The sequence below is a fragment of the Dendrobates tinctorius genome, unplaced genomic scaffold, assembly GCF_039654945.1.
Source record: "Dendrobates tinctorius isolate UK_male_01 unplaced genomic scaffold, ASM3965494v1 ptg000376l, whole genome shotgun sequence".
Lineage (NCBI taxonomy): Eukaryota > Metazoa > Chordata > Amphibia > Anura > Dendrobatidae > Dendrobates > Dendrobates tinctorius.
The window spans coordinates 1,942,985-2,231,342 of NW_027362042.1; the positions used below are offsets into that span (position 1 = coordinate 1,942,985).

A 288,358-nucleotide genomic window follows, 5' to 3' on the forward strand; every position below is an offset into this window, starting at 1 on the left:
GGAGCGGAGGAAGGGGGAGGGGACCTGATGATGACTGCGGCTGCCGATCGCTGCCGTCAGTCGTTGGCGGCAGCCGATCGGCGCCATCAGTCGGTGGGTGGGGGATCTGATTGCCATCTCTAGCCATGGCCGATGCTATTGCAGCATCGGCCATGGATGTATTGTAATATTTCACCAAATTTAATTGGTGAAATGTTGCAATCGTACTGCGCATGCGCCCGCCATTTTCAAAGATGGCGGCGCCCATGCAGGAGGGACGGCGGGACACCGGGAGCCGGAGTGGGACATGACAAGTACCGGGGAGGGTGAGGGGGGGATCCGACATCGGGGGGGAGCAGAAGGAAGGGGAAAGGGGGCAGGTCGTGACAGCAGCAGCCCCATCGCTGCTGTCAGTCCGTGGCGGGGGCCGATCGCCCCTGCCAGCCGGTGTGGGGGGGGTTAAATTAGTGTCTCCAGCCATGTCCGATGCTACTGCAGCATCGGCCATGGCTGGATTGTAATATTTCATCAAATTTCATTGATGAAATATTACTATCGTTCTGATTGGCTGTTTCACTTTTAACAGCCAATCAGAGCGATCGTAGCCACGTGGGGGCTAAGCCACCCCCCTGTGGTGAAGCATAAAGGGTCCTTTGTGTGCGGGTCGGGTGACCTTTCATTAACCCCGGTCACCCGACCCGCAGGGGGGCTATTTATAGCATGACACCTACGGGGGTGTCATGGGTCGTTTGGGCACAGCTTTTCATGACGCCTACCTAGGCATCATGGGTCGTGAAGGGGTTAAGGTGGCCACTTGCAAGTAGTTCTCCTATTTGATTCTCCTATGAAGAGTGGCATCATGGGCTCCTCAAAACAACTCTCAAATGATCTGAAAACAAAGATTATTCAACATAGCTTTACAGGGGAAGGATACAAAAAGTTGTCTCAGAGATTTAACCTGTCAGTTTCCACTGTGAGGAGCATAGTAAGGAAATGGAAGAACACAGGTACAGTTCTTGTTAAGCCCAGAAGTGGCAGGCCAAGAAAAATATCAGAAAGGCAGAGAAGAAGAGTGGTGAGAACAGTCAAGGACAATCCACAGACCACCTCCAAAGACCTGCAGCATCATCTTGCTGCAGATGGTGTCACTGTGCATCGGTCAACAATACAGCACACTTTGCACAAGGAGAAGCTGTATGGGAGAGTGATGCGAAAGAAGCCGTTTCTGCAAGCACACCACAAACAGAGTCGCCTGAGGTATGCAAAAGCACATTTGGACAAGCCAGTTACATTTTGGAAGAAGGTCCTGTGGACTGATGAAACATAGATTGAGTTGTTTGGTCATACAAAAAGGAGTTATGCATGGAGGCTAAAAAACACAGCATTCCAAGAAAAACACTTGCTACCCACAGTAAAATTTGGTGGAGGTTCCATCATGCTTTGGGGCTGTGTGGCCAATGCCGGCACCGGGAATCTTGTTAAAGTTGAGGGTCGCATGGATTCAACTCAGTATCAGCAGATTCTTGACAATAATGTGCAAGAATCAGTGACGAAGTTGAAGTTACGCAGGGGATGGATATTTCAGCAAGACAATGATCCAAAACACCGCTCCAAATCTACTCAGGCATTCATGCAGAGGAACAATTACAATGTTCTGGAATGGCCATCCCAGTCCCCAGACCTGAATATCATTGAACATCTGTGGGATGATTTGAAGCGGGCTGTCCATGCTCGGCGACCATCAAACTTAACTGAACTGGAATTGTTTTGTAAACAGGAATGGTCACAAATACCTTCATCCAGGATCCAGGAACTCATTAATAGCTACAGGAAGTGACTAGAGGCACTAGAAAATGGTTTGAGAGAAAGCACTGAAGACTTCTAAGGTGGCCAGCAATGGGTCCAGACCTGAATCCCATAGAACACCTGTGGAGAGATCTAAAATTGGCAGTTTGGAGAAGGCACCCTTCAAATATCAGGGACCTGGAGCAGTTTGCCAAAGAAGAATGGTCTAAAATTCCAGCAGAGCATTGTAAGAAACTCATTGATGGTTACCGGAAGCGGTTGGTCGCAGTTATTTTGGCTAAAGGTTGTGCAACCAAGTATTATACTTTTGTCTGGCCCATTTTTGGAGTTTTGTGTGAAATGATCAATGTTTTGCTTTTTGCTTAAGACAAATTAAATGAAGATAATAATACCAAAGAATTTGTGTTTGCAATCATTTTCAGGAAGAAACTGAGTATTATCTGACAGAATTGCAGGGGTGTCAATACTTTTGTGTGGCTGCAAGGAGGATATAAGTTTGTTTTCTCTCTGTAGCTGCTGCTCCAGTAAGGCAGTCTAAGAACTGATTCAAGGCAAGAGAGGTTCACCACATACTCTGAATTGTTCAGTGATGAAACGTTTTTATTATTCGTGATGAACAAAATTGCTGTAAAATGTGCGACAAAGTTAGACTTTGCGACCCTGCCAGAGATTTTCTCACTAAGTCGTTTGGCTTCCAAACAGCAGCAAAGGCATGGGAGCGCCAAGTGATGCCATGACAGCACAGCATCTTGCTACCAATACCTTATGAAGTATTTCCTCCCTGAGAAATAATATTCCCTTGCTCACAACAACCAAACGACTTAAGCCGGTTTCACATTAGCATTTAACTGAGCGGCAGAGGGCTGTGTACTTCCTCTGTTAAGCTCCGCCTACCTCTGCAATTCTTCCATTTAGCTCCGCCTACTTCTGCATGCATCCTGTGTAACCATGTTGCATTTCTGTGCGTTTGGTGGGCACGTCAAAACTACGCATCGGCATACATCCGCAACATACATCCGCATGTCCTGCGTACCCAATGTTAAAGGTAGGTATGCAGGATGCATGCAGAACTAGGCAGAGCTAAACGGAAGAAGTGCAGAAGTAGGCAGAGCTTAACAGAGGAAATACCCTGCCCTCCGCAGCTTAGGCGAGCGCTAATATGAACCTTGCCTTAATGAGAAAGGCCCTGGCAGGCTCGAAACATTTGACTTTGTCGCACATTTCACAGCAAATTTGTTTATGTTTGCCTTCACTAATAATACAAATTCAATAATACAATTCAGAGTGTGCAGTGAATCTCTCTTGCCTTGGTCGTGGGGTTATGTACCCCATTCCACCAGCACCTCAAAACACGACCGAGTGCACGCTAATCTTCTAAATATCTAAGGGTTTATTCAGACTCCTTGAATCTCAGTCTGATCACAGACTGCAAACCACCAAACTGCCGCAGGTCTCCCAACCTGAAAATAACAACTTCGTATATTTCTATGAAGACGTCGCACACAGGTCAGATCAGACTGAGATCCACAGACATCTGTATGAACCACATGATTTTAATGCTATTACCTTGAGATTAATCTTATATCTAAAGGTCAATAGTGTTTCTAGATATGATACCTACCCATTTAGTAAAGAAAGCCTAACTGGACAACCCTTTTAAAAATACCATAAAAACGTTATTCAAGTCATTCACCCAGGACAAACTTTTTCTACACATAGGCTGAGTTTTCAGCCTATGTTTACCCAAGTTTATTGTGAAGGAAAGCTGGAGAGTCACCACTGCTTCTAATGAAGGGAGGTCATGAGTAGAGGACTATCACTTTATGAAGCACAAATAGGACTTTTATTTAATTGGATAATCAATTTAGGTCCAAATAATCAAAAGCTAAGAAAATTGAAAATGTCATAAAAAGAGTCATTTAGACTTTTGATGAAGATACTGACCAACAGTAATAATCTTGGAATTTGGGGTATTATGATATTCATAAATTCATAGTAAATTCATCAAATCAAATCCACTAAAGAGCGAATTGTTCTTTTCACTTTTTGCTTGATCCTTACTAGGGATGAGTAGTGATGGTCGAACTCCGTGATGACTGCGTGTGGCGGGTAAGACCAAATATTTAGAAAAGGTCGATCCAGGCACCAGAACAGTACATGAACCTGAGCCCTCATCCCATTCAGATGAATGGGGCGTCCAAACATCCATTGTTTGCCACGCTGTCGTCATCTGCATGAGCACAGCTATGAACTCTGGTGAACTTTCTCACTGGAGCTCAGCACTAGACACTGACAGGAGTGATTATGCTACTGTCAGTGTAAGCCAGATGGTGAGGAGAACAATTACCGATGTGACTGCTCTTCAAATCTTTCGAATCATCGTAGAACATTCTGGATTATCTTCACTTCGGACAGGTGAAAGATGAGGTTCTTTATTATTTTTCTGTTTTTACAATGGACATGGGCTTGAATGGAATGGGCGTAAGGTGAGTATAATGCTTGTTTATTATTTTCAGTTTTTTTTCAGGTGACAAGGGCTTCAATGGAATGGGAGTAATGGGAGTATAACTTTGTTGGTTATTTTTAAAAACATTTGTAAAACAGAGTGTTGTTTTTCATTTACAACATGACTATGGGGTTAGTAACAGAGAGGCGTCTGTAAGATGTCCTATAGATGCCTCTCCAGTACTAACCAATCCATTACTAAAGGTGACATCAACCACTCATATATTACCCCACTTGCCACCACCAAAGGGCAAGTGGGAAGAGACTGTCAAAGTGATAAAATTGGTGCATCTAATCCATAACCTCTTACCAGCCTGAGAATACCAGCCACCAGCTGTTTGCTTTAGCTTGGCTGGTTGTGAAAATTTAGTGAGACCCCATGCTGTTTTTTAAAATTATTTATATAAATTTAAAGAAACATGTGGGGACCCCGATATTCTTAGTAACCAGCCATGATAAAGCTGACAGCTGAGGGTTGCTGTGAGCTTTGCGATGCCGGGTATTAAAAATAGATCAGATCCACGGACATGTTTTAATATTATTTATTTATAGAGCAGGTGCCACTGTTATCAGTGACAGCAGGCGTAGGCTGATTGGAGTAGTATTCGCATAAGCCGACGCCTTTCGTCCAGTGGTACACATGCCTATGAAATTACACAGAACACCTGTATGTACCAGAGGAAGGTGTTTCATTTGGGAATGTAGCAGGCAAGACTGTGGAGTCAGTAAGCCAAACCTGCGACTTCTAAATTTTTCTGACTCGGACTCCACAGCTCTGGTCATTACTAAGCATGTACATAAAGTGCAGCACAGATCTATCTCAACTAAATGCTCAGATCCTTAGATCCGGAACAGAACAGACATTTATAAAACATTTCATAACGTTCCCAAATTCTTATGAAAAAATTTACAGCACATCCTGCGTTGTACTGTGAGGGGAGCCAGGGCCGTAGTCGTGGCTGACATAGATTGCTCAAACATGCCCTGGTCTCCCACCACATACATACAATGTGTAATGACACGGGTGACTGGATACTCCGCCTCCAGCAGGGGCGAATTTCTATGACACCTGTGACCCTGGATACACCGCCTCCAGCAGGGCGAATTTAAACAATGAAACGTGCAGCCGGATACACCGCCTTCAGCAGGCGAATTTCAATAGTTACAGGTGTATCTGGATACACCGCCTCCAGCAGGGCGAATTTACAGAGATAAGGGAAACACCAGGGAAACCGATACAATGAAGGGCCCTGCAATAGGAAATGGGGATGTGGAGACCTCCTGCACTCCCCTGAGTCAGTGTCTCTACACTCCTGACGGTCCCTAGGCAGGTTCTGCACCTGGTGACAAACAGGATGCCTAAAAACCCTAGCTCGCCCTGCACCTATCCCTTTCTAATGAATTGGACGGTGCAGAAATTAATCCCACCACTGCACTAAAACACTCATAAGGAAAGTTACAAACAGGGAAAAACCACTTAGCTTTGCTCTGTTGCTATTGCTCCCAGCAACAGAGTCCAGCACCTGAATGCAGCTTTCCTCCTGAATAGCTGCTACTTCACCAAAGCTCTGTCAGAGCTGCAGGGAACTCTTCTCTAGCTCCTTCCTCCACCAAGGATGGTTGGAAATGACCAATATCACCAACAGTGAGTGAGACCACCTGACTCTCCTTTATAGGCAAGAGCCAGAGCCATCACACCTGTTAGTGATTCCCATGTAATAATACTAGCCACCACCGGGGGCAAAACTAGAACTAAAGACACCACTGTGTAATGACCCTAATGGCCACCGGGGGCAAAACTAACTTTAAGCAAACAGCTTAAAGGAAAAAAAAAGTTACATGTGCTTTTATCTGTATCAATCCATCATGGATCGTGACACAATGTCCCCTTTGCAGCGGACCTTTCGTAATGTCTTCTGTACCATCAGGGTCCCATCTGGTCTGCTGTGGGCTCACTCCTACTGGTTTCACACAAAAGGGAGATGGAGCCCAGTTTCAACTTGCAACAGACAACTTTACTTGTATCCTTTCGCAGTACGTCCAGTTCAGTTACAGCAACTTCACAGGGAACATTCCAGTATGCATCCTTGTCTATTCCTGTGCTTTTCCCTATTTCTTCTAGAATGCTCTCGGGTCGTACCGTTTAGTCCAGTACCGCAGTGTTCCTTTGACTGTCCAGCTTTTCTATCTTCAGGAGTTCTCCTGTCCATTTCACCCCAGACATAAGGACATCTGCAAGTAGTAAGCTGCCACATGTTGGTGCTGCCCTGCATTCCACTGTTGCTGAATCCTCAAGTACCCAAGCCCTGGATGACTGGACTCCTATCTTTTAAACATTGTGGGGACACTGTGCTGTCCCAGGCTCTAAGCCCTACAGGACTGTCTGGGCTCTCTGGCCCTACTAACTATAATCAGGAAATGCTCCTGGCTTACAGACAGTAGGTCCCTCCTAAATTAACTATTGGTTATCCTAGATGTCTATTTCTACTCTACGATACAATACCCCCCAGTGGCTAATTCTATAAGCTGCACTGTCCCTATCTACACAATATATATATATACAGTATATATATATATGTATATATACTGTATATACAAAGCAGCATCAGGTAATTATATACAAACAATCAACATGTGGAAAGGGAGTGGAGCATCATGTGAACCTGACACACCCTTACAGTACTACTGTACCCAATTTATTATATATTTTAGGAGTCAGAGTCGGTCCATTATAAACCAACTCCGACTCCAACAAAAAGGACTCTGACTCCAACTCCACAGCCCTGGAAGCAGGCACAGATGGACCAAGTTCTCTCTCTTCCTCCAGCACGTACACAACCACCAACAGCAACACAGCCACATCCCCTATTTGATGATTTCTTCATTGTTTTCAACTCAAAAAACAGTATTACACAGCCTGTATACAGCAAGACAAAGGAGAACAGAATATTACACTGACTGCTTTCAGAGTACCCACCTCCCCCCAAAAAAAAAAAAACACAAAACCAGTGTCCTCCACATGGACCTCTGCCGCCTGGTTCTAGACTGTTATTTTATTTTTTTATTCTACTTTCTTTTAAGTCAGTTCCCTAACAAAAAAAGCAGTGTTGAATACCTCCCCCCTGCCTTTTCCACCTATACCATCACATCCACCTCTTCCACTTGGACCTCCGCCTCCTGCTTCAAAACTATTTTTTTTTATTCTATGTTATTTCTAATCATTTCCCTATCCACATTTGCTTCCAGGGAAATTGTCCTGCTCTTACCCCCATTTAGTTTTCTTTTGCAGTCCCCTAGCCCTGACTATGACCTTTTAACAGACACTTCAAAGCACCTAAGTTCGGGTCCACATTGACTTCTACTGGGTTCTGATCCGGGGTCAAGATCAAGTTCGGACATGAACCAAGCTTTTACTGTATGTTCGTCGAACCTGGAGAACATGAACATCCACGGATTCGCTCATCTCTAATCCTTACCCATTATTACAGAGCATATAAAATGAATTGACTTTTCTCAGATGTCTCCCATTATTGTACATTGGATTTTTTTCTGATCTTTCAGCAAGACCTAACACAATATACAGGTTCCATAATATCTGGTCACAAGATGATACAACATTCCACAGTGAGAAGAATCAGACATGATGAAGGTGGTGGTTGTAAATATGATGGTGGAGGCTTTGTTATTTCTAATTCTGGACAAGTTCTTGTTATATGAGGAGCCATTACTGTAATATAAAATTAACGCTAAGAATATTGAAGTTGTAATTAACATAAAACTGAATCTGTCAGTAGGATCGTCCCTCCTAAGCTGTCTATATGGGCATGTAGTTCATAGGAATCTAAATAAAATGATACCTTAATATCTGCAATCCAATGTCTTATTACTAGAGTTGAGCGACTTTTGGTTTTTTAGGGTCGCGTTTCGTTTCGTGAAACCCGACTTTTCCAAAAGTCGGGTCGAGCAAGATCGTCCGATTATAGGGAAAAGTCGGGGTCGTCCCGAAACACGAAACCCAATGTAAGTCAATGGGGAATAAAAGTCGGCAGTGAGAGGAGGACAGGAAACACACCAACAGTGCCCATTGGAATGCCAAAAGCATCAATTCTTCTTACTTAAGCTTGTCAACCTTAATTAACTTCATAATACAAGTTACGCACTGAAAAATGGGGGTTATTTGGCTAAAGTTGTGGGGGGGGAGGGCTGGCTGCAGGTTTTCATGTGCCCTGGGCGAAAGAGCGCCCCTTTAACACATACCACAACTCATCATGCTCCGATACGGCAGATAAATAGCGGTATAGTACAATGAAAAATACCTCACTTTTTACATCTCATGACGAGGCCCATCTATTTCTCCATACAGAATCATTGGTCCCATATAATGTTTGAAACAGTATATGATGAGCTCCACATAATGCTACAGTATATGTTGGTCCCCATGGATGAAGCTCCACTGTCTTATGGGCCCAAATAATGCTCCAAACATAATGGGCCCCATTTCTAATGCTCTAGTGTATAATGGGCCCTGTAAATGCTGCTCCAGTGTCTGATGTCCACCTTTGGAATGTTGCAGTGTATGGTGGGCCCCATCTATCATTCTCCAGAGTATAGTGCTCCCCAAAAATTGCTGTCCCAACATTGAAAACAATCAAATAAGTCTCCTCGCTAGGGAATCCCTGTACTTGTCTGGACAGGTGCTGTAGCTTGCTTAACAGCTCGCCAGCCGTTCTCACGCCCAGTATGGATTGCACGTGATTGCACAAAGGTTAGAAAGGGTACCGTATCCCTGGATAACATGTATGGATAGCGTACACATTCAAAATATATGTCTATACAGCATGAGGCAGGCTCAGACGGTGTTAGGCCCAGTATGGATTGCACGTCATTGCACAAAGGTTAGAAAGGGTACCGTATCCCTGGATAACATGTATGGATAGCGTACACATTCAAAATATATGTCTATACAGCATGAGGCAGGCTCAGACGGTGTTAAGCCCAGTATGGATTGCACGTCATTGCACAAAGGTTAGAAAGGGTACCGTATCCCCCGGATAACATGTATGGATAGCGTACACATTCAAAATATATGTCTATACAGCATGAGGCAGGCTCAGACGGTGTTAGGCCCAGTATGGATTGCACGTCATTGCACAAAGGTTAGAAAGGGTACCGTATCCCTGGATAACATGTATGGATAGCGTACACATTCAAAATATATGTCTATACAGCATGAGGCAGGCTCAGACGGTGTTAGGCCCAGTATGGATTGCACGTCATTGCACAAAGGTTAGAAAGGGTACCGTATCCCCAGATAACATGTATGGATAGCGTACACATTCAAAATATATGTCTATACAGCATGAGGCAGGCTCAGACGGTGTTAGGCCCAGTATGGATTGCACGTGATTGCACAAAGGTTAGAAAGGGTAACGTATCCCCGGATAACATGTATGGATAGCGTACACATTCAAAATATATGTCTATACAGCATGAGGCAGGCTCAGACGGTGTTAGGCCCAGTATGGATTGCACGTCATTGCACAAAGGTTAGAAAGGGTACCGTATCCCCGGATAACATGTATGGATAGCGTACACATTCAAAATATATGTCTATACAGCATGAGGCAGGCTCAGACGGTGTTAGGCCCAGTATGGATTGTACGTCATTGCACAAAGGTTAGAAAGGGTACCGTATCCCCGGATAACATGTATGGATAGCGTACACATTCAAAATATATGTCTATACAGCATGAGGCAGGCTCAGACGGTGTTAGGCCCAGTATGGATTGCACGTCATTGCACAAAGGTTAGAAAGGGTACCGTATCCCTGGATAACATGTATGGATAGCGTACACATTCAAAATATATGTCTCAGGAGGCAGGCTCAGACGGTGTCAGGCACAGTATGGATTTGACGGCCCAGATTACACAGCGGAGGAGCAGGGAGAGGTAAAGATTGCAAATGCTGGGGCCCTGCCCAAGCAAGGGGGGCCCACTCTTGGGCGTCGGTACTGGCACTGGGCCCCTCATAGTACAGCGGTGTGTCTGACGGCGGGTGTGCACCACCACCGTCAGAGACACTTGATTGCACTATAAGGGACCCTGTGCCAGTGCCCGTGCCCAAGAGTCGGCCTACCCACCTGTCCAGGGCAACGGCACTCGCACGGTGTCGTGCGCTAGGTGGTTACCCCGGCCATGGGGGGGGAGGCAGCACAGTTAGGGAGTTTTAGAAAGTGGCATATGTTGATGCTGGACATTCAGCTGATGCAAAAGGCGAAATAGGTGAAGTACCAGGAAGAGGTGGACCAAAGCAAGCCATTTTTCTGTCACCCTATGTGTCATCAGGGGAAGGTGGGACAAAATCCTTGGAAACCCATGCGTGGTTCATTTTAATGAAGGTTAGATCATCCACATTTTGGGTTGACAGACGGGTCCTTCAAAACTTTTTCCTGATGCTCTGCCTTTAAAAGCGGTTTGCCAACTCCTAGAAAACTAAGCGTTCGAGGCCTTATGTAGCCAGACGATGACGCAGGGTCAGCACCTCCTGCATTCGGTCCTATTTTGCTCTTGCCACTACCATCAGATCCACCACCAACACCATCATTACCAGCTGCCAACCCCCGCCCAATTCCACGGCCTCTTCCACCAGCCTTCCTCATTTTTGGTAGAAATGTAGACAAAATCCAACAAACTATATAGTAATGTAAAACAAGGTACAAGGTGTCTATAGGACAGGGGAGATTTAGAATTTCTGCACACACTTGTGGACAGTGGACACTTTTGGATTGTGTGAGGCCCACTGATATCTGAGCGCTATGTGACACGCTCGATGGCACAGCTGCCTGTGACCAAAGTGACGAGAGGATAATGGAGATTTTGAATCTCTGCGTACACTTTTGGACACTGGACACTTGTGGATTGTGTGAGGCCCACTGATATCTGAGCGCTATGTGACACGCTCGATGGCACAGCTGCCTGTGACCAAAGTGACGAGAGGATAATGGAGATTTTGAATCTCTGCGTACACTTTTGGACACTGGACACTTGTGGATTGTGTGAGGCCCACTGATATCTGAGCGCTATGTGACACGCTCGATGGCACAGCTGCCTGTGACCAAAGTGACGAGAGGATAATGGAGATTTTGAATCTCTGCGTACACTTTTGGACACTGGACACTTGTAGATTGTGTGAGGCCCACTGATATCTGAGCGCTATGTGACACGCTCGATGGCACAGCTGCCTGTGACCAAAGTGACGAGAGGATAATGGAGATTTTGAATCTCTGCGTACACTTTTGGACACTGGACACTTGTGGATTGTGTGAGGCCCACTGATATCTGAGCGCTATGTGACACGCTCGATGGCACAGCTGCCTGTGACCAAAGTGACGAGAGGATAATGGAGATTTTGAATCTCTGCGTACACTTTTGGACACTGGACACTTGTAGATTGTGTGAGGCCCACTGATATCTGAGCGCTATGTGACACGCTCGATGGCACAGCTGCCTGTGACCAAAGTGACGAGAGGATAATGGAGATTTTGAATCTCTGCATACACTTTTGGACACTGGACACTTGTGGATTGTGTGAGGCCCACTGATATCTGAGCGCTATGTGACACGCTCGATGGCACAGCTGCCTGTGACCAAAGTGACGAGAGGATAATGGAGATTTTGAATCTCTGCGTACACTTTTGGACACTGGACACTTGTAGATTGTGTGAGGCCCACTGATATCTGAGCGCTATGTGACACGCTCGATGGCACAGCTGCCTGTGACCAAAGTGACGAGAGGATAATGGAGATTTTGAATCTCTGCGTACACTTTTGGACACTGGACACTTGTGGATTGTGTGAGGCCCACTGATATCTGAGCGCTATGTGACACGCTCGATGGCACAGCTGCCTGTGACCAAAGTGACGAGAGGATAATGGAGATTTTGAATCTCTGCGTACACTTTTGGACACTGGACACTTGTGGATTGTGTGAGACCCACTGATATCTGAGCGCTATGTGACACGCTCGATGGCACAGCTGCCTGTGACCAAAGTGACGAGAGGATAATGGAGATTTTGAATCTCTGCGTACACTTTTGGACACTGGACACTTGTGGATTGTGTGAGGCCCACTGATATCTGAGCGCTATGTGACACGCTCGATGGCACAGCTGCCTGTGACCAAAGTGACGAGAGGATAATGGAGATTTTGAATCTCTGCGCACACTTTTGGACACTGGACACTTGTGGATTGTGTGAGGCCCACTGATATCTGAGCGCTATGTGACACGCTCGATGGCACAGCTGCCTGTGACCAAAGTGACGAGAGGATAATGGAGATTTTGAATCTCTGCGTACACTTTTGGACACTGGACACTTGTGGATTGTGTGAGGCCCACTGATATCTGAGCGCTATGTGACACGCTCGATGGCACAGCTGCCTGTGACCAAAGTGACGAGAGGATAATGGAGATTTTGAATCTCTGCGTACACTTTTGGACACTGGACACTTGTGGATTGTGTGAGGCCCACTGATATCTGAGCGCTATGTGACACGCTCGATGGCACAGCTGTGACAAAAGTGACTAGAGGATAAGGGAGATTGGATTGCTTTTAAAAAAGCAGTTTGCGGAGCAGTGGGTAAACAGCAATGCCAGCGTGTCAGGAAGCCTTAAAAGGCAGCCCAACAACCAACACCACTGATACACCACAATATAGCCTCCCCTTGCACTGCACACACAGTGACTTGTGTGTTGTGCAGGCCAAATCGCTAGCAGCAGAAGCAGTTTTTTTGTCTTCTTCCCTGCCTAACGCTCTCCCTACAGAATCAGCAGCAACCTCTCCCTATACTAAGATCGGCAGAAGTAAGATGGCGGTCGGCGTGCACGCCCTTTTATACCCCCTGTGATGCCCACCAAAGCAAGCCAATCACTTGCATGCCCTTCTGAAAGATGGTGGTGACCCGTGCCTAGGTCATCACGTTGCCCACAGTGTCCGTGGATCCTGATTGGCTGAAAAAGAGCGCAAAACAAACTTTTGAAACGCGACTTTGGCGCGTAAGTCGCTGACCTCGTGGCCGACCTCATCCTAGGGTCGGGTTTCGTTTCATGAAACCCGACTTTGCCAAAAGTCGGCGACTTTTGAATTTTTCGACCCGTTTCACTCAACTCTACTTATTACAAAGAAATCCACATTTTTCTTAATATATAAATGAGCTGTTAGACCTATGGGTTGGACATAGAACTCCTCAAGAATCTGCCTCCAGAGCAGCCTGTCAGTCGTTACATGTCTCCCACTTGTCATATTCCCTTTGAGATTCAGATTGGCACTAGACTCTAATTCCGCCTGACTCCTGGAAGTACTGAGAAGGATTTAAAAGAAGTTGAAGAAATTCAGGGAATGGCGGTCAGGTACGCGATATGCATACTTCAGGGCAGAACCTGTCTAGTAAGTGCGGCCTTGCTCAATACACTTGTGTGGCATAACATTTTTAAAGACTGCCTAGTCTAAGGGTCCTTCGGAAACTACGCAATGAACTGCGTTAAACAACTACCAGTTAGTAGTGATTTAAAAGTCTGCATACACCAACAGATTCCACTTCAGATGCACATAGAATGGTCAGTCAAAGGCTAGGTGCAGATGACCATGTATTCTCTCATCCGAGAGATCGGGTACATTATGCAAATCACATTCTGGTCAAACTCTGATCAGAGATTGATCAGAATGTGATCTGATTCTCTCGGTTGAGAAGAAAGAGCAAAAAATGTCTCCATCTTCTCCATTCTGTCAGTCTGTGGAAATTGATACTCAGTTGTCATCTGAGTGCAGACCAATGATTTTCAAGGGCTCATTAACTTGCATGTCCGAGTGCGATCCAAATATCGGATCCAACTTGGGCATGCAGCCATTTTTTTTACCTCTGACCGGTTCTGTCTGAGGAGAAAATCTGAGATGTGTAGAATAACATGGGAAGATGTGCTACCAATCAAAACGACAGATAGCACTCCTCTGGGTATTATGGTCATCTGCACCTGCCCATAGATTCTTAAATGCACATAGGCTGTCATTGTTCTTGGCAGCAAGAGTTCTGTTTAATCAGGACGATGTGCTGCCAAGAATGATGAACCACTATGCAAACCAAAAAATCATTTCACCTGACGAACAAGCATTTTGCTAGTTCATCAAGTGATTGTCAATCGGGCAATTATCATAAAACAAGCTTTACTAAGATTATGATAATTGCACAGTGGAAGTTCACCTTAAGATTGCCATGGTCATGAGAAGGTACTCGCTGGAGATTGTAAGTAAGGTTGTGTTAGGGTATACTATTCATTTAATTTCCCAACTTTTCATAATATGCTGTAGGGCACTGATGAGAATTACAGAATCGCGTCTTAAGAGAACATTTTTCTTTATTCTCTTGTCCCTAGTCACGATTTTGTGTACATAGATCACTAAGGAACAAAAGCTACACTATGAAATCATTGAAGGAGTGAACCTCGGGAGAAGTATAGTCAGCGTTCACGTGAACATATTATATAATCACATAGTCCTGAGGAACAAATAAAAACATAACATGTCATGTGAATAATAAAACATTCATGTAGGAAAACAACAAGCCAGTTATACTATGTGCTCTGGGTTATGTTCAAGCCATTCCCCGAAGATCTGTCACTTCCTTCTAGCTGTCGGTGAAGTCAGCTTAAAAGGATGATGCGGCACATGGAGAATGTGAGGGATAATGGCATATCTCCATAAACATCAACTCTACACGCAAGGTGGTAACGGACAAATGAGTGATGCTTGCTAATTTTATTTTATTTTTTATTTAGATCAGATAACTCTGTAACTTGTTTATCAGCTCCAGTCTACGCCTACAAATATCAATCAAATGTAAAATTAATGCAAATAAAAATATTGATTGATCCAGAATGCAACACTTTCATTAAATTCATTTTAAAAGCTGCACTCCTCCTCCCACCAAAGTTTTTATCCTCTTAATATACCGCAATTGTCATATTATATAGCACTATAAAAACTTCATGGAACCCACACTGATAAATAAATAATATTTAAATAAATATCTAGTATATATATATGCAGTGGGGTAGACTATGCTGGACAGAACAAGGGGTTAATCGCTACATTTAGCGATACAAACAGAAGATCAAAACACGGTAAAAAAAAACCAAAGAAGGTTGTTTAACAAAATGCAAACATGATTTATTTAAAAAAAATGAAAGGGTACATGGAAACAAGGGAAGGGACAAACAACACATGCAATTGCGAGCAAAGGGGCGCACATGCTGACAGAGTATATCATGTATCACAGTAATGGCACATAGCCAGTGCAAATGAAAAAACATGGTTAGCCATAAATATAATACCTTGTCAAGTGACTGGGAATGTGCCGCAGTGCGCCCTCCCTAACGTGCGTTTCGGCTGACAGAAGCCTTTTTCACCTTGCCGTGGTGGGACAGCTTTATACTTTTTTAATCAAAACAGTGTTTACTAAGTACACTATGTTAATTATTTAATGCACTTGCTTTTTTACTTATTTATTTTCATTAGGGTATATGCACACATTGTTTTTTCCTTTGGTTTTGCTTGCTTTTATGGCCAGTGTGAACATGTGAACATGCTTTTACATCATGCATGTTATTCAAGTTAACTTCAGTTCAGTTTTTTTGTTTTTCTCTAGTATTTTTGTATTCAGTACAAATAGGGTGTTACCTCCTTTCTACTGAGCTGTGTAGTTCACATATAGTCCCACTTAAGCTGAGTGTCCGTTTGGGACCCAGAGACTCTCTGCCACTATTCACACTAGGTAGGTTTTAATGTTTGAGAGTGTAGATACTGTCCCAAATGGATACACCTTGCCGTCGTGGAACAGCTTTATACTTTCTTGATCAAAACAGTGTTTGCTAAGTACCCTATGTTAATTATTTAATGCACTTGCTTTTTTACTTATTTACTTTCATTAGGGTATATGCCCACATTGTTTTTTCCTTTGGTTTTGTTTGTTTTTCCAGGATAACCTTGTATGCAGCTTGATTCATACGTCCTTCACAAAGATTAACCTGCCCAATTCCAGCCTTGCTGAAGCATCCCCAGATCATCACCAATCCTTCACCAAATTTCACAGTGGGTGCAAGACATTGTGGCTTGTACGCCTCTCCAGGTCTCCGTCTAACCATTAGACGACCAGGTGTTGGGCAAAGCTGAAAATTAGACACATCAGAAAAAATTACCTTATGGTCTTTGGCAAACTTCAACCTGGTTCTCCTTTGCTTCTCATTGATGAAAGGTTTTTTTCTACCTTTACATGACTTGAGCCCTGCCTCTAGGAGCCTGTTATGAACTGCTCTTGCCCTGCACTTCACCCCAGCGGCCATTTTCCATTCCTTTTGTAGGTCACTTAATGTCATCCTGAGGTTGCTAAGTGACATTCGAATAAGATAATGGTCATCCCGGTCACTGGAGAGTCGTTTTTGCCCTGTGCCATTCTGTAGCTTTGTTGTCCCGAATGACACTGCTTGACCTTGTTGTAATGGACTGCCGTCTTCGAAATTTTAAGGATGGAGGAAAAGTGATGCTCACGGTATCCCTCTGCTAGTAGAGCAAGAATTGAGCCTTTCTTTTCCTCACTCAAGTGTTTTCAACTCCTTTGGCATGGTTAAAAGTTATTTTTTCATACCTACTACTTTTGGGATATTACAAGCAGTTGTTTTGTCATCCAGCTTTTCCTATTGAAATAGGATTGTGAACACCACAGCAGGGTTTTTTTATACTTTCCTTCATTAAATAAGATTTGGTTCAGGTGATCACCTAATCAGAAGCAAATTAAGTAGAATGAGGTGTACTCTGGTTGGAATTCAACTGACAGTGGAATGGAATTGCTGTCAGACATGTAAAGAAGCTGATTTTTATAAAACTGTGCAGTGGTCTCTTAATTTTTGCCTGTGCTGTATATATATGTGTGTGTGTGTGTGTGTGTGTGTGTGTGTGTGTGTGTGTATGTATCCAGTGTTCAGCATAAATCAGTATACCCCAACAGATTTATCAAAAAACCTTTAGTTTTCTTTCAGAATCAGCATTTTCTATGGGATACCAAACTACAAGATAGTCCATCAAATGATTGCAAAGAAGGTTTGTTATTTTGTACACACATAAAAGGTAATTTTCCTAACAAATTCATTGAAGATCATGTGGGAAAACTGAGTATACCCCAATGAAAGTGTTAGCAGCAAAGCGAAAGTTTAAAATAAAATTCAACCACAGATATGTCTAATTATTCATTAAACAGGTGTCCAGCAAACAGTTGACTATGAAAAGGCGTTACTTGACAAAGAAAATCCCTTACCATTTCAAGCTGTCAGAAATGGCACCATATGGAAGAGAAATGTTACAAGACTGAAAAGAAAATAATTTCTTTACACAAGACAGATGAAGGCTACAAAAAGATCAGCAAAGCTTTACTTATCAGTCAGAACACTGTAGCAAAAGTGATACAAAAATTTAACAAAGATAGAATTGCAACCAACTCACAGAGATATCCAGGACAACTATGGACACTTAAACAGGAGCATTTTCTTATTAGAAGGGTTGAAGAAAATCAACATGCAAGTTCATTGCAGTTAGCTAATGAAGTAGAAAGCCAAACTGTGGTGTGTGTTTCCCATGACACAATGTCGTGCACAACAGATGAATGGCATGCATGGGTGTTGTCCCCACAATGAAAGCATCTCCTGAATCCCATGCACAAAGGCAGCCTACAATTTGCCAGAGCTCATTCTGAAAATTATGAAGACTTCTGAGACTATTATCTAGAGTGATGAGACCAAGATAAATGTTTTTGGAATTGATAACTTCAAGCTGCATCGAGTTGCAAAGGTAGGGAGTACAAAGAAAAACACATGGTGCCTACAGTGTAACATGCTAGAGGCAGTGTCCTTATGAAGGGCTGCATAAATGCTGGTGGCGTCGATGAACTACATTTCATTCATATTATCATGAATTCACAGATATACTGCTCTATTTTGAAAGAGAAAATGCTACCATCACTCTGAGCTCTTGGTAGATGTGCATTTTCCAACATGACAGTGATACAAAACACATCTGTTGTATTTCTGAAGGAGAACAGGGTGAAAGTGAATCAGTGACCAAGTGTCTCCTGATCTGAACCAACCGAACAGCTATGGGGATTTCTGAAGAGACATGTTGAACATCACTTTCCAATGAGCATCCAGACTCTAAAAGAGGTCGTTCTAGAAGAATGGAAAAGACAGATGTTGCATTAGGTCACCTACATGCTCATTCGATGCTTAGAAGACTTGGTGCTGTCTTTAAATATCATGGAGGTCATACAAAATACTAGATGTATTAGTTTTTGATGTGGGGTGTATTCATTTTTGCATCAACTAATTTGAGCAAAACTAAATATTTTGTAATGAAAGCTATAATATTATAACTTTCACATTATGGGTTAAAAATATTCCAGGAAACTCAGTCTTGTCAAAATTTTACAAATTGTTTCTGTGTTCAGAGAAATATTGATTAAATGGGCATTCCCATCTCCAAGATCCTATCACAATATTTAGTAGGTGTAGTAATAATAATAGCAAATACCCCAATTAGAAATGTAGTATAGATTTTCTGATTCGCTATGGTTCTTTCCTTATATGAAGGCATTGCAGGACCTAATGTATCCATGGTTATGACCACTAGCAACTAGGTAACTAACTGTCATTATAACAGTGGTTGTAACCATGGATACACAAGGTCCTGCAGTGCCTGCACATGAGAAAAGAGACATAGCAAATCAGAAAAACTCCACTATCTTTCTAATTGGAGGTATTTGCTGATATTATTATTATTACACCTACTACATATTGGGATAGCATCTTGGAGATTGGAATACCCCTTTAAGTTCTTACTTTTAACATGTTGTGTACTCATTTATATATACACAGTAAGTAAGACACAGTTTCATAGAACATTTTTTAAATCCTAACATAACCCCTTCATGACCTTGGGATTTTTTGTTTTAGTTTTTTGCTCTCCTTCTTCTGAGAGCCATAACTTTTTTATTTTACCTCAATATGGCCATGTGAAGGCTTGTTTTTTGTGGCAAAAGTTGTATTCTGTGCAGCAGAAATAATCAACTCTTATGAGCACCGGCCATGGAGATCTGCAATGACAAGCACAGGGGTCTTCTGCAGACCCTGGGCTGTCATGCCAACCAGAAGCACATCACAAACCATCGGCACCCTTGTCACATTATCACGGGGAGCCGATGGCCGGGGTTTGTGATGTGCATCTGGTATGTGCGAGTTAAATGCTGCTTTCAGAGATTGACAGCAACATTTCACATGTTAACAGCCGTGGGTGAATCGCGATTCCACCAGCGACTGTTAGGGGCACAAGACAGCTAATCAATCAGTTGTCATGTGCCAGGAAGGAAAAGATGTGGGCTCAGCACTGAAGCCCTCAAAGGGAGGGACACGACCTATGACACACCTATACATCATAGGTCGTGAAGGGGCTAAAGTAAGAATAAATAGGAACAAGAATACCGCACAGTACATGAACTAATTGTTTCTACTCTCTATATGCTTCCTAAAGCATGCAATAATCTTGTGGATCCACCATATAGGTCCATTACGGCAGGGATAGGAAGTCTGTGTGAAAAGTCACGTGCATATATTTTTTACAACAACCTCTGGTTATTCTTCACCAGCATGGGGTCCAAGCAGTTACCCATTTTTTTTTTTTTTACCTACAAACAGATGGAAACCACATGCATGACTCATTCATCATAAATTTGTTGGATTTTCCTTCAGCATAATAAGTTCACTTTTGTTAAGTCCTCTTACAGAAAAGTCTCTGGCACTGCAATGGGTGCACATTGTGCCCCCTGCAATGTAAACCTATTTTCTGTGTTGAGGGGAAGACACATGTACCCTTCAGGGGTGTTTCTTAAGCAGACAGTGAAGTTATTGCTTTTTTTTTTGATAATTTGGTTTCATTTTGAATAGTTATCAAACAAGAATATGTCCAAGTTATCAAATTTCTGAATAATCTCCTTAGTCACCTTACCACATTTCAGAAAATTGAACTGACATTTTGGAGTTGTGATTAATTATATAAGGCCAAAGGATCACCATGATGCGCTTTTGAAAAACAAAGGCCCCCAATAGCCTCCTATATTTTTTCAAGCTTTCATCCTACACACTTGAAAAAGGGTGTTCCTTCAGGTCATTACCTTTGACTTAGATAAAACTGCTCTGAATTTCCTAAGTTTAGATACAATGCTTGCGATCTAACCCAATGATTTCAGGTTCGAGGTTATCCCCATATAGTTTTATCTCTGGCATTCATACAAGCTAGGGATACAAACCAGAAAGATTTATAAATACCAAACATAGGGATGGCTGATGGGTTGCTTACATTTTATTACAATCTACAGCAACTAAAGGGGCAAATTACATGCCAATCTGAATGTTCATTGAAGTATCCAACAATGGGTCAAAATAACTTGAGCAGAAAGTTCAGAAGTCCCTCTTTTGTGTTCTGTTCTCATGCAGGTGAACTCTGAAGGGGGTTTGTTAATCCCAGGCCAAATAGGATACAAATGATTGGCATGAAATTATATCTCCAATATTATTCACACCTACCCAATATGAAAGAATTTGTAAATCCTTTTGATGGCCATAGATTTTTTTTTTTTTATCAAGGATAGGATTAATTGCAAATCATGAGGAGTAGTATATGCAGCTATGTGCCCATGTTCCAAATTATATACAGGGAAGGGAGTTCAAGAACTAAGGAGAGGCATCTCGAAGCATGAGAGGACGATAAACCTTGGAGCGAATACACCTCATTTGCTGCATAAGAGAACCACGCATACTTCGGATCCTCTGAGCCTCCATCTCTGGGGTATCAGACTCCTGAGTTTGGATCCAAGGAGAGAAGATTTAAACAAGCATCTTTTGCAAGAAGAATCATGATAGATTTTGAGGCTTAGCCCTATTGGATTGAATGAGGGTTTTACATATACAGTGTTTTTATGAGAAGGACGAACTGTGTACCTAAGGGAATATAAAAATGTAAATTTATATTCATACTTACCTGCCCTTGTTAAAATGTTAAATATTAAATATTCTTTGGTTTAAGGAGTAATAAGTGCAATATTATTGACCTTATGGTCTTGCTTTCCCTTTTAAAGGGTAATTTTTCATGATAATTGCCTCTTGTAACAGGCAAAGAGATCAGTGAATGATCAATATAAAGGTTTACTCAATATTTGATTAATGTTATTCCTTTTGTCAGATGTTGTAATTAGTATTTATGAATAATTATAGTGTAATCTAACTGTTATTGAGCTAGACAATCTGTATCTCTAATAAATGTATTGCGCGTGAGTGATTTAAGGATAAAATAGAGTCTTGAATTAATACCGTTATAGATATATTCATTAGACATGCACAATTTTATTATTTGATTATACAGATCGCAGTCAGTGACATGCAAAGTAATGCTTTAATGCTGAGGGTACTGGACATGCGCAATGACGTCTATATGACACCAGCAGATCCTGCTATTGAGCTTTGCCTTTGCATGCGCACATGTCCTTTCGGAAGAATTATTTATGCGCATGCGTCAAGATGGAACACATGGCTCCCTAGCTCCTTTCAGTTCGAATGGTATTATCATTTCGTCTCTTTTCATGCAGGTGTTGTCATACACTTCGCCCACATGAGGACCTGGTAGCACCTTCTGATTAACCCCCTAGTAGCGTCATTAATTTCAATTGGACAGATGTCAGAACCTTGAATGAATGAGCCAGAAGGACCTTATGATTAGTGTTCTGAGTGGCATAAGGACTTTCAATTGGATAGGTAAGGTTGTGTGCTTTGAACACTGGTACCTATGAGATTTCTTGGGTTTTTTTTCCGACCTATCAATAAGACTCTCTGATATAATTTTCCCAGTGATTGCCATACTAATGCATGTCCGGGTGCTGTGCACACATAGCTACTAACAGGACAATGTTCATAGGTGTGTTAATGACTTTTGCTCCCTTGCGCTACTTTATATGTGTATGTATAGGGGACAAAGTTACCAGTATTCTATTTACCCATGAAGAAGCTGCATTGCAGCAGTGTAACATGTGGGGTCTCTCCTACCACACCTGGGCCTTTTGGTCCTCCCTGTTTTTACATTAGTATATTTTTTACATTACTTATTTTGTATTGGACCCTCATGTCCATTTACGTCTAGTGTTTCCATTCTCCTACTGGGACATATTGCCCTTTATCAGCTGGTTGGTTTGTATTTTCACGTAGGACATTAAATTGCTTTTCTGTATTTGTGTTGGTTATTCACACACTATGTCTGTGTAGAAGAAAAAAAAATTGTATATCCTATTATTGGTATTTCATCTCATAGCTTTCAGGACCCTGCATAAGGTAGGACCCATAGACATTTTTCACTCATTCCCCTTATCTTTGGGAAGTGTGGATACAGGACACCATTACTTATTTGCACTTTTGTGTTTGTCCTTGTATCTGCATTATTTTACCAACTGAAGTCAACATATTTGGGGGTGTGCGTGGCTGTTTGATGTATCTATAGCTTTTTGGTATCATGCATGCTGTGATGCATCTTTGCTTCTACCCTATTGAATATTCGTGGATGATGCCTGTCCATATCCCTTTGACAACAGACAAATGGGAATTCACTAGTTTTTTTTGTAGTTATACTGAAAAAATATATATACATTTCTTACTCCTTATAAATCTAAAATTCTGTTTTTGGATTCAGTGGTATCAAAAGTAATGATAAGAGACTGTATATGTATAATTATTTGGTATCATGCTAAAATTTGCCTACCCTTAAAATTATAGACTGTTCATGTTTTTGTCAGTGGGCAAACTTACAAAATCAGCAAGGGATCAAATAATTATTTCCTTCACTGTATATTGATACTATAATTATCCTTTTCAACATCAATATCGGTGTTAGTATACTACAAACCCAAAATATAGAGGTATAGGCAGGATGTCCTGATATCAAGATCTATTATTGCACATTTTTTCAAAAACAATAGATAGAATGTCTAAGTTTATACATCAAATAATGATGTCATATTCACACTAGATATCTGTGCATATAAGCAGCCAAGTAAGGTAGCACCAACAAATAAAAGAGAAGAATACTTATATATTAGTAATGGCCACAAAATGATGTCCTCCACTCATCTCTTAAATAAAAATAAAGTGGACAATTCCTTTAAGATCTTTTGGTGGCTGAAAAATGTGCCAGACTATCTAGTCACTTAAATATAATTAATCAGTAAAAAATAGGGCAATAAATGTAACTTTATTTTTGCTATTTCAGTGCTTGGGTATGATAAAGTCCGGATTTGGACAAATCTCAAACCTGGAAGATTATATCGCATTATATCATCTGTTTGTTGCTGATACTTACGTATATATACATATCGCTCTTTTGTGTTATGTCATTCATTGAGAGAGGGTTGGTCCATGTACTTCTCTGAGCTCTAAGTATCCCTTAGTCACCTGAAAGCCCAGTGAGTAATATATATGATGTGATCCGTATCTGTGCATTAGAAGATTAGTCGCATAGTCACTTACACAAATAGAAGCTTAAATGAAGCGCATCAATAAAGAAAACAGCCAACATCAATCATGCTCTGATGGTTTTTTAAAAACTCTAAAAAAAATACACGCCCACCCATGAAATTCTCAAATATGGCGATATTTCTTATGCCGGAAATGCCTGGGAGACTGTGTGGATGACGTAGGTAAGCCTCATCCACATGAAGCAAAAAAGTGGACTGCATCACAAGAAGAAATTAGGCGCCAGACTAAGACCAGCGACACCCCCCAGACCAAATCGCTCCACGGGTGAGTTTATTAAATGATCTTTTTCTTCTCTTGCAGGTCGGGTTGAGTAATACACATCATCTCCTGACATCACCCCTGCATAACTACAAAATACCAGTGATTGCCTTTCCGCTGTCGCTAGCATTATGTCTTCCCTCTATCTAAAACCAAATCTGTCAGAAACTGATCTTGTGTTTCCTCCCTCCACTAACCTACCTATGCCTGATATTGTCATTTCCATGTGTGGTTCCACTATTACTGCCCAGCAACATGCCCGCTGTCTTGGGGTCATATTTGATTCAGATCTTTCCGTTACTACCAACATCTGAGCATTTGCTCACTTGCTCTTGCCACCTACACCTCAAAACGTCTCTAGAATTCGACCTTTTCTTATGATTGACTTGGCAGAAAATGCTACCATCACTCTGTGCTCTTGGAAGATGTGCATTTTTCCAACATGACAGTGATACAAAACACATCTGTTGTATTTCTGAAGGAGAACAGGGTGAAAGTGAATCAGTGACCAAGTGTCTCCTGATCTGAACCAACCGAACAGCTATGGGGATTTCTGAAGAGACATGTTGAACATCACTTTCCAATGAGCATCCAGACTCTAAAAGAGGTCGTTCTAGAAGAATGGAAAAGACAGATGTTGCATTAGGTCACCTACATGTTCATTCGATGCTTAGAAGACTTGGTGCTGTCTTTAAATATCATGGAGGTCATACAAAATACTAGATGTATTAGTTTTTGATGTGGGGTGTATTCATTTTTGCATCAACTAATTTGAGCAAAATTGAATATTTTGTAATGAAAGCTATAATATTTTAACTTTCACATTATGGTTTAAAAATATTCCAGGAAACTCAGTCTTGTCAAAATTTTACAAATTGTTCCTATGTTCAGAGAAATATTGATTAAATGGGCATTCCCATCTCCAAGATCCTATCACAATATTTAGTAGGTGTTGTAATAATAATAGCAAATAAAACACCCCAATTAGAAATGTAGTATAGATTTTCTGATTCGCTATGGTTCTTTCCTTATGTGAGGGCATTGCAGAACCTAATGTATCCATGGTTATGACCACTAGCAACTAGGTAACTAACTGTCATTATAACAGTGGTTGTAACCATGGATACACAAGGTCCTGCAGTGCCTGCACATGAGAAAAGAGACATAGCAAATCAGAAAAACTCCTCTATCTTTCTAATTGGAGGTATTTGCTGATATTATTATTATTACACCTACTACATATTGGGATAGCATCTTGGAGATTGGAATACCCCTTTAAGTTCTTACTTTTAAAATGTCGTGTACTCATTTATATATACACAGTAAGAAAGACACAGTTTCATAGAACATTTTTTAAGTCCTAACATTAACCCCTTCATGACCTTGGGATTTTCTGCTTTTGTTTTTTGCTCCCCTTCTTCTCAGAGCCATAACTTTTTTATTTTACCTCAATATGGCCATGTGAAGGCTTGTTTTTTGTGGCAAAAGTTGTATTTTGTGTAGCAGAAATAATCAACTCCTATGAACACCGGTCATGGAGATCTGCAATGACAAGCACGAGGGTCTTCTGCAGACCCCTGGCTGTCATGCCAACAAGAAGCACATCACAAACCCCGGCCATCGGCACCCTTGTCACATTATCATGGGGAGCCAATGGCCGGGGTTGGTGATGTGCATCTGGTATGTGCGAGTTAAATGCTGCTGTCAGAGATTGACAGCAACATTTCACATGTTAACAGCCGTGGGTGAATCGCGATTCCACCAGCGACTGTTAGGGGCACAAGACAGCTAATCAATCAGTTGTCATGTGCCAGGAAAGAAAAGATGTGGGCTCATCACTGGAGCCCTCAACAAAGGGAGGGACACGACCTATGACACACCTATACATCATAGGTCGTGAAGGGGTTAAAATAAGAATAAATGGGAACAAGAATACCTCACAGTACATGAACTAATTGTTTCTACTCTCTATATGCTTCCTAAAGCATGCAATAATCTTGTGGATCCACGATATAGGCCCTTTATGGCAGGGATAGGAAGTCTGTGTGAAAAGTCATATACATTTATTTTTTACAACAATCTCTGGTTATTCTTCACCAGCATGGGGTCCAAGCAGTTACCCATTTTTTTTTTTTTACCTACAAATAGATGAAAACCACATGCATGACTCATTCATCATAAATTTGTTGGACTTTCCGTCAGCATAATAAGTTCACTTTTCTTAAGTCCTTTTACAGAAAAGTCTCTGGCACTGCGATGGGTGCACATTGTGCCCCCTGCAATGTAAACCTATTTTCTGTGTGGAGGGGAAGACACATGTACCCTTCAGGGGTGCTTCTTAAGAAAACAGTGAAGTTATTGCTTTTTTATTGATAACTTTGTTTCATTTTGAACAGTTATCAAACAAGAATATGTCCAAGTTATCAAATTTCTGAATGATCTCCTTAGTCACCTTACCACATTTCAGAAAATAGAATTGACATTTTGGAGTTGTGATTATTTATATAAGGCCAAAGGATCACCATGATGCTCTTTTGAAAAACAAAGGCCCCCAATAGCCTCCTATATGTTTTCAAGCTTTCATCCTACACACTTGAAAAAGGGTGTTCCTTCAGGTCATTACCTTTGACTTAGATAAAACTGCTCTGAATTTCCTAAGTTTAGATACAATGCTTGCGATCTAACCCAAAGATTTCAGGTTCGAGGTTATCCCCATATAGTTTTATCTCTGGCATTCAAACAAGCTAGGGATACAACCAGAAAGATTTATAAATACCAAACATAGGGATGGCTGATGGGTTGCTTACATTTTATTACAATGTACAGCAACTAAAGGGGCAAAATACATGCCAATCTGAATGTTCATTGAAATATCCAACAATAAGTTCAGAAGTCCCTCTTTTGTGTTCTGTTCTCATGCAGGTGAACTCTGAAGGGGGTTTGTTAATCCCAGGCCAAATATAACCTAAGGGAATAAAAAAATGTAAATTTATATTCATACTTACCTGCCCTTGATAAAATGTTAAATAGTGTTTGATTTAAGGAGTAATAAGTGCAATATTATTGACCTTATGGTCTTGCTTTCCCTTTTAAAGGGTAATTTTTCATGATAATTGCCTCTAGTAAAAGGCAAAGAGATCAGTGAATGATCAATTTAAAGATTTACTCAATATGTGTGGTTCCACCATTACTGCCCAGCAACATGTCCGCTGTCTTGGGGTCATATTTGATTCAGATCTTTCCTTTACTACCCACATCTGACCATTTGCTCACTTGCTCTTGTCACCTACACCTCAAAACGTCTCTAGAATTCGACCTTTTCTTACAATTGACTTGGCAAAAAATCTCACTGGAGCTCGTCTGGACTATTGCAACTCTACAAATCTGTCTCCCTCTTACCAAAATCTCCCCTCTCCACTCTGCCCTGAATGCAGCAGCCAGGATCCTATCACTTTCCAACCAGTACACTGATGCCTCTACCCAGTGCCAGAGATTGCTTTGGTTGCCCATCCAATACAGAGTTCAATAAAAACTTATTCTCACCCACAAAGCACTTCACAGTTCAGCACCACCCTACATCTCCTCCATCGCCACAGTCTACCATCCTACCTGTTCCCTCCATTCAGATAATAACTTAAAACTAAAATTCTCAATAATCCGAATCTCCCATTCCCGTCTCCAAGACTTCTCTCGTTTTGCGCCAATTTTTTGGATTGCACTACTTCGGAGAATTCAATTAATTCCCAATATCCACAGTTTTAAGTGTGGCTTAAAAAGGCATTTCTTTAGACTAGCCTATCGCCTTACCTCACTTATCTAACTAACTATCCCCATTTTGTCCACACAAAACGTTCTTCAAAATCATGACCCTTGTAGCATCTGGTCACACCCTCCATGCACTTAATATCCTCCTGTGTCTGTACTGTACATATACTGGCTGGTGACCGGTTCATGCATATCCTATTTACTATATTATGGCTGCATACATTTTATCTTTTACCTTTTGTGTCTCCCCTATTTTCTCATGGATTGTAAGCTTGTGAGCAGGGCCCTCACTCCTTTTGGTATCTGAGCCATGTGTTACTCTGTAATGTCTTCTACTATTTGTACAAGTCCCCTCCAACATATATCCAGGGGGAAAACATGCAAATTAACTCACTCTGTAAGGAAATAAAATGATCTCTCTTGTTTAATCTATTGGATGTTGCTGCCCTGTCAGTCAATGATTGACCCTTTAATGAACCTTTCCACATAACTGTGTATATTAGACAACTATTTAGACATGGAGAACATGTTCCTCCATAAAGTTCCTCAAATTTATTTCCCATAATTGAAATACTGGTCCGGGAAAACAAGCAATAATGGATATTGTTGGGTCATACTCTCCTCCCAATCCTCGGGGAAGCCTTATTACTGCATTGATGTAAAACATGGCCTATTTTTGCTTTGATCCCTTACCAATATTTGCCCCGAGGTTTATTTGCAATTCATAAGGGTTAAATGAGGCTCCAACAAGGCTTTGAGATGAAAAAGTATGTCATTCCTCAACCACACTTTCTGATCTTCATGACACAAAAACAGAGAGTTTTCTTACTAAATGTGTCAGCAGAGATATATTCCATATGCTCGAGACCATCTGACCAAGTTATAAATCAGGGCAGGGACGACTGCAAACAACATTAGGAATGGAAGAAACGTCCAAATTTCAGCTAATGGTAATGCACGCAGTGTACTATGAGAACTTCTATAAATCTACACTGCTCAATATGGAAATTGTAACACAAAGAAAATACACTGTTCAAAAAAATAAAGGGAACACATAAACAACAGAATGTAACTCCAAGTAAATCAAACTTCTGTGAAATCAAACTGTCCACTTAGTTAGCAACACTGATTGACAATCAATTTCACATGCTGTTGTGCAAATGGAATAGACAACAGATGGAAATTATTGGCAATTATTAAGACACCCTCAATAAAGGAGTGGTTCTGCAGGTGGGGACCACAGACCACATCTCAGTACCAATGCTTTCTGGCTGATGTTTTGGTCACTTTTGAATGTTAGTTGTGCTTTCACACTCATGGTAGCATGAGACGGACTCTACTACCCACACTAGTGGCTCAGGTAGTGCAGCTCATCCAGGATGGCACATCAATGCGAGCTGTGGCAAGAAGGTTTGCTGTGTGTCAGCGTAGTGTCCAGAGGCTGGAAGCGCTACCAGGAGACAGGCCAGTGCACCAAGAGTCGTGGAGGGGGTCGTAGCAGGGCCGCTTCCTCAGCCTTTGTGCAAGGAGAAACAGAAGGAGCACTGCCAGAGCCCTGCAAAATGACCTTCAGAAGGCCACAAATGTGCATGTGTCTGCACAAACGGTTAGAAACCGACTCCATGAGGATGGTCTGAGTCCCGACATCCACAGATGGGGGTTGTGCTCATCTAAGTGTTCCCTTTATTTTTTTGAGCAGTGTAAATGTCGTGGATTTTACAGACATGTTAATGATATGCAAATGATGAAAAATGGAAACAACATATCAAACATCTAAATTTATCTGTATCAAGTATGAGCAAAAATACACATATCGTATTTTTCAGACTAAAAGACGCCCTTTTTTCCTGCAAAAAATTTGGAGGAAGATGGGGGTGTGTCTTATAGTCCGGATGTACCTGCTATGGCTGTGGATTGGGAGATGAGGGAGCAGCAGCGACAGAGCAGTGAGTCACAGGAGACAGGAGCTGGCTCCTTCGGTTAACCCCTGTGCCCACTTTTATAGAGAAATGAATATTCACTTCTCTTCACGATCATAGCCCTTCCACCTCTTTGCACTTAAGTTGGAGCTGAGAGGTGGGAGGGACTGGGGCGTGAGAGGCAGTGAATATTCCTAAATAGCAGGCACAGAGGTTGCCACAGCCGCTGTATTCCTGCAATGGCTGGGCTACCAAGTGTGCCATAGGCATAGGGATCAGTGAATATTCATTTCTATTTAATAGCAGGCACAGTAGCAGCAGCCGACGGCTTCCTGCAGCCGCTGGGTGATTACTTGTGATAGAGATGAGGGGGATCACAGTCAGGCAGTGGGGCTGGGGAATCACAGACATGGTGAAGACCCCGTGTGCAGTCTGGCCCCTGTGCACCAAAATCTGATTAGCAGAAAACTTCAAATGGTCTTTACATTACAAAATCATGCTGACAGGTGATTTTGATTTGCATCCCAAGGTACTGCACATCTCTGAGTGGAGCGCCAACATACCACACAACCCTGGACAGAGATTGTAATCATGCAAATTAGCTGCTGTCTGCAAAGTTCACAGAGATATTGAAAACTGTGAGGAAAGTACACAGAAAGTGCATTGGTATATTGTATAATTTCTTTAGCTCTGTTTTAATTAATTGAAACCATATGCCACTTCTCAAAGACCTGGTTAAAGTGAACAAGGGAAAATCCATGTAGAGCTACATTGAGACAGACATAACTCTTAAGCTAAATTCTTATGCAAAACCATGTAAAGGTTTTGGGTGGAGGGACAGTCTCCAAAAATATTCATCAAATAAAATATAGCATAAAAAAGGAAGAAAAATCCTTGAGAATATTGGCTTAAAAAGAGCAGCACACTGAAAATATTATCAGTTTATTCTTATTTTCATTTTTCACTTCACTTCTTAACTAATAATAATAAATTTTATTTCTACAGTGCCGACATATTCCGCAGGACTTTACATTTCAGAGGAGACTTGTACAGATGATAGACATTACAGTATAACAATAATCACATAGATCATAACAGATACCAAGAGGAATGAGGGCCCTGCTTGCAAGCTTACAATCTATGAGGAAAAAGGTAGATACGAAAGGTGGGTGGTAACAATTGCCTTCATTGTTCAGACCAGCCATAATGTTAAGTGTGTAACAGTACAGTCACAGAGGGCTAATAGATGCATAATGCATGTGGGAACATGATACGGGGAACCTGGTTATGGTAAAGCTTTTGACTGTGCCACACAGGGATAGTTAGGTTAATGTGTTGAGGTGGTAGGCCAATTTGAATAAATGCGTTTTCAGGGCACGCTTAAAATTGTAGGGATTGAGGGCTAATCATATTGACCTGGGAAGTGCATTCCAAAGAATTGGCGCAGCACATGTAACGTCTTGGAGACGGGAATGGGAGGTTCTGATTATTTAGGATGCTAACCTCAGGTTATCAGCAGAACGGAGGGCACGGGTAGGGTGGTAGACTGAAACGAGGGAGGAGATGTAGGGTGGTGCTGAGTCATGGAGGGCTTTGTGGGTGAGGGTAATAAGTTTGTACTGGATTCTGGAGTGGATGGGTAGCCAGTGTAAGGACTGGCACAAGGTAGAGGCATCAGTGTAATGATTGTCGAGGAATATGATTGTGGCTGCAGCATTCAAGACAAATTGGAGGGGGGAAAGTCTGATGAGGGAGAACGATTAGAAGAGAGTTACAATAGTCCAGACGAGAATGAATAAGAGAAACAGTAAGAGTATTTGCAGAGTCAAAGGTAAGAAAAGGTCGAATTCTAGAAATGTTTTTGAGATGTAGATAACAAGAGCGAGCCAGTTATCGCATGTGGGGGCAAAGGAAAGTTCAGAGTCAAATATGACCCCAAGACAACGAGCATGTTGCTGGGGAGTAATAATGGAACCACACACGGAAATGGAAATGTCGGGTATAGGTACATTAGTAGCGGGAGGAAACACAAGGAGTTCAGTCTTTGACAGGTTCAGTTTCAGATATAGTGAGGACATGATGTTAGACACAACGTTTAGACAATCGCTGGTGTTATCTAAAAAGGCAGGCGTGATGTCAGGAAAGGAAGCATATAATTGGGTGTCATCAGCATAGAGATGGTACTGGAAACCAAATCTACTGATTGTTTGACCAATAGGGCCAGTGTACAAAGAGAAGAGGACGGGACCTAGAACCGATCCTTGAGGAAGCCCAACAGTAAGTGGAAGATGAGAGGAGGAAGAGCCAGCAAAAGATACAGTAAAGGAGTGGTCAAAGAGATAGGAGGAGAACCAGGAGAGAACGGTATCCTTGATGCCGATGGAACAATTCACAGCTGTCTCATATACCACTTTAAAATTTATCAAATCTTTATTAAACAGATAAACAAAAAATTACACTAAAATTAGTACTGCATCATACACAAAAGAATGAACACCATATGGAGGTGCCTGTCCCTACACTGACCTGTGAATCCCAACCTAGCAGCGGAGGTTGGAGCCCTAGGTCCTGCGCATTGGCCCCTCCACTCCTCGACGGCTCTCCCCTGTGGTGGTAGGCGTGTGATAAGGTGTTAAATAGGTAGGTGAGAAAGAGGAGAAATGTTTGAATGAAATATACTTGGGTTATCTTCACAGGTGATCTTTATGGAGCTGTTTCGGATAATGTCAGCTTAAATGGTTAATCCTTTTCTCTAGGGAAGAAATGTCTTCTTATCAAACCCTATCTCTTGGCTAATCTAGTGTAACTATATTTTAAAACTGATTGTATGTATAAGAGAGGCGCCCCCCCGGGACCAACAGAATTAGAGGAACCTACTCAGTTGATGAGTATGTGAAGTACACCAAGAGATATTAAATGTTGTCTAATCAATACAAATCCTCTCACATTTAATTACTAAATACACAGGTCACTAATACATAACAAAAAATTTTTGACCCAAAAAAAAAAATCCCCCAAACAAACATGAGGACACCGCATGAAAAACAAAACAAAAAAAGTGTGCACACCATACCATCGGTAATAAAAATATATGTAAAGGTTGCACACGGCTGGAAAGATCACGATATGCGAGGGTTAAATAACCCAATAAGATATACTCAAAAAATAGGAGCATGGTTTCAATATAACCAATCCATATAGTCTTGAATATTACACCATACCGGGAAAAAATAGCCCAGTTATCTATGAACCGTATGGTAAAAAAAAAACAGCAGATATATATGAACTCTGTTGTGAAATTACCAATATGCGGGAACTCAATAGCCCATTCAATCATGGACTATAAAGTCAGGAGATATACAAACAGGCTTACAGTATGACCTGTCCACATGATCATACATTACATACAGGCCATATATTAACAAAACCAACAGATATAACTCCAGTACAGACTCTTTGCGTTTCCCCTCTACCGCGGTTCTTCAGGAGTGTAATGGAAAAAGCGGAGTACTTACCTTGAGCATAAGATGTTCAGGGTACAGCTTGATGGTCAGGGACGATCCCCTCTAATGGTATGATGCATGGAGTTTGTGACCGCTATCCGCTGTTATATAGAGCACATGAAGGCAGCAGGTGCTGTGGCGTGCGTGTCAGCTGATTGCATGTCAGGTTACCACTTCCAGCCTTAAGGTGTCACTCACAGAGAATAACAGCGCCGCTGTATATAAATCTCAGACGATAGTAAGCGTCATGGCAAGTCACGCAATACTTTAATAAGAATACAAATGCCCAGACAGTGAGGGTTTGACTGCGCAAACACGGAAGCAATCCCTGCTTCCGATTTCCAAATGTCACTTATAGGATGTAGTAGCAATGTTGTTTACATATCCAGGCCGGAAGTACGTAACCTCCCACGTCACGCAGACGCAAGGGTGCAGATCACCAAGTACTAAGGGCTTAATTACGCATGACCGGAATTGTCAAACACCACGCTGTCCTGCCATCCAGAAATGCGCAGGACCGGATAAGTCTCCACCAGTATCCAGGGCCGGCCCTCATAGGGACTCAATTTACAAATTGCACATGCCCATTACTCATAACGTCGCAAAGCACAGATAACTTGAAAAAATATACAGTGTATAGATAGAGTAAAATTGCCACATAACATATTAGATGTATAATATTACAAAAAAGAAAAGAGAATCGGCTCTGATGTATATCTTATAAAGTATCAGTATTCCTCAATGTACCATATCGTTGCGACCATGCTATTTTAGAATTTTGGATAACTAGAGGAGGAAGACCTGTGAAGACTCAGACGTCAAGGTTAGATTTCAGAAAGGCAGATTTTAAGGGACTCAGAAAGAGAATTGGAGGGATCCAATGGCTGGATATCCTTAAGGACAAAAATGTCCAGGAAGGATGGGAAATCTTGAAAAATGAAATTCTCAAAGCACAATTGTTAACAATTCTGAAAAGAGGGAAGAATAGGAAGCATTTAAGGAAACCAGGATGGATGAACACAGAACTTAAGCACATGCTAAAAAGGAAGAAAGAAATGCTTCTAAAATGGAAAGAGGGAGGCATATCTAAAGAATATAATGCTGTCTGCAGAACCTGCAGGGCACAAATCAGATTATCTAAAGCTGAAAATGAATTGAGGCTTGCAAGAGACATCAAAAGCAATAATAAAGGATTCTGGGGATATGTCAAAAGTCAAAGATGCTATAGGATTTTTACAGAATGAAAATGATGAAATGGTAAGATAGGATGTTGAGAAGGCCGAACTTTTAAATTCCTATTTTGCATCTGTTTTCTCTCAGAAAGGAAATGCAACATCAACTGTTCTTCACTGTCCTATTAAGGGAATAGAAGAATCCAGGATATCTATAAACAGAAAGATAGTGAGGAAACATTTAGCTAACCTAAATGAATTCAAGTCTCCACATCCAGATGAATTACACCCCAGAGTATTGAAGGAGATAGCAGAAGAAATTTTTGAACCCCTCTCCGTAATCTTTGAAAATTCTTGGAGAACAGGAGAAGTCCCAGAAGACTGGAGAAGAGCAAATGTTGTTCCTATCTTCAAAAAGGGGAAGAAGGTGGACCCAGGCAACTATAGGCCGGTGAGTCTGACTTCTATACCAGGAAAGATCTTTGAACAAATTATTCAAATTATTAAACAACATGTATGTAAGTACCTAGATAAGAATTAAGTGATTAAACAGAGTTAGCATGGGTTTGTAACTAATAAGTCATGTCAGACTAACTTAATTTCCTTCTATGACAGAATCACTGATTGGGTGGATCAGGGAAATGCTGTAGATATAGTATATCTTGACTTCAGCAAAGCATTTGAGAAAGTATCTCACACAATCCTTATTGAAAAAATGACTAAGTATAGAATGGACAAGGCAACTGTTAGATTCATAACTGGCTTAGTGATCGGACCCAAAGAGTGGTCGTACATGGCTGCACATCCAGTTGGAAGAATGTCTCAAGTGGGGTACCACAGGGCTCTGTCCTGGGCTCTGTATTGCTCAACATCTTTATCAACGATTTAGATGAAGGAATTGAGGGCAAACTGATTATATTTGCTGATGACACAAAGCTAGGAGGGATAGCTAATACTAGAGAAGAGAGAGAGGATTCAAAAAGATATAAATAAACTGGAGCAGTGGGCAGCAACTAACAGAATGGATTTTTAACAGGGAAAAATGCAAAGTACTTCATCTGGGCAATAAAAATGAAAAAAGCATGTACAGAATGGGAGGAATAGGGCTAAGCAACAGCACATGTGAAATAGACTTGGGTATACTAATAGATCACAGACTGAATATGAGTCAACAGTGTGATGCAGCAGCAAAAAAGGCAAAAGCAATTCTAGGGTGTATTAACAGAAGCATACAGTCTAGATCACGTGAAGTCATTATTGCCCTCTACTCCTCTTTGGTCAGACCTCATCTGGAATACTGTGTCCAGTTTTGGGCACCACATTTTAAAAAAGACATCAACAAACTGGAGCAAGCTCAGAAAAGAGCGACCAGAATGGTGACCGGTCTGCAAACCATGTCTTATGAGGAAAGGTTGCAGGATTTGGGAATGATTAGCTTGCAAAAGAGAAGACTGAGAGGAGACTTAATAGCTGTCTACAAATATCTCAAGGGCTGTCACATTGTAGAAGGATCATCTTTATTCTCATTTGCACAAGGAAAGACAAGAAGCAATGGGATGAAACTGAATGGGAGGAGACACAGATTAGATATTAAAAAAAACTTGAGAAGAGAAGAAAAAGAACCACTGCAAATAGCGCACACTGACCCAGTACAAAAACAATGTTTTATTGATGCAGCAATACAATTAAAAACATAATAAAAACATATGAAGCATCCCACAATATATAACAGTGAAGTATGGCATATCACAATTATAGATTATGCTGTAATAACCTGTATATCAACCATGTGGTCCAACCTCACTGCAATTAATCACAACAACCACCCCATAAACCTGCTCATGGAGACCAAGGGCCCTAATATTGCACAATCACTGCATGAAATAATTCCATGCATGTGTCCCTAAATATTCACTGGTTAGGGCACACAGGCCATAATAAGCCAACAGCAATATGGCCAATGCCCACAATCCAATATTCAATTGTACCACACAAAAATTACTCCAGAGCAACCAATAATAAGGTCGCAGTGAAAATACAGCTATAACCAAGTGGGTGCTACACCCAGGATCATACCCCACGCGTATCGCCGCAACCCATGCGGCTTCATCAGGGGAAGTACACTGATCATGATCCAACAGCCTTATATACCTTACTAAGACTCAAATGACCCGCACATGCACCACAGGTGAACTGCCCCCATCCAAAAGTTCCAATCACTACAAAAAGACCGGCGTCCCGGTCAATGAAGGAACATGGCCGCCGCGCATGCGCAATGAACTGTGTGAGGAGTGTTGATAAAACAGGGGAGGAAAAAAAAAAAAACCCTTCAAAAAATTTTTCTTTAAAAAAAAAAAAAAAAATTATAATTTTTCTCTTTTTCTTTCTTTTTCGCACCTGCGTCCAGTGAGACGCATGGAGTTCTCCCCTGGAACGCAAGCCTCACGCCCCCACATGCTGGCCAAAGAAGTCAATCAAGGTCAGCACCGAGCGGTAACCCACACCCGGGCGCGAGGCTGCAGCTCCAACGACACACAGTGCTCACAAGAGCATGAAACATGAAGAACAGACACAACAATGAGACAGACAGAAACACATAGGGAGGGGGTCACAACATGAAAAGGAGCCATAAGCTAATTAGGGTTAATGTGAAGCATGAACACCGGTACATGTCATAAAAGACATTAAAAATATAACAGTGGCTACCTATCCCCAGGTCCAACCCAATGGTCCCCATGAGCTCAAACCTAGGGATCCACCATATTATTCCAAGGTCACAATATACAATAGAACTAGATAGAAAATCCATAAAGGGATTAATGTCCCAAGCAATGTATAAGGTAAAACCTCACAGCCAAAAATGATAATATGATGATAAAACCCCCCTCACATCAGACTCCTACTATACAGAAAACAGAAGATAATGATAAGGAATATCTCAAAGAGACTACAGAGACATCGTGTAAACCTATCAATTAGAACCATATGAATCAGTACAGTACAACTTTATTCAGATTTTAGTTACATATAAGAGGACGAAGACCTAACACAATATATCCAGACTGAGATTCCAATGAGGTAAGGGGTAACCATCTTCCCCATGAGAAGTGATGTCCAATAGGATAACTGCATGAGGGGAGAAAAGAGAACATCATAAATATTCATCCCAGAAATCCAGTAAATAAGAGCTCCTCATTTAGACCCCTTGGGCTCAGTGAGTCCAAATTAAAAATCCATCTGGACTCTGTTTGTAATAATAGCTTTCTGGGTGAACCCCCCCTATTGGATAATGATATTTTCTCCAATGCGACCACCATAGTACCAGCAATCTTACCAGCATGGTGGTTCAAGAAATGGGCTGCCACAGATGTCAACACCTTGCCCTTGGTTTGATCAATACGTGCCAGGTTGATTGTTGAGAAATGCTTCTGGATCCTCCGGCGTAATTCCTGAGAAGTTTGATCAGCGTAAACCTGATGACATGGACAGATTAATGCATAAACCACACAAGTAGTTTTGCAGTTCATATATGACCTTAACCTATGTCTAGTGCCATCTCTTGGGTTCACAAAATAATCCCTGATGGAATGCATATGGGGGCATATGGTACAATTGCCACATGCAAATGAGCCCCTAAGCATTATTCCCCTTTCCAACCCAATTACTGGTCTCATATAGTGACTTTTTGTTAAAATATCCTTAAAGTTTGGAGCCCTCCTTGCTGTTATACAGGGCCGTTCCGGCACCAGAGCAGACGTCTGCAAGTCCGTCGTAAGTATACCCCAATGTCTCCCAATCACTTCTCTCACCTGTGACCACTGACTATTATAATGAATCGGGGCATCACACTCCGAATCTTGTCACGAGTAACCAGGAGAGAGTCCTGCGTAGTACCATTCGCTCGCTGATAAGCTCGTGAAATGCTACCCCGAGGATATAATTGTGATATGCCATACTTCACTGTTATATATTGTGGGATGCTTCATATGTTTTTATTATGTTTTTAATTGTATTGCTGCATCAATAAAACATTGTTTTTGTACTGGTTCAGTGTGCGCTATTTGCAGTGGTTCTTTTTCTTCTCTTCTCATATTCATTATTCCACTGTTGCTGCACCTAAACCTTCATTTATATATTTGTGATTGGTACAGTTGGTGCGCCCCATTTTTGTTATATATTAAAGAAAACTTTTTGACAGTTGGAGTGATCAATTAGTGGAACAGGCTGCCACGAGAGGTGGTGAGTTCTCCTTCCATAGAAGTCTTCAAACAGAGGCTGGACAGACATCTGTCTGGGATGATTTAGCGAATCCTGCTTTGAGCAGGGAGTTGGACCAGATGGCCCAGGAGGTCCCTTCCAACTCTACGATTCTGTGATCTACATAGTCAATATTACAATGTTGATAGTGTGCACAGATATGGCACCAATATATTTTTGATATTAGCTTAGCAATATTTTTTGTCTTCAGTAAACTAGTATATATATCCATATGCGGTACCAATATATTTATTATATTAACCTAATAACATTTGTTGTCTTCAACAGACTAATCTATACATTCATAACAGAAAAGGTCTCAAAAGCAGGACACCAAAAGTCACTTAATGTACTCCATAATCTCAATATATTCCCCAATGGTATCAAGGGAAAGAAGATAATATATGTCTTTGCTCTTCAAATAGGAACAGATAAAGCCATGAGGACCCATTTGGACCGATAAACATGGGGCAGCAATCGATATCCTCAGGTCCATTCGGACAAGGGGACTAGACAGTATGTATCAGGCAGCTTGTTTAGAGAAAGCAATTAAAATGCATTTGTTCGCTTAAACCCCTTGGAGAGACAGTCTCCAACCTGTGGATCCATCTCAATTCTTTTTGTAGAATTTTCTTATTCCAGTCTCCCCGACGTATAGATGGTGAAACCACCTCAATGACACAAAAAGAAAAGAAATCCAAACTCCCCTCATGTACATCTCTGACATATCTGGAAATTGGCATGTCTCTGGCATGACGAATGTCACCCAGATGACCCCAATATGTCTCCTTAGTTCCCTCTTAGTTTTACCAACATAGTGTTATGGGCAGGAACATTTAAAAAGGTAGATCACTCCACTTGTTTTGCAGTTGGCAAAGTGTCTGTTCTGATAAATTCGACCCGTAGATGTACTGGAAAGTTCTTTCCCAACCTCAATATACCAACAGAAGGAGCAGCTCCCACATTTAAAGGTACCCACAGCCCTCCTGTCTAGCCAGGTACCTTTCCTTGGCACTGGTGTGTAAAGACTGTGCACTAGTTGATCCCCAATGGATCTGCCTCTCCTGTAGGTAATGGCAGGCACATCCGGTAATAGATCACAAATTGATGCCGATGGAGCGGAGCATAGTGAGGAGGAGCTGATGATCCACCGTGTCAAATGCTGCAGGAAGATCCAAGAGAATTAGCATGGAATAGTGACTGACCACTAGATTTAGCTGTTAATAGATCATTAGAGACTATAGTAAGGGCAGTTTCAGTAGAGTGTAAAGAGCGGAAACCAGATTGTAGAGGGTCGAGAAGAGAGTTATCAGAGTGATAGCGGATCAGACGGGAGTGGACCAGGCATTCCAGGAGTTTAGAGATGAAGGGAAGATTAGAGACAGGTCTATAGTTAGCGGCAGAGTTTTGGTCGAGGGATGGTTTTTTAAGTAGTGGATGTATGATGGCATTCTTAAATGAGGAGGGAAAGATACCAGAAGAGAGAGAGAGGTTGAATGTTTTAGTTAGGTGAGTGCAAGGAAGATAACTCACCAGGGTAGGCGGCTTAGGCTGGTCAAACACACTAGATGGCTGTCGGCCAAATGATGCTTTGGCTGATCGTTCAGCCGTAGACACCTTAGCCGACTCTCCCATACAGAAGGGCTTGCACGGCCAAGCGCTTCTGTGTTCTCTACGAGAGAGCTTATCTCAGGGAAAACAATGCAATCAGCAGTCCAAAATCAGGCATGTGCAATCAATATCTTTCCCTACCATGCGGCGGCTGGAGCCCCATACACATTAGACCATGGGCCGAATCCATCGATATGGGCAGGTTCATCCGACCTTAGTCTAATGTCCGTGGGGTCAATAGTAATAAAGATAAATCATTAAATGTCGTTTTACTAATTCAGGTAGAAGTCAAGCAATATTTCAGCATGGCCATACACATTAGACATCTATCTCTGCTGACATTCCATGTACGTGTATGATTGATTTAGTTGATCATGCATGTGTTGTCAAATCAAGCAGTAGATTAAGTTGTTAGTCAATTCTTCTTTTGGTGACATAAGGCCCCGTCACACACTAGCACACTAGCGAGATCGCTGATTTTGTGACGCCACAGCAATCTCGCCAGCGAGATCGCTGTGTGTGACGGGGATCAGCGACCGGCCCCCCTGCCCCTGCCGGGTATCGCTCATTGTGATCGATCGGCCTGGGCCATTTTTTGATCGCTGGTCTCCCGCTGGCCAGCACACATCGCTGCGTGTGGCAGCGGGAGCCAATGATCAGCGAGGCTCCCAGCGCTCTAAGCAGGCGCTGGGAGCTGGTCTCTAAGGTAAATATCGGGTTACTAAGCGGCGCGCGTCACTTAGTTACCCGATGTATACCTTAGAAACCTGCGTGCTGGCAACTCCCGGCGCGAGCAAGCGGGTTCTAAGGTACACATCGAGTAACTAAGTGATGCGCGCCGTTTAGTAACCCGATATTTACCTTAGAGACCAGCGTCCTCACTGGTGCTGATTGCTGGTGAAGCTGCCTGTTTGGCAGCTCACCAGCGATCATGTAGTGATGCACCAGCGATCCTGACAAGGTCGTATCTTTGTCGGGATCGCTGGTGCATCTTTATGTGTGACAGGGCCTTTATTTTTCAAAAAAATGAGTTGACAATTGAAATCCAACTGCTTGATCTTTATCTCCCCCGAAATCTACTCGTAAGGGAGGAATAGCATAGCCACTATATACATTAAGGTCCATTTAGATGTGTTGATATGCGCAGGTTAATCCCTTTACCCCCAAGGGTGGTTTGCATATTAATGACCAAGCCAATTTTTACAATTCTGACCACTGTCCCTTTATGAGGTATTACCTCTGGAACGCTTCCATGGATCCTGGTGATTCTGACATTGTTTTCTCGCGACATATTGTACTTCTTGTCAGTGGTAAAATTTCTTTGATATGACTTTTATTTGTGAAAAAAAATGGAAATTTGGTGAAAATTGTGAAAATTTTGCTATTTTCCATCTTTGAAGCTTGATGCCCTTAAATCACAGAGATACGTATGTCACACAAAATACATAATAAGTAACATTTCCCACACGTGTACTTTACATCAGCACAATTTTGGAACCAATTTTTTTTTGTTAGGAAGTTATAAGGGTTAAAAGTTGACCAGCCATTTCTCATTTTTACAACAGCATTTTTTTTAGGGACCACATCACATTTGAAGTCACTTTGAGGGGTCTATATAATGGAAAATACCCAAAAGTGGCACATTGTAAAAACTGCACCCCTCAAGGTGCTCAAAACCACATTCAAGAAGTTTATTAACCATTCAGGTGCTTCACAGGAATTTTTGGAATCTTAAAAAAAAGGAACATTTAACTTTTTTTCACAAAAAATTTACTTCGGATCCAATTTGTTTTATTTTACCAAGAGTAACAGGGGAAATTGGACTGCAAAAGTTGTTGTACAATTTGTCCTGAGTATGCTATTACCCCATATATGCAGGTAAACCACTGTTTGTGCGCATAGCAGAGCTCGGAAGTGAAGGAGCGCTGTTTGACTTTTCAATGCAAAATTGGCTGGAATTGAGATCCGATGCCATGTCGCATTTGGAGAGCCCCTGATGTGCCTAAACAGTGGAAACCCCGCAATTCTAACTCCAACCCTAACCCCAAGACACCGCTAAGCCTAATCCCAACCCTAACCATAACCCTAACCACAAACCTAATCCTAACACATCCCTAACCCTAATTCCAACCTTAACCCTAATCCCAACCCTAACCCTTATCCCAACCATAACCGTAATCCTAACTTTAGCCCCAACCTTAACCCTAACTTTAGCCCCAACCCCAGCCCTAACTTTAGCTCTTACCCTAATGGGAAAATGGAAATAAATACCTTTTTTTTCCCCTAACTAAGGGGGTCATAAAGGGGGGTTTGATTTACAATTTATAGCGGGTTTTTATAGCGGGTTTTTATGTTTGGCAGCTGTCACACAACAAAAGATGCTTTTTATTGCAAAAATAGTTTTTGCATTACCACAATTTGAGAGCTATAATATTTCCATATTTTGGCCCACAGAGTCATGTGAGGTCTTGTTTCTTGTGGGAAGAGTTGACGTTTTTAATTGGTACCACTTTCGGGCACATGACATTTTTGGACCCCTTTCTAATCCGATTTATGGGAGGCAGAATGAACAAAAACCAGCATTCATGATTTCTTTGGGGGGGTGTTTATACCGTTCCGTGTGTGGTAAAATTGATAAAGCGGTTTTATTCTTCGGGTCAGTACGATAACAGCAATACCTCATTTATATTTTTTTATGCTTTGGTATTTTTATACATAAAAACTATTTTATCTAAAAAATAATTATTTTTGCATCTCTTTATTCTGAGAGCTATAACTTTTTTATTTTTCCTGTGATGGAGCTGTATGGCGACTTGTTTTTTTGCAAGACAAGATGACGTTTACAGTTGTACCACGTTTATTTATATACTAGATTATGGCCCGATGCTATCGCATCGGGAGGATGCGATAGCATCACACCTCTTGCCATGTTAACCCTCAACACACACACTCCTCAACACACACTCCTCTCACCTTTCACCATCTCCACTCACTCTTTCACTCCACATACGACCCCTTCTCTCACTCCGTCTCTCATACTCTCGCCATCATCGCCGCTGCTCCACGATCCCCGACATCTTCTTCCGCCGGCGCCATCCTGGATCCAGACGTTGTCCACGCCGGCGACATGTTCTTGCGGCGACGCCATCTTGAGTATCGTGAAATCCCGCGATAGTCAAGATAGAGTCGCCGGAAGAATATGTCGCCGGCGTGGACGACGTCGGGATCCAAAATGGCGTCGGCGAAATCTTGCGAGTTTTCGCCGACGCCATCTTTTTGGATCCCAAGTCATCCACGCCAGCGACATGTTCTTGCAGCGACGCCATCTTGAATCTCGCGGGATTTCACGAAATCCAAGATGGCGTCGCCGCAAGAACATGTCGGCGGCCTGGAGAACGTCTGGATCCAGGATCGTGGCGGCGGAGGAAGATGTCGGGGCAGCGACGATGACAGTGTGAGTATGAGAAACGGAGTGAGAGAAAGGAACGTATGTGGAGTGAAAGAGTGAGTGGACGTGAGTGGAGATGAAAGGTGAGAGGAGTGTGTGTTGAGGCGGTGTGGTGTGTTGAGGGTTAACATGTGCGTGTGTGTGGTGACGTCACCGGTTACAACTGGACGGAAGTTGTTACAACCGGAAGCTGGTTAGGGCATTTATTATTATAGATGATGAGGAAGAAGCCGTCTGTTGTTGGCGGTGATGGCGTGTAGAGGCTTCTTCAGCCAATGTAATAGATTTAGAGTTAGGGGATTTGTGTGTGAGACGACGGCGTTTATAAGCCTTAATCTTGTCAAGTCGATGCTGTTTTTCCTCAGGAGTCTCATTAGCTCGGCGTTGTTTTTGTCGTAGTGCTAAAGCTGCTTTCCTTTCACTGGCATTGGCATACTGTGCATCAGTATTGAATGGTGGTATTGATAGGGCAGAAACAGATTGCTGATTAGTTATGTCAGTGAACGGCATATGGGATGAAGTGTAGCAGTAAATTGTTCCACATGCTGATGTGGAAGCATCCTGTTGTGAGTCTAATAATAATGATGAGGAAGAGGCCGTCTGTTGTCGGCGGTGACGGCGTGCAGAGGCTTCTTCAGCCAATCTTATGGATTTAGAGTTAGGGGATTCGTGTGTGAGGCGACGGCGTTTATAAGCCTTAATCTTCTGAAGGCGATGGTGTTTTTCCTCAGGAGTCTCATTAGCACGGCGTTGTTTTTGTCATAGTGCTAAAGCTGCTTTCCTTTCACTGGCATTGGCATACTTTTTGTTATGACTCATGTTGGCACAGGTAAAGGAGTCTATTTGGCAGTTATCTGGCAGTGAAGAAGGCGTCCTGGAGTATTGTAGAGTAAACAGATACTAATTGACCCTGTAATTGCCCAGCAGTAGTTATGAAGTGGTAATGGCAAATTGGCCCTGTAGTTAGACACTGGCAGAGGAGCAAGTCAGCAGTAGTTATGGCGGTAGAGGCAAATTGGCCCTGTAATTAGACACCGGCAGAGGAGCAAGGCAGCAGTAGTTATGGCGGTAGAGGCAAATTGGCCCTGTAATTAGACACCGGCAGAGGAGCAAGGCAGCAGTAGTTATGGCGGTAGAGGCAAATTGGCCCTGTAATTAGACACCGGCAGAGGAGCAAGGCAGCAGTAGTTATGGCGGTAGAGGCAAATTAGCCCTGTAATTAGACACCGGCAGAGGAGCAAGGCAGCAGTAGTTATGGTGGTAGAGACAAATTGATCCTGTAATTAGACACCGGCAGAGGAGCAATGCAGCAGTAGTTATGGCGATAGAGGCAAATTAGCCCTGTAATTAGACACCGGCAGAGGAGCAAGGCAGCAGTAGTTATGGCGGTAGAGGCAAATTAGCCCTGTAATTAGACACCGGCAGAGGAGCAAGGCAGCAGTAGTTATGGCGGTATTGGCAAATTGGCCCTGTAATTAGACACCAGCAGAGGAGCAAGGCAGCAGTAGTTATGGTGGTAGAGGCAAATTGATCCTGTAATTAGACACTGGCAGAGGAGCAAGGCAGCAGTAGTTATGGCGGTAGAGGCAAATTGGCCCTGTAATTAGACACCGGCAGAGGAGCAAGGCAGCAGTAGTTATGGCGGTAGAGGCAAATTGATCCTGTAATTAGACACCGGCAGAGGAGCAATGCAGCAGTAGTTATGGCGGTAGAGGCAAATTGGCCCTGTAATTAGACACCGGCAGAGGAGCAATGCAGCAGTAGTTATGGCGGTAGAGGCAAATTAGCCCTGTAATTAGACACCGGCAGAGGAGCAAGGCAGCAGTAGTTATGGCGGTATAGGCAAATTAGCCCTGTAATTAGACACCGGCAGAGGAGCAATGCAGCAGTAGTTATGGCGGTATAGGCAAATTGGCCCTGTAATTAGACACCGGCAGAGGAGCAAGGCAGCAGTAGTTATGGCGGTAGAGGCAAATTAGCCCTGTAATTAGACACCGGCAGAGGAGCAAGGCAGCAGTAGTTATGGCGGTAGAGGCAAATTAGCCCTGTAATTAGACACCGGCAGAGTAGCAAGGTAGCAATAGTTATGGCAGTATAGGCAAATTGGCCCTGTAATTAGACACCGGCAGTAAACAGGCATAGGACCAAGGCAGCAGTAGTTATGGTGGTACAGGCAATGCCAAGCGTCCGCACAGCAAGTCGGCGTGAGGTAAATGACGCAATTTCACGAATGCAAGATGGCGTCGGCGAAATCTCGCGAGATTTCGCCGACGTCGTTAAGGCTGTGTGCACACGCTGCGGATTAGGTGCGGATTCATCCGCGCGGATTTTGTAAAATCCGCAGGTGAAACCGCAGGTCAAAAGACCTGCGGTTTTACCTGCGGATTGCTCTGCGGTTTTGCCCTGCGGTTTTTCATCTCCTCAATAGAGGAGATGGCAAACCGCAGGAGAATCCGCAGAAAGAATTGACATGTCAATTCTTTCTGCGGATTGAAAACCGCAGATAATCCGCGCGGAAAATTCCGCACCGTCTGCACAGCGGTTTTTGATTCCCATAGGGAATCATGGTACTGTACACCGTAGCAAAAACTGCTACGGGTCCGCAGCGGCCAAAACCGCTGCGGAACCGCAGCAAAATCCGCAGCGTGTGCACACAGCCTCACACCTCTTGCCATGTTAACCCTCAACACACCACACCGCCTCAACACACACTCCTCTCACCTTTCACCTCCACTCATGTCCACTCACTCTTTCACTCCACATACGTTCCTTTCTCTCACTCCGTTTCTCATACTCACACCGTCATCGTCGCTGCCCCGACATCTTCCTCTGCCGCCGCGATCCAGGATCCAGATGTTCTCCAGGCCGCCGACATGTTCTTGCGGGACGCCATCTTGGATTTCGTGAAGTCCCGCGATATTCAAGATGGCGTCGCCGCAACAACATGTCGCTGGCATGGGCGACATCGGGATCCAAAATGGCATCGGCGTAATCTCGCGAGATTTCGCCGACGCCATCTTTTTGGATCCTGATGTCGGCGGCCTGGAGAACGTCTGGATCCTGGATCGCGGCGGCGGAGGAAGATGTCGGGGCAGCGACGATGACGGTGTGAGTATGAGAAATGGAGTGAGAGAAAGGAACGTATGTGGAGTGAAAGAGTGAGTGGACATGAGTGGAGGTGAAAGGTGAGAGGAGTGTGTGTTGAGGCGGTGTGGTGTGTTGAGGGTTAACGTGCGTGTGTGTGTGGTGACGTCACCGGTTACAACTGGACGGAAGTTGTTACAACCGGAAGCTGGTTAGGGCATTTATTATTATAGATGTATTTTTGATTGCGTGTTATTCCACTTTTTGCTCGGCGGTATGATGACAAAGCATTTTTTTTGTCTTGTTTTTTTCTAATGGTGTTCATTAAAGGGGTTAACTAGTGGGACAGTTTTAAGTCTGGTCGTTACAGACGCGACTATAGTGAATATGTGTACTTTGATTTAGATTTTTTAATTCAAGTATTTATTTATTGATGGAATAAATATTGATTTTTTTATTAATATTTTTTAAAATATTTTTACAATTATTTAAAATAAAAGTAATTTAATTCTTACTTTTACACTTTATCCCACTATGGGAGACTTATTTTGTGCAGGCTGATCACTTCTATAGCATGCAGATCTACATGCTATGGAAGCTGTCAGCGCTGCAATTTCTAATACATTGACCTGAGAGACTTCATTGTCATCACTGCGCTTGACAGGAAGTCTCTCTGGTCTGGAGACCCGGATGTCATTATGACGACATCGGGTCTCCATGTCAGCGATCGGGACCCCACGTCATGCCATGGGGTCTGCGATCCAAAGGCACAGGGACTGTAAGCCCCTCTGCCGGCTCTGGAACGGTGCGATCATGTTTGATCGCAGTTTTTTTTCTGGTGGCTAAAGTGCCAGGTGTCAACTGTGAGAATCAACTGACACCCGGCCACGATCAGCCGCGCTTCCACCGTGAGCGTAGCTGATCACCCATGAAGTACTATCCCGTCCATGGTCAGTAAGTCCCAGGGCACATGGATGGGATAGTACGTCCCATGGCAGAAAGGGATTAAGTCATCGGTTACAGTGTACCTGATGGAAACAGAACGATTATAAAGGCCCCGTCACACATAGCAATCTCGCTAGCGAGATCGCTGCTGAGTCACAACTTTTGTGACACAACAGCGATCTCACCAGCGAGATCGCTGTGTGTGACAGCGATCAGCGACCGCCCCCCTGCCGGTATCGCTGATCGCTGCAAGAAACCTCTGGACATATTTTTCGTCGCTGATCTCCCGCTGGCCAGCACGCATCGCTGCGTGTGACTGGCGGGAGACCAGCGATCAGCTCTAAAATAATTTAAAAAAAATAAATAAATATTGTTATTCTCACCTTCCGGCGTCCCGTGCAGTCTTCCCGCCTCTCTCCACGCTCCTTTGCAAGAATGACCGTGAGACTTCATGATCCCGCGAGAACGGACGTCATCGCGGTAATTCTCGCAAAGGATTACTGGGACCGGAGTGTGGAGAGAGGCGGGAATGCTGTGCGGGACGTCGGAAGGTGAGAATAACAATATTTTTTATTTTAATTCTATTTTTGACATGAATATGGCATCAGCGCTAACGAACACAGTGACGCCGCGCGCTCAGTGTCGCTGTGCTGATTGCTGGTGAAGCTGTCTGTGTGACAGCTCACCAGCGATCACATAGCGACTTACCAGCGATCCTGACACGTTGATATCGTTGTCGGGATCGCTGGTAAGTTGCTATGTTGCTATGTGTAACTCCAGCTTTACAGTGTCATGGGCAGCACACCTTTCTGTTTACTAGGCTAGTGTTCTGCCCATAACAATTATTTTTATACTATCATAAGCGATCCAATCACCAGATCAACGGTTGCATTACTCATTCATTGGCTGATTGCTCACATAGCAAGTAGCAGTATGGGGTGCTTGCATAGGCTGGAAACAGGTGGGAAGATATTTCTTAAAAACTCTGCAAATGAGTTATCACTGGGAGAAGTTGTCGTGTGGGTCTGGGATAGATGGAAAAAAGAGAAAAGTGTGCCCTGAAGGTTGATATACTGTATTTAACTCTACTGTAATTGCTATAAAGAGACTGTTTTTAGTTGGTCACTTTTGTAAGTAACCCCTTACAGAAAGGCAGGTCTGGATGCACATATATAATCAGAGAGGGAGGGGGATTATAAAAATGAAAAGTTGAAGATAAGATGATACGATACTGCCAGTAAGAAGGGTGCTTGAAACTGAATGCAATAGTGTAGAGAGTGTTTGATGCAAGAATACACAGAAAGTGGAGAAGAAAGGTGCTGGACATGGCTCGTGACCATCTCTCAGGGGTGAATGTGGCTCCCAGGTTAGGAAAGGTTGTGAACAACTGCTTTATATGATTGGAGGGACTGGTATCTAACACTATATGGCCACTGTTTAGTGAGATCAGTGTTTTTTAATTGTGTTTTTTTATTTAGTAACAGTCTGGGGTGCAATTCTGCCATTTTGCAGTGCTAGATTGTGTTTAGCGGTATTATTGGTGATATTAGTCTTTGTATAGTGTGGTTTAGTAAGGAGGTAATATTTAGTCCTATTCTATCAGCTACAGCAGTATATGATAATTAGTGGAAGGAGGTATATGTAAAGACATATACTTTAGGGCTTGGGCCCTTCATCTTTTAAGACCCTAGGATCAACCCTCCTAAGTCGTCTATATGGGCACACAGGTCATAGGAAGCTGAATAAAATAATACCTTTATACTGTATCTGAAAACCGATGTTTTATTCTAGAGAAATCTATGTTTTTCTTATATGTGAGTGGTAGTATCTATAAGAATATCCCTGAGAGCTTTAAACTAGAACAACATGGGAAGGGAAGCAAAAGACCAGAAAAAGCCATACACCTGACAAATGCTATTGAGAACTCTGCTATTAGAAGTGGAAAGGAAGAACAAAGACGAAAGAATCTAATTAATAAAAATATTGGAGAAAGAGAAACCAATCACAAACTAAAATGTTTCTATACTAATGCACAAAGCATGGGCAACAAACAAGGAGAATTGGAACTACTAACACAGGAAAAGAAATATGATGTCATTGGAATCACTGAAACTTGGTGGGACAATACACATGATTGGAATACAAGACTAGAAGGATACAACTTATTTGCAAGAAACAGACTTGATAAACGAGGAGGGGGTGTCGCATTGTATGTTAGAAACGCGTATATCTGCACAGAGATTGAAGCTTCAGAGACTGGGAGTTCTGTGGAAACTGTTTGGGTAAGAATACAAGGACAGAACACTGGAAAGGACACCATTGTAGGCATTTACTACAGGCCGCCTGTGCAAGCTGAAGCCATGGATGAACTCTTTATGCATCAAATGGCCAAGTTCTCCAAAAAATATGACATAGTTGTCATGGGAGATTTCAACTATCCAGACATTTGTTGGGAATCTCTCTCAGGCAAAACTAACAGGTCAAGGAAATTCTTATCCTCTCTTGCTGACAACTTTATCTTCCAAAAGGTAAGGGAGAAAACAAGGGGAACTGCTACCTTGGATCTAATCCTTTTAAACAGGGAGGAAATGGTTGAGGAGGTAAAAGTGGCTGGGACCCTAGGAGGTAGCGACCATGCTATTTTAGAATTTTGGATAACTAGAGGCGGAAGACCTGTGAAGACTCAGACGTCAAGGTTAGATTTCAGAAAGGCAGATTTTAAGGGATTCAGAAAGAGAATTGGAGGGATCCAATGGCTGGATATCCTTAAAGACAAAAATGTCCAGGAAGGATGGGAAATCTTGAAAAATGAAATTCTCAAAGCACAGTTGTTAACAATTCCGAAAAGAGGGAAGAATAGGAAGCAGTTAAGGAAACCAGGATGGATGAACACAGAACTTAAGCACATGCTAAAAAGGAAGAAAAAAATGTTTATAAAATGGAAAGAGGGAGGCATATCTAAAGAAGAATATAATGCTGTCTGCAGAACCTGCAGGGCACAAATCAGATTATCTAAAGCTGAAAATGAATTGAGACTTGCAAGAGATGTCAAAAGCAATAATAAAGGATTTTGGGGATATGTCAAAAGTAAAAGAAAAGTCAAAGATGCTATAGGATTTTTACAGGATGAAAATGATGAAATGGTAAGACAGGATGTTGAGAAGGCTGAACTTTTAAATTCCTATTTTGCATCTGTTTTCTCTCAGAAAGGAAATGTAACATCAACTGTTATTCACTGTCCTACTAAGGGAATAGAAGAATCCAGGATATCTATAAACAGAAAGATAGTGAGGAAACACTTAGCTAGCCTAAATGAATTCAAGTCTCCAGGTCCAGATGAATTACACCCCAGAGTACTGAAGGAGATAGCAGAAGAAATTTTTGAACCCCTCTCTATAATCTTTGAAAATTCTTGGAGAACAGGAGAAGTGCCAGAAGACTGGAGAAGAGCAAATGTTGTTCCTATCTTCAAAAAGGGGAAGAAGGTGGACCCAGGTAACTATAGGCCGGTGAGTCTGACTTCTATACCAGGAAAGATCTTTGAACAAATTATTAAACAACATGTATGTCAATACCTGGATAAGAATGAAGTGATTAAACAGAGTCAGCATGGGTTTGTAACTAATAAGTCATGTCAGACTAACTTAATTTCCTTCTATGACGGTATCACTGATTGGGTGGATCAAGGAAATGCTGTAGATATAGTATATCTTGACTTCAGCAAAGCATTTGACAAAGTCTCTCATACAATCCTTATTGAAAAAATGACTAAGTATGGTATGGACAAGGCAACTGTTAGGTGGATTCATAACTGGCTTAGTGATCGGACCCAAAGAGTGGTCGTAAATGGCTGCACATCCAGTTGGAAGAATGTCTCAAGTGGGGTACCACAGGGCTCTGTCCTGGGCCCTGTATTGTTCAACATCTTTATCAACGATTTAGATGAAGGCATTGAGGGTAAACTGATTAAATTTGCTGATGACACAAAGCTAGGAGGGATAGCAAATACTAGAGAAGAGAGAGAGAGGATTCAAAAAGATTTAAATAAACTGGAGAAGTGGGCAGCAACAAACAGAATGGTTTTTAACAGGGAGAAATGCAAAGTACTACATCTGGGCAATAAAAATGGAAAAAGCATATATAGAATGGGAGGAATAGGGCTAAGTGACAGCACATGTGAAAAAGACTTGGGTATACTAATAGATCACAGACTGAATATGAGTCAACAGTGTGATGCAGCAGCAAAAAAGGCAAATGCAATTCTAGGATGTATTAACAGAAGCATACAGTCTAGATCACGTGAAGTCATTATTTCCCTCTACTCCTCTTTGGTCAGACCTCATCTTGAATATTGTGTCCAGTTTTGGGCACCACATTTTAAAAAAGACATCAACAAACTGGAGCAAGTTCAGAAAAGAGCGACCAGAATGGTGACCGGTCTGCAAACCCTGTCTTATGAGGAAAGGTTGCAGGATTTGGGAATGTTTAGTTTGCAAAAGAGAAGACTGAGAGGAGACTTAATAGCTGTCTACAAATATCTAAAGGGCTGTCACATTGTAGAAGGATCAACTTTATTCTCATTTGCACAAGGAAAGACTAGAAGCAATGGGATGAAACTGAATGGGAGGAGACACAGATTAGATATTAGAAAAAACTTTTTGACAGTTAGAGTGATCAATGAGTGGAACAGGCTGCCACGAGAAGTGGTGAGTTCTCCTTCAATGGAAGTCTTCAAACAGAGGCTGGACAGACATCTGACTGGGATGATTTAGCGAATCCTGCTTTGAGCAGGGGGTTGGACCAGATGGCCCAGGAGGTCCCTTCCAACTCTACGATTCTATGATTCTATGATTCTATGATTCTATGAGAGTCTGCCTCCAGAGATTATTGTAAATAATTGGTGAAGTTATCAGTTTGATATGATACCCTCTCCTAGTGTATCCTCATCCATCCCCTGTAGACTGTGAGCCCTTGCGGGCAGGGTCCTCTCTCCTTTTGTACTTGTGCGTGCCTTGTATTGCTCATGTTTATTGTGCTTGTCTTTGTATGTCCCTTTTTCACATGTAAAGCGTCATAGAATAAATGGTGCTATAAAAATGAATAATAATAATATGTAATGGCCGCTCTCTGCTCCCCTGATCTCACTGCAGAGCTGTGTGTGATTATACCTAACACATTTGCAGGTTCCTCTCAGGTTCATCTTCCATCTCACAGGCAGACAGTGTTCCAGTACAGCAGAGCTGTGAGAGCTGCAGCTGCTAACCTGTTTGTATGGACACAAAGTTCAGTTCTCCTGTTCTGTGTTAGCTACATGTCTCACATTAATAATGTCACTTTTTATTTAAAATAATCTCTGGAGTAAGATTCTCATACAGATAAGTATCCTAAAGAGCTCATTTGCATTACCTGCATACCATATAGATGGCTTAGGAGGGTTGATGCTACTGACAAGACCCTCTATAAAAAGGAGTAAACTTCCTAGTTTTAGTCTAAATATATTGACCTTAAAAAAGGCAAAACATAAACAGGACTGAATACTCTCCAGACAATACATTGATTTGTAAAAGGAGGGGCCTTAGGACTTAATGGTAAACTGTTTTAGTGACTCTCATGAGTAGACATTAAGCAGAAAGCTACAATATCCCCCAAGTTACAAGTCATACTTTTATATCTATGCACGTAATTTAGGCATTGGAAATTAATTAGCTTGGACCTCAATATATTAATTATACATATTAAACAGCACACAATGTTGAACCTATTTAGAGTAATTATATAGCAGACAATAACGTTATGACTATTTTTTTCAAAAGCTCCTGTGGGTCTCCCACCAGGACAGTGTTCCCAATTGAATAAACAACAGGATAATGTTAAGCAGGCCATTAAATATGAAAAGAGGCTAGTTTCATTGTAGAAACATGGTGTGACAACTACTTAAGCTGTCCAGGAGACAACAGGAACAATTGCATGGAGGTATTGTCTGAAGATCTGCACTTCCTGAGGGCTTCCACATGGATTAGACAGGTTGGATATTGCTTGTTTTTTGTAAGGTTGTCTGGAAGGTCTTTATCTATACCAATATATTGCTTGATCAGAACATGCACATCTGATAATGGCTGCTAACCAAACTATGGGTCACCCTGAGTGAATTGTCTCAAAATAGGCAAATCTGGCATAAATAACATACAGTATGTAAGACAGCACTTACTGCTTGCCTTGGGGGACACTCTCTTGGCAACAGGATAAACGTAGACAGGCATGGTTTTTCACATAAACAGTCTATTTTGGATTATTCAAGCATCATAAACTGCTGTAGGCCATGTTACTCATCACAGACCTCATAGTTTAAGGCTTTGAAACTCAGTCACTAAACACGCTGGACCTCTTTGTTCTGTTACCGTGGGTGACCGCAAGCCGAACAGTTCATTAATGTCCATGGAACACAACAAGCACCAACACATGACATTAGGTTGCAGTCTCTAAACATGCTGGACCTTACTCCGTCCAATTACCATGGGTGACCTCACAGTTCATTAACTGACTCCCTGTCAGTGCACAGTACTCTGGGTTACCTTCCAGGAGCTCCTGCTCCACACGCTGACTCTTGTCAGTACTCTCTCTCCCAGGGAAGCTGCCGAACTGGGATCACCGTCCTGGACAATGCCTTGCTCACAAGGCCACCTGACAGTTCCAGATCCTCAGATGGATGATAGCTCCCCCCAGTGATGTCACAGACTCTGCATACATGGCCTCCAAATAAGCTATTCAGGACATCCGTCCATCTCTGGGATCGTCCAACACACAGGCCTCCAGGTCCAAGGCCTCACCATGTGCTATTCAGGAAGTCCGTCCCAACCTGGGACCTTCCAACACATAAACCTTCCAGGATCTTACACTGTCTGACCATTCAGGTCAATACACTCTGACCATGTGACCAGACCTCAGTCACATTATATAGTTGAAACCACCCCCATAGGTGGACGGTGTATGTGTGGTTAGTCATTCCCGCCCAGCTTTCCAACTAACCCTATAAGCCTCCCTAGCAAACTAAGCAAAATTCATGGAACTACAAGTCCCAACACTACTACATTATTTCGGGCTTACAGCGCAGAGGACCTCTGTGACACATACCGGCCATTTTCAATCATGCCAGTCACTATCTCACCATCATAATCATAGATGCGCCTGTGACTGCCACGCCGTCCCATGGCCCCAACATGCCTCCGTGCGCACACACAGTGCTCCCTAACTGCAACAGGAGTCACTGCCCCACATACCCTCCTCTGTTCAAACTTGTGGGGTTGAACACTTGTCAAACACCAGGGGTCTCGAGGCAGGTCACGCACTTTACCTAGCCCTACCCGTCGAGAGAACCATCTCAGTCGGTTTGGAGCGTCATTCAGTGTCATACCCTTGTTAGGCTTTTCCCACCCCCAGCGGTCAGTATGTAGACCTTGAGCTTTGGCCCTTGAGTCACAGTCTGACTGTATCACCACACCCTTTCCAGTCAGCACACTTTCAAAATGCGCCCCTTCACACGACCTCTCTCTCCTTGACTGCCTCCCACACTTAGTGCGGTTATACGTCCCACTGACAGTCGAGCCTATTGTCTGATCTGAGTCTGACCCATCTAATACATGTCCCTTAGCTTTGTACTGAGAGAACTGCCACTTTCAGATTCTCTGCATCCCAGGCGTCTTCTTGCTGGCTGTTTTTGGCTAACAGCAATTCCATTATTTGGAAGGTCAATTCTGTTCCCTTTTGTGGAGAAACAGGACTCGTTCCTCCCACGTCACCAATGTGACGTAACTACACCGGCACAGCTCTCCGGCGCCCCTTTTAGCTCCTTGCAGAACTTATTCCCAATATCTAAGGGAGTAACTTTCAACAGCATGATCGGATCAGGACATGAGAGGTACCAGTGAATGCAGTTTGTTTTGCCTGTCGTGTGGAGAGCAAATATGGCCCCATTGGGTCACTGTGGAGGGCCAATCTCTATATCTCAGGTCCCAGAGCCCTCACCGACTCAGGAGTCACACTGCCAGATGCACGATTTCCTCAGGGTCACGCGGATATTTTTCATGAGTCCATAACTCGAAAGATGTGCTCATAATCCATGATCCTAGGATGGAGTTGGGGTGGCTGGGAGAGACAATGGATGTGTATTTAGGGTGTCTAGCTGACAGGTATATTCTAATTGAAGCGCCCAGGCCCCTTCCTACCCCATGCTGGCGTGGCTCCTACTCAAGCTTTGAAGTTCTGTTTTGGGCCTTATCTCATTATCATACTAAAAGGCCTTGCTATTCAACATTGGAACACTAAATCCTGTTTTCTTCAATATGCTTACAGGCCCTGGGGGGGTAGGAGCAGTTAACTCCTTCATCACACCTTTATCTTGGGTTGAAGGCGGCTGCCATCTTATACTCTGCAGCTGTTTATTAGTCTGCAGACAGTCCAGTCTTAGCTGCTCTATCTCCCTCAGGTAAGTCACCTGATATTCAAGGAGCATTAGGATGTTCCTAAGGCTTTCCACTGAGCCAACAATGACAAATGGAACCATCCCATCTTCACCAGCTACCTGGACTTCACCATCAGCTGGAATTCTCACTCTCGCCACACTGGATCTATTCACTAGTTCTTGCATCACTTTTCCAAGCCTTCCAATGACTTTCCCCACCAGATTTCTGGGTACTTGAAAGATACCTTCCACAAAGCCCAGCTGACTTTGAACTTTCCTGGTATGCTCCAAACGTCGAGCGGCTTCCTTATTCCTCAAAAGGATCATCTGTTTCATGTGACAGCATTGTAGGTGCATATCCCTCAGGATAGCCACCCGCTTCACTGTGACTTCCCTAGTCGACAGTATCACCATCTTTTTCGTCTCTGGTGCCCAGTTCACACTACACGCTTCTACAGCCTTTTTAAAGGCCTCATACACACCCTCACTGGTATATGCTTGTCGCACGTCTTTGAGTACCTCTATCACACACCTGAAGAGTGAGGTCTCATTCTCTTCATGGACGGATGGCTCACGTTTTGCCTCAGACATTTCCATCAAGACATCTGCCATGACCGGGTGACTGTCTTGCTCAGCTCTTAACGCCAACTCTTCCTCTGCTTTACAATCTACCAGACCCCTTGCCAAGATAGGCATTTGCAGCTCCGGCACTGCCGCTGAAAGTCTGCAACCACCACCTCTTTCTCTTGTAGAGGACCTTCTCTGAGCAATTCCACATCCTCCCTTAAGGCCTTGGTCACGGTTTGCCATGTTGACAGATGACCTCTGAGCTCAGAGACTTCCTTCTCCAGCTCATCCACTCTGTGCTCAACCGCTTGTATCAGTACCTTTTCTCGTTCAACATGCTCTTGCACTGATTCTTTAATCCGCTCTATTTTGTGATCCTGTTCTCTTTTGGCCAGCACGTGTCGCACCATCACTTCTTTAAATATATTTTCTGATGGGCCAACTTCCATACTGTCACGCTCATGCCCTGACTGGTGGGTGTGAGCCAGGGGGTTGTGGCCCCACTGTGCCACAAACCAGACTACCCTGGAAGGGGCGTGACTAAAACAGCTGCCTTGGCTTTCACTGGAGCCTCTGATGATGAGGTCAGGCTTGTGCGGCAGGCAGCTGCCATGTGCCACTCCAGGGTGGTGTCTGGCTGTGGCTGCTAATCCCACTTGGAGAGTCTGTGGCATGGCTGAGACACTGGCATGCGGGTACAGCAGAGACATGGGCAGGCAGGCATGGCTTGAGACACTGGCAGGTGGGCACGGCTGAGACACTGGCAGGCAGGCATGGCTGAGACACAGGGCAGGCAGGCATGGCTGAGACACAGGTCATCCAGGCACGGCTAAGACACAGGGCAGGCAGGCACGGCTGGGACACAGGGCTGGCAGGTACAGCTAAGACACGGAGCACGCAGGTACAGCTGAGAAACAGGGCAGGCACGGCTGAGACACAGGGCAGGCAGGTGTGGTGTATAAAGGAACAGGTAGAGACCTGTTCACATGGCGGGTGCTAGTACTAGTACAGGCAGGAAGGAGTGGAGTATGATGGAATAGGTTTGGACCTGTTCACACAGGAGGAGCAGGTACGGGTACTGACAGGAAAGAGTGGAGTATGACGGAACAGGTTTGGGCCTGATCACACAGGAGGAGCAAGTACAGGTACAGACAGGAAAGATTGGAGTATGACAGAACAGGTTTGGACCTGTTCACACAGGAGGAGCAGGTACAGGTACAGACAGGAAAGAGTGGAGTATGAAGGAACAGGTTTGGACCTGTTCACACAGGAGGAGCAGGTACAGGTATAGACAGGAAAAAGTGGAGTATGAAGGAACAGGTTTGGACCTGTTCACACAGGAGGAGAACCGCAAGGCTGCAGAGAAGAGTTGGAGAGCAGCAAGAGGTTCTGCAGCAACAGACGAAGGACAAAGCAACACCGCAAGATTATGGAGTACAGGCAGGGCCTAAAGAGTACAGAGCAGGCAGAGTTGCAAGAGAGCGGAGTACAAGCAGACAAGGAGGACACAATGAAAGACACAGCAGGGAAAGAAGCCAAAGACAAGGAGACTGACAGACAAAGGTAGGACAGAGTTCAGACAAGGTAACAGTGCGACACTAGGTACAGGACCAAGGACACAGGGACCAGAGTATACACAGGTACAAAGCAAGGCTAGCAGCAATAGCACAGAGACCAGGCTAGCCTGCCTCCAGGAGGGCAGCAAGACAGGTACAAGACAAGGCTAGAACAAAGACACAGAGACCAGGATATTCTGCCTCCAGGAGGGCAGACAGACAAGTACCAAGCAAAGCTAGGAGTAAAGCCTCCAGAGAAGGAGAAACACAGAGCAAGACCTGGCAGCTCAGTAGCAAGACACTAACTGAGTTAACACATTGCACAGGCAAGATCCACTGGGAGGAGCTGCCCTAAATACTAGAGGACTCTTGTTAATTGGTCAGGGACACATTAGACGGGTGTACCCTGACTCCATAAAAACCAGAGAGTTCTGGCGTCTCCCCCCATGCACACAGCCAGGAAACACAAGATGCACAGAGCATGGAGCTGGCAGCAGACAGAAGTCACAGCAAGGCCTGGAGCAGTGAGTAAGTTGGTGTGTGGGGGATGGGAGGCCATGCAGTGATGCCAGCAGGGTTGTTACACATACTTAACACCTTCAATCTCTCTTGAGGCTCTGCCCGGTCACCCTTTGGTACCTCATATTTCTCTGCAGCTTCAGAGAACTCCACCCTAGTGGTTGCTATGGGCAATGACCCATAATCTTCCATCCTGACCTCTTTAGTGTCTAGAAGAGTACTAACACCTTGATTTAAAGTATAAGTCACTGTTTTTCCTTTACTGGTATCCTCAAAGGGTGCAATTTATTCCGCCTCTTTTCACCCTTTACGTCTCCTGCGAAGGGAGGAAAACTTGCCATTTGTACTCGAGCCAGCCTTACTGCCCTCTTTTCTGCTTGCGTCACCGTCTGAATGGGAGTCACCCCCACCCAACCGGTCATCCTGGAACCCGCAGTCCCCACTTCTAATGGTCATACTTTCTGGTATGGCTGCCACCATCATGTTGCTAAGCTGGGCCTGTCCGCCATTTTCCTTGGTCATGCCTAACTTAGGATTGTCAACTCTATGGGGCGCATTCTCCATATTATTGCTGCCTATACATATTACCTCTACAGACACTTTTCCTTTTATCGACCAGTCCCAGAGGACTTCCAAGTCCCGACCTATTACCAATGTATACAGCAAGTTTGGGACTACCGTCATTTCGTGGTACGTGGACCTCTCAGTCACGTCAATGTAGAGATTGACTGTCAACGGTCCTTTATCGTCCCCACCGGAGCCATTCACTCTCGGCTCCTTCCCAGGCGACACAGAATGTTCAGGAGGGGACCTCAGCACAGACTCCCGACTCCCCGGGTCTATTAATCTCATCACCCATTCTCCATCCAGCCAGAAGGGGCACTGTAGTGTCAGTTCACCAACTGAGCTATCAACTGAATAGCATGGACCTGCAGGAACTTCGCTGCTCCTGGCTACAGTCCAATGGTGCATTCGCCGCCTCTTTTTTTGCCACCACCTCAATTTGGGTTACCGCCCCCTTTTGGGACTCCACCTCCTTTTGGACAACCATTACTGTTTGGGTCACCGCTCCCTTTTGGGACACCACCCCTTTTTGGGACACCACCCCCACACTGGGGTACACCCCGTGGACTCATCCACGGCACTCTCAGGCCCCAGTTCGCACAGTACACTAAAATGTCTCTGGGCTTGCACTGGCCCTTTAAGAGTTTGCACGACCTGGACCACTAATGTCCTTATGACACCTCACCAGCTCCGGCTGACACTGCTACAGCCCCTGCTGCAGCCACAAACCGCCGGCACCTCCGGCTGCTGATCACAAGCTGCTGCTGCTACTGCAGCTCCTGCTGCTGCAGAACCTCTTGCGATGACTGCTGAAACTGCACCTCCTGCTGCTGCAGAATCTCTCCGCAAGACTCTGCAAGGCTCCACACCGCAGACTTTGTGGACCCACCAATCCACAGCAAATGTTCGCAACCCCGCAGAGTTACAGCCAGACGCTTGTAATCTTCGTGCCCCCGCTGAGCCACAGCAAGCTGTCCTGAAAAAATGTTCATGCTTCCTGGACTGTGCCCACAGTCTAGCACCATATGTAAGACAGCGCTTACTGCTTGTGTTGGGTACACTCCCTTGGCAAAAGGATAAACGTAGACAGGCACGATTTTTCACTTAAACAGTGTTGTGAATTCTCTCTCTGGCTTCCCTCTGGTGATTACTGAAGGTAGTGGAGCTGGTCAGATTGACAGAGGGGTTGCGAGTTCTCTTTCTGGGCTCCCTCTGGTGGTTACTGGAGGTAGTGGCGCTGATCTGATTGACAGAGGCTTGCCACCTGATAACCTGATAATGAGGAAGACGATTGGAGATCTGGGGTTTCAGACTGGGATTTAAGACAGCCGACTCCCTCTATCCCTGCTGGTGATTTTCTTCCTGTGCCTCCTGAGGTCTGATGTCTCCTGCTCTGTCCCTGCATGTTTAGCTAAGTGGTTCATTTGCTACTCTGTTTGCATTTGATCTGGTTTTGTCTGTCTCGGCTTTGTGCGGGTCAGCCCGCTCCGGCTCGGGCTGTGCTGAATCACCGCCCATGTGTTACTGCTTGTGCCAGTTTGTTTTGTCCCCTGTTATATTAGTCTCTTTTTGCTTTGCTTTCAGAATATACCAGAGTGCTGATATAGTGGGGGCGAAGTCATGCAACTTCAGTGTTTTTGTGCGTTTTGGACTTTTGCAGGGTTTTTTGCGTGATTGCAGACAGTGTTTTCCTTTCCTGTTCTGTCTAGTCAAGGTGGACCCCATCATTTGCTCAGTCTATTTTTCTGCCTGCGTTTGTGTTTTCATCTTGTCTCACCGACAATATAGGTTTGGGGGCTATCTATTCCTTTGGGGTCTGCTCCGGGGCAGTTTAGATTTCCCCCTTTTTTCTTTAGGCTTAGTTAGCACTCCGGCTGTGCCGAGGCATCTAGGATCATCATAGGTACGCTCCACGGCTGCTGCTAGTTGTGTGGACAGGATCAGGGGTCTGCAATCTGCTTAGTTACCAACCTCTCTGGTTTTCTGTGGCTTAGACTGGGCCTGCTATCCTCCTTGGTGACCCATTCATAACATACAGTCTATTTTGGTTTATTCAAGCATCATAAACCAGTGTAGGCCATTTTACTCATCACAGACCTCATTAGCACTTCATAGTATACGACTTTGAAACGCAGTCATTAAACACGCCGGACCACTTTGTCCAGTTACCGCGGGCGACCGTACGCCGAACTGTTCATTAATGTCCATGGAACACAACAGGCACCAACACACGACATTAGGTTGCAGTCTCTAAACATGCTGGACCTTAGTCCCCCCAGTTACCATAGGTGACCGCACAGTTTATTAACTGACCCCCTGTCAGGGCACAAAGTTTCCCATACTCTGGGTTACCTTCCAGGAGCTCCTGCTCCACACGCTGATTCCTGTCAGTACTCTCTCTCCCAGGGAAGCTGCCAAACTGGGATCACCGTCCCGGACAATGCCTTGCTCACCAGACTGCCTGACAGTTCCAAATCCTCAGATGGACGGTAGCTCCCACAATGCAGTGCTGTCACAGACTCTGCAAAAATGACCTCTCCATGTGCTATTCAGGATGTCAGTCCCTCTCTGGGACCATCCAACACACAAGTCTCCAGGTCCAAGGCCTCACCATGTTCTCTACAGGATGTCCGTCCCCACCTGGGACCTTCCAACACATAGACCTTTCAGGACCTTACACACTGTGACCGTTCAGGGCCATACACTCTGACCATGTGACAAGACCTCAGTCACGTTATATAGTTGAAACCACCCCCATAGGTGGGCGCTGTATGTGTGGTTAGTCATTCCCGCCCAGCTCTCCGACTAACCCTATAAGCCCCCCTAGTAAACTAAACAAAATTCATGGAACTGCAAGTCACAGCACAACATTATTTCTGGCTTACAGTGCAGAGGACCTTTGCGACACATACCGGCCATTTACAATCATGCCGGTCACTGTTTCACCATCATAATCACAGATACGCCTGTGACTGCCACGCCGTCCCATAGCCCCAACACTTCACCATGTGCACACACAGCGCTCCCTGGCTGCAACAGGGGTCACTGCCTCACATGTGACATGAAAAAGTTTGAGCACCCCTGGTCAAAATTACTGTTATTGTGAACAGTTAAACAAGTTAAAGATGAAATGATTTCTAAAAGGGCTAAAGTTAAAGATGACATATTTCCTTTGTATTTTAGGCAAAAAAAACATATTGTCATCTTCTATGTACATTTTAAAATTTACAAAAAGGAAAATGGATCAATGCAAAAGTTAGGGCACCCATCATGGTTAGCACCCCCTTTAGAAAGTATCACAGTTTGTAAACGCTTTTTGTAGCCAGACAAGAGTCTTTCAATTCTTGTTTGAGGGATTTTCATTAGTGATTAAATGTTCCCTGTGCAATTGGCTGCAACACAAACCCAAAGCATGATTGATCCACCCCCATGCTTAATGGTTGGAGAGATGTTCTTTTTCTGAAATTCTGTGCCCTTTTTTCTCCACACATACCTTTGATCATTGTTGCCAAATAGTTCTATTTTAACCTCATCAGTCAACATAACTTGTTTCCATAATGCATCAGGCTTGTTTATATGTTCTTTTGCGTATTTCTGATGCTAAATTTTATGGTGAGGATGCAGGAGAGGTTTTCTTCTGATCATTCTTCCATGAAGGCCATATTTGTGTCTCTGAACAGTAGAACAATGTATCACAACTCCTGAGTGAGTCTGCTAAATCTTTCTGAAGGTCTTTTGCAGTCAAGTGGGGGTTCTGGTTTGCCTCTCTTGCAATCCTACAAGCAGCTCTCACTGAAATTTTGCTTGGTCTTCCAGACCTTATATTGACCTCCACCTTTTCTTGTAACTGCCATTTCTTAATAGCATTTCAAACAGAGGAAAGGGCAACTTGAAAACACTTTGCTATCTTCTTATATCCTTCTCTTACTTTGTGGGCTTTCAACATTTTAATATTTCAGAGTGCTAGGCAGCTGCTCTCAACAACCCATGGCTGCTGTTTTATGACACAAGGTTAGAGGAGGCTGGGTTTTTATAAAGCTGGGAAATTTGCATCACCTGGCCTTTCCTAACGATGATAGTAAACATGTCATATCCTTAATAGGCTAATTAAGGTCTGAAACCTTGTCAAAGTTATCTTAGCACACAAATCTGTAGGGGTGCCCAAACTTTTGTATTGACCAATTTTCTTTTTTTAGTTTTTAAAATGGAAAACATTACAAATTTGTATTTACAAATACAAATGAAATGTGTTATCTTTACATTTAGGCCTTTTAGATAACATTTCAGAACAGGGGTGGCCAAACTTTTACATGCCACTGTAGCAGGTACATGTCACTGTCACTGACAATCAGCAAAATGATGTGGCAGCAGCATTTGTTTCACATAAGTATATGATTTTATAGGATATCAGATCTGCAGCTAAAATATTTGGTTAATGTATACAAGAGATTAGTTATGGTTAACTTTGTACTGTGCCCTTACAGTGCATTGACAAACTATTCATACCCCATAAATGTTTCCATTTTTTTACATAACACCCACAAACTTAAATGTATTTTGGGGGATTTTATTTGATATAACAACACAAAGTAACAAGTATTGAAGTGAAGTGTAAAGGAGATGATACAGGTTTTCTAATTATTTTAAAAATATCAATATGAAAATTGTGACATGCATTTGAATTCAAACCACTTTAGTCTGATACCCCTGAATAAATCCTGAGTGACCAATTGTCTCTAGAAGTCACATAATTAGCAAATTGAGTCTACCTGTGTGTAATTAATTCTCAGTATAACTACAGCTGTTTTTGAAGACCTCAGAGGTTTGTTTGAGAGCTTTAGAGATCAAATAGTTTCATGAAAACCAAGGAACACACCAGGGAAGTCTGGGATAAAGTTAGGGAGGAGACTAAAGCAGGGATAGGTTATAAAAATAGCCCAATCTATGAACATCTCACAGAGCTCTGTTCAATCCAACATGCAAAAATAGAAGGATTATGGCACAGCTTTAAATATGTCAAGACATAGCTTTTCCACCTAAACTGACATCCCAAGCAAGGAGAGTACTAATTAGAGAAGCAGCCAAGAGGCCCATGGTCCTTCTGGAGGAACTAGAAATTCACAGCCCAGATGGGGGAATCTGTCCACAGGACAACTGTTAGGGTGGTTTCACATTAGCGTTTAAGGCCGCAGCGTTGGCCTGCACATGGCCGCAGCTAAGCCCCGCCCCCGGCCGCGCCTCCTCTGGTAGATGCGTCCTGCGTCCCCTAAATTTAGCACTGGGGACGCAGGCCGTGCGCAGGTATGCATTTGGCGGCGCATGCGTCCTTTTGACGGGTGCGCCGACTAGCGCCAAACTCAACCTGTTGCAATTTGGTGCGCTCGGCGCACCGTCAAAAGGACGTATGCGCCGCCAAACGCATACCTGTGCATGGCCTGCGTACCCAGTGCTAGAGATAGGGGACTCAGACCGCATACAGCGTCATGCGCTCGTAGGCGGAGCTACCGGAGGAGGCGCGGCAGCGGGCAGGGCTTAGTGGCGGCCATGCGCAGGCCGACGCTGCAGCCTTAAATGCTAATGTGAAACCACCCTTAGTCATATACTCTACCAATCTGGCCTTTATGGAAGAGTGGCAAGAAGAAATGTATTGAAAGCAATCAACAACTTTTTTTTGCAGTTTGCAAACAGCCATGTAGGGGACACAGCTAGCATGTTGAAGAAGGTGCTCTGGTCGGATGACACCAAAGTAGAACTTGCTGGGTTAAATACAAAATACTATGTGTGGTAGAAAATTAACATTGCACATCACCCTGAAAACACCGTCCCCGACGTTACACATGGTGGTGGCAGTGTAGGAGGAGGAGTCCCCGCTGTGTGTCAGGGCCGGAACCAAGGTGGCCGTCACTAAGGTTCCTAGGGGGACAGTTTCCGGGGGACATAATGAGGGGACGGACCGCAGAGACTTCTAGAAAGGTTGGGGAGGAGGAGCTAACATAAAAGGGGCTGGGAACGCCAGCGGCAGTCAGTCAACGGAGCAGGAGAGAAGACGCACGAAAGCTAGAGGGCGCCAGAGAGCCAGAGTAAGGGCCACCACCAGAGAGGAGAGCAGCAACAGGAGAGCCGGAAGGGAGACTCACCGTGGGCAGAAGGAGGACAGCACCGAGCCATCCAGCAGAGGAATACCGACTGTCCACCTGCATTCCTAGTGGCTGTCGCTGCTCCACTCCAGCCCGCGGTTGCGGCCTGTCCGCTGCCGCCCGCGGCAGTCGCCGCCTCACTACAGCCCACAGCTGCGGCTTGTCTTTTGCTGCCTGCGGTCCCCACAGCACAGCTCTCGGCTGCGACTGCGGCTTGCTGCAGTCACTCGAGGCTGCCGCCGCCCGTTCCCATCTTGGGGCAGCGGCCTCCATTCTCCAGCCACCAGGCAACACCGCACTGCCTCCGCCGGGGGGCGCTACGTCGAGGAACTCCCCAGGGGCCTGTTTTGCCCCCATCTCGCCTGGGCCTAGGAGCGCCAAAAGTCTTTGCCAGATCCTCATCGGCTGGGCCCAGCGGCTGAAACACTGAAGCATCGCCGATCAGTACTCTGTCGGACGTCAGAGAGGATAAGTGACACGTTGTAATTAAGGACCCGTAGTCGGCCATACTTATAGTGACCAGTCTTTGCTGGGTTAGTCGTGTTGGCATTACCTGTGTGTTCTTGTGTTGATCCCTGCGAGGACAATTATTGTTAGCTTGTTTGGTTGCTCAAGATAGCCCTATAGGCATCTATATATATAAACGTTACACTTTAAAGCTCAAACCGTCTCGTGTCTCGTCACTGCATCCTGCGTACCTGCGAGTACTACAGCAGCATCATGCTGTGTGGAGGCTTTTCTTCAGCAGAGGCAGGGAAGCTTGTCAGAGATGATGGGAAGATGGATTGAACTAAATACAGGGCAATCCTGGAGGAAAACCTGTTAAAGGCTGCAAAAGACTTGTCTGTTGTGTAAGTTCACCTTCCACCAGGAAAATGACCGTAAACATACTGTCAGAACTATTAGAGCGAAGCATATTCATGTGTGTGAATGGCCCTGTGACTGTCCAGACCTAAATCCCTTTGAGTATTTGTGGCAAGACATGAAAATTGCTGTTCACAGATGCCTCCATACAATCTCACTGAGCTACAGTGAGTGTGCATGGAAGAAGGGGCAAAAACATCAGTCTCTAAATGTGCAAAACTGGTAGAGACATACCGCAAAAGACTTGCAGCAGTAACTGCAGTGAAAGGTGGTCCAACAATGTATTAATGTATTGATTCGAGGGGACTGAATACAAATGCAAGTCACAATTTTCAGATTTATATTTTTAAAATATTTAGAAAACTATGTATCATTTTCCTTACACTTCACTTGCTATCCCATAAAATCCCAATAAAACATGTTTAAGTTTGTGGATGTAACACGATAAAATATGAAAAACTTCACGAGTATGGATACTTTTTCAAATTACTGTAGGCACTGCCAATGCTGCACACAGTACTTTATGATAATAAAGATTGCTTACATGTCAGCAAGGCACATTGTTTGCATCTTGCATTTTAATAGCTGTTTAACTGCTAAGTTGCAATAGTTCTTATATTAGGTATTTTATTATATGAGGGCATGCTGGAGACTGTCACCTAGTCAGGAAAGTGGCTGCCATGTGGAGTCCAGTTGGGACAATTGTCACACTGATATTTATAGGAGGTAGCTGTGAGACTCCAGAGCACGGGTGAGAAACCTCAGGTCCGCAGGCTGTTTACGGCCCTCGATGACCTTTTATTCAGCCCCAGACAGATTCTCTGGTGCTGCAGTCCTAGGGCCGGCAGCTGTATTGTGACGACCGCCGGCCCATTCATTTTTTCATGCTCTGTAAGCAGCAAGGTGTGTACTGTGTCAGCGTCAGGAAGTACTTTGTGGGTGGAGTTAGTGGGCAATTTGTACAGCCCTTGAAGGATGGTATAAATATCCAAATGGCCCTAGTTAGAAAAAAGATTCCCCACCAATGCCTTAAAGGATATGGACACCTTCGGGAGCAATTTTTTTTTTTTTACATAAAAGTATTTTAAGTTTAAAATCAGTTTTGCAATTGAGTTTCATTACAGATGTTTCACTGCCTGCCTTCTGAAGCCACTATGCTTGATTGTCTATTGCTGGCTGCAGAATGAGTTAAGTGAAAATCCATCAGTGAGTTAGTTCTCTGGACGTCAGTAGATCACAGTCCGAAACTCAAAAATAATTTCGACTTTTTAAAGTCAATTTACCCCAGAATTCTGGCAAAATTGCTGTGATGAATTAAGGCCTGTGCATCTCTTTATCGGGAGAGAAGAACTTTAAATTAATTTGTGTTCCTGAACTCATGTAGCCTTAAGGCCATTTTTACAGTTCACGTATGCTGTGCCCTTCTATGGACAGATACTGACACTTATGTAAAAGTTGCTTGGCGACCACAAACTGTTGAAACATGAACTTTTTGGGTAAGAAACCCAGAGCTGCAATACTCCAGTTTGGCCAATCTACTTACTGCAGTACTAGTAAGTGTAATGTGCTATTACAGCTCTTGCTGGTCCTCCATTTTTTTGGTTTTTGTTGTTATTAAATTATTTTTTATTTATTTTTTAATTTAATGCTGAAGGTAGTCACCACTAAAGCGGATCAGATCTGACAGACATGGAGTGGTCGACCATAATTTCAACCATGTGGCCATTCTCAAAAAGCCAAGCAGCACCAATATTAAAACTGCATTTTCATAAAGTTTCTGTCTAGTTATTCCAGCATTCTAGAGTAAAGTGAATCTGTCAGTAGGATCGTCCCTCCTAAGCCATCTATCTGTATGGGCTTGTAGGTCATAGGAAGCTGAATACAGTGATAACCTGATATCTGCGATCTGAGGTTATTCCAGAAACCACTGGAGCCATAGGCGGAGGAGGACATGATTTGGGGATGGGTGGATCTTTAGGCTGGGCTCACACGTGGCGTTTTTTTTCTCGTTTCCGCGGCTGTTTTAACCGCGCGATTTTGCCGCGAAAACGCGAAAAATAAGCATCCCATGCATTCCCATGGGATTCCGCAATGCTGTGCTAATGCTGCGGTTTTTACCGCGGCGGAATCGCTTCGCGGTAAAAACCGCAGCATGCTCATTAATTTGCGGAATCGCGGCGATCCCGCACCCATAGGAATGCATTGTTCCGCTTATTTCCCGCATGTGGCTGTGCACAACATGCGGAAAGTAAGCAGAACATTTGCGGATGGTACCCATGGTCCGGAGGAGAGGAGACTGTCCTCCCGGCTTTGGGTACCATATCCCTGTAAAAAATAGAATAAAAAATAAAAAATATTATTATTCTCACCCTCCGGCGTCCCGCGCAGCCTTCCCGCTTCTCTTCACGCTCTCGTTCCCAGTAGTCCTTTGCGAAAATGCCCACGATGGCGTCCGATCTCGCGGGATCGCGAAGTCTCACGGTCATTCGCGCGACGTCATCGCGAATCACCGCGAGACGTCGCGATCCCGCGAGAACTGACGTCATCGCGGGCATTTTCGCAAAGGATTACTGGGAACGGATGCGCGGGACGTCGGAGGGTAAGAATAACACCATTTTTTATTTTTTTTTACATTTTATCTTTTACTACTGATGCTGCACAGGCGGCCTCAGTAGTAAAAAGTTGGTCAGACTAGTCAAACACTATGTTTGACGAGTGTGACCAACCTGTCAATCAGTTCTCCAGGCGATGCTACAGATCGCTTGGAGAACGCTAGCATTTTGCAAGCTAATTACGCTTGCAAAATGCTAGTTTTTCCGTGGGAATTTAAAATGCCATTTTCCCGCGGACTGGAATTCCGGAATTCTCGCGGTAATCTCCGCGAGAGTTCCGGTACGTGTGCACTTAGCCTTACTCCTGCAGCTTTTTTGGCATAGTGGTGTAGATTTTTAAGCAAGAGTGATGTTGCTTTCAGAGGAAGAAGCACAGTATGTCTGTGCCTGGTGGGTTACTGTGAGGAGGAAATCTGTGTCTCTCCCTCTTTCATGCACAGGATGAACAGGAGGAAGCATGTCTGCAATTTCAGGGAGTATAATACTGGGGTTATCACCTCACATGACAGATGATAGGAGCACATTCACCTCAGACATCATGTACTCGTGTAGTATCAGCTCCTACATTATGTATGGGATCAATATTACCTCAGCAATTCATGTTGCTGCCATGTCCCTCATGTGCATGCTACATTTTCCTCACAGACTGTGAGACAACTTCTGTGTGACCTCCCTGCAGACATGTTTGATATACTCCTCTGCATTCACCTCAGACATTGTGTAGTGTGTACTAGGGTAGTATAAGCTCCTACATCATATCTGGGATCAAGATTACCTCAGAAATTCATGTACCTGCCATGTTCCCTCACTTATTGCAGAGGCAGCTTTTGTGTGTCCTCCCTGCAGACATTTCTAATATACCACATTACTGCTGTATTATACAGAGTCTTCATGAGTTCTGGGGTTATGTATGATAGGACAGAGCAGGGACGCATACAGTGTCTGCCATTACTATGGTTGAGCTGAGCAGTCACATGTATTAGGCTACTTTCACACATCAGTTTTTCGCCATCAGGCGCGATCCAGCATCGCGCCGGATCCGGCAAATGTTATGGAAAACTGGATGTGACGGATCCGGTTTTCTGCCGGATCCATTTTGGTCATCAGACCAAAAACCGTATCCGTCTCATCCGTTTCATCCGTTTTTCCATCCGTTTTCCGACGGATTCGGTTTTTAAAAATGCCCCTTGAGGCTTCGAAATGGGATTGGCTGCTGAAATCTGTATATACCGTGTTCCTACAGCCCATCTTTGACAGGTTGTAGAGGAGAATCTGCAGGTTGGAGAGAAGGGCAAGTGACTGGCGAAGATGGATGTTGTGATTGCAAATATTTTGAAGAATGTGGTGGATTTTACAGCGGAGGCGAATCGTTTGAGGGTGATTGTTCTGGAGAAGGAGAGAGCGAGACAGCAGCGCATCAGGCATCAGCGACGCCATTTGTGGATCCACCCCATCACAGCCAAGAGAATGACGCGTGGGGTCTATCCTACACTCTGCATGGACCTTAGACGAAACCCAGAGAAAGTTTTTGCATATGTTCGCATGAAAATGGAGAATTTTGATTACTTGGTGGAGCGCATTGCACACCTCATAAGAAAAGGGGACACCTATTACCGCTTCTCCGTTTCACCCGCAGAGCGTCTGATGGTGACTTTAAGGTAAGCCTCATTTATTGGATATGCTCGCATCTGAGCACACTTTCACTGCAATCTTGTTGGTGGTAGTTTGTATCTCCAAGTGTTATAGCTGAGTTTTGGTATGTAATGCTGTGATTTTAAACTAATTTTTTTTTTTTTAATTCCCCACAGATTTCTTGCAACTGGAGAATCCCTTTCGTCACTGCATTTCCAGTACAGACTCGGGATTTCCACCATATCTGGAATCGTGAAGTACACATGTCGTGCACTGTGGGACTCCTTAGCTGAAGAGTTTTTACCAGAGCCCACAACAGAGAGGTGGATTGAAATTGCTGAAAAGTTTCTACAGATATGTCAGTTCCCGAACAGCTTGGGCGCTGTGGACGGGAAACATCCGCATTGTAAAGCCAGCCGGATCAGGATCGGAATATTTCAATTACAAGAAATATTTTTCCATTGTCCTCATGGCCATCGCTGACGCGGAATACAAATTTATTGCTGTTGATATTGGGACCTTAGCCCGCTCCAATGACTCTCAAGTTTTCAAACTGCCTGCCATGGGGCGTAAACTGTATGGAAACACCTTCCAGTTCCCATCCCCTAGACCGCTGCCGCAAACATCTGGTCCACCTATGCCTTTTGTCTGTGTAGGAGATGAAGCCTTCCAGCTGTCAGAACACCTTTTAAAACCGTACTGTAGCAGAGGATTGACAAGAACAAAACGCATTTTTAATTACTGCCTAACAAGAGCAAGAAGAATGGTGGAATGCTCCTTTGGTATTCTGACAGCCAAATGGCGTGTCCTATTGACTGCGAGCAACCTCAAGATAGAAACTGTGGATGAGGTGATCAAAGCTTGCGTGGTACTCCACAATTTTGTTATGTGCAAGGAACCCATTTCCTTTGAGGACACCTCTGAATAAACAACCTTGCAAGATTACCAGAGCCTTACCAATAGAAGTTCTGTGACGGTGTCACGAATGAGGGACAATTTTGCACAATACTTTATGTCACCTCAAGGCAGAATAGACTGGCAGGATGACAGAATTTGATAAATATCTGCCCTTAACCAAAGTTGTGTACCTTCTGTACCTTGTGCCAATCGTTACACCGATGCCTCTACCTTGTGCCAGTCATTACACTGGCTACCCATCCACTCCAGAATCCAGTACAAACTTATTACCCTCACCCACAAAGCTCTTCATTGCTCAGCACCACCCTACATCTCCTCCCTTGTTTCAGTATACCATCCTACCCACGCCCTCCGTTCTGCTGATGACCTGAGGTTAGCATCCTCAATAATCAGAACCTCCTACTCCCATCTTCAAGACTATACACGTGCTGCGCCAATTCTTTGGAATGCACTTCCCAGGTCAATACGATTAGTCCCCAATCCCCACAATTTTAAGCGTGCCCTGAAAACGCATTTATTCAGACTGGCCTACCGCCTCAACACATTAACCTAATCTATCCCTATGTGGCACAGCCAAAAGTTTTTTACCATAACCAGGTTCCCTGCATCATGTTCCCACATGCTTTATGTATCCATTAGCCCTCTGTATCCGTACTGTTACACACTTAACATTAGGGCTGGTCCATACAATCAGGGCAACTGTGTGACGTCTGCCTGCGGTCTGGGCTGCAGCCAGACAACACCCCGAGAAACCCTGATACCCTTTACCCCTATACAGGGATCTGGATTTATAGCAGAGCCCAGGAGGCGCTGTCTGAATAGGAGCAATGACCAGAGCAGGACGGTCGCCAGACAGGTGTTCCAACACAGGACACAAAGGCAATGATATCCGAGACTAAACCAGTCAGGCAGAAAAGGTATAAAAATGGTAGACAGCAGCAAAGACAGATACCAGGTCGAAGCCAGAGTCATAAACCAGGAGAGTCGCAGAGGTACAGAATCTTTAGGCAGAAGCAGAGTCAGAATCCAGGTCGAAGTCAGTGTCATAAACCAGGAGAGTCGCAGAGGTACAGAATCGTTAGGCAGAAGCAGAGTCAGAATCCAGGCCGAAGTCAGTGTCATAAACCAGGAGAGTCGCAGAGGTACAGAATCGTTAGGCAGAAGAAGGGTCAGAAGTCCAGGCAAAAGTCAGTCAGTCAACAGTAATACACACAGTAACACGCAGGGGAACCAAGAATATATCCGGCGGCCTGCAAGAGAAGTCCCAAGGTATTTGAGGGATCAGGTCATCCCTCACAGGCCCGTGGGCTGATGATGTCATCCGGACCGCCCCCAGGACCAGACTGGATGGTGATGCACCAGCCCCTTCATGACTGACCGAGGAGCGAAGCCTGCGTCCAGCGGAAGCCTGCGCAGGAGCCTCATGACTATCGCCGCCACCACTCGGGGTTGAAGCACAGCGCCTCCCAGAGACCAAGGCCGGGACTGCAGGCCACGGGTCAGACGGTGATAGGACAGTCCGGCGCCTCCTAGTGATCGAGGCCGGGACAGCAGGCCCTGAGTCTGACGGCGATGTGATAGTCCGGCGCCTCCTACTGGCCGAGGCCGGGACAGCAGGCCCTGAGTCTGGCGGTGACGTGACAAACTGTTACCACCCACCTTTCGTGTCTCCCCTTTTTTTTCCTCATAGATTGTAAGCTTGCGAGCAGGGCCCTCATTCCTCTTGGTATCTGTTATGATCTATGTGATTATTGTTATGCTGTAATGTATATTGTCTGTACAAGTCCCCTCTGAAATGTAAAGTGCTGCGGAATATGTCGGCGCTATAGAAATAAAATGTATTATTATTATATTGTTATTATTCTGTACCAACAGTATATACCTTTTCTAAACAAAGTTGACTATCTTGTCGTCTATCTTGTCGTGGTTTAACTATTTTTACCTTTGACCACAGTTGTGTCAGACCAGGTGGTTGTATTTTAGGCAAAGTCTTTCACCTTTTAACAAAAGTTGTGAAATCCCTAACAAGATACACAACTTTTGGTAAAAGGTGAAATACTTTGTCTAAAACACAACCAGGAACACAACTGTGGCCAAAAGGTAAAATTTATTTACCTTTTACCCACAGTTATGTACCAGGTTTTGTATACCTTTTTATCTTTTGTCTACCCTGTACTTAACCTTTTTTTATACCATAGTTCGCCGCAGAAATAAAAGACAGACAACCAGTGTAAACCAATAATTTAACTTTTATTGAAAAATTTTTGTTTTTAATAAACTGTTAATTGCCCAAAAAATTTTTCTTTTTTATTTGCATACACACATTTATAAATTAGTGTGGGGTGGAAATACTGCTGGAGGGGCTGCGGGGCACTTCGACACTGGGAGTGTGGAGAGAGGACTGGGATCGTGGTGGGGAAGGAACAGTTAGAGGTGAAGGGGTGGAAAAAGCAAGAGAATGGGTGGACATGTGGGTGGCAGAACAGGTGGTGGGTGGTGGAGAGGAGGGTTGGGCAGGGACTGGAGTAACAGATGATGTGGTACGGGGAAGGAGGTTGGTATGGGGCAGGTTGCTGGTACTGGGTAGGTTGCTGGTACTGGGTAGGTTGCTGGTACTGGGTAGGTTGCTGGTATGGAATAGTAGGGGGGAGGAGGGGCAGTGGCTGGAGGAACTACTGTGGTGGGAGGTGTAGGTTGGGAGTTAACCAGCTGTAGAGCACCGTGGCACCAATGCATTACATGCATCTGCTGGGTAGGAGATAGAGTTGCCATGCGCTCCACAACAGACCTGAAAAAGGTGTGGTTTGGAGAAGATCTTGCTTCTGAATACATTGTTTGCAGAAGTGTCTTCAACTCCAGAATGCTGGAGTTGATCAGCTGAAAGCCTGCAGCGATTTGCTCTGACAAGACTTTGAGACAGTTCTGGAAAGATGCATTCAGATGCAAGAACTCTGGGACATAGCTCTTTTCCTGACCCCTCTGCCGCTGCCGCCCAGTACCCGCAAGTGTACTAGAGTTGGCAGGGGCAGAAGGGTGGAGTAAAGGGAAAGCGATCTCCTCACCAGCAGCTTCATGTAATGTAGGCGGCCACGATGCTCCTGCGCTGGTGGATGGGACAGATGGGTCGAATGTGAGGGAAGGTTGGGAAGGTGCAGATGTGCCGGGGTGCTCGAAGTGTCCCTCGGTGCCGGTCTCCTCAGGGATCGCTGCAGAAGGGTCCAACCGTGCAGGCTCCCGAGTGCTGGTCACCGTGCTGTGGAACAAAGAGAAAAAAATACAATTAATATACTGACATGCCATTGGCGTTGGCTGAAAAAAAATTTAGACATGTAAACTTTTTTTTATACATGGGATGTTTCATATTTACCTTCTGGTGACCATTGTATCCCGGGGGAATGACAGGGCTCGGGCGTACTTATACTTGCTCCTGCGTCCTCCAGATCCACTCGGGGCCCGCATCTCTCTATTGAACTCCTTCTTGAAACGATCCCTCACAGACCGCCACCGCTTCACAATTCTCTCCCCTGAAACGAGAAAGCACAAAGTGGTTAGTAAACAACATCAGTGTTTCACAAACTCCAGTCCTCGTGGTTCCCAACGGGTCATGTATTCAGGATTTCCATAGTGTTGCTCAAAAGGAAATCATGAAAACATGACCCGTGGGTACCACGAGGACTGGAGTTTGGGAAACACTGCTTGACATCAAGCAACGGGAACTGTATATACTTACACTCTTTAATCTGGGCCCAAGCTTCAAGGTCCTTCCAGCGGTCCACAAGGAGCGAACAGATTTCCTCCCAGAGCCGTCGGGTCACAATTAGATCAGCATGCCGGCGGTCAGCCATATTCCAAAGCGGCTCCCTTTCTCTAACAAGATCGATGAGGTGGTCGACATCAATCCCTCCATCCTCGCCGTCAGAGTCGGGAGCACGCTGTGAAGGCTGTTAAAGAAAAAGAAAAAATTAACATAATTAGCCTCCACACTTAAAGAAATGAAACAAAAAGTGCAAAAAAATCAAATCAAAATTATACTTACACGCTGGTGACCGCCGCGTTGCTGTCACCGACGACCCTGGGAGGCACTGCGAGGACCTCTTGGCTGAGCACCAGATTGGGAAGACTAGAAAAGAAAAGCAAAAAAATTCTGTGACTGGATATAGGCATATGTGTTTGCTGTGTGATGTCTGCGCTACATTGTTTTCTATGTATTGTGTGTAGTGTGATGTAGTGTTTCTGCGTTTGATGCAAGAAACTTACCAATTGTGAGCCCACTCCAGGTATCTGTCCACCCCTTCCTTCTTCTTCTGGGAGCTCCTCTTCAGCTTATGAATCCTGTTTTGAAATAAAAGCCAATGAATAGACATATATTGCAGAGATGATGGATTTTGGAAATAAAAACTTACCGTCAAACGCTGACGATGTGAGGGAGGGCTCCGAGAAGATGATGTAGTGTCCTCCTGCTGGCCAGTCTCCACTCCTGCTGTTGCTGCTGGTGCTGCTGCATCTATAGGGCGTCTTCTGCTGGTGAATAAAGAGAATCAAAGGGCCACTGAATATATTGATATTCCATGGCCCTAGTTTTGAGGAATGGGGGATTTGGTAATTACCGTCTGTCCTCTGCTGCTGGATTCCCCTCTGCCTGTTCATCAAGGTCCCTTGACTCCATTTGGGGTGGTGCTGGTGGTGCGGTACTCTCCTGCCTTCTCTTGCGGCTGGCTCCTCTCTTGACTGGCATATTGGCTGTGGCTGAGGGTCCCACTGTCATGGTTTTATATATGTTTGCTGAGGGCAGGGCTACTGAGCATGCTGAGACCAAAAAAAACCGGATCCAGCACTCATAGACTTTCATTGTGTGAAAAAGCCAGAACCGGCGGGTCCGGCTTTTTCGCCGGAGACAAAAAACGTTACAGTTGCCGTTTTTTCCAGACGCCGGATTGCGACACATTGCCGTATCCGGCCAAAACTGGACGAAACGCATGACCATCCGGCGCGATCTGGCGCTAATGCAGGTCAATGGGGAAAAACCGGATCCGACATTGCATTTTGCCGGATCCGGTTTTCGTAAAAATAGCCGGATCGCGCCTGACGGCGAAAAACTGATGTGTGAAAGAGGCCTTAGAGACACTGGTGAGAGGAGCAGTCGGGGGATGGTATATGTATGATGATGAGAGGCTGCACTTCATGTCAGTGCATTGTATACTGACCCTGCTGTGTGCTGATTATCCCCCCTTCCCAGTTAAGTAGTCTGATGATCTGTATGTGACCTCATCTCTGTTACATACTGTGAGGCTGGGTGTGCAGATCCAGTGTGACCAGGTTACTCACTATATATGTGGTATATGTGTAAAGGCTCTATTCCTGTGCTGTATACTTAACCTGTACCACAGGTCTGTATACTTGATATCACTCCTCACTCTGCTATATACGGATCATGCTGGGTATAGACATCCTGGGTCTCCAGGTTATTTTCCTGGCTGTACATGTAATCTGGACATGACTTCCAGCTTAGTGCTTGATTTCTGTATCAATTGCTGCCTTTAGTCCTCCCCCTCGTATGTTGCATGATCAGAGTATACCCACCAAGAGCTTATTTTATATTACCTAAGATGGTGGATAGCACAGGCCTGAATGGATTATGTTTTATCATGTGTAACATAAATAATCGTGGAGTAACTCGGCACATTTGAGTGTGCACTAATAACTCAGCACATGGCGGGCAGTGAGTGGGCACTAATAACTCAGCACATGGCGGGCAGTGAGTGGGCAGTAATAACTCAGCACATAGCGGGCAGTGAGTGGGCACTAATAACTCAGCACATGGCGGGCAGTGAGGGGGCACTCCTAGTGTGATGCTGCACATTGCTCTGGAAAACACATCATGGGCCCAGTTTTCAGCCCTGTCTCTCGTCTATTGTAATTGTATGTAGTGGAGTGACTGACTGGGATACAGAACTTGCAGTTTTCTGCTCACACACCTATGGCTGCAGGCAGCTTATATCAGACCTACATATTTCTTACCATTTATGCGCAGCTGGTGATTAGAGTCTGTAACTGCTGTAGAGGAGCAGGCGGCTTCTCATTTATTGTTACAGCGTATGACACAGCATTGCCCATCTCTGTCTATTTCTGGACCTTACGATGGGGTATTTTCCATTATTAACCTGTTGTATACCTTGGTTGTAAACCTGCATGGTTTTCACCCTCAATTATCTCACATCTTGTGCGGTTGGAGGGGTCCTTGAAGTTGGTTAAATATGGTCTGGGGGATCCAATGGGATATGGTTTTCCTCCTTTTGGAATTTAATATGGTTCTGGATCTGGTGAAAGGTGGAGGGGAGTTTCGGCAAGGGTTTGTCGGATCCCCAGGAAATTCAAGTGAACATTGAAACCCTTGTGGTTATGGTGCTCCCGAGCTTGTGGGGTAACGGCTGGGAGTAATTGTTTGTACATTTTATGTTCACTTTATGTTTGCTAATCACCGGATTTTGGGAGCTTCAAGGACTCCTACCAGCGTGTTAATATTATTTATGCTTTGATGTTTTATTGTATGTTTGTTTTAATGAAGGCGTGAATAATAATAACAAAAAAAAAAAAAGGGGATCGGTGTATACCCACCAAGTGCTTATTTTATATTACTTAAGATGGCGGATAGCACAGGCCTGAGTGGATTACCTGAAGCCTGGTGGTTGGGGGGGTCCTTGAAGTTGGTTAGAAATTGGTCTGGGGGATCCATTGGGATATGGATTCCTCTTTTTGGAAGTTAATATGGTTCTGGACCTGGTGAAAGGTGGAGGGGAGTTTCGGCAAGAATTTGTCGGATCCCCAGGAAATTCAAGTGAACATTGGAACCCTTGTGGCTATGGTGCTCCTGAGCTAGTGGGGTAACGGCTGGGAGTAATTGTTGGTACATTTTATGTTTGGTAATCACCAGATTTGGGAGCTTCAAGGACTCCCCCAGCGTGTTAATGTTATTTATGCTTTGATGTTTATTTTAATAAGAACATGAATTAAAACATTTAAAAAAAAAAACAGTTATTTGTTTTCCTTTTAGTGGGTCCTTGAAGTTATTTATAAATTGGTCAGTAGGGGTAACCATATTACGTATGGACCTCTGGGGTGGGGTTCTTGGAGTTGACGCTGAATCAGCGAAAAGGAATTGGAAGTTAAAATTCCTGACAGTTAAAAATTGTTTCGGTGAATCTGGCTTTTGGTTACGGCTCTGGACAGGGTTTTACCCGGGAGCTTTTGGTGGTTGGACTTCCCGGAATGGGATGTTTGGTGCCCTCGAGCTGGTGGTTTACGGCTGAGGGTAACGTGGAGTTTTAAGTTCTTGTCTTTTTGCCAAATATTTAGCCAGAATTTTTTGGGGCTCCAAGAACCCCCCCCCCAGGTCGTATAAGATTGTGTATTTAATACTTATTGTAAATGTTTATGTTATTTGTTAATAAACTGGCCGCTAACCCCCCTGGGTTTGGAAGCAGGCCCGGATTGGCAATATAACCAACCGGGCATTTTCCCGCTGGGCCGCTGTCACGTGGGCCGCGGGTGGCCGCTTGCCAGCTGCTGCGGCCACTGTTGCTCCTGCCGCTGGCCCTCTGCGGGCATGGCGGTGATAGTTTCAAGTTCCTCCCGCACTGCAGGGAGATAAGCCGCCACGCCCCCCATCCTCGCCTCCCATCCTCGCCTTAGCATGAGACCCCCTCCCCCCGCAGCCACTCACAGCGTCGCACTCGCTTGCCTGCTCGCTCTGTTCGCAGGACCTGTGATGAGGTCACAGGAGGGGAGGAGTCAGGGGTCACATGATCAGGAGCCTTTGTCCAGACCCCCCCGATCATGTCACCCCTGACTCCGCCCCTCCTGTGACCTCATCACAGGTCCTGTGCGCTCAGCCTTGCCTCTACCATCTGCAAGACTCTGCTTTGCTGTTGTCATGGTACTGGTTGAGGTAAGTATGTGTGGGGTCAGGATTTACAGTGTGGATGTAGCAGAGCTGTGTGTGTATGAGGTGTACGGAGCGGAGCCGTGTGTGTACGAGGTGTACGAAGCGGAGACGTGTGTGTACGAGGTGTACGGAGCGGAGCCGTGTGTACGAGGTGTACGGAGCGGAGCCGTGGGTGTACGAGGTGTACGGAGCGGAGCCGTGTGTGTACGAGGTGTACGAAGCGGAGACGTGTGTGTACGAGGTGTACGGAGCGGAGCCGTGTGTGTACGAGGTGTACGGAGCGGAGCCGCGTGTGTACGAGGTGTACGGAGCGGAGCCGTGTGTGTACGAGGTGTACGGAGCGGAGCCGCGCGTGTACGAGGTGTACGGAGAGGAGCCGCGCGTGTACGAGGTGTAAGGAGCGGAGCCGCGCGTGTACGAGGTGTACGGAGAGGAGCCGCGTGTGTACGAGGTGTACGCAGCGGAGCCGCGTGTGTACGAGGTGTACGGAGAGGAGCCGCGTGTGTACGAGGTGTACGTAGCGGAGCCGCGTGTGTACGAGGTGTACGGAGAGGAGCCGCGTGTGTACGAGGTGTACGGAGCGGAGCCGTGTGTACGAGGTGTACGGAGCGGAGCAGCGTGTGTACGAGGTGTACGGAGAGGAGCCGCGTGTGTACGAGGTGTACGGAGCGGAGCCGCGCGTGTACGAGGTGTACGGAGAGGAGCCGCGCGTGTACGAGGTGTACGGAGCGGAGCCGCGCGTGTACGAGGTGTACGGAGAGGAGCCGCGCGTGTACGAGGTGTACGGAGAGGAGCCGCGCGTGCACGAGGTGTACGTAGCGGAGCCGCGTGTGTACGAGGTGTACGGAGAGGAGCCGCGTGTGTACGAGGTGTACGGAGCGGAGCCGTGTGTACGAGGTGTACGGAGCGGAGCCGTGTGTGTACGAGGTGTACGGAGAGGAGCCGCGTGTACAAGGTGTACGGAGAGGAGCCGTGTGTGTACGAGGTGTACGGAGCGGAGCCGTGTGTATGAGGTGTACGGAGCGGAGCCACGCGTGTACGGAGCTGAGCCGTGTGTACGAGGTCTACGGAGAGGAGCCACGCGTGTACGAGGTGGACGGAGTGGAGCCGTGTGTATGGAGTGGAGCCATATGTGTACGGGATGTACGGAGCGGAGCCAAGTGTGTACAAAGCATACAAAGTGGGCTTTTCCCACGGACACAGGAGTACACGGCGGAGCCCCAAGGAGCATTTTAAAACACACACATTACGTTCCACCTGAAGTGATGTGCTGGAAGCTGACCGGAAATGAGATCATTTCTTGAGGAGATTGTGACGGAACCAGGAATGCTTCAGATCCATCACCGTGTCCTCCTCCGACAGCGCAGACAGCAGGATCGCCTTGGAATCGGGGATGCCGGCCATGTGAGCGGATCATGATAGGTCCTGCATCGGGAGGCTCAGGTGGGCACTACAATGGGAGCCGGGCTGCTATAGTATCTTTGTAGAATCTTTCTTTATTTCTTTCTCTCTTTTTCTTTCTCTGTTCTTTCATTCTCTGTTCTGTCTTTCCCTCATTTTCTTTCTCTCTCTGTTCTTTCTTTCTCTCTCTGTTCTTTCTTTCTCTCTCTAATCTTTCTTTTTTCTCTCTCTGTTCTTTCTTCCCCTCTTTCTTTCTTTTTCTTTCCTCTCTTTCTCTCTGTTCTTTCTTTCTTTTCTTTACTTCTTTCTTTCTCTCTCTGTTCTTTCTCTGTCTCTCTCTGTTCTTTCCCCTCTTTCTTTCTCTCTCTCTCACTGTTCTTTCTTTGTCTCTCACTGTTCTTTCTTTCTTTCCCCTTTCTTTCTCGCTCTCTCTGTTTTCTTTTTTCTCTCTCTCTCTGTTTTCTCTCTTCCTTAGTGCCAGTCAGTGTGCCCATAATGCCAGCCACTGTACCCTCAGTACCAGTCAGTGTGAGCAGCAGTGCTAAATGGGTGCGATTAGGTGTGGACATGGGTGTGACTAGTTGTGAAATGGGTGTGGCTGGGCATGGCCAAAATTTGCAGCGCGCGCCGCAGTCTTTATCCATCTTTCCCTTCTTCAAAAGTTGGGAGGTATGATAGGGGCGGCTATGACCAGGGGGTCTGGTTGCCCAATAGAGAGCAGTTCTGCCAGGAATTCTGTAATCATGCATACAAATGGGGACAGAGATTTGGGAGGAGTACTGTACCTAAAAGCAATAAATAGGACTGAGCTGAAATACTGGGCACAGCTGTGACTACATGTTATATAGTCGTGTTAATCTCCTCTCACTTCTTGTAAACTACAAGTGTACAAAGATATTATATAGTCACCATGTGACTAGTGGGCCTGTGTAACTTCAAATGCCAGGGCTGAATTTTAGTCCCAGTCCGGCCCTGTTTGGAAGGGTAACCATTTCAGGTATGGCACCCTGGTTTTTGAGGGGTAATCATCTCAGGTATGGCCCCCTGGTGTGGAGGGTAACCATCTCGGGTATGGCCCCCTGGTATGGAGGGGGTAACCATCTCGGGTATGGCCCCCTGGTATGGAGGGGTGACCATCACGGTATGGCCCCCTGGTCTCCAGAAGCATTTATATTTTATAGGACCCTCTTAGGGTAAATTCCCTGGGGTCATGGCAATCATTTTGCATGCCTACAGAATAAATTGGCTCCTATGAGCCAGGAACAGCGGCTGGAGGGGAGAAGAGAACAAGGTAGGCATGTTTTTCAATACAATCTATAGCTTCAAGGACCCTCTCTCTTTTTTCATGTGACTTGAAAATGCCGAGGCATGGTTTTGACTGTTTATATTGACCAAACCATGTTTCTTTCAAGGTTGTCGTCTGGACAATGCAGTTATCTAGTGCATGAAACTGAAGAGCAATGTACCTAATCTGTGTGCCCTTGAGTCAGTGGGAGTGACTAAGGGTAAAGTAATCAAGTGCATTAACATGAAGGGCAATATGCCTATTCCCGATGCCCTTGAGCTGGTGGGAGCGGCTAAGGGTATAATCTAGTGCATTAACACAAAGGACAGTATGCCTATTCCTAATGCCATTGAGCTGGTGGGAGTGGCTAAAGGTATAATCAAGTGCATTAACACAAAGGGCAGTATGCCTACCCCCGATGCCCTTGAGCCAGTGGGAGCGGCTAAGGGTAAAGTAATCAAGTGCATTAGCATGAAGGGCAATATGCCTATTCCCAATGCCTTTGACCCAGTTGGAAAGGTCAACAGTAAATGTTATCAAGTGCATGAAAAACAATTAACAATGGCATGGCAGGGTTATTAATAGTGCCTTTGTAGACTTTTTCTGCTTTAGGTTTATTTAAATTACTACTTATAATGTTGATGTTATAGTGTGTATAGTTTTTATTTACTCCCTATTTATAATTTCTTTCTATTGATATGTTCATCACTTTTCAGGTAGTGATAGTAAGGCTAGTTTCACATTTACGTGTCAGGGCGCAGCGACGGCCTGCGCACGGCCGCCGCTAAGCCCCGCCCCTGCCACGCCCCCTCCGGTAGCTCCGCCTCTGGGCGCATGACGCTGCATGCGTCATGCGTCCCCTATCTTTATCACTGAGGACACAGGCCGTGCACAGTATGCATTTGGCGGCGCCTGCATCCTTTTGACGGTGCGCCAACCAGCGCCAAACGCAACCTGTTGCAATTTGGTCGCGCTCGGCGCACCGTCAAAAGGATGCAGGCGCCGCCAAACGCATACTGCGCACGGCCTGCATCCTCAGTGATAAAGATAGGGGACGCATGACGCATGCAGCGTCATGCGCCCGGAGGCGGAGCTATCGGAGGTTGCGCAGCAGGGGGCGAGGCTTAGCGGCGGCCGTGCGCAGGCCGACGCTGCGGCCTTTAACACAAATGTGAAACCGGCCTAACTTGGGTTTAAGAAATTTTACTGCACAGGTACTGTAAATAATGGTGGCTTCTAGAACTAAAATCTGTGAATTGGTGAATTATTAGAGCTGGCTACAATGCATGCAGTATAATAGTTTTTTGAGGCATGACAGATGTCATTATACAGGTATTCAGATTGTAGCTACGACCTTAATTATGGTTTACTTTCCACATTCCCCATTATGGGATCCTCATTGCAGGATGTTTAGCAACTGTTATTTTGCTGTAGTTACCGTATTATCGATCATAACTTGGTAGCATGGCATTGATAAAATTCCAGAGCTCCAACAGATTAATTTTATTTTTTTTATTACTTGTGTGCACAGTCTTTCCATAGCATGTAGAAATGGTTGATGGCTTTATTAGGCATGGTTGATGGGGGTCGAGTCCATTTAAGGTGTCAAATGGCCTCTCTGGTGGTGGTTTAGGAGTCAGGTGGAAGTTGCAGACAAGATAAGGTGGACTCATTTTAACTAATAGAGGATGTAAAACCTCATTGTGGTGAACAGGCTCGGCTTTGCTGGCCAGCCTCAAGGACAATGTAATGGTAACGTCAATCAGGGGCGGGCACAGTGGTAAAGCACAGGAGTGAGGATAATAGGGTCATTGGTGCCCTAAAAGTTTACTGGCTCTGCTTGAATGGCAAGCCAGTGCGTGCCGCCCCTTTATGGCTGTCTGGCCTGGTTCTGTATGTCAGACAGCTGGGATATCACAGTACTTGTGAATCCCAATGTACTAGCACTTCACCTGACTCCTATTGTGATTGTTTTAATCCTGTGATTTAAATAAAGCTGTGGCCATTTTGACAACCAAAATAATGTGTTGTGTATTTATTCTAGTGCCTAGGTTTACTGTAGTTATGGTGGTTTTAACCCTCCGTCAGGCGCAATATAGATTCTCCTCAGTTCATGCGTAATGTGCCTGACAAGCACAGGTCAGAAAACCACCTATAGTAGCTACATATTTCAATTTCAGGACTATAGAAGTAGTCAGTGACCTTCATAGGAATGTACTAAAAGAGATTACACCAAATCAGATGCAAAAAAAACATTTATTAACCATAAACTTATTAAAACTAAAAGTACCACTTTTCGGTAGTACCGCCAAATAGGCTCCAGTTATCTTTACTTAACTATTGCTTAAATATAAAATTATGGAAAAAAACTTAAAGGATATTGCACTTAGATGTTACTTAATTATTTTCTACTCATCTTCAGTGGTTTCAATTGCAGCAGAAGCAGCACAGGTACACTTAGAAAAGCAAGGCTGGCAGACGAAAGTTGCAAGGGAAAGGCAGATTGATTCTTTACATATTTTGCAGTCATATTTAGAAAGCCTTCTGAAACCAGATACAAATGAGCAGGTAGTACAACTGCGTCTTTTAGAAGGTGGTAGAGTCGGTGTTTGTTCTGGAACGTCCTTGGGACGATATCTCTTCAACCGGTGTTGCAGGGCAAGGGGCATTCCAACCGTCTTTGTACTTCTTAGGCTTAGCTCTCCACTCACCAGTTCATTAGCCAATTGTTTTAGGTACATTCTTCTGCGCATTTGTTTAAGTTCATTACCGAGGTAAATTACTTGTGAGTTGATGCCACCCACATTCAGCATTGTAAAGAAGATTACCATCGGCCAGCGTTTGGTATTTCGACTTACATTGAAATTGCCACACATTTGGTCAGCAGTGTCAACGCCGCTTTTGGTCAAATTATAAAAAGTTATGATTTCTGGTTTCCTTAGCTCCCCAGACTCTGGATCAATGGTGTAATCATTATGTAATGAAGAGACCAAAATCACATTTTTCCTCTCGCGTGGGATGTAAGAAACTAAAATCTTTCCATTACTGAACCCAAACATAGTGCTATACTGTTGTTTGCCTTTTGTATATAGAAAATCTGGCGGCAACTGCCTTTTGTTTTTTCTAACAGTTCCCACATATGACAGCTTTTTCGTTTTTAAAAAATCAATCAGATCAAAGTCAGTAAACCAGTTGTCAGCAGTGATATTTCGACCAGATCCAAACATTGGCTCAGCAATTCTCTTTACCACATCACTAGGCTTGTTGCTCACATTGAAAGGACCTGGTGGCTGTCTTCCACAATAAACTTCCATGTTCATAGTGTACATCATCCTTGCATCAACCATGGCAAAAATTTTAATTCCATATTTGTTTGGCTTTGATGGTATATATTGCCGAAAACCACATCTTCCACGGAAACCTGGAAGCATCTCATCAATAGTGAGGTTTTGCCCCGGGCAATAGCTTTTTTGACAATTCATAATAAATTGTTGAAATATGTCCCGAATTGGTGCAAGCCGGTCATAACCTTTTCGTTCTGTCCGGGTACTTCGATCATCGAAACGGAGGCAACGGATCAGGACTTTGAATCGTTTCAGATTCATCACAAGGCTGAATTTTTCGATGCCATCACCGTCTGTCCCCCACAGCTCCTCCAAACTTTGCCTATTTGCTCTGAAAGCACCAGCTAGGTATAACAAGCCAATAAATGCCTTGAGTTCAATCACATAAGTGTTTTTGATGTCCCTCTCTCTGGAGAATTGCTCTTTGATTGTGTCAATATACTGGTTAGTGAACCGAACAATAGTTTCCAACATGCTATCTGTAATTAGATTACTCCAACATTCCACTGCAGTTTTAGCTTTTCTAACACTTCCAATAACTCCAGGAAGGTGTGTAATAATATTGTGGGATTCTCTGCGCTGTTTGTTCTTGGGTGCCTTTTTGTTCCACTTTGTATTTTTATCTTTGCCCAAATAATAAGCTAGATCTGTGTCTGTTTCCTCTGTATCAGTGTCATCACCATCCTGCTCTGTTCCAGAATCAGTGTTACATTCTGCTACCTCATCTTCAGATGAAATGTCACTAGATTCCTCTAAATCCTCAGTTACTGCTGGTTCTTCCTCATCATCTTCTAACAAAAAAATCTTCATTTCTTCTAAATGAAGGGGTTTAGATGAATCATACTGTTTTCTGGCCATTGCAGCAGAAAATCTGAAGCAAGAGAGAAAGAGTATGTGTTAGGGCGCAATGTGCCTTAGAAGCCACCCTCCTTCTGTCTAAGAAAACAGTACTTATGTACACTAACTTAGCATTAATCCTTCATAAAACAAGCTAAATACACAATCGTGATGAATAAAAAAAGAAAATACTAACCTTTCAATTTGTGTTGAAATCAGGCGCAATGTGCCTGAGAAGCCAAAGTGTTGATATCTGCTCACTAGAAGGTCTGCTGAGTCACTGTGATATCAGGTTTCACAGAGCCTGTAGAGTCAGGAGATAACTAGGAGGGGTGGGGATTTCTGATAAGTGGGCAAGGAGAGAGAAGTGAAACTAATTACTGTGTGCCTGTCAGATCTATTGCGCCTGAGGGTTAAGATGGAGTGGGGGTCCGTCCCATATCCATAAGTCAAGAGAAATCCAGGTTTTTCCAGGTTTTACATGTAAATGAGGTCTTCAGAACTAAGGAGAATCTGCATGAGAATCTCCCTCCATTTTAAATGAATGGCAGGTTATCAGTGTGAGACAATTAGAGGGGTTGGCCACTACTTTACATTTTCTGTTCTCCTGAACTGTCATAGATAACCTCTTCACTAAATATCTTCCTTTGCCAAATTCTGCTGTATCCTGAGCTGCACTTCAGGCCACGTGTACCTAAGGAGCTGGGGAGCATAAAGAAAAGTGTAATAGGGTTTTAACTACCGGTAGTTATGACTGAACAAGCTTGGATAACATTCGATCATGCTCGGGAGTTATCTGAGTATCTCAGGCATACTCGTATATTATGTCTGAGTCCCAGCGGCTGCATGATTTGCTAGACAGCCTCAACACATGCCAGAATGATCTGTTTGTTAGGGACTCCCCATATGTGTTCAGGCTGTCTAACAGCTGCAAATCATGCAGCTACAGGGACTGGAACATAATATACGAGCATTCCCAGAAACTCGGATAACATCCGTGTGTGCTCGAATAAGATGGTTTCCAAACCCATTTGCTCATCATTAGTTTTACCCGATTACCACAGATATCTAGGAGGGGAGTGCTGCTCACCTGATGGGGTTGTGGAATCACAGCAATTATAATAGACCAGTTGCTGAAAAACCATGGGAGGCAAAACCAGGAAAGTGGTGCTACGGAAAATTGAATGTTTTTTCTGTCCTGCTGTTGGCGTTCCACGGGAAGGATCCAGGATACACAAGGGTTGAAGCAATGTGGTTTTTAATATCGACAAGTTTCTAAGTTATCAAACTTCTTCCTCAGGATACAACCGCAATGAAGATGCATTGACAAATAGGCAGCTTCAGCGTGAGTGCACATGATGAGGATTCACCTGCCGATTTTTCCGCTCGGATTTGCAGGTAAAACCGCAGGTAAAGTGACCTGCGGTTTATCTGCAGATTTGCCTGCGGTTTTCCCCTGCGGATTGACACCTGGACAATGGAACAGGTGTCAAACCGCTGAAAGAGTTGACATGCTGCGGTTTTAAAACGGCAGCAAATCCGTGCGGAAAAATCCTCAGCATGTGCACTGCGGATTTGAAATCCCATTGGCTAACATTGTACCGTACAATATCTGCGGAACTGCTGCGGATCCGCAGCAGAATGCGCAGCATGTGCACATACCCTCATAAGAGATGTTGGCAGTGGAATAAAGACGCCAAAAGGGCACATGTAATGTCAAAGTCATCTTGCCCCGACCTCTGACAGTTCATGTGCCCTTTTGGTGCCTTTATTGATCTCTGAATTTTTTCTAAACAATGTACACACAAAGCTGCCAATCAGTGGTGGGGGTTGAAATTATACAGAGCTGATGAATATGGAGGACTACATGGCAGCAGGTTTACTAGTCCTCTTTTGATAATCTCCTGCTGATAAAACAGTCATTTTATGAAAACTAAGTTAAGGAGGTCCACTAAGTGACACATCACTGGAATCAGGGTCTCTGTCCCTACATCCTACTGCGCTCATATTAAGTAGCAAAAACACTGAGACAGAGTCTCTTTAAAATAACCAAATGTATTATTGCGGACATGTTGCATATTAGATTTCCTGGTAATTACGTGAAGTTTCAGAATGTGACAACGCTTTACACTGTGGGTTCTGATTCAACTCAGGTGTGCTGAGCCGTCAGTCACCAGCTGTCTACTGGGAGGTATATTTTTGTGAGAATATTACTCATATTTCCAGTTTGTTATTTGAATGTAGTTCATATCGAAATGTTTTCCTTTTTGAAGATAAAACTCTTCTGTCCCTGTGTGATCCAAACCAGCTATTCATCTCCAGTGATGACATAACCTGGCAATCTACTCTGTGACCAGACGCATCCTCCCAACTTTCTATTTTTTACCATGTCCTCTCCTATGTTTTTCAACCCCACCCTACACCCACTCGCCTTATTTCGATGAATCTCTGTTACTATTTTAGAGCCGACTGTACTCGTGCTGTTTTCCTTCTGTGCTGACAATGATTTCCAATCTAAAAAAAAAATCTCCCTGAATATGTAAAGTGAAGTAGAATTAGTATTTCCCAACATATTAAGAATAGAACTTGGACTATCAGTGAACTCAGTACAGGTTGGATAAAGTCTAGAGTGGTAATTATAATGCTTGTATTTTACTGCCCCATACAAATCTTTAAAAGGATTGTCTTTTTATATAAATATATTATAGTATTACAGGATCTTCTCTACGTGACAGTACAGCCATCCTCAAGTGCTCCTATTCTGAACATGGCCGCTGATGAAGGAGCATGTCTTCAGGCCGATCCATAAATCCTCCAATAGAAAAACAGCATGTCATGGGAGTGTTTTTCTATTGGATAAGCCTGCTCTGCCTGCAAGGTCATGTGACAGTAGTAGCCAATCTCTGTGACTATCAGAGACTGTGTTGTAACCAATGATTGGCTGTAGTGGTCATGTGTTCTTCTAGATGGAAAAGGAAGTACAGAGGCTGGCGGGGGAACCTGGGAAGCATTAGAATAGGAGCAGCAGTAAAAAGAGAACGTCTACTTTTATTTTTTTTTTTATTTTTTTTTTTGTGCCAATCTGAGCATTTTTTTTTAAATAAAGGGCCAGACAAGTCCTTAAAAAGAGTTATCCACTACTAGAACAACCCTGTCATAAACTAAATGTTCGGCCCTGATCAAAAAAAAAATAAAGCCTATATTCACTTTCCGTGCCAGCGCCATTCACGCGGTGTCGGCTCTCCGCTGGGCTGTGATGTGGTGTTGTGACATGTGAGGCCGGAGCCCAATCAGCGCTGTCGTCACTGTCTCCACCTTTGGACAAACTGAACATGAAGAGGAAACCAGGGAGACAGTGACACCAGCGCTGATTGGGCAACAGGCATCGCGTGTCATTCCACCTCATCACAGCTCCGGGACCACCAGTGCCGACACGGCGGGAGTGGAGTCAGCACACGAGGTGAGTATAGGCTTTGTTGTTTTATTGGAGCCTAACATTTAGTTTAAGAAGTGGTTTTCCTAGTAGTATACAACCCCTTTAAGGTGTTTTGTCTTGGACTGATGACCTATCTACAGCAATATGAAATCAAGGGGGTCCAAGACCAATCAGCTAAAATTCACTGCAGGAGCATTCAGATATAGGCTATGTATGAGGGGGTACACAGAAGCCCGAACTTTTCTTAGTGGTCACTACTGTTCACTCAAAAGGGAACTAAAGTGCAGTACTCTACAGTGGTCACTAGGCAATGTACAGGGCTGCTGTGTTCCACTGTTATACGTCTTATATCTGGTTGCCATTAGTGATGAGCGAACGTTCTTGGATAAGGTGTCATCTGAGCATGCTCGGGTGCTAACCGACTGTCTTCTGCATGCTCGAAAAATAGGTTCAAGTCCCCGCAGCTGCATGTCTCGCGGCTTTTTGACAGCCTGTTAGACAATCCCTGCATGTGTTGCAGCTGTCGAACAGCCGCGAGACTTGCAGCCACAGGGACTCGAACATATTATTCGAGCACGCAGAAGACAGTCGGTTAGCACCTGAGCATGCTCAGATAACACCTTATCCCAGCACGTTCGCAAATATGAGCTGATAAATTGTTGGATTATGTTTGGTGCAACAACTCCATTCCTGTCTATGAGTGTTTAGTTACTAGATTTGTATGCAGTTTGTAAAGTTAGAACAAAAAAAAACTCCCAGAGGCTCACAGAGGGAAAGCATGTGACTCTATTTCCTGCTTTTCATGTGTCTGTGTATGAGAAGCAGCCTGCTGTAGATGCTGCACAGATAGAGACACACAAATGATTTATTCCTCGTCATATATGGTTCCTGTTTGTTCCTGAACAAAGAAGCTCTGTTGTCACACGGTTGGAGAGTATCCTGAATAATCCGCTGCCTTCAGAAATTGAGGTGCTGAGTGACAGATGACAACTGATATCACGTTAATCCCATGGATATGTCATCAATATGTCAGTCCTGGTCACCCCCTTTAATAACAAATCACATTCTTAACATTTAAAAAAAAAAAAAAAGAGTGCCTCCATTTTATATAGTATAAAACACTAAACTTCACAAGGAGACAGTTCAAAAACCATGTGAAGCAGATGACATATTGTCCTGACAGACACACGGACATCGGAATAGACCACCGCAGTTACCTCACACAACAAGCAATTACCTAATATATTGTCACTCAAGATTTTACTATCTAATGCTTAAAATAATAATCATGAGCATTCCTGAGTTTAATGAGAATTCTTCCTTAAATCATAGACTTCTATTAAAAACAGCCTGTAATCTGTGAATGGGAGCAATGCGCCTTTTGGGCAGCTACAGGAAATTCAGATTGTTGGAAAGTCGGACTATTAGGCTATGTTCAAATGTTGTGTTTTGCTGCATTTTTTTTTCTGCAGGCAAAACCTGCTCGAAGCTGCTACAAAAAAGCAGGTTTTGCTGCATCCTTGCTGTGTTTTTTTGCTGTGTTTTTGCTGCAGTTTTATTGTCTCTTGTGATAAAGTTTAGTGCCCCACAAAAAAAATCATGATGCAACTTCCTTCAGGCTTTTTTCACCAAAAATGCAGCAAAAACTGATACATGTGTTTTTTGCTGCATTTTTGCCCCTCATCCATTGTTTCCTTTCAGTCAGGAAAATAAAGCCAATGTGTATGAGATTTCTGAAATCTCATAGGCGTTGCTGGTACTGTAAGGGTATGTTTCCATGGTCAGTATTGGCAGCGCTTTGGACGCAGCTCCACCCAAAGCCCTGCTGGATTGTGTATGCGCGGTGATTCCAGATGCTTTCATTGAACCGTGCGGAATCACCGCATCCTATACATTGGACTGTGATATTTATCTTGCGGAGACTGAGCGTCTCTGCAAGATAAATTGACGTGCTGTGGTCTAGAAAGACGAGCCGCATGTCCGGTTACACAGGGAAGCCGGAGGCGTCCCTGCACGCATAGTGGAGATGGGATTTCATAAAATCCCATCCACTATGCTGTAACATCTGGACTCTGCGGCTGTACACAGCGTCCAATCCACAGCGTTTACTGACTGTGGGAACATACCTTAAAACGCAGCTTAATATTTGCATTTAAAAAATAAAACGCAATGTGTGAACATAGCCTAAGATCAGCTACCACAGTGAATCTGGCAGTCACAGTTATCACGTAATTGTCATTTAAGCAATTCCCCTATATACTTTGTTCACAAGCTCCAGACCTCAGCAGTTCTCTAATAGACTTTTATCATTCGTTCCTGAATGAAGAGTTAGGCCGGAGTCACACTGGCGAGGAATACGGGTGCGTGAGAGGCGCAAAAAGCAGGCATTAGACACGGACCAATGATTCTCTATGGGGTCCCTCGCACCAGCCGTATATTTCTCATCAGTATTCTACGCTCCGTGCCACTCGCAGCATGCTGCGATTGTCAGCGTACTACGCCCGTAATACGCCAATGCAAGTCTATGGGTGCGCAAAAAATATGGATTACACACGGACCACACATGTGACCTGCGAGAAATACGCACCCGGTGTCTTTTAGCAAAGCCGGCAATTCAGTGCGCTATACAGTAAACTCACACTGACTGTTTTAATAAAGTAATGAAATAATAGATATAGACACATAGAATACATATATATATATGTATGCATTCTATGTGTCTATATCTATTCTTTCATTTCTTTATTAAAACTGTCATAGGGCTCCATTATATGTCCATTTTGCAAGCCAGCGAGAAAATCTCACCATACGGATGCCATACGGATTACATACGGATGCTGACATGCGCAAAATACGCGACCACACCTTGATTACGGATGACATACGGAGCACTGTTTAGGGGTCTGTCATCCGTATTACGCATGTATTCTACGGACCGTATTTTACGCAGGGTAGTGTGACTCCAGCCTAATGCGGAATTACGGCCGGACCTGACAGTAATGTAGTAGGACGGGGTAATACTAGGGCGGTGAGAGAGGACGAGGACATGTAACTCAAAAGCTCAGGATAATGGACATGTGCAATGGAAGGGTTAAGAGGCCAGTAATAGGAGTGTGTTGAGATGTATTGAAGCCTTGCAGTGCTGGGTTGAGCACCTCCCTTCCTTCCCCTTCAGCCCTGGGTGTTACTGCCTGTTGTTTTTGTTGTATTTTTAAGGTGGAGTGGGTTTAGGCAGCTGTGCCAGATGCACACCTCTCCCTCCCAGAAACCCCAAAACAAGTAGATGTGGTCCCTCCCGGCCCTCCTCGCTCCTGCGGTTAGCCCTGTCTCTGCCCAGCTGTGTACGGAGCCAGGAGAAAGGGGAACTGGCATGAGACCTGGTAATGTGAAATACATGTGAGCGATTACCCGGATGCTGCGTTATATCCTCGCTGCTATTCACACATCACCAGTGACATGCCCCAGACCTAGGGGGATGTTCACATGAGCACTCATGTAATAGATGAATATTCATTGAGAAATATATATAGATATAAAATTATAAAGTTGTTAGATTTAATTTTTTTTTTCATATTTTTACCAAGGTCCCAAGGATTTGTTCCCCTTTGCATGGTACTGCTCTATATAACACGTGTATGACTACAGCTATGTTCCCACGATTAGTATTTGGGGAGTTTTTGATGCTGCAGATTTTCTGCACCTATTATGTAAATGAAGATACTTGCGGGTTTTTTTTTTTTTTCATTACATTTTTGAGCGTTTTCTACATGAGTCTTCATCACGTTTTTGTCTCTTTTTGGTATGTAATAAAGCTGCCGTGATTTGCTACTCTTTGATAAGACTTTGCTGATACAGTCACATGCGGATTACATGCATTTTTTTTTTAGTGCAGTTCTGAAACGGAAATGCACTAAAAAGGCATGTGCGTTTTTTACCTGTGGATTTTCCACATCTAATGCAATTCCGTATGGAAAATCTGCACAGAAAACTCAGCGTGCCCGCAAGAGAAATTGACAAGTTGCTGATTTCAAACATGCGCTGCAGGTCAGTATACTCTGCATAGAAAAAGAACACAGAAGGCGTAAGATTTCTATCAATCCCATCCACTTTGCTAGATTTGTAAGACGCTGCGCATTTTGATGCATGAAAAATATGCAGCGTCAAAATCTCATCATAATCTCATGATGTGAAGTAGGAAAATAGTCTAAGGCCGCACGCTCCGCTCCTGAGCGCTGGCGGCAGTGCCGGGTATTAATATGCGAGACTCGTCCAAATTTCTCGCATGTGTGATCCCGGTGTAACAGGCCAGATTAACCCCCCTCCCAGAATATATCCGGGGTTAAAGTGGCCTAGGCCAGATTATACCCCTCCGGGTCAAAATATACCCCAGCTGCTGTAGATCAGATTTTTCACGCTTTCGAGAACCATCAAAAACGGGGTCCCAGGCAGCACATTGGGCCCCAGGCAGTACACGGGGACCAGAGACAGCGAATGGGGTCCCAGGTGGCACACAGGGGTCCCAGGTGGCACACGGGGCAGAAGCAGCATACAGGGGCCCGGGGCAGAAGCAGCATACAGGGGCCCCAGGCAGGGCACAAGGGGGCAGAGATGGCGCACGGGGCCTCAGAGAGCGCGGGGGGAGACAGCGTGCACGACCCCTGTGCGCTGTCTCTGCCCCACTGTGTGCTGCTTGGGGCCCCTGTGTGCTGCCTGGAGCCCTGTGTGCTGCCTGGCGCCCCGTTTTTGATGGTTGTCAAAAGCATGAAAAATCTGATCTACAGCAGCTGGGGTATATTCTGACCCGGAGGGGTATAATCTGGCCTAGGCCAATTTATACCCTGGGGTATAGTTTAGCATAGGCCAGAATATACCCAGGGTATAATCTGGCCTAGGCCACTTTAAACCCGGGTATATTCTGGGCGGGGGGTTAATCTGGCCTGTTACACCATCCTTACGGATAGATGCAAAAAGAGATAATATTAATAATTTTTATATAGCGCCAACATATTCAGCAGCACTTTTACAATTAAGCGGGGACATGTACAGAGAATAAATTCAATACTAGTTAGGACAATTTAAACAGTGACATTAGAAGTGAGGTCCCTGCTCGCAAGCTTGCAATCTACAAGAAAATGGGGGGGGGACACAGTAGGTGAAAAGTGCTTGTTATTTCAGGTCTGGCAATTATAATAAACTAGCTGAAGAGCCCGGGGCTGCCCGGGCATAGTAGATAACTGTGGTTAGTTATAGCAAATTATAATTTTTACTCTTCGCCACGACAGCACCCACTTGGAGAGAGGGATCCACCCATAGGAACAGGAAACCTACAGAGATAAAAGAGGGCGGTCCGCCTCTCCTCCTCAGTTGGTTTCCTGTTCCTATTGGGAACCCCAGGATTCTCCTACAAACTCATACCTGGGCCAGGGAACCCCGTGAGCAGTGTCTGCGTGAACGGCAGGGGTTCCGGTCCGGAAGCAGCGACTGGGGAGTGCTGTGAATCGGCTCCCTCCTCGACTGGGGCCGCAGCAGTGTGGGCAGAAACGCCGGTGTCGGGTGAGGCCGACCGGGGTTCCCCTGCAGATCTACACACCGCCGGGATTCGGGGAAGATCCATCCCGGTCTGTGTGGGAGCGCGGAATCGGAGGGAGGGCGGTAGCCTCCAGTGTTCAGAAAAGCTTCAGCGTCCAGGAGGAGACGCACATGCAGTGCTGACAGGAAATGGTAAGGAGGAACTTCCGGGTTACCGGAGGTTCCTCAGCACAGGGCGCACGCGCGGTTTCAAGGGAGCATCGCGGGCATATAGAAGCGCTCCCCGCCCCCTCCTAGAAAAGAAAAAAAAAGAAACGATTTAATTTACACAGAGGCCTGGCGGCTGTATTCCAGGCCGGACGCAGACAAATTAGCTGCGCCTAAGACAAGCAGGCGCACCTGGAGGGGGGAGGTACCAGCATAATGAAGGGGCTTATATAAAACCTTGGGGATATGGTTATTGCGTGCAAATATGTCTTTACCAAGACAGGACACGCATCCCCAGGCAGATGATACAGCGGCAGCCAAGGATCATTCACGCCGAGGTTCCTCGGATAGAAGCCACAGAAACCACACCAACAAGCCTCCTTCTCAGCCTCCTGAGCCGGTACCTACAGCTTTTCTGGGTGAGTGGATGACTCCCTGCCTACCAAGCTGATAAATATATCTCTCTCTCTCTCCTATGCTACGTCTCCACCTTAGGCTAAGAGAAAGGAAAGAACAAAAAATAGAGAATGTGCCCTCTGTACACGTCACTTACCGGACTCTTACACGAAAAGGCTATGCAAAAAATGCATTAATGAAACGGCAAAACAAGCATCGGCATCAGCCGTAGACATAAGGGCTATAATAAGGGAAGAGTTACAGGCCCTAACCCAGCCTAGCAGTACACCTATAAGTACTGTGACTAGCAAACCAACCACGGTAAGCTTAGACTCTGATGAGGACGAAGCAATGGTCCCCGATAGTTCCAATGCATCTACATCATCATCTTCCTCTGATATGGAGGGGCGTTCGTGCTTTCCTTTAGAAAACATGGACAACTTAGTTAAATCCGTGAGGAACACCATGGGGTGCGCAGAGACAAAGGAGCCGCAAACAACACAAGAAATTATGTTTGCAGGTCTACCAGATAGAAAAAGGAGAGCTTTTCCTGTTATACCAGCTATTAAAGCTCTAGTTAAGAAGGAATGGGAGAAGCAGGACCAGAGAGGTTATCTCCCCTCGGCCTCAAAAAGAAGGTACCCCTTCAGCGACAAGGAGTTAGCAACGTGGTCTAAAGTTCCGAAAGTGGATGCGGCGGTCGCCTCCGCCTCCAAGCAAACAGCCTTACCAGTGGAGCACGCTGGGGTTCTAAAGGATCCACTTGACCGAAAAGCTGATGCCTCACTAAAAAGGGCATGGGAGGCAACCACCAGCACATTTAAACCGGCAATAGCTAGTACTTGCACAGCTCGTTCTATGCTGGTCTGGATTGATCAACTAGACCAGCAACTAGACCAAAAGATCTCCAGAGACAAACTACGAGCCGCTATACCATTGATCCGTGGCGCGGCTGCATATATAGCAGATGCTTCTGCTGATTCTTTACGCATGGCAGCCAGAACAGCAGGCTTGCTTAATAACACCAGGCGTAGCCTATGGCTTAAAAGCTGGAGAGGTGACACCCAATCCAAGGCAAAGCTTTGTGCCATTCCTTGTGAGGGTGAGTTCTTATTTGGGAAAACCTTAGATGAAATCCTTACCAAGGCAAAGGAAAGGAAAAAAGGTTCCCTAACCCCTATCTCCTGTTTTATAGGAGGGCGTTTGGGAGACGACCATTTGGCAGAGGAAGACCAGCGGAAAATCAAAATCGCTGGACCACAAAAGAGGAAGAGGGCAAAGGTGCCATGTTTAGAGGGTCCTCCTCCTCCAGTAGGGGGGAAGACTAAAGTTTTTTCTTCAGGAATGGGAGAAAATCACGACCATCCCTTGGGTTCTGGGCATTGTTAGAGAAGGGTTAAAAATAGAGTTCCACCACGTGCCCCATGACTCAGTTATCATAACATCTCTCAGCTCGCCAATCCAACAGCGGGCCATAGAGACTGAGATTCTGAGTCTCCTGAACAAAAAAGTTTTGGTCCATGTGCCTAAAGGACAGGAAGGGAGAGGATTTTACTCCCCTTTCTTTCTGGTACCTAAGCCAGATGGCTCATTCAGGACTATAATTAACCTGAGGAATCTGAACTCATTTATAATAAATCATAAATTTAAAATGGAATCCATCAGATCTACAATTAAGCTCCTCCTCCCCAATTGTCCCAATTGTATGATGGCAGGCTTGGATCTGAGAGATGCTTATTATCATCTTCCCATCCATTACAGATATCAGAAATACCTCAGAGTGGCGGTCTCCCTCGATGGCACCATACAGCATTTCCAGTTTACAGCCATGCCATTCGGCCTTTCCATCGCACCACGGGTCTTTACAAAGGTGATGCTGGAAGTGATGGCCTTCTTACGCCAGAAGGACACACTGATAATACCCTATCTGGATGACTTTTTAATAATATGGAACTCAACTCGACAATGTAATGGACGAGTTGCTGACGCAATCTTGTCTCTACAGGATCTAGGTTGGATAATAAACTTCAAGAAGTCCAGAATCAAGCCACAATCCGTCCAGCTCTTCCTGGGTCTCCAGCTAGACTCCATAAAACAAAAATGTCTACTGCCACAGGTAAAAATTGCAGCGATTAAAAGGAAGGTCAAGTTAGCAATAATCGGGCCGCACATATCCTTAAGAGAGGCAATGTCTCTCCTGGGGTCCCTTACTTCCTGCATCCTGGCAGTTCAGTGGGCCCAGTTCCACACAAGGGAACTACAACATCAAATTCTCATAGAGGAGACCCATGACCGAGGGAATTTGACAAAGAAAATTACTTTATCCCAGACGGTCTTAACCTCCCTAATATGGTGGCTAGAGGATAATAATCAGGAGGAGTACCATGGGTGATAACGCCTTCCCTTATAATTACTACCGATGCCAGCCCCACAGGATGGGGGGTGCATATGGGAAGCACCTTCGCCCAAGGCCTGTGGGATATAAGCGAGGATCAGGATTCTTCAAACCTGAAAGAGCTAAAGGCAGTTAGTTATGCATTATATCATTTTCTTCCGCAGTTACAAGGGGAAAACGTGAGAATCCTTTCAGACAACACCACAGTGGTCGCATATCTGAACAGGCAAGGCGGGACTCGATCAGTCGCCTTAATGATCTTGTCCTTAGCCGAAAAACATTTTTTGTCTCTCTCTCGGCCCTCCATATAAGGGCAAGAGACAATTTGGAAGCAGATTTTCTAAGCCGCCATACACTACGGCAAGGAGAGTGGTGCCTGAGTCAGCAGATATTCACACGCATCGTGTCACTATGAGGTCTTCCCCAGATAGATCTCTTCGCCACCAGGGAAAATAAGCAGGTGCGAAGGTTCGCCTCTTTAAACGTGACAGACAATCCGGAAATTCTGGATGCCCTCCAAGCCCCATGGCGGTTCAAACTAGCATATGCATTTCCCCCAATCATACTACTACCACAGGTGATCAGGAAGATCAGAGCAGAGAAAGCACGAATAATCTTAATAGCGCCATTTTGGCCCAGGAGGCCATGGTTTTCATGCCTGTAAGCAATGTCCCCTTGGGTGCTTCCTTCAACCCCCAAGCTCTTCTCGCACGGGCCATTCTTCCATCCTCAAGTGGACAATCTCCACTTGACGGCTTGGAACTTGAAAGGGAAATGTTGAGAGCAAGAGGATTCTCGGAGAGGTTAGTCAATACTCTCCCGCAGAGTCGAAAATTGGCTACGACAAAGATTTACACCAGGGTATGGAGGAAATTCCTAGAGTTTCACACAGCTCCCGATTCTAGAGAAATTCCGATAACAGCAATCCTAGAGTTTCTACAGAAAGGGAAAGATTTAGGACTATCTGTTAACACACTAAAAGTCCATGTGTCGGCTTTAGGGGCCTTCTATAGTTATAACGTGGCAGGTAATAGATGGATAGCCAGATTCATCTCGGCCTGTGAGCAGAGCGAACCGGTGCACATACCCAGAGTTCCTCCTTGGGACTTAAATCTGGTGCTAGAGGCCCTAACACTTCCTCCATTTGAACCGTTAGACTCAATATCCCTTAAGCACCTATCTCTCAAAACAGTACTGCTAGTTGCACTAACCTCAACCAGAAGGGTTAGCGACATACAAGCGCTTTCAATAGAACCCCCTTTTCTGTTGACATTCCAGGATCAGCTAATATTAAAACCAGACCCCTCATACTTACCAAAAGTAGCAGGGAAGTCTCATAGGTCACAAGAGATCCACCTCCCTTCATTTTTTAGTAACCCTTCTTCTCCAGAGGAAGAAAAGTTCCATACACTAGACGTTAGAAGAGCAGTATTACAATACATCGAGAGGTCTAGCAGCTGGAGGAAGAGTAGGGCTCTATTTCCTTCCAGGGCCAAAAGAAGGGATATGAGGTCACAAGGGGTACCCTGTCTCGATGGATCAGAGACGCAATCGGTCTGGCATACTCCGTGAGCAATGAAGATCCTCCGGAGGGTATCAGGGTGCATTCCACCAGAGCTATGGCTTCCTCATGGGCAGAGAGGGGAGACGTCGCAATCGAGTCTATATGTAAGGCCGCAACTTGGTCAACGCCCTCTACCTTTTATAACCACTATAGGCTTGATTTATCATGCTCATCTGACCTAGCCTTTGGCAGAGCGGTCCTTGGCACGGTGGTCCCTCCCAGGTGAAGGTCTCTGAAAGTCTCTCCAAGTGGGTGCTGTCGTGGCGAAGAGTAGAAAAAAAAGGATTACTTACCGGTAATGCTCTTTTAGTGAGTCCACGACAGCACCCGTTCACTACCCTCCCTAGAAGTTAACGTAATGTATATACACCTTCTTAGATGTAAAATGAATAAATTTTTGAATATGGAATAATATAATGGCCTAATAATTGGCGGTCCTCCGGGTACGCTGAAATCCAACTGAGGAGGAGAGGCGGACCGCCCTCTTTTATCTCTGTAGGTTTCCTGTTCCTATGGGTGGATCCCTCTCTCCAAGTGGGTGCTGTGGTGGACTCATTAAAAGAGCATTACTGGTAAGTAATCCGGCTTATCCTCCATCCCATAGTCCCATGCCCATATACCCATCATACATATCCACGATCCCATAGGCCCGTGCCCATATACCCATCATACATATCCTCCATCCCATAGTCGAGTGCCCATATACCCATCACACATCCTCCATCCCATAGTCCCATGCCCATATACCCATCATACATATTCTCCATCCCATAGTCCCATGCCCATATACCCATCATACATATTCACCATCCCATAGTCGAGTGCCCATATACCCATCACACATCCTTCATCTCATAGTCCCATGCCCTTATACCCATCATACATATCCTCCATCCCATAGTCCCGTGCCCATATACCCATCATACATATCCTCCATCCCATAGTCCAGTGCCCATATACCCATCACACATCCTCCATCCCATAGTCCCATGCCCATATACCCATCATACATATCCGCCATCCCATAGTCCCATGCCCATATACTCATCATACATATCGTCCATCCCATAGTCCAGTGCCCATATACCCATCACACATCCTCCATCCCATAGTCCCATGCCCATATACCCATCATACATATCCGCCATCCCATAGTCCCATGCCCATATACCCATCATACATATCCACGATCCCATAGGCCCGTGCCCATATACCCATCATACATATCCTCATCCCATAGTCGAGTGCCCATATACCCATCACACATCCTCCATCCCATAGTCCCATGCCCATATACCCATCATACATATTCTCCATCCCATAGTCCCATGCCCATATACCCATCATACATATTCACCATCCCATAGTCGAGTGCCCATATACCCATCACACATCCTTCATCTCATAGTCCCATGCCCTTATACCCATCATACATATCCTCCATCCCATAGTCCCGTGCCCATATACCTATCATACATATCCTCCATCCCATAGTCCCGTGCCCATATACCCATCACACATCCTCCATCCCATAGTCCCATGCCCATATACCCATCATACATATCCACCATCCCATAGTCCCATGCCCATATACCCATCATACATATCCTCCATCCCATAGTCCAGTGCCCATATACCCATCACACATCCTCCATCCCATAGTCAACCATTATGGCATCATAATGAGCGGCGGGGCTTGCAACCTATGATGACATCAGCATCACCATGGCAACCATTATGACATCATAATGAGGGGCGGGGCTTGATACACACACTTTTTCCCCATTATGTAGATAGGGGCAAAATTGTTTGGTGAATTGGAACGCGCGGGGTTAAAATTTCGCCTCACAACATAGCCTAGGACACTCTCGGGGTCCAGACGTGTGACTGTGCCAAATTTTTTGGCTGTAGCTGCGACGGTACGGATGCCAATCCCGGACGTACACACATACATACATGCACACACTTGAGCTTTATATATTAGATAGGGATTTTCATATAAAGCTGCATGATCCGGTCATCAGCCTGTGTGTTTAAGTGCAATAGTCAAGTATTAAGTGCAGTTATCATGTGCATGGAGGGTGTGGCGACAGATGAATAGTAGGGTGCAGATTCAGAATAATACTTGGAAGGAGGGAACAGGGCAAAGTTAGTTTACTGAGCAGTTGATGTAGTAGGCTTGTTTGAAGAGATGGGTTTTCAAAGCACACTTGAATAGGTCGGGGCTAGGTATCAGTGTGATCATCTGGGGAAGTGCATTCCAGAGAGCTGGCACAGCACGAGAGAAGTCTTGGAGACGGAGGTGCGAGGTTCAGATTACGGGGGATGTTACTCTTAGGTCATTTGTAGAATGTAGGGCACGTATAGGGCGATAGACTGAGATGAGAGAGGAGATATAAGGCGGTGCAGAACTGTGGAGAGCTTTGTGGGTGAGAGAGATTAAAAGAAAGGAAAGATGAAAGAGAGAGAAAGAAACAGAGTAGATAGATTTGGATACAGTATCAGAGACAGAATAAATGTCATGATCCCAGTGCAGGTTTTTGAGCTGCACATCAGGGCTTAATGTCTGGAGCTCAGTGCTGGTTTTGACCTGCACACCTGGGGTTAATGATTGTGGCCTCTCTTTGGTTCTGGCAGAGCTTCTTAAACCCCTGGGAAGCTCCAATCCCTGTCAGTTATACTTTTGCCTTGGGCCAAGTGTGGTGACCTCTGTGTGCCTGTGCCTGTTCGTTGTTATAGCTTGTTTATTTGGTTCTGACCTGGTTCTGTTCCCCATTGTGAGTTTGCCTGTTGATTCTGTACTGCGCTACCCTCTCTGTGTATGACTCGTTGGCTACGTCCTGGCTATCCTCCCTGTCTATGCCCCTTGGTAACTTTGTCTCGCAGTTACCCTGCTAGGAGTTCTCTTGCAGCTCCTAGCTCTCTGGAGTTTAGGCCACGCCCCCAGCAGTCACGTGCTTCAGGTCCTGCTGTTCTGAAGTACGCACCTACTCGGCTGCTGCCCGCTCTACAGGTATCTTTGAGCACAGTTTACTTTACTCAGGACACGCGCACTGGCTCAGTGAGCAAGTTCAGTGCGGTGTTCCTGACATTATAACTGACCTTGAATTTTTTTTTCTCTCCTCACTTCTGCAGCATGGACCCAATGTGTGCTTTATCTGAGCAGGTGAAATGCTTGACTCAGTCGCTGCAGAAGCTTAGTTTGGAACACCAAGCTCTGGCCCAGTCCCAACGGTGGGTTGAGGACTTAGTTCAGGGGGTGCTGTCAGCAGGTGGGGAATAGAGATGTCATTTTAGTCCCACCTGAATCCTCGGTTAAATTGCCAGATACTTTTGCTGGTAACAAAGATGAATTCAGAGTATTTAAGGAGGGCTGTCAGCTCTTTTTCTCTTTGAGACCCCGCTCCTCTGGGGATGAGAAACAGAGAGTGGGGGTGGTTATGTCCCTGCTTAGGGGGTCCCCACAAGCCTGGGCATTTTCGCTTTCCTCTTCTGCCCCGGAGAGAATGTCTGTGGATGTGTTTTTTGAAGCCTTAGGGCTTATTTATGATGAGCCTGATATAGTGCGTTTGGCTGAGGACAAGGTGATGAGTCTCTGTCAGGGGGAGCACTCGGTCGAGTGGTTCTGTACTGAATTCAGACGTTAGGCAGCCGAGATTTCTTGGAGTGATGCCGCCCTTCGGGGGCTGTTCCGTAGAGGCCTGTGTGAACGTCTCAAGGATGCCTTGGCACTCCATCCTCCACCTGACTCCCTGGAGGATGCCATGACCCAAGCGGTTCGCATGGATCGCAGACTACGGGTTAGAGGCGTTATGCAACTGAAAACCCAATTATTCTTCAGTGGAGATGAGACCCGGACTCTTCTTGGGCTATGGAGGTGAGTGCTGTCACCTGTGAGGAAAAGGAAAGAAGATGCCGCCGGGAGAAGCATTTGTGCTTCTGTTGTGGGGAATCTGGACACTGGAAGAAGGACTGCCCCTCCTGTCTGTCATCCTCCAAGATGGCGGGAAACAGCTACATCTGGGTAGTAGTCGAGGAGGCTACCCAGATCTTCAGGTACAATTTTCCACACATGCAAAAATGGTGTTGCAGGTGGAACTGGAACTTGGTAATGGTCCGGTTCAGACTACTGCTTTTGTTGACTGTGGTTCTGCTGTGAACCTGATTGATACCAAAATTATGACTCTTAATAAGATAGGGACAGTCAGGCTTCAGGATCCTGTTAAACTTGTGGCAATTGACTCGTCCCCTCTTACCCAGGACGGTATCTGTTGCAGGTCTGAACTTTTTTCTCTAAAAGTGGGTTCCTCTCATGTGGAAAAACTAAGTTGTCTTGTGCTAGATAACTTGCCTGCAGGGCTGGTACTGGGGATGCCTTGGCTTCAATGCCATAATGCTACCATTGATTGGGTTACAGGGGAGATCACTCAATGGGGATGCAAGAATAAATGTGGTAATCTGGGACACCTTGCTAATGCTGTTAAATCCGTATCTGTGTCGTCTGTCGGTCTGGAAGGTATTCCGGAGTACCTGAAGGATTTCGAAGACGTTTTTTCCGAAAGTGAGGCTGAGGCGCTGCCACCACATAGACCCTATGATTGTGCCATTGATTTAGTACCCGGAGCCAAGTTACCTAAGGCTCGATTGTTCAGTTTGTCTGGGCCTGAGCACCAAACCAAGAAGGAGTACATAACTGAGAGTCTCCGCAAAGGGCATATCAGGCCTTCTGTGTCACCTGTGGCAGTAGGATACTTCTTTGTGAAGACGAAAGATGGTGGTTTGGGGCCGTGCCTCGACTTTCGGAAACTGAACACGATAACAGTTAGGAACACTTACCCACTTCCCCTCATCCCAGACTTATGTAACCAGCTAGCTGGGGACCAATGGTTCTCCAAGTTAGATCTCCGGGGGGCCTACAATCTGATAAGGGTTCAGGAAGGGGACGAGTGGAAAACTGCGTTCCTCACATCAGAAGGACTCTTTGAAAACCTGGTAATGCCGTTTGGGTTAACTAATGCGCCCGCTATTTTCCAGAATTTCATCAATGTGGTGTTTTCTGACCTGATAGGCCATTTTGTTATTTATTTGGATGACATTTTGGTGTATTCCCCGGACAGTCAATCTCACTTGCAACATCTACAGACAGTTCTCCAGAGACTCAGGGTGAACCAATTGTTCGCTAAATTGGAAAAATGTTCGTTTTTTGTACAGGAACTGTCTTTTTTGGGGTTGATTGTGTCCTGTGAGGGGTTTCGTATGGATCCTAAGAAGGTGCTGGCGATCGCTAACTGGGTTCAGCCTCGAGATCTCAAGGGGCTCCAGCGCTTCTTAGGATTTGTGAACTATTATCGGAGATTCATTAAAGGTTTCTCACAAGTGGTTAAGCCACTCACGGATCTTACCCAGAAGGGCGCTGATGTAAGAATTGGTCTGTATTCGCTAAGGAGTCCTTCTCAGCGATTAAGAAATGTTTCATGTCTGCCCCGGTGTTGGTCCAACCAGACCCGTCCAAACCATTCATTGTGGAGGTGGATGCTTCTGAAGTAGGGGTGGGGGCAGTGCTGTCCCAGGGTCCGGCCAACCTTACCAATCTCAGACCCTGTGCCTTCTTCTCCAAGAAGTTCTCTTCAGCCGAGAGAAACTATGATGTAGGCAATAGAGAACTTCTTGCGGTCAAGCTGGCGTTTGAGGAATGGAGGCACTTTTTGGAAGGGGCGGCTCACCCTATCACGGTTGTCACGGATCACAAAAATTTGGCATACCTTGAATCTGCTAAGAGGCTTACTCCTAGACAAGCCCGTTGGTCAGTTTTTTTTCACGATTTCAGTTCTCCATTACTTTTTGACCGGGGTCCAAAAATGTTAAAGCGGATGCCCTGTCCAGAAGTTTTGACCCGGTGTCTCCCCCCGAGCAGCCATCCTCCATTCTTCCCCCAGGGGTGGTAGTGGCTGGGGTCTCATCTGAGTTGGAACAAGAAATTCTAAGGGCTCAGGCCCTAGCTCCGGCAACCAGGCCAGGGGATAAATTGTTTGTTACAGATTTATTGCGGCCTAGACTTCTGCAGGAGTTTCATGAGTCTAGGCTGAGTGCTCATCCAGGTATCACGGCCACTAGAGAGGCAGTAGCCAGGGGTTTTTGGTGGCCTTCACTAAGGTCCGATGTCAAGAAATTTGTTTCTGCTTTTGGTGTGTGCGCCCGTTCCAAAAGCTCGCATAACCGGCCGGCTGGGGAACTCATACCTTTACCGGTTCCTGATAGGCCATGGACTCATCTTTCCATGGATTTTATTACCGGCCTTCCACCTTCCAGGGGCAATACCGTGATCTGGGAGGTGGTGGATAGGTTTTCTAAACAGGACCATTTCATTCCCTTGGCAGCATTACCCTCAGCAGAAACATTGTCAAGGTTGTTTGTGCAGCATGTGGTCCGATTGCATGGGGTACCCCTGAAGGTGGTGTCTGACAGAGGTGTGCAGTTTGTGGCCAAATTTTGGAGGGCGTTCTGTATGAAATTGGGCATCTCACTCTCCTTCTCGTCGGCATATCACCCGGAGAGTAATGGTCAGACAGAACGCACCAATCAATCCCTGGAACAAATTCTCAGGTGTCTGACCTCCGCCAGACAGGAGGATTGGTGTGATGCGTTACCGTTGGCGGAGTTTGCTTTTAACAACCAGGTGAGTCAGTCCACCAACATGTCCCCATTCCTGATTAACTATGGGTTTAATCCGCATTTTAGGGAGTTTTCACGGGTGGATTCCGGTTGTCCAGGGGTAGAGGGGTCCATTCAACGGTTAAAAAACCTCTGGCTGAAGTCCAGCGTAATAGCTCTCGGGCCCAGGGGAGGTACAAATATTTTGTGACAAAAAGAGAGCCTGGGGAGACGTTTCAGGTGGGAGAGAAGGTTTGGCTTTCCACACGTAACATCAACTTAAAGGTACCATCAGCTAAGTTGGGACCAAAGTTCATTGGTCCGTACGAGATTATGCAGATAGTCAACCCAGTGGCATATAGGTTGTGTCTCCCCACCTCCTTAAAAATATCCAATGTGTTCCATAAATCTCTGTTGAAATCCATAGGGTCTGTCAAAGAGGACTCCGAGCCTGTTGTTCCTCCAGTGCTGGTGGAGGGTCAATTGGAGTATGAGGTCGGACATATTGTGGACTCTCGGCGGGTGCGTTGTTCTTGCAGTACCTGGTCCACTGGAAGGGATATGGACCAGAGGAACGCTCATGGGTCCCTGCTCTCTCTGTACATGCAGATCGCCTGGTTCGGGCTTTCCATGCCAAGTACCCATGGAAGCCTGAGGGTCCAGAGGCCCCCCGTTGAGAGGGGGGTACTGTCATGATCCCAGTGCAGGTTCTTGAGCTGCACATCAGGGGTTAATGTCTGGAGCTCAGTGCAGGTTTTGACCTGCACACCTGGGGTTAATGATTGTGGCCTCTCTTTGGTTCTGGGAGAGCTTCTTAAACCCCTGGGAACCTTCAATCCCTGTCAGTTATACTTTTACCTTTGGCCAAGTGTGGTGACCTCTGTGTGTCTGTGCCTGTTCGTTGTTATAGCTTGTTTATATTGTTCTAACCCGGTTCTGTTCCCCGTTGTGAGTTTGTCTATTGATTCTGTACCGCGCTACCCTCTCTGTGTATGACTCGTTGCCTGTGATCTGACTACTCTCTGCTCGCCCCTCTTGTATCTTGCAGCTATCACTGTGTATGACTCATTGGCTATGTCCTGACTACCCTCCCTGTCTATGCCCCTTGGTAACTTTGTCTTGCAGTTACCCTGCTAGGAGTTCTCTTGCAGCTCCTAGCTCTCTGGAGTTTAGGCCATGCCCCCAGCAGTCACATGCTTCAGGTCCTGCTGTTCTGAAGTACGCACCTACTCGGCTGCTGCCTGCTCCACAGGTATCTTTGAACACAGTTCGCTTTACTCAGGGCACGTGCACTGGCTCAGTGAGCAAGTTCAGTGCGGTGTTCCTGACAATAAAGACATAAGCAAAGAAGAAAGGGAACGTGAGAGGAAGACAAAGGTTACCTTTAAAGGGAACCGGTCATGTCCTTTTTAGCAGTGACAAGTGGCTCCCCTCCCTTGCGTCAGTGAAAGCTGAGTACTAGTGTGAGCAGGCCGGCAGACGCAGTGATGGACAGGAGGCAGATCAAGGGTTAACAGGTTTTAATAAAACAGGGAGATAGGTAACCATGAGGTAAATAACAGGCAGTACAGGAAATGCAGGGCTTTGGTTGGTGGGGAATCAACATAGGAGTAACGAGTGAAGTCGTTCTCAAAGGAGTCACTTATCAGAAGTTTTCCTGTCAGAAGAGGTCCCGGAGCGGATGATGGCGCCAACAGCCATCGGCAAAACGAAGATCCGGTGGGTTTCTGAAGAAGGCAACGATACGTGCCTGGCTGGCAACGTTGAGTCTTTGAAACGTCCCGTGGAGTCCTCATTAAGGAGACTCCGGTGGCCGGCAAGGTATAGGCCACAGTCCTGTCAGAATTAGGTGAGGCTTGACGAATATGCATTGGGGCTTCAGGAAGCAGCAGTGCCCAGTCAGAGTCTTTGTCAGGCAGCACACGTGCAGTACTGACCGTTACAGAGTGATTGGCACCTTGATGTCCGGGTGCTGACCTATACACGACGGGCTACTCGTCAGTCTCAGCGTTCCATCTCTCTCACGGCTGGGTGCACGCCTCATCTAAAGGCTCCAAAGCAGGAGCTCTCACTCTCCTCAACCGCGCGCCGCACCTTCCCACCAACTCCGTCTGTTCCCACGCCCAGTGCTGCCCCTGGTAACGTATAGCCATGCCTCATCGGACAGGAGGAAGGTCCTGCTAGCTCAAGCTTCCCCTGGGAACAGGGGATGCAGCCTCATCAGTTCCGGCCCTGGCACGCAGGTACCCGCGGTGCCGTCATCCCCCTTACACTACACGCAGATTAACCCCTTAACAACTGCCGATACCCCATTTAACTGCCGCAGTTAAGGGTACTTATTCTGCTGCTCTGCTTTTTAACGGTGCTGAGAAATAAGTGTATAACACCCACCAGCCTCGGAAAATCTCCGGGGTCTCGGCTACCGGGGGTAGCTGAGACCCTGGAGAAGATGATTCGGGTCAGTTTTTACTGTCCCCAGTGTTGAAATCGCCATTATTCACCGAATAACGTCGACAGCAAAAAAAAGCCCAGTTTCCCATTTATTTCTCTCTCCTCTGATGTGATCTAGCACATCAGAGGAGGTAAATGAGGTCCCCCGATCCTCCCCCAGGACCTCCGATGTCCCCCAATCCCTCCGGCTCTGCCCCCTGGCCCTCGGCGTCTTCTTCCAGGAAGAAAATGGTGGGTGCATGCGCAGTGCACCCGCCGAGATCTGTCAGCCAGCACCCGGCAACAATAGATTTTCCCTATTGGTTCATTTTGATCACTGTGATAGACACTATCACAGTGATCAAAATAAAAAAAATAGTAAATCAAACCCCCTTTATCACTCCCTTAGTTAGGTAAAAATAATAAAATAAAAAAAGTATTTCCATTTATCCATTAGGGCTAGGGTTGGGATGAGGGTTGGTGCTAGAGCTAGGGATGAGGCTAGGGTTAAGGTTGGGGTTGGTGTTGAGGTGTTGGGGTTAGGGTTGTGGTTATGGTTGGGATTAGGGATGCGGTAGGGTTAGGGTTGTGGTTAGGGTTGGGATTCAGGTTAGGGGTATGTTGGGGTTAGGATTGTGTTATGGTTGGAATTAGAATTGGGGGTTCCACTGTGGTACCTCAGGGGGTCTACAATCACAACATGGCACCCACCATTGATTCCAGCCAATTTTGCGTTCAAAAAGTCAAACTGTGATCCCTCCCTTCTGAGCCCTGCAATGCGCCCAAATAGTGGCTTTCCCCCACATATTGGCATACTCAGGAGAAATTGCGCAACAAATATTGTGGTCCATTATCTCCTGATACCCTTGTGAAAATAAAGTTTGGTTCCAAAGTAAATTATTTTTGTGAAAAAAAGTAAAATGTTCATTTTTTCCTTCCACATTGCTTTAGTTCTCGTGAAGCACCTGAAGGTTTAATAAATAATAATAATAATCTTTATATAGCGCCAACATATTCCACAGCGCTTTACAGTTTAACAGTTTCAAAACACATCATAAGTAACAACATTAACAATGCAATAATTAAAGCAAAATAAGATGACCCTGCTCGTGAGAGCTTACAATCTACAATGAGGTGGGGGAGATACAAAGTACAGGTGTGTATTGACAATGGCGTATTTACAATGATGGTTCAGCCATCGTGAGGGATGGATGGAGATAGTGAATGGGCTACACATGCATACTTACACATAGAATGACTTTGATTAGTGAATGTGATAGGCTGATCTGAACAAATGTGTTTTGAGGGAGCGCCTGAAACTATGCAAATTGTGGATAGTCCTAATTTCTTGGGGTAGAGCATTCCAGAGGATTGGCGCAGCACGGGAGAAGTCTTGGAGTCGGGAGTGGGAGGTACGGATGAGTGCAGAGGTCAGTCGAAAGTCGTTTGCAGAGCGCGGTGGTCGGTTAGGCCGATAGGCAGAAATGAGGGAGGAGATGTAGGGGGTGCTGCACTGTGGAGAGCTTTGTGGGTGAGAACAAGTACTTTGAATTGGATCCTATAATGAATGGGCAGCCAATGTAAGGACTTGCGAAGAGCGGACGTGTCCAAATACCTATTAGCCAGATAGATGACCCTGGCTGCTGCATTAAGTATGGACTGGAGAGGGGATAGTCGAGTAACGGGGAGGCCAATTAATAGAGCGTTGCAGTAATCCAGGCTGGAGTGAATGAATGCTACAGTACAATAAACTTCTTAAATGTGATTTTGCGCACCTTGAAGAGCGCAGTTTTTAGAATGGTGTCACTTTTGGGTATTTTCTGTTATATTGACCCCCCAAACTCACTTCAAATGTGAGGTGGCCCCTAAAAAATGGTTTTGTAAATTTTGCTGGAAAAATGAGAAATCGCTGGTCAACTTTTAACCCTTATAACGTCCTAGCAAAAAAAAATTAAGATTCCAAAATTGGGCTGATGTAAAGTTGACAAGTGTGAAATGTTATTTATTAAATATTTTGTGTGACATCACTCTCTGGTTTAAGGGTATTAAAATTAAAAGTTTGAAAATTGCTAAAATTTTTGCCAAATTTTTTTTTTTTATCATCAATAAAAGCAAGTTATATCAAGGAAATTTTACCACTAACATGAAGTACAATATGTCAAAAAAAAAAATCTCAGAGTCAGTTGTATACGCTGAAGCGTTCCAGAGCTATGACTTCATAAATTGACAGTGGTCACAATTGTAAAAATTGGCTTAGTCATTAAGTACCAAATTGGCTCTGTCACGAAGGGGTTAAGCGTGCATGCACAGGAAGCCACTAATCACAGCACATGCGCGGCTCCCCGATCGACACTGTGCAAGTGTGACTTTGCGATATACTGCGCAAGCACAGGGTTTTTCAAAGTGGATTTGCGTAATGTTGCCACAACCCTGTGAACATCGTACAAGTTGTGTGGGCAGCGACAACTGTGACTGAATAAAATGAAGCACACTCCTATGGCTAAACGAGCAGGTGCGATATAACTATATGAAGTGCTTTTTGCACATGATTACATCACCGTTTTTCATGAAAAAAAATGTTAGTGATGCACATTGCATCACTAACAACGCACTAGGGACAGTTTACATGCAAAAAAGGACATGACAGGTTCCCTTTAATTATCCTCATGTCATATACTGGCAAATTTGAAGAATGGATTAATCTGTTTCAACACCTCAAAGGAACCAATGAAGTGAAGACCGAATTTATAGAATGGTATCTTGAGGCGGGAATACTTAGATGATAGCTAGACCTTATCTCCAGGACGAAACAGAGTTGAATCCAGACGTCTCTTATCCTCCTGTCTTTTCATCCGTTCAGAGGATCTCACCAAGGACACTTTGGTGTCCTCCCAGATCTCAGAAAAGTTCCTGACAAGGGAATCGGTGGCAGGAATATCGGAGGTGACAGCCACAGGGAATGGCACTTTGGAGTGTTGAACGTTGACCACAAAAAATAGAGATTTGGCAGAAGGCTCGCTCATGTGGTTATTGTAAGAGAGTTCGGCCCAAGGCAGGAGCTCAGCCCAGTCCCTTTGGTGAACATTGACAAAATGCCAGAGAAAATTAGTCAGGATCTGATTGACTTGTTCCACATGGACATTGGACTGAGGATGGTAAGAAGATGAGATTTCCAAAGTAACATTCAGTAGCTTACAGATGGCCCTCCAGAAACAAGAGGTAAACTGGACACCTCTATCGGAGACTATATGAAGCGATAGACCATGGAGATGAAAAATTTGAAGAATGAATTCTTTTGTCAGTACTGGTGCAGATGCAAGACCGGATAGCAGGATGAAATGAGCCATCTTGGAGAAACGATCCACTACCACCCACATGACAGTACATCCAGCTGACACCGGCAGTTCCGTGATGAAATCCATGGAGATATGCTGCCAGGGAGCAGATGGCACAGGCAAGGGAAGCAACCGACAGGTCGGAAGGTTTTGGAAGTCATATCGGGCACACAAGGGCCCAGCCGAGACTAAATCTTTGCACCGTGTCGGCCACCAATAGTGTAGAGAGATAAGAAGAGTTGTCTTCTTCTGTCCAGCATGGCCTGCCTCTTGAGAAGAATGTCCCCAGAGAAGAACTCGCTTCCTGTCAGGTTCAGCCACGTAAGTCTTACCAGTGGGTAAACGGGATAAGTCTAACGGAGCGACTGATTATTTTGGAGGGCTCAATGATATGTTTAGGCTCCTTCTCCTGGAAGGACCAGGAGAGTGAGTCCATCTTAACGTTTTTATCAGCTGCCCGAAAGTGGATTGTGAAGTTGAAGCGAGCTAATAACAAAGACCACCTGGCTTGATGAGGGTTAAGCCGCTGAGCAGACTGCAGATAAGCCAGATTCTTGTGGTCAGTGTAAATTACCACAGGGTGCAATGCTCCTTCCAATAAGTACCACCACTCCTCCAGAGCCAGCTTGATCGTGAGCAGTTCTCTATTGCCAATAGAGTAATTACGTTCTGGTGCCGAGAAGAGTTTAGAGAAAAAGCCGCAGGACACCATGTGACCGGATGAAGACTTCTGAATGAGAACGTCTCCGGCCACTGTTGAAGATGCATCTACCTCCAGGAAGAACTGCTTGTTATGGTTTGGGCGATGCAGCATCGGAATCAAAGAGAATGCCTGCCTGCTTGAGGGATACAAGGGCATCTTCTGCTTCAGGAGTCCATTCCTTAGGATTGGCTCCTTTGCGGGTCAGGGCAGAAATAGGAGCAGTCCGGGAAGAAAAATGCAAAATAAATTGGCGATAATTCACAAAGCCGAGAAACAGCTGGCTAGCCTTAAGATCGCCTGGACAGGGACACCATGATGGCACATACCTTTTCGGGATCCATCTTCAGACCTGTCTCAGAAACTCCCAAAACGGAATGGAAGACTTTTCAAAGTCGCACTTTTCATATTTGGCGTAGAGACGGTTAGTTCTTAATCTTAGTAGAACCTAGTGAACGCCCCTCCTATGTGTTGGCAAATCAGGACAGAATACCAAGATGTCATCCAGGTATACTACCACACACGTATAGAGCAGGTCACGAAAGATGTCGTTCCCCAGTTCTTGGAAGAGCCCAGACAGGACGAATGGGAGCAAGGCACATTTTGGGATATCCTGAGCCGCAACGGAGTACTTCTCCAGACCTTCAGTCCAGAACAGGTTTGTGTTTTTGTGGCCACGGGAGACCTAGAAGTAGAGGATAAGAAAGACCAGACAGCACATGAAGATAAATCTTCTCCAAATGCAGCATCTCCACCTGAAGCTCCATGGGCTCCGTGATGAACTGGATGATCTCGGGAAGAGGTTTTCCATCCACTGAAGAAATCGCCAATGAATCCGGAAGGCGTAGGACCGGAATCTTATACCTTTCGAAAACAGCCTGTTGAACAAAGTTACCCACGGAAAAAGATTCCAGGTCGGCCAATTCAACAAAAGACCTTTTGCTGCAGGAGACAGACACAGTCAGAGTCAATGATGGAGAGGTAGAAGTCTTGCCCAGGGTAGCCTCTCCTACTGACCTTTTTCACTGGCATTTCCTGGTCTCTCTGCACAGGAATGAATAAGGTGTTCAGAGCTGCCGCAGTAGAAGCATGTCCCTTCGACCCAATGAACCTCTTGGAGGCGCTTGGATGGCTTCACCAGGTCACTCTGCATTGGTTCAAGCGAAGAAGTCACGTCAGGAACTTGCTTAATTATCGGTCGTGTAAAGGTGGGAGCCAGGTGTACCGATCTCTCGCGGTTCACCGCTTTTGTCTGTTCCTGGAACCTAATGTCAATTCAGTTTGCAAGAGACACCAGGTCATCCAGAGAGGTGGGTAACTCCCGGCCAGCTAGCTCGTCCTTGATTCACCCAGAGAGGCCTTCCCAGAAAGTTACCACCTGAGCCTCATTACTCCAAGCGAGTTCCGAAGATAAGGTACAAAAAAGGCCCACATACTGGCCCACAGAGAGGTTACCTTGGCGTAATCGGAGACAAGAGGCTACAGAAGAAACGCGACTGGGCTTGTCGAAGACCTTACAAAAGGCTTCCAAGAAGGACTGTTGGTCCGATTCCAACCAATCCCCTCTTTCCCACAGAGAATTGAGCCATGCTAGGGCCTCACCAGATAGATGTGACATGATGGTCACTCTGGCTAGGTCCAAGGCGAACTGATGAGCCAGGAGTTCGAAATGCAATGTCCACTGGTTAATGAACCCCCGACACAGGGCAGGATCTCCGCCAAAGTGTGGAGGAGCCGACAGATGAGATCCGGAACCGGGTGCATAACTCGCTGCCTGGTCGGTCACCGTGGTGGTAACTGTCACCTGAGAGGGTGTGGTAGCGGCCAGTACTGCCAGGATATCAAGACTGGTATTCACAGACCGTAGATAGGATAGAATCTTGTCCTGCTGATCCTTCTGGTGGGAGACCTCCTGGTATAGGTCCAAGATGGAAGACGCCTGGGAGCTAGCGGATTCCATGGCTTGTGGAAACTGTAACGGAATGGGTGGTGGAACCACTGTGCGAAAGTCCAAGGAAGACCTGGAGGGGCATGGCTTCACCCAATCCGACCATGGACATGCAGCAGCTAATGACACAGCAGTCCGTAGAGAGACTAGGGAGGTGATCCAAGTGCTACTCCAGGACTGACCTTGGGTAGATGGGGGCTGACTCCTAGGAATGGGTAACTGGGATGGCCCAGGAGACTGTCCAACAGATTCAGGCAGGCAGAGAAGATGACAGGAACTGCAGGTGCAGACAGGACAGTCTGACGGAGAGATGAGCACTGGCGGGTACAGCGGACTCGGCGACCATTAAGGAAAACACTGGCGGGTGCAGTGGACTCGGCTACTATTGAAGGAAGCACTGGCAGGTGCAGCAGGGTGAGATGCAAGTACTGGGACCTGAGAACTGACAAGCGTATTACGAACAAACCCAACATTGCACAGGCACCTCCATGTTGGAGGAGACGGTTTAAATAGTAATGACCTCCAGTTATTGGCTGGGGACACCTTAGGGGAACGCACACTGCCCCTTTAAGAAAGAGGAAGTGTGTGCACGCATGCCCTAAGCACAGTGCCTGGAGGCTTGCTAGGAGTGCATGCACCTTGGGCAGCAGCAGACCCGGAAGGAGCAGGACAGGAGCCTTGGCGGTGAGTACGCTGGTGTCTCTGCAGGGAGACAGGGACTGTAGGCAGAGATGCAGGCACTACATAATCTAATCTTTTTTCTAATATACTTAATAAAAAATTCCTTATCCCTGCTCTGTACTTTTCTAACAACTTCCTGTTTGATTAAGCTTCGTTTGAGAACCCCCATTGCATGCTGGGATACTCAAACAAGATGTCATCGGGGGGGCAAAGGCTACTATCAATGCTGGAATTTCTGTCCCCACTCTGAAATGAAGCATCATTAGTGACGTCCGTTTCCATGGCTGTGCTAGTATAGTAGTCCTTTTGTTACAAGAGCAGTCACTCATTTGAATGACCGCTCTGTAATTCTACATTTCCCTGTAGTTGCCTCTTCAGGGTATATATTATGCTCCATATATCATGCCCCCATAAGATGCTCCATACATTATGCCCCCATATGCTACCAATGCTGCTGCAAATAAAAATAAAAAAAGACATACTCACCTCTCCGTCGCTGGGTGTCAGGTGCTGGTGTCACTGCTGGCTCAGGACCCGGCACCTGAGACATTCACCTGTCCTGCGTCCATCGCTGCTGCTCACCGCTATCTGCCACGTCATCTGTCAGTGACGTTCAGGCAGCAGAGGGCACGGCGCACACTATCCAAGTCACCGCGCCCTCTGCAGTCTGAATGTCAGTGACAGAGGACACATCAGACAGCAGCAAGCAGCGATGCAGCGAGGACAGGTGAATATAGCCTATACTTAACTCATCCTGGCGCGGTCTCTGCAGCTCCGTTCTCCCACTGTCTTCCTTCCTGCCTTCAGCGGTCACGTGGTACCGCTCAATAAACCCATGAATATGTGCATATTCATGAGTTTAATGAGCGGTACCATGTGACCGCTGAAGGAAAGAAGGGAGACCATGGGACAAGTAGGGGGGCTGCAGAGACCGCGACAGGAGGGGTAAGTATGACCTGACACGCCCGTTCCCCCTCCGACCCCCTGGCGTATATGACTCGAATATAAACCGAGAGGGAGGGACTTTCAGCCAAAAAAATGAGCTGAAAATCTCGGCTTATATTCGAGTATATACGGTAATTAATTTCACAGCTATGCACATACAAGCCATCTTCCACAGCGTGTCCACATCGGACATTACCTTTCTGAATCCTGCTCATATAGGTTCCATACACATAGTCAGGTTTTTAAATACATCGATTAAGGACTGCTCTGATATGGGTATACCTTGACGTTTGGTAGAGCGGCTTAGTATACATTTTTTGCAAAAAACACAACCAAATACCCTGTTTTGTTGTCATTTTTTTACTAGCACTTGCTGTTTACTGTTACTTTTTCCCAACAGAGTATTTTTATACGTTTGTTATACTGTGTTTTTCTGTGTTTCAATCTGCAAGGAGTTTGTATGTTTTCCCTGTGTTTGTGTGGGTTTCCTCTGGGATTATTCTATTTTCCTCCCACACTCCAAAAGCATATGGATAGGTAATGTAGAATATGAGGCCAAGTGATGATGATGTCTGTAAAGAGCTGTGAAATTAATGGTGCTATATAGTTACTAAAATAAATAAAAATGAGAAAATCCCTTTATCTACCACAAAATCCATCAATGGCTAATACCTGTATACCACACCTTGAGACTTGTCAACTAACCTACTTCTTAAGCCCCCGTTACACACTGCGATATCGCTAGCAATATCGCTGTAAAGTCACCGATTTTGTGACGTTACAGCGATATTGCTAGCGATATCGCTGCATGTGATACTTACCTCCGACTGGCTCCCCAGCTGGTTATCGCTGATCGCGCGAGAAGCTGCTGGACCATTCCTCGTCGGCCACTTCCTGCGGCGCTTCCTGCTGTGAAGACGAGCGACGCGTGGAGCTGGGCGGGAGGACACAGGATCGCCGCGTCTGACAGGTAAGTAGCGATCCCCGTCCCCAGCGATGTCGCTGGTGAGATCTGCCTGAGTGGCAGCTCACTAGCGACCACCTAGCGATGCACCAGCGATCCTGACCGCGTCATATCGCTGGTCGGGATCGCTGGTGAGTCGCTAGGTGTAACGGTACCCTTACATGGTGACCCTGTAAGATATCTACAAGCTCCTGGAACCCAACAGATTATAATCTCTATATATAAAAGTGAATGTGTGTGTGTGTGTATCACAACCAATCACAAAGCATCTTTCATTTCACCAGAGCTGTTCAAAAGAAGCTGAGCTGTGATTGGTTGCTATGAGCAGCAGTTTTCCTTGCAACCAATCCCTAAGCATCTCTCATTTCACCAGAGCTGGTTAAAAGAAGCTGAGCTGTGATTGGTTACTATGAGCAAGTTTTCCCACTTGACAACACCTCAGCAGACACTGACATGGTGCAAGAAATCTAGAATCCCTGGGAACATAAGCTCCCAGCCATTGTCTGCCCCCCAGAAAGGAGCAGAGCACATGACAGAAATTAATCCCCCTTCTCATGCCCATATACACATCACACATCCTCCATCTCTTAAAGGGATCATTGGTATGCAAGTTAGGGCAAATCCACAGCATTTTGGTACTGACCCCAGGCCTTTCTTAAAGGGATTTCCAGTATGGAAGGCAGGGTAAATCCATCCAGTGCTTTGGTTCTGACCCCATGCCTTTCTCAAAGGGATCTGTTGTGAGTTCATTTTCCCCTTCACCGTCGATGTCTGATGAACTCCCTCTTCTGGTGAAGGAAGGTAGTGAGGCTGATTACCAAACACCTGATCTGGTTGATGATGACTGGGTAACAGGAGATTCTGACTGGATATAAGGCAGCCGACGCCCTTCTGAGTCGCTGGTGATTTATCTGCTGGATTCTTGGAGACCAGTCTGATTCCTGCTTCCCAAAGATAAGTTTTTGCTCTGCTATTGAACTTATTAGTTTTGTTTTGTTTACCTTGTTTTTTGGAGTTCAGCCATCCCCGGTCGGGGGTGTGCTGAGTTCCATTTTTTGTCTCTGATCAGTTTGTCTCTTTGCTCTGTCTTCAGAATTTACCTGAGTGCTGATATAGTCATTTTGAAGTCCTAGCGACTTCAGGGCCTGTTTTTCCTATCAGACGGTTGGGACATTTTTTGGTAGGGTTTTTTACGGATTGCAGACAGCAGCTTTTCTATCCTGTCCTTTTTAGGTAGCTTGGGCCCCATCGTTTGCTCAACCTATCTTTCTATCTGTGTTAGTGTTTTCATCCTGCTTCACCGTCATTATATGTTGGGGGCTGCCTATTGCTTTGGGGTCTGCTCTGGGTCAGTTTAGAATTCCCCTTTCTTTCTTTAGGCCTATTTAGTTCTCCGGCTGTGTTTGAGGGGTCTAGGGCATCGTAGGAACCCCCCACGGCTACTGTTAGTTGTTGTGGATAGGATCAGGGGTCTGCAATCCGATAGCTACCAACCTCTCCGATTTTCTGGACTTAGCTTGTATTTTTGTTTTTTCCTCCTTCGGTGACTCATTCATAACAGGGATCCCTGGTATGGAAGTCAGGGCAATTGCCTTCAAATGCTCTGGTACTGATCCCAGGCTCTCTTAAAGGGATCTCCTGTATGGAAGTTAGGGCAAATCCCTCAGCGCTCTGATTCTGACCCCAGGGTTCTATTAAAGGGATCATTTGTATGCAAGTCAGGGCAAATCCATCCAGTGCTCTATTTCTGATCCCAGGCTTTCTTAAAGGGATCCCCAGTATGGAAGTTAGGGCAAATCTACTCTGCATTTTGGTACTGACCCCATGCCTCTCTTAAAGGGATCTCCGGTATGGAAGTCAGGGCAATTGCCCTCAAATGCTCTGGTACTGACCGGTGGCTCTGGCTGACGGGATGATGTGGGATATTATAGGGCGGTCACACCCATATATGCACTCAGTTCAGATTTGTTTTTTATTCATTTCATTGTGCATTCAGTGCATATATGGGTGTGACCGCCCTCTTTCTGAGCTGGGAAAGCCATCCAGTCTGGCCTAAGCTGTTACTAGTGGTTCAGCCGCTCGACCCTTATTCACATTTACGCCACTTGGCAAGTGAAAGGTTTTAAATACTAGAGTAGGGACTGTCCCACAAGGGTTGCCGTGACGTGGCAGGATGGCTTGTACATTATTTTGATCAAAATTATGTTTACTAAATACCCTTATTATTATTACCTTTATGCATTATTTGCAGTATATTTTTTACTTTTAGTTCAGGATATTTGTGTTTTTTGCTTTTCGTTTTCTCTGGTTAATGGTCATGTGTTAATATGCACTTACATTGTGCATACACATTAACTTACTTTTCTCAGTTCAGATTTGTTTTTTATTCATTTCATTGTGCATTCAGTGCATATATGGGTGTGACCGCCCTCTTTCTAAGCTGGGAAAGCCATCCAGTCTGGCCTAAGCTGTTACTAGTGGTTCAGCCACTCGACCCTTATTCACATTTACGCCACTTGGCAAGTGAAAGGTTTTAAATACTAGAGTAGGGACTGTCCCACAAGGGTTGCCGTGACGTGGCAGGATGGCTTGTACATTATTTTGATCAAAATTATGTTTACTAAATACCCTTATTATTATTACCTTTATGCATTATTTGCAGTATATTTTTTACTTTTAGTTCAGGATATTTGTGTTTTTTGCTTTTCGTTTTCTCTGGTTAATGGTCATGTGTTAATATGCACTTACATTGTGCATACACATTAACTTACTTTTCTCAGTTCAGATTTGTTTTTTATTCATTTCATTGTGCATTCAGTGCATATATGGGTGTGACCGCCCTCTTTCTAAGCTGGGAAAGCCATCCAGTCTGGCCTAAGCTGTTACTAGTGGTTCAGCCACTCGACCCTTATTCACATTTACGCCACTTGGCAAGTGAAAGGTTTTAAATACTAGAGTAGGGACTGTCCCACAAGGGTTGCCGTGACGTGGCAGGATGGCTTGTACATTATTTTGATCAAAATTATGTTTACTAAATATCCTTATTATTATTACCTTTATGCATTATTTGCAGTATATTTTTTACTTTTAGTTCAGGATATTTGTGTTTTTTGCTTTTCGTTTTCTCTGGCTCTTCAGCTAGTAACTAATAAAAATCAATATAGGGAGGATCTTTCATGGCATATAACTTTTTATTTACAGGTTGCCATCTGGGATACCAGGTAGAGAGTGACAGACCCCACAATACACATGAAGGGCAGGTAGAGAGTGACAATTTACGTGTTACACATGAAAGGCAAGTATAAAGTGACAAATGTGGCACCCCCAGGAGTATGGTCGCCACAATGGCATTGCCTTCCTCCAGGGAGGGTGATGTCAGGCTTGGAGGCAATGAAGGGTCTCTCTGACAGTTAACCATGTCATGCAAAACAGTTCCCACTCCAGGCCAGCAGAGGGAGCTCTGAACCAGAATTGGGGGAGGAGTGCTCTCTGAGGGCCAGGAATGGGAAATTAGGAGTTAGTGTGAGGAGGGCAACGAGTGTAGACGTGTGAAGAGAAACTGAAGGTTGAGCTGAGGATAGAGAGCTCCCTCCCACTGATAGCGCATGATCTGGAGCCTGGTCTCCATGGTTGTATGGATACTGAAGGTCCTGCAACAGAAACCAGAGGAATAGGAAGCTGTAAATGCTCTTCCACCTAAGTCTCGGAGGCACAACAGCGACGGGTGAGCCAAGAGAGATAAAGGGCTACAGCTGTCTGCCATACGGGGTAGTTCTAAGAGAAGATAAGAAGGAGGAACTTCAGTGTAACACTGTACTGGATGTACCTCAAGCCAGCGCTAGGAAGGAGACTACACAACCCATCTGATAGAGAGATCCCTGAATTGCTTCCAGGCTAGCCTGCTCCTGTGCCATCTGTAACCAGGACCCTGGACTGCGTTTGCCAAGTAAAGGTAAAGAAACTGCACCCTGTTGTGTCCTTGCCTACTTCCTGCAACATCCTCAGCACTGCTACATCTCTGTGTCAAACACTGCACCCTCTTCCTAAACATTCCGCTACAATGCCCTGGGACCAACAGCCCTACCTGTGGAGGGTTACAACATCATTGCTGCACTACACCATCTGTCCCAGAGGATCTGCTTGCAGCGTCGGCTTAACACCTCCCTTGCCGAACACCACAGGTGGCGTCACGAATCACTTATAAACTTTATTCCTAACTCAACCCCTTTTACATGGGCGCCCAGGGCCACGGACTGAGTCACCGCTGCTGTGACAATCCACTCTGAGAGACCGGCTCGGTACCGAGTACCCTACTGCCCTGGGAGGGCGACCCACAAACACCATGTTACAAATGGAGGGCAGGGTGAGAGTGACAGACCCCGTCTACACATGGAGCACAGGTAGAGACTGACAGACCTTGCACTACACATGGAGGGCAGCTAGAGAGTGACAGACCCCACACTACACATGGAGATCAGGTTGAGAGTGACAGGGGCAGGCGACCTAGGCATTTGCCTAAGGCCCCCACTACTCCATGCGCCACCAGGCAGTGGCCTGCCGCTAATAGCGGCATGCCATGTGGCTGCTATGGAGCCTGTGAGTCAGGGGGGCCCACTGCCAGCGCCGGCTCCACCCCGACTCATTGTGCATCCAACTGTATCAGCATCATAGATGCTGATACAGTTGAAAGTAATGATGGAGGAGAGAGTGTCAGATGACACTCCTTCTTCCATCATTCCTCCTCTGCTTCTGATGCAGCGGGCACGATGACATCACTTCATCATGCCACAATGTGATTGAGCAGTGGAGCTGCTGAGTACTGTAGGTGCACTGCAGAGATTGGAGCAGCGGGGGAAAGATGAGATTTATTTTTAAATCAGTGAATACCTGGTGTCCATAATAATGGAGGACTATGGGGTTGCATTATACTATATGGGGGTTGCATTATTTTCCATGGGGGCTGCATTATACTTTGTGCTCTATGGGGCTGCATTATAGTCTATGGGGCCGCATTATACGCTATGGGGCTGCATTTTACTCTATGGGGGTTGCATTGTACTTTATGTACTCTATGGGGCTGCATTATACTCTAGGAGGGCTGCATTATATTATTTGAGGCTGCATTATACTCTATGGGAGCTGTGTTATACTCTATAAAGGACTATGGGGAGTGCATTATACTATGTGTACTATATGGAGCTTCATTGTATTCTGTGTACTATATGAGGGCTGCATTATAATCTATGAAGGACTATTGGGAGTGTATTATACTATATGAAGGACTATGGGGTGCATTATACTATGAGGAGTGCATTGTTCTATATGGAGAACTATGGGGAGTATACTATATGGAAGACTATTGGGTGCATTATACTATATGGAGGGCTATAGAAAGCATTATACTATATGGAGGGCTATGGGAAGTGTATTATACTGTATTGAGGACTATGCAGAGTGCATTATACTATATGGAATGCTATGGTGTGTCCATTATACTATATGGAGGTCTATGGGGGTGTATTATACTATATGTAGGTCTATGGGGCACATTATACTATGTGGAGGACTATGGGGAACATTATACTATATGGAGGACTATGGGGTGTATTATACTAAGCAAGCAAAATGCTGCGTATTCATGAGTGATTGGATCGTTTATGCCAAAACAGAAATCTTTGTTCTCTGCATCACGTCGCCTGGTGAAATCTGCAGATATACTTCGGATAACATGACACTGTATGAGGACAGATTGATCTACTAATGATCTTTCTATGCCCCCAATTCTTCCTCAGCCGGTGTAAAGAGGCCGGGAAACAAGCGTCGAACGACTTCAATATTGTTGATCACGCTCCTGAACTCAGCACATGTAAATAAAACCAAAATGTTTGTGTGATGGTGCAATATGTGAGTATTTGGGTCCCACTTTAAACGTTTGCCCAGGGCCACACTTTGTCTAAAACTGCATGTAGGGAAGGTAGAGAGTGACAGACCCCACACTATACATGGAGGGCAGGTAAGTGAAAGACCCTGTGCTACACAGGGAGGACCATGTACTCAGGCTTCATTGAGATGTCCACTTTTCAGATTCATGTTCTATCTGATTTTTTTCATGGATGGTTCATGTACCCATTATAGTCTATGGCGCTATACACACACTCATTTTTGATTTGAGTCATGGATCAGACATGTCAATTCAAGCGAATGGGTCGGTGAAAAAAATGGACAGCACACTGATGCCATCTGTTTTTCATTTGTGTCCTGTTAAACAGTTTGATCGGTAGGCGAACATTCAAGGTTTTTTTTTTTCATATGAGAAAAATGGATGCCTCGCTGATGATAAAAACTGATACACGGACCAAAAATTAGTGAAATACGGATTCAGCATACTGGTGAAAGGCAGTCAAGAAAGCGGATGTCTGAAAGAGACCTTATTCATATTTATTATCTGTTTTTCTACCTTTTGTTCTATATTTTGTTACGTACTGTATGTTGTCACACTATGTTACTGTATGTATTTATAGCCTGCTTGAACCGTTTTCATACGCACATCGGCCTAGAATTAGGGGGACTTTAACATAAAAAGTAATATTAAAAACCCTAATAAGTCAATAAGGTAAAGTCATAGTAAGCAGTTCTCCGGTAAACCACAACATTGTGAGATCTGGGTGAGTTGTTGCAGATGACAAACTATGCTGCATTTCGAACCCAGACTTGACGCTTATTATTACGAGGAAGCGTATAGTCCAAGAAGTTAGTGTTCCTCTTCTCAGGCTTATACCTATATCTCATAAAGTAGAAATTTCCACACGACGTGCGATATGCGGGCTCCTTTCGTTCTGTCGCAGTCGCTTTCCTGGTGTGGATCTAGACTAAGCAGGCGGATTTGCATTACTAGGAGTGTGTGGGGTCACAGAGTGATCAGGTCCTGTGTCTGTGTGTGGGGAGGGAGGAGGAGGAGGCAGCTGCAGGGGAGAGGCTGAGTGCTCTGTAAATATATGTTTATGAAAGTGTCAATGTTGACTGGTCCAAGCCTCCACCCAAATCCACCCTCCACCCTATGGGCAGGAGCTGCCCTGCCCCACCCTGGTGTGTAGAGTGCTGCTGATCAGACCTCCTCCCTGCCTGAATTCCCATCCCTTAGAGGCTTGTCCCTAACCTTGAGGCTGCTGCAGCCACACACTCATGTGAGACACAGCTGAGAGAGCGCTGTATACCAGGCTTATTACTGGAGTAAAGGGACTACTACCCAAACGCGTTCTATACCAGATCCCCTGTGCCCCCTCCAGCCTTGGATTACAGTAAGTCTCCAATTCTTTACGCTCCACCACACTTAGTTTGGTCTTTATTGACACTTTTCAGGTGCCCCGGTCAATCTTGGGTTGACTTGGGTCCAAGTGATTGCTCTTGATTTTAGGGAATGGGTTGTCAACCGGATGACGGGCGCTTCTTCTTTTTTTGCTTTTGGATGAAGAAGACTCTTATTGGGATAATCAGAAGAAGAGCTGAGTTTGTGCTGGCACTCATCACCTGGTTGGCTGTGGTGGGCACCATTCCCAGGACAAGCTAAACTTACTGTCAGCTGATTGAGCGCTGGCCACACATTGGTCTCTACATTTTCCACCGGGCTGTCTTAACAAAAAGGTTGATTGATGGGGACTTTAAAAGAGCACACAGTGCCAGTCAGTGGTCCGGGACCCTCTGGAAGGAGGTACAGAAAGCCCTTGTCACTGAGAGCTGTGAGATGATTGGCATTTGCCAATGATTAGTTGTCTTAACAAGCCAACTTTCGAACATACGGCACTTTATACTGTAATTATCTTACAGTGGACAACATGGACAATCTGGGGGGGGTTTTTTTTTGGGGGGAAAGATCAATATTTTAGGAGTATTTGTTATCTATTTTTTGGGGGAGTAAAGTGGGGCTGAACATTCGATTTTATAAAATTTATTGAAACTCGGACATCTCTTTAATCATCTTTGAATTACACTTTATGGATCTGTGGTTTCTTTTCCTTTTTATCCTGTGGTATATATGCCCTTTACTGTTCTATACACCAAAGTCGTGGATGTGATGATTATTTTATCAGAAGCTATGGCAACACTGAACCTGATATACACGCGTTCATGCTACCAGCACAGTCGGATAAGCTCAGTTGAAATCCTTTGATTGCCCAGGAATTTTATTCAATTATTTTTTGTTTATTTATTTTTGTATTTTTATTTAGTACAACGTTTTGTAATCAGATGAGTCGTCCTTACACATGATTCACCTGATTGAATAATTCTGCTGTGAGTCGTCACAGACAATCCCACATCGGTTGTCTCGTTGCCATTGGGGGGTCTTGGATAAGTGTTGCTAAAATACTTGTGAGCCAGTGGAAAATATTGAGTCAGTTCTGGGATTTCTTACACTTTGTGTCAATCAAATAGAAATGGACTTCTAGGGGATGGTCGTCTCTAAAAAAAAAAATAATAATAATTGGCTAGTATTGATAGTAAATGGTGGAATTATAACTTTGTAGGATGTCTGGGTAAAGGGTCTTCTCAAAGAGGTGGTCATCTGAAAAGGTTTAACAATGTATGTGGTGGGCTTATCAATTCCAACAAGTTGTCTTTTTTTCTCCAATTCAGGGTTTATGCATCATTTTTTCATTTTCTACATGTTCTTTATTTAGAGAGCTGAATTCTTCATCTACTTTGACTCTTGGCTGAACGTTCCCTGTAGTGCTTTATAACCCACAGATGGCACTCTGTGATCTAAAAAAAAGTGTTGTGCCAAATGATAATCCCTGCTCTGCTACATCTGTGCATAACCGTTGGAAAAAAAAATGTCGCCATAGAGAAAGTTTTCTTGGAATGTTATCAGAGTGCACTAATCATATATACATTTATTAGCATGTAGCTCCAGATAACCGGAGATTATTATGTGTGCACAGCTGTGGAGAACAGTTTTTCAGTTCAGTACGTTCGTACATTAGACGTGTCCGTTCACTGTATATTATATAGAGTAGTCATAACTGTTTAGTCACAATGCCCACCTGAGATATGTGACCCCTGATGTGTCACATAACGTCACCGATCTGTGTGCTGTGACACCGAGGTGTCCCATAATGTCACGGATCTGTGTGCTGTGACACCGGTTTGCCCATAATGTCATGGATCTGTGTGCTGTAACATTAGCGTGCCCCATAATGTCATGGATCTGTGTGCTGTGACACCGAGGTGTCCCATAATGTCACCGATCTGTGTGCTGTGACACCGAGGTGTCCCATAATCATAGAATCATAGAATCGTACAGTTGGAAGGGACTAATGTCACGGATCTGTGTGCTGTGACACCGGTTTGCCCATAATGTCATGGATCTGTGTGCTGTAATGTTAGCGTGCCCCATAATGTAACGGTCCTGTGTGCTGTGACATCTGTGTGCCCCATAATGTCACAGATCTGTTGTGCTGTGACACCGGGGTGCCCCATAATGTCGTGGATCTGTTGTGCTGTGACTCCGGGGTGCCCCATAGTGTCACGAACCTGTGTGCTGTTACACCGGGGTGCCTCATAATGTTACAGACCTGTGTGCTGTGACATCTGTGTGCCCCATAATGTCACGGATCTGTGTGCTGTGACACCGGTTTGCCCATAATGTCATGGATCTGTGTGCTGTAACGTTAGCGTGCCCCATAATGTCACGGATCTGAGTGCTGTGACACCGAGGTGCCCCATAATGTCATGGATCTGTGTGCTGTAATGTTAGCGTGCCCCATAATGTCACGGATCTGAGTGCTGTGACACCGAGGTGCCCCATAATGTCATGGATCTGTGTGCTGTAATGTTAGCGTGCCCCATAATGTCACGGATCTGAGTGCTGTGACACCGAGGTGCCCCATAATGTCATGGATCTGTTGTGCTGTGACACCGGGGTGCCCTATAATGTCACAGATCTCTGTGCTATGACACCGGGGTGCCCCATAGTGTCACGGACATGCGTGCTGTGACACCGGGATGCCCCATAATGTTACGGATCTGTGAGCTGTGACATCTGTGTGCCCCATAGTGTCACGGACATGCATGCTGTGACACCGGGATGCCCCATAATGTAACGGTCCTGTGTGCTGTGACATCTGTGTGCCCCATAATGTCACAGATCTGTTGTGCTGTGACACCGGGGTGCCCCATAATGTCGTGGATCTGTTGTGCTGTGACTCCGGGGTGCCCCATAGTGTCACGAACCTGTGTGCTGTTACACCGGGGTGCCTCATAATGTTACAGACCTGTGTGCTGTGACATCTGTGTGCCCCATAATGTCACGGATCTGTGTGCTGTGACATCTGTGTGCCCCATAATGTCACGGATCTGTGTGCTGTGACATCTTTGTGCCCCATAATGTCACGGATCTGTGTGCTGTGACATCTGCGTGCCCCATAATGTCACGGATCTGTCTGAGCCAGCTGGTAATGACTTAACTATGGCACCACTTTGTGTGATGTTGTAATGACTAAAAAAAGAAGACTTTGCCCTCAGCCTGCCCTTCACTCTTGCATGAGCAGGACAGTGGTGGGAACAGATGTTGCCATATCCTCCACTTTTTGCACAATGTGTATGTGCCTGGCTAGTCCAATAACGCAGGCCATGGCCCAACAGTTGGTAGCCACCTTCTAAGCAGCTTTATTACACCCGGCAATGGTTGAATGGTAACTCTACTTTATTGGGGCCAAATTAGTTTTTATGACTTAGAAAACAGTAGCACAGGAAGGAGAAGAAGCTGGAGACCAGATCATTATTTTGGCAGAACTCGTGGAAAGTTTGAACTCCTGTCTTGAAATTTAGAACTGAGGGTTTTTATGTTAAGGTGGTCTTCATTGCATCTAATAGCAATGTGCATTTATAATGACAAGTGACCAATGTCAATAGGATTCATTGTGGTAGATAACACCAACGTAACGATCTCTAGAGCAGCCATTACCATACTGCCATCAATGGGTATAATCTGCACCAAAAAGGTGAGTTTCCGCAGCAGATATTGGCGTGCTGTTGATTCTAAAGGACTGAAAAGCCAATTTCAGGACCTCAAAAAAATGCAGCGTGTGGTTGTGATTAATTAAAAAATTATCCACTTTAGTGGAATAGTGAAATGTTATGAATTCTTTGAGGACATGTAAAATCTGCCCCAACAGGCAACGGGTTTTGGGTTTTTTTTTTTCTGTAACATCTATGGATTCAAAAAGAAGAGAACCTATAAAGAAAGGATGGATACTTCTCATCTCTGCAGTTCTGTGACCACTAAGAAAAAAAAACTGCATGAAAGCCAACTTGTGTGAATGCAGCCTTACGCGGGATGATCTGCATCACTCTCATCTCCATGCACTTAACTCTACTTGCATACCAGGAATACATTCATGTCAAGGACACAGATTAGCATAGTCTTTTCTAGTTTGATAGATCGCCTTTTTTATTTGTTTCTTCCAACTGGTCTTCTTCATGTCGTTAGTTGCTAAGGCCGCAATGCTTTGCTTCACTGCTGTAGCTGTGACAACTTCCAAGCTGCATTGACTGCTGGTGCTATACACATTAATGTATGGCTTACAGTGTGTGTATGTAGCTGGTATGTGTTATCTGACGCTCCGTACATTCTGACATAATGATATATTGCACTGACGCCACCTGTGCTTGTATTTTGTTCACCTGAAATATCTCTAAATGCTTCTGTAGATAATTTTCTCTAATTGGCTTGTCATCTGGTTTGATGGATGATATAATCTATATAAAATAGTAAGTTTTAATAAAGGTAAAGCCGAGACGTGACCCTATTATAGTTGCATTGTAAAGCCATAGAATACTCCAATTGAGTTTTACGGGCAGTAATAAAGCACCCATACATGTCCATGAGTCATTTCTGAACCACCATATGCCCCGGATTTCACAAAGAGGATGGAAAATTTTATGAATCCTTCAGAAAAACAAAAGGATGGCTTATTCCATTAGATCCAGTAATGTACAGGCATTATCATGCTTTAGTATTTCTTCTTGGGGAGTCTAACCCCATATCACGGCACTGTTCTAGAGCATTAAATGGCGGACAGGAGGGTCGATGGATGGAGCTCTGTTTTCTTGTATATAGTGATCAAAAATAGAAATCAATTTTCACTTTTGACCCCAAAATGGATCATCATGTGGAGTGCTGTTAGATCACAGCCCCAAAACTTGAGTAATGAAAGGCTTTGTTCACATGGAGTTGAGGTGTTCGAAAATTAGTTTTGCAAGTGGAGACTGCTTCAGGACTCGCTCCGTTTTTAGGTTATGAGCAAATTGTCTTTTTCAGGCAGGCCCGCTTGGAAACCCGCCTGAAAAAAGTATCCTAGAAAAAGCTAAAAAGACTGAACATTTGTATTTTATACACAACTTGCTTTTCATGTGTTAAGTCTTTAGAATGTCTTTTCGAAAGACGCCAAGCGGATAAAAAAAACGACCTGACCAATCTTCTGGGGTCTTCCGTTTGAAAAACGGCACAAAATAAATGAAGACGTCTATGGGGGAGCCCAAAAAGACAGACGGTAGACTCCAGGTAGAGTCCGAGCATGAACTGCTAATGCGCGGAATGGCTGCGGGTCTTCCAACTGGACCATGACCTCTTTATATATTTTTATCAGGCAATCACACTCGGATTGGGAAACCCGCGGCCAGTGCATGCATTGCGGTTTGAGATCAGACCGATTTCCACAGATGTTTGCATGAGCCCTAAGTGTCTGTGCTTTTTCCACTGAGGCAGACCCATGAGATTTTCAAGCACAAACCATTTCAGAAAGCGCCAGGTTTTTATAGCATCTTTTCTACGGTCATTTTACGGATATTTTTTTAATGCCATTCAAAAATTAAGAAACCATTATCGTTTTTCTTTAGCAGTAATACTGGCAAAATGTTCAAAAAGGCACCTGGGTGTCTTCGGGACATCTGTTGAGATTTCAAATTGACTTCTATTATATGACAGAGAGCGTCTTTTGAGAGGAAAATGTCTGTGCAGATAAGACACTGGAAGGAGAGAACAGCAAATCGTTTTTACATAGAAATGCATCTGCTCACTCTGTTGAGTGTTTAGTTAGCGCTTTTTCAGGTAGTTTTCGAAATTGACCCGCCTGGAAAAGATGTTGTGTGTGCATACCTTTTTGAGTTTTTGGGGGATTTTTTTTCTTCCTAAGGCCTTATTTAAATTTTTCTCATACAAAATGCGATCTGTGTTTTTCTCAGATACCACTCTAAAGCCCCCGTTACACATAACGATGTCCCAGCGATCCCACCAACGATCCGACATGGATGGGATCGCTGGGACATCGTTAGGCTGATCGCTGGTGAGCTGTCACTTAGACAGCCCCTCCAGCGATCAGGACCAGCGAACAAGCTGGTTTCTAATGTAAACATCGGGTATCCAGGAGCCACGGCTCTTGGATACCTGCTGTTTACCTTGGAAACCAGCGTCCAGCGTCGCTGATCGCTGGTCTCTCGCTGCCACACGCAGCGATGCGTGCTGGCCAGCGGGAGACCAGAGATCAAAAAATGGCCCATGCCGATCGAGCACGATCAGTGATACCCGGCAGGGGGCCCCATCACACACAGTGATCTCGCTGGCGCGTCACGGAATCAGCGATCTCGCTAGCGAGATCGCTGTGGGTGATGAGGCCTTTACATACTGTATGATGGTCTATATGGGGTAGGTCATATGTCCCATTTTTGTTTTCTCAGACTGAGTGGTCAGCACAAAGTAGGGTGTCTTGTCCGATGTTGTTCGCCAATGGAAGTCTATGGGTCCATGAAAAAAATCGGACACCACTCATATACTAACCATGTGCTGTCCGTATTTCACTATTTGATAGAAGACGTGTGAGAAGCCTCCATTTTTTGTTATTTGTTTTTTTTATATGAAAAAGAGTGGTATTGGAAGAAGTTTATTTTTCCTGGAGCAATTTTTGCAGACGTTTCATTTGACAATACCTAGCTTGGAGTAGATTCCAAAAAGATCCGCTTCAAAGAAAGGACAGCTACTTTTTTTTCCCAGTTTTTTAAATCAAAACTTCTCCGGAGAAGAAAAATACCAAAAAAAACCCTCATCTTATTAACATCAAAGTGGATTTCCCACAGAATACGAAGAGTTTTCCAAACATTTTTGAGGAAGACTTTGGAGATGATCCACTCCCCAAAACTCTGTATGAATATAGCTTTGTACTACCTTCACAACATGATATAAACAGTTATAGTCTAAAAATCCCTTTTCAAGTGTGAATCTGCTGAAACTGAGTATGATGGTAAGATACCCGTCAGGGCGATGCTTCTTCAGTTATGATCGGGTTATTAGTCATGCGCTCATTTCGACTATTTAATGTAGATTGCGGCCGATCACCTTTCGTGTATTTGTAAACAGGGCAGGACCTGCCTATAAAGCCCTTGTTTTTCTTCACACCCTCTGAACAAACACCTCCACCCGCTGCTGCTGTATGAGATGAGTGCAGCTGCTCATGAATATTGCTCAGTCTCTGTGCTTTCTTCCCTGCTAAGCCAGAAGAGCTGTTTCCTTTTCTTTGTTTCAAGGCTGGAGTTTGCGTCATACATTCCAAATGGCATATGTGTGCTCTTTCCTGTTTCAGATCATGGGTCCTGACCAAACCTCTGTCACTGCCCCAGCAACTCCCAGTCCCCACCCTAGGATCCAACATCTCACCAGTGCTTAACCCTTTGTCCATACCCAGCGAGACTTGGGACTTTAAAAGGACAAGTTTTGGAGATATGACCAAATGCAACTTCTGAATGTGGTCTTGATGTTCTCCTCGTCTCTACGTTGATTTTTCTTCAACATTCCGAAACATATTGACTCTTAAGCTTGAGATGGCGATATTAGATTGTTAGTCCCAATGGTGGATGGAAATGGATAGTTAGGATATTTTTACAATGCTGTGGATTATGTCGGTGCAATGTAAGCAGCTGGAAGAAATGACCCACGATGAATACTGCTGTCATTATAGTCATGACATTGATAAGGGTGGACACCATTACTGTTGTGTGAACAGACTTCTACACCTGCAAGAGATGGATGAACTCTCAATCAGCACGCCAACACCCCCATACACATGCATACTCAACAAAAGGACTGGACAATGAAACCCAACATGTTCAATCAATAGTCTGTCAGGGGCGAGTTTGGAGACTACTAATCACATTAGACTAGTCTAGCCGAAATCATCAGGTTTGGACCATTTTGAGCTAATGTGAATCTGGGCCTATTTATGTCCTGTGACGGTCACTGATCAGGAGTATGGTTGTGATCCACGTCCGTTGACTGGTATTACTACACCATAGTTTCATTTACCTGGCCCAGTAATTATTTTAACTGTTAAGATGCCATTAGACAGGGCGATATCGGACCATTAGCAAGTGATAATTAATCAACTACAAGTCCTCCTTCTTTCTGTCACCATTCAACATCATATTATAAGCAGCATGTCCCCAGTATACTCGTGGAAATATGTTGCCGATAATGGTGAATATAATGCCGATATAAACTATCTCATCACCTAATGAATAAGAGTTTTGATTGATCCTACTGTTCAACGAGACGACAACCTGGGACACTCGCAGGTATGGACTGGGACTAAAATTCAGCCCTGGCATTTGAAGTCACACAGGCCCATGCTGTCCCCGTCCCCAAGAACCAGATGGAATATATTACTAATATTACCCTGGATGGAGGAAAGCAAGATTTACTACAAGACCTATATTTCTAATGATACCCGTGGCCTGCTGGGGTAAGTGCTAATCAACTATCTACAAGTCATTCCTTCTGTCACCATTCAACATGATATTATAAGCAGCCAGTCAGCGACTCTGCTCTGTCAAAAGTTTTAACAGTATGGGTGTCTTGAGAACACCGGTTCTGTTAACAACATAGCAGACAAGGCAGTCCACGATCAGACAGGCCCTTCTGGCATTTGCCAGATAGCCAGTCCGGCCCTGGACACTTGGATGATTATCGACTTGTCTAAGTGGATCTTTAGAGAATCAATTTTGTTGATGATAAACCATGGTTTTATCTCATTATGATTTTTTTGCTAAAATGTAGATTGGATCTAACAGGAATATAAAGAATTGGCTACTAGGCCAATCTATCAATCTGTATTTCACAGTCCCAGTATGGATCGAGTTGGAAATCCTAGCCACATATCTGCTGACCATGGTCTTTCCTGGGACCATGAATCTGGTCTTAGAAGCAGTTCTTGATGATACTGTGACGGATATGTAAGATATTAGGGAATTGCATTATCAACATTTCTTATACATAATGGTACGTGTTTGTTATAGGCCGTCTTCCTTTACCCACTGCAGAAATAAAATTTCTGTCCTGTTTTTGTAAAACTTGCCATATGTATAAATGTGGTAGTAACATGGTGATATGTAGTGATTTATTACAGAATTGCCGAGAACACAATTTCCTCATTTAACAAGTAGGGCACAATAATCGAGCTGTTATAAAGATATGGTTTTGTTGTGTTATACCACAATGTAATCCCACTTCGAAACAGCTTTTAGGATGTAACAAAAATGTAGATTCGTTTTAGTTTCATGCCCTAACAAATAAGAAAAGAAATTAATTTTATGGGCTACAGTATACTTGTCAATTATTAGGGTGTTACAAGACAAATGGCGGAGATGAGCATCCAGGCGGCTCAGCCAGCCTATATATTGCTGTTCAGATCTGTAGGCAGGATACGATGATGCTAATGGATGTCATTGAATGAGCATTGTGTAATGTCTATGGGGGACATGACGGCACAATGATTTCTGTATACCGTAACTATGGCATAAATAGTCCGCTACTGGCCCATACAGAACATTTGTTCTCATGGACATGCATTTGCATGCAGCGACCTTGCTGTATTATTTTTTTGTTGTAGTTGTTGCAACAATAGCAAAAAATTAACTGCTTTTCCGCCACTTTCCAAAATCATGGAAAAAAGGTTGTGCTGGAAAAAAAAGGCAAAATGACCACAAGGTGTGAACGCACCCTTAAGGGGGTTTCACACATAGCGATATCACTCGAGCGTGACCGATATTGTGACGCAACAGCGATATCGCTAAGTGTGAAATGTAGCGGCGACCGGACCCCCCGCTGGCTATCGCTGATCGAGCTAGAATGAGCAGGTCCATTTTTCCATCATTGGCGTCCCGCTGGCCAGCACTCATCGCTGTGTTTGAAGCTTAAAAACGACGAGCGACGTCGTTAGCGACACAGAGCTCAGCGATACAGGTCTGAATCGGTAACAATTAAGTTGTGTGAAATGTACTCAACGACCAACGAGGTTGTTATGCAGATCGCTGATCTGTCTTGCGTCGTTGATGAGATTGGACTGTTTGAAAGCTATCTAGCGATCATGTAACGACGCACCAGCGATCTTTGCCTGGTCGGATCGTTATCATCGCTGGTGCGTCGCTATGTGTGAAGGGGCCTTTAGAGTGGGTTTAGACATGATTTTGTTGTACAGTTGCCACACTCATTGTGCGCCAAGACTTGGCTAAGTTCTTAAGAGATTAGTTTGTAAAAGAAAGCTTTGCACAGTACTTCCCCTCTCTTTAGGATATGAACTCAATTTTGGTCCTAAGTGGTTCCTCACTTCTCATTTTTATCTAATTGTGCCTTTGGCTTAAAAGTGTCCAGTTTGAATCTAGCCCTATGGATCCTGCAGGTTAATATTGATTGTAGTTGGGAGATTTGTAAATTTCCCCTCGATTAGCTTTATACAGAAGTCCCCATGGAACTTTACAGGTACGTGTGTAAATGTCATATATCGGGGGAGATCCTACCAGTGTGACATAAGAATTCGGCATGAAACTATGACTTATTACTCACAAATATCATGAAAAACAAACATCTGAGAGACGTGCAATGAAACAAGGAAATTGACACATGTAATAATCGAGGACATTGTCAGAAACTGCACATTCAGTGGAAACGAGATCACAACACAGGACTTTCCCTGGAAACTATGGACTGTCGACCGGGTGTAGAGTAGACGTGAGATTTCTAAATCTCCAGCTCCATCACCTTCTTCTGTATGATTTCTCATTCAGAATGTTCCACCAGCCCGGAAATCTTCACTTTCTCCAAGTCTGATCACATTTCCAGGTCACTGGTATTTGGCCGCACTTCTCATTGACTATAGCCCGGCACACAGTTGGGACATCCTTAGTTATTGTGTTCTGCAGTCCTGCCATGTTCTTACTGGTGATCTGATAAAAGCCAATGAAAGTATTAGAATAAGGAAAGTGAACATTTAGTCGAAACACATTCTGTGGGTGTCCGCACCAAAATACCCAATAACAATCTGCACTCATAATTGCGTTTTTGCTTTTTTTTTTTACATTTTTCCCTTTTTTATGTATTTAACACTTTTTATGAATTTTTTTGTTTTGTTTTTTTTTATAAATTTTGTGCAAAAACGCTAGGATTTTGCACTTAAAAATGCAACGGCATTTTTGACATGCAATTTTTTTCAGGCTCCCCAATGAAGTCTATAGGGGGAAAAAATGCACCAAAAGGCCCAGTTCAACAGCATTGATATGACTTTTTATGAAATCACATCCACTTTGCATTAACTGTTAAATGCAGCAGCTTTTCTGTATTATTAAAATGCAATGCTTTCGCTAAGTGGATAATGGCCTTAGACGCTGATTTAACAATCTCCATCCATAGTGGTCGGTTTGTTAAAGAGGTACTAAACCCACGGTTTTCTCCGTTTTGTTTGCATTGAGTGCAGTCTATGGTTCCTGATTTATCAGCATTTATTTTGAATTAGGAGAACATAATGGATTATTTCACTTTGAAATAACTGAACATCATTTTCCAAAATCCAATTTTTCAACCTGTATTGTCTATAGGGCATATGGCCACCACAGGAGGGGATCTGCCCGTGACCTTAAGCTCTAAAAAAGAACTGGAAGTTGCATTTGAGTGGTTGCAATGTAACGCTAGAATACATGAAACTAGAAATAAAACTGTTTTTTAACTTATCAGTCACATTACAGATCGCCAGACTCGCACTTTCCCTTAGACCAAACGTTCCAGCCCTCACCCAGGATTAATGGCAACACTCCCCGTGGACCACACTGTGCCAAGTCTGCCGCACTAAATAAACTCTCGGCTCTTTCTTTTATCATAAAATATACAAGAAGACATTGCTTGTAGGTCAACAGCGCACGCTATGTAAACCCTGCCATTAACCACCACGAAAAACCATTTGTATCCAACCTACATTTACTAAAAATAGAAGCCTAAGGCTAAGTTCACACGTACCGGAATTCTCGCGGAAATTACCGCGAGAATTCCGGAATTCCAGTCCGCGGGAAAATCGCATTTTAAATTCCCGCGATTTTCCCGCGGAAAAACTAGCATTTTGCAAGCGTATTTAGCTTGCAAAATGCTAGCGTTTTCCAAGCGATCTGTAGCATCGCTTGGAGAACTGATTGACAGGTTGGTCACACTCGTTAAACATAGTGTTTGACAAGTGTGACCAACTTTTTACTACTGAGGCCGCCTATGCAGCATCAGTAGTAAAAGATAGGATGTAAAAAAAAATAAAAACCGGTGTTATTCTTACCCTCCGACGTCCCGCGCAGCCGTTCCCAGTAATCCTTTGCGAAAATGCCCGCGATGGCGTCAGTTCTCACGGGATCGCGACGTCTCGCGGTAATTCGTGATGACGTCGCATGAATGACCGCGAGACTTCGCGATCCCGCGAGAACGGACGTCATCGCGAGCATTTTCGCAAAGGACTACTGGGACCGGGAGCGTGGAGAGAGGCGGGAAGGCTGCGCGGGACGTCGGAAGGTGAGAATAGCAATATTTTTTATTTTAAATTCTATTTTTTACAGGGATATGGTACCCACAGCCCGGAGGACAGTCTCCTCTCCTCCGGACCGTGGGTACCATCCGCAATTGTTCTGCTTACTTTCCGCATGGTGTGCACAGCCACATGCGGGAAATAAGCGGAACAATGCATTCCTATGGGTGGATCGCCGCGATTCCGCAAATTAATGAGCATGCTGCGGTTTTTACCGCGAAGCGATTCCGCCGCGGTAAAAACCGCAGCATTAGCACAGCATTGCGGAATCCCATAGGAATGCATGGGATGCTTATTTTTCGCGTTTTCGCGGTAAAATCGCGCGGTTAAAACCGCCGCGGAAACGCGAAAAAAATGCAACGTGTGAACTCAGCCTAATTGCTAAAACATTGTATTTGTTTGATATGAAAATTTTGTAAGTTATAAAAACTCCAGATGACCTCCCTGCTTCATTCATTATGCAGATCTCAAGTGGATTGCATTAAAGAGGTATTCCCATCTCTAAGATACTATCCCAATATATAGTAGGTGTAATCAGGCTCGGACTGGCCCATAGGGGAACAGGGGAATTCCCCGGAGGGCCCATGTGCAGACCCTGGCCCCAAACCCCACTATATGGGTATTACTTGGCATAATTCACACGATTTACTCTGTACAGAAAAAACAGCATCTCATCATTCATTAACCAAACTATCTAGTTTATTATTATAGTGTAATATTTGTATGCAAGTAAAAAGTGGGCCCCCCAAGGTCAATGTTACTGGTGGGCCCTTGGCACCCCAGTCCGGCACTGGGTGCAATAATGATAATGTTTACAAATACCTACAATTGGAAATGTAGTATACGCTCCTGATTCACTACGTCTCTTACCCCATGTGCAGGCACTGCAGTAAATTAGGTATCCATGGGTATAACCACTAACAACTAAAGGCCCCGTCACACTAAGCGACTTACCAGCAATCCCGACACCGATATCAAGATGTCAGGATCGCTAGTAAGTCGCTATGTGATCACTGGTGAGCTGTCACACAGACAGCTCCACCAGCTATCAGCACAGCGATGCCGAGCGCCCGGCATCGCTGGCCATCCCTGTAAAAAATAGAATCAAAATTAAAAATATAGTTATTCTCACCTTCCGACATCCCGTTCAGCCATCCCGCCTCTCTCCACGCTCCGGTCCCAGTGATCCTTTGCGAGAATGACCGCCAGATGTCACGGTCTCGAGGGATAACAAAGTCTCACGGTCATTCGTGCAAAGGATCACTGGGACCGGAGCGTGGAGAGAGGCAGGAAGGATGGCTGAACGGGACGTCGGAAGGTGAGAATAACTATATTTTTTATTTTTTTTATTATTTTTTACACCTGATCGCTGGTCTCCCGCCTGTCACACACACAGCGATGCGTGCTGGTCAGCGGGAGACCACCGACCAGAGAACTGGAAGGTTTCTTCCAGCGATCAGCGATACCGGCAGGGGGGCTGATCGCTGTCACACACAGCGATCTCACTGGTAAGATCGCTGTTACGTCACAAAAGTTGTGACTCAGCAGCGATCTCGCTACCGAGATCGCTTAGTGTGACGGGGCCTTAACTGTCACTATGAGTGGTCCTAATTATGGGTGCCTAAGCTACTGTAATGTCCTGCGCATGGGTATAAGAGACATAGCGAATCAGAAGAACTATACTATGTTTCTAATTGGAGGGATTTGCTAATACTATTCTTACACCTACTATATATTGGAATAGGATCTTGGGAGATGGGAATACCTAAGAGAAAATCTAACAAAAGGAAGCAGATCTACAAAGATTTTTTTTTTCTTTCGATTTTTAAATTTGATGAAAGCTGCATTCAAAAAAATCTTCCTGTCACTGAGTGACAGTTAGTGATTATGTAGTTCTATGAAGAAGGGAGAAGTTAGAGGCAGACACATTCTGCTGCAAGTTCTCCTGAAGCAACAGTTACAGTTCTGAATGTTCTAAGAACCAACTGTCATCTTCTATGTCAGGAATGTAATATCTGGATCCCAAGAATTGAGAATTTTGAAAAAATCAGTCCAGGAGGAAAAAGAAGCAGATTTCTCTGATAAGATGTAATATAAAGTTTCTTATTATCATGTATACTACTGATTTATGAAAATGAGATTTACTCTATAAACTGGCTATGCACCTTTGTTAACTTTCCACCAAATGCTCGACATCCTGACAGCTATTCTTAACAACCCCCATACACATCCATGATCCACTTGGCTGCATTCTTCATGGCGAGACTAGCGATTGTCACACACCACTAAAGGCTGCTTCTCAGCCTTCAGAAGAAAAGGATCAGACATGTTGTAATCCAACATGCCCAACCTTTCCTTATCCCAAAAACTGCCTTCAGGGGAGGGTGGGAATACCCTCATACAGATGACATGGTCAGTCTTGCAGAAATGTGTGAGTTCGGATGACATTCTTGTAATCTGTCTGTCCATCTTTAGGTTTGGGCTATCCAGCTATCCAGCAGCTTTTTTCCCAGCACCAGCACCATTAAAGTCACATTTTCAACTCTCCCAGATATCCCAAGCTAGACTCCACTGCCAGAAGGGTCAGGATTTATTTAACATTACCATTAGGGGTTGGGGCTTTATTGGGAAGCCCGGCTCACAGGCAAATGCCCCCCGAAATGCTGAAAACCTTGCACATGATGCAGTTTTTAGGTTTTCTGTAAAGTAGTTGCACAATTTTGGGCTTAAGGGGGTTTTACACATAGCGATATCGCTAGCAATATTGCTAAAGCATCGCCGATTTGGTGACGCAGCAGCGATATCGCTATGTGTGATACTTGCCTCCGACCGGCTCCCCCGCTGTCTGTCGTTGATCGTTCAGCTCCATTTCTCGTCAGGTGCTTCCTGCTGGCGCCGGCTAGCGACGCGGACGGGAGGACGTCAGGATCGCCGCGTCTGAAAGGTAAGTAACAACCGATGTATCGCTGCTGCATCGCTGAGAGATCTGCCTGTGTGGCAGCTCACTAGCGACCATTTAGCGATGCACCAGCGATCCTGACCGGGTCGTATCATTGTCGGGATCGCTGGTGCATCGCTAAATGTAAAGGGGCCTTTAGGCTGGGTACACACAGCATTTGAGCCCACTATCAGGCGCATTTGTTCTGGAGGTGTGTGCCTAACAGTGACCATACTCAGGATGGAGGCCTAGGCAATAAGTCTCCATCCATCCCAGGTACCCAATGGAAAAAAATGCATATATTTCATTGCAGTGTGGTAGGGGCCGGGATTGGGGGGTGGTCCACTGCTTACCACGTCCGGACGAGACAGGCCACAGGCACCAGGCGAAGCAAGGACAAGACAGAAGCAGAGTTCAGTTGTAACAGTTCCGGATTTTATTCGTGCTCCTGACGACCACAACCACGCACCGCAGTTCTTTACAATTCTCCGTCTCCAGGCTCGGGTACCTGCACCTTTCTTCCAGTCGAAGTAACGTTCCTTGCGGATCTTTCACTGGGGCTGTCCTAGACCAATCTACCACCAGCACTTCACCTGCCCGAGGTCGTCGTCCAATCAGTACCCCCGGGGCCTCGTCTGTCCTGCGGTCCGTCGGGTCAGGGCCACAACCGTGACTGTCTCTTTCCTGTCAGTACCCTTGCTGAGCTCTTCGCTGTTCTCCGTCTTCTGCCTAGCTCCTCCCGGGACTAGCCTGCCTGGAACCCCAACCAGTCCTATTTATTCCCTCTCTCACCGGGAATTCCCCTCCTGGGTTCCTATCTCCCCGCCCCCCATGACTAAGCGTCTCTCAAGCCCTAAAGCCCCCGTTACACATAGCAATATCGCTGTAACGTCACCGATTTTGTGACGTTATAGCGATATTGCTAGCGATATCGCTATGTCTGATACCTCCGACCGTCTCCCCCGCTGCTCATCGCTGGTCGCGTGAGAAGGTCCTGGATCATTTCTCGACGGGCGCTTCCTGTTGAACTTCCTGTGGCGCCGATGAGCGACGCGTGGACGCGGGCGGGAGGATGTCAGGATCGCCGCGTCTGACAGGTAAGTAGCGACCCCCGACCCCTGCGATGTCGCTGGTGAGATCTGCCTGTGTGGCAGCTCACTAGCGACCACTTAGCGATGCACCAGCGATCCATATCGTTGTCGGGATCGCTGGTGCATCGCTAAGTGTAATGGTACCCTAAGCTGCTGTTGAGTCCTGAACTACTTCCCCCTGCCATCTTGTGGTCATTTCTAGGTACTGCACTCTCTTGTCTGTCTTTCCCAGCTATCACCCTGCTGTCCTTGACAATCTCCATCTATAGTGCATCAACCGTTCCCTCCTACTTCCAGTCAAGTCTGTCCGTCAAGTCACCTTCCCCACACTCCCCCTTCCTTTGTCCATTGCCGTCCCGACAATCGTACTCCCTACCTACGTCATCCTGAAGCTTGTCCACAGTCTGTTGTCGGACCGGTCGTTGGGCCAAACCCGCTGCCCACGGGGGGCCGAACCAAACCGGGAGCACCATGCTCCGAGCAGCCTACTGCTACTCGCCTGCGCGCATGCCACGTGACAACTTCGTTCTGGTTGGCGAGGTCCACCCGGACTACTCTACGGTGTGTACCCCCCACTTCTCTCCCCTTCTACTACCTTCAGCTGTCCGGAACGCCAGGATCGAGGCCTGTTGCCTACCAGTTCATCACTGGCGCCCGTCCTTTTGGGGTGTCCGTGGTGTCAGGGACCTGACTGACGGACCACTGTCTGGTTCAATGTTCTTCGTCTCTTCGTCCTTCACTTAAGAGTCATGGTCGGCATCTTCGTCACATCTACCTCGTACCCGGAACCTGTTACATGCACATTTTTCTTTTTTTAACACACTACTCATTAAATCAACTTTAACATACTGTTACCTTTACTTTAATAACAACAGGAGATACTCAACTGGAGTAACCCCCTTTTTTCTTTTTTTTTCTTTGTTTTTCTTTTCCTCTTTTTTTTTTTTATTTTTCCAACACAACATTTTCTCACAACATCTTTGTTTAAAATGGAAAATAAATGCTCCCCCTCCCTTTAGCATTAGTATCTTCTCCCCCACATCCCCGCTATGTCAGGAGAAAAAGGTCAAACAATAAAAAACATTCTTTTTAACCTGGACGAAAAACTGTCCTCGTGGCCTGCACAACGGTACAGCAAAGTCCCGACAGTCCGGGCCATCTCCTGATAGCCGGTAGCAAGGGGCCCCACTGCCATGGAGCTCCCGGGATGCAGGGAGTGTCTCTAGGGGTCCTTTTTATGGGGGCTCATGGTCTTCGGGTTCAGCGATTACGGCTACCGCGTAGTAACCGCGGGGACAGTACTCCTTGTAGTACGATACCAGGTCCCCCTCCCGCAAAGCCCGGCTGTGACGGATGGAAGTCACGTTGATGTATACCTTCTGGCCGGTTGCGAGGTCCCAAATGAACCCGTATCCTTTGTCCAGATTGGTGTACGCGAGCCGCCCCGTAGATCGTGGAGCAGGTTCCAGACCTCCTACTCCCTAGCCTTTTTCTTCCGTATGACCTCCGTGACCCAGACGGAGGGTCCGGTGTAGGCCCCGGAGTCCGGTGGGCGGGACACGGCCAGGGTTGAGAGCGGGGCAGAGGCAGCCGCAGATTCCGGCAACCCAGCAACCCTGGGGCCGGGCGGCAGGCAGGGGCACCCCCAGGTCCCGGTGGATAGGCCGCAGGGCCCAACAAGCAGGCCGCGTCGAGGACGGGGCCAGAGCGGCGGCCGGCTTCAGGGGATAGGCCGCTGCTGGCAGGTGGAACTCAGCAGCGTCGGCCGTGGGCTGGTCCCGCACTGGCGTCACCGGACGTGGCGCCGCCGGGTGGGGTGGCTCGGGGATGTGGGCAGAGGCATTGCTCAGAGGCCGCAGAGCCCTCCGCAGCCGGGTCTACAGCAATGCAGGAGGCTGCGTGGTGGGGGCTGTCCGCGGAGCCACCGGCTGGGCCGGGGGACCTCTCACCTTCCCCGGCGCCGCGGCCTCCGACAGGCCACCCCGCGACTCCTCCCGCTTCCAACGATCTTCACCACGCCGGGATTGGAGGGTGGTCCACTGCTTACCACGTCCGGACGAAACAGGCACCAGGCGAAGCAAGGACAAGTCAGAGGCAGAGTTCAGTTGTAACAGTTCTGGATTTTATTCGTCGTCCTCCTGACGACCACAACCACGCACTGCAGTTCTTTACAATTCTCTGTCTCCAGGCCCGGATACCTGCACCTTTCCTCCAGTCGAAGTAACATTCCTCATGGATCTTGGTCCTAGACCAAGCTACCGCCAGCGCTTCACCTGCCCGAGGTCGTCGTCCAATCGGTACCCCTGGGGCCTCGTCTGTCCTGCGGTCCAATGGGTCAGGGCCACCCCCCTGTCTATCTCTTTCCTGTCAGTCCCCTCGCCGAGCTCTTCGTTGTTCTCCATCTTCTCCCGAGCTCCTCCCGGGACTAGCCTGCCTGGAACCCCAACCAGTCCTATTTATTCCCTCTCTCACTGGGAATTCTCCTCCTGGGTTCCTATCTCCCCGCCCCCCATGACTAAGCGTTTCTCAAGCCCTAAGCTGCTGTTGAGTCCTGAACTACTTCTCCCTGCCATCTTGTGGTCATTTCTAGGTACTGCACTCTCTTGTCTGTCTTTCCCAGCTATCACCCTGCTGTCCTTGCCAATCTCCGTCCATAGTGCACCAACCGTTCCCTCCTACTTCCAGTCAAGTCTGTCCGTCAAGTCACCTTCCCCACAGCAGCACCCCTCCAGTCTGCTGTAAAGCAGTTTGCAGATACATCCCAGGCAAAGACTGAAAGAACATACTTTCACCTCTGTCTGATGAATGGGGGGCCTATGGGAGCATTGCAGTATACAGTATGTCAGGACCCAACATATTCAGGGTGCCCTTAGTCTTCACTTGGCCAAGCCAACACATACACTGGAGGGCCGTTTCTGCGGAGGATTTACATGGGATAAACGAGGACGCTGCGACATAGGCTATAATACAGGCACGTGAAATAAACTGTAAAATGTATTCGACAACGAAGACGTCTTCAATTAGTTCCATTCTCGCCTCCGAGGTGAATGGGTTAAACAGAGCAAGTCTTCCTAGATGTGACCCTGCAACATTGTGGGAGAGGAAAGAGGAAAAGGTAACCATGTAACTGAGCAGGAAAGGAAAAATCCTGCCTGGATTCCTCAGGAAATGTCTCATACTCCCTGCTGTTTAGGCTCCACATTTGTTTTCCTAACCTGGGTGAGGCTCCTCGAGTGCTGCCCCTTCACCTCCCCTGGTGCAGACAGTGTTCATGAGGAAAGGGTATGAGGAAGTACTTTAGAGAAAGAGGAAGAATATAGATTTAGGAGCGCTGACTTTTGCAGTTTACGGCTCTATTTTTTTTTTTTTTTGCATCTAACTTTATTTTTGTGCTTTTTTTATGATGCAAGTTTGTGCTTCAGCCATGGCTGCCTGGTGGATGTTACATAAACTGACTATAGAGTGGTTATTATGGAATGTACTGTACATAAGCCGATCATAATGGGCGGATGTCTCACCCACAACAGCAGGTGAGATACATGCCCAATGTGGAGCCACTGAAACCACAAGTAGGCTGCAGTGCCAGGGGCATAAGAGCCTGGCTTGCAGATACACAGCCCACATTATCTCCACCCTTACACTTACAAATTCACTTTTTGGAATATGGCATACCAAAGCAATTCTTCAAATGGTCACTCTCTTTATTATACCAGTACTAACATATTATTTATGGGAGGAAGTGAATCTTCTCCTTACAGGAACTTATGTTGAGTTGACATAGTGCCATTTTTGACTGAACAGCACTCAACTCCCCAAGAGTCAACTCGGGAACCATCTGGCAAACAGACGTCATGCACATGCTCTTATATGCTTCAATCTGTCTACCAGTACAATATGCCTATAAAGAAGAAGAAGAAGAAAATTTTGATCTATAGGCAGAGGAAAATCTCTCATAAAGAATCGTGCAGTATGTGGCTTACTGTTAAGATTTTCTGCCTTCCACACCATAGGTCTCAAGTTTGAGTGCGGTCACAGAGTTGTTACCAAAAGAAAACCACAATTAATTACACGTATAAGGGCATCAACTGAATGGGCCCACGGGTTCCTTTGCAGTTGAGTTGGTCACTCAAAGGGTATAGCCAAAGAAATGAGCCGCAACATAAATTGGTATACGTGTGATGTGTAGGAACACGTTCACACTGTGGCCATTTCACAGGCAACTCCCCCCCCCCCCCCAAAAAAAAAAAAAAAAAGCATATACAGTGTAGTAAGTAAATAGTAATGGTACATGCAAATAACATATGGTACTTCGTTAGCGCCATTTTAATCAAAAAAGCGTAAAAGCCATCCCACCACGACAAGGTGCACCCAATCGGGATGGTCCTATCTGTTATTAAAACCCCGCCTGGTGTCAGGCGACCTCAATATGGATAAGGGCAGAGCCGGACACGGGTTCGACTGTTCTGACACCTGCCCATGGGAAGCAATGGTTTGTTGCTTACCCGTTTCTCTGTATTTCGCCATGTTGTACAACGACCCGGACAACAAATATGACTGTGCTTTTGTCGGATCCACTGACACACCTTGCTTCACATGCCATATTTCCTTTTAAATGTGCTTTGTACCTTTTGATTAGGATTAGCTAATCTCTTGCCGGACTGTTCTTTTTTCCTTTTAAACTACTTAAGAATTGTGCAATAGTTGTGAAAAAAATCTGTGAAATATTAACCAGTGATACAGCGCTAGTCAACATGACCTGATGCTTCCGTGAGTGTCTCTGTGCAGCCTCCCTGTCTCTAAACATCTGGGAAGATTAATATGGAGGGTGTTTTTGTTTCATAGCTGTTTTCTCATGGAAGTGATCCCAATGATCCTGCAGGCATTGCAGCATAAGTGGGAATTTGTAAAGGAACAGTCTCACATTTTACACACGATTGTAGATGGGGAAACAGAGAGCAGAAGAAGGAATGATGGACAGTGTGTGACACTGTGGACTATTTTTATAGGATGGAACATTTGGCAAAATTCTACTCCTATTCTTGAAAGCGCTAAGGGTGCTTTCAGATTGCATTTCTACACCCGTTCAGTGGGCCTGTCAGAGTTTACGTCTGAACTTCCCCCCCCCCCGCAAAACGGGGTTCGGATTTATGCGCCAATGAGACCATAGACTGTAATGATGATGGCAAAGCGAACATGTGCTCTGACGTGCACCATTTTAGGAAGTGTACACCTACAGGAGTCGGACACTTAAGGCCCCTTTACATTTAGCGATGCACCAGCGATCCCGACCACGATACGACCAGGTCAGGATCGCTGGTGCATTGCTAAATGGTCGCTAGTGAGCTGCCACACAGGCAGATCTCACCAGCGACGCAGCAGCGGTCGTTACTTACCTTTCAGACGCGGCGATGATGACGTCCTCCACCTGCGTCCACGCGTCGCTCGTCGGCGCCAGCAGGAAGTATCACATGTAGCGATATCGCTAGCAATATCGCTGCTGCATCACAAAATCGGAGACGCTTTAGCGATATCGCTATGTGTAAAGCCCCCTTTAGACGCAGCCTACTACGTTTGAGTGTTCACCTCCAGTAGTCGTACACTCCCAAAATGATGCACATTAGAGCGCATGTTCTCTCTGACATCACCATTTTCGTCTATGGCCCCGTTGACGCATTTCGTATACCTGTCTTGATCAGGGTGCACAGGGTAAGATGAGCCAAATTCATTAGTAGGCGTACACCTCTTAATGAATTTGGCGCATCTTTCAGCTGCCATACATCGTTGTCAGATGTTATCCCAGTCGTGCTCTGCAGCCCATTTCTGTTCCAATTTCTGCTCTTTAGGATGAATTTGACCACGTCCACCATCAAGCTTTGACTGCACTTCAAAAAAATGGCAGAGCTGGCGTAAAAAAAAAACCAAAATCACAACATATTGGCGCAAATACAAGTTGAAAATAACTTTCCAATTTCTGGTGCAGACTGTTTGTCTTGTATCAAAGTACCCTTTCCAGGACAGAAGGGCTCGTAGACACCTCCATCAGCACACAAGGCTTATACCATGAGAGCCCTCAGGTATCACCTAAATGTCTGAACTGGAGTGATATAACATGAATATTTTCAGAGCAAATTATCAAGTATTCTAGTTTTTTTTTTTATCAGTGGGAAATCTTTATGTCCATGCCGACCTTTATAGTGACTGAGTCTGATCACCTGCGGCACCGTCGCCCATTCACTGGTTTGGCCTAAAATCTGAGACCTTCGATATCAAGTGGTTTGGGTTTGATGGAGACAGAAGTGAGTTTGCTTGCAACTCAAGCTTTGAACTCTCCTGAGTAACGATTGCTCTGAGAGGCTGCTGCAGACTGCGAAAACCATCTAGAAATGTGAAGCTAGAAGTAGCCAAGAGCAAGAAAATGGTTAAATGTTTTTACTAGTCAGGTATAAAGGAATGATATATTGTAATATATTAATGGTGGGGCTATTGGAGTGGCCAATGAACCCACTATGTGCTGCCCGGAAGGCGCTGTATACCTCCATAATGTGTGATGCAACATGGCAAAATTTGGCCCCAATTCAACAAGGTGGACGTTCTTTTTGCCAGAATTCTGACGTAAAACACTTTTATAAGTCACAAAATCTTTTGTGCAACTCCATGTTGCACAAAAATGAGCTTTAATTAGACAAGCTGTTGAGCCGCACGCCACTTTTTACATGCTTTTTAGGTGTGTGCCACTTAATGATTCAGGCGCGTTTGACTAATGCACGCCATCCTATCGAAACCAGGGGGAATCGGGGCGAAAGTTTTTGTTCAATGTCTTGTGTTTTTATATAAAATCATGGGCCCCCTGAGCTGTTTATCAGCACCAAATTATATGTCTGACACAGACACGATTACAGGGAATCTGCGACCAGGTTTTAGCTACCTCATCAGAGTGCAGCATAATATATGGAAAGAGACCCTGATTCTAGTGGTGTATCCCTTAGTTTACTAGGTGCAGCATTTGTGACACAGTCGGAGTTCTTACATCAAGCAGAGCTCAGAAAGCTGCCCTCGAGCTCACCAGGTATGTATATTTATTGACAGTGATCTGTTTATCAGACGAGGCGTTGTGGTCAGACCAGGGCTGCCCTACATTGTGTTCACGGCAATGATAATCTCCTAGTTTCAAAAATCCAAAATTGTAAGACAACAACACACAGCCTGATAAATGGAAATCTCCAGTGAAGAGAAAAGGCAGCACTCACCATACCGGTGACTATGGTTGTTTCGCGTTGCAAGCACTTCCATGGGTCCAAACGCTATGCTTTTATGTGCTCTTGAATTAATAAATGACCAGAGCGGTGGGTGCTACCTTTTCTATTCATTGGACATTTCCATTTGTTTTGTTTTTCTGGCTGGCAATCCGGTCACCTCGGAACCTCCAGGAGCTGTCTGTCAGGTGCTCCGGGATTGGCTTTTGAGCCTGGTGCTGGGTCATATTTCGCTCTCTACCCACTGACTAGCCTAATAAATGACACATCACTGAATTCAGTGTCTCAGCTGCTTGCTCATGCTGTCCTCAGATTGCATTGTAGAAAACCTGCTGACAGATTCTTTGTGTTTTGTGAGATTAGGGGTGACGCTCCCTATTTCACTTGCACCCCCACTGAGAATATTGAGCATGCTCCAATCTACCTTAATACTAATCTCAATCATAGCAACAAAAACAACACTTCAAACATAAGTTGGTGCCGTGATTCGGTGTCATCCACAGTAATTACATGTCGGTTCAGGTGCTAATTCCTTTCCACCAGACCCTGCTGTATGGCTCGGAGCCAATATGGCTTTTACTCCTTATTTACTCGCACAGATTGTTATTGGTGTAGTTATTGGTGTTATCTTTGTGCTGCACTTTGATATTATTATCTACCACGAGAACTTCCCCTAATAAAGGAAGATAGCCGTAATAAGCAGAAATTCTTCTGAATATTAAGCTAAATATACAGAAAATCAATACGTTGATTAATAAAAGTACATTGTGAGCAACAACAGATCCACCATCATAGGGGGGCTTCATAATAAGACATCTGTCTAAAGGGTGGGCTGTGAAAAATAGGACCCCGTTTCCCTCGTGCAGTTTGTGTAGCTGTATCCTGACGGTGGGTATATGAAGCGATCCCGGTACACGTTGTCATATTCTGCACCTGCCGCGATGATTCTAGCTCTGATTTCCTCAGGCGTCTCATTATCTACTCCTGGGTGTCTAAAACAACAATGAACGCCTAAACACGAGGTGGCTTAATATTTATTGTGCATCAGTCATAGATCCTGAGTTACGGCAGTTCCACACCAAGCTATGCATTCTGCTTTTTACTGGAAAGGGAAGGTCCAAAAACGTACCTGCAGACCGGTCGCGTTTTTTGGTGAATGAGCTTGTGTGTGTACATAGGCCTAGACTGTGAGAATATAATATTTTGGACACACTGTCGCCTTACATAAAACCAGGTGACAGTCAGGGAATGGCATTATGGACTTTATTCATTTCTTACAATGGTAAAATGATTGTTTGCTGTGCAATAACAAAAGTTGTAATGAGCGAAAGCGAGCCCATAAGCGTTATCCTATACACCCTACACATAGGAAACAGTGGGGGGTTAATAACTTTGTCCAATGCAGGGAAACAAAAAAATAACTCCTTGTTGTAATCCCTGACTTTCCAGGGACTGCAGTTGAATCTGGACTTTGAAGCCAAACAACCTTATGTTCTCTCATCAGAGAATCGGGTCAATTTGCAAATGACTCTCACACCCAACTTAGACCACTGTTGGATCCAAGTGTCAGTGTGGCGCCCCCAGGACTATGGTCGCCACAGTGGCATTGCCTTCCTCCAGGGAGGGTGATGGCAGGCTTGGAGGCAATGAAGGGTCTCTCTAACAGTTAAATCATTTGCATGCAACACGTTCCCACTTCAGGCCAGCAGAGGGAGCTCTGAACCATGATTGGGGGAGGAGCGCACTCTGAGGGCCAGAGAGGGAAATAGTTAGTTAGTGTGAGGAGGGTAACGTGTGTAGACGTGTGGAGAGAAGCTGGAGGTTGAGCTGAGGAAAGAGAGCTCCCTCCTAGAGAAAGCGCTTGATCTGGAGCCTGGTCTCCACGGTTGTATGGATACTGAAGGTCCTGCAACAGAAACCAGAGGAGTTGGAAGCTGTAAATGCTCTATTCCCACCTAAGACTCGGAGGCACAACAGCGACCGGTGAGCCAAGAGAGATAGAGGGCTACAGCTGTCTGCCATGCGAGGTAGTACTAAGAGAAGATAAGAAGGAGGAACTTCAGTGTAACACAGTACTGGATGTGCCTCAAGCCAGCGCTAGGAAGGAGACTACACAACCCATCTGATAGAGAGATTCCTGAGTTGCTTCCAGGTTAGCCTGCTCTTGTGCCATCTGTAATCAGGACCCTGGACTGTGTATGCCAAGTAAAGGTAAAGAAACTGCACCCTATTGTGTCCTTGCCTCCTTCCTGCAACATCCTCAGCACTGCTACATCTCTGTGCCAAACACTGCACCTTCTTCCTAACCCTTTATCTACACTGCCCTGGGACTACAGCCCTGCCTGTGGAGGGCTACACCATCATTGCTGCACCCCACCATCTGTCGCAGAGGATCTGTCCGCAGCGTCAGCTTAACACCTCTCTTGCCGAGTACCACAGGTGGCGTCACGAATCATTCATTTATAAACTTTATTCCCAACTCAATCCCTTTTACATGGGCGCTCAGGGCCACGGACCGGGTCACCGCTGCTGTGACATTCCCATCTGAGAGAATGGCTCGGTACTGAGTACCCCACAGCCCTGGGAGGGCGACCCATCAGCATAGTGTGATCTGGTTCTCTCATGAGAGAATCAGAGCACACTAAGGAGAAGATGGAGAACAAAATGTCTCCATCTTCTCCATTGTGTCAGTGCATGGAAATCGGAGTGCATTCAGATGTCATCCAAGCGCAGTCTGATGGTTTCTATGCACTCATTTACTTGCATGGCCGAGTGTGATCTGTTAACTGGATCAAAATCAGACATGTGCACGGTCCCATAGAATAACACCCGCCATCCAATGTTTTGTCGGATCACATTTGGACAGAAAATATGGTGGTGTGAGCGACCCCTAAGGGATGCAGAAAACGTCCCTTTTACTAATATGAGAAGACCAATACTATTAAAAACCTGTGATAGTTTGGAGCTCTATTTAAGATTTTGTATTGGGGCCCAAAATAAAGCTACTACTAATTACCCCGACGTAGTTCCTCTGGCACACTATAAAGTCATTATGGTATTCTCATCTCTTTGCAGATACTGTTTCTGCACTTCCTAATTATTATACCACATTGCATAGAGCATTCAGTGAACTATAGTAGTCACCTTTTTAATTTTCCGTACGGTCTTATTATGAACCTTGCGTTTTTATTTTTTCAGGACACGTACTCAGATGTGCTCAGATGTGCTTGGGAACATTTTCCAGCACTATCCCTGCACACAAGAGAGCCCCTTGTTCGTTAAGTCAGTATAGTTTGCCTTGGAGGAGGGAACTCGTCTGCATACTTTCTGCAGTGGGATCTGATATCAACTTTGTTCCCCTAACTAGCAAACTCTGTTTCACTTGTCCAAATCTGTAATGCAGAAGCTTGAGACAGGAAACCAGACAGCAGTCTGCTCTGATAAGGGATGGTATTGTCTAAGGGAGGGGACCAGGGCTATTTTCTTTATAACCAGCCCTCCCTTTCCCCTGACAGCAGGCAGGAGCCACATTGACTAACCACTAACCAGTTCTACATTGGAAACTAGAAGTGCCCCTATTTGTGGTTGAGATGACACCCTTGTCAGTCCACCGCTACACAACATACCACCAGGCAACTTGGGTGCAACAGAGCCCCATTACGGTCCCTAAACATTTCCCACTTTTCAAGCCTGACCTCTATTTGCTTTATGTAAATCGGCTCCAAATCTGATTTCTGTTAAAGGAAATGTGCACAAAATATGATACAAGTCTTACAAACATCACTGAAACTTCAGATTATTGATGTGTTACCCGGTTCCGACATTACACCAACCAACATCTATAAGTAATTCAGCCTTTACTAGAGAGCTAAAATCCTGGCTGCGATTTATGAGTCTGGTGATTAATTGGAAGATGAAATGTTTTTGTTTTTTTATGTTCCAGATGGTCTTAGGCTATGTTCACACATTGCATTTTTGCTCCATTTTTTTTCCTGCAGGCAAAACCTGCTCAAAGAAGCTGCTTACAAAAAGCAGGTTTTGCAGCATTTTTTGGTTTGTGTTTGCTACGTTTTTATTGTCGCTGATAGAGTTTAGTGCCTGCAAAAAAAATCATGATGTTAAGGTTTTTGCACCAAAAATGTAGAAAAAACTGATACCTGGATTTTTTTGCTGCGTTTTTCCACTTTTTCTTTGGGTTAAAAAAAAGCCTGAAAGAAGTGACATGTTGCAGTTTGCAAAAACACAGCAGTTTACCAAATCAGTCAGGAAAAAAAAACCAATGTGTGCATGAGATTTCTGAAATCTCAGGCTTTTGCTGATAATGTAAAACGCAGCCTAAAATTTGCATTAAAAGAAAACCGCAAAAAAAATGCAATGTGTGCACATAGCCTTAGAGTTCACTTGTTAACAAATCCCATTGTACAAGCAGTACTAGGTCAGAAGAATATTTCAGTTATTGGACGTAACCTATTGTCATTCACTGATGGCCCGTTGTGTTTCAATTGCTCAGAGACTTCAATACCATGAAGAAAGTTGCAGAATGTTCTTGGGGTTTTCGCATCATCATAAATGTCAACACTACAATGAAATGAGTGACTGCAAAGGTGCAAAATCTCCCCGTCCCCATACCTGCCATATGATTGCGTTTTTCTAAATCTGAAATATGGATTGCATTGCAAAATTGGGTCATGTCAGGTAAAGTAACAATAGCTCAGTGTTGCATAAGAGCTTGATCCGAGTGTCAACTCAGTGTGATCCGATTCTCTCGGATGAGAGAGTCATAGCACAGGTGAGGAGGAGATGAAGAACAACATTTTTCCATCTTTTCCAATGTGTGAGTTTGCAGAAATTGGACTGCATTCGTAAGTCATCTGAGTTCAGTCCGATGATTTCCACTCGCCCATAGACTTGAATGGGTGAGTGCCATCCAATTTTTTTTTTTTATTTTCATGCCAAGTCAGTATGAGAAAAAAGCGCTGATCAGCACTTCCCTATTGAATAATGTTAGTCCAAACACTATCCGATAAAACACTGAATATCTCTCGTCCGATTTATACTCTCCTGTAAGGGAGCCCTTAAAGGGAATCTGTCACCTCATTTTTCCCCTGAGATGCGGCCATCGCCATCAGGGGCTTATCTACAGCATTCTGTAATGCTGTAGGTAAGCCCCCGATGTAACCTGAAAGATAAGAAAAATGAGTTATATTATACTCACCCGGTGGCGGTCCGGTCCAATGGGCATTGCAGGTCCGGGTCTGGCGCCTCCCATCTTCTAGCCATGTCGTCCTCTTCCTTGCTTCCTGTTGTGCTCCTGTGCAGGCAAAATTCTCTGCCCTGTTGAGGGCAGAGCAGAGTGCTGTAGTGCGCAGGCGCTGGGAAAGGTCAGATAGGTCCGGTGCCTGCGCACTGCAGTACTTTACTCTGCCCTCAACAGGGCAGAGAATTGTGCCTGCGCAGAAGCCAGGACAGAAGCAAGGAAGAGGACATCACCGCTAGAAGATGGGAAGCACCGGACCGCGACACCCATCGGACCGGATTGCCACCCCGGGTGAGTATAATATAACTCGATTTTCTTCTCTTTCAGGTTACATCGGGGGCTTATCTACAGCATTACAGAATGCTGTAGATAAGCCCCTAATGGCGGTGGCCACATCTCATAGGGGAAAAATGAGGTGACAGATTCCCTTTAATCTGAGAGTAACATAATATAGGGCACGTGACCCTGATTCCAAAGATGTATCACTTAGTTTTCTGGGTGATGCAGTTGTGACACAATCAAAGTTTTTAGATGCAGCAGAGCTGAGCAAGCTAACCCCGCCCACACCTGACTCTGCATGCGCATTGTCAAATTGACAGTGAGCTGCTTATCAGAGGGGGCATGGCTGGACTACCATGCATGTGCTGCTATAGTCCAGCAGTGCTTACCTCCTAGTGATAAAACCTTCATTGTAAGTAAACAACAGTACACAGCCAAAATTAGTGACACAGACTACATAACATCAACATGCTGACAGTCTCTTTAATGGCTTTATTTTTGTAGATACATACATACATAGAATTTAAATTGCATCTGCCTGGTAACGTGTCAGTCTTCACCGCAGTTCTGATATCACGTTCATGAACCAGGAAGACAAGATAAATAATGGTACCTATCAAATAGGTTAGGGATTAAACCTGAAGCTGCAGTGCATGGAATTGTTGGAGGAAATATAAAATCAGATACGGGATTATCAATTCCATAAAGCTGCCCCTTTTAGTGAAATAATATGCTGGATATTGGTTTATTTCACGCTCCGATGAGTGGTTCTTCCTAACGTAGACTCCTGATCTACGATGATGGAAGGGAGCGGGCCCACCCGCCTCCATGGATAGCGCCATGTACATTGCACAGCTCTTATTCACAGCCGCACATTCTGATACAACATTCAATTAAAAGGACAGAAACTCTGCACACAAACAGGGATTTTTTCATTCTGTACCGCAAGGTAGTAATGAAATGACAGTGGCGTCCTATGTGTTATGTGAAACAGGTTATTGGGCCGATCACATCATTATGTGCAGTTAGCCACCGGCTTGGTAAGGATGAATGGATCACACATAGGGGCGATGCTCGTGGGCCATCTGTCATTACTATGAGTTCGTTATATGGTTTTAGCTGAATTGTTCAATTACTGTAGATTATTTTTTATATTTTCTTTTCTTTTATAAAGCTTATATGTGAATCACTGAGTATACAGCAGGATGTGAACATTACCAAATCGTATGGCATGAAAAGCCGCCTCGTGCCTTTTCTGTGCAGATTGTTCTGCAGCATGTATATGGGGATTTGTGGAACCCTTTATATCTGTTCATATTGCAGATTTTCATTACATATTCCATCCGCAGTTTAAGGCCTCATTCAGTGATTTTTCTCATAGGCAAAAGAAAAGTCCGATTTTCATCAGTGTTTTTGATCCACGTTTCGTCCGTGTTGGTTTTTCCCATTGGTGATTTTTTTCGTATGAAGTTTATAAAATTTTCTCCTATACATTGGAATATGAAAAGCGGACAGCACATGGGTGGCAATGTGTGCGGTCAGTGAATTTTCAGACTAGTATGTGTAATCTTTGATCCGTGACTCAGATCAAAAGGGAACGTGTCTCTTTGATTTTCTTTTTTTTTTTTTGGGAATGGTCGGTCTTTGGCTGCGCGACGTGTGATGCGGCCAGAGTCGCCGTTTAGCCCCAGATTAAATAAGACAGAATTGGTAACTGAGGCTCCAAGTAGGTTTTATAACTATTAAATAATCATTATTTCCATTCCGACGCTACTTCTTTCCTTCCTTCTGTGGCAACAACTTCCTGACATGGGACTGCTGCAGCTAATCATTGGCAAGAAATATCCACAACAAAAAACCCCCCTCCATGTGAACATACCCTAAGTCCCATTTTCTTGTTTGCACCAGTCAGAAGCTTGTACGGGGCTTCATGCTTTGCAAATGCTGTTGTAATAAAGGCTTACAGAAATGTTATGCAACCTGCAGTGACATCTATGACATCTGCCCTTCTCCAAGATACCGAGATGATATCATGGTTGTTGTGGTATAAGCTATGTAGTGTCTGCAAGACATTGTACTGTATGCATAGCTGCACCGGATAAGAATCAGGATTACTACACACAGCAGAGGCGGATGGTGGGAGGTGTAAATGGCCTTTTCAATGGGGAATTTCTCCAAGATCTTCAATCAGGAAGAATAAATCTCATTACTTATCTGTTCTCTTGTACTGTATCACAAGTGCAGCAGCTGAAAGATGAGACAGACAGTGGCAGTGTATATAGTGGGGAAAATATGTATTTGATACACTGCCGAGTTTTCAGATTTTCCCACCTACAAAGAACGGAGAGGTCTCTCATTTTTATTGTAGGTAAATAAAATACTTATTTTCCCCATGTGCGCGTGTACTGTAGTGATTCTCTGAGCTCGTTCATCACAACTCTAATCTGGCCTTGTGCATCAACTCTGGTGGGCTCGTTGCTCCCATAGTCACATTAAGGGCTCATATTCACATGCGAGAAATTCGGACAAGTCTCACACATCAATACCCAGCACTGCCGCAGGCACTCAGATCGGAGTGTTCAGCTGCATGTATTTCTAAGCAGCTGACCGCTCCGATCCGAGTGCCGGCGGCAGTGTCTGGTATTGAAGTGCGAGACTCGTCCGAGCTTCTCGCATGTGAGTATGAGACCTAAGAGATAATATTTGTTGTTCTTTTGCATGGACTTCCACAACCGATAATGAGGACAAGACACCACGTAGGTCAGTGTGATGATGCCTGGGCACTATCTTAAAGAGAACCTGCCAGCATGATGTTATGTACAGTAAGACTTAGCTGTAATGGTGCTGTAATACTGATTACATTGATACCTTTGGTGTAGAAATCAGCTTTGTGGTTCTTCTATAATTACAGTTTGAATTTTTCTGCTAATCGGATTTTGGTGCACAGGGGCCGGACTATACATGTGGGTCTTGCCCCTGTCTGTGATTCCTTGGCCACTCCTTTGGGTTTGTTGAATTAATGTATATAAATGAGCACCATTAATTCAACAGCACTTTACCAACCTTATCAGCACTCTCCCCATTAGGGTACCGTCACACATAGCGACTCACCAGCGATCCCGACAATGATATCAACGTGTCAGGATCGCTGGTGAGTTGCTATGTGATCACTGGTGGGCTGTCAAACAGACAGCTTCACCAGCGATCAGCACCAGCGACGCCGAGCGCCCGGCATCGCTGTGTACTTTAGTTACCAGCGCGCTGATGCAAGTTTTGTGACACAACAGCGATCTCACCAGCGAGATCGCTGTGTGTGACAGCGATCAGCGACCGGCCCCCCTGCCGGTATCGCTGCAAGAAACCTCTGGACATTTTTTGGTCGCTGGTCTCCCGCTGCCAAGCACGCATCGCTGTGTGTGACAGGCGGGAGACCAGCGATCAGCGATAAAATAATAAAAAAAAAATAATATATATTACTATTCTCACCTTCCGACGTCCCGCGCAGCATTCCCGCCTCTCTCCACGCTCCGTTCCCAGTAATCCTTTACAAGAATGACCGCGAGACTTCGCGATCCCGCGAAAACGGACGTCATCGCGGTAATTCTCGCAAAGGATTACTGGGACCGGAGCGTGGAGAGAGGCGGGAATGCTGCGCGGGACGTCGGAAGGTGAGAATAACAATATTTTTTATTTTAATTCTATTTTTGACATGAATCAGCGCTGAACATAGCGATGCCGCACGCGCGGCATCGCTGTGCTAATCGCTGGTGAAATTGCCTGTTTGACAGCTCACCAGCGATCACATAGCGATTCACCAGCGATCCTGACACGTTGATATCGTTGTCGGGATCGCTGGTAAGTCGCTATGTGTGACGGGGCCCTAAGGTACACAGAGGGTTTCTATGCACCGCACAGTGCTTAGAAACCCTGCGTTTACCTTAATTACCAGCTGATCGCTGGTCTCCCGCCTGTCACACGCAGCGATGCGTGAGGGTCAGCGGGAGACCAGCGATCAAAGAAATGTCCAGGGCTCTCCAAGAGTGATCAGTGATACCGGCAGGGGGGCCGGTGGCTGATCGCTGTCACACACAGCGATCTCGCTGGTGAGATCGCTGTTGCATCACAAAACTTGTGACTCGCTATGTGTGACGGGGCCCTTAGGGCTCACAAGGTAAATCCCCTATCAGTAGGCCTTTTTTTAGTGTGTGCGGAAACTGGAGATAACACAGCCAAACACTAGGAAAACATACAAACAGCAGATGTTATCCTTGGTGGGATTTAAACCCAGGACTAGAGTTGTGCGAATATGTTTGGAATCGGCCGTTGAATCTGAATTTGCCATATTCGTGCCATATGGGTACCCTATCCGTGCCGAACTTATGTTTGATGTTCGGTTACGAACATATCGGACCCAAAGAGTGGTCGTAAATGGCTGCACATCCAGTTGGAAGAATGTCTCAAGTGGGGTACCACAGGGCTCTGTCCTGGGCCCTGTATTGTTCAACATCTTTATCAACGATTTAGATGAAGGAATTGAGGGTAAACTGATTAAATTTGCTGATGACACAAAGCTAGGAGGGATAGCTAATACTAGAGAAGAGAGAGAGAGGATTCAAAAAGATTTAAATAAACTGGAGAAGTGGGCAGCAACTAACAGAATGGTTTTTAACAGGGAGAAATGCAAAGTACTACATCTGGGCAATAAAAATGAAAAAAGCATATATAGAATGGGAGGAATAGGGCTAAGTGACAGCACATGTGAAAAAGACTTGGGTATACTAATAGATCACAGACTGAATATGAGTCAACAGTGTGATGCAGCAGCAAAAAAGGCAAATGCAATTCTAGGATGTATTAACAGAAGCATACAGTCTAGATCACGTGAAGTCATTATTTCCCTCTACTCCTCTTTGGTCAGACCTCATCTGGAATATTGTGTCCAGTTTTGGGCACCACATTTTAAAAAAGACATCAACAAACTGGAGCAAGTTCAGAAAAGAGCGACCAGAATGGTGACCGGTCTGCAAACCCTGTCTTATGAGGAAAGGTTGCAGGATTTGGAAATGTTTAGTTTGCAAAAGAGAAGACTGAGAGGAGACTTATTAGCTGTCTACAAATATCTAAAGGGCTGTCACATTGTAGAAGGATCAACTTTATTCTCATTTGCACAAGGAAAGACTAGAAGCAATGGGATGAAACTGAATGGGAGGAGACACAGATTAGATATTAGAAAAAACTTTTTGACAGTTAGAGTGATCAATGAGTGGAACAGGCTGCCACGAGAAGTGGTGAGTTCTCCTTCAATGGAAGTCTTCAAACAGAGGCTGGACAGACATCTGACTGGGATGATTTAGTGAATCCTGCTTTGAGCAGGGGGTTGGACCAGATGGCCCAGGAGGTCCCTTCCAACTCTACGATTCTATGATTCTATATTCCGTAATTTCTACTCCTATTGACTCCAATGACATTTGGCTGTGTTCGGACAATATTGCAAAAACAATATTTTCTGCCTATTGTAATCAGAACCAAATTTTGAAAAATTTGCTCAACTCTACCCAGGACTCCAGCACTGCAAATCAACAGTACTAACCACTGAGCCACCATGTTTCCCCATATACCTCTGTCATTCCAAATAGTCTTTTAACATTGTGAAAAAAAGAAAGAACCTGATAAAATAAAATGAATTATTCTTATATATTATCCTGATTGGTCGGATAAACTTTGGTCACAATGAAAGTTCAGTGCAGATTGCTTTATAGATTTTAATTGCTGATTCTAAATGAAACTCCTATCTGTCGCGGTGGCAAAAGCGAGAAGTAACTTTCATCAGTCTCTTATATTAACCTGACGGTGCTTACTCAGCGATTGTCTGAAATGGGAATGTACCTTGAGGTCACCAGCTGCTGAGAACATGGCGCTGTACCTAATTCACAAGTGGTGAAAGCTGTTAATGTGCAGCCATGTATCCAGGGGATCGCTCATACAGTCTATCGGGCCAATCTAATGTCTGTGGATCTTTACTGTCCAGACCGCTGCCATCAGTCAGTCCGAGAGCTCTCCTCACCATGGCTCTTTTCATCACTGGCATGATCAGGGTCTGCATTCATTTGAAGAACCCCCGACTCTGTAACCATTAGTTTATATAAAAGAGTTACTGATTCACAAATATTTATGTAAAACTTTCAGGAACTTCGAACAATAGAGATCTGTGATGAAGTTTTGATTGTGGGGGAAGACGCTTCCTACGCTCAGCAGGATCTTGCATAGGAATCCTTCTAAGGAGTGGGCTGCAAGGCATTTATTTTTTTAAGAATGAGATGTGAATGTATTGGATCATTTCAGTGCAGTCCATATACTGTAGAAAAAGCATCGCATCACCCCTATCACAAAACTGTATGACACGGTAAGGTAGAAGTTTGGAAATGAGACAATGCAAAGCAGTGGCAGGTTGTCAAGCTCCGGCAGCAACATCATTTGTTTTGTCAGCCTTCAATTCTTATGCCATAACTGGGTGATGCAAACCATGGAAATCTCCTGTTGATAAAACATTGATTGTATTGAAACAACAGCACACAGCCTAATAAGTGACACATGCCCGCAATCAGGGTTTCTGCCCTATATTATGCCTACTTTCAGATTAAACAGCAAAAACCTGCTGATGAATTCATTTTTATTTCTATTGGAGCTCTGAAAATTGCAGAACAATTCATCAGGAGCATGCATTTAAATGGACAGAGCGGCACCTGAGCAGACAACTTCCTTCTAAAAGCAGTGATGGGTCGTTCTTATAGAGAAAGATGCAGTACCAGCAGTGGGACCTGCATCTATCACAAATTAAAATGAAAAGACCTCATTCATATGTCTAAGGTTTTTTTGGGGGGGCGGGAGTTGCACGCGAGAAAAAGAAACGGACTGTATTTTATCAGATTTTCATCCATTTTTGCTCCTTGTGTCTTTTTGTTTTTACCATCAGTGATGTAGCGATTTTTGTCATGAAAACAAATCCAAATCGCCAGCACCGCTCTTTTTCTTGGACCCATTGATTTGAGTGGGCAAGTTTAACCAGTGACTCAGATCAAAAAGTGGACATGCCTCTGTGTTTTATTTTTCTGACACTCGTCTCATAAAAAAATAGACATGTGAACACCCCTGTAGATTATATATGCACACGTTGCGGATTGCTGTGCGGAATTTTCTGCGCGGAATCTGCATCTCTTGGCAGAATCCGCAGGTCAAAATCGGGTTTTATGCGGACTTCCTGCGGATTTAGTGCGGCTTTGGCATGCGTTTTTACACCTGCTGATTCCTATAATGGAATGGGTGTAAAAACGCTGCGGAATCTGCACCAAGAATTGACATGCTGCGGGGAAAAAACGCTGCGCTTCCGCGCTGATTTTTCCGCAGCATGTGCACAGCAATTTTTTCCCCATAGAATAACATTGTACTGTAAATCACTTGCGGATCTGTAGCGATTCCGCAGCAAATCCGCAATGTGTGCACATATCCTAATAAGTATATATTCCATCTATGGAAAACATGGGCTGAGCATGTATGTGAAAAACAGCAGCATGAATGAGGTCTGGGTTGCAGAACTCTCCACACCGGTCCCATTCCTCCTCCACTCTTTGCACATTTAGCTGACCTTTCATATAGACATCCTGAATATTATAAGAATCATTGTATAATTACAGCATTTTATATTATAAAAATGTGCTGTAATTAGCTTTGTTATAAATTACTGTTCCACCTGTTGAGTCTGTATACACCTGTCCTAGGACATAAATATTTGCCATTCCCCCTAGATTACTGATGTATATGGCCTAGGCCCTAGGCAGTATAAAAGTTAATAAAGGGCTCCATGCTCCCGATCTTTTAGCTTAGTAGATAAGAACTAAGTAGATTGGTTCTCATTCTGGAGACCAGACACGTTAAGGGAAATGACGACTTGTCAGCCACTTCCTCCAGGTTCCACTCAGCTTATCATCAGGAACCCTTCAAAGTGAGAGTGTTTGTCCTAACCCAACAGATCCTACCCACGCTCGCTCCTGGTAAATGTCTGTGGTGACAAGGCTCGGACTGGCCCACGGGAATACAGGAGAATTCTCCGGTAGGCCCCTGTAAGGAATGCTGATGAGTAATTCTATAACACTTGAGTCACAAATTGTAGAAAAAGGTATAATCATGTCATTCATTAAGCAACATAGCCAAATGAATATTACATAGAGGCAAAAGTAAATTTATGGACAAGGGATAAGTTATTTTTCCATGTAACTGAACAATGGGCCCCAAGAATAAATGTTACTGGTGGGATTTTGCCAACCCAGTCCGACACCGATGGAGGGTACAGGGCGAATGGCCGGTAATCTCCATATCAAGGGTAAAAAAATGAGCCACCTGGAAAATCCAAACTGACTGATCAACTCTCGTTGATACCTGAGGGTGTGTGACACTCTCCCTGCACCATTGATTGACGTCAGATCCCAGCAATCTCGTGTCTATAGGCGGCCTTCCACGTGGAACCTCTGACTTTTATCAGGATAGGAAATTTCACAGCAGATAAACTTCCCTGGTCCTGATAAGAAAATAATGGTCCAATGATGAAGCACATAAAGAAAACTCACGGACTCTCAGCACATAGAAGGCGAGGTTTATTATCTGATAATTATGGGCAGGGAAGTTTGAGGATAATTGTGCAGAGTAATTAATTATTCTTTATGGCAGGGCTGTCTCTGAGTCAGACATGCTTTTCTACTGATGTTCAGCTGCTCGCCATACATTTCACCAGGGGCCTCGATCCTTTTATTTTTTTTCTCACTATGACTTTCCAGCAATGAAAGCTGTGTTAGTAGAGGGGTCCAAACTTTATCACGTAAATTTCCCATGAAAACAGTTGCATAATGTACAGTATCATATCTTAAAATGGCATTGGGACATTAGGACTCTCCATTCATTTTTGACAGGACAGTGTCAAAAAATCTCAATTTACCACAATTTTAAACAGGAAGTGGTTCCTTTAAATGTCTTATGCAAAATAAAAGTCCACCATGTTTTTTTAATGTTCTATTTTTAAGCATTTTAATTTGCTTTCCTTACATAGCAGCTACTTTAAGTTCCACCTCAGCCTTAAACCCTCCAGCACCCGTGGTGCCTGCAGTGCTTTTCTAATGATTTACAGGCCTCTTTTGCTCCAAGGTGGTTAAAGCCCAATATGTCTAGAACACATCATAGGAAGTGCTGTGGAAAGGTCAGCGCAGGGATTGTGTTGGTTTATACCCCCCCTTTCCTTTTTCATTGTTGATCTCCAAGGTCTGTGCGCTAAACCAGACAATCCCACCACAGCCCCCACACACACCAACATCTGGCAATCCCCATCAGAAGTGTTCGCCTTGTAAGGTGGAGGAAGAGAGCAAATTACATGAAATGAAGGAGATTTCGGATATCCTATGCAGAGATGTCTGATGGCAAACACAGATGTGTTATTGGATTTTATGAACATGTCTGTAGCTGTTCGTGTTCACAGGGACTGTATATCCCTTTATGTGAGTGGGCGACGACAGTACATAGGATTAGACCACAATATATCCCATTTCTGAGTAATGTTTGCACTGTATAAGTTCAGGAGAACATTCAGGAAGTTATTTCACTTAACAAAATTCTATAACGTTTTTTAAAATAAATACACATGGAGTGTGATTATACCGTGGTTCCTGGTACTGACATTCAAAACTCGGGAGCTGAAAAACAAGACCAATGGGTAAATTACTATGCTATACAATGTTAGGACACCAATCATAGAATCATAGAATCGTAGAGTTGGAAGGGACCTCCTGGGCCATCTGGTCCAACCCCCTGCTCAAAGCAGGATTCGCTAAATCATCCCAGTCAGATGTCTGTCCAGCCTCTGTTTGAAGACTTCCATTGAAGGAGAACTCACCACTTCTCGTGGCAGCCTGTTCCACTCATTGATCACTCTAACTGTCAAAAAGTTTTTTCTAATATCTAATCAGTGTCTCCTCCCATTCAGTTTCATCCCATTGCTTCTAGTCTTTCCTTGTGCAAATGAGAATAAAGTTGATCCTTCTACAATGTGACAGCCCTTTAGATATTTGTAGACAGCTATTAAGTCTCCTCTCAGTCTTCTCTTTTGCAAACTAAACATTCCCAAATCCTGCAACCTTTCCTCATAAGACAGGGTTTGCAGACCGGTCACCATTCTGATCGCTCTTTTCTGAACTTGCTCCAGTTTGTTGATGTCTTTTTTAAAATGTGGTGCCCAAAACTGGACACAATATTCCAGATGAGGTCTCACCAAAGAGGAGTAGAGGGAAATAATGACTTCACGTGATCTAGACTGTATGCTTCTGTTAATACATCCTAGAATTGCATTTGCCTTTTTTGCTGCTGCATCACACTGTTGACTCATATTCAGTCTGTGATCTATTAGTATACCCAAGTCTTTTTCACATGTGCTGTCACTTAGCCCAATCCTCCCATTCTGTATATGCTTTTTTCATTTTTATTGCCCAGATGTAGTACTTTGCATTTCTCCCTGTTAAAAACCATTCTGTTAGTTGCTGCCCACTTCTCCAGTTTATTTAAATCTTTTTGAATCCTCTCTCTCTCTTCTCTAGTATTAGCTATCCCTCCTAGCTTTGTGTCATCAGCAAATTTAATCAGTTTACCCTCAATTCCTTCATCTAAATCGTTGATAAAGATGTTGAACAATACAGGGCCCAGGACAGAGCCCTGTGGTACCCCACTTGAGACATTCTTCCAACTGGATGTGCAGCCATTTATGACCACTCTTTGGGTTCGATCACTAAGCCAGTTATGAATCCACCTAACAGTTGCCTTGTCCATTCCATACTTAGTCATTTTTTCAATAAGGATTGTATGAGAGACTTTGTCAAATGCTTTGCTGAAGTCAAGATATACTATATCTACAGCATTTCCTTGATCCACCCAATCAGTGATACCGTCATAGAAGGAAATTAAGTTAGTCTGACATGACTTATTAGTTACAAACCCATGCTGACTCTGTTTAATCACTTCATTCTTATCCAGGTATTGACATACATGTTGTTTAATAATGTGTTCAAAGATCTTTCCTGGTATAGAAGTCAGACTCACCGGCCTATAGTTGCCTGGGTCCACCTTCTTCCCCTTTTTGAAGATAGGAACAACATTTGCTCTTCTCCAGTCTTCTGGCACTTCTCCTGTTCTCCGAGAATTTTCAAAGATTATGGAGAGGGGTTCAAAAATTTCTTCTGCTATCTCCTTCAGTACTCTGGGGTGTAATTCATCTGGACCTGGAGACTTGAATTCATTTAGGTTAGCTAAGTGTTTCCTCACTATCTTTCTGTTTATAGATATCTTGGATTCTTCTGTTCCCTTAATAGGACAGTGAATAACAGTTGATGTTACATTTCCTTTCTGAGAGAAAACAGATGCAAAATAGGAATTTAAAAGTTCAGCCTTCTCAACATCCTGTCTTACCATTTCATCATTTTCATCCTGTAAAAATCCTATAGCATCTTTGACTTTTCTTTTACATTTGACATATCCCCAAAATCCTTTATTATTGCTTTTGACATCTCTTGCAAGCCTCAATTCATTTTCAGCTTTAGATAATCTGATTTGTGCCCTGCAGGTTCTGCAGACAGCATTATATTCTTCTTTAGATATGCCACCCTCTTTCCATTTTATAAACATTTTTTTTTTCCTTTTTAGCATGTGCTTAAGTTCTGTGTTCATCCATCCTGGTTTCCTTAAATGCTTCCTATTCTTCCCTCTTTTCGGAATTGTTAACAACTGTGCTTTGAGAATTTCATTTTTCAAGATTTCCCATCCCTCCTGGACATTTTTGTCTTTTAGGATATCCAGCCATTGGATCCCTCCAATTCTCTTTCTGAATCCCTTAAAATCTGCCTTTCTGAAATCTAACCTTGACGTCTGAGTCTTCACAGGTCTTCCGCCTCTAGTTATCCAAAATTCTAAAATAGCATGGTCGCTACCTCCTAGGGTCCCAGCCACTTTTACCTCCTCAACCATTTCCTCCCTGTTTATAAGGATTAGATCCAAGGTAGCAGTTCCCCTTGTTTTCTCCCTTACCTTTTGGAAGATAAAGTTGTCAGCAAGAGAGGATAAGAATTTCCTTGACCTGTTAGTTTTGCCTGAGAGAGATTCCCAACAAATGTCTGGATAGTTGAAATCTCCCATGACAACTATGTCATATTTTTATATGTAATTAAGGCATACATACAATTCAAGGCATATCCTTTCACTTTATTTTATTTCTTAAATCACATAATGCTACCCAACTGAATTAGAAAACATATGCCGGTATACATTTTCATATAGTGCCAAGATCTTCTGCAAAACTGTACAGACAATGACACTACTCGTATCAGCACCTGTGCCATGTGGGGCTCATAATCTAATATATTCACATATGTCCTCCCATAAAGGGTATATTCTTAAGTTACTAAATTACTTTAATTAGTTACACAGCATGAAAATAAGCACGTTTGCAGTAGATTTGAAAAAAATACATCTGATGTCATTCCCCTACAATGACAGCTTTTATCTTACTTCGTGTACAGCTGGGTTCCATGAAGCGTGACCACTAGTGCTTGCCTACATCCTGGCCAGTAGTGCGCAATAGTTATATTCCAAAAGAGGGGTTAACTCCTAACATTCCAGTCATCTCTCTACAGACCATTGATTTCTATAAAGCAGTTATCTTCTCCCATCCCTCTCAGCTCCTGACTAGATGCTATGATCAATCCTGAAGAACCACAGTCCCTGGCACCAAGAGTCACCGCTCTCCCTGTCTGGAGCTGTGTGTTTGTTCAAGTGGCCTGTTATCTCTATATGTAAATATAATAACAGTGTACACTCCACTGAACTTTTGCTGAGCTTTATAGTTCTACTAAAATTACAGCTCTGCTAATCACCAGAACTGTCACTTGAGGAGAGCCCACTGTGCCAGAAACCAGAAAGTGAAGAGACTGGAAAGTTGTGTACTGCTCAAGAGACAACTTGAGATTAAAGGTCCCGTCACACACAGCGAGATCGCTGATTTTGTGACGCATCCGCGATATCGCTGTGCATGACATGCATCAGCGACCCCCACCGGGTATCGCTGATCGTTCAGGAGTGCAGGGGCCAATGTTGATCGTCAGTCTCCCGCTGGCAGCGGGAGTCCAACGATCAGCGAGCTCCCAGCACTGTAAGCAGACGCTGGGAGCTGGTATCCAAGGTAAATATCGGGTAACTAAGCGTGTGCATCACTTAGTTGCCCACTGTGTACCTTGGATACCAGCTCCCAGCGCGAGTACGCAGGTATCCAAGGTACACAGCGGGTAACTAAGCCACGCGCGCGCTTAGTTGCCCGATATTTACCTTGGATACCTGTGTGCTCGCTCTGGGAACTGGTATCCAAGGTACACAGCGGGTAACTAAGTGACGCACGCGCTTAGTTACCTGATATTTACCTTGGATACCAGCGTCCTCGCTGGTCCTGATTGCTGGTGAGATCTGCCTATTTGACAGCTCACCAGTGATCATGTAGCGACGCACCAGCGATCCTGACAAGGTCGTATCGTTGGGATCGCTGGTGCATCGTTTAGTGTAACGGGACCCTAAAGGCCCCGTCACACACTGAGAGATCGCTGATTTTGTGACCCCACAGTGATCTCGCCAGCGATATCGCTGTGTGAGACACACATCAGCGACCGGGCCCCCTGCTGGGTATCTCTGATCGTGCAGGATAGTCTTGGGCCATTTTTTGATCATTCCTCTCCCACTGGCCAGTGCACATCTCTGCTTGTGGCAGCGGGAGCCAACGATCAGTGAGGCTCCCAGCGCTCTAAGCAGGTGCTGGGAGCTGGTATCTAAGGTAAATATCGGGTTACTAAGCGGCACGCGTCACTTAGTTACCCGATGTGTAACTTAGAAACCTGCGTGCTCGCAGCTCCTGGCGAGGACGCTGGTGCTGATCGCTGGTGAAGCTGCCTGCTTGGCAGCTCACCAGCGATCATGGAGCGATGCACCATCGATCTTGATAAGGTCGTATCTTTGTCGGGATCGCTGGTGCATCTTTAAGTGTAACGGTACCCTTACGGCCCCTTTACATTTAGCGATGCACCAGCAATCCCGACCACGATATGACCCGGTCAGGATCGCTGGTGCATCGCTAAATGGTCGCTAGTGAGCTGCCAACAGGCAGATCTCACCAGCGATGCAGCAGCGCTTGGCGGTCGCTCTTACCTTTCAGACGCGGCGAGGGTGTCCGTCTTCCGCCTGTGTCCATGGCTCGCTCGTCGGCGCCAGCAGGAAGCCGACGCTGAGAAATGGACCAGGCTGATCTCGCGCGATCAGCGATAGCCAGCGGGGAGCCGGTCGGAGGTAAGTGTCACATGTAGCGATATCGCTGCTGCGTCACAAAATCGGTGACGCTTTAGCGATATTGCTAGCGATATCGCAATGTGTAAAGCCCCCGTAACTCTTTAGTTTTTCTCTTGGCTTGATATATTCCGAGTTGGGTGACCCGAGATAAAACCTCCCATGATAAGGTTTATCAGTAAAAGTTGCCTCCAACAGATGACGTCTGTTGGGCATACATTGCCTTCAGGCTACCATGTTTAAAAAAAAAAAAAAAAAGTGTAAAGTATAGTTTTATCATTCATAGGCTGAGTCCTTCAGATTTCAGATGCCTATTGACCTCCATGTAAAGAATATAATGATAATAAAAACTAATTTTATTGGAAGCAACCTATCTGTATGTTTTTGTCATGTAAAAACTGAGCCCTGAACCCTAGATCTGGCCAATGTCATAGCAAAAAAAATACCAAGACATTAAATAAAATTGACTTCTTCAGTCCTGACCACTTCACTACTGTTTTTTCAAAACAGGTGAGAGTGTATTGTGTCAGCACGTCGTCAATGCCGTATGTGGAGGAGTCTGATTGTCCCATGTCAGTAAATAACCCTTATCTGCCAATGTATTAGCCGTGACAAAAAAGGGGACTGGCTTAGTTATTGAAATAAGGCAGTGATCCAGCCCCCTACACACGAGGTACTAGTGACATGTGACAATAACTCTCTCCTGTGTCAGGGCCACAAGTGGTTCAGCTTGGACTGATGGTGATAGAGCCACTGCTGAAGCACTGTGCTCGAAACGGGAGCGTGTCGTGTGTCAGCATGTGACCAATACTAAAATTATGTAAAATAGCAACAGGTTTTTTTCAAGTGGATAGCCCCTCTGACCAAAATAAACACCGTAGTAGCTTTCAGAATTGCAAATCTGTCTTTCAGCCATCATAGAAAACTAAATAACAATGCCTAGGTGATCTGTAATGGAAGACACTTTTTACGTATGAATAGAAAACAGAAAGAAAGCAACTTTTTTTTTTATTTTCCATTTTAGTTATTACTGGCCAAGATTCTATTTTCATGAAATATCTCAAGACTAAAAAAAAGCACATTTTGTGCAACTGGATCCTAAACATAACCGTATTCATCGGTCTATGAAAGAGCGTCCAGAGATCTATGAGTCAAAACCCACTGTGATGCCATCTGACCTTTTACCATCTCCCGTTATCAACAGTAGCAAAAACAGTTTGCTAGAGAAATGCCAGCCCTGCCTTCCTGCACAGAGGGAAGTAGAGAGTGTAAAAAGATTTATGGAAAGGAGCAACAAATGGGACCCTCCCAATGCAATGACATGGCCCATCGGATGCCAGGAATGCGGCAGCTTCTATGCAAATCTGTTTAAAGGTCACCTAGTTTACACAGGAAAATCATGATCGTTGCCCTTTTAACAGCTTTTCTGTTTATTTTATCTCGCAACTTGAGGTCTACTGTTGTTTGGTTCTGTTTGTCTTAAAGAACTTGTAAAATCAGAATCCCAGGGTTTGACTCGCAAGACAGACAATTTTTGCACTGTTTGGCAATGTACATGTGGGTCCTGGTACAGATAGTTTCTGTTAAGGAAACTTACTCTTTAGGAACTTTTGTCTTCTCTCATTCCAACAATCTGGAGAAAGGTTACCTGTGTTGGTGTGCAACCGTGCCACAGTGCTCTACAGTAACTTTTTATGGTTAATCATACCATAGTTGCATACAGTGATCTAGCATAGGTTGCCAATGCCAGAGCCGCTTTATCAAGTAAATAAATTACTCCTTTAATTTAAACAAATACTTCCCCATGACTGACTTTATAACATGCCCCCTTAAAAGGTAGTAATGATTACCCTCTCCAATAATAACAATGTAGTAATGAGTGCTCTCTCCAAAAGTGACAATGAAGTAATGAAAATTGCCTTCACCAAAAATGCCAATTTAGTGATAAATATCCTCTCCAAAAGTAGCAATGTCACCTTTGTCCCTCTTCTGCTTAAAAATAAAGTTTATGCTGATAAAATCCAAGCAACAGAGTCCTTTTTACCCTGTGTGCTCAGAGTGGGTGGCACACATGGAGCTATGCAGTAATGTCATTGTGCCGGGTCGCTGACGTCTTGTAGGTTGCAGGCCTACAGCATTCTATGGCTGGCCTATAGGATGGAGAGTGGTGGGACAAGAAATCTATGGTTTCCTGTGCTTCCGCAGGGACAAACTGTGTGTATTCAGTTTAAAGTGATGCTTACCTGGAGATTCGGGACACCCAGCCAGAAGTAGCAGGGCTTGTGCACTGATGGAATTTTGTCAATGGTAACACCACTTCTTAGAGGCGCAAAATTTCAAAGGAAAGAAAAAGTAGTACTTTACATTGTTTTGAAATTTTATACCCCTAATTTTGCAAGCACCCCTTTCACACTGTGACACTTGTGACGGGGCCTTTAGAAAGAGTGAAGGACTTATTATGCAAATTGCCTCTTCAGAAAGAAAGAGGACTTTTACTCTACAGCGCCACCTATTGGTAGTAGCGATCCTACAAGTCACAACCAACCCTTTAACGAGTCTTGTAGTATGACTTAGGATACAAGCCAAATCAGAATCTCAATTTGCAGACACGGTGTTTCGAGCTGTTGGCTCTCGTCAGTGCAAAGTATGAGATCTGATTTGGCAAGGTGAGAGGCTCTGGACTAGGGTCTAAGAAGTAAGGTTTCTCCTTGCGGAGAGTGACATGCCAGCTGTGGCTTGTCAAGGTAAGGAGACTTATTCGCCGTACCCAGAGGAGCATTGCACGGCGAATAAGTCTCCTTACCTTGACAAGCCACAGCTGGCATGTCACTCTCCGCAAGGAGAAACCTTACTTCTTGGACTTATTATGGAGAGTCAAGATGGAAAGCTTGAATATGGGACTGCTACTCAATACAAAGAAGACAAAGATATTGACTACTGCCAGATATGATAAAGACATATTTGAGATGCAAGGCGACAAATTGGAAGTTTTAAAGGACTTCAACCTACTCGGATCAATGATGCAGCAACGACAGCGGAAGCTATGGGCAAATCAACAATGAAGTCACTGACCAAGGTCTTCAAATCGAGGAACATTTCACTGGCAACGAAGACACTGCTCGTTTATAGTCTGTTTTATTCTTTAGTAACATATGGCTATGAAACCTGGACGATAAAGAAAAAAGACAGAAGAATCAATGCCTTCGAAATGTGGTGCTGGAGAAGGATGCTGTCAATACCATGGATGACAAGAAGAACAAACAAATCAATTTTGTAACAAATAAAGCCAGACATGTCACTCGAAGCAAGGATCATCAAGCTACAACTTGCCTACTTTGTACACATCATAAAAAGAAAGCAATCACTGGAGAAGGACATCATGGACAGAAGAAAAGGAACAAGGCGAAGAGGAAGACAACCAACCCGATGGCTTGTTACAATCAAGATAACAGCGGCGAAGACCCTTGTGGACCTATCACAGGAGCGCACTAACACCCTCTGGGGACATAGTTACATCGATGTCCTGTGTAAAACTGTCTACAGGTGATCCCCATGTTGTACTGTTATAGTTTATTAATAAACTGTATAGTACATACAACATGAAAGGGAACCCGTCAGAAGATTCACGCTGCCCCAACTGCGAACTGCATGAGTCCCAGCCTGTTTGCATGACTGCAGCCAGGTATATCATTTTTTGACACACCATCATTTCAGAGACAATAAACTTTGAACATTCGACTAGTCCGGCTCCTTTCCCGGCCGGCTCTTCCCAGCACTGCAAGACATGATTGACAGGTCTTTCCCTATGTATACACAAGGAAGGGAATGGTCAATGACCAGAAGCAGCGCTGGGAAGATGCGTCCAAGGCAGAGCTGGATTAGTCTGGTCTCCGGCTATGGTCCCCACATCTTCAACGTATATTTTCTCAGAAATTCGGGAGCATTTCAGGGAATAATATACCTGGTTGCAGTTGTACAGAGAGGCTCTGATTCATGCTGCCTGCCATTTAAGCAGCTTGAATTGACTGACAGGTACCTTTTAAGAAGCCATTGTTTCATGCAACATACAGTATCGTGTTCAAATATCAGTGCGATTCATTGGGCAAACACAGATGTCCAAATATCAGTGCCGTGCGCTACAGAAATGATATACTGTTCAATGCATTACTAGCGCTGTCACACAAGTAAATACCAGCATGAGCTATCCAAGCAGCCCTTTACATAGAAAGTAACCTAATAACAATGCCACACAATGTATTACTAACACTGCTACATAGAAAGCTATATGACCACGGGAGTACTTTATTAGTGGTGTTATGGCATCTTTGATCACATACAGGGAAATGTATGCATTTTCCAGAGTTAAAAAAATAGAAGTTGGCCATGCCTAATTTTGGAGTACATGTACATCTTGGGGTTAGGCCATCTTTGCCCTCCTGGTGGAACTTGCCTACAGAACTTAAAAGTAGTAGAGATTGCTCATAGTTTTCAGTATAGAAGTGAGCAGTGATATGAAGAACTATTAATGTCAATGTAACGGGAACCCAATGTTCTTACTTCTACAAAAAAAAATATTCTAAACTGCCAACATCTCTGGCTATGACACTTCCTGGCACATGGGCAAAGACTATTTCAGAAGATAAAACCATTTATCGAGCAAACCGCCGTTACACGCAGTTTCCACTGTTTTCCCTTCATCAATTCGATAGTAACAGTTCGCAAAAAAAGAAAATCCCTCATTAATAAGTATCAACCAGGGTGAAACTGTCTTACTTGGGCCTTCTGCTTAATCCGTGCCTTCAAATGTTCTGTGTTGTACATGGAATATTATTATTTTATGTGCCCGTAGTCTTAGGTTACGTTTTTGATGATGCAGAATTTTCTGCGCCATTTTTGCACCCATTAATTAAAATAGGTTACTTGCCTTTTTTTTTGAAAATAGGTAAAAAAAACTCACCAAAAACTCATTGCGAGGCTGTGTGCCCACGTTGCGTTTTTTTAAGCGTTTCCGCAGCGTTTGCGTTGGCTCAGACGCTGCAGAAACGCTTAAAAGAAGCTTCAAATTAATTTGCAATGCGTTTTTGGCTTTTTGTGCCAATGCATGCGTTTTTAAACGCTCAGGAATCGCTGAGATGGTGGCATAAGGTGATGAAAAAGCTGATTCAGTCCTCAATAACAATGCCAGGTTCACTCCTTCATTATTTGGTCAGTATTTTACCTCAGTATTTGTAAGCCAAAACCAGGAGTGGGTGATAAATGCAGAAGTGGGGACGTGTTTCTATTATGCTCTGATTGTTCCTCTCCAGGTCTTGGCTTACAAATACTGAGGTAAAAAACTGACCAAATACTGAATGTACGAACGTGGCCTTACTGTGCTGAGTCCTCTGGAGACGCAGCCACAATTTGCAGCAACTGAGTGGGTGAGGTGAATAATGTGTGGCCTTCCATTTCTTGTTGGTGTTGCTACTTTTTTTTCTTTTCCATGTTTTTGCCTGTTCAGTGAAGGAACAATAACGTTCCACCAGAGCGTGTTAACTATCTGAGGATGAAATTTCAAATTCATCATCATGAAATTGTACTGCCAAATTGCCGGTATCGTCGCGACATTGCAATAATTTTACTTTTATTTCTTCTTTTGATTTCAGACAAGAACACACACGGGGCATTGATGCAATAATGCTAATGTTTGACCCAGTTCTCATAAAGCCGGAGGCCACGGAGCCCTTGTCAATGGTAAGTGGACAAAATTTAGAGAAATACTTTTGTGGGTCCTGGGTTTGTTCCTTTTTTTATTTCCAAAAATGGTGCAAATATGTTGGCTGAAATGGTGAAAATTGTGGTCTTAACACAAGTGTTTGTGTCCAGAATGCAACCCTTCCTAATATTTAGATACGAGGGATACTATTTACCGTACATCGCGCCTATGGAGTATACGTAATATATTGCTTCTTCAGCTTTTATACCAACCTTCTGACCTCTGGAAAGTGCGGTGTGACGGAGCCACAAGTTATGTCACTGTTGATATTGGATTGTATATGTCTCTGTATTGGCGAAACAGACTTTTTTTCTACTACAGGTTATAAAATCTGTGTTTTCCAGTGCGTGAGTCTGTTCTTAAATTACACAACGCTGCAAGAGTACCATGATGTATGTGTTTCTTGGTATCCCAGGATAGTTATTCCGCTCTCTCACTGGCGTACCCCAAGTCTACTTTCTACATAGCTAAGTGGCAGCACGTGAATAAATCTGCTGTTAATTCTTAGTTCCCTCCTGTGCCTCCTTCCACAGCTGGCAGACCCTTCTCTCACATTTCTGTCTAGCAATTTGGATGAAAACGAGGAATTAGTCAAAGAGTTAGAGCCGGCTTTGCTCCCAACACACAAAGCACCTCATCAACTGTTCTCAATGCCCTGTATGCAGTCATGAGCCTCACGGAGCGGATGTAATTCTCCCCAAGGCAGGATGTGGATACTTACAGTATACAGCGATAATTGTTTTTGCAGGAGATGAATATATATATATAAAAAAAAAGTTATTCCCAGAAGTAGCCTAATTGTGTGTTTTTAGTGTCATCTTGTTCCTTTGCTTTCACAATGGTCTTGCCTATTATCTAATTCTCCAGGATGTTTTTTCACATTGAAACTCGATGTATTGATTTATTTAAAGATCCTTCTAGAGGTCTCTAAGAAATGAGTGGAAGGAACTATTTATGGCTACACCGTTTAAAAAAAAAAAAAAGAAAAAGTTAGAATGAACAAAAAAGAAAATGATGTCTGAAATGGCGTTATCCAAGCACGCTCGGGTGCTTAGGCTAGTTTCACACTAGCGTTTTTGAGCACAGCGACGGCCTGCGCACGGCCGCCGCTAAGCCCCGCCCCCTGCCGCGCCTCCGCCGGTAGCTCCGCCTAACGGCGCATGACGCTGCATGCGCCCTGCGTCCCCTATCTTTATCACTGGGGGCGCAGGCCGCGCGCAGTATGCGTTTGGCGGCGCATGCGCCTTTTTGACGGTGCGCCGGCGCAACCAAACTGCAGCAGGTTGCGTTTGGCGCAGGTCAGCGCACCGTCAAAAGGACGCATGCGCCGCCAAACGCATACTGCGCACGGCCTGCGCCCCCAGTGATAAAGACAGGGGACGCAGGGCGCATGCAGCGTCATGCGCCGGTAGGCAGAGCTACCGACGGAGGCGCGGCAGGGGGCGGGGCTTAGCGGCGGCCGTGCGCAGGCTGTCGCTGCGCTCAAAAACGCTAGTGTGAAACTAGCCTAACCAAGTGTCTTCGGGGTGTTCGAAAAATATGTTTGAGTCCCCATGGCTGCATGGCTCGCGGCTGTTCCACAGCCACAATACATACAGGGATTGCCTGTTTGTTAGGTAATACCTACATGTATCTTACTAGCCACGAGACATGCAGCCGCAGGGACTAACATATTTTTCGAGCACCCTTGAGATACTCGGTTAGCACCCGAACATGCTCAGATAACACATGCTCATCACTAGTATGAAGCTTACAGTTTTACACTTTATGCTTTATTATTATTATTATTATTGTAGTTTCACCAATTTTGTGGCACTCAAAACAACAGTCATCCTTCATACTTCACCCTTGAGAAGGATTCATCTTGCTGCCCTTGGCCTGCACCATGGTATGTTAGCCCCCCAACCCACCATAATTACACCCCGGCCTTAGAATGAAACAAGTCACCATGTCACAAGTCACAATGTCACCCCCAGCGATAGAATGATCCATCATACCAACATCTTGTCTGCGGGGAGTCACTGTTGTCCCCTGCCAAAAGTTATCTGGCTCTTAAGTTGGTCCATACATTGGCCAAATGATGATACTCTTCATATGTGCAGGTAACTGTATAAAGTAAGAATGTGTCATTATAAAACACTATGAATAAAACTTAGCATTTCCTTGGAATTCTAGTGTATCCTTGGGAAGCCGCATTGGGAAGAGATCCTGATTATCACAGATAGCACTCATACTCATAATATTCAATGGGACCTTTCATATGACCAATTCTTTTCTCGGACCAAATATCGGAGACACGTCAGATTTTGATCTGAGGGTCAAATCAAAATCGTCAATAGGTCACTGAAAAAAAGCAAACTACACTCGGATGATATCCAACTTGTGCAGTCCACTTTTCACGGACTCTCAGAATGGAGAACGTGGAGAAAATTTTTTTCTATTTTTCCATGTACAAAAAATTGGATGACAGTCGTACCACACTCTGATCCGAATTATCAGTCAATGTGAATGAGGCCTTAGCGTGGGTGGTGATAAATCTATGACACTGGCGTGTTCTGCAATGCTGCGGCCATTTGAGAACAGAAAAATCTGGCGCAGACTTGTGTTGTATTTCGGGACAGTTTTCTGCTGCTTATGTTGTATACATTAGCATGAAATGAAAAATAGACTGCAATACCCCAGTAAACTCCACTCTGTAAATCGCATTTGTCTTGGAACGGATGGCGAGTTTTCCACATGTGATAATTCCATTATTCCGAGTGAGTGTAACCTGTGAGTCGAGGGGACGGAAGCCAGCTGCTTGTCACTGTGCTTCTGTGCAGGAGGAAAACACTTTAAGAACATTTGGTTTATATCCAAGGACAGGCAAGCTTATAAAATTAGATCATTTCTATAAATTGACTCTTGCAAAATGTTTGGAAAAGTTGAGTTGTCCTGGAAATAATAGCTGTTCCTTGTGAGACTATCCTTGAAAATGAATTTGAGCACTTTCTGCTGACATGTCAAAAGTTGGAAGTTTTCTACTGCTGACTAGTCAAGATTTGATCCATTCGCTCAGCAGCAGCCATGATGTCTGTATAAAATTCTCTGGCTTCCGTGTAATGATAGCGTTTGTGATCCAGAAATACCTATTCAGAATTGTGCACGAGAATCTGCACTGCTCAACTGCGGACTTGGAAGAGGACACCAAAACTGAGGGAGTGTTGGCCAAAGTCTTAGGATGATGTTACGGAGTTGGCCTCATTCACTACTTTACATTAAATTGTGGTAATACCTTGTGTTAGCTATTTCTTCCATTGCTCCTTATGGTTGCTTTTGTCTGGATTTCATCAATTCCAGACGTTATGTAACTTTCTTCCAGTGTCAGTGTATATTACATGTACAGTAGATATAGCTACGCTCTTTGCCTTCTGTATTGCTGGGGGGTGGTATTGCGTTATATTCTGTAAAAACCAACGTCTGAGCAGTAGTATGTGTACCGTGTAATGAGCAGTAGATTTTCACACCACTGATTATTAAAGGGAACCTCTTGTGCTGAATAACACTATTAACCTCCAAATATAGGGTCAATCTCCGGATAATAACATTAGAAAGGCTCTCAGTCGCCTCCCTGAAAGTGCGGCACCCAGGAGAAAACTAATTGTATTCTACCGGGAGCCGTCAGCTTTCAGTCATACAGGAGTGCCGGCGTAGGTTCAGCCAGCGCACACTATGCTATGAGTGGCAGCTGTATGCCCACCCCAACACTTTGACTGACAGGCGGCTCTGATGTGTATCAGTGCAGATTCAAGTGACCGCCATAATGCCGGGGCATGCCTACAGCCACTGGCACGTCTCTATAACTGAAAGGTGCCAGCTGCAGTATTACGGACAGGAACCTTTTTAATGATATTAACCTTCAGAATGACCCTATATCTGCCAGTTAATGGCGATATCTGACGTGACCGGTCCCCTTTACAATTAGCAGTGCTGAAAATTTTATTGATGGGTGAATATCAGCTTATTTTTAGATCATTTTGACTAATGATGGATCCAGCACAGTACTATTATTCATCCTTATGCATACACTGTGTCCAACATGGCCACTCATATTGAAGGCAAACATGGCACATTATTCATAGCAGACATGATATCGTTAACTTGGACCCACATGTAGCTTCCAAAATTGCTAATATTGTATTCTTGAGATCAGACATAATCCACCATATGTGTGCTTCTTACTACACCAAATTAATTTATGGTTTATAGTTTGTATGTTCTCCCCGTGTTTGCTTGGGTTTCCTTCCAAACACATATTGATGGTTACCTCAGTGGGAATAGTGATGATGATGTCTGTAAAGTGCTGTGGGATATGTAGGACCATATATAAGGAAGTAATATCTTGGGTCTTTGACCGGCCAGGGTCAACGTCTCCGTGGAGTTTCCATATTCTCCTCAGGTCTTTGCATGGGTTCCTCTGGGTACTACTCCCCAAAAACATAATGTTAGGTGTGTTAGCTCCTTACCCACTTACCCCTAACGTGTATGTGTGTGTTGAGATGTGTTGGGAAAGTAAACACAGATCTAGCAAGTGCAGAAACTGAGAACTGCTGATTGGTGGGGTGTTCGGATGTCTGACCCCCATTGATTTTATATTGATGACCTATCATGAAAATAGTTAATATCATAGAAGCATCCTTTTAAGTAAACTCAAGCATTGCTCAGAATTTCTTTTATTTTTCAGTGATACAGATAAGTTCCAGCTTTGATCTTGTCCTGTAACGCCGCATGGAGTCAGGATGCTGGAGGTGTGCGAACCCAGGGTGGGGATTGACCAGGAAACCACGTGTTTCCCCTTCTGCTAATGACATTATTATCCAGACATGCTCTCAACAGCTACAACATATATGAGAGAGATCACAAGATTATCTGTGTCTGAAAGCAACGCAGGCTTTTATATTGGCACAAACTGTACACCTCTCCCCCTCGCCAAACCCCATCCTGTTACTTACCATGACCTCATCTTCCTCGCGCCTGCTTAAAGGAGCTCTGGGCACTCTCCAGACTTCTCTGTTAAAGTAATGACCGCGATCTGCCTGTATTAGGTCATCTCATCTGGTACTCCAAGGAATGAAAGCCCTTCACTAATATTTTAAAAAAAAGGTCATATACTTAGTGTAAAGATTTACAAACTAAAAGGCACTTTTAATGAGCACCGAGTATCTGCAAATCACTAATATAACCTTACTATTTAGCGACCTTCTGCTTGATCTTGAGCCATCGCGACTTGGTGGATGAACTATCTGTAGGAAGAGTGAGCTTGTGCAACTCTAGATGGGTCCACCAGGGTCTTCTCCACCGTTATCTTGATAGTATCAATCCATCGGGTTGCTGGTCTTCCTCTTCGCCTTGTTCCTTCTATTCTTCTGACCATGATGTCCTTCTCCAGTGATTGATCTCTTCCTATGATGGATCCAAAGTAGGCGAGTCGTAGCTTGGTGATTCTTGCTTCCAGTGACTAACTTGTAGTAAGTGCCCTAAAGATAGCATCCCCTCACCCTAGCTCTAGTATTTTAGCTTCTGTACCTTCAAAATAGGGTACTTTCAAATCTAATCTCTCAATGCAGACACTAAATTCTGGGGAGGGGGTTGCTGACAATTTGTTTTAATGGCCTACCTACCATTGAAGTGGATCATCTGCTTTATTGGGCTCCTGGATAGACATAAATCCTAAACCAGGTTGGCTGTATGGTTATATCACTACTGGCCTTATAATATATAGCTCTGCTCAGCTAAGGACTAACTAAAATTTAGTTTTCAAGACTATACAGGTGCCCTACGACCAACCACCAGGATTGCCAACTTAATATTTTTATTTTCTTTTGGGTAGCCCTTAAAAAAAAAAAAAAATGGACCGCCAACATTTTTTACAGAAAAATTGGAAAATCATAATAAATCATTAAGCTTTTAAGTGATACGTCTACTGCTCATAATTGTAATATTAAGACATTATCTGCATTTACTGTGAAATATACAATTATGATAATTACAGTCTTAAAAATCGTCAGATCACGAACTCCTGAAATTCTTTATTTTTATGGCAATCTAGGAACTTTTGGATGGCTCGCAACCCTGCCAAACATCTGAGAAAGCAACCAAATGGATGTGTTACCCGCCCCAACAGTCCAATAGTCACAGTCTCCACAGACTGAAACATTCTGCTTCTTCTGTCCTGTGCCACCTAAAGTGCACACTGGTCACCATTCCAAACCCAGTAATGAATCAGCCCAACACATTGACTGAGAAGGTCTACAGAGAAAGCTAGGAAGGAAATGCAAGGGTTATCCAGCTCTCCTGCATTCCGTATACCTCGCCCAGCCTTCCTATATACTTCTTGAAGCCTAATATGTATATGGGAGAAACCACTTTCTCACAATACTTTTACCCTCCTGTAGCCCTCCTGTAGCCACAGTTCTAGTAGTGAGCTCATGACAATCAATTTTTTTTAATATCTTTATATATTGAACCCTATATACATTATATTCCGTTTAATAAAAAGGCATCAAACCCCTGTTAGGGTTCATTTACATGTGTTTTTGTCATGTATAAGAAAAAGTGACCGAGTTCCATCAGTGATTTTGTGGATGGAATTCTGTCTGAATTTCATCAGTTGTTTTTGTACATGAAAAAAGAATTTCTGCAGCTTCTCCTGTCTAGCAGTCTTAGAAAATCGTACTGCACTTTTATGGCATTCGATTGCTGCCCAATTTTTATTTTTTCACAGACCCATAGACTTGCATTGCCGATTTTGACATCGAACATGTCTTTGCGATTTTGCGCAGACTGCTTGGTCCACAGACGGAAATGTGAACAGCCTCATTCACTAATATAGGTATGAGTGCTATCTGTGAAACACATAGATAGGCCTCGAACACGAAAAAACTGACATGTGAATGAGATCTTACACTACTGTTTGGAATACTCTGAGGTTGTGCAGAGAATGCTAGGAATCCTTTTACACTTGGCATAAGTGTATCAGTTTTCCCTTAAGTGTTCTGTTAATATTTTAGTATTTGAAAAAGAAAAAAAGACAAAAATATTTTTCTTTAAATATATAATTTATTCGTATAAATATTTTTTAATTTATTTAGGAAGAAGATTTTAATTTTTTGCTAGACACATGTAGAAGAAACTGGATTAACTCCGCTTCCTGCGCCGGTCGGCTTCATAACTTCTGTCTGCTGTTTATTGCTTTTGTAAACATTCTTGTGGAAAGGAAATCATAGTTCAAAATGGGATTGTGTCTGACACAGAGAAAGAGAGGAATTTCCGAGCACAGAGGAACATTTCATTAGCGCGTCCAAGACAAAATGTGGATTCTCAGAACTGTTGATTCATGTCTTGGATTCATGTGTGAAGGGTTTTGATTTATAATAAACCCTTTAGCTTTTAATTAATAGGTTTTCCCGATCGTTGTCCCTTTTTATGGTAAACGTTAGATCCTTGGTTTTTCATTGTTTATATGTTGCTCGACGGTCCTTCCTCTATTCAATTATTGACTCGTAGGAGTTAAAAGTCCCTCTAGCCTGAAGCCATGTATTCACAGCCTGGGATTTTTATATGGCACGTTACATGTAAGGCTATAAATTCCAGGTCACACATCTTAAATGGAACAGTGAAAACACACACGCTTTACTACTGCTGGTATTATGACTTCACAAACCAAGACCCTGACCCATAACAGGAAGGGGTATCCACAGTGGGGGGAAAATGTGCAGAAATGTGTGTGTGGTTTAGTCTAGCCATACTAGTTTAAGAGAATTTAGTGAAGGAGCTTTGCCCTAAGCACGCCTTAATGCATCAGATTACATTTATTAAAAGGGCAACAAAATAGGAATAATCTAGACATGGAATGAAGATCTGCATCAATACTCAAAGATGTTGCTTTCCTATTATACATTTTTTTTTACTTGTTTCATTTTGTGAGAAGGTACAGAATACCCAATAATTCCCAAGGCTAGAAATGGCCATGTATGGTCAATTGGTTTAGATTAGAGGGAACTTGTGACATTGAACAAGACGAGTTCGTATTGACTGACAGCCTTCCCTGAAAAGGTTGTGCTTGTAGAGATAGCATGTTTTTGCAGATTTCCCATAAGGGATGGGGGCATTTCTCTAGAATCACTGCGTTGAGAAACACGTGATGGTGTCTCCGCAGTGTTGGATGTTGATCTCCATGAGATCAATCATCCTCCTTTTTCACAGTCTTTTACTAGGCATTGCTCCTACTAGCCAGTTTCCTACTCCACACTGATGAGGGGCAATACCCCGAAACAGCTGTCTGTGGATGGATACCATGTTTTGGCATAGGTGGTTTCCTTCATTGGAGACTGCCCTTCCCGTGGTTGTTCCTTCCCGGGGAAAGACCTGGCTAGTCATTGCATGCGTTGAGAAACATGTGATGGTGTCTCTGCGGCTTGTGTTTTGCATGTTCTTGTAGAGATAACTGTCAATCACTGAGGAGGACCGCCTACTGGACTCCTAAGCGCAGGTCCTCCTGCTCAAATCCATGGTGTTTGTAGATTGGGCTGTATTCCTTTAAAAGTAGTAAGAGCCAGGCTTGCATGACTATCCATTTATTGAAATTGAATAAAATCTGAAAAATAACAGACCATAAATGTACCACATAGTTTAGTCTATTGATTCCTAAATCCCCAACTCTGCAATTTTCACACTGTGTGCTGGGGCTTTTTGGAGCTGATACTTCCTGTCCTTACAAGAAGAGTTTTCAGCAAAGCTCCTTATCCTCAGAGATATGATAAGGGCCCGTCACACATAGCGACTCACCAGCGATCCCGACAACAATATCAACTTGTCAGGATCGCTGGTGAGTCGCTACATGATCGCTGGTGAGCTGTCAAACAGGCAGCTTTACCAGCGATCAGCACCAGCGACGCCGAGCGCTCGCGTCGCTGTGTACCTTAGTTACCAGCGCGCTCATGCAGGGAGCTGGTAACCAAAGTAAACAGCAGGTTTCTAAGCGCCGCGCGGCACTTAGAAACCCGCTGTTTACCTTGGTTACCAGCTCCCTGCATCAGCACGCTGGTAACTAAGGTACACAGGAGGGTTTCTAAGCGCCGCGCGGTGCTTAGAAACCCGCTGTTTACCTTAGTTACAAGCTCCTGATCGCTGGTCTCCCGCCTGCCACACGCAGCGATGCGTGCTGGCCAGCGGGAGACCAGCGACCGAAAAAATGTCCAGAGCTTTCAAGAACGATCAGCGATACCGGCAGGGGGGCGGTCGCTGATAGGTGTCACACACAGCGATCTCGCTGGTGAGATCGCTGTTGCGTCACAAAACTTGAGCTACAGCTGATAACACAGGATCCACCAATCACAATAGGTGATGTCACAGCTCCCCCTGCCATCACAAGCACCTCTGCACACACTCATTAAATGCTTCAAAACAGAAGATCTGGTCCCAGTCAGTCTATTGCTACTAATGTTTTTCTAGATTTCCTGAAAGGACAGGAAAACCCTCAGTGGCCAGTGTGAAAATTGCAAGATTTTGATTTTTTTTTTTCTGAAGATTGTGAAAAGATTCCCCCCAAAAAAAAACAAAACACCGAATAAAACAATAGGTCATTTTCTTTAAGAACAACCTAAATTGGGAACCACTCTTTAGGGTACATTCACAATGAGTTTTTCAACATGGATTTTGAAGTGGGTTGGCTTCAAAATCCAAGTGAAAAACTCAGTGTGAACATCTCTTCAACGTTTTCTTACTTATATAGCACCATCATGTATCGCAGAGCTTTACAGATATTGACATCACTGTCCCCATTGGGGCTCACAATCTACATTCCCTATCAGTATGTCTTGATAGTGCGGGAGAAAACTGGAGAACCTGGAGGAAATACATGCAAACACGGGGAGAACATACAAACTCCTTGCAGATGTTGTCCTTGGAGGGAGTTGAACCCAGGACTCCAGTTGTGCAAGGCTGCAGTGTTAACCACTGCTGCCTAAAAATATTAGGGCATTATATAGCTATAAAGTATCCATTTTATGTAATAGAACTATGGGACCAACATGGCCAAACCATGAATAATCTTATCTGAATCTATCGGCATGGGGGTTCATTGAGGTCATAACGCACATCCTGTTCGGCTACGATATGGTGATCATAGCACGATATGGTCTGGATTTATCTTAGCACCTCCCCATATATGTTTTCTTTCTAGAAACGTGTATAACCTATGCACTTTGCTTTTGTCAACACGCTTCAGTATGTCACTCCGGTTCAAGGTAAGGTGACATGACATGTGCACAGCGAATGTATTGCCAAAGCTCCTAGAGGTGTGGGGTCAGTACTGTTGTTTATAGACCTGTTCCAATACCTCCTGACAGACTCATTCCAAGTTTATTTGGCCTGAAAAGTGAAAATTCCCTTGGATCAGCTCAATTTTATAGTCTTTTTTTTTTTTACGCAAACTCTGCAAATTTTCAATCATGAAGTCACCAACTTCCTCTTCTGCCAAAGTTTTAAAAAGATGTGCAAATGGCGCCACGAGCCACGCACTAGACACAAATACAGGAAATTTTATTCTAGAAATTAGAAGGAATGGGTGGTGTTTTTTCTTCAATTTTACCAAGTAAGGTGAGACATTTAATAATCTAATGGATATTTCCATGGCAATACAGTTAGTTTTGTAGCAGTAATTGTTTTATTACGGGATGAAATCTAGTCATATAAAGGTTTGTGCCAAGAACCACACCATGGCTTTTGGCAGGCTTTTGGCTGTACAGAACATAATCTTCTGTGTGTGTTTCAATTTATTATGAATAGACTGTCTCTGCCCAGCCAAAGAGAGAACATTACTGTAGCTTTGTCTACCATCTGTTTCTGCTATCACTTCTACATTACGTCTGTACCTTTGTGTAACTAAACCACACCAATCACCCCAACGCCTTGGATTAGAACAGCGCAGACTGAAGGAAAGTGGATACGTCAGGGTGCTCCTACCACAATTTTATGACTGTGTTGTATATATGTCCTCAAAAGACAAGTAGCCTGTGATGATGAGGAAGATTAGGTTACTCTGAATCACTGTCCTGAATGGAACGATTACTGGAAAAGATCTCTCCACCCTTTTTAGTCTGTGAAAAAAAAAAGAGTTGGAAATGTTTGAAGTCATCATTTGGCAATGAAGAAAATCAACATTCAGCTACGAGGAAATTAAGTCAGTTGTTTTAACATTACATACCAAATATGCTGGGCTGTAATTTGATGGACACCATGATGGAAATCTGACAGACCCCAGTATCGTCTGTGAGGATCACCGAGCACTGGATGGAGACACCATTGCCATTATTCTTGTTAAATATTCCTTCAGGAAAGTGCGACCCAAACTGTGTAGAATTCCTAAAATGACAAACTTACCAGGTACTCGCCCTTCCTGGGTCCAGCATCGGCTGACTGCCACTGTCCCGGCTCCGGGTTTTAGCTGCTGCTTTGACATCACTGAACCTCAGCACAGCTGATGACTATGTTGATGTGACGTCACTACTACACCGGAAACACCAGAAATGGACACACACTAAACCCATTGTGGGTAAGTACCTGCTGAGTTTATTTAAGGAATTTTACAACATTTGGGGCCCACTTTCCATGAAGCGGACAACCCCTTTATCAACACAAGTGTGAGTATTGCCTTTACGGAGATGTTTACTTGAGACAACCCCTTCTTTGTTAAGGCCTTCATACACATTAGGCTAAAGGTTGTCCAAACCTGACAATTTTAACGTGATCGGCAAACAATTTAATGTGTATGTAGCCTCCTGACCATCTCCTGGCAAATGATATTGGGGAGAAAAGAATCAGGCCACTGAAATTTCCTTTTGTTGGGCTTGGAGATAAGACGCTGCCCAAGGAGCCTGGCATCGGCTTTCTCATAGAGAACACAGGAATGATTGACTGAGATGAGTATATGGGGGTGTTGAGAGAGATGGCTGTCAGCTTGACAGCTATGTAATGTTTATAGCCAACATTATCAAGGTCCCCTGACAATACGCTGCTTTCAAAACATCCCAGTGCTGAGACCCCCCACCGAGCATTCATCTGCATTACAGAACATTCCACTATTTCACATTACTAAGGTATTGTTCTCACATACATATGCCATGCAATAGCCTAATACTACCATACTACCATACTACCGCTTTGCCCATATAATAGGGCTTAGCTTTTGGGTTTTTTAAGCCAAGAACCTGTAGTTTGACCCTTCTAAGTATCATCCCAAAGAGGAAAGTGGAAACTTCTAGTTTGTGGATGCGTCAAGATATCTTTTTCCTTTTCTTTTCCGTTGTGTCTTTAAGTGATGTGTGTCCCTTAACTGGTTATTACAACAGTTTTGTAATAATTGTAACTGGTTTCTATAGCTTATACAGAATGTGTGTGGAAAATCTGAGTGTGTTTGGCCAGTCTGCTGGCATTTCCTAATCTAAATAATTTTCTCTGACCGTTTATGTATTATCTTCAGTTGTTTGAATTTCGTACTTCAAATTGTCTTTTTCTTGTTTTTGTCTTCCTTCTGTAGCCATATCAAACAAGTTACATAGAGCCACTGAAGACAAATAAATACAGTGTCATTTACCCAACACCAAACATGCCTCACAGTAAACTTTACCCCAGCATTGAAACATTGTCTGGATTCCAAATGGAGCCAGTGGATCTAACTACAAACAAGAGGAATTCGCCTCCCTCCGCAGGAAGGTCCCCATCTCCTCCCAAGAGAAGAAGTTCTCCAGTTTTATATATGCACTCATCCAGTCCACCTTTGAAAAAGTTAACTCCATCACCGCCAACTGTGCCACCATTCCCAATGCCATTAAGCATTAACCCAATGTTGTCCGCATTTCCTAGACATGCGTATAGGAACCCTGGACTCTTACCCTTATTGCAGCCAATGGTTGTACAGCCGGTTCCTTTCATGTACACACCTCATCTTCAGCATCCAATCATGGTAATAGCTGATGAACTGGAGAATCAAAGTAGTAAACACAGTAAGTACTTTTAGTGATGTTAAGAATTCGCCATATTTTTAATCTGTCAATTTGGATAAATGACAAGTAGAAGGTGCAGACATTGTGCCTCCATCTGAAGAGCCTTTGTACACTTTAGGGCAGTTCTCCTGAGGACTCTTGTGAACAATCCTTGTCCATATTCTCTATTGGGGTTTGAGGACAACACAAGACATCCTAGATTAAAGCTGCTCCTATTCTGATATACAGTAGTAGAGCCTTATGTGTATCACATGGATGCCATTCAACTGAGAACATTATTGCCTAGTTGGCCAAGTCTTAGCCTGGTAAAATCTGCTATTTGGCAGATGTTCCAGGAATGGGACTCGCAACAATCCACTGAACACCACAGTAGTTGAGTTCTCAAGGTAGAATATCTCTGAGACAAACCCAGTCGGTCATAAATTTACTGATGGTTTAGCCAGTATGACCAGTATTTGCTAATCAGAGTAAAGTCCTCTAAGTACATTTCTTCTGACACCTATCTCTCCTCACTACCCCATGGAAACGTATGTTTGGCCCAGCTAAGCACTATTATGTTCTCTATGAGCAGCTAATCTCCACACGGCACAAAATGCTCAACCATAGAAGTTCAAGAGGCCGGAACTTTCTTTCTTCCGACATCAACAAAGTAAGGATGCATCCATCTTCATTAGGCTGATGGGCGATACAGCCGAAATTAACGGGTTTGGACAGCTTTAGTCTAATATGTATGGGGGCCTTAATAATGTATGATGACAAAAGAAGTTCGCTAAGGTTTCAGCTTATTCACTTACTGCAGCACCAATGTCAGAATGATTTAGGCCAAAAACGCTCATTGATTTCTGGTCTAAGGGCTGTTTAGCTTTTAATAAAATTCAGTGTGGCGACCCACTGCAGTTTAAAGACCCCCCCCCCCATACATATTAGACAAATGTCAGCCGAACCGGCCGATACCGACAAGCTTGGCTGATGATCTAATCTGCACAGGCCGACTGATGGTCAATTGCGCATGTCCGATTTTGGATTGCTGTTCGCATTGTTCTCCTGGCGATAAGCCACGGCTTATTCATTGAGAACGCAGTAGCGCTTCGGCTGAACAAGCACTCCTATGTATGGGGAGAGCTGACTCAGATGGCTGTTGGCCGAAGCATTATTCGGCCGACAGTCATATGCTGTGTCTGGCCGGGTTTACACCTTTGGGATTTCAAATAGTTACAACACTGGAATACTCTGATTACTCTGATTTGCTAAACTACCTTATCCTATTGTAATCTTTTTGCTGAAAGATCTTTGTGTTCATAGACTACCCATATATTTATAATATAACCATTGGTCTGCTATTGTGTGAGAGAGCCAGGTATTTTACTATATATATTGTCAGGAGGCCCAAGAAGAAGCCTCGGGAAAATATCTGTTATATTGTGCCCGTTTCTGCCCATCTTCTACTAGAATTTCCAAATATTTTTCCTATAGGCTTTTATCTCTATCTACTAAATGACTACTTGTGAATGGTTCATGTGCATTAATAAATAAACTTTCTATCTTTCTTCTGTTACAGTGGCTGTGACAGTCCCGGAGTGTTACGAAAAATCTCCACTATTAAAAACCATAAAAGTCGAGCCTGTGACAGATCAATGTATGACTGAAGTTTATCCTGAACAAATGTCTCCTGGTATCAGTACACCTCCTAAGTCAATGTTCCAAGAGTAAGTCACATAATGTGGACACTTGAAAGATATGTTGGGTAGGGGGAGTCAAATAGCGTTCATTAAAAATGTTTTACCGTTTTCACTTCTACTGCCTTTGTGTATCACAGTACTTAGCAGCCTGCGGAATGAGTAAACTGCAAATCTGTCAGCGATCTCCTTCTGACAGTAGGGTTTATTTAAATGCTCCAATGGAATTATTGAGCTCAATGTGACCTCTTCTTAGTCGTCTGCAGCTACAGTTGTGGCCAAAAGTATTGACACCCCTGCAATTCTGACAGATAATTCTCAGTTTCTTCCTGAAAATGATTGCAAACACAAATTCTTTGGTATTATTATATTCATTTAATTTGTCTTAAATGAAAAAACACAAAAGAGAATGAAGCAAAAAGCAAAACATTGATCATTTCACACAAAACTCCAAAAATGGGCCAGACAAAAGTATTGGCACCCACAGCCTAATACTTGGTTGCACAACCTTTATCCAAAATAACTGCGACCAACCGCTTCCGGTAACCATCAATGAGTTTCTTACAATGCTCTGCTGGAATTTTAGACCATTCCTCATTGGCAAACTGCTCCAGGTCCCTGATAATAGAAGGGTGCCTGCTCCAAACTGCCATTTTTAGATCTCTCCACAGGTGTTCTATGGGATTCAGGTCTGGACTCCATTGCTGGCCACCTTAGAAGTCTCCAGTGCTTTCTCTCAAACCATTTTCTAGTGCTTTTTGAAGTGTGTTTTGGGTCATTGTCCTGCTGGAAGACCCATGACCTCTGAGGGAGACCCAGCTTTCTCACACTGGGCCATACATTATGCTGCAAAATTTGTTGGTAGTCTTCAGACTTCATAATGCCATGCACACGGTCAAGCAGTCCAGTACCAGAGGCAGCAAAGCAACGCCAAAACATCAGGGAACCTCTGCCATGTTTGACTGTAGGGACCGTGTTTTTTTCTTTCAATGCCTCTTTTTTTCTCCTGTAAACTCTATGTTGATGCCTTTGCCCAAAAAGCTCTACTTTTGACTCATCTGACCAGAGAACATTCTTCCAAAACGTTTTAGGCTTTTTCAGGTTAGTTTTGGCAAACTCCAGCCTGGCTTTTTTTATGTCTCAGGGTAAGAAGTGGGGTCTTCCTGGGTCTCCTACCATACAGTCCCTTTTCATTCAGACGCCGACGGATAGTACGGGTTTACTCTGTTGTACCCTCGGACTGCAGGGCAGCTTGAACTTGTTTGGATGTTAGTCGAGCTTCTTTATCCAACATCCGCACAATCTTGCGTTGAAATCTCTTGTCAATTTTTCTTTTCCGTCCACATCTAGGGAGGTTATCCACAGTGCCATGTGCTTTAAACTTCTTGATGACACTGCGCACGGTAGACACAGGAACATTCAGGTCTTTGGAGATGGATTTGTAGCCTTGAGATTGCTCATGCTTCCTCACAATTTGGTTTCTCAAGTCCTCAGACAGTTCTTTGGTCTTCTTTCTTTTCTCCATGCTCAATGTGGTACACACAAGGACACAGGACAGAGGTTGAGTCAACTTTAATCCATGTCAACTGGCTGCAAGTGTGATTTAGTTATTGCCAACACCTGTTAGGTGCCACAGGTAAGTTACAGGTGCTGTTAATTACACAAATTAGAGAAGCATCACATGATGTTTCGAACAGTGCCAATACTTTTGTCCACCCTCTTTTTTATGTTTGGTGTGGAATTATATCCAATTTGGCTTTAGGACAATTCTTTTTGTGTTTTTTCATTTAAGACAAATTAAATGAAGATAATAATACCAAAGAATTTGTGTTTGCAATCATTTTCAGGAAGAAACTGAGTATTATCTGACAGAATTGCAGGGGTGTCAATACTTTTGGCCACAACTGTAAGTTCATAGGAACATATTAAAATATTGTTTGTTTTTTCTGGATGAAAATCAGACAATTTTTCATCTATACAGTAGGTCACGTTTAGAGATGAGGGAATCAGAACTTAAAAGTTTGGGGTTCGTACTGGACAATTAGTGTCCAATGCTAAAAGCTAAACGCAGATTTTTCCCGTTAGTCCGTTACCATGTTCAGAGTTTCGAGGGAAGTCCGGGAGGAGAGAATTTTCCAGCTCAAAAGTTTGGGTCCCCATTGTTTTCAATGGGGTTTGGGTTCTGGTTCAAATTCAGGTACAGTTCTTGAATAAAGTTCGGGTAGGGTTCCAGAACCTGAACTTCCATGGGTTGCTAGTCAAGTTCACACGTGTTCAGTATTTGGTCACTATTTTATATCAGTATTTGTAAGCCAAAACCCTGTTCATATAATAAAGCTCACCCAGGCCAGAGACCACAGTATACCACCATTCTTGTGCTACATGTATTCAAGCCTGGATCACCTTTTAGTGCACCTGGGCGTCTTTTTTTTTTTTTTTACCAATTACAACTTCTTGTTCGGTGGAAATTTTTTGGGCTCTAATTTAAACATATACTTAGTCTTTTTTTGCAAATTGTGCAGAATGTCATAGAATCCTAGAATGTAAAGGGCCCGTTACACATAGCGATATCGCTAGCATTATCGCTATAATGTCACTGTTTTTTGTGACGTTATAGCGATATTGCTAGCGATATCGCTATGTGTGTTACTTACCTCCGACCGGCTCCCCCGCTGGTTATCGCTGATCGCGCGAGAACGTCCTGGTCCGTTTCTCATCGTCAGCTTCCTGCTGGGCTTCCTGTGGCGCCGACGAGCGACGCGTGGACGCGGGCGGGAGGACGTCAGGATCACCTCGCCTGACAGGTAAGTAGCGACCCCCGACCGCTGCTATGTCGCTGGTGAGATCTGCCTGTGTGGCAGCTCACTAGCGACCACTTAGCGATGCACTAGCGATCCTGACCGCGTCATATCGCTGGTCGGGATCGCTGGTGCATCACTAAGTGTGACAGTACCTTTAGGGATGAAGGGACCTCCAGGGTCATCGTGTCCAACCCCCTGCTCTCTAGGCAGGATTCACTAAACCATCTCAGACAGATGATGTGTGTCCGGCCTCTGTTTGGAGACTTCCATTGAAGGAGAACTCACCACCTCACGTGGCAGCCTGTTCCACTCATTGATCACCCTCACTGTCAAAAAGATTTTTTTTAATATCTAATCTGTATCTATCTGTCCCATCATACATGGACCTCTATGCCTTCCCTTGCCTCTATATGTGAATCTGTCTCTGGATAGAACAAATAGGCAAATATGGAACTTGTACTTTTCATATCAGCAAAGTTCTCTCTTACACACAGAAAGGATTGTCAAATAATATTTTACATGACCTAAAGTGAAAATTACAAGCATTTGTCATATGTAGAAGAATCTAGGTTAGTAAGGAGAAAAACAAGCCAAGAAGAATGCAGATATAGTCATTGGATTGTTCTACCTGCAGTGTGGCAATATGTTTTGAATGTAAGGAGCCAATTTTAAAACTTCCCGTGGGTGGGGCGCATGGGCTGAGCTCCTCTTTTGGAATTGACGTCAGGGACCGCACCCTCCTTTTGGCATAACACAACAGGAAATTCTTAATTGCTCTGAAAAGGAGTGACTGAGACAATAGCAAATATTTCTTCTAATGACTAGGACTATATGGGACTATATAAAAAAAAAAAAAAAAGTTGTTTTTTTGTGCAAGGAGGGAGGAGAGAGAAAATAAAGAAACTGTTTTGAATTATTTCTGGAGGAAATGGATTATGTAAACAAACGCAGAGAAAGCAAACTGCAACGTAACATGGTTTTGCAATCCTGAAAATGTTTGCGTGGGAAAAGGGAGCATGACCTGGTTAATGAGTAAAAATAATAAACTCCCCCTTTGAGGCACCCAGAAGAGGGCTCTAATAACGAGAACACTTCTGCTGGGATATAAGGAAATGATATCGTTATCATGTGTATAGAGTAATGAGATAAACTAAGTACACCCTCTATGATATCTATGGTTTTACTTATCAGGACATAATGAGGAAAACATCTGATCCTAGAAGGTCCTAAAATCAGGTAGAGACAACCTCAGATGAACAACGACATGTGACCGATTACACCGTGTCATTGTTTATTTGCCAAAAATTAGACCAAAATGCCATAGCAATGTGTGAAAAATTAATTACACCCCATCAATAACTTGTATATCCACTTTTACGGATTATAACTTGAGCTTATTGTTTTTTATATGACTTTATCAGTCTCTCATGTCATTCTGGAGCAATTCTGGATGACTTTTCTTTAGTGTTGCTTAAAGTGTGGCTATTATTACTCCAGGGCTGCCCTTCTTATGTAAAAAAAAAAAAAAAAAAAGATTGGGCAGCCTCAGACTCTTGTAAATAACACTTATTAACAAAAAAGGTCTCAAGGGTCCATATTGACACCTTTATGGGGACGACTTTATAGCAATAAGTTGAATCCAAACTTGTCGGTTGTGGGATCCCGCAAGCCTCCCCAGTCACTGTCACTGTGAAAGAGCGAGACCTCGCTCTCTGCTCTAACCCAGCAGTGCCGTGTACTTTACTGAGCTGTGCCCGAACTGTAACCGCTCTGATTATGTCACTGTTCAGTAAAAGCTTAGCAAAAGTACAAGATTGCTCTAGGGTAGTGCAGAGAGCAAAACATCCCGTTTTAACAACTAAAAGGGTCACAAAGGGTTGTGGGATCCCACAACCCAAAAGTTTGGAACCGACTTTTCCTAGAAAGTCAAGTGCCATAGGGTGACTTTAGATATACTTAGGACCATTTTTGTTAGAAGGTGTTTAGAATATTCAGCAGACTGAGACTGCCTACTCTTTCCTTAAATAAAAAGGGCAGCCCCAGACCGGTGATAGCTGCTCTTTAAGTTCATTGAGGTTTGTGGGTTTTCATTTATGCACAGCTCTCATAACATTTTAGTTAGGTTGAGGTCTGGAGCCATTACAACACCTTGATCCTTTTCCTTTCAGCCATTCTGTTGCACATTTGATGATGCACTTTAGTGTCAATGTCTTATTGAAAGACTCTGTTTTTGCCCAAGCTTTAGCTTTTGGATAGATGGCCTCACATTGGACTCTAGAATACTTTGATATATAGAAGAATTGATGGTTGATTCAATTTCTGCAGTGGGCCCAGGTCCGGTTGCTCAAAAACAAGCCCAAGTCCTCACACCTCAGTATTTAACAGTTTGTTCAAGGTGTTTGTGCTGATATGCTGTTTCTGATTTTTGCCAAGTGGTGCAAGTTATTATTATTTATTATTACAGCGCCATTTATTCCATGGTGCTTTACATGTGAGGAGGGGTATACATAATAAAAACAAGAACAGTAATCTTAAACAATACAATCACAACTGGTACAGGAAGAGAGAGGACCCTGCCCGCGAGGGCTCACAATCTACAAGGTATGGGTGAGGATACAGTAGGCGAGGGTAGGACCACACTCTCTACTTTGGTCTTATCTGTCCAAAAGACATTATTCCAAAGGTTTTGTGGTTTGTTCAGATGAAAGTTTGCAAACTTTAATCATGTTGCCATGTTCTTTTTACAAAGAAGAAGCTTTTTCCTGGCAACCATTTCAAAGAAGCCATTCTTGTATAGCCATGATCTTGAAGATTTAACACGCCAACTTAGGCCTTTAGAGTCTGAGTTTTAGCTCTTGAGTTTTTGGCAATTTCTCTTAATGTTATGTGGCGCCCCCAGGAGTATGGTCGCCACAGTGGCTTTGCCTTCCTCCAGGGGAGGGAAATACCAGGCTTGGAGGCAATGATGGGTCTCTCGCAGTCAATCTATGCATGCAACACAGTTCCACTACAGGCCAGCAGGGGGAACGCTGAACCGGGATGAAGGGGAGGAGTGCTCTCTAAGGGCCAAGAGGAGGGAGGAGTTAGTTAGTCTGCGGAGGGTGAAGTGTGCAGACATGTGGAAGGAGCGCTGAGAGGAAGAGCTCATCTCTGGAGAGAGCGCATGAACTGGAGCCTGGTCTCCACGGTTGTATGGATACTATCGGTCCTGCAACAGACACCAGAGGAGTAGGAGGCTGTAAATGCCCTACTCCCATCTAAGACTTGAGGACACAACAGCAGCTTGGATAGTGAGCCGGGACTCAGGCTACAGCTGTCCGCCGTGCAAGTTAGGTTCTTGAGAACATCTGTCCGGAGGATCTCCAGTGTAACTCAGTACTGGGAGTACTTCATTCGAATAAGCGCTAGCAAGGAGACTGCACAACCCATCTGCTGAGAGAGAATCCCTGAATTGCTTCCAGCCTAACCTGCTCCAATATCATCTGTAATCAGGACCCTGGACTGCAGTTACCAAGTAAAGGTACAGAAATTGCACCCCGCTGTGTCTTGTCTGCTTCCTACCTTTCCGGCACCGCTACATCCCCGTGCCGACCACATCTACACTGCCCTGGGACTATAGCTTTGCCTGTGGGGAGCTTTTACATCTTTGCTGCACCATACCATCAGTCCCAGCGGATCTGCATGCAGCGTCGGCTTAACAACTTCCTTGCCGAGCACCACAGGTGGCGTCACAAACTATTCATCTAACTACATTCCACCATTCACATCTTCCTATTACTTGGGCGCCCAGGGCCACGGTCTGAGTCACCGCTGCTGTGACACATCCCACTGATACCGGCCCGGTACGGAGTACCCCACGGCCCTGGGAGGGCGACCCAGTTACATGGTCTGATGTTCCACTCATAAGAAGATTGTCAACTGTTTTAAATGTTTTGCCCTTGTGAATAATTTTTCTCACTGTAAAATTATGAATTCTAAATTGTTTGGAAATGACCTTATAACATTTTGCAGATTGATGGGTAGGAACAATTGCTTTTCACTACTGATTATTACTTTATCATTACTGGTGTCTTTCCTCCTTGACACATGCCTGAATGCTCCAGACCAGCAAGCTGCCAACATTTCTGCTTTTTTGATGGTCACACTTACTAATGAACAATTAATCATGAGCATCTGGCTGCTACCTGCCCTGTTAATTTCTAAGTACACAAAATACTCCATTTTTCACACACGACTTCTGCAATTCATTCCACTTTTAATGGACTACACTGTCATGTGGTTAACTGAAGTTGTATTCTATGGTACCAAAAGTTTTTATTTTTTATGATCTGATACACAAAATCATAGAATTAAGAGGGTGTACTTATTTTTTCTCATGACTGTAATACATTGGAGAACCCATAAATAGATTATATGGTGTTTTCATTGGATTTCCTGCCATTAGCATGTTGAGCATTGTGATACTAATCTCCAGGCAATGGCATAAATGCCATGTGTCTACTTTTGTGTCCTTAGATAAAAGGTGTCAGTCCTATTTGGAGAACCTCCCCCTCCAGAAAAACTAGGTTGTTAGCAAATAATTAACAATGGGGTGAGACTTGGCCCAAGAGTCATACAAATGCGGTATGGGTTAAAAACAAAAGGTCATTTTGTCATGGGTGCAAAATCCAGCCCCCTAATGAGCGGCCTACTTTGATCTTCAGAATCCCTTGTGTTGTGTGTCCACCATTGGATACAAGGCTGAAAAAAAATAATATTCACTCAAGATTTAAGTTCTCCTAAAACTCTAATCAATGTTATCCAACTGCAAATGGGAGCAATTCCAAAGATAACAGCACTGCTATTTCGGTTTTGGCTATCTCTCGCATGGTGTCTGGTGAGTCGCTGTTAGATTACTGTGACTCCACCATGTCCTTGCAATTCCCTGTGGAGAAAAAACAGGCAAGCAATTTTGCAAACATTGCAAGAAATTAAGTTTCTAAACCAGCCACAACCTCATCAGTATGTATAGTACTGTGCTTGGGGAAAAAAAATGAAGGGGACATTTTATGTAACAGAATATCTGTTCTTTGTTTTTTTTTCTTTTCAGTTTAACTTATGATTTTAGACCACCTCCTTTTGCTGTTTTGACAGCTCCGCTTCCACACTCCCCCAATCTGTCTGCATTGAGGCTAGCTGTGCCCACCTCAGTCTGTCTCGGCACCAGCCCCTTTATCATATACAGTCATAGAGAGGGAAATGGAAGCTTTCTGAGCGCATTAAAAAAAAAAAAAATCGGAAGTGGAACTGTTGCAGTGGCAAGAGGGGGTCTGGAATCGGGACATCAATGCCAATTTTATAAATTAAGTATATTAGCTGTTTCAAAAACATCCAAATCATTTTTTGTGTCAACCCCTTTTAATATATCAGAACCAGATGCAAATTGAAGTAAAAAAGGCCCACGTAAAATTAGAGTAAACTTTATTAATATTCAAAATGAGACATACATTTTAAATCAGAAATAAGAAGAGTAAAGACACAGAACTCCAGGACAATCCAAGGCACCATATAGTGAAATGGTTATTAGCTGACAGTCATGCATATAATATAAATGAACAGTAGCTTTAGAGAGCTTAATAGCATTTAAATATGGCATGAATGCAGACAGAAGTCATTATTTAAAATTACCATAGTAGGGCCATATTAATATATAGTTTAAGTCAGAAAAATGCATTAAAATTTATCATATCATGCAAGTGCAAAGAAAGGTAACCTGGAGAACCCTGACGCGCGTTTCTCATTAGCTTCTTCCTGGGGGTGTAGCTTCTTCCTTGGATCGTCCTGGAGTTCTGTGTCTTCACGCTCCTTTATTTTGATTTTAATATTGGTCTCATTTTGAATATTAATAGCTATTCTAATTTTTTCTTGGGCCGTTTGCTTCCAATTTGCATTTGGCTATGATCGTTTTTAGGGAGTACTCCTTATTGGAATAGACCATTTTGTCGGCATTCATCCCTTTTAATGTATGCTGTAATATTTACATATCTGTGTTTTTACGCAGACATCACCCATCAGTTATAGTACATCCAGTGAAGAGGCCATTACCTGTGGAATCTCCAGAAACCCAGAGGAAACGAAGAATACACAGATGCGACTATGACGGCTGCAATAAAGTTTACACCAAAAGTTCCCATTTAAAGGCGCACAGAAGAACACATACAGGTGTGCACCACTTAATATCAGTCTGGTTTATAAATCAGCATTTTTACAATAACTCAATTTATGAATGTTTTGTTAGTGAAGATCCATGAAGGGTTGCGGTTGATTAGTTGATAGGGAGTAGGTAACATACAAAGTATTATCCCAATCTAAAGCAGATCTAAAACAGTAACCACGATGTGGGTTGGTCTATTGGTATTGTCTATTTGTACATACTTAGGGGTAACTGATGGAAATAATCATGTAAGCCATCTCAATGGTAGAGTGCTCAACGAAGGAGGGCAACGGAGGCCAGTTATTTTCTAGCCTTCTGATTAAAATCAATTTGGCGGACCCAGTCCACTAGTCACATCACTACTTTGTGGCTGCTGAACAGGAGCCCGGAGAACCGTCTCTTACCTCCTGACAGTGTTTGAGGCTCTTCTTTTGATTAGCTGGTCTGGCATGATGTCACATATACATCAAGGCGCAACGCTGATGTCACGCCAGGCCAGCTAATCAAAGGAGGAGTCAAGGATGTCATCGGTTTTCAGGGCTCCCATCCAGCGGCCACAGATTACTGACATGGTCTTTGGACCAGATCGTGCAAATGGAATTTTTTTTTTCCAATTCTACTTCTATCTGGCAATTTGTAGGTGCCTCCACATCCAGGAACAGAGATACAACTATAGGGCATGAAGAAGCATCAGTCACATCTTTGTTTTGTATGCCACAATCCTTGAATGCTAAAAATGTCCACTTTTACGAGACAAAAAAAATGTAATATGAAAAAATTAAATATATATCAGATTTCATTGAGCAATTTGTTTGGAATGTACAGTTTTTTGAGAGAACTGAAAAGCCCTTTTGACCATGTAAAAAGACACCAATATTATAAACGGGACATGGCATGTGATGGGGGCCAGGAACTGATTTTTGGATTATGGACCCCAAGCCTCAAGTTTCCTCTGCCCTATTCTTGAGTGCCAATAGGACTTTTTGTAGTAAATATGAAGGGGAAGGGCGATTCTCTTAAACGCTCATTCGTAATAAGATACGCAGCTTCCATCTTGAGATCTGTATGTGAACACGCAGCTCCCAGAGGAATGGTATATTTTTACTTTTTACGCATCTGCTCCAAAACATTTTGACCTCCTCAGCAGTTCTTTGCAGCTGTTGTTTTCTTGTACAGGACGGTTGCTGATTTGGAAAGTGATTACTTTTTCCCCCCCCAACTCTTTCATTGTTCATATTGCAGAAAAATAAAATCTAATATGGCTTGCGCTCAATCTGCTTCTTTGTGCACTTAACTGATCTTCCTGTTCTCTTCTACAGGGGAAAAACCTTATCAGTGTACATGGGAAGGATGCACGTGGAAATTTGCCCGCTCTGACGAACTGACTCGGCATTTCCGTAAACACACTGGAATCAAACCATTTCAGTGTCCAGACTGTGACCGTAGCTTCTCCCGTTCGGATCACCTCGCCCTCCACAGGAAGAGACACATGCTTGTCTGAAAAAAAAAATTTCTTCTTTTTTTTTTTTTTTGGATTTTTTTTATACACATAATTCTGGATTCAGCTGGTCTGAATCTATACAATTCCAGTCAATAGATTTTATTCTTTTAACCTCCGCGTACTCACCACGGGTCAGACCTAAGAATGTGAACTTTTATTTTTTTTTCTTTCTAGTTTTTTTTTCTTGTAATACAGCGGCTAAGCAGTAACTTCCTGCTCTTAATTACACCTCAGGAAATAAAGAAAATGGACAATTTACTGCTTCTCGTGTACTTTCATGCCATATATCTATATGAGATAATTTATACTTATATTTAATTATAAACACCGTGCCTAGTTTGCTTCGTCTTGCCACATTCCTCACACATTCATTAGTGCTACATTGTTATTCTTTTTTTATTTTGTCCATCATTAAATACATTTCCTTAAAAAAAAAATCTGTCTTGGAACATTAAGGATTGTGTCGGTTCTTTGTTTTGTATGCCATGATGCCTGAATGCAAAAAAAAAGTGCACTTTTACAAGACAAAAAATGTAAAATGAAAAACATAAAATATACCTAATTTTGTTGAGTAATTGGTTTGGTTTGTATTGCACAGCTATTTTTTGGGTTTATCCTCTCGGTCTGTGCCTTAATCGGAATCAATTTGAGGTTCTACCTGTTTTTCTAAATAACCCATGTATCCATCCTATGTATCTATCTATCTACCTATACAAATGTACAATTTGTCTATGCCATGTATTATGATGTGAAATGTACTTGAATAATATTAAAAATCTATATATTTTTAAAGAAAATATGGGGTCAAAATAAAAGGACATTCAATCCGTAGAATTAAAAATCTGGTCCTATAAATTACCCTACTGGTACAAGGTTATGTTCACATCTACGTCGAAGGCTTTGTTGTGGATTCCAGCACCGCTGGACCCCATTAAACATCGTTGGAGTTCACAGAGTGTCACGGGTGTATATCCTATAATGGATCAGCTAGAGCGATGAAAGCAAAACTATACAGATGTGAACAAGGGCATAAGTAGCACATCCTCCAAGAGACTGAAAACATTACTTTTCAGCATAAAAATCTGCCGAGTATAAAGTATATATTTTTCCCACTGACTGACTTCAAAGGCATAACTTGTGCTATAATGTAAAACTTATAACGGGACCTGATGCCTAACATGTGGAACCATCCTGTATGGCAGTGGGGCTTCAGGGGCTCCTGAGTGTCATTGTTCGGCTACGGTCACACTATCCGTATTCCGTCAGTATTTTACATCAGTATTTGTAAGCCAAAACCAAGAGTGGGTCACACATGCAGAATTCTGCGCTTGTATCGATTATACTTTTCCTCTGATTGTTCCTCATCTGATTTTGGCTTACAAATATTGATGTAAAATACTGACCAAATACTGATAGTGTGACCATAGCCTTCGGCTTTGGGGGTCACACGACCGTGTTTCTCTCTGATAAAAACCGTTCAATAAATCTGATCAAGAGTGGTATCAGTTTTTCTACGATGTGAAGAGAACAAAAATTCCTCCATTCGGTCAGTCCGTGAAAATTGGACCACACTCGGATGCCGTCGAATTGCGGTCTGATGTTTTCCACGGACCCATAGACTTGCATTGATGATTTTAAGCTGAAACTTGGATCAAAATTAGACATGTCCCCGATTTATTTTTCCTCTGACCACTTGGTCCAAGGAAAAAAAAATCAGACCTGAGCACAGTCCCATAGAATTTCGTGAGTAGGAATGCTATCTGTGAAAACCACGGCTAGCACTCAGTCAATATAATCGGTCGTGTGCACGAGATAGATAAAAGCTTGCCAAATTATTCCAAGAGTAAAGTAACTTGTCACCAAGGATTAGAGATGGGCAGCAAAAGAATGGCACATGGATTCGGCTCTAAGACCATGTTCACACGATCAGTATTTGATCACGCTAAAGCGGTGACGTGTTTCTATTATAGTTTTCCTCTGATCCAGTCCTGATTTTGTCTTACAAATACTGAACATGTGAATGTGGCCTTGAAGGGACTGTCATCAGAAAATGATCTATTGTTCAAATTAGGGTTTTGTATCACATTTATTTATTTATTTTTTTAAATCACATCATGATCTTTATTACAAAATTGATAATCTTATAACTGGTCACTGGGGGCTATTTTAGACTCTAACTTTCTGTCTTTTCAGGAAGAATTTACAGCAGCTTCATTATTATCAGAAGCAGGATTACAATAAGTGATAAAATCTCTATACACAGATGACACTGATGATAATACTTGATTTACTAGTCACAATAGGTGATGTCAGATCTGGCCATGATCACCGTCCCTTCCCAATCACAAAGACCTTTCACACGCACGTTAGGCTATGTGCACACGGAGTTTTTTGCCTCTGCGGATTTTGTAGTGAAAACGGCAGATAAATCCGCAGGACTTGCATGCGGTTTTGCCCTGCGGTTTTACACCTTATAATGGATGAGGTGTGAAACCGCAGCGTTTCTGGACAAAAGAATTGACATGCTGCGGATTGTAAACCGCAGCAAATCCGCGTGGAAAAATCCGCAGCATGTGCACTGCGTTTTCCAGTTTACCATTGAAAACAATGGTATTGTACAACGCAGCTAAATCTGCTGCATACTCGCAGCTGCAGAAACGCTGCAGATCCGCAGCAGAATCCGCACCGTGTGCACGTACCCTTAGATGCTTCAATAGAAAAGATGAGGTCTGAGTCAGTTAATTGCAGCAAATGTCTTAATTAGTCGTTAAAAATGTTGCAATTTTCACACTGGCCACTGGGGGTATATTAGACTCCAACTTCCTGTTTCAGGAAATCCTCATTTGAAAAACAGGAAGTAGGGATCTAATGTACCCCCAGTGGCCAGTGTGAAAAATGCAAGATTTCTAATTATTATTATTAATAAAGACTGTGATATTGAAAGAAAACATTATCAAACGTTTTAAAAATATATACATTTAAATTAGGTTTTTGTGTTTAAATAATCTACAAATCAGAGTGGACTTTAGTATCTCAGCAGCTGTGAGGAAGTCTGATTGGTCTAACCCCGTCACACTAAGCGAGATCGCTAGCGAGATAGCTTAAGCGTCACCGATTTTGTGACGCAGCAGCGATATGGCTATGTGTGATACTTACCTCCGACCGCTCCCCCGCTGTCCATCGCTGATCGCACAAGAACGTCCTGGGCCGTTTCTTGTCGGCCGCTTACTGCTGGCGCCGACGAGTGACGCGTGGACGTGGGCGGGAGGACGTCTTCATCGCCGCGTCTGGCAGGTAAGTAACGACCCCCGACCGCTGCTGCATCGCTGGTGAGATCTGCCTGTTTGGCAGCTCACTAGCGACCATTTAGCGATCCTGACCGGGTCGTATCGTTGTCGGCATCGCTGGTGCATTGCTAAATGTGACTTGTACCCTAAGATGGCCACTCTGAAAAAGATTCAACACTGATTAAAGTCATACTGTGGTCCTAGTCTCAGGTATTGGGATTTATATGTAAGAGCAATGTATCAGTATCAGGAAATGTCTCATTTATTAAAGGGGTCGTCCAGATTTATCGAAAAATCTTTTATACTGTTTTTTGAAATATATCCAAGCTACTCATATTTTCATTAAGAAAGAATCAAAAATGTCCGACTATATCACCGCCAGTTCCACGTCAGATTGGAAGCAGGAGAAAGCTTCCGGTGTCTTTATGTGGCCAGTGACGTGGTAATGGGGGTTTGCTGGCTGGATCATTTCAAACGCTGAGCAAAAATCTCAAAGGCGACATTGCAAGAAAAAGATCGCTGTTTTTTCTCCTGAAGGGTCTTCTTCAAAAACTCAGCAGGTACGCCGGCATCTAAAAGACATTGTGTGCACATACCCTGAGAGGTACAACTGCATCTACATCATCTGCAGTAAGGTCTGCAGGTCAGATTACTTTAGTGAAATGTTTGATCTTGACGGTCAATGATTTCCAGAATTTGGCACCCTTGACTTCAGGCAGTAGATGGACAATAAAAAATAAAATTGTGGGAAGTTAACACAACTTTCTAAATCGCCTTTTGTTAAAAGTTAACCTTTTGCTGGTGCAGAGTGTCCATTATCTGACTCCGTGCTTTGCAGAAATGCTACAAATCTATGAGAGCTGTTCCTGATGGCATTTTGATCCCCAATTACCATTTTTCAGTGTTTGGCTGGTTTCTCATATTGGTGTTTCACTGTCTGAATATTGATCACGAGGCACAGAAGTCTGAAACCAGCCTAAAAGGTAGTAGGAGAGAGTCTGAACATGGATCAGTAGAGTTGAGCGACTTTTGGTTTTTAGGGTCGAGTTTCGTTTCGTGAAACCCGACTTTTCCAAAAGTCGGGTCGAGCAAGATCGGCCGATTATAGGGAAAAGTTGGGGTCGTCACGAAACCCAATGTAAGTCAATAGGGAATAAAAGTCGGCAGTGAGAGGAGGACAGGAAACACACCTACAGTGCTCATTTGAATGCCAAAAGCATCAATTCTTCTTACTTAAGCTTGTCAACCTTAATTAACTTCATAATACAAGTTACGCACTGAAAAATGGGGGTTATTTGGCTAAAGTTGTGGGGGGTAGGGCTGGCTCCAGGTTTTCATGTGCCCTGGGCGAAAGAGCGCCCCTTTAACACATACCACAACTCATCATGCTCCGATACGGCAGAGAAATAGCGGTATAGTACAATGAAAAATACTTCACTTTTTACATCTCATGACGAGGCCCATCTATTTCTCCATACTGAATCATTGGTCCCATATAATGTTTGAAACAGTATATGATGAGCTCCACATAATGCTACAGTATATGTTGGTCCCCAATTTATGAAGCTCCACTGTCTTATGGGCCCAAATAATGCTCCAAACATAATGGGCCCCATTTCTAATGCTCTAGTGTATAATGGGCCCTGTAAATGCTGCTCCAGTGTCTGATGTCCACCTTTGGAATGTTCCAGTGTATGGTGGGCCCCATCTATCATTCTCCAGAGTATAGTGCTCCCCAAAAATTGCTGTCCCAACATTGAAAACAATCAAATAAGTCTCCTCGCTAGGGAATCCCTGTACTAGTCTGGACTCCTCATCGTCCCCATCTTCCATCTCACTGCACAGTATTTCAACCTTGCAAGTGCTGTGATCCTGTGCAAGCAGGAGGGGCCCACTCATTGGCGACGGCACTGGCACAGGGCCCCTGATAGTACGGTGGTGTGTCTGATGGCGGGTGAGCCGAACCTGCACTTTCATCTGCAGCTTCCTCTTTGTCACCGTGTAAGATGGAACTGTATATGGGAAGGGTAACCTGAGTTTCATCAGGGTCAGATTCAGGCCGTGTAGCGTGCGAGGGGAATGTAGTGGTCTGGGTCAATGTACCAGCAGATTCATCGAGCAGTGGCTGGGCATCAGTGCACTTGTGTCGCCCCCAGGAGTACGGTCGCCACAGTGGCATTACCTTCCTCCTAGGGAGTGTGATGTCATGCTTGGGAGCAACGAAGGATCTCTCTAGCAGGTTAACTGATTGGGCGGCATAATTCCCACGAGTCATGACCCTCCAAACAGCGTTCATGAAGGCAAAGTGTTTGTTTTACGTGGGCAGTATGGTTGCAAAGCTGAACCTTAGGAATGTCCAGAAGGGCACCACCAGGAGTGGAGCCTACGGTTAAATTCGACTCCACCTGGGAAACCTCAACCATGCCAGCTACAGAACAGATGCACACATTGCAAGCTTAATTCCGTTAATGAACGAGACTCCGTCACGCCCTGCGGTCCGAGTCCGGCTTACTAGAGGGACACGTGAGGCTCTGGCACATGAGATTGGCCAATAACTGGTGTGTCATGCCCTTACATGTCCGTGGCTGCATGTGCGCTACACTGAAAAGGCCAGCGTTTGTCGCTTACAGGTGCAGATAACCCGCTGAACAACGTTAGTAATGGGGATCACTGATTACAATTATTACCCGCGAACGATGATTTCCCAGTAAGTGCAGGTCAACCGCAGTTCCGGAATTAGGCCTAACCGTCATTCCTGAAAAAATGAAAAACTTACGTGTGCAAACCACAGGTGCTGTAGCTTGCTTAACAGCTCGCCAGCCGTTCTCACGCCCAGTATGGATTACACATGATTGCACAAAGGTGAGAAAGGGTACCGTATCCCCGGATAACAGGTATGGATAGCGTACACATTCAAAATATATGTCTATACATCAGGAGGCAGGCTCAGACGGTGTTAGGCCCAGTATGGCTTGCACGTGATTGCACAAAGGTGAGAAAGGGTACCGTATCCCCGGATAACATGTATGGATAGCGTACACATTCAAAATATATGTCTATACATCAGGAGGCAGGCTCAGATGGTGTTAGGCCCAGTATGGCTTGCACGTGATTGCACAAAGGTGAGAAAGGGTACCGTATCCCCGCATAACATGTATGGATAGCGTACACATTCAAAATATATGTCTATACATCAGGAGGCAGGCTCAGACGGTGTTAGGCCCAGTATGGCTTGCACGTGATTGCACAAAGGTGAGAAAGGGTACCATATCCCCGGATAACATGTATGGATAGCGTACACATTCAAAAGATATGTCTATACATCAGGAGGCAGGCTCAGACGGTGTCAGGCACAGTATGGATTTGACGGCCCAGACTACACAGCGGAGGAGCAGGGAGAGGTAAAGATTGCAAATGCTGGGGCCCTGCCCAAGCAAGGGGGGCCCACTCGTGGGCGTCGGTACTGGCACTGGGCCCCTCATAGTAAGGCGGTGTGTCTGACGGCGGGTGTGCACCACCACCGTCAGAGACACTTGATTGCACTATGAGGGACCCTGTGCCAGTGCCCGCGCCAAAGAGTCGGCCTACCCACCTGTCCAGGGCAACGGCACTCGCACGGTGTCGTGCGCTAGGTGGTGACCCCGGCCATGGGGGGGGAGGCAGCACAGTTAGGGAGTTTTAGAAAGTGGCATATGTTGATGTTGGACATTCAGCTGATGCAAAAGGCGAAATAGGTCAAGTCCCAGGAAGAGGTGGACCAAAGCAAGCCATTTTTCTGTCACCCTATGTGTCATCAGGGGAAGGTGGGACAAAATCCTTGGAAACCCATGCATGGTTCATTTTAATGAAGGTTAGATCATCCACATTTTGGGTTGACAGACGGGTCCTTTTTTCTGTCAGGATTGATCCAGCTGCACTGAAGACTCTTTCCGATAGCACACTTGCAGCTGGGCAAGCGAGCTCCTGTAAGGCATATTGTGCCAATTCAGGCCAGGTGTCCAGTTTAGCGGCCCAATAGTCAAAGGGGAATGACCTGTGTGGGAGAACATCGATATGGGAGGAAAAGTAGTTTGTAACCATAGTTGACAACTGCTGTCTCCTGTCACTTTCCATCGATGCAGTATTACCAGTTGTGTGAGAAGTACTTGAAAAATCAGTCCACAACATTGTCATGAAACCCCTGTCTCCAACGCCACTTCTGCTGTGTGCACCATGAACACCTCTGCCAAGCTGCCCCCGGCCCGTACGGCTCGTGTGAGAACCATCACCGCTGCTGTGTGCTGGGAATGCCTCAAGCAACAGATTTACCAGAGTTGCTTGTTTATTAGCCAATATTAGGTCAAGGTTCTCCTGTGGCATGATGTTTTGTAATTTGCCTTTATAGCGTGGATCCAGGATGCTGGCCAACCAGTAGTCGTCATCGTTCATCATTTTGGCAATGCGGGGGTCCCTTTTTAGGATCTGCAAGGCATAATCTGACATGTGGGCCAATGTTCCCGGTGTCAATGATGCACTGCGAGTGTTGGTTGGAGGAGCACTTTCTGGCAAATCCACATCCCTCCAGTCACGCACAAACCCTGTACCAGACCTTGCCACGCCAACATTTTCACTTGCCCCACGAGATGCATCCTCCTCCCCTAAGTAATCATCCCCATCATCATCCTCCTCCTCCTCTTCTTCCTCCACCTCGTCCAGGAGAGGTCCCTGAGCAGACAATGGCTGAATGTCATCAAGGATTCCCTCCTCCTCTTCCTCCTCATCAACATTGGCTGCAGACGCCTGCTCCTTAAGGTGCGTCAAAGTTTGCATGAGCAGACGCATAAGTGGGATGCTCATGCTTAGGATGGCGTCGTCTGCGCTTACCAGCCATGTGCATTCCTCAAACCACTGAAGGACTTTACAGAGGTCTTTCAGCTTCGACCACTGCACACCTGTCAACTCCATGTCTGCTCTCAAAGTGCCTGGCCGTGTATCCTCCCACAAATGCATTATGGCCTGCCTCTGCTCGCACAGCCGCTCCACCATGTGCAGGGTGGAGTTCCACCTTGTTGCAATGTCGATAATGAGGCGGTGGTTGGGAAGGTGGAGCAATCGCTGCAGCTTCTGCATACGAACGGAGTGTACAGGCGACCGGCGGATGTGCGCGCACAGTCTTCGCACCTTCTGGAGCAGGGCTGTTAACTCCGGATAATTTTTGAGGAAGCACTGCACCACCAGGTTCAAGGTGTGAGCCAAGCAAGGTATGTGGCTGAGTTTTGAAAGGGCTATGGCTGCCACAAAATTACGGCCGTTATCACTAACTACCTTGCCTGCCTCAAGATGTACACTGCCCAGCCATGACTCAGTTTGTCGCTTCAAGTACTCAGCCAGCACCTCGGCGGTGTGTCTGTCGCCCAAACACATCATCTGCAACACAGCCTGCTGACGCTTTCCACTAGCTGCTCGATAGGGGGACACCTCGTGTGCAACAGTGGCAGTTGCAGATGGAGTGCTCGTGCGACTGCGCTCTGTGGACGAGCTTTCGCTTCTGGAGGAGGAGGAGGAGGGTCGAACGCCTACAGCCAACTGTTTCCTATACCGTGGGCTAGGCAGCACTGTCCCACCACCGCTGTCCCCTGTGGACCCTGCATCCACATTAACCCAGTGCGCAGTGATGGACACGTAACGGCCCTGGCCATGCCGACTGGACCATGCATCAGTTGTGAGGTGCACCTTTCCACTCACTGACTGCTTGAGTGCATGGACAATGCGGTCTTTTACATGATGGTGGAGGGCTGGGATGGCTTTGCGAGAGAAGAAGTGGCGACTGGGTAGGTCATAGCGTGGTACTGCATAGGCCATGAGTTCGCGGAAAGCTGCGCTTTCCACCAACCGATAGGGCATCATTTCAAACGAGATTAGTTTGGCAATGTGGGCGTTCAAACCCAGTGTACGCGGATGAGAGACTGAGTACTTTCTTGACCTACTCATAGTGTCTGGGAGGGTGAGCTGGACTTGAGAGCTGCATATGGTGGAAGTAGCGGTGGACAGGGCGGACTGAGAGAGGGTTGATGATGGTGATGGAGTTGGTGTTCTTTCTGATGGCCTAGATTCAGTCTTTCGTTGATATAACAGTGGGATTCCCTGACTGCTGTGGCCTTGCAACGACACCTCAACATTTGCTGCTGTGCTAACCGGTGGGCTTACAGTGGGGGAAACAATGTAGCGTTGCTGACTACCTTCTTTGTGATCAGTTGCACATGTGGCACTTGAGGTTTGGTGTTGTGTCCACGCTTGCAAGTGCATGCTGGTTAAATGTCTAAGCATGCAACTGGTATTCAAATTTTTCTGATTTTTCCCTCGGCTAAAGGTCTTTGCGCACTTCTTACAGATAACCTTGGCCTGATCATGAGGATTTTTTTCAAAAAAGTGCCACACTGCACTCTTCCTACTTTGGCAGACATTTTGCGGCCTAGCACGCTGTGATCTTTTGACCCTCTGGACAAGCTGTCCAGCAACTCTTTTGATTTTTGGAACCTGTCTTTGGAGTGCTCCGGGCCTGCCAGATAACAGCTGTTGCTATGTCGATGTCTGCTGTGGATGCTCCTCATCTGAGCTATTGGAAGCAGCACCCTCTTCCCCCAATGGATGCCAATCTGGGTCAACAACTGGGTCATCCATCACCTCCTCTTCTATGTCATGTGCACCTTCCTCTGTGTCACCGTGTATGGTGGTATAGTGTGCGGGAAGGGGCACCTGAGTCTCATCAGGGTCAGAATCTGGCTCTGTACACTGCGAGGACAATGTAGTGCTCTGAGTAAATGTACCAGCAGAATCATCTATCAGCGGCTGTGCATCAGTGCACTCCATGTCAGATTCATCTTGGCCTGGGTAATTCACCATTTCACTTGATAATCCAGGCATGGTATGTGAAATCAGCTCCATGGAGTAATCAGTAGTATGGCCTGCGTCATCCTTCAATCTTGGTTGGGGTGAAGGACACAAGGAAAGGTGTGGTTCATGAACATGAGCCTCCAATGACGACTCAGTGCTTTTATTTTTTACAACTTCAGAAGAGGATGCGATAGAGCTGGAGGCTTAGTCAGCAATGTAAGACAAAACTTTTTCCTGAAGCTCTGGCTTTAAAAGCGGTTTGCCAACTCCTAGAAAACTAAGCCTTCGAGGCCTTGTGGAGCCAGACGATGACGCAGGCTCAACACCTCCTGCATTCGGTCCTATTTTGCCACTACCATCAGATCCACCACCAACACCATCATTACCAGCTGCCAACCCCCGCCCAATTCCACGGCCTCTTCCACCAGCCTTCCTCATTTTTGGTAGAAATGTAGACAAAATCCATCCAACAAACTATATAGTAATGTAAAACAAGGTACAAGGTGTCTATAGGACAGGGGAGATTTTGAATTTCTGCAGACACTTGTGGACACTGGACACTTTTGGATTGTGTGAGGCCCACTGAATATCACAGCGCTATGTCACTGGCTCGATGTCGCAGGTGTGAAAAATGTCACTAGAGGAAAACGGAGATTTTGAATTTCTGCACACACTAGTGGACACTGGACACTTTTGGATTGTGTGAGGCCCACTGAATATCAGAGCGCTATGTCACAGGCTCGATGGCAGCAGGTGTGAAAAAAGTGACTACAGGATAAGGGAGATTTTGAATTTCTGCACACACTAGTGGACACTGGACACTTTTGGATAGTGTGAGGCCCACTGAATATCAGAGCGCTATGTCACAGGCGCGATGGCACAGGTGTGAAAAAAGTGACTACAGGATAAGGGAGATTTTGAATTTCTACACACACTAGTGGACACTGGACACTTTTGGATTGTGTGAGGCCCACTGAATAGCAGAGCGCTATGTCACAGGCTCGATGGCACAGGTGTGAAAAAAGTGACTACAGGATAAGGGAGATTTTGAATTTCTGCACACACTAGTGGACACTGGACACTTTTGGATTGTGTGAGGCCCACTGAATATCAGAGCGCTATGTCACAGGCAGAAATTGGCTAGTGTATCACAAACTACAAGGTGTATGTAGAATTGGGCAGAATAGGAATCTCCCTAGAGTGTAGGTCTGTAAGAACGGAACAAGTCCTCCACTTATCCTTCCACAGTGACACACAGATAGCTTCACTGTGGCTGTGATAACAGCCATTACACGGTACTGTGTGAGGAGCGTACACCGCTGTATGGTGTGAAAAAATGCACGCTCAGTACCTCAGCAGGACAAAAAAAAAAATTGGGATTGCTTTTAAAAAAGCATTTTGCAGAGCAGTGGGTAAACAGCAATGCAGCTGTCAGGAAGCCTTAGAAGGCAGCCTAACAACCAACACCGCTGATCCACCACAATATAGCCTCCCCTTGCACTGCACACACAGTGACTGGTGTGTTGTACAGGCAAAATCGCTGGCAGCAGAAGCAGTTTTTTTTTCTTCTTCCCTGCCTAACGCTCTCCCTAGAGAATCAGCAAGCTCTCCCTATGCTAAGATCGGCAGAAGTAAGATGGCGGTCGGCGTGCACGCCCTTTTATAACCCCTGTGACGCCCACCAAAGCAAGCCAATCACTTGCATGCCCTTCTGAAAGATGGTGGTGACCCCTGCCTATGTCATCACGTTGCCCACAGTGTCCGTGGATCCTGATTGGCTGAAAAAGAGCGCAAAACAAACTTTTGAAACGCGACTTTGGCGCGTAAGTCTCCGACCTCGTGGCCGACCTCATCCTAGGGTCGGGTTTCATTTCATGAAACCCGACTTTGCCAAAAGTCGGCGACTTTTGAAATTTTTCGACCCGTTTCGCTCAACTCTATGGATCAGCATTTGAGAGCAAAATGAGCATCTTGGAGGACACCAAAAACCACATATGCAAATTGAGGGGAAATACAATATTAGGCCTGTGCGGACATTTGAAAGCAAATGAAGAAACCAGTACACTGGATATGCTCAGAGCTCACATTCAGCCTTTATTACAGGTAGAGAAACTCCCACAAGAGAAAAATATGAAACTTAGATCAGGCTCCATTCTGCATTTCACGGTGTCTGCAAATGAATGAAGCAGCAAAGATTTTTATTTCTTACTGGTAACCATTAACATATATATAAATCTACTTTTTTCCTAGTCAAATGTGTCCATAGAATTTAATGGGCTCATTACCTAGAATCCTAGAATGTAAAGGCCCCGCTACATGCATCAATGTCCCAGCGATCCCACCAACGATCTGACGTGGATGGGATCGCTGGGACATAGTTAGCTGATCGCTGGTGAGCTGTCACATAGACAGCCCCTCCAGCGATCAGGACCAGCGAGCAAGCCTGGTATCCAATGTAAACAGCGGGTATCTAAGAGCCGCGCGACTCTTAGATACAACTGTTTACATTGGAAACCAGCTCCCAGCGTCGCTGATCATTGGTCTCTCGCTGTCACACGCAGCGATGCGTGCTGGCCAGCAGGAGACCATCGATCAAAAAATGGCCCAGGATGTTCGAGAGCGATCAGCGATACCCGGCAGGGGGGCCGGTCTCTGATACATGTCACACACAGCGATATCGTTGGCGAGATCGCTGTGGTGTCACAAAATCAGCGATGTCGCTGGCGATGTCGCTGTGTGTGACGGAACCTTTAGAGTTGTAAGGCCCCTCCAGGGTCATCATGTCCAACCCCTTGCTCAATGCAACATTCCCTAAACCAAGGAAGTTCATAGAATTCTGGATTCAGGGTCATTGGATGCATATTAGTCCAAGATTGCACTGCTAATGCATGGACTGGTCTCCCTACTCGAGCATGCCAGCTTCATATATTTGTATATGGCTGTACCGCTCGGGTCAGGAAAGCTGCTACCAGTCTGTGCATTGCGGTCAAATCTTGGACCAGTTTGCACAAACTTCATATACTGAGGATTTTTTGGCAGAAAGTTTTGCAACTGTCCCTTCCCTCTGGAACCCTATTCAGTGGAATGAAACCAAATTTTAGTCGGAGATATTTCTGCAGCAAAATCTGCCACCTGTGAATTCACCCTAGTGATAATTAGTACCTTAGGTTTTATACGGTATAATTTAGAGCAATCACCTAAGATTATTGGAAGAAATATTGTTGGTGTCCATTTGTCTGGAAGGCAACACGAAGTTCATCAGGGCATTCTTCATTGAGTTATTTACAAAAAGAAAGTCTGAACACTGGCAATCTACCAAAGTCAATCTCACTAAATATAGCCCATGTTCTTGCTTACAAGAGTTTCCAAGGAACCAAGGGTAACATCAAAGCTTCTGCAGTAACCTCTCGCTGCAATCAGTGTCAATTTGTGTGACTCATCTACGAGGAGAAGTTGGCACCAGTAACAAGAAGGTAGGTCAAGAAGGAGGAGGACAACTATGTACCTACAAAAGAACATATTGTTCTAGAGTTCTATGTACTGACCTGTGCTTATCACCGATATGGTAAAATAACTGGGTCAATCAAGAGTTCGACAATGTGTTAAAAATACTCAATAGAAGACACTGTGTGGACAATGGGTCTTGTACCCTAGAAAGGTCAGCTAGATAGTTGTCTCTTCTAAGCAGAATTGCTGCCCACAATATACAGATTGCAATAGCGCAATGTGACATAGCAATGTCAATGTTGCATGACACACGTCCCCACGCAGCCCTAGCCTTCAGGTAACCATACTTGTGTGTTGAGGTCAATAACCATATCTAAAGGCCCAAAGGTCTATCAGTCTTCTGTAGGATTATACCACATTGGCACAAGATTAAGTGATATTATGAATCTCTATGTAACTCACTTTTCCAGGATCCATCACGGAGAGTTCAATCCTCCTATGATGCCATCTAAGGCTACTTTCAGACTTGCGTTACCAGGCGCAGCGCTCGGCCGTTGCTAAGCTCCGCTCCTGGCCGTGCCCCCTCCGGTCAGCTCCTCCTATGGGCGCATGACGCTGCATGCGATCAGCATACCCGATATTTAGCGTTGGGTATGCTGGCCGTGCACTGGTATGTTTTTGCTGGCGCATGCACCCTTTTTGCGCTGCGCCGACGTGAGCCAAACGCACCTTGTTGCATTTTTATGCGCTCGGCGCAGCGCAAAAAGGGCGCATGCGCTGGCAACAACATACCAACGCACGGCCAGCATACCCAACGCTAAATATAGAGTACGCTGATCCCATGCAGCGTCGTGCGCCCATAGGAGGAGCTGATCGGAGGGGGCGCGGCCAGGGGTGGAGCTTAGCGGCGGCCGAGCGCTGCACCTGGTAACGCAAGTCTGAAAGTAGCCTAACTGGGCCATTTATTAGGCTGCCATCTGAGAATTCAAGGAGTTGGCATTCAGGCATTAGGTATCCACGCTGATACAGAGGACTTTCTTCATATTTGGTCTTAAGCACAGCTCTGTTGCAAATTCAGCTTTGCTACATCGCTGAGTCAACCCTGCTATATTAATGTATCAGCCATGCTGTATTGAACTCTGCTGCAGTATCTGGGTCGCCCTCCCAGGGCTGTGGGGTACTCGGCACCGGGCCGGTGTCAGGGGGATGTGTCACAGCGGCGGTGACCCGGTCCGTGGCCCTGGGCGCCCAAGCAATGGGGGATGTAGTTAATGGTAGAATAGTTCGTGACGCCACACGTGGTGTTTGGCAAGGGAGATGGTATGCAAACGTTACAAGCAGATCCGCTGGGACTGATGGTGTGGTGCAGCAAAGATGGTATAGCTCCCCACAGGTGGAGCTGTAGTCCCAGGGCAGTGTAGGTGCAATGGATGAGGAGAGGCGCAGAATGGTATAGATGCTGGTATAGGGCTTGCAGTTTCAAAGCTTTACTCACAGTTCGTGGTACCCACTGGTGCCTGCCTCCGTGCCATGTCCTCTGGGGTAGATACTCAATCAACCTCCTGGGCAAGTCAGGGTTCTCCTCTCCAACACTCTGCCAACATGTGCCTTTCCTGAACGACTCCTCTATTGCGCCTTTTAGTGTGAAGAACGCCAGTACCGTAGTTCTCTGGAATTCCTCCTGTCAGATGCTCCTAGAACCTTACTTGTATGACAGACAGCTGTAGCCTCTATCGGGGACTCCCTTCTCAGAAGTCCTGGCTCTCTATCCAGTTGCTGTTGTGTCCCAAGTCTTTGATGGGAGTAGTGCATTTACAGCCAACTACTCTACCGGTGTCTGCTGCAGAACCATAAGTGTCCATACATCCTCGGGGACTGGGCCCCGGCCTTGCGCTGGGAACCTATAGGCAGGGTTCCTCTTCCAACCCACAACTCCTCTCTGTTCTCCTACTCCTTCGTTCCGCGCTGTTCCTTCTCTCTCTTATGGAAGCTGAGGTTGCAGGTCTACGTCCTTCTCCTTCTCTTCTCTTTACTGTGCCAGCTGGCTCAGATCACTGAGGCAGCTGCAGCACTCTTTCTAAACTGAACTCAAGACTAACTTCAGAACTGAACTTCTCTCGCCTGACCTGCTGTCAGACTGACCTACAATTCTCCACTTTCCCCCTCTTTTATACTAACTCCACCCACCTCCCAGCACATCTCGTGTTACGAAGCAGGGTTCCACGAAGGGTGCTCTGCTACCCCCAGCCTGAAGCTGCTAGGCGGACCTACTGAACTATCCTGTGTGTGGGATGCAGGTGTTGGAGTGTGGAAAGGAGTTCCCAACTTACCTAGTTGGTGGGGCACTACACCTTAGGAGAAGGTGCAGTACCTCTGTGGCGACTGAGCCTCAGGGGCGCCACATATCAGCATTTGCTACATTGCTGAAGCAACTATGCGGAGTAAGCTTAGTCATATTGACATCTTCCACGCAACTCTGCTCTCTAATTCCTTACCACTGAATTAGCTCTGCTTCATTCAACGCCTACCAACGCGTTTCTTCATTAATGGAGTCATCAGGGGATATGGCAGTCAAACAATAAAGTGCTCAACCATCTCTGGTGCACTCCACCAGCCTCTCATTAAGGAAGAAACACGTTGGGAGGTGTTCCTATCTAGGAATGGCGTAGCAATGCCTTTATGGATTCTTTTCCAGTGATTTATAGGAGGGTTGTTTTGGCTATCTGGAAGTTGAACTTCTTACCAGATTGGTGAGATTGTTCTGATTATTAAATATACACCCCCTATATGTTTAGACATTTACAATAAGATCATCAGTGGTACTGATTTATCTATGAATATATGTTATGTCTAATTTGCTTTACTATTGAAACATTTTTTGCCAGTGTTACTGGTAGTCTCTGTTATGAGCTTGCGGAACGCACCAAATAATATAAGATGGTATAGAGGTTCGTTCATAGCCCGGGGTCCACTGTGCAGAGATGTTAACTGATGCTTAGTAATGGCGGAGCACTAACTAGACACCGGCAGTATAACTGCTGACCCGGTGTGTATAGGAGCAAACTCAGTTACCTCACTGAGCCGCTGGGACTAGTGCGAGAGCCTGTTTATCCTCACAGGACTCGGCAGGAGAGCGCTAGTGTTAAGATACAGGGCTCTGCCCAAAGGACACAGGGTTAGAGCCTCTCTAGTCCCACTAGTGCTCAGCACCGCAGCAGCGATGCATGGATAGACACTAATAGAATGCTGTGCCCTGTTAGCAGTCACAGGGTGCAGCTGCACTTTGCTTACCGCACTAAATGTGTACAGAGCAGCTCTGGCGGACGCCACTAACCAGCCTAAGCTCAGGACTGGAAAGCGCATAGGACGCGCACGGCGCCGCTCTAACAGATGCTGCAGTACCTGCAGTAGCGTAGTGCCTAAGGTAGAGTGACGCACTCTGGCGCTAGCATGTGAGAGGTGCTGGAAGCACTGCAGCGCTAGGCAGTGCCACAACTAGGTGCTGATACCGGACTCTAAACCCTAACAACATGCGTATCAAAGGGAAGAGGTTTCATAATGAGTCATTCAGCAGTTCACAAACATCCATCATCACACACATCACTAACAATTACTGTGTATACTAGAGCATGGCCGAGCGGCCATGCAAACCTTTTATAGCAGCATCCTTCCGGGACCTTCATGATGGTCCAATCTGAGCTGGAGAAGGACCTGAGCATGTGACCTCCAATCTCCAATGAGAGATCGTCCCACGGGCATGCTCAGTGGACTGAAAGGAGGACTTAGTTCCTGGAATAGCTCACATGCGTTGTTATAGCTGGACCAGAAGTGGCGGCAGCAACCAAACCCACAGTGCTGGTCCGAGCAGAGCGCCGGGATCAATGAGTCCGCCGAGCAGCCTTCTCCGCAGCCGGAGAGGAACGGGAGACCGCCGAAGGCAAGGCCTAGGACCCCCGCTGTGCAGCGACAGGAACCCGACGCCTAACAGTCTCTTTATCCACAATCAGTTCCCTGTTTAATCTTATCATGTCATTTAATTGTGGGGATTTGATTCTTATTGTTGTGTCACACTTTAAACTTATAAATTAAATGTTAAGTTTTAGTTTTAAAGTTCCCTATTTCCTGCTGGTTATCTATGATAATTTTGGGATCCGTATGTCCGTATATATATATACAATTTTTGCTTGCTTCCTATGGATTACAGCTCTGCTGCAAAAGTTGCCATGAGTCCAACTATAATGTTACTATATAATACTGTATGTAGTCTTCAACATTGCACATATAGATGAAAAAGCTGCGGAATTATGGAAATCACAGGATGGGTAGACAAGTTATTGATATGCAACTGATGAAAAAATATAAAGAAAATGCTCAAAACATCTCGATTTATTGAGTGTGGTATATGAGCGCCACGTGCAGGAATCCCCACACTTACACGCGTAGGCTCCTATAAATGAGGTTATTAATTGTTGTCTGACACGCTAACTACATTTGGGCAAATCATCAAGATCCGCTGCTGGCAGCTCCTGTGTAATTGGCGACCAATGATGTCCCAGATGAGCACGATGGGAGACAAGTCCAGAGATGCTTCAGGCCATGGTAGCTTGTTTAGGCCATGCAGGCTGCTCATAGTAGCATAAACAAGAAACAGCCTCATGTTTACAAGTGGCTCCTGGGCCAATTTGAAGAAATGGCCGTACCACTGCCTCCACGTCCAAATTAATGTGACAATAAGATGATAGTTTACCTGGAATGAAGACTAGAAAAGTTCAGCAACCATACATTATGCCAAACCACACTGTAATCCTTGGCGTAAGACCAGAGAGAGGTTCTTTCATAAATACCTCGTCATAGCATTGCCCAATTGGTCTCCAGTTAGAGACTAGAGGCTGGAATGTAGGTCTATCCTCTTCAATGATGAGTCCTACTTTCGTCTTGGATAACCACAGATTGGTCTGGAAACCATGTGGTCAAAGCCATGAAGGAGGGAATGTCACACCAGTTCCACTGCCAGGATTATGTTGTGGGGTGGCATAACGTAAAGTAGCCAGATCTCTCTAGTCTCATTCCAGGTAAACTAAAGCCCCTTCTCACATAGCGAGATCGCTAGCTAGATGGCTGAAGCATCACCGATTTTGTGACGCAACAGCGACCACGCCAACAATCTCGCTACCTGTGACATGCAGCGGCAACCGGCCCCCCGCTGGATATCGCTGATCGTACTCGAATGTCCTGGGCCATTTTTTCATCATCGGTGTCCCGCTAGCCAGCGCGCATCGCTGTGTTTGACCCAATGAGTGACCTCGTTGGCAACCCAGAACTCAGGGACGCAGGCTGGAATTGTTCAGAAAAGCTGCTGTGTGACAAGGTACCAACGACCGCTGAGGATCGCTGGATGGTTGCTGCGTCGCTGATGAGATCTGCCTGTTTGGCAGCTTACTAGTGATCATTTAGTGACGCACCAGTGATCCCTACCAGGTTGTATCATTGTCGGGATCGCTGGTGGATCGCTAAATGAAACAGGACCCTTAAGGCCCTTTTACATTTAGCGATGCACCAGCGATCCAACCAGCGATACGACCCGGTCAGGATCGCTGGTGCATCGCTAAATGATCGCTAGTGAGCTTTCATACAGAAAGATCTCACAGCGATGCAGCAGCGACGCAGCGCACGATACTTACCATTCACACACAGCGATCCAGACGTCCTCCCGCCCGCCTCCACGCGTCGCTGGACGTCACAGCAGGAAGTCTCAGCAGGAAGCGCCCGACGAGAAATGGAGCCGGACATTCTCGCGCGATCAGCGATGAGCAGCGGGGGAGCCGGTCGCTGGTAAGTATCACACATAGCGATATCGCTAGCAATATCGCTATAACGTCACAAAACCAGTGACGTTTTAGCGATATTGCTAGCGATATTGCTTAGTGTAAAACCCCCTTTAGGTGTTGACATATCATTTGTGCTGTGTGAGAAGAGCTCATTACAATAGCTAAGCCAGCAGATATATAGATAGATAAGGGGGTGGCTTCCATTGTACACAACTCTGATTAAATGCTCTCCTGTACTGAGCCCGGGTTTGAAAATGGAGCTACTTCAACTTTGGTCCGTGCTCATAGCTAATGATCTGGACATCTTTGGTATAAGAAGTATATTAGTAACTTCAACACATTGATTCTACAAACACATTTAAAAAATTATTTTTTGGGGAAGTGGACGACCCCTTTAACGTTGATGGTGGTTACATATTTCAGTCTATTCTGTTCCAGGAAACAGGAGATGGATATCTTTCAAAGATGCCAAACTTCTACATTAATAGAGGGAATCTTGGCAAGTGTAAAGAAACCTACATAGCTGCACAATGTAAAAGTAAGTAATTATGCTGACGTGAAGACTTGTGGTTACATTCCTCGTCAAAATCCTCCACTTTGCAAATCCAAAAAGAAAGTTCAGTTAAAACACATTGAATCCTAGATATAGTGATGCTAGATAAAGCAGGTCCATACCATAACCCGCGGTCCCGCAATGGGTCAGTTATGGGGTCCAATGTAAATGTGATTACATTAAATAAGTGATCTGATGTAAAAGTTTAAAGGCGTGCTCTAGCTTGCTGCACAAAATAAAAAAAATGTCCTGGATCAGTGCTTCTCCTCCAATCTCCTTGGAAGTGACATTGTTATGTTGTTGCAGGGAAATTTAGAGCAGCGGGGCCAGTCTAGTCTTTCACCTTAAGGCCTCATACCCATTGGCGGTTAAAAAAACGGTCCGATTTCTGGACTGGAAAAAAGGGTGGAGTGTTATGCCGGTGTCATGCGATTTCTATGTGATTTTTTATTTTTCCATCCGTTTTCCATCCGTTTTTTTTTCCCAGCCACTCTTTTTCTACAGTCATTTACAGGACTATTTACAGTGTTCTATGCCACAGAATGGTAAAGTATCCGTTTAAAATGAATGGAAAACGGATGGTCCGTTTTTGGTCCGTTTTTTTGATCGCACCCATTGACTTCTATTGTCAAAAATCGCTGCAAATCGCAGCATGCTGCGATTTTTTTCTCAGACCGATTTTGGCTGAGAAAAAAATCGCAAGTGAGATGTCACCCATTCACTAACATGTGTCAGAGTGCAATCCGATTAAAAATCCGATTGCAATCGTCCGATTTTATCGCCAGTGAGTATGAGGCCTTAAAAAGCAAATAGTACGATCAAAAACACAGCAAAAAACGAAGTATCAGATTTTGCTTTGTTTTTGGTGCAAAAATCTTAAGTTGCATCATGATTTTTAGGGGGGGTCAACAAACTTTATCAGCATGCACAAGAGACAATAAAAATGCAGCAAATCGCTGCAAAAAAGCAGTAAAACTTGAAAAAAGAGACAAGGTTTTGCCTGCAGAAAAAAATGTAGCAAAAATGCAATGTGTCTTGTTGCGTTTTTCATGCTCATACCGTTTCGTGCCTGCTGTTTCTGAGTTTTTTGCACCGGACATGCAGCAAATCCTGATACCTGCATTTTTGCTGTGTTTCTGCACTTATTGCTTTCTATGGGTGAAAAAGCGCTGAAAGAAGTGACAGGCTGCAATTTTCCAATTCGGTCAGGAAAAATGTGTGTGTGAGATTTCTGAAATCTCATAGCTTTTGCTGGTACTGTAAACTTTTAATTTGCATTAAAAAAAAAAAGAGCAGCCAAAACGCAACGTGTGAACATAGCCATAGTGGTTGGTTGTACAGGGAGAACAGTAAGGAATTGTCAAAAAAAAGAAAATGACAAAAGAGGTTAGGTCTTAAAAATAGCTATTTGTTTAGGACATGTTATATGTCAGACAGTAATGTAATGTCCTAACCCTGAGCTATGACGTCTGTGAGGTCCCATAAGATCACAGGCTTCTGCTAATTGTAAGGCTGTGTACCCACGTTGTGTTTTTTAAGCGTTTCCGCTGCGCTTTTAGACAAGCGTTTCTTCTGCGGAAACACTTAAGAAAAGCATCCAATGTAATAGAATGGAAAACGCACATGTTGTGCTAATGGTGGAAACGCTTAGCGGAAAAAAACGCAGCATGTTCATTAATTGTGCCGAATCGCATGCGATTCCGCATACATACACTGTAATTGCAAAAACACATCGGAAAAAGCTTGACAATCGCGTCAAAAAGCGCATGCGCTTTCCCTGTCAAGGGCATGCGTTACTGCTCAGGAAAAAAATGCTTGAAAAGCGCTACGTGGGCACATAGCCTAATGCTTTAGCCTATAGAGTCACTTATTATATGTCAGCTAATGCTGCTTGCAGACAGGTAATAAACAATATATTTAGGGGCAGAATAAACTGCCAACAGAATGCAGCAGATATTAATGCCCGGTCACCAGAAGCGGCAGCAATGCGGAGGAGCGTTGTGGCCTCCACTGCTGAGGTCTTGGGTCTGAATACCACCATGGACAAAATCCTCGTGAGTCTGGTTTGTGCTCGGCTTCTTTGCTCCGCTTCCTCTGGGTTCTCCGATTTCATTCCTCACACTAAAAGCATACTGATGTGGTTTTCTATGAAATTAAACCTCATGTATATTTGGAGCAGTGTATATTTCAGATAGGAAAAGAAGCAGCAATGTGAACAGAAGTTGATTATTGATGGCAACACAAATAAGACATTAGATTGTGAGAGCTAAAGGAACAGAGACTGATGTAACTGATAGCAATATTTGTACAACACTGCTGAATATGTTGGCGCTACATAAGCAACACAAATAAGCAGAAGGCTCCCCCTAGTGGCAGCCAAATTTGTTATAGACTTTTATCTCTGACAGGGATCCTGAAGATATCTGAGGTCTCCCTCTGGAAGAAATAGATAGATAGATAGATAGATAGATAGATAGATAGATAGATAGATAGATAGATAGATAGATAGATAGATAGATAATAGATACCACCTCCTCCTTGTGAGCGGAGTAGAACTATGTGAAGCAGACACACCACATTAACATGTACATTCCATTGTGTGTAATGTGATGGAGAGCAGATACAGCCTCCTGCAAACATAATTAGTGGCAGCTTTTGCAAATTCATTCACATGCAGTGAGACAAAACAGAGAATGAGCAGCTCTCATAAGAAGGGGCAAGGGGACAATGCATGTACTATGGTGTGTGTATGATCCAGACCTGACAATTGACAATCGTAATAATTGTATTGATGCAAGAAATGCACTATGTTTGCCATTTACATGCTGTGAAAAAAGTCTAGTGCCACGGCGCCACCTAGTGTTTAAACTGTATAGCAATGTACACATCTACTTATTGAGCTTGTGCCTAGTGGACACCATGCTCAGTCTCCCCATAAATCGGTCTCTGCTTAGTGAACCCATTTACTTATTTATTTATAGATGTAGCAAAGCTGTGTGTATTGATGTAGCAGTACTGTATGTGTATGTATTGATGCAGCAGAGCTATATGTGTTTGTATTGATGTAAAGAGCTGTATGCATTTGTATAGATATAGATGAGCTGTGTGTATGTGTGTATTGATGCATAAAGGCTATGCGTCTAAAGCCGGGGTCACACTTGCGAGTGTGATGCGAGAAACTTGCGCGAGTCTCTCGCATCAATACCCGGCACCTACGCCGGCACTCGGGACTGGAGTGTGCGGCTGCATGCATATCTCCAGTCCAAGTGCTGGGTATTGATGTGAGAGACTCGCGCAAGTTTCTCGCATCACACTCGCAAGTCTCTGAGGAAGAACCTGGTGTAAGGTTTGAAACGCGTCAGGCGTGGGGGTCTGTTTTCCCCTTTATGGTTTTATCATGAAATTATGTGAATAAAACTTATCGTGGATTGTATCAAGTCTCCAGTGCCGGATCTTCCTTCTCTCTTCATTGATGTGAGAGACTCGCGCGAGTTTCTCGCATCACACTCGCAAGTGTGACCCTGGTCTATAGCAGTGTATTGATGTAGCAAAACTGTGTGTGTCGGTGCTGTATTGATTTAGTAGAGCTGTGTGTGGATATTAATTTAGCAGAGATGTGCGTATATTGATGAGGCAGAGTTGTGTGCATTAATTTTGCAGAGCTGTGTGTGTATTGATGTAAAGAGCTGTGTGTGTGTGTATTGATGTAACAGAGCTGTGTGTGTGTATATATACAGTATGTGTGTGCATTGATATAACAGAATTGTGTGTGTGAGCGTGTATTGATGGAGTAAAACTGTGTGTGTACACCGTGATTATGTCATACAATATGGGAGGGATTATAAAAAATAGGAGGACAATGGAGCATATAAAATAGCAAATTTTATTAATATCGTATCAATATCAAAGTTTCAAAATAATAAGGTAATAGTACAAAAATCAACAATATAAGATACACAGAAGGAGGAGAGGACAATGAGGGAAAACGTACCGGGGCTCAATGTCAGCACAAAAATACTGGTAATTAGGCATGTAGAAACCCCAAACACAACTAAGTTGCTAATGTCCCTGAGGAATAGCAGGGCAAGTGTGCAAAATCAATTATTGGGGGCAATGAGACCTATGTGCTGTGGCAGACATTGGGTGCCAGATAAGAACCACAAAAAGACCCCAAAGGGTTAGTGTGCCATGCCTGCAGCAAGTGGTAATCCTGGAAAATAGCTGCCCACAAAAAGGTTAAGTAAATCCCATAATGGAATAAAAACACAAGTGAGACAGCGCTTATGGATCGCTCTCCCAGGGCAGCGGGGTACTCGGTACCGGGCCCGTTGATCTCAATGGGAAGTGTCACGGCAGCAGTGACCCGGTGCGTGGCCCTGGGCGTCCATTGTAAAGGGGGAATGTTGAGTGTGTGGATGATGATTAAAGTTTATTAGTGAATGATTCGTGACGTCACCTGTGGTGTTCGGCAATGAAGATGTTAAGCCGACGCTGCAGGCAGATCCTCTGGGACAGATGGTGTGGTGCAGCAATGATGTTGTGGCCCTCCACAGATAGGGCAGTAGTCCCAGGGCAGTGTAGGAGAGGAGATTGGGAGGAGACGTAGATGGTGCGGTGTCAGGCACAGTGATGTAGCAGTGCTGAGTGTGTTGGCGCAGGAATAAGTGGAGGACACCAGGGCATGTAGTTCCAAAGCTTTATTCACAGTCTGTTGTGGTAGAGGTGCCCGGATCCATGCCGTGTCCTCCGGGTCAGGAGCTCAGCCAACTTCCAGGCAAGATGAAGTACTCCGTTCCAACACTCCGCCAACATATGTGCCTTTTCTGAAAGTCTCCCTCCTTAGCGCTCGTAGTGAAGTACTCACAGTACTGAGTTACACTGGAGTTCCTCCTGTCAGATGTTTCTATGAACTCTACTTGTACGGCAGACAGCTGTAGCCTGCTTCGGGGACTCCTTGCTACTAAGTCCCGGCTCACTCACGTTGCTGTTGTGCCCCCAAGTCTTGTGTAGGAATAAAGTGATGACAACTTCTATTCCTCCGGTGTCTGCTGCAGGACCATTAGTATCCGTACAACCTCGGGGACCGGACCCCGGCCATGCACTTAGAACTTGAGGAAGGGCCCTGCTCTGACCCTAATCCTTAGTTCTCTTCTTCTCCTCACGTTCCGTACAAATCAGTCTTTCTTATGGAGAATTAGGCTTTCTGAATATCTCTTTCTTGTGCCAGCAGACCCAGGTCACTGAGGTCTGCTGCAGCACTTCCTTCATCTATCCCACTCAGGGGATCTTCTCTCACTGACTCCCTGAGTCAGACTGACTGACTTAGTCCCAATAATCTCCCGCTCTAGTGCAGACTAAGCTCCACCCACCTCCCAGCACTCTTCATGTTCCAAGCAGGGAGCCACCAAAGGTGCTTTGCTACACTACTATGTTGTGTCGGATGCAGGTGTTGGAGTGTGGTCAGGTGTCTCCACCTTACCTGGATGGTGGGGCACCACACCTCAGGAGGAGGTGCAGTACCTCTGTGGCGACTGAACCCTCAGGGGCGCCACACTTACCTATTAGGACCAGGTATGGGACACCAAAATGAATCCATGAAAGACCCCCGACACGCGTTTCGCCAAGCATAAAGCAGCTTTCTCAAGGGGATGTGTTAGAGAAGCACCACAAGGACCTTCAAATACCATTGGTGGTCAGTCAGGTGACCTGGTCACATGCATCCATGGACCAATGACAACGGATTAAAGCAGCTCATGCACCGAGCAGGCGCCAGGTCCTACAATCATCCTGGCATCTCCACCTCAACGCACAGGAGCTGGGGGGCGGGGCCGAGGTTCCGGACCAGAGTCATGTGTGAGAGGCGGTGACAGACGCCGCTCAGATGCAGGAAACCCAGCATCAAACTCAACCGCATGCGCACCGCTGTTAAACAAAGATAGAACAATGAGTATGGCATATAATTAACCAGAAGAGCAGCCTAATCATATCGTCCTAGAACGCATGACAGTGTAAATCCCATAATGGAATAAACATGCAAAATACAAAAAGTACAAAAAATAACAGCATATCATTAGGTATGTACATATGCAGAAGAGGGAGACTTGTCATATGGGACGGATGTCTTCAGGGTGCCAGGTCTTTCATCATATGTCACAAAATGGAAACATGAAGGTAATGCGGGCTTTCACAAAGTAGCTAAAATACACAAAGAAAATTAAAATTAAAAACATGAAAAAACATAAAAGCCAGATCCAAACGGACAATGGGGAAGACCATACAGAGCATATGTAAATGGTCAGAGATGGTGATAATTTACGCCTGGGGGCCACTATATCCATACTACAGGAAGGAGGAAAAGCTGAGAGACTCATTGAGGCCCAGGGGTGTCATGGTGTTTAAACGTACTATCCAGCCCGCCTGTCGTTGGGCTAGAAGTTTTTTGTAATCACCCCCTGTTAACCCAAGGTGGGCACTCTCTATCCCTCTAATTCAGAGAGAGCCCACATCACAATTGTGTTTTAATTTAAAGTGATGTGGTAGCGTCTTTAAATAAGAGGGGTCGGATTCATTTGCAGCAGCGCGAATGTCCCTAACATGTTCGCGTACGCAAACTTGAATTTCTCTCAATGTCAACCCAATATATATCAGAGAGCAATCACATGTGGCATAGTAAATAACGTTAATAGTACCACACGTGATATGCTGTCTGATATAGAATTCCTTGGCTCCATCCGAGGAAACAAAGGAAAAACTTCTGAGGACATTAGCGCAAGCAACACAATGCCCACATGGTTGGCCAGTTTGTGAGATCTTCTGGCTGTCATGGATGGGGCCTCACCAATGACAGATTTCAGGGAGGGCTCAGTGGCCAATACAGACCAATGCCTTTGTAAAATGTTCCTCACACTCGCCCACTCATGGTTATATGTGGTGATAAATCTAACCCTATTCCCCTCCCTGGTTTTGTCAGCCCTCTCTTGTTGGGGGTATATTGATCATTATGGGGTGTCCTTCTGGCTCTGTCAAATCCACGTCTGATGCATCTACGGCTGTACCCTTGATACTCAAATCGAGTAGTCAGGTTAGCCGCTTGGGAATAGAATTTCTCGTCCGTAGAACAAAGTCACCTCATCATTAGGAACTGTCCGACTGGGGTTGACATTGAGAGAACTTCGAGTTCACGTACGCGAACATGTCAGGGTCATTCACGCTGCCGCAAATGAATCCGACCCCTCTTATTTAAAGATGCTACCACATCACTTCAAATTAAAACACAATTGTCATGTGGGCTCTCTCCGAATTAGAGGGATAGAGAGTGCCCACCTTGGGTTAATAGGGGGTGCTTACAAAAAACTTCTAGCCCAACGACAGGCGGGCTGGATAGTACGTTTAAACACTATGACACCCCTGGGCCTCAATGAGTCTCTCAGCTTTTCCTCCTTTCTGTAGTATGGATATGGTGGCCCCCAGGTGTAAATTATCACCATCTCTGACCATTTACATATGCTCTGTATGGTCTTCCCCATTGTCTGTTTTGGATCTGGCTTTTATGTTTTTTCATGTTTTTAATTTTAATTTTCTTTGTGTATTTTAGCTACTTTGTGAAAGCCCGCATTACCTTCATGTTTCCATTTTGTGACATATGATGAAAGATCTGGCACCCTGAAGACATCTGTCCCATATGACAAATATCCCTCTACTGCATATGTACATACCTAATGATATGCTGTTATTTTTTGCACTTTTTGTATTTCTTTATGTTTGAATGAGGGCTATATACACTGTTATGCGTTCTAGGACGATATGATGAGGATGCTCATCTGGTTAATTATATGTCATACTGATTGTTCTATCTTTGTTTAACAGCGGTGCGCATGCGGTTGAGTTTGGCGCTGGGTTTCTGCATCTGAGCGGCGTCTGTCACCGCCTCTCACACGTGACTCTGGTCTGGGACCTCGGCCCCACCCCCCAGCTCCTGTGCGATGAGGTAGAGACGCCAGGATGATTGTAGGACCTGGCGCCTGCTCGGAGAATGCGTTGTTTTAATCTGCTGTCATTGGTCCATGGACGCATTTGACCAGGTCACCTGACTGACCACCAATGGTATTTGAAGGTCCTTGTGGCGCTTCTCTAACACATCCCCTTGAGAAAGCTGCTTTATGCTTGGCGAAACGCGTGTCGGTGGTCTTTTTGGTGTCCCATACCTGGTCCTAATAGGTAAGCGCTGTCCCGCTTGTGTTTTTATTCCATTATGGGATTTACTTAACCTTTTTGTGGGCAGCTATTTTCCAGGATTACCACTTGCTGCAGGCATGGCACACTAACCCTTTGGGGTCTTTTTGCGGTTCTTATCTGGTGCCCAATGTCCGCCACAGCACATAGGTCTCATTGCCCCCAATAATTGATTTTGCACACTTGCCCTGTAATCCTCAGGGACATTAGCACCTTAGTTGTATTTGGGGTTTTTACATGCCTAATTACCAGTATTTTTGTGCTGACATTGAGCCCGGTATGTTTCCCTCATTGTCCTCTCCTCCTTCTGTGTATCTTATATTGATGATTTTTGTACTATTACCTTACTATTTTGAAACTTTGATATTGGTACGATATTAATAACATTTGCTATTTTATAGGCTCCTTTGTCCTCCTATTTTTATGTTCTGTATGGAGCTTGAGCTTTTTCTAGTTTTTGTATGCTATTTGGCACCTTTTTGCCTCTGAGTTTATCATGCTACCTGGTGGTGTTATCACAATGTGGGAGGGAATGTACTATAGGTGCATATAAAAGTTGCCAAGAAACGCAATGCATGCTGCTGTATGTGTACCTCTTTCTTATTTTTAAAAGCTGTGAAGTAAGCCAAAGCGCTACAATTTTAGAAACTTCCATAAAAATCATTGCAGGGAAGGTCAATCTGTTGGTCAAGATCATGCTATGTATTATGCATCACATGACTTTTACAAGAAGTAGAATAATGTTGTAAAGTAGTAAAGTTTCTGTAGAGTCAAACAAGGAGTAAACCAGCACCAATAACAGAGTAGGCTCAAAAAACATCCTATGCATTTATTAAAACATCACAAATGCTATCAGCACTCTACCGTCATTGTGAGGAAACTATTAGTTATATGCTAAAACAGTCAACAGGATGAGACACATTATTGGTCTAACCATGCACACATTATTTTAGAAGTATATAATAGTAAATATAAATAGCATAGGGTACTTAGTAAACCCATCGTGACAAGTTGTATCGGGACAATCAAGGCCCGACCTGTGCTTTAAGATTAAAACCTCACCTTGTGTAATCTGTTCTCAATGTAGATGGGGCAGAGCAGTAAAGGAACACGACCGCTGATAGACAGCCGATACAGAATGCAAGTAACCTAAGCAATGAGCAGTAAACAATGACATTACAAATACCCCAGGCATTTTGCAATTTTACGCACTTGTGATTAAGACAACCCCTTTAAACCCCACTAAATGTTAGGCTACCAGGTCGCTAAAAATCATGCAAATCAACTTGACAATTGTGATTGTGGGGAAGGTGACTTGACGGACGGACTTGACTGAAGGGAGAAGGGACGGTTTGCGCGCTATAGACGGATATTGGCAATGACAGAAGGGAAACAGCTGGGGAAGATGGAAGAGGAGTGCAGTACCTAGATTTGACCACAAGATGGCAGAGGGGAGCGTGAGAACAGGACTTTACAACAGCTTAGGGCTACGAAACCGCTTAGTCATGGGGGGGCGGGGAGATAGGAACCCAGGAGGGAAATTCGCGAGGAAGGGGATAAATAGGACAGGACAGGGTTCCAGGTTAGGCTAGTCCCGGGAGGAGCTCAGGAGGAGATGACTCAGTACGGAGGACTGACAACGGTGGAGAGCTCGACCAGGGGACTGATAGGAAGAGACAGTCAGGGGGGTGGCCCTGACACAAAGAACCGCAGGACAGACGAGACCCTGGGGGTACCGATTGGACGACGACCTCGGACTGGTGAAGTGCTGGCGGTAGATAGGCCTAGGGCAGCCCCAGCGAAAGATCTGCGAGGAACGTCACTACGACTGAAGGAAGGTGAAGGTACCTGGGCCTGAATATGGAGAGCTGTAAAGGAGCTGCGGTGTATATGTCATCGTCCAGTCCAGAGTTTATTTTCTGCTGTCTTCACTCTGGACTGGTCATGCGGGGGTTAAGCTCCTCAGCCTCGTTCTGGAGCTAGCTGGGCTATTTCAGTCTCTCACAGCCTGCTGACCAGTGTTAGTGATAGCTCAAGCTTCCAGTTTACAGCCTCTGACCCTTGTACCTTGGTGATCCTCATGCCTCTGACTAGTATCCATGTGTATGACCCGGACTGATCTCTGACCCCGTCTCTTGGTATTCGTCTCTGCCCCGATGTTTCCTCTCTGGCATTTTACTTCCCGGTTTGTACCCCGACCGCGTATTTCGACTCACGTTTCTGGACCCTGTGCTCATGTTTTGGCTTTCTGACCCTCGGCTTGGTATTTTGATTACGTGTATTGCTGCTCCTTCTGGTACGTCTGCTCCTGCTAGTTTCTGACTCGGTTCGTCTGACCATTCTTTCTCGTTACCTGTCACACCTGTGCTATTGCTCAGTGTTTGCTACTCTTAGTGTGTAACCTCTTTTCCCTCACCAGCTCCCCCTGGTGGAGGTTTCACTACATTAACACTAACCAATACATTTTAACGGGATTTTGCATTTTTTTTTCCCCTCTGGTCATGGATCTGCTGCATAACTTGACAGATCAAGTGTCCAGTTTGACGCAGATGGCGCAGGATTTTTCTGTGAATCATCAGTCCCTTGTCATGTCTCATACCCACTTACAGAAAGAACTGACTGAGACTATTAAGACCATGCAGGGAAACACCTCTCATATTGTTAGTCCACCAGATGACTCTGTAGATGTTATTTTGCATTCTCCTGAACCTTCAGTTAACCTTCCTGACACGTTTTCTGGTGAAAAAGATAAATTTCACATACTCAAGGAGAGTTGTAAATTATGGTTTTCTCTTAGACCCCGATCGTCTGGGGATGAGACTCAGTGGGTGGGGATTATTATCTCCTTACTTAGGGAGGGTCCCCAATCCTGGGCTTTCTCGTTGCCCCCTACTGCCCCTGAATGGATCTCAGTAGATAGGTTCTTTGAGGCCCTAGGACTTATCTATGACGAACCGGACCGTGTTAGGGTGGCAGAGGACACTATTATGGGTCTGGGGCAGGGGAAGCACTCAGCCGAATGGTGCAGCTCCGAATTCCGTCGATAGTCCACTGAGGTGTCCTGGGACGACTCCGCACTGAGATGTCTGTTCAGGAAGGGACTGTCGGATTGCTTGAAGGACGCTCTGGCTCTCCATCCACCTCCCAGCTCATTGGAGGAGGCTATGACTCAGGCTATCCGTGTGGATCGGAGACTGCGGGAGAGAGGTGTTACTCAGCGAGGGATTCCGTTGTTCCCTGCTAACCCTTCTGTTTTGCTTCCATCTGAACCTATGGAGGTGGGAGCCACCAACCCCCAGGAGAAAGAAAGGAAACGGCGACGTGATGGAAAGTTATGTTTTTGCTGCGGAGATCCCGGACACTGGAAAAAGGACTGCCCCTCCTGTCCACCGACTAACAAGCGGCTGAGGCTGGGTGATCATCGTGGAGATCACCCAGACTCCCAGCAGGTACCTTTTTCTTCATTTTCAAAGATACTGTTAAAGGTGGAACTTGGTGTTGAGAATGGCTTTTTCCATACTTCGGCTTTTGTAGACTGTGGGTCATCCTTGAACCTGATTGACTCTAAGCTGGTGGCCCGCTGTAGATTAGGGACAGTTAGGTTGGAGACTCCTTTAAAAATTGTGGCTATTGACGCTACACCTCTCACTAAGGATGGTCTCCATTTCAGTTCTAAAGAATTCACCCTCAGGGTGGGGGCCCTACACCAGGAGCGCATGTCATGCTTTGTTTTGGATAACCTCCCTGCTGGCCTGGTGTTAGGGTTTCCCTGGTTGCAACGGCATAACCTGGTTATTGACTGGGGGTCCTGGGATATTGTTAAATGGGGACCTGCTTGTTCTGAAAATTGTCTTGCCACTATGTCTATGTCATCCGTCAGTCTGGAGGGTACTCCGGAGTACCTGAAGGATTTTGAGGATGTGTTCTCCGAAAAGGAGGCTGAGGTTCTACCACCACACCGCCCATTCAATTGTGCTGTTGAGCTGGTTCCCGGTGCCAAATTGCCCAAAGCCCATCTGTACAATCTCTCCGGCGCTGAGCGGGCTGCTATAAAGGAGTATATCTCTGAGAGCCTCCGTAAAGGGCATATACGGCCATCTGTCTCTCCCATGGCGGCGGGGTTCTTTTTTGTAAAAAAAAGGATGGTGGTTTACGCCCATGCCTCGATTTTCGAGAACTGAATAAGATAACCATAGGAAACACTTATCCTCTCCCACTGATACCTGATTTGTACAATCAATTGTCGGGGGCCAGGTGGTTCTCTAAGTTGGACCTCAGGGGAGCATACAATCTCATCCGTATTCGGGAGGGGGATGAGTGGAAAACTGCGTTTCTCACCTCTGAGGGTCTGTTTGAAAATTTGGTTATGCCATTCTGTTTGACTAACGCACCAGCGGTATTCCAGAATTTCATTAACCATGTTTTTTCTGATTTTATTGGATGCTTTGTAGTAGTTTATCTTGATGATATACTCATATATTCTTCTGATAGACAAAGTCACATGGGTCATCTTCGTGCGGTTCTTCAGAGGCTCAGGGAGAACTCACTCTTTGCCAAACTGGAGAAATGTTCATTTTTTACTCAAGAATTGTCCTTTCTAGGGGTCATTCTGTCTGCTGAGGGGTTTTGTATGGACCCTAGGAAGGTACAGGCCATTGTGGATTGGGTACAACCCAGAGATCTCAAGGGTCTTCAGCGATTTCTGGGTTTCGCCAATTACTGTAGAAAATTCATCAAGGGGTTCTCTCAAGTGGTCAAACCCCTCACTGATCTCACCCAAAAGGGGGCTGATCTCAAAAACTGGTCAGCTCCAGCTGTGGCGGCGTTTTCTTTGTTAAAAAAACGTTTCATGACTGCTCCGGTACTGGTTCAACCTGATTTGTCTAAACCATTCATCATAGAAGTTGATGCCTCTGAGGTGGGAGTGGGAGCTGTGTTGTCCCAGGGCCGCACCACATTAAATAACTTAAGACCCTGTGCCTTCTTTTCTAAAAAATTATCCTCTGCGGAGAGGAATTATGAGGTGGGTAACCGAGAGTTGTTGGCCATTAAATTAGCTTTTGAAAATGGAGGCATTTTTTGGAGGGGGCTGTCCATCGTATCACTGTCATTACAGATCCCAAGAACCTGTCTTACATCGAGTCCGCCAAACATCTGCTCCAGGACAGGCAAGGTGGTCACTTTTTTTTTCCCGATTTCAGTTTTCCATCACTTTCAGACCAGGTTCCAAGAATGTGAAGGCGGATGCCTTGTCTCGCAGCCTAGATCCGGTATCGCCTCCTGAGCCTCCCTCCTCCATTCTTCAGCACGGGGTGGTGGTGGCTGTGGTGTCCCCGAGATTGGAGCAGGAGATTCGTGAAGCCCAATCTCTTGCTCCTCCGTCCATACCTGAAAATAAGATGTTTGTGCCTGTTCAGTATCGATTAAGGGTGCTTCGGGAGTTCCACGACTCGGCTCTAAGTGGGCATCCTGGAATCTCGGCCACTCGTAAAGCCATCACTAGGCTGTTCTGGTGGCCCTCTCTGACTTCTGACATCACTGGCTTTGTGTCCTCCTGTGAAATTTGTGCCCGCGCTAAAGCCTCCCACAACTGGCCGGCCGGGGAATTGGTGCCACTGCCAATTCCGGATAGACCGTGGACTCATCTGTCCATGGATTTTATCACCGATCTCCCCCCCTCTAATGGCAAAACCGTGATCTGGGTAGTGGTGGATAGGTTCAGTAAACAAGCACATTTTGTACCATTAACGGGCCTTCCTAATGCTGAGACTCTATCTAAACTATTCATTGAGCATGTGATCCGGTTGCATGGTGTGCCTGTCAGTGTGGTGTCTGATAGAGAGGTGCAATTCATGGCAAAATTCTGGAGGGCTTTTTGTAAAAGGCTGGGCATCAGTCTGACCTTTTCATCGGCCTACCATCCCGAGACCAATAGTCAGACTGAAAGGACCAATCAGTCTTTGGAGCAGATACTACCGTGTCTGGTCACATCCAGACAGGATTATTGGTGCTCTATGATACCTATAGCGGAATTCGCTTTCATTAATCGTGTCAATCAGTCTACTGGTACTTCTCCTTTCTTCTGCAACTACAGGTTTCACCCTCATTTTGGTGAATTTTTCCGACTGGATTCGGAGTGTCCAGGGGCTGATTCTGCCTTTTTGCGGTTGGGGGAGGTTTGGAGGGAGGTTCGGAGGAACATTGGGGAGGCTCAAGGCAAATATAAATTTTTTGCGGATAAACAACGCTCTGTAGGGCCGGCTTATCAGGTGGGGGATAAGGTATGGTTATCCACCAAAAATATAAGGCTGAGAATTCCCTCTGCTAAGTTGGGTCCCAAGTTTATTGGTCCGTATGAAATTCTAGAGGTGATTAATCCTGTGGCCTTTCGCCTGCGTTTGCCTCTGTCGTTGCGGATCAGTAATGTGTTCCATAAAGCACTTCTGATGCCGTCGGTGCCTTCCTCTGATGAGTCTCCCTCGCACCCGCCGCCTGTTATGGTAGATGGCCAGACCGAGTACGAGGTGGAACAGGTGGTGGATTCTCGTATGCTCCACCTTTCACTTCAGTACTTAGTCCATTGGAAAGGGTACGGTCCTGAGGATCGGTCATGGGTGCCGGCACGTTCGGTCCATGCGGATCAGTTGGTCCGGGCCTTTCATGCTCGTCATCCAGGGAAGCCTGGGGGTCCGGTGGCCCCCCATTGAGAGGGGGGTACTGTCATGGTCCAGTCCAGAGTATATTTTCTGCTGTCTTCACTCTGGACTGGTCGTGCGGGGGTTAAGCTCCTCAGCCTTGTTCTGGAGCTAGCTGGGCTATTTCAGTCTCTCACAGGCTGCTGACCAGTGTTAGTGATAGCTCAAGCTTCCAGTTTACAGCCTCTGACCCTTGTACCTTGGTGATCCTCATGCCTCTGACTAGTATCTATGTGTATGACTGATTTCTGACCCCGTCTCTTGGTATTCGTCTCTGCTCCTACGTTTCCTCTCTGGCATTTGACTTCCCGGCTTGTACCCCAACCACGTTTTTCGCCTCACGTTTCTGGACCCTGTGCTCATGTTTTGGCTTTCTGACCCTCGGCTTGGTATTTTGATTACGTGTATTGCTGCTCCTTCTGGTACGTCTGCTCCTGCTAGTATCTGACTCGGTTCGTCTGACTATTCTCTCTCTTTACCTGTCACACCTGTGCTATTGCTCAGTGTTTGCTACTCTTAGTGTGTAACCTCTCTTCCCTCACCAGCTCCCCCTGGTGGAGGTTTCACTACACTATAGCTACGGTCGTCAGGAGGACGGCCAATAAACTCGGACCTGTTGCAACCAAAATCTGCCTCCGTCTAGTGTCTGTGTCATCTGGTCGCGGTAAGCAGTGGACCACCCTCCAATCTGGGCCCCTACTACATTTCGCGTAATCGGCAGGATCGCCGCCACCAATACTACAACTTCAGCGGCAAGCCTGCGTCAGGAGAACTAAAAGTTGCTTTACCTGTGGATTACAAATTTGAGACTTTGTTCCGGATCATTGGCTGTCATCAGAGGATCCGGGGCGGTACAAAAGCCAGACAACATGGCTGTGGTACTCCAACGCCAGGAAGAGGCACAGGCGTTTGCAGCTGTACTGGACGATCTGGGGCTAAATCAAATACGCCCCCTCATACTGGACCATGGAAGATGGGTGGAGAGGCCGACCATCGCAACACCCAAGAATGGGAGTAGCCCAGGTGGGAAGACCGGCTGCGGCTGTTTGGCGTCATTCGATTGCTGTACACCGGACGGGATGCGACGTTGCAGCTGCCGCGGTCTCTGACGCCTGGAATGGCGGTGGCATCAGGAGGTCGAATTTCGTCGGGAGACCTGCCCCTGGGAGCAACTGACAGCACCCCAGACATCGGTCGGCGAAGAAGAGCGACTGCGGGCCCTGCTGGAGCAGCCACCAAAGAAATCTCCTGGGAGCCTCCTCGCGGGACCTACGAGAATGGAGGCTAGCCCTGCCGGATGGCGGGGTGAAGATCGGAGGTTGCGGAAGGAGCTGCGTGGTGGCCTGCCGGAAGCTGCGGCACCGGGGAAGGTGAGAGGTCCCCCGGCCCATCCGGCGGCTCCGCAGCCAGCCCCCGCCACGCGGCCTTCCCGCACGGCCTCCTGCCTTCCAATGAGCCCAGCTGCAGAGGGCTTTGTGGCCTCTGCCGGGCCGAGCGACGCCTCTGCCCGCATCCTCGAGCCACCCGTGGCCGTCCCTGCCACGCTCCACCTTGAGGCGGCGGCCTACCCACCAAAGCCTGCCGCCACTCCGGCCCCACTCCAGGTCTCTGCGGTGGCCGGGCCGCCAGCCCTCACGGCTTATCCACCGGCATCCGCGGCCGTCGCTGCTCCATCTTCATCTGCCGCCTGTTTGCTGGAACCCGCGGCTGCTCTGGCCTCGCCTGCAGTCTCCTTACCAGTAACGGTGGTCGCCTCGGCCTTGTCTGTGACTCCGGTTGCGGCCTGCCCCGCGGCTGTGTCTACTTCGCCCCCGGAGCCAGCTGCAGCCCACTTGTTGGGCTCTGCAGCCTATCCCCCGGGACCCATGGCTGCCCCTGCCCGTCGCCCGGCCCCAGTGGCTGCTGGGTGGCCAGACTCTGTGGCCGCCTCTGCCCCGCTCTCGACCCCGGCCGCGTCCCGCCCACCGGACTCCGCGACCTACACCGGACCCTCCGTTTGGGTTGCGGAGATCATAGAGAAGTAGAAGGCCAGAGAGTGGGAGATCTGGGGCCTGCTCCACGAGAAAGGAGAAGCTGGTATGGCGGCTCCACGGTCCACCGGGCGGCTCATAAACACCAACCTGGAGAAGGGATACGGGTTAATTCAGTCCCCCGCAACCGGCCAAAAGGTATACATTAACGTGACTTCCATCCGTCATGGCCGGGCTTTGCGGGAGGGGGACTTGGTGTCCTATTACAAGGAGTACTGTCCCCGCGGCTATTATGTGGTAGCAGTGGTCGCCGAACCCGAAGGCCACGAGCCCCCATAAAAAGGACCCCCAGAAACACTCCCAGCATCCCGGGAGCTCCACGGCTGTGGAACCCCTTGCTACTGGCGGGACACTGACTATCAGGAGATGGCCCGGACTACCGGTATTTCGATGCACCATTGTGCAGGCCAGAGGACAGTTCGACGTCCAAGATAAGGGACATGGTTTGTTGTTTATTGCTTGCTCCTGACATAGCGGGGGATGCGGGGGAGGAAGTGCTCATGTTAAAGGAAGGGGGAGTACTTACATTTTGTTTTTTTTTGGAATGTTGTGTTTAAAGAAGGAGTTAAAGTTAAAGGAAAAAAAGAAAAAGGGGTAACTCCTGTTGAGTCACCCTGATTGTTATTAAAGTAGAGGTAACCATATGTACGGTATACAAAAAAGTTGATTTAATGTGTAATATGTATAAGAGTGTGTAACAGGTCCCGGGTACAGAGTAGGATAAAAACGCTGACCATGACTCTTTTTGAAATTTTAAGGACGATAAGACGGAAGAGAGAGAACCAGACAGTGGTCCGTCAGTCAGGTCCCTGACACCACGGACACCCCAAAAGGATAGGCAGGCTCTAACGATGACCTGGTAGGCAAAAGGCCTCGGTCATAGTGTTCCGGACAGTTGAGGGTAACAGAAGGGGAGAGTAGTGGGAGGTACACGCCGTAGAGTAGTCCGGGTGGACCTAGCCAACCTGAAAGAAGTTGTCACATGGCGCGTGCGCCGGCGAGTAGCGGTAGGCTGCTCGGAGCATGGTGCTCCCGGTTTGGTTTGGCCCCCCGCATATGGCGGGTTTGGCCCAACAACCGGACCGACAACAGACGGTGGACAAGCTTCAGGACGACGTAGGTTGGGAATGCGATTGTCGACGACGACAATAGGCAAAGGAAGGGGGAGTGTGGGGAAGGTGACTTGACGGACGGACTTGACTGAAGGGACGGTTTGTGCACTATAGACGGATATTAGCAATGACAGAAGGGAAACAGCTGGGGAAGATAGAAGAGGAGTGCAGTACCTAGATTTGACCACAAGATGGCAGAGAGGAGCGTGAGAACAGGACTTTACAACAGCTTAGGGCTATGTAACTGCTTAGTCATGGGGGGCGGGGAGATAGGAACCCAGGAGGGAAATTCCCGAGGAAGGGGATAAATAGGACAGGACAGGGTTCCAGGTTAGGCTAGTCCCTGGAGGAGCCCAGGAGGAGAAGACTCAGTACGGAGGACTGACAACGGTGGAGAGCTCGACCAGGGGACTGATACGAAGAGATAGTCAGGGGGGGTGGCCCTGACACAAAGAATCACAGGACAGACGAGGCCCCGGGAGTACCAATTGGACGACGACCTTGGACTGGTGAAGTGCTGGCGGTAGATAGGCCTAGGGCAGCCCCAGCGAAAGATCCGACTGAAGGAAGGTGAAGGTACCCGGGCCTGAATACGGAGAGCTGTAAAGGAGCTGCGGTGTATAGCTACGGTCGTCAGGAAGACGGCCAATAAACTTGGACCTGTTGCAACCAAAATCTGCCTCCGTCTGGTGTCTGTGTTGTCTGGTCGCAGTAAGCAGTGGACCACCCCCCCAATCTGGGCCCCCTACTACATGATCACAATGTGACTTTTTCCCATGATGACGAGATTATAAATCACAGATCACTACTGATACTTGGCATGTTATACGCTCATTTTGAGTGACATTTTTCTCTCAATTGTTGCGCGACTTTTAGTCTCCAGTTATATCAGAAGATGTAAACCCAAAAGATGATAACGAGTGACATACATACATTCTGAGCCTTCAGAGCCTTGAAAGCTTGCAAATATAATTTCTCTGGTTAGCCAATAAAGGTATCACTCCTTGAATACTTTTCTCAATTTTTTCTGGCTAACACGGTACCACAATATTATTTTGTATTTTACATCGTAAGAATGGAAGATACCCCAAAGTACCGAACACATATGGATCTGAAAAACCTACTGAAGAAACTGGCACAACTGGACATCGACATCTTCTGGACATCGACATCTTCTTTTTATCCAGATGCAAAAAGGAAAACTTGATCCCTAAAGGTCTAATGACAAGTAACCCAACTCAGTTTACCTACAATATGCATTTTTCACAGAAACTTTGCTACAGATCATCTGAGAGACTGCGGAATCACCTCATTGGATTTTTCTACTACAAAAAGGGAAAGATCCAAAAAGAAATAAATTCTCTACAGGACAGAATACAAGGACCTAGTTCATGTCTATTCTAAGAGACATTTCAGGATTTTTACAACAAATTACAATACCACCTAATCATCAACAAGAAAAAGAAGCTCAACAGACTTAGGAGGAAAGCAGGTCTCAATCTAGCGGAAGGTAAGCCCAATATAAACAATAATTTTAATACATCATCATCTGTTGTGAGCCTCTCACAGTATGAGCCAAATATGGCAGAAATGAAGGTTCTAACAAAGGGTCTAACATTCTGCCCCACTAAACAGCTTGACACAGCTCAATTCTGTAGTGATATTGAGGAATTCTTCCGCAGATTAAGACTAAAAGAATTCTTCCATGACAACACAGATAATCCATCACAAATCAGTGAGACAGACACATCAAAAAAGAAAAAGAGGACAAACTGGACCCCACAACCTGGGCACAACCAAACTCTGGACCACTACATAGACTGTTTCCGCAAAAAAGTAAACATTGGACAAACACCTCAAAATACCACACAATATCAGCACGGAGGAAAGAAGAGCTATAAAATCCTTAAAAACCAATAACAATATCATCATTAAACCAGCAGATAAAGGGGGAGCTGTAGTAATTATGAATAAGACAGATTACATCCAGGAAGCACACAGACAACTCCTGGACAAAAAATACTACACCCCCCTTCAGGAAGATCCCACCAAAAAATACAAAGATTATCTATGGGTTTGACTCTATGTCATCCTTCCTACTGGACCTAATACCAGACAACCCCCAAATAGGTACCTTCTACGTGTTACCTAAAATACACAGAAGGTAATCCAGGAAGACCCATCATCTCTGGTAGTGGTGTGGTGGGGTGCCGGATTGGGGGGGTGGACCACTGCTTACCCTGTCCGGATGACACAGACACCAGGCGATGCAAGGACAAGGCGGAGACAGATTTCACTAGTAACAGTTCCGGATTTATTCGTCATCCTCCTGACGACAACCACGCGCCGCAGCTTCTTCACAGTTCTCTGCCTCCAGGCCCGGGTACCTGCACCTTTGCTCCAGTCAAAGTAATGTCCCTCGTGGATTTTTCACTGGGGCTGTCCTAGACCAATCTACCGCCAGCGCTTCACCTGCCCGAGGTCGTTGTCCAATCGGTACCGTCCGTCGGGTCAAGGCCACCCCCCTGACTGTCTCTTTGTTGTCCGTCCCCTGGTCGAGCTCTTCTCTCTTCACCGTCTTCTACCGAGCTCCTCCCTGGACTGGACTGCCTGGAACCCTATCCTGTTCTATTTATCCCCTCTCTCACCGGGAATTCTCCTCCTGGGTTCCTATCTCCCCGCCCCCCATGACTAAGCGTTTCTCAAGCCATAAGCTGATGTTGAGTACTAAGCTACTCCCCCCTGCCTTCTTGTGGTCATTTCTAGGTACTACACTCTCCAATCCACCTTTCCCAGCTGTCACCCTTCTATCCTGTCAATCTCCGTCTCTAGTGCGCAAGCCGTCCCCTCCTACTACCAGTCACATCTGTCCGTCAAGTCAACTTCCCCACACTGGGATATTAACTGAGAATATCTCTGGTTGGGTGGAGAACATTTTGAAACCCTTGGTGAGGAAAACACCCAGCTACATCCAGGACACCACAGACATTCTCTGCAAATTGTCAGCACTGGGTCCACTTCCAGAGGATACAATATTGGCCACCATGGATGTAGAGTCCCTATACTCCAACATTCCTCACAAAGATGGGATTGCTGCATGCAAATATTTCCTCAAAAAAACAATCTGGCCACGGAACCAGCCTTGCAATTCATCAGGTTTTTGCTCCACCATAACTATTTTTACTTTGGAAACAATATATACCAAGTGCATGGGCAGCGCCATGGAAAGCAAAATGTCACCACAGTATACTAACTTGTTTATGGATAAACTAGAACAAGACATTTTTGGCATCCTGCACTATCAAACCTCTAGCATACTTCCCCTACATTAATGACCTACTAATAATCTGGAAAGGCTCAAAGGAGGACCTGCTTACCTTCCACAAAAACTTCAACAAATTCCACCCAACCATCAAGCTCACCCTCAACTTTTCAAAATCCCAAATCCATTTTCTAGACACGACCATATACATCAAGGACAATACCGTACAAACGACTATTTACCATAAACCCACAGGACGTCCGGCATACCTGAGATGGAAAAGCTTTCATCCAAGACACACAAAAAAATCAATAATCTACAGTCAAGCTCTATGGTACATTCGGATCTGTTCAGACAACCCTTTTTTATACTGTATTATTAATTATTGTCACTACATAATTTTGTTATATTAATATGTATTATTTTATGGATAGCACTTATTCACTTTTTACACTATTATATTTTTTGTGTCATTAGCTTAATGTAATTCTTTCACAAATTGTCTAATTTTATATGGCCACTTTATGAATTATATGTTATTATTAGTATTATGCTGATAAATTATATTATATGGTCAGTAATTATTCACTTTATATTGTAATATATTTACACATTTTTATAAAATCTATAGCACTCAGTCACTTTAGTAATATTTATATATTTTCATGAAATTCATTTGTGCAATCTGTCACTGTTGAAATTTGTATGCATATGAATTGTTATTTAATAGCTGAATGTCTTCTTTGTGCACGCGGCTGATTTCTATCTGCTCCCAGTCTTGAAAATCTCTGGTAATATAGAGATGGCTGGCACACATGTACCCATTGCCTTGGTAGCCTGTGTGTTTGCATCTCACTGACCGGAGATGACGAGACACTTTAGAGGCAGCGGTGGAATGACGTGGCGCCCCGCTATTTAGAAGTGCATTCAGAGAAAACAGGTGATATTGAGTGAGACATTTCATTGGTGGAAGGACTATTTAAATACCCGCTCTCCCTCTTCCCCGACATGCCCCCTGAAGAAGAGGATGAAACGCACGTTGGGGTGAGGGACTCGGCATTCATTCCACACATGCAAGAGAGCTAGGTGAGATCGGGTTCGAGTTATTTTGCTTATTTCACAGGCGGACTATTTATTATGCACCATTTGGTGGCATATATAAGCTATGGCTGAACCCGGGTTATAAAGATTCCAGCTTGTTTCAAGCGCATTAAATAGTGCACAGTGTCCTGTTTTGATTGAATGGCATATATTGGCTGCAGAAACCGTGAATTTATCTCCACCTGTTGCTCACATATGATGTGTTTAAAATGGTGACTGACTAGCTATTTTTGTGTCCCACAATGAAGGTTGCCTTGTTTGCTCATTAGGTGTTTTTAATTGTTTGTATAATAAATATTTTTTTGCAATTGTGCTTTTTCTGTTCGCCTGCGGAGACAATTATGGTGTAACGGACGGTTAAGTATCCCAAGAAGCAGCCTTTTGGATTACAAACAGAAGGAGGACAACAACAGAGTGCTGATTGTGGTCACGTACAACCCTCACAGGAACATTTTAAGGAAAATTGGCGCTCACCTCCAACCCATATTCCACAGAGATCACAGACTGAAAGCAATATTCCCAGAACTGCCACTGCTCTCCTACAAACAGCCTCCCAACCTAAGGAATATCCTTGTCAGAAGTGTCCTCGCATCACCACCAGAGACAGGCACAGTCCCCTGTAACAGTAAGAAATGCAATGCAAGACTTGTACCCACATATCACCAACAGATAAAGTCCCCATACCCAACACAAATCAGGACTATAAGATCACGGACTATTTTTCATGTACATCCTCCAATGTAGTATACATGATACAGTATACAAGGTGCAATGCAGGGACATGCATCGGGGAAACAAAACAAAAACTACAAATAAGGATGAATCTGCATAGACATACGATAAAAAATGAGCTGGACACGACTGTAGGAATACACTTCTCTAGACCTGGACACAGTATGGCAGATCTAAAAGTCCTAATATTGAAAGGTGATTTCAATATTGACAGAGAAAGAAAAATATGGGAGTTCAAATTTATACATATGTTTCAATCTCTAACAATAGGACTCAATTTGACACCTGGATTCATGACTCATTACATGGACACAGTTCACACATCCACAAGAAGGTCTCCTGATGTCTGACAGAACACTTCTAGCTCACACTGCTACAAGAAGATCTTCAGATGTCTAATAGAACACTTCCACCTCATCTACATGTATACAAAAACCTTAATTTGATTTCCTTGGCCTATCTCTAGCAAGCATCTCTCATGTCCTTGTATAATACCTATACACCGTATATACTCATGTATAAGCTGACCCGTGTATAAGCTGACCCCCCTAAATTTGCCACAAAAAAACTGGTAAAACTTATTTACTCACGTATAAGCCTAGGGTGGAAAATGCAGCATCTACAAAAATAAAAATAGATACCAATAAAAGTAATATTAATTGAGATATCAGTAGGTTATATGTTTTTGAATATCCATATTGAATCAAGAGCCCCATATAATGCTCCATACAGTCCATGATGGCCCCATAAGATGCTCCGTACAAAATACTCCCCATATAATGCTCCATAAAGGTTAATAATGGCCCCATAAGATGCTCCATAGAATATTCCCCATATGCTGCTCCATAAAGGTTATGCCCCCATAAAATGCTCCACAGATTATGCTCCATAGATTATGCCCCATAAAGGTTATGACCCCATCAGATATTCCATAGATTATGCTCCATAGATTATGGCCCCATAAAATGCTCCATAGATTATTCCCCCAGAAGATGCTCCATAGATTATGCCCCCAGAAGATGCTCCATAGAGTATGCCCCCAGAAGATGCTCCATACATTATGCCCTCATAAGATGCTCCATAGTTTATGCCCCCACATGCTGCTCCATAGATTATGCCCCCATATGCTGCTCCATAGTTTATGCCCCCATATGCTGCTCCATAGTTTATGCCCCCATATGCTGCTCCATAGATTATGCCCCCATATGCTGCTCCATAGTTTATGCCCCCATATGCTGCTCCATAGTTTATGCCCCCATATGCTGCTCCATAGTTTATGCCCCCATATGCTGCTCCATAATTATTCCCCCATATGCTGCTCCATAGTTTTTGCCCCATATGCTGCTCCATAGTTTATGCCTCATATGCTGCTCCATACATTATGCCCCCATATTCTGCTCCATAATTATGCCCCCATACGCTGCTCCATAAATTATGTCCCCATATGATGCTCCACAATTATGCCCCCATATGCTGCTCCATAGTTTATGTCCCCATATGCTGCTCCATACATTATGCCCTCATGTGCTGCTCCATAATTATGCCCCCATATGCTGCTCCATTATTATGCCCCCATATGCTGCCTCCATAAGATGCTCCATAGATCATGCCCCCATATATTGCTGCTGCTGCTGCAAATAAAAAAAACAAGTTACATACTCACCTCTCGTCGCTGGGGGCCAGGTGCCGGTATTCTGAGCAGGTGGTGACAGGTTCTGATGTCACCCCTAGCTCACGACCCTGGCACTAGTGATATTTACCGATCCTCGCTCCATGGCTACGTATCGCTCTGTCTGCCGGGTCCCTCTGTCAGTGACGTTCAGGCAGCAGAGGGCATGGCGTGCACTATCTACGTCACCGCGCCCTCTGACCTGAGCATCACAGACAGAGGATGTGGAGGAGAGGACAGCAGCGCACAGAGATGGACCGGGGACAGGTGAATATAGCTTATACTTACCCCCATCTTGGTGCGGTCTCTGCAGCCACCCTGCTTCTCCTGGTCTCAGGCTCCTTCCTTCAGCAGTCACGTGGTACCGCTCATTAAAGTCATAAATATGTGCATATTCATGACTTTAATGAGCGGTATCAATTGACCAGTGAAGGAAGGAGCCTGAGACCGGGAGAAGCAGGGGGGCTGCAGAGACTGCACCGGCGGGGGGGAGTATGACCTGACACCCCCGCTCCCCCTCCCTCGCCGACCCCCTGGTATATGTCTCGCGAATAAGCCGAAAGGGGGACTTTCAGCCCAAAAAAATGGGCTGAAAATCTTGGCTTATATGCGAGTATATACGGTAAATGTTGCCATCTCTTCTCAGTTTTAGCCTGATGAAGGGGCCTTCTGAGCCTTGAAAGCTTGCAAATATAATTTCTCTGGTTAGCCATTAAAGGTATCACTCCTTGAATACTTTTCTCAATTTTTTGGGGGGACATAAGTATTTACATACATACATTCTGGTAACAATCCCGGACCATTCATTCACTATTCCCAGCGGTGACATACAGCGCTATTTAAACATGTGAAATCGGAAATGAGACAGGAAACTATTCACTCTGTGTCTCTTCTCTTTATTTCTGGGGTTAAGGCTTTGACATTCTTTAAGAAATCCTAGATTAATCTTCTAGTAACATATCTTGTATTTCCAGGGGTCAGGTACGTAGCCTATAACCAAAGAATATGGTTTATTCTGCTGCTGGAGGAGATATATGACATATTATCATTCCTGTAGCCATTACTGTAACTAAGTCATATGGGTCCTGATGCAAAATTTGAATCTGGGCCCTTACAAAAAAAGTTGGTGAGATTCTAGACTTCTAGATCCATTAAAGACATATGTGTTTGCTGTCATGGAAAACATGGCAAGAAGATAATTTTCTAAGTAAAGCTTTTAAATAGTAGTTACAGTTACCAAGTTACTGATCAATTCAGATATATCAACACCAATACACCAAGAATAAACTACATAAAGGGGATAAATACCACCATACCTCCATCCTAGTCCCCATCCCATAGTAATGTTCTCCATCCTGGCCCCTATCTTGTAATAATGTCCTCCATCCTGGCTTCCATCCTGTAATAATGTTGCCCATCCTGGCCCTGTCCTGTAATAATGTCCTCCTTCCTGTCCCCATCCTGTAATAATGTTCCTCATCCTGGCCCCCATCCTATAATAATGTTCTCCATCCTGGCCCTCATCCTGTAATAATGTCCTCCATCCTGCCCCTATCCTGTAATAATGTTCTCCACCTTGGCCCCCATCCTATAATAATGTCCACCATCCTGGTTCCCATCCTGTAATAATGTCCTCCATCCTGGCCACCATCCTGTAGTAATGTACTCCATCCTGCTTCCCATCCTGCAATAATGTCCTCCATCCTGATTCCCATCATGTAATATCCTCCATCCTGGCCACATCCTGTCCTAATGTCCTCCATCCTGGTTCCCATCTTGTAATAATGTCCTCCATCCTGGTTCCCATCCTGTGATAATGTCCTCCATCCTGGCACACATCCTGTAATAATGTCCTCCATCCTGTTTCCCATCTTGTAATAATGCCCTCCATCCTGGTTCCCATCCTGCATTAATGTCCTCCATCCTGGTTCCCATCCTGTAGCAAAGTCCTCCATGTTGGCACACATCCTGCAATAATGTCCTTCATCCTTACCCCATCCTGTAATAATGTCCTCCATCATGGTTCCCATCCTGCAATAATGTCCTCCATCCTGGCCCCATCCTGTAATAATTTCCTCCATCCTGTTTCCCATCCTGTAATAATGTCCTCCATCCAGATTCCTATCCTGTAACAATGTCCTCTGTGCTGGCACACATCCTGTAATAATGTCCTCCATCCTGGCCCCTATCCTGTACTAATGTTCTCCATCCTGGCAAACATCCTGTAATAATGTCTTCCATCATGGTTCCCATCCTGCAATAATGTCCTCCATCCTGGCCCCATCCTGTAATAATGTCCTCCATCCTGATTCCTATCCTGTCACAATGTCCTCTATGCTGGCACACATCCTGTAATAATGTCCTCCATCCTGGCCTCTATCCTGTACTATGTTCTCCATCCTGGCACACATCCTGTAATAATGTCCTCCATCCCGGCCCCATCCTGTAATAATGTCCACCATCCAGGCACACATCCTGTAATAATGCCCTCCATCCTGTCCCCCATCCTGTAATAATGACCTCCATCCTGGCCCCCATCCTGTAAAAATGTCCTCCATCCCAGCCCCATCCTGTAATAATGTCCTTCACCCTGACACACATCCTGTAATAATGTCCTCCATCCTGGCCCCATCCTGTAATAATGTCCTTCATCCTGGCACACATCCTGTAATAATGTCCTCCATCCTGGCTCCCATCCTGTAATAATGTGCTCCATCCCGGCCCCATCCTTTAATAATATACCCCATTCTGGGCCCTTTCTTTAAAAATGTCCCCTGTCCTTGATCTCTTCTCTAACATATTTAAAAATATTAATAAACAATTCTTCTCACCAGCCCCCACTCCCACAATGAGCAGCACCCTCTTCCTGCTCCATAGTTGGTGCAGGGGATCAGTGTGGTGCATGGCAGTGATGTCTTAAGTCGCTCGCGTAGGATATGCAGATGTCAATGCTGGCCTCTGATAAGCTGGTGGCTTCTATAGCTATTGCTTGTATACGAAGACCTTAGTGCATTGCGCAATAAACATTGTCATATGAACTTGCCCATATCACCAGATGACCGCCTGATATTGTCAAGTAAAAGAAGGATTTGGCATGGTGAATATTTATTTTTAATGCCTGATCCTTTTCTTCTTGCTAGAGATAAAAGCTGTCAGCGAGATCTAGTATAGCACCCCAGAGTCCGGTTGCCACGGTGACATTGCCACCCGCTAAGGGGTGATGTCATGACTGGAGGCAGGGGGTCCCCATGCCAGGTAGCACAGTGTACATGTCAATTCCTGCTCCAGGCCAGAAAGGGGAGCTTTCTTACAAATTCTGGCCAGCAGGTGTAGTTAGTAAGTCAGAAAGAAGTTGAGAGAGTAAACAGGAGAGTTGTCATGGAAATGGGAGCCAGCTGGAGCTTGTGACAGGAGAGTGAGAGAGTAGAATTGGCAGTTGGTCTGTAGTGAGGGAAGGGACAGGAGGAGAGACAAGGGCTCTGGGGAACTAAAATTGCATATAGTTGATCCCAGAGCGGAGCGCTGATAAAAAGGGAAGTTTCTGAGTCTTGCCATGTGTGTTTGGTGTTCAGCTCCTGTTCTGCCTGCTTGCAGTTCTGGGTGAGCTGATACCTGTTTCTGCCTGCACTGGGGGCTGAGTACCCAGATCCCTTTCTGCTCAAGTCCTGTTTTTCCGCCTGCTTTGGGGGCCGAGTACCCAGGCTACATATCCAGGCCCGTTTTCGCCTGCTCTGCGGGTTGAGTACCCAGATCCGTCTTTCCTGGAGGCTGCATATCAAGGCCCATTTCTGTTTTGTTATCCGCCTCCCTGAGGGCTGCATTCTCAGGCCTGAACTCTTGATCCTGTATCCGTTTCTGTACCTGACCCTGTCTGAACTGTGTCCTTTGTGTTATGTTACTGAAGTCCGTCTGTGTCTGGAACCCTGTACCCAGTGACTGTGACTTTTTGCTAACTGACTTTCTGTGAACAAACCTGGGTTCATTTTGGAAGTTGGAGTCCGGTGTTTCTGCTGAGTCTCTTCTATACTGTACTCAGCTTGTTATTCGGTGCAATCCCCTGCGGGCTCCAGTCCAACCCAGCGGTGCTAGCACCAGACCGCTTGAGTTCCTTTTTAGGCCATTGCCAGATGTCCGGAGCCTGACGACCGTGGCCTCGTGTCTGGAGCCAGATGACCGCGGCCTGATGTCTGGTGTCTGACAACCGCCCCCAGATGTCCGGTCCCTGACGTCCTCTGCCAGATGTCCGGAGTCCGATGCCAGTGTTTTCATGTTCTATCCGAGATCTGAGTTCTGATTTCCAGCCTGTGACCTGAGTCCTGATGCGCTGAGGTCCAGCCTGAGTCCTGGCGTCCTGATGTCCGCCTGGTGCCCTGATGTCCTGATGTCCTGCCTGAGACCTGATGTCCTGATGTCTGGCTTGTGCCTGAGTCCTGATGTCTGCCTTGTGCCCTGATGTCCTAATGTCCAGATGTTCTGCTTGTGTCCTGATGTCCTGAAGTCCAGTCTGTGTTCTGATGTCATGATGTCCAGCCTATGTCCTGATGTCCAGATGTCTTGCCTGTGTCCGATATCCCGATGTCTTGTCTGTGTCCTGATGTTCCAATGTCCAGCCTGTGTCCTGATGCTCTGCCTGTGTCCTTATGTCCTGCCTGAGTCCGATGTCCAGCCTGTGTCCAGATGTCCAGTCCGTGGTCCTGGTGGTCCAGCCTGTGCTCTTGAGTCGGTCACATTCGTATTCCTGAATGGATTCCTCCTCTGTGGTTCTCGGGAGTCTGTTACCCGGTGATGGTCCCACCAGTGAACCCTGGATCTGACCAGCCTATGTCCGGTGCTGTAGTGGCAACGTTCCTGTTCCTGACCGTGTCTTGCTTATGTTCCGATGTCCTGCCAATTCCTGTGATTTTCTCCTGCTGTGCCTGTGCTACGCCTGAGGCCTGAGAGAGAAAGGCCATCCTAGTATGCCCATGCTAGACAACCCTGGACTGCATCAACCCATGATGACCCTAGCGCTTGTCTGAAGTCTGCCCAAGGTTGATGTCTGATGTTCTCCTGCTATGCCTGTGCCTCTCCCATGGGCTGAGAGAGAGGTCCTCCTAGGAAGCCCGTGCTAGATGTCCCTGGACTGCATCAACCTGTGATGACCTCCTGCTTCATCTGTCAACCTGAGATACGTACCCTTCTTGATGCGCGTAATCAGGAACCTGTTGTCTAGATGTCTTTTTGCTTTAAGTAAAAATTATGTTCCTTCATATCTGAAGTTGTGCAGTGTGTTTTAGTTCTACATATGGCCATCTTGTCCACTAGCTCAGCTGCCACAGACCCAGGTCGCCACCATTCCTTAGTCCGGGTAGGCCCGGGTTCCCCTCTGTGGTCCAGTGGGTCCACATTCCACGATCACCTGGGACGCATACCACGTGGTAAGCCACACTGCGTCCGCGATCATAACATGCTGTTTGCCATACAGGTTAGAAATGATCATGCAGGAGAGGGCCGCAGCTTATCTACAAGCAGCAGGGACCCGAAAAGAGAGCGCAGAAGGAAGGTCTCCAACCCCACCTGGCAGGGTGGATCCCCTGAATGCCTCCAGGCAAGCCAGACTCAATTCGTCACTTGTAATTGGTACCCAAGATTGCATCTACTTTCAAGTAAAAGGTAAACAAAAATGCATCTCTCTGTGTCCTTCACTTATTCTCTGCACCCCAATGTTCACCATCATCTGAACAATCAAATATATTTGCCCTGGGGCCCTGCTTTACCCGTGGGGAGCTGAACCATCTTTGCTGCGTCACCATCAGCCCCAGTGGACCAAAACTGCAGCGTCGGCCACCCATTGCCGAACACCATGGGTGGCGTCACGATTATGTGGCGCCCCCAGGAGTACGGTCGCCACAGTGGCATTACCTCCCTCCTAGGGAGTGAGATGTCATGCTTGGAAGCAATGAAAGGGTCTCTATCAGGTAATTCCAGCACACAGCACAGTTCCTACTCCAGGCCATCAGGGGGAGCTCTGAACCAAACTGCTGAGGAGCTGCTCTCTGTGGTCGGGAGGAAGGAAGTTACTTAGTTGGTGCAGAGAGAGGGAAGAGTGTGGATATGAGCTGGGGACTGAGCTTGAGTCCAGCTCGCCCCTAAGCTGAAGTGCATTGACCGGACCCCGGCGTCCAAGGCCGTGTGGATACTGAAGGTCCCACAGCAGAAACCGGAGGAACAAAAGGCTGTAAATGCTCTGTTCCCAACTGAGACTCGACGACACAGCAGCAAGGTATGTGAGCCAGAGAGAGAGGGCTACAGCTGCCTGCCATGCGAGTGGAGTTCGAAGTGAGAGCAAGAAAGAGGAACTTGAGTGTAATCCATAACTACAAGTACTTCAAATTAGCACTAGAAATGATACTACACAACCGATCTGCATAGAGAGATTCCTAAGTTGCGTCCAGGCCGACCAACTCCTGTACCATCTGTGATCTGAATCCTGGACTGTACCTACAAAGCACAGTAAAAGGTAAAAGAAACTGCACTCTGTCGTGTTCTTTGAATCCTTCCTGCAACCCCTTCAGCACTGCTACATCTCTGTGTCTAATCACTACAACATCTACCTTAACATCTACTACTACTGCCCTGGGACTACAGCTTTGCCTGTGGAGAGCTTTACTAACTCTGCTGCATCATACCATCTGTCCCAGAGGATCTGCACTGCAGCGCTGGTCCCCCTTCTGACCAGATACCACAGGTGGCGTTACAATCTATCTACCTATAAACTTTATTCAGCTTCATTCCACCTATTTTACATGGACGCCCAGGGTCACAGACCGGGGCCCTGCCACCGGGACACCCTTTAAGTCAGTGGTCCCCAACCTTTTTTGCACCAGGGACCGGCTTGAACCAAGACCATTCTTCCATGGCCCGGCAGGGCGGGGATGGAGGTGTGACAGGGGCGGGGCTTTGGTCATAAGGGGGCGTGGCTATGGACGCGGTTGTAGTTTAGCAGTGCATATTTATCATTTAATTATAACATTTTTAATGTGACTCAACTCACCATAGGTTTTGAATGAGTGGGAGCACCTGGCTTGTTTCTCTGTTTCAGTGGGAGCACTGGGCTACTTCTACTGATGACCGTCACTGCTAATGATGATTGGAACCTACAAGGAAATGGAGCATTGAGCACTTAAGAACAATTGTACTGGAGTACTGTACATGCTGATTATTTTCTAATCATCAGAAAATGTATGTGTGGTTCCCCCCGTCCAGCTCTGTGTGGCTCCCCCTGTTGTATGCATGGCTCCCCTGTCCCATCCTGTATACATGGCTCTGCTCCCACTCTCCCATCCTGTATACATGGCTCCGCTCCCATCCTGTATGCATGGCTCCGCTCCCACTCTCCCTCCCCTGTGTATATGGCTCCGCTCCCACTCTCCCTCCCCTGTATATATGGCTCCGCTCCCATTCTCCCTCCCCTGTATATATGGCTCGGCTCCCACTCTCCCTCCCTTGTATATATGGCTCCACTCCCACTCTCCCTCCCCTGTATATATGGCTCCGCTCCCATTCTCCCTCCCTTGTATATATGGCTCCGCTCACACTCTCCCTCCGCTGTATATATGGCTCCGCTCCCATTCTCCCTCCCTTGTATATATGGCTCCGCTCACACTCTCCCTCACCTGTATATATGGCTCCGCTCACACTCTCCCTCACCTGTATATATGGCTCCGCTCCCATTCTCCCTCCCCTGTATATATGGCTCCGCTCCCATTCTCCCTCCCTTATGGCTCTGCTCCCATTCTCCCTCCCTTATGGCTCCGCTCGGCTCCCCCATCCTCCCCATCATACTTACCCTCACGTCGCTGAACTTCCTTCCCGTCGCTGCACGTCCCTGCATCTCGCGGCGCTTCAGCTTCTTCCTGTGCGGAGCGGTCACGTGATACCGCTCATTAAGGTCCATGAATATGGACGCCACGCCTATGGGAGATGAGTGGCGTCCATATTCATGACCTTAAATGAGCGGTAGCACGTGACCGCTCAGCGCTGGATGAAGCCGCCGCGGGATGAAGCCGCCGCGGGATGCAGGGTGAGTATCAACTGCTGCACCGCTCCCCTTGTGTCCGCGGACCGGCAAGGGCACTGCAACGGCCCGGTGCTGGGCCGCGGACCGGCGGTTGGGGACCCCTGCTTTAAGTCACTGGACCAGTACCGAGTAATCCCACAGCCCTGGGGGTGATCCAATTAAACACCACATAACTATCCTCTATTTTATGACACGGCCAAGGCCACGGAAATGGATCACAGCCCCGTGACCTCCCCCATAGAGCTAGATAAAAAAGAGCGCCTCAGACAGTGGTGAAAAAAAGCCTTATATTTTATTCTGCCTCCTGTGGCAACATTTCGGTCCGAAGAAAAGGTCTTCGGACTGAAACGTTACCACAGGAGGCAGAATAAAATGTAAGGCTTTTTTTTTCACCACTGTCTGAGGCGCTGTCTTTTTTATCTGTTGCTATGGAACTTGTTCCAGGATGGACTCCCTGGTTTTGAGGTGTGCCTTTACAAATCTGTCTCAAAGATTTTGACGTTTATAGGGTGCGGTTTAACTTTTTGGTTTCACTCCCCCATAGAACTGTCCGGTCTGATTCCGGGTACCCCACAGCCCTGGTGGGCGCGTCACTAGCATAAAGATCCCCATTAAAAATACATATATATAGCACCATTAATTCTACAGCACTTTACAGAAATTATTGGCACTGTCTGCAATGGGACTCACAATCTAGAATCCCTATCAGTATGTTTTTGGAATGTGGGAGGAAACCCACGCAAACACAGGGAGAACATACAAACTCCTTGCAGATGTTGTCCTTGGTGGGATTTGAACCCTGGACCCCAGCACTGAGCCACCATGCTGCTCAAAACAAGCATATGTGCATAAAAAAAGAAAAGAGAAGCCAGCGTTGCCAAGGTCAGAACGCATAACATAAAGTGCATTTGCACATAACATCTAACTGTATTCAAAATGAGATATTTAGCAAAAAAATTGATCAATTCAATTGAGCCACCCCGACGCGCCAAGGCAATCTCATGTGGGGGGTCCTACTCTACGTTTTTAATAAACACTGTGCCATTACGGCCTCCTAGATACATTAAAAGCAAGACCACTTTAAATGCAATCCGTACCTGAGCATTTCTGGATCGCTCCCATGATGCCAGAAAAGGCAAGTGCGGATGAAGGCCAACCAGGTCTGAATGCAGACGTGTCAGGTTTAGCCTCCACACATTGCCTGACCAGCAAGCCTAGATGAAGGGCAATGCAGGTTCAGACACAGGTGCACAATTAAATAAAGCTTGGGGCAGGGTGGGGCTGCTGTGTATGTGTGCACAGCAGCCTAGATCCATCACAGTGAACACAGAAAAAATGGCGAACACAACCCAGCGCGCACGGCAACAGTGGTGGTCAGCCACATACCAATGTACAAAAAAAGAAAAGAGATGCCAGCGTTGCCAAGGTCAGAACGCATAACATAAAGTGCATTTGCACATAACATCTAACTGTACCCAGCACTGAGCCACCATGCTGCTCAAAACAAGCATATGTGCATAGGGTACCCAAGAGAAATCTCTGACAGATATCGGAGGTGTATGAACGCTATATTCCATATATTCCTACATGGTCGTTGACATTAACGCCCGGTGACCAAACATTATACTGAAGCCGACATTCTTATCATTCAACATCATTTGGTACTATCAGAATCACAGAGCAAGTCTTGTGGTGTACTTTCAAAGAAAGAGCTCTTTCTTACATTTGCTTACATTGGTGGGTGAAAAAACGATTATTAGACAAAATGTTATAACAGTATAAGATTTTTTTTTTTAAGATGAAAATAGTTTTTCATCATGCATCATGCCTTTTCAGAGAGGATGAGGACAACAACTCTAGTGTCAGCTATTGAAAGTAGCAATCCAAAAGATCAATATGGACTCTTGCCACATGACTAGGAAACAAAATCAAAAACTGCTTTAGAAGGTACATGTTTCAGGGTATTTGCCCCTCATCAGTGCAAAGCAAGGCCCTTTAAAAAGGTCGATATTAACTTAGAGAATTGATTCATCTATAGGTGACTATAAAGTTTCTATTCTTTTCCTATCTAAAGTGGCTACTAGGATATTTACATTCCCAGAGGAGCTTTGCGTGACACTCGACACGAACTTAACACTCTCCACAGGGTAATAAAAAACAGCATATACTATATAAATACATACCAAATCTGGCTGGTATTTGTGAGTGAAAAAAGAGACAACTCTACCATACTTGACAACTGTCCCGGATTTCCTAGGAATTTTGGGCTAATGTTGTGGCATTCCTGGAAATGGCAGAGCTGTAAAGTTTAACTTCCTCAGATACGTTGGAAAATATGACTCCGATTCTGAGAAAATTGAGGATCTTAATGTGGGGGTGACGTAGAGTCAGATGCTCCTGATTCATTAAGAGGTGCACGCCTGATGAGTGCACCATGCCAGAAATCAAACTCCAGTCCCTTGAGTAATGAGATAAGTCATCATGAATTAGACAAGTCATGGTGTCTTGCTCCCACTGCGCTCTCATCCCTCCCTCCCAAGCTGCGCAAAAATTTTTCAACTTTTCAAAGCAATTTATGCCAGAATTCTACTAAATTGCTTTGATGAATCGAGGCCTATGTTCTAGACACTCACCACAGTAGGAGAAATACGTACCCAGTTTCAGCCGGCACAATCCTTCTAATAGAAGTTTCCATCACTTCCTCATAAATGGCACGCTTCGCTCATCCCTGTGTCTGCCCAAAGAGGTGGCAGGATCTCTGTACTATACGCTCACAGAGGCCCATATAATTTTATTTTTAAGAAAGGGCTGGTCCAGCAATATAATAGGTCATACGTAAAGTTCTATTGGGGTGTCATATAATTTTATATACAAATGTGAAGCTCATAAATCTATTTCTGCAGCGTAAATACGAAGTAAGGGTCAATAGTGAGCTCCTTACAGAATAGAAATATGCTGTAGGAATATGAACCTGTAAATCAACACCCTCTTGGGACAGGAGAAGTGCAAGATAAGGGGTGAGAAGCATCGCAGCTTGTGGCTGGGAGTACCCTCCGTATCTCTGCGGGATGCTTGGAATGTGCGCTCTTTGTCAATGCTTCATGTGGCACAAGGACATGATACCATCCCTGTGGAACCACAACTATTTACTGGGATGTGTGCACGTGTGAATACATGTATGGTATCAGAGATTGGAAAATGTAAAGATCATGAGGAGGTAGGATCATATGTTTTATTGTTTTAAATGCGAACCAAAGCATGACACAGGCCAATGAACCAGGAATTCTTGGCTGAACTCACAACATGGCGAATTGTGCTAGCTTCCTTCTCTTCCCATCCAAGGCCCCATTCATGCGTCCTTTTTTTCCGTCAGTGTTTTGGATCTGATTTTCATCAGTCTTTGGTCTGTTTTTAACATCAGTGATTTTCTCATATAAAAAAAAGGCGAGGTGAGTAGTGACGGTATTCTTTTTATTGTCATTTGCTTATGGGGGGATTATGTGGAGCAATTATTCTTTGTTGGACTGTGGGGTATTATACTGTATGGGGGACGATGGAGGCCATCATACTGTGTTGGGGAGGTTGTGGGGGCCATCAGACCTTTGTGGGGTATTACACTGTATGGGGGACTGTGGGAGCCATGATACTGTGTTGGGGTTATCAAACAGTATTGGTGCCCGTGGGGGATCATACTGTGATTATCAAAACTGTGTATAGTGGACCATGGGGGGTAATAATACTTTTTTGGGGCTGTGGTGACAATCATACTGTTTTGGGGGACTATGAAAAATAAATTGTACTGTTATAATTTGTTGGGTCATCATTCTGTGTGTTAGATCATAAGTTTTGGGGACTGAGGAGGCCATAATAATGTGTGAGCTGTAGGAGTCATGAAATATGATGTAGGGTGTCGGCAGTCATACTGGGATGGGAGTATATGGGGAAGATCATAAAGTGGCTTGCGAGAGTATTCACCTCCTTGGCTTTTTCTCTATTTTGTTACGTTACAACCTGTGCTTAAAGGAAATCTGTCACCCTTTTTTCCCTTATTAGCTGCCGGCATCAACATCAGGGGCTTATCTACAGCATTCTGTAATGCTGTAGATAAACCCCCGACGTAACCTGAAAGATAAGAAAACGGAGTTAGATTATACTCACCGGGGGGCAGTCCGGTCTTGGTCCGATGCGTGTTGCGGTCCGGCGCCTCCGATCTTGCAGCAACGCCGTCCTCTTTTTCCCTTCCTGTCGTGACTCCAGCGCAGGCACACTGCTCTGCCCTGTTGAGCAGTGCGCCTGCCCCAGAGCCACGACAGGAAGTGAAGAAGAGGACGGCATCGTATGAGGATGAGAGGCGCTGGACCGGATGGCGACACCCATCGGACCAGACCGAACGCCGGGGTAAGTATAATCTAACTCTTTTTTCTTATCTTTCAGGTTACATCGGGGGCTTATTTACAGCATTGCAGAATGCTGTAGATAAGGCCCTGATGTCGGTGCCAGCAGCTCTTAAGGGCATGTCACACTAGGAGATATCGCTAGCAATATCGCTATAACTAGTGACGTTACAGCGATATTGCTAGCGATATCATTATGTCTGATACTTACCTACGACCCGCTCCCCCGCTGGTTATCGCTGATCACGCAAGAACATCCTGGACCGTTTGGGTACTGTCACACTTAGCGATGTACCAGCGATCCCGACCAGCGATATGACGCGGTCAGGATCGCTGGTACATCGCTAAGTGGTTGCTAGTGAGCTGCCACACAGGCAGCTTCCTGCGGCGCTTCCTGCTGTGGAGACGAGCGACGCGTGGAGCGGGACGGGAGGACGCAGGATCGCCTGGTGTGACAGGTAAGTAACGACCCCCGTCCCCAGCGATGTCGCTAGTGAGATCTGCCTGTGTGGCAGCTCACTAGCGACCACTTAGCGATGCACCAGCGATCCTGACTGCATCATATCGCTGGTTGGGATCGCTGGTACATCACTAAGTGTGACAGTACCTTTAGGGATGAAGGGACCTCCAGGGTCATCGTCCTAAAAAAGGGTAACAGATTCCCTTTAAATATTTTTGCAGTCCGATCTGTGTATGATGCATCAGCACTAAATAGTCTACGTTGGTGAAGTGAAGTGAGAAAAATATATGCATACATTAAATTTATGGGATCAAATAAATAAAAATTGTCATTTACATATGTATTCATCCCTTTTGCTATTTCTGGTGCAAGCAATTACCTTAATACCTTAATATGTCACATGCTTATTGAAAGAAAGTCCACCTGTGTGTAATCTAAGTGTCCCATAGTCTGTCAGTATATACACATCTTTTCTGAAAGGCCAAAGAGGCGGTAACACTATTAGGCAAGAGTCATCACTAACCAAACACCGTGAAGACCAAGGAGATCTCCTAAGGAGTCAGGGACAAAGTTGTTGAGAAGAACAAGTCAGGGTAGGGTTATATAAAAACATATCCCAATCTCTGATGAACCCCCCGGGGCACCATCAAATCCATTATCATCAAATGGAAAGAACATGGTACCACAACAAACCTGCCAAGAGAGGGCTGCCCACCAAAACTCTCAGTCTGGGCAAGGAGGGCATTAATTAGAGAGGCTGCACAGATACTAAAGGTAACTCTGAAGGGGCTGCAGAATTCCCAAGCAGACTGGAGTATGTGTCCATATGACCACAGTAAGCCATAAACACCATAGAGGTGGCTTTTATGGAAGAGTGGGCAGAAAAAAAACCTTTATTTACACACAAAAGTTGCACATTTCATCTTGAGTTTGCCAAAATACATGAGGAAGAACTCCAAATGTATGGAGGAAGGTGATGTGGTCAGATGAGACCAACATTTAACTTTATGGCCAATGTAAATGTAAGGTAAATGCTGGTGCCAAACCAACACTACCCATTACACCAAGAACACCATTCCTATACAGTGAAAAATGGTGGTGGCAGCATCATGCTGAGGGGATGTTTTTCAGCAGCAGAGAGAGGAAAAATAGTCCGAGTTGAGGTGAAGAGGAATGGTGCGAAATACAGGGATATTCTTGAGCAAAACTTGTTTCAGTATATCAGTGATATGAGACTGGAACGGAGGTTCACCTCCAACCAGACAGTGACCCAAAGCATACTGTTAAAGCAACACTCAAGTGGTTTAAGTGGAAACGTGTAAATGTTTGGAGTGGCTTAGTCAAAGCCCATATCTTAATTTATTTGAGAATCTGTTGTCAGACTTGAACATTGCTGTTCACCAGAGGAAACTATCTAACCTGATGGAGCAGTTTGGCCTTGAGGAATGGAAAAAAATCCCAGCGGCAAGATGTGGAAAGCTCAGAGACTTATCCAAAGCGACTTGCAGCTGTAATTGCTGCAAAAGGAGGCTCTACAAAGTACTGACTTTAGGAGGGTGATTAACTATGCACACTGGAGTTTTCAATTATTCTGTCTTAGTTGTTGATAAAGTCCGGGTTGCGAGGTAGCAAAACACAAAAAATGCCAAGAGGGGTGAATACTTTTGAGAGCCACTGTATTGTGTGCAGGGATGTGGGGAGGATCATTCTGTGTTGGGAGCCATAGGACCATAATACTGTGTGTGGATCCTGTGGGGACATCACATTATTTTTGGGGGAGCTATTGATCACAGTACAACGGCTGAATAACAGGAACAGTATGATTTATAAAAAGCAGTAAATTATATAGTTTTGATCTGCTCAATAGTAAGCAATGAAAATATAAAATATGTCATTTTCAATATTGAAGAAAATTATTTTCAGAGTATTGATGAAATATAATTTTGTTGAAGGTAATTACCACTAGGTGGCAGCATTATTCTTCTCATGGTAATAAAGAATTTTCTGCAAATGTCCCTGTAATAATAATAATAATCTTTATTTTTATATAGCGCTAACATATTCCGCCGCGCTTTATACTTTGCAGACATTATCATCACTGTCCCTGATGGGGCTCACTATCTAAATACCCTATCAGTATGTATTTGGAAAATTGAAACTGGAAACTTTCATATTTGCAAGACAAAATTCTCATTCCTAAAGCCCCCGTTACACATAGCGATATCGCTAGCAATATCGCTGTAAAGTCACCGATTTTGTGACGTAGCAGCGATATTGCTAGCGATATCGCTGCATGTGATACTTACCTCCGACCGGCTCCCACGCTGATTATCGCTGGTCGCGCGAGAAGGTCCTGGATCATTTCTCGTCGGGGGCTTCCTGTGGCGCCGACGAGCGATGCGTGGACGCGGGCGGGAGGACGTCAGGATCGCCGCGTCTGACAGGTAAGTAGCGACCCCCGACCCCTGCGATGTCGCTGGTGAGATCTGCCTGTGTGGCAGCTCACTAGCGACCACTTAGCGATGCACCAGCGATCCATATCGTTGTCGGGATCGTTGGTGCATCGCTAAGTGTAAGGGTATGTTCCCACGTAGTTTTTAGTCTCTGCGGATTTTGTAGAGAAAACCGCAGGAAATCCGCAGGACAAAGTGCTGCGGTTTTTCTGCGGATTATCTGCGTTTTTTCTGCGGTTTTACACCTCATAATGGATGAGGTGTAAAACCGCAGTGTTTCTGCACCAAACAATTGACATGCTGCGGATTGTAAACCGCAGCAAAACCGCGCGGAAAAAAACGCAGCATGTGCACAGCTTTTTTTTATTTCCATAGGAAATAAAGGTACTGTACAACGCAGCAAAATCTGCAGCGTTTCTGCAGAGCCAAAAACGCTGCGGAAACGCAGCAGAAACCGCAAAGTGTGCACATACCCTAACGGTACCCTAAGGCCGGGATCACACACAGCGAGATACGGCAGAGTCTCGCAGGTTAAAACCAATCTCTGGCGCCGGCACTCCGGAGCGCAGCGTGCAGCTCCATGTATTGCTGTGCGGCTGCACGCTCCGCTCCAGAGTGCCGGCGCCAGAGATTGGTTTTAACCTGCGAGACTCGGCCATATCTCGCCGTGTGTGATCCCGGCCTAAGAGTCTGAAGCACAAACTGCAGAACTTAACCCCTTCATGATATGGAGATATTCCACTTTCTCGCTTTCTCCTCCCCTTCTTCCAAGAGCCATAATTTTTTTTATTTTTCTGTCAATATAGTGATATGAGGGCTTGTTTTTTGCAGGACGAGTTGTACTTTTGAATGACACCATTAATTTTACCATATAGTGTACTTGAAATCGAGAAAAAAAAATCCATGGTCAGTGAAATTGCAAAGAAAAAAGTGCAGCTTCACAATTTTTTTTTTCCATTTACCATGTTCACTAGATGGTATAAGTGACATAGCCATAAGATTCTCCAGGTCAGTACAAGTACGCAGATACCAAACATGTATGTTTTTTTTTTACTTAATTAGTGAAAAAAATTCAGAATTTTTTTTTCTTTTTTTAAATTGCTTTTGACGTCATTTTCCGAGACCTGTAACGTTTTTGGTCTGGGTGAGGGATCATTTTTTGCGCTCTGAGCTGACATTTTTATTGATACCATTTTGGAGAACATATGATGTTTTGAGCACCTTTTATTGCATTTTGTTGCAATATTGGGCATCCAAAAAAATGTAATTCTGGTGTTTTAATTTTCTTTTTCGTTACGCAGTTTACCAATTGGATTTATTTTACATTTTGCTAGATCGGACTTTTATGTACGCACCGAAACCAAATACTGTGTGTATATATCTATCTATCTATCTATCTATCTATCTATCTATCTATCTAGTTGTTTTATTTTTAATGGGGCTAAAGGGGGTTGATTTGAACTTTTGTGTTTTTTTAATATTTTAAAAAACTTTTGTACTATATTATACAAAGCGGTGCATCAGTACTGCTATGTATCATGAAAAACCACAATGCCCTATGAACGCCAGCCATGGGATGGCTTTCACAGGAGGATTGTAATGACCGACACAGGGGTCTTCAGCAAAACCCTGGCTGTCATGACAACCCATTGGCGCCCGGGATCACATTACTGGCGCACCGATGAGAGTATGGACTGATGCGCCCCTGCCGGCATGTGTTAGATGCCGCTTTGACATCAGGACTTAACAGCTGCAGGCAGAGCTCCGGTCCAGCTGCGGCTGCTAAAGGCATATAATGGCTGATTAAATTAGCTGCGTTGTGAGCCCGCACCAAAGGCAGGGAAACAACATATGATGTAAGTTTATCTCGTCAAGATGTTTCAAAGCACCTGTGACCAGGTCAAAAGTGACCACTTTTTGCTCTTACTTCCCACTGCCTTTTTTTATTGGTTTGTTTTTATTTTTAAATCAACTATATGTTTTCAGATACAGAGACCTGGGCCTTTTACATTTTATGCTAATTTTTTTGTCCATTTTTTTTGTCCTGATGATCACAGGATTCTCTGGAGGTGCTTTTTTAAGCATTTTTTAAGTGTTTGTTTTGGTAAAACGGCGTGAGTTCCCCTGTATTTTTGATAACCAACCAGACGAAACTCACATCTGGGGGCTGCAACCCTCAGCTGTCAGCGTTAGCTAGGCTGGTTATCAAGAATAGAGGGGTTCCCACGCTGTTTTTTTTAATTAAAAATTCATTTTAAAAAAACGTGGGTTCCCCACTATTTTTGATTTTTGACTACCAGCCATGCTAAAGCAGACAGCTGGGGGCTGGTATTTACAGACTGGTAATCCAGCTGATGTGTCCCCAAGCATTCCTGAGAACCGGAGCTCTGAAGAGACCTCTGTGAATCGATGGTGGTCAATCTTGCGCACTGCCACTTCATTCATTCTTATGAAAGCGCTGAAGACCCGCAGAACCCTGCACTTGGTAATGACCGACAATCTCACGAAGAACATGCAAAAAACAAGCCAACAGCAGAAGTGTTTGGCACCACTGCGCTGCTTTTACTTCGAAACGATCATATGAGGATGACCACACTAAATCATGAACTCCATTAAGCCTCCAAAAATACCGCTGTAGGTGCTCAATCCGTATGAAAAAAAAGAATAAATGGAGCAGAGGTACACGATTGACTATATCCTGATTCACACAGGGCTCTTTAGAACATTGGTTCTCAGGATCGCTGGGGGTTTTACTGCTCGGCCTCCAGCAATTGGGAAGTTATCCCCTACCCTATCGTATGCCCTGACCACCTGATCTTGTTAAAGGATGATGCTTAGAGTAGGGTGGCCAACTTGACTTTTTATTTTTTCTGGACAACGGAAAAATCACAGACAGATATTTTTTACGGACACATTGTAAAACCATAATAAATCATTATGATTATAAGCAGTGGTGGGATTCAAATTTTTAACAACAGGTTCTGTGTTTGTGTGTAGGAAAACCACCACCATTTTAAGCCACACCCATTATTAAGCCACACCCATTTACACGCACCTTTTCCTCAAACATATACAAGTTGGGGCGCAGTCAAACAGTTGAAAAAAAAAAAAATTGGAATGAGATCAGAACAGTGCACATTCTGGCCAGCGGCTCTCCTGACCCGAGTGTGACAGCTGCATATATTTCTATGCAGCTGTCTCACTTGACTGTCCGGCTGGCCAGGCTGTGCACTACATGTCTGCGTCCTAATGGAAATTAAAAGTAAAAATCACCATACCCTTCCTGCAAACTGGTGTTACTCAAGTCCCATCTATGTCAAACGATGATTTTAATTGCAGGGTTAAATTGGCATATTTTCACAACTAGAACACCACAAAAAGAATGGTTCATGAAAATATCACAACCACAAGTATAATCGACAGAGTAATAATAATTTATTAATCTATAGTACTTATAAAATCACATCAGAACTAAAAAAGTGCCAAATCCCCAATAGGCAGGCACAGGTCCCCAATAGGCAGCATTGTTCCCTGTAGGCAGTACACATCCCCAAAAGGCAGGCACAGGTCCCCAATAGGCAGCATTGTTCCCTGTAGGCAGCACACGTCCCCAAAAGGCAGGCACAGGTCCCCAATAGGCAGCATTGTTCCCTATAGGCAGCACACGTCCCCAAAAGGCAGGCACAGGTCCCCAATAGGCAACATTGTTCCCTATAGGCAGCACACGTTCCCAAAAGGCAGGCACAGGTCCCCAATAGGCAGCACAGTGCTGCAAAGGTCCCCATTAGGCAGGCACAGGTCCCTAGTAGGCAGTACAGGTCCCCAATAGGCAGGCACAGGTCCCCATTAGGCAGGCACAGGTCCCTAGTAGGCAGCACAGGCCCCCAATAGGCAGGCACACAGGTCCCTAATAGGCAGCACTGCACAGCACAGGTCCCCAATAAGCAGCAGCACTGCACATATACAACTGACCAGGTGTTGGCCTGTGTGTACCACAGGCTGAAGTTGAACTGAAGACTGAAGTAAATAATCCCGCGGTGAGGCGGCGGGCCACTGTCACCACACACAGACTAGTGTCCTCCTGTCCAGGCTCAGGCGCTCAGCTCACTGGGCAGATGCAGCGGCGGGTAACTCCTGAGTCCAGTCCAGCGAGCTCCAGAGTCTAGTTACCCGCCAATTATAGCCGTACTGCGCCGCAGGAATCAGTGCACGGGCAGCGGGGGACGCTGGGGTGTGCTGTGCTGCTCTGTCCAGTAGTCAGCAGAGAGCAGCACGTCAAGTATCAATGCGCGCGCGGTATCCGGCAGGAAGCAGAGCAAGAGTCCTCCTCTGCTCCTTGCCTGCAGGCAGCGCCGCCAGCAACATCAGAGGACCGAATCGCGGCTCTGGATCTCCCGGTTCGGGGAACCGGCTGCTTTTTTAACAACCGGTTCCACCGAACCGGGGAGAACCCGCTGAATCCCACCCCTGGTTATAAGTGATCCATATCTACAGCCCACAATTCTGATATGGAATCAGCTGCATTCAGTGTGAACTGTAAAATGATGATCATTCTTTTATGGACAGGCCAAAAAAGTGCTCTGCTTTTACGGACTGTCCTGGAATATCTGGACGGTTGGCGGCCCTGGCTGGGAGTTGTAGTTTTGCAGCGCTGCAGGTTATTGACCTCTGCGCTAGGTAATAAGTTATAGCAGTAACCTCATATAATAACAGAGGAGCTCTGACGAATTTCACAGGACAGCAGGGAGGGATTTGCTTTTCAGGGAGGAGGAACCGAGCTGTTGAAGAGGAAATAGATGAGGAAAAAGGCAAAAAAAAACCCACACAGCTAATCACAGCAACACAAGTAATGCAGAAGCAGAAACCGAAACTACAATTTGGGCTCTGTCTCCTCACAAAGACCCCAGAGTGGCAAGATTTAACCATGTGAGAACCAAAGGAAACCTCATCACCCAGGTACAGGTGGCACACGTGACATAACTTTTCTTTTCCTTCTTTTCAGGCAGCTGTAGGATGGTGCTAGGGAGTTTCCAGCACCCATCTTATGTAGTTTGCCGATGCAGGAAAATTTTGATTTTCTTGCTTTATGTTAGAGGATTTTCCAAGTAACTACATTTTTTATATATTAAAGGGTTTAACCAGAACTTTTTTTAATTGATGGCCTATCCACCAAACTCTGATCAGTGGGTGTTTGACAGTCACCAATCAGCTGTTACTGGAGGCGGCCGGATGTTCTTGGAAGCAGCTATTATTACTATAGTGGCCACGATGGGGTTCTAAAGATCCCCCCCTATTGATTTGAATTGGGATGGATCTGTAGCACCCAGCCACTATAGAAATGACAACTGCTGTGCTCTGCCAACATCTGAAATGTTCTTGACCACAGTTGCACCTGTAACAGCTTATCAGAGTACGGATGCGGGGTTTTGCACCCCCTGAAAAATCAGATATTGATGGCCTAATTAAGGCCTATTCGAAGCATAGGTCATCAATAAAAAAGTAGAGGGCAATCCCTTTAAGTTGCTTTTTCATAAGAAGATAAACTATAAAAACTGAGCCGATTCTTCCTTTACGGAAATCAAACTTATTGTAAGTCTGCAGTTGTTCAGAATGGAAAGAGGCAGCTTTTACCGCTGTCCTACCCTTTACAGAAGCCATGGCCCACAGAGCAAATCACCTCTCCAGTACAACAGGACAGACCTGGCTGTCATTAACTAGTAATGGGTTAAGAGATTTAGGCTGTGCTCACACGTTCAGGATTTTTCACGCTTTTTTTCCCCTGCAAAAACGCTTAAAAAACGCATACATTAAGCATCTTATTATTAGAATGAAATCCGCAATTTTTGTGCCCGTGATGCGTTTTTTTCAGGAAAAAAACGCACCATGTTCATTAATTTTGCAGAAAATCTGCGGATTTCATTGTATTAGGATTCTCCGGAAAAAAACGCAAAAAAGCCGCCCAAAAAACGATAAAAACGTGAAACTAAAATTGCGGATTTCCTGGGAAGGAGTCCGGTTTTTCTCAGGAAATTTCTGCATAAGTGTGCACATAGCCTTAGGTTTGGTCTGGAGAGTCAGTGGTGGATGATGGTGGCGAACATAAACCTAGTGGAGGCAGGAGATGGCTTCTGTATAGTGGTCGGTAGGATATCTGTGGGCTATTGGAGATTTCTATGTCTGTTCGCCCTCAGGCTTTGAGACATTGCCTGAAGATACAGTTGTGAACTATACTGGACCATGTGGAATAGACGGTAGGAGGGTTGGCCTTGCTGGTTACAAGGAGTAAGTCACCAGTGAGGCCACCCCACCGACTGGCTCATGATGTTTGATAAATCTGGCACATCTCTAGACTGTCTAGCAATCACTAGAGTTAGTTTAGGAGCTCTGCTTGTACATTTATCTTCGATGGGTTGTCCACCTTTAGTGACTATTTTCTTTTTTTACTTAAGTGCATTTTGAGCTTACAAATATTTTTGCATTTGGGTTTCATTAAAAATGTTGCACTGTTCACCTTCTATAGCCTCTACATTGCACTGTCTATTGTTGGTTGCAGAATGAGTTAACTGAGAATCAGTCAGTGAGCTCATTCCGACAGGAGAGTTTGTAGATCTTTTATCTGTCTGTTTGTAAACTTAAATTGGCTAATTTATGGCCACAGACCAAATCAGAATTGAATGTATAGGGAGACAAAGGTAGGCGCAACATTTTTAATGAAATCCAATTGGAAAAATGATTTTTAAGCCCAAAACACATACATGATTTAGGTAAAAAAAAATGTCCTTGAAGGAATAATGGAGGCTGCAGTCAGAGAGAATCTTACCATCTAACGAAGACTTTTCACCTTCCCTGACACATCTACTGTAGTACATAATCCCATATAAATTAAATAATTTGTTGTTCTTCTGATATTCCAACCTAAAAATTACTGATTAAATGGACAACTTGGCGTTACCAGTTGGAGGGGGGGTGTCTGCACACTCTCACATTGTCCAGTCAGTTTTGACAGTGTGGGGAAACACCTCTTTCATGGGGGAAATGGCAGCACCTAGTTGTCATTTTACACGTAAATTTCTAGGAAAAACAGCGGAACTTGTACAGCTTTAAAGGGGTTGTCTGGTCTGAGTGACTGCAGACTTAGGGTATGTGCACACTTTGCGGTTTCTGCTGCGTTTCTGCAGCGTTTTTGGCTCTGCAGAAACGCAGCAGATTTTGCTGCGTTGTACAGTACCTTTATTTCCTATGGAAATAAAAAAAAGCTGTGCACATGCTGCGTTTTTTTCCGCACAGTTTTGCTGCGGTTTTCAAAACGCAGCATGTCAATTGTTTGGTGCAGAAACGCTGCAGTTTTACACCTCATCCATTATGAGGTGTAAACCGCAGGGCAAAACCGCAGATAAACCGCAGAAAAACCGCAGCACTTTGTCCTGCGGATTTCCTGCGGTTTTCTCTACAAAATCCGCAGAGACAAAAAACTATGTGTGCACATACCCTTATGAGTCTCCCCAGCACACAACCTGGGGGAATTTGCCAGTTTCAGACCCGGGATCACAGGATATGTATGAGTTATAGTATGTATACCCCAGGCCAGTGGGCACGGTCTCGCTCCATACACTTGTATAGGGCCGAGGCTGCGCCTTGTGTAGTGACGCAGATGGCCAGTAGGCCTGTCCAAATATGGTACGCGGCCTTGCTCCATTCAAGTATATGGAGAGGGAGACCGCACCCAGTGGCCAGAAGTATGTGTAGTTGCGCAGGGAATGCAGAGCAAGGGTTAACAACAATGCAGTTTAATTTATAACAATAATGAACTCCTCGCAGGGAGGCAACAGATGATTAATAATAGAATTATAGTATAACACAGCAGTCTTGTTAATAAACTCCACTTATCGTGACTTCTCGCTTGTCCCGGGTCAACACCCGATCTCTTGCCCTTAGACCTGTCCCTCGAATAGGCGTCATTTCATGGTGCTGGTATTCTCGGAACTTCGTCTGCACCAGCCGATGAAGAGTCTGTAGTTGATGTCGATATTCTCAGACCCAGGAAGACACCCCCGTCCGTGGATAGTCTTCTTCCGGATCAACTACTGCTCTGTGATCTTTCGTCCGAACAGCAAAGTATACGGAGTGTATCCTGTTGTACTGTGCACTCGATTGTTGTACACCCAGGCTAATTCAGCCCGATCTTCCTCCGATGTTTGGAGCATCTGAATGAATGTTCAATTGAAATGTTCACAGGCTCCATTCCCCTGCGAATGATAGGGGGTAGTTCTTGACTTCTCAATCTGGTATAAACGATGTAACTCCTCCATCACTCGACCTTTAAAGCAAGTGGCTTGGTCAGAATGGATCCTTTTCGGGCGACCGTACACCCAAATGAAGTCTCGACAAATGGCCTGTGCAGCTGGTCAGGGTCAGAGTCACCACAGCGAACTTGGTGAAGTGATTGGTCATCACCAAACAATGTTCATACCCGAGATGTGCCAAGCCTACTGCTAAGTAGTCAATCATCAATAGCTCTAAGGGGGTAGAAGTCATGATGATCTGCGTTAGGGTTCTCTGTTTTGGAAGTTTAGCTAGTTCACTGCTCCGTCATCTTTGACATGCCTCCTCTACTGCAGTCCTCAATCGGGGGTGATACACCAGCTTCTGTAACCACTGGAATGTCTTCTCCAGACCAAAATGAGCCCCTCTCTCATGGGCCTCCATAGCCACCACATGGATCAACTTTTCTGGGAGCACTACTTGCCAAGTGACCCCAATTCCTGTATTAGCTGTACTCTTCTGTATAGCAATCCATCTTCCAACTGGAGTCTCTCCCACTGTCTCAGGATCTGCAGAGCCCCTGCAGACAGAGCGTCTCTCTTTCGCCAGCTCGGAAGCTGCTTCAAAGCCACCCACTGTCTCAGCTGGGTGAGTTCCTTATCTGCTTGTTGGAGTTGCACCCAGTCATCTCAAGGTTGTCCCAGCACCTGTTCTCCAGACGCCTCTCCGATCTGTTCCTTCGTCTCCACCAATGACCTAGCAAGGTCCCAAAAACCCGGAATCTCTTCTGCCTCCAATCCTTCATCTCGGTTGCAATCAGGCTGCTCATGATTCACTCTCTCTCTCGAGAGAGAGAGAGAGCATCAGCGTGCGTATTCTCGTCCCCGGCACAATAAGCGATCTTGTACCAATACTTCACCATGCGGGCCACCCATCGTTGTTCCAAGGTCTCCAATTTTGCATTCTCCAGGTGGGCTAGGGGATTTTTATTGATGCTCATCAGGACTTCGGACCCCAACAAATACTCTGCAAAATTTTCAGTCATTGCCCACACCAACACCAGCAGTTCCAAATTGAAAGAGCTGTAATTGTCTGGGTTCTGTTCCGAGTCGTGAAGAGACCGGCTCGCATAGGCTATCACTCGTTACTTCCAATCCTGCATTTGTGATAGAACGGCCCCCACACCATGTAGGCTTCCATCAGTGTGAAGGATGAAGGGCTGTGAGAAATCTGCATAAGCGAGTATTGGGGCCTCTGTCAAGGCCATTTCAAGGCTCTGAAGGCTTCTTCCTGGCTGCTTCCCCATTGGATAGCTCGATTCTTCGAACCAGATGGCAGTCCCTTTAGTAGTTCCAGCAGCGGATTTGCCAGATGAGTGAAATTCGGTACAAACCTTCGGTAGTACTCTGTAAGCCCCAGAAAGGCCCGAACGTCTTTCGCTGTTTTCGGGGTGGGCCATTCTTGCACCTCTGCTATCTTTTCACGCGCAGGTCTCCTTCAGTGGATACGATGTGTCCCAGGTACTCAATTTGTTTGCGAAAAAGGTGACATTTTTGGGGCTTCACTTTCAGGTCGTGCTTCTGCAGCCGACTCAACACTTGCTCCAGCCACCGGAGATGTTCATAGAATCATAGAATTGTAGAGTTGGAAGGGACCTCCTGGGCCATCTGGTCCAACCCCCTGCTCAAAGCAGGATTCCCTAAATCATCCCAGTCAGATGTCTGTCCAGCCTCTGTTTGAAGACTTCCATTGAAGGAGAATTCACCACTTCTCGTGGCAGCCTGTTCCACTCATTGATCACTCTAACTGTCAAAAAGTTTTTTCTAATATCTAATCTGTGTCTCCTCCCATTCAGTTTCATCCCATTGCTTCTAGTCTTTCCTTGTGCAAATGAGAATAAAGTTGATCCTTCTACAATGTGACAGCCCTTTAGATATTTGTAGACAGCTATTAAGTCTCCTCTCAGTCTTCTCTTTTGCAAACTAAACATGCCCAAATCCTGCAACCTTTCCTCATAAGACAGGGTTTGCAGACCGGTCACCATTCTGGTCGCTCTTTTCTGAACTTGCTCCAGTTTGTTGATGTCTTTTTTAAAATGTGGTGCCCAAAACTGGACACAATATTCCAGATGAGGTCTGACCAAAGAGGAGTAGAGGGAAATAATGACTTCACGTGATCTAGACTGTATGCTTCTGTTAATACATCCTAGAATTGCATTTGCCTTTTTTGCTGCTGCATCACACTGTTGACTCATATTCAGTCTGTGATCTATTAGTATACCCAAGTCTTTTTCACATGTGCTGTCACTTAGCCCTATTCCTCCCATTCTGTATATGCTTTTTTCATTTTTATTGCCCAGATGTAGTACTTTGCATTTCTCCCTGTTAAAAACCATTCTGTTAGTTGCTGCCCACTCCTCCAGTTTATTTAAATCTTTTTGAATCCTCTCTCTCTCTTCTCTAGTATTAGCTATCCCTCCTAGCTTTGTGTCATCAGCAAATTTAATTAGTTTACCCTCAATTCCTTCATCTAAATCGTTGATAAAGATGTTGAACAATACAGGGCCCAGGACAGAGCCCTGTGGTACCCCACTTGAAACATTCTTCCAACTGGATGTGCAGCCATTTACGACCACTCTTTGGGTCCGATCACTAAGCCAGTTATGAATCCACCTAACAGTTGCCTTGTCCATTCCATACTTAGTCATTTTTTCAATAAGGATTGTATGAGAGACTTTGTCAAATGCTTTGCTGAAGTCAAGATATACTATATCTACAGCATTTCCTTGATCCACCCAATCAGTGATACCGTCATAGAAGGAAATTAAGTTAGTCTGACATGACTTATTAGTTACAAACCCATGCTGACTCTGTTTAATCACTTCATTCTTATCCAGGTATTGACATACATGTTGTTTAATAATTTGTTCAAAGATCTTTCCTGGTATAGAAGTCTGACTCACCGGCCTATAGTTGCCTGGGTCCACCTTCTTCCCCTTTTTGAAGATAGGAACAACATTTGCTCTTCTCCAGTCTTCTGGCACTTCTCCTGTTCTCCAAGAATTTTCAAAGATTATGGAGAGGGGTTCAAAAATTTCTTCTGCTATCTCCTTCAGTACTTCCTTTGTTCTTCAAAGGTGCCTGCATAGACAATTATATCGTCAAGATAGATGAGTGTTGCTTCGAAATTCAAGGCCTCCCAAACATCTTTCGATCAACCGCTGAAACATCCCAGCAGCATTAGTCAGGCCAAAGGGCATCCTATTAAACTGAAACAGTCCTATGACAGTATGAACGCCGTCCACGGCCAGTCGTGTTCAGCCATGGGCACCTCCCAATACCCGCTTGCCCGATGTAGGAGCGAAAAATACTTCACCTTTCCCAAGGCAGACAACGATTCCTCAAGTCTGGGCAATGAATAAGAGTCCAGCACCGTACAAGAATTCAGTCATCTATAATCAACACAGAAGCACAGGGTCCCGTCTGTCTTCCGAACTAGAACAATGGGAGCTCCCCACGGGCTCTAACTCTCCCTTTTGACGCCGCTCTGCAACATGTGACCAGCATCTACTTCACTTCCTTGTACATCTTAGGCGGTATCTGTCAATATCTTTCCTGGACTGGTGCAGCATTTCCTGTGGTAATCTCGTGAGTGATATCCTGGGTGCACTCGAAGTCATCTTCAGGGTGAGCAAAGACCTCCTGGTAGCGCTCAAGTACAGCTTCCACCTGTTGTACCTGCTGCAATGAGAGTCCCATCAATTCGGCCCACATCTGCTCCAAGATTCGACGACCCACCTTCATGCTTCCAGGCGGATGTTCCGGTGTCATTATAACAGCTAGGGTCCATGGATCTCCTTGCATTACTGCCAACTGTACGGCCTCCGGTTGCGCCAACTCCTCTGGCATTCCCAGTACCTGAGCCACTTCACTCTTCGACGTGAGGGTGAGATTATCTTCTCCCAGGTTGACGTACTGCACTACAACGTTACCATCATGGACTGTGGCTAATGTCCGAGCGACAAGGAATCCTGGGGGTACATGATACACTAAGGTTGGCTCTATCTGCACTTCCACCCCCTTTAAGAGCATACAGGCTCGTACTGGCAACATGAGCACATTCTGACCAAGTGGTAGAATGAGTTTAGCATCTGCAGGAACCATCACCTTTCCTAGAACTTTCCCTTGGCTTGACATTTCATGGGCCTGGGCAGCCCGTATCAATTGCTGAAATACCTTTTCTCTGGGGGGTTCACGGTCTCCAATGGTCTAGAATGGCCTCTTGCGGCTCACTGATCAGGAGAGTTCTGATTTTTTTTTTTCAGTACATTCATCCCTAGAGGCACCGCAGGACCGTTGCCAGCATCTCCAGCGACCAACACGACTTCCTTTCGGACCACATCTTTGCCGCACACTTTAATCTCCATCTAGACCACCCCTGCGACCGGGATGGGCAGGTGATTGGCCACTGTCAGCCTGATCACAGGGTCCCACTCCAGCTGCTTCATTTCAGGAAAATAACGTCTAAAATACTCTCCCGGCATGGTGATCACTTGCCTTGCAGTATCGATCAAGCAGCGGACAGCTCGCCCATTCCCCTCAGCCCAGATGGTAGGACTCGTAGAAATTAAACTTTTGGGACTACCCTCTCTTCTCCTTGATCTCTCAGGCTCTGGGCGGCGTCCCCCAGCCATGGAGCCCACTAGTTTAATGGATGCCAAGTTAGGGACCGTCCCCGTCTTGTACATCCTCGAGCATAGTGTCCAGCATTTCCACACTTGAAACAAGTCGGATTCCATTCTGCACGGGATTGTCTTATTCCCTGGCGATGTTCAATGAGCAAGCAGGACTCTGAGTCACTCCTGTCTCGGGGGCTAATTTTGAGCTACAGCTTCCAAAATCTGCAACACCTTGTTCAGAGTGTCCCGTTTATGAGGGGGGCCAAACATTGCAGAACAGCTAGCCTCCCCGTCCAGGGCCATCACAGCAATCTCCGCTTGCATAGCAGGGGCCATAGGATGCATCCACAACATGCCTTTAACCCGCTCAGTCCAGTCCCACCACATTAAATTACTCCCCATGAATTTTGGGAGATTGTTGAGCATGGTCCCCAGCGGCAAGCTGAACCTTGGGGCACTCATGACCGATTGGTCTGCTACCTCTGCCTTCGTAGACTGCATCCTGCCGACTACGCCAAATGTAACAAGGTACAGGGATCCAGTAACGCAGGGAATGCAGAGCAAGGGTTATCAACAATGCGGTTTAATTTATAACAGTAATGAACTCCTTACAGGGAGGCAAGGATTAGCAATAGAATTATGGTATAACACAACAGTCTTGTTAATAAACTCCACTTATCGTGACTTCTCGGTTCCTCAATCGCATGCAGTCTGATGAGAGTTGCAATATCGGCAACAGCCAGCACGGCATCTTTAGGCGTAACCCGCCAACACATGATCTAGCTTCTGACGGCAACGGGGCGGTCACCGGTTTTGCCCGGTGAGCCCCTAGTCCATTAATCTGTAAAGTCGAAGTGGGTAATGCCATAGAAGTCTCTACCCTGTGCATACGCCGCCGCACACCTGTCAGCAAGGGGGAATACACCTTGCGATCCGGCACGTGGCACTCGCTTCTCAATGCGAGCACCGCACACTGTCCGAGCGCCTGAAGCTCTGCCCACTCCCTGGTACTGCGGGACCCTCACGTGACCTCTGCCAGATCTCAGCTCCGCTCTCCCCCCGCAGAGCGCGGTGCACACCTGCTTCCTCTCCCTGCCGGCAGGAAACTCTGCTCTTTTCCTATGCTTGCTGCTCTCTCCCGGTTCTTGCCACGCCCCCTCTCACCAGGTCATGAGTCCTGTCCGGTTCCCCATTCTTTCCCCACGGCAACACTGGACGCAGCCTCGACAGTTCCGGACCCAGCATTGCGCAGGTACCCGCAGCCCAGTCTTCCTCTTTTACATATGTATAACTCACACATTTCCTCCGGTCCAGGGTTGGAATCCAGTGAATCCCTGCAGTGCACAGTGCGTACACTGGGGGGGATTCAGAAGTCTACAGTCACACAGAGTGACTGCAGACTTTTCGTTTTTGACCAGACAACCCATTTAAGTAATGAAAAATGATGATCCCAAAACTTGCATGTCATGGGGATTGCAACTAGTTAATTCAAATTATTTGTCACATTTTTTTTTCCTGAAAAGGCACAGTATTACTGTATGTTCCCTGAAGTCAGCCAAGTAAAGAACTGTTGGAATTTTAAGGTAAAATAGTTTTTTAGGTAAAGATTATTTAGCGAAGAACAGTGGTGGGTTTGTGCGAGATTATTCAGTATAACTTCTTTTTATGCATTGAAACACCACTATATCCTGGGCTTAGGTGTCAAGTTGGCGATCCTAGTCAGTGACTCACAGCTTTCCCTGTGTATATGTATGCATACATTTACAACTGTCAGATTAGGATCATCCCTTTGACTTCTAAGCTGCAAATGAGAGGGAATTTCAGTTTTAAGTAGCACTCCTCCCATCAAATTTTTTTCTTACAATTGATCATTTTGCCTTTTTACGCAGTAAAGTCTTCTCTTTTCTCTGCTCTATGTAGAGACAGGAAGGCTCTTGTACCTGCATTTATCATCCCCCTCTTCATCTCCTGACCCAGCTGCTTCGCTCCTCCCACCTGACAGGGACTTTTGCAGTGACTGTTGACTTGTCCAGACAAAATTGACCTCCTGTCTCTAAATGGAGCCTAGAAGGAGTCAGCTAGTCAGTATATAATCACATGATGTCATAGACCTAATGGAAAAGAATAGACGTAGCTGGGTAGAAAGGCAAAATGAGCAATTGTAAGTACAAAGTGCTATATAATATGATGATTGCAATATATTAAGAGGATACAAACTATGATGGGAGAAGTAGTGCTTCTTTAATATGTACAAGTTATACTGAATAATCTTCTAGAAACCTATACAAAAATCTCTTCAGCTACTCCTCCTCTATTAGCTGCTGTTTATAGTTTCCACAGCATTTTTTAGATTCGATTTAAGACGACCCAAAAACACAATAAGACTTCTTGCTAAATGCCACCCCAAAAGCCTCTTACAAAGAAAAATGACAAAATATTTGGGTAAAAGCTATTATTTTTCCAGCAGTACATGCTATATTGAGAATGGAAGACAAGATCAAGTAAATTTGGTATCTGTATAATTTGCAGGTTTTAGTAATTACTTGAGCTTTCTATGTGAGAGAAGGGGGGTACAAGGCCGGTTGCTGCTGGCCAGAAGTGAGTTCTTTTTGCCCTGAAACCCCTTTTCTAAACAGGAATCAGAGTTGAGTGTGATGTGCTGTGGTGTGCTTTCTTTAACCATTTGGAGTTCGGGAGTCCTTGTTACCTTCCCGTCCATGGGACCAGTTAAAGCTACAGATATGACAGGAGACCTTAGGTCCAGTTCAACAGGTTCAGCTTTACTGTGCAATTCGAATACATGCAGTTGCGGCACACAGAGTGAGACAGAATCCCCTGATGTTCCCTTTGTCCATTGTACTATCGGTCCTTGACTCCGTTCTTCCCAATCTGTCCCCGCCTCAACAGCTCCTGGGACCTTCTATCTTGCATAACAGCTTCCACAAGGCCCACCATCCCTCCCTTTCAATGAGACCCAGCCAACATCTTCCTCACAGGGGAGATAAAGATATGACACTCAATACCTCTTCTGGGCCCTAGGCCCCAAAACTGCACCCACGTCCTCACGAAACTTAAGATCTGTCCTGATACTGTTTGGAAACTTGGCACTGACAAAAAAACCCTGGGATATTCCCTGCAGCCATCCTGTCATCTGTTAAAATATCTTTCCAGGCAATTGAAAGTTCTATATCAGAACCACGGGAAACACAGAGCTCTGATCACAGTAACGAATAATTGGGAAATTAATAATTATGACCTCTGAGCATCTGCTAAGGAATTAAGTAGACAAGGCAAGAAAGTCTCCTTACTCTACAACTATCAAGTAAAGCTATAACCACACGACAAGTGCCAAACCATGTAAAATATAAGTTACACCATCAACACAAAAAGCAAAATAAAATGCATCACAGACACCCCTAAATACAGTCAGGGACACCAACAAAAACACCAACATTCTCAATAATATTGCAATACAATGACCATATATTGACCAGTTACCTTCTTCATAGGCAAGAGCATTATCATTCTGCAGACTATATAGGAGAATATAGAGTTGTTCACCTTCTTTTCACCCTTTTCATAGTGCCTTTTCCTGAAGGTTAGTTCCACACTCTTAGAGAGGTTCATTTAAATACAAAAGAACGTAAATCACCAAATAAATATAATATATAATACAGAACAAAATCATAAAATATTATAAAATATTAAATAGTGAATTAACATCCAAAAAACGAATGAATGGCAAACCAATCGGACTGGAAAAAAAGAAAGAAAACCACCAGGTATTGGATGGAGATAAATGTAGCGGACAAGCAAAATTGTTTAAAAAAAATAATATAAATAATGAAACAAAAAGAAAAAATAAGAATAAAATTAAAATGCCTTTATTGAAAAGTGTGGCACTTACAGATAATACTGAAAATTGTCTGTAGATAAAATTAATAGCATATCATAAAAAATATATATCGAAAAATAATAATAATAAAACCACAAAGGGCCGCCAGCACAAGATAAATAAACATATTGTGGATAAATAAAATGTAGAAATGTAATATAGCACCACCAAATGGATAGAGCAAGCAAGGATATAAAAATGCACAATAAGAGTGAATCCCAAGGTGGCACAGAGATAATAAATCCTAATATAGGAACCAGGTAAGTAACATGGACACAGCCATAATACAAGATGATGAAGATAAATAATAAATGAAGCACAGGTATGTGTCCAAACTGAGCAAGTAGGTAACGTCAGACAAGATAAGGCTAATCAACATTGATTACCTGGAATCGACTGATGGCGGTCAGTTGTGGAACAGAACGCGCCCCAGAGAGGTTCATGTAGTTTTTTATAGACGCGTTTCAGGTTCGGACCAAATCTTAAAATGTGTCAATAAAAAAGTACCTGAACTTCTAGAAGAGTCTGGAATTACTCTTCTTCAACGGCAGTGCAGTCAGTTTGTCATGTCTGTACCGCTATCATTTATTGTACATTTAGAAGTAGAAGCTCTTCCTTCTGTTGGAGTGACAGCAGCTAATTGCAGCACAACATTTTTTAGAGTTGTGCCAGCCACAAACCCATCATGTGAGCACGTCTTTACATCTTATTCCCATGGTCCTTACAGAGACATCCCATGTGGGCTTGTCTCTTTTCTGTTTTTCCACAAGATTGCTGATCATTCTGATTAGACATCTTTGGCGGTTAATTTCTCCTGCCCCCTCCAACCCTGAATTAAAATAAACTCCTGGTAATGGGAGCCAAAATGGAAAACACAAGTGACCATTGCAGGTTCAGCTTTTGTTGTCTAATGATGACGGTTCGCCTTAATTAATTGACGTTTTTTAGGTTCTCCGTGTATGGCAACATTATTTCTATGGAGCTTTTCATATTATATCCATTAAATTGATATATCAAACTTTAACTAAAATTTGCAATAGATGATGTTCTATTTAATGACAAAATAAAGTTTATACATGCGCACATGGGAAGAAGAGGAGAGGCAAATAATTCATGGAGTGAGAAGCAACAGATTTAATTATTTCTACTTTTTTTTTTTTTTTTTTTCTTTTTACAGATTTTTACTGTGAAGAACATCTTCATCATGTCAGATTCAAATCATAGATTGTGGCAGAAGTTCATTCTGCTATATACATTGGTGGTCAGTATCTGTGGAGAACACACTCACAATTTGCCTGATAAACTTTCTTTCCTCGATACAAAGTTGGATTTAAGTCATCGTAATATAACTAGACTCCAACCACGTACATTCCAGCCATATCCCAACTTGCAGATATTGGATCTCTCTTACAATGCACTTGAAGACTTGGACTTCTCTGTGTTCCAACTTCAAACGCTTCTACAAAAGTTGGACATCTCACACAATAAGCTGCAAACTATAAATTGCAGCTCCCTACATCATATCAAAGGTGTTACCCATCTAAACATGTCCTACAATTCCTTTGAAACTACATTCCTATGCAAAGAATTTTCCTCCTTAACGAAATTAAGACATCTTGGATTGAGTGCAACAAAGATAGAACAATCTGATTTCTTGAATATTGCACACCATGAACTGCAAACTGTATTTTTGGGGTTTGAAAATCTGCAGCAATATGAAGCTGGTAGCCTTCAAGCGTTACATACAGAAAAGTTACATGTGGTTTTACCCATGACATTGACAGACTCAACTCGTCTATTATATGATGACTTTAACATCTCTACAACTCTGGAAATCTCCAATATAATATGTGAAGAAACTTGTTCTGATACGGGTTTACAAATATATTCGGTGATCCAGAAATCCAAGGTGTCCAAGCTAATTCTCAGCGATATCACAATGCCTTGGTATGAAATGGCCCTAATTCTACAAATTACCTGGCGTTCAACAGTTGAACATCTGTCCATCTATAGGTTTACACTCATAAAAGAGTTTGAGTACGAGAAGTTTGATTTTTCAGCAGGTTCACTAAAGTCTTTATCGATTGAAAATGTTTTTCTGCAAGTCTTTCTTTACAGTTCTTTGGAACATCCACTAAAAATGTTTTCAGAAATGTTTGTAGAGAACCTTACTATATCTACAGCAGAAATTTCGCACTTTTATTGTCCTCCTTCGCCTAGCATTTTCCATTCCCTCATGCTAACCAATAACAAACTCACAGATGTGATTTTTGAAAAGTGTCAGACTCTCGGTAATATTGAGATCCTTAATTTACAAAACAATGTATTAGAAAGACTATCACGTATAACCTCAATGACCTCCACAATGAAATCTCTAAAGCATTTAGATGTCAGTGGTAATAGACTATATTCTGAGTTCAATAACGATTGTGAATGGTCACCAAGTCTCCTCATTCTGAATCTTTCTAGAAACAAGCTTACAGATTCCGTCTTTAATTGTCTACCGACCTATCTCCAGGTACTTGATCTTTCCAACAATCAATTATCAAGTGTCGGCAAAGAGGTTCAGCATTTAAAAGCTTTAAAGGAGCTATACTTATCATCAAACCAACTAAGCCACATACCTGACTGCAATTACTTAAGTAAAAACTTAATATACCTGACTCTTGATGAAAACTTAATATATTCCCCATCCAAGGAACAACTTACAAAATGTCAAAATGTTAAGCAGATAGTTCTCGGAAAAAATAAATATCAATGTAATTGTGAATTACGAGAATTCATTAGCAGTGCAGAAATCTTGCATAAAAACCTTGAAGGATGGCCTCAATCCTTTATGTGTGAGCATCCACAAGAACTCAAAGGAGTTATCCTTAAGAATTTCCACCCTTCTGAAATATCTTGCAATATATTCATTTTGGTAGGCATCATTGTTGGCACCATGGCGGTCCTCCTGATCTTTATGTTTGTTCTCTGTAAATATTTTGACTTGCCTTGGTACATTAGAATGATTTTCCAATGGCTTCGAAGGAAGTACAAGATAAGAAATGTTTACAATGATGAAGCCATAATGAGCAAACGTTTTCATGCATTCATCTCATACAGTCAAGAAGACTACGAATGGGTAAAAAAATTATTGCTTCCAAATCTTGAAAAAAGTGATAACTCCCTAAAAATCTGCCACCATGAAAGAGATTTTATTCCAGGCAAATCTATAATGGAAAACATCATCAGCAGCATCGAAAAAAGTTTCAAATCTATCTTCGTACTCTCTCCAAATTTCATTCAAAGTGAATGGTGCCATTATGAGCTGTATTTTGCCCAGCACTCATTATTCGGCAAGAATTCAGATAATTTAATTCTCGTTTTATTAGATCCCATACCTCATTATCTTATTCCAAACAAATATAGTAAATTAAAAGCTATCATGAAACAAAGAACTTACATGGAGTGGCCAAAGGATAAACGCAAACGTGGCCTATTTTGGGCGAATCTCAGAGAAGCCATCCAAACAAATATTCCTTTGGAGGATGAAGAAATATTTGTGCTAAATTGAGTATATTATGAGAAACCTGCAGTATTACTACGTGCAGTGTTATGCAAAATGGGGGGCAACAACAGATGTAAGGAGCTGTCTGCATATAGCTTCTAAGTGGTGATTAGTTGTCAAGTTTTGGCATGTTCAGGTTGTAGATGGCAAGAACACTTTGCGTAAACTTAAAAATAAACCTTGCAAGAATATGTCCATACATGATACAGGATATCTATTTTTACTGTGTATATATGTATATATATATATGTGTATTATAATTTACTGCTTCACAATTCTTGCCAGCTAATTGACATCCTAATGACCAATGTAATGTAAGGTTTTTGATTTATCACAAATAGAATAAGTGGACTTTTGGCATGGAGGCATAACTCCATAAAAGACATAAATGATGGATAAATGGTCAATTCAGGTTCATAGCTTCTAAAACTGGAAAATACCTCAAATACAAAGGAAATGTACTTGAAAGTTACCCTGTGGTAAAAAAGCAAAGTTTATATATTGGCATCAGGGAAAACCTTAAAGAGGTTGGCAACTATCTTTGTATTGATGGCATATCCTTGGGATATCAATATCTGATTGGTGGTGTTGTGACTCCCGGCACGATTACCGTTCAGTTTTTACCAGCGCAGGAACATAGCAGCTCTGTTAAAACTATAGTGTCTGAAGCCGGGTACTGCAGATCCATCCCCTATAGGTGGATGGATCTGCAATACTTGACCAAGGCCACTTCAGGAATGTTCCAGTAGCATCCAAGAACTTCCAGTCGGCACCAATAACAGCTGATTGGCGGGTGTACCGGATATTGCACCTCAACCGATCAGATAATGATGGCCTATCCTGAAGATGGGTTATCAGTAAAAAAAGAAGTGGCCAACCTCTTTAATAGCATCAATTTGTCATGGCTGCAGACCTTAGCATAGACATCAGAAGAGAACCTTTACAGAGTGAGACAGGGAACAAATGTGTCGGGAGAAGAGTAAACTGTGAAGAGTGCCTGGACTCTCAGCCATGTTCAAGGGGTATCGAGAAGCAGCTACTGAAGAGCCATTTAGAGTGGGAGATGAAACTTATGAACTGTAAAAGTCTCTACTTTCATATTTTTGTGCCACCAATTAAATGCCGCACTTGAGCAGCTAACAATGCGGAGGATGATAACCGCATCCATTCAACAGCAAACACATTGAACTTTGGAGAGTAAAGGGGCCTTCTGAAACCTTGTAGGGGTCTACAGAGTTTGTCCCACCACTGAATTAGGCACTGGAACAAATAAAGAAAATTAAAGTCATTACTGTTTTCTATGTTTTTAATCTATACATACATACATATTCAACACACAAGGGATTTCCTCTGTTCTGTTTTTATGACCTGCAAGCAATCTTTATGACTATTTCTCATATATTATTTTGCCTTGACAATCTAGAAAGTATAAAAAATAGATTCCCAAAGTGAACACTAGTGACTTAAGACCCTGTCACACACAGCGATCTCGCTAGCGAGATCGCCAATTTTATGACACATCAGCGATCTCTCCAGCGAGATCGCTGTGTGTGATGGGGATCAGCGACCGGCCCCCCTGCTGGTTGTCGCTGATCGTCCTCGAACGTCCCGGGCCGTTTTTTGATCGCTGGTCTCCCGCTGCCCAGCGCGCATCGCTGTGTGTGGCAGCGAGAGACCAGCGATCAGCGACGCCTGTTTCTAATGTAAATGTCGGGTATCTAGGAGCCCTGCGGCTCTTGGATACCTGCTGTTTACCTTGGAAACGAGCGTGCACGCTGGTTTCCAGGGTAAACAGCGGGTATCCAGGAGTCGCGCGGCTCCTAGATACCCGCTGTTTACCTTGGAAACCAGCGTCGCTGGTCCTGATCCCTGGGGCTGTCTAACGATGTCCCAGCGATCCGGATCGTTGGTGGGATCGCTGGGACATCGTTATGTGTAATGGGGCCTATATCCTTGGTGGAATTTGCTATCTCCAAAACACAACCATAACTTGTCAATGTTCATCACAACATGGGGAACTCACCTCTTCAAAAATGTGATGTGTCATCGAAGTCTGGTTTATTTCACTACTAACCGAAAGGTGCAAAAAATATTGTGCCATTAGCTAATTAGAGCAATCAAACATTACACAGATGCAGTCATGACTAGTGTACTCGAGAGCCGAGCCCTCCATTGCCTCTCCTGCTCTCCCCATTGATAAGTTGCTGAGTATGCAGATATCTAGACATTATTCACTAAAGAAAGGGGCATGGGAAGCCCAGTGCTTTCGTCGAGTGCACCGGGCTCATTACTATGTGTTCAGTGGACTCTGTGATTGCTATAAGCTAAAATTTTTACTGTGTAATGCCATACATGGAACTTAAAATTTCTGAATTTGGTTTGTGAATGATTTGTGGAAAAATTGTGTCTATATTTGTAGATGTCAGCTTTTGAAGATGTAGACTATAGTTTTGAGAAAAAATAAATAATCCTATTTTAAAAATACAATAACCTTTAGATTCAAGATGTCACAATCGTCCGATATACTGCACTGTTCCATTCCTTCAGTGCATCGCAGCAATGGTTTGGTGCTTGAGAATTCCTGATGGCCTGCACAGTACACATACCACTAGAGTTGAGCGACTTTGGTCGGATCGGGTTTCATGAAACAAAATTTGTTTCAGATGAAACTGGTCCGACTAGGGCAAAAAAAAGTCGGGAGTTTCGTACGAAACCCGACCCCAATGCAAGTCAATGGGGAATAAAAGTCGGCATTGAGTGGATGAATGTCATCCGCTCAATGCCGACTTTTATTCCCCAATGACTTGCATTGGGGTCGGGTTTCGGACAAAACTCCGACTTTTTTTGCCCTAGTCGGACCAGTTTCATCTGAAACAAATTTTGTTTCATGAAACCCGATCCGACCAAAGTCGCTCAACTCTACGTACCACGGTCAATATGGAACAATGCAGGTTGTGTCCTCAGTAAAGGAAACTGTTATGATCATTTTACATTTTATGTAATCAGTGTTAGGTAGCAAATAGTGATGAGCAAGTATACTCGTTGCTCGGGTTTTCCCGAGCATTCTCTGGTGTCCTCCGAGTAATTTGGCGTGCTCGGAGATTTAGTTTGCGTCAATGCAGCTGCATGATTTGCAGATGCTGGACAGGCTGAATACATGTGAGGAATGCCTGTTTGTTAGGGAATCCCCACATGTATTCAGGCTGACTAGCAGCCACAAATCATGCAGCTGCATCGACACAAACTAAATCTCCGAGCACGCCAAAATACTCGGGGGACACCAGAGCATGCTCGAGAAAACCTGAGCAACATGTATGCTCGCTCATCACTAGTAGCAAACCATTCTTATTTTTCCAATCAATTATGCGTTTTTATTAAATTATGTTCACGTTGCATTTCTCTGTCCCAGCAAAGTGAATGATTTTGGAAATCTCGTGCACATGCTGCTTTTTTTCCTTGCAGATTTAAGCAGTTTCATATATGCAGGATGTCCATTCTTTCATCATTTTTGCAGCATATTTCACCCATTCTTATGAATGGGGAAAGCGCATAAAAAATGCAGTAAAAACACAAGTGTTTTATGCAGCGTTTTTGCGGCAAAGAGACACGTTTTTGATGCAGAAATGTCTGTTGTACATACCCTTGGGAGGTTCCCCAATGATGAACTAATTACAGCCCGGTCGGCTCACGTACCTACAGTGGCAGGAGGAATGGACTGCAGTTCTGAGCGGAGGAGTCAAATGAAGGGCACCAGGAAAGGTGACCAGGGCTGGTATTAGGGCCAGGCAAACTAGGCATCTGCCTAGTGACTGTATATGAGAAATGTTTGCTCAATTTTTAGTCTCAGGGTAGAGGGTCCCTTTAACTAAGCATTTTCTAATAAGGCATTTAAAAATGGACATCTAATATAAAGTATAAAGCTGAGTGTATGTATGCATGTATGTATGTATCAGCCACGCCCACTTCACATAGCCCCGGCCACTCCACAACCAATCACTAAGCATCTTTAATTTCACTACAGCTGTTTAAAAGATTAAAGCTGAGCTGTGATTGGTTGCTATGAGCAACAGTTTCCGTTGTAGACAGTTGTGGTAACTGAGGCCTATTATTCTTATCATTTCTATGGTGTTATTGTCCTTCTGTAAAGCTGGAAATAACACAATTTATTACTGTTCTGACAGACTGTAGGGGGAGCCCAGAATAAGGAACTTCTCTTTGGCATGAAGCATCCTCATTAACTTAAAGCTTTAAACACAGATTAAAAATAGAAACACAAGACGGATTTCTCTAACCCAGGTATCATTTTAATCTGTGTAACAGTGCCAACCTGACAGTGTTGGCTCTGACGGGATGATATGGGATATTAGGGGTAGTAGTCCGGTGGCTGTAGCTGACGGGATGATGTAGGATTTTAGGGGTAGTAGTCCGGTGGCTCTGGCTGACGGGATGATATGGGATATTGGGGGCAGTAGTCTGGTGGCTCTGGCTGACGGGATGATGTTGAAAATTAGGGGTAATAGGCCAGTGGCTCTGGCTGAAGGGATGATGTGGGATATTAGGGGTAGTAGTCCGTTAGCTCTGGCTGACTTGATGATGTGGGATATTATAGTGAATGTGGCCATGCGGAGTGGGCGGGGCTATACACTCAGCTTTATATATATAGATATAATCATTATAATTTGTTATAACTAACCGTAGTTAGTAACTATGCCCGGGCAAAGCCGGGCTATTCAGCTAGTTTGTATATAAAATTATATGACACCCCAATACAACTTTACGTATGACCTATTATATTGCATAGTAACTAACTGTGGTTAGTTATAACAAATTATAACGATTATATCTACAGTGGGGAAAAGAAGTATTTAGTCAGCCACCAATTGTGCAAGTTCTCCCACTTAAAAAGATGAGAGAGGCCTGTAATTGACATCATAGGTAGACCACAACTATGAGAATCAAAATGAGAAAACAAATCCAGAAAATCACCTTGTCTGATTTGGCAAGATTTATTTTGCAAATTATGGTGGAAAATAAGTATTTGGTCATTAACAAAAGTTAATCTCAATATTTTATTTATCCTTTGTTGGCAATGACAGAGGTCAAACGTTTTCTGTAAGTCTTCACAAGGTTGGCACACACTGTTGGTGGTATGTTGGCTCATTCCTCCATGCAGATCTCCTCTAGAGCAGTGATGCTTTGGGCCTGTCGCTGGGCAACACAGACTTTCAAATCCCTCCATAGGTTTTCTATGGGGTTGAGATCAGGAGACTGGCTACAACACTCCAGGACCTTCATATACGTATTACAAAGCCACTCTTTCGTTGCCCTGGCAGTGTGATTGGGATCATTATCATGCTGAAAGACCCATCCACATTTCATCTTCAATGCCATTGCTGATGAAAGCAGGTTTGCACTCAAAATCTCACAATACATGGCCCCATTCATTCTTTCATGTACACGGATCAGTTGTCCTGGTCCCTTTGCAGAGAAACAGCCCCAAAGCATGATGTTGCCACCCCCATGCTTCACAGTAGGTATGGTTTTCTTTGGATGCAACTCGGCATTCTGTCTCTGCCAAACACGACGTGTTTTGCTTCTACCAAACAGTTCTACTTTGGCTTCATCAGACCATATGACATTCTCCCAATACTCTTCTGAATAATCCAAATGCTCTCTAGCAAACTTCAGAAAGGCCTGGACATGTACTGGCTTAAGCAGGGAGACACGACTGGCACTGCAGGAACTGAGTCCCTGGCAGCGTAGTGTGTTACTGATGGTAGCCTTTGTTACTATGGTTCCAGCTCTATGCAGGTCATTCACTAGGTCCCCCCGTGTGGTTCTGGGATTTTTTCTCACCGTTCTTGAGATCATTTTGACCCCATGGGGTGAGATCTTGCGTGGAGCCCCAGATCGAGGGAGATTATCAGTGGTTTTGTATGTCTCCCATTTTCTTATTATTGCTCCCACAGTTGATTTCATCACACCAAGCTGCTTGCCTATTTGCACATTCAATCTTCCCAGCCTGGTACAGGGCTACAATTTTGTTTCTGGTGTCTTTCGACAGGTCTTTGGTCTTCTCCATAGTGGAGTTTGGAGTGTGACTGTTTTAGGTTGTGGGCTGGTGTCTTTTATGCTGATAACAAGTTCAAACAGGTGCCATTATTACAGGTAATGAGTGGAGGACAGAGAAGCCTCTTAAAGAAGAAGTTACAGGTCTGTGAGAGCCAGAAATCTTGCATGTTTTTTAGGTGACCAAGTACTTATTTTCCACCATAATGTGCAAAATAATTTTTGCCAATTCAGACAAGGTAATTTTCTGGATTTGTTTTCTCATTTTGAATCAAATAGTTGTGGTCAACCTATGATGTCAATTACAGGCCTCTCTCATCTTTTTAAGTGGGAGAATTTGCACAATTGGTGGCTGACTAAATACTTTTTTATCCACTGTAGGTATAATCATTATTTGTTATAACTAACCATAGTTAGTTACTATGACCAGGCAATGCCGGGCTCTTCAGCTAGTAATAAATAAAGCTCCCTACCATCCTCCTCTTGCTTTGGATGTTATGGACCATTGTGAACGGTGATTTGTGAATGAAGAAATGTAAATACTTGTGTAATTTTCTCTTAGGGTCCTGTCACACTAAACTATGCACAAGCGATCCTGACAACGATACGACCTTGTCAGGATCGCTGTTGCCTCGCTACATGATCGCTGGTGAGCTGTCAAACAGGCAGATCTCACCAGCGATCAGGACCAATGAGGACGCTGGTATCCAAGGTAAATATCAGGTAACTAAGCGAGCGTGTCGCTTAGTTACTCGCTGTGTACCTTAGATACCTGCGTGCTCGCGCTGGGAGCTGGTATCCAAGGTAAATATCGGGTAACTAAGCGAGCACGTCACTTAGTTACCCGCTGTGTACCTTGGATACCAGCTCCCAGCGCGAGCACACAGGTATCTAAGGTACACAGAGGGTAACTTAGCAACACGCAAGCTTAGTTACCCGATATTTACCTTGGATACCAGCTCCCAGCATCTGCTTACAGCGCTGGGAGCTCGCTGATCGTTGATCTCCCGCTGCCACACGCAGCGATGCGCGCTGGCCAGCGAGAGACCAACGACCAAAAAATGGCCCAGGACGTTCAAGCGATACCTGGCAGGAGGGGCAGTTGCTTATGCATTTCACACACAGAGAGATCGCTGTTGAGTCACAAAATCAGCGATCTCGCTGTGTGTGACGGGGCCTTTAGTCTTTCTCTCTCTTACCTCCCATCCACTTTTATATCTGTACAGCTGATTTTATTGTTGCATATATTTAGCAGTCCGCATAGCCTTTTAGATCACTATATTCCGTTATTATTTCGTGCCTTGTTCATCTGATTTTTTTCTCCATGGCAAATATATTACTATGAAAAATTCTGAAATCATTACATGTTAGTATCGTTCTCAAGCCAAAAGGCAATTCTTAAGGGGTCGTCCAAAAGTAGCTTTTAATTACCCATAGGATTGCAGAGGTAGAAATAATAAACACATCAATACTCACCCTCATTAGGTCTAACACTGCCTCTCTACCACTGCTCCTAGGCTTTGCTGACAAGCTGCAGTGATGATGTCATGAATACAGTACACTTGACCACTGCAGCCAATCACTAGGCTCAGAAGCTAGTGCTAATACTAAGTACATCAGCAGAACCAACAGGAACAATCTTCAGAAAGGAACAAAGATGAGAATTTATCCTATTTTGCCCCAAGTGGTGCTGACATCAATGGCCCGACCAACTAAGGGGCCTTTAGGGACCACCACTATCATTGAACTAAATGATACAATTATATCTACCTGCAGCTTTACTTGAGAGTTCAACGTAATAGACTAAATAGCTGCAGAGAGTAGAAGAGTGTGCTGAATGTAGGTGGGTTCCCTGAAGAGAATGTGATCCACAGTGATTGCTGCTGAAAGCCGCAAACATGTCTACCTGATTTAATA

General features: G+C 44.8%; 2 protein-coding genes and 1 long non-coding RNA gene across 8 annotated transcripts; 2 read left to right on the forward strand and 1 right to left on the reverse strand.

The window, feature by feature from the left end:
• Positions 1-93,347: 93,347 nt before the first annotated feature.
• Positions 93,348-200,597, forward strand: KLF3 (KLF transcription factor 3). Of its 6 annotated transcripts, none has more exons than XM_073562995.1 (6): positions 93,348-93,368; positions 174,477-174,564; positions 187,164-187,629; positions 189,188-189,335; positions 198,147-198,307; positions 199,619-200,597. In XM_073562995.1, exons 2-6 carry the CDS (start codon positions 174,508-174,510, stop codon positions 199,798-199,800), a joined length of 1,014 nt encoding a protein of 337 aa, XP_073419096.1. In that variant the 5' UTR covers positions 93,348-93,368; positions 174,477-174,507; the 3' UTR covers positions 199,801-200,597. The 6 variants fall into 6 exon arrangements, with proteins under 6 accessions (XP_073419096.1, XP_073419095.1, XP_073419094.1 ...); XM_073562994.1 differs by lacking the exon at positions 93,348-93,368 and adding an exon at positions 124,874-125,031; XM_073562993.1 differs by lacking the exon at positions 93,348-93,368 and adding an exon at positions 125,167-125,441.
• LOC141075846 (uncharacterized) lies at positions 135,655-146,294 on the reverse strand. Its single transcript, XR_012227347.1, has 2 exons — positions 146,139-146,294; positions 135,655-135,997 (listed from the first exon to the last, which is right to left on the reverse strand). It is a non-coding gene; the product is annotated as an uncharacterized lncRNA (long non-coding RNA).
• Positions 200,598-264,738: 64,141 nt separating the features above from the next.
• On the forward strand, positions 264,739-281,660 carry LOC141075852 (toll-like receptor 1). The gene is made up of 2 exons (XM_073563009.1): positions 264,739-264,943; positions 278,000-281,660. The coding sequence occupies exon 2, from the start codon at positions 278,027-278,029 to the stop codon at positions 280,376-280,378; it is 2,352 nt and encodes a 783-aa protein (XP_073419110.1). The 5' UTR covers positions 264,739-264,943; positions 278,000-278,026; the 3' UTR covers positions 280,379-281,660.
• The last annotated feature ends 6,698 nt before the right edge of the window (positions 281,661-288,358 follow it).

Coding starts and splice junctions, on each gene's coding strand:
- KLF3 (XM_073562992.1), top strand. CDS start 133,403: ATGCTGTCCCCGTCCCCAAGAACCAGATGGAATATATTACTAATATTA. Junction 133,519..174,476: donor GATACCCGTGGCCTGCTGGG/GTAAGTGCTAAT, acceptor TTTTGATTTCAG/ACAAGAACACACACGGGGCA. Junction 189,336..198,146: donor CCTAAGTCAATGTTCCAAGA/GTAAGTCACATA, acceptor GTTTTTACGCAG/ACATCACCCATCAGTTATAG.
- LOC141075852 (XM_073563009.1), top strand. CDS start 278,027: ATGTCAGATTCAAATCATAGATTGTGGCAGAAGTTCATTCTGCTATAT.